This window comes from Anthonomus grandis, chromosome 20 (assembly GCF_022605725.1).
Source record: "Anthonomus grandis grandis chromosome 20, icAntGran1.3, whole genome shotgun sequence".
In the NCBI taxonomy this organism is placed as follows: Eukaryota; Metazoa; Arthropoda; class Insecta; order Coleoptera; family Curculionidae; genus Anthonomus; species Anthonomus grandis.
Window position 1 is genome coordinate 4,930,654 of NC_065565.1, and position 203,407 is coordinate 5,134,060.

The 203,407-nt window shown below is 32.3% G+C and overlaps 6 protein-coding genes and 1 long non-coding RNA gene across 30 annotated transcripts in view; 3 read left to right on the top strand and 4 right to left on the bottom strand.

The window, feature by feature from the left end:
- LOC126748007 (ATP-dependent RNA helicase WM6) overlaps nucleotides 1-15,376 on the bottom strand; it is a 17,058-nt gene extending 1,682 nt beyond the window's left edge. The window contains exons 1-3 of the mRNA XM_050457012.1: nucleotides 15,232-15,376; nucleotides 14,498-14,704; nucleotides 5,727-6,131 (exon numbers count right to left, since the gene is read on the bottom strand). Coding sequence (XP_050312969.1) covers nucleotides 5,727-6,131; nucleotides 14,498-14,696 — 604 coding nt within the window. The 5' untranslated portion in view covers nucleotides 14,697-14,704; nucleotides 15,232-15,376. The remainder of the gene's footprint in view (nucleotides 1-5,726; nucleotides 6,132-14,497; nucleotides 14,705-15,231) is intronic.
- Nucleotides 15,377-15,644: 268 nt separating this feature from the next.
- On the top strand, nucleotides 15,645-27,530 carry LOC126747997 (eukaryotic translation initiation factor 2A). The gene is made up of 10 exons (XM_050456996.1): nucleotides 15,645-15,819; nucleotides 19,793-19,937; nucleotides 19,992-20,210; nucleotides 20,270-20,473; nucleotides 20,533-20,738; nucleotides 20,790-21,035; nucleotides 21,129-21,313; nucleotides 26,916-27,087; nucleotides 27,142-27,311; nucleotides 27,365-27,530. The coding sequence occupies exons 1-10, from the start codon at nucleotides 15,795-15,797 to the stop codon at nucleotides 27,488-27,490; spliced, it is 1,698 nt and encodes a 565-aa protein (XP_050312953.1). The 5' UTR covers nucleotides 15,645-15,794; the 3' UTR covers nucleotides 27,491-27,530.
- A 6,366-nt stretch (nucleotides 27,531-33,896) lies between these two features.
- LOC126747998 (uncharacterized) lies at nucleotides 33,897-53,699 on the bottom strand. 3 transcript variants are annotated; one of them, XM_050456997.1, is made up of 8 exons: nucleotides 53,498-53,699; nucleotides 49,606-49,784; nucleotides 44,153-44,272; nucleotides 43,825-44,092; nucleotides 39,478-39,592; nucleotides 39,373-39,426; nucleotides 39,141-39,274; nucleotides 33,897-34,215 (listed from the first exon to the last, which is right to left on the bottom strand). In XM_050456997.1, the coding sequence occupies exons 1-8, from the start codon at nucleotides 53,697-53,699 to the stop codon at nucleotides 33,998-34,000; spliced, it is 1,290 nt and encodes a 429-aa protein (XP_050312954.1). In that variant the 3' UTR covers nucleotides 33,897-33,997. The 3 variants fall into 3 exon arrangements, with proteins under 3 accessions (XP_050312954.1, XP_050312955.1, XP_050312956.1); XM_050456998.1 differs by lacking the exon at nucleotides 53,498-53,699 and adding an exon at nucleotides 53,095-53,228; XM_050456999.1 differs by lacking the exon at nucleotides 53,498-53,699 and adding an exon at nucleotides 53,177-53,196.
- Nucleotides 53,677-140,205, bottom strand: LOC126747994 (disintegrin and metalloproteinase domain-containing protein 10). 10 transcript variants are annotated; one of them, XM_050456993.1, is made up of 15 exons: nucleotides 139,776-140,205; nucleotides 119,485-119,742; nucleotides 115,532-115,726; nucleotides 110,638-111,008; nucleotides 103,696-103,860; nucleotides 103,012-103,261; nucleotides 97,932-98,065; nucleotides 97,292-97,478; nucleotides 90,910-91,078; nucleotides 86,751-86,949; nucleotides 78,683-78,898; nucleotides 77,768-78,049; nucleotides 73,430-73,589; nucleotides 71,173-71,249; nucleotides 53,677-53,723 (listed from the first exon to the last, which is right to left on the bottom strand). In XM_050456993.1, exons 1-14 carry the CDS (start codon nucleotides 139,879-139,881, stop codon nucleotides 71,179-71,181), a joined length of 2,763 nt encoding a protein of 920 aa, XP_050312950.1. In that variant the 5' UTR covers nucleotides 139,882-140,205; the 3' UTR covers nucleotides 53,677-53,723; nucleotides 71,173-71,178. The 10 variants fall into 10 exon arrangements, with proteins under 10 accessions (XP_050312950.1, XP_050312948.1, XP_050312946.1 ...); XM_050456991.1 differs by having other exon boundaries at nucleotides 71,173-71,264; XM_050456989.1 differs by having other exon boundaries at nucleotides 73,415-73,589.
- Nucleotides 140,206-147,103: 6,898 nt separating this feature from the next.
- On the top strand, nucleotides 147,104-180,890 carry LOC126747846 (tubulin-specific chaperone D). The gene is made up of 14 exons (XM_050456748.1): nucleotides 147,104-147,828; nucleotides 148,956-149,206; nucleotides 149,269-149,491; nucleotides 149,656-149,804; nucleotides 149,862-150,091; nucleotides 154,821-155,090; nucleotides 155,604-155,913; nucleotides 163,196-163,573; nucleotides 170,491-170,615; nucleotides 173,515-173,666; nucleotides 175,538-175,733; nucleotides 175,791-175,939; nucleotides 176,000-176,165; nucleotides 180,526-180,890. Exons 1-14 carry the CDS (start codon nucleotides 147,191-147,193, stop codon nucleotides 180,802-180,804), a joined length of 3,516 nt encoding a protein of 1,171 aa, XP_050312705.1. The 5' UTR covers nucleotides 147,104-147,190; the 3' UTR covers nucleotides 180,805-180,890.
- Nucleotides 180,891-192,185: 11,295 nt separating this feature from the next.
- On the bottom strand, nucleotides 192,186-199,667 carry LOC126747837 (U4/U6.U5 small nuclear ribonucleoprotein 27 kDa protein). Of its 4 annotated transcripts, XM_050456737.1 has the most exons (4): nucleotides 199,294-199,667; nucleotides 197,160-199,205; nucleotides 196,620-196,800; nucleotides 192,186-195,900 (listed from the first exon to the last, which is right to left on the bottom strand). In XM_050456737.1, the coding sequence occupies exon 2, from the start codon at nucleotides 199,194-199,196 to the stop codon at nucleotides 198,717-198,719; it is 480 nt and encodes a 159-aa protein (XP_050312694.1). In that variant the 5' UTR covers nucleotides 199,197-199,205; nucleotides 199,294-199,667; the 3' UTR covers nucleotides 192,186-195,900; nucleotides 196,620-196,800; nucleotides 197,160-198,716. The 4 variants fall into 4 exon arrangements, with proteins under 4 accessions (XP_050312694.1, XP_050312696.1, XP_050312695.1 ...); XM_050456739.1 differs by lacking the exon at nucleotides 196,620-196,800 and having other exon boundaries at nucleotides 192,186-195,540; nucleotides 197,520-199,205; XM_050456738.1 differs by lacking the exon at nucleotides 196,620-196,800.
- On the top strand, nucleotides 193,815-197,670 carry LOC126747838 (uncharacterized). Of its 10 annotated transcripts, XR_007664436.1 has the most exons (5): nucleotides 193,815-193,959; nucleotides 194,320-195,456; nucleotides 195,637-195,816; nucleotides 195,997-196,896; nucleotides 197,257-197,670. It is a non-coding gene; the product is annotated as an uncharacterized LOC126747838 (long non-coding RNA). The 10 variants fall into 10 exon arrangements; XR_007664434.1 differs by lacking the exon at nucleotides 193,815-193,959 and having other exon boundaries at nucleotides 195,341-195,456; nucleotides 195,637-195,743; nucleotides 195,924-196,896; XR_007664432.1 differs by lacking the exons at nucleotides 193,815-193,959; nucleotides 194,320-195,456 and adding an exon at nucleotides 196,897-197,076 and having other exon boundaries at nucleotides 195,671-195,816; nucleotides 195,997-196,716.
- Nucleotides 199,668-203,407: the final 3,740 nt, after the last annotated feature.

Below are 203,407 nucleotides of genomic sequence, written 5' to 3' on the forward strand. Positions count from 1 at the left end.
TCTTATGAATTTTTAAAGTTATTAGTAATAGATGTCTTTATAACCACGCTATCTAGCTATCTCAATTTTCCACCCAGAATAACGTTTTTACCCTCAAATCCATCCTCAGGAATCCCTTTATGAGGATGTGAAAAAATTATGAGAATATATTGACTGGTTTCCAAGTTATGGCCAAAAATGTCTGGTATTAAATAAAAATCTTGAATTTCCAATATGGTTCCAAAAACTCCAAGTTTGATGGCTTTAGGACCTTGTTGAACAAATTTTCCTCTAACTCAATAAGTTTTCGGAGTACAAGAATCGTACTTATATCATTATATTATTATTTTATATCCATATCATTTACAAAAAGTGCATAAACTTATTCTTTCTATCGATGAATTAGGGTTTACCGAAAAAATGGTATTGTGAATTTACATAACTCGCACGTATGGATTGATGAAAATCCTCGTGCCGCTGTTGTTTCTCATAAATTAACATCAAATCCAATCAATTAATATCTAGGCAGGAATATTACGTTGCAATATTACGTTCACTGGTTTTCAAAAGGAATGTAAAATCTTCGAAAAAGGTGCAATCAAATGGAATACGAAAACTGGGATTAGTTTCAAAAAATATTTAAATTCAAAACACTGTAAGTTAGTATAATGTATCCCATTTATAGTTGACAAAATCATATCAATATGAAAAAGTCAGTGGAAAATGGGACTTTCATGTACGTCTCATTTGACACTCAAATGTAAATGAGCTTTACAATTCGAGAAACACTGAGACAAGCAGCAGCACCTCGAGCTTAACACACAATAATGCAGAACAAATTTAACAATAATATCGCAGAAAATAAAAACTCACCTAAAAATAAACAGTGTGTGAAAGTTTTGGGCAATTTTCGATTTTTTTCATGTGGAAAATTCTGCTTTTATAGGACAAATTCTGTTCTGTTGTACTTGGAAACTTGATTTAAAAACTACCAGTAAGGAAACCATGAATTATAATAATCTAGAAAGTTTCAAGAATCTACTCCCAAAAAAAGTGAAAATTTTGGTCAATTTTCGGTTTTTCCATGTGGAAAATTCTGCTTTTGGGGGGCAAATTCTGTTCTGTTGTACTTAGAAACTTGATTTAAAAACTACCAGTAAGGAAACCATGAATTATAGTAAACTGGAAAGTTTCAAAAATGTACTTTAAAAAAAAGTGAAAATTTTGGGCAATTTTCGATTTTTTCATGTGGAAAATTCTGCTTTTGGGGGACAAATTCTGTTCTATTGTACTTAGAAAGTTGATTTAAAAACTACCAGTAAGGAAACCATAAACTCTAACAATCTGGAAAGTTTCAAAGATCTACTCAAAAAAAAAGTGAAAATTTTGGGCAATTTTGGATTTTTTCATGTGGAAAATTCTGCTTTTGGGGGACAAATTCTGTTCTATTGTACTTGGAAACTTGATTTAAAAACCACCAGTAAGGAAACCATTAATTATAACAATCTGGAAAGTTTTAAATATCTACTCCAAAAAAAAGTGAAAATTTTGGCCAATTTTCGATTTTTTCATGTGGAAAATTCTGCTTTTGGGGGACAAATTCTGTTCTATTGTACTTAGAAAGTTGATTTAAAAACCACCAGTAAGGAAACCATTAATTATAACAATCTGGAAAGTTTCAAGGATCTACTCCAAAAAAAAGTCAAAATTTTCGGCAATTTTCGATTTTTTCATGTGGAAAATTCTGCTTTTGGAGGACAAATTCTGTTCTAGTACTTGTACTTAGAGAGTTGATTTAAAAACTACCAGTAAGGAAACCATTAATTATAACAATCTGGAAAGTTTCAAGGATCTACTCCAAAAAAAAGTGAAAATTTTGGGCAATTTTCGATTTTTTCATGTGGAAAATTCTGCTTTTAATAATAATAAGACTTTTATTAATCACCAGAAAAATAAAAAATTACAATTCTGTTATAAACCAAATGCATATCACATATTGAATAGTTCGTTCTTTACAAAGAGCACATTTAATGTGTATTGAAACAATTAAAAAATATCTATAGAACTTAAATTTTATACAAATACAAATAAAATTCCAGAAGGTGACTAATAGCCCATGTTTTCAGACTTCCAGGGAACAACCCCTGCGAGATTCCCTGAATTCTGTTGAGGCCTTATATATATTTAATAATTATAAATTATAAATGACACTTATAAATAATAAACAAAAGCATTTTCCCAGTTAAAGAAAAAAAGAAGAAAGTTAATACAACACGAATAAAAAGCATACTGATGGGATAAGGAGAGAATAGGAAAAGGAACTGGAATTGGACAAGGAAAAGGTTGGCACATATAAATAATTCGATTTTATAATTTAAAAATAAAAATAAAAAACAATTTTTTATTATAAATACTTAAGTGAGTAATTTGTTATTGATTTATTAGAATTAGTTTAGTTTTCATTTTAAAAGTTTTTTCTGACATGGTAAAATCATTTATACAATATTTGTTAGTTGCATAAGTTATAAGTTGTGCACGTCAGTCCGATATCTAACTTTTCGATGTAAATATGAAGGAATCCTTGACTTAAGAATTTTGAAAAAGAAGCAAATAAGATGCAACACTCTACGATTGTACATATTTAACCACCCCGCAACCTTTAGCTTATGCGAAATATGTTCTCTCCTTCTTATGCCATATACAAACCTAAGACAGGAGTTCTGAAGTTTTTGTATTCTATATGAGTCAGAAGAATCAAGGCAAGGGCCATAGATGGTGTCACAAAAATTTAATTGGGATAGTACCAATGTTTCACAAAGCATTTTTCTTATAGGCAAATTCAGGTAATCCCTTTGCGAAAAAATCATTTTTAGTGCGGAGTACCCACTTTTCATTTTAAGAGTAACATGATCCTTAAATCTTAGTTTGTAATCCATTAAAAGTCCAAGATTCTTAGCAGAATTTTTAAAAGTTATGTTGTCATTATTAATGTAAAGTTGCAAGTTATTTAAAATATTCGTTTTGGGGGACAAATTCTGTTCTATTGTACTTAGAAAGTTGATTTAAAAACTACCAGTAACGAAACCATGAATTATAACAATCTGGAAAGTTTCAAAGATCTACTCCAAAAAAAAGTGAAAATTTTGGGCAATTTTCGATTTTTTTATGTTAAAAATTCTGCTTTTGGGCTACAAATTCTGTTCTATAGTACTTAGAAACTTGATTTAAAAACTACCAGTAAGGAAACCATGAATTATAATAAACTGGAAAGTTTCAAAAATGTACTTCAAAAAAAAGTGAAAATTTTGGGCAATTTTCGATTTTTTTATGTTAAAAATTCTGCTTTTGGGGGAGAAATTCTGTTCTATTGTACTTAGAAAGTTGCTTTAAAAACTACCAGTAAGGAAACCATGAATTATAACAATCTGGAAAGTGTCAAAGACCTACTCCAAAAAAAAGTGAAAATTTTGGCCAATTTTCGATTTTTTTATGTTAAAAATTCTGCTTTTGGGGGACAAATTCTGTTCTATTGTACTTAGAAAGTTGATTTAAAAACTACCAGTAAGGAAACCATAAACTACAACAATCTGGAAAGTGTCAAAGACCTACTCCAAAAAAAAGTGAAAATTTTGGGCAATTTTCGATTTTTTCATGTGGAAAATTCTGCTTTTGGGGGGCAAATTCTGTACTATTGTACGTAGAGACTTGATTTAAAAACTACCAGTAAGGAAACCATAAACTATAATAAACTGGAAAGTTTCAAAAATGTGTTCCAAAAAAAAGTCAAAATTTTGGGCAATTTTCGATTTTTTTCATGTAAAAAACTGCTTTTGGGGGACAAATTCTGTTCTATTGAACTTAAGATACTTGATTTAAAAACTACCAGTAAGGACACCATGAATTATAATAATCTGGAAAGTTTCAAAGACCTACTCCAAAAAAAAGTGAAAATTTTGGGCAATTTTCGATTTTTTCATGTGGAAAATTCTGATTTTGGGGGACAAATTCTGTTCTATTATACTTAGAGACTTGATTTAAAAACTACCAGTAAGGAAACCATTAATTATAACAATCTGGAAAGTTTCAACATTCTACTCCAAAAAAAAGTGAAAATTTTGGGCAATTTTCGATTTTTTCATGTTCAAAATTCTGCTTTTGGGGGACAAATTCTGTTCTATTATACTTAGAGACTTGATTTAAAAACTACCAGTAAGGAAACCATTAATTATAACAATCTGGAAAGTTTCAAGATTCTACTCCAAAAAAAAGTGAAAATTTTGGGCAATTTTCGATTTTTTTCATGTTCAAAATTCTGCTTTTGGGGGACAAATTCTGTTCTATTGTACGTAGAGACTTGATTTAAAAACTACCAGTAAGGAAACCATAAACTATAATAAACTGGAAAGTTTCAAAAATGTTCTCCAAAAAAAAGTCAAAATTTTGGGCAATTTTCGATTTTTTTCATGTAAAAAACTGCTTTTGGGGGACAAATTCTGTTCTATTGAACCTAGAGACTTGATTTAAAAACTACCAGTAAGGAAACCATGAATTATAACAATCTGGAAAGTTTTAAAGGCCTACTTCAAAAAAAAAAGTGAAAATTAACTTATATTTTGTATGTGATGCACATTTTTTTAAAATTATTTTATTAGCTTTGTCTATAAAATTTGTAAAATTTTTTATGGCAATAATGCAAATTATTATTATTATTAGATATTGATTTTCTAAATTTCCTCAAATACATGTTATACATTAATAAATAATAACGTGCTCACAAAAATGCCTTTTCTTAGCTCTAAACTTCTACCTTATTTGTTATGTCGAGGAACTCAAATAAAAAGTAAACGTCAAAGACTCTTATAATTTAATTACGATAAAACTTCACTTCAGGTAAGTTCCTTTAATTTACCAATAATATCGCAGAAATTAACTGAAGCTAAATAAAATTTATTAAAAATTAGCTTACGACGATAGACCAATGTATTTTGAAATATTTCTGTTGGTGGCTTTACAAAAAAAAAGACCTTACACAAAGCAGTATATTCTCCAAAATGGGACACACAGTGTCTAACAAATTAATCAATAAAATACTAAATTTAACAATAATATCGCAGAAAATAAACGCTCACCTAACAATTCCAGCATCTTGTCGCAGTATAAAGTGCCTATTTATCGTTTTGTTACTGTTTAAAAGTTTATTGTTGTAATACATCCTGACAAGATATTGTACATTTGTTAAAATCAAATAGAAATAACTGGAAGTAATATAATATGCACTGTCAAGAATTTAGGCCCTGACAACTTCCATAAAGTTATAGTTAGCTAGCATTTAGTTAATTTAATATTTCTGAATTTAATGAAGAAGTAGTTTAAGCTTGCAGTGGAGACGTATTTATAAAAATTCAGTTTTTTAAAATTCCCGACATGTTTCGGACACAGTGGTGTCCATCATCCTTAACCTTTTATCCCCTGATGATGGACACCACCGTGTCCGAAACATGTCGCGAATTTTAAAAAAACTTAATGTTTATTAAACAAGTGGAGGGAGACTGCAGGATTTTCATTTTACCTTAATTTCTGAATTTGATAATATTATTTAAGCAGGTATATGTTATGTTACTATTTATTATTATTTGTGTCCATTGTATGCATATTATATGATCATCTCATAATAATAATTGTAAATTAATATGTAATTGATTGATTAAATTAAAAAAAAAAATAAATCACAGAAAATAAACGCTCACCTAACAATTCCAGCATCTTGTCGCACTCGTCCAGTATAAAGTGCTTGAGATTCTTCAGGTTGAGCTTCTTGGACTTGACCAGGGCCAAAATGCGCCCCGGGGTGCCGACCACGATGTGCGGACAGTTATTCTTCAGCACCTCCTCGTCCTTCTGGATGGGCATGCCCCCGAAAAACACACCGACCTTGATGTTGGACATGTACTTGCTGAAACGCTCGTACTCCTTGCTGATTTGGAAGGCGAGCTCCCGCGTGTGACACATGACGAGCACGTAGACCACGTTCTCGGTCGGTTCGAGTTGCTGCAACGTCGCGAGAACGAACACGGCCGTTTTGCCCATGCCGGACTTCGCTTGACAGAGGATGTCCATGCCCAGGACCGCTTGCGGGATACACTCGTGTTGCACTGCAAGGAATGATGGAGGATTTTTTTTTGTTTTGTCAAATTGCAGTCTTTTATGTCACATTTTAACTTTACAGACCAATCACTGATTGGAACCAACTTAAGATGATATTTGTCTATAAAATTTAGCATCATCTGCAAATATCTAGAAGTTACTATTTTCAAAATAGGTGGCAGTATCATCGATAAATATATCAAACAGCAGAGGAAAACGATGGCCGCCCTGCGAAACCCCAGAGTAGACAACAATGTCGCCGAGTCCTTCCCGACAAGAAATCAGCAAACCAAGCCACTAATCTCCCAGGAAGGCCAAATAGTGATAACTTTTATAATTTTTTAATAATAATAACGTAAAAAAATGCTATCAAATATCATTTTCAAGAGTAAAAAGTCCTATTTCTTACAATTATTCCATCAACCATACTAACTTAAAGGTTACCGATGAAATGAAGGATCTTGGTGTTGTATTGGACAGCAAATTATCATTTGATATTCATATATCGGGTATTATCTCTCGGGCTCATAAAATGTTAGGTTTCATCATACGGTCTAGTAAGGACTTTTCAATTTTTATGATAAAGAAACTATATTGTTTTTTTTTTGTCATTTTGCCTGACTCAGCATTGAATGCCTTAGCTTCTGCCATAAACAATTCCTTTCATAATGGCATCTTTCCAGCATGTTTGAGGGAGGCAGTGGTTATCCCTCTTTATAAGGGTGGAGATGTGAGTGAGCCTTGTAATTTCCGTCCAATTTCTATATTATCTACCCTCTCCAAGATAGTTGAAAAACTTGCAAAAATCAGAATTTTATCTTTTTTGCAACATAATTGCATTTTATCTGCAAATCAGTTTGGATTTCAAACGGGAAAAGGGACTCATGACGCTGTTTTCGGCTTTTTGGAGAGTGTCTATGTGTCCTTAAATTCTGGAGAGTCCGCGGCGGCAGTGTTTTGCGATTTATCCAAGGCATTTGATTGTGTAGATCATGGAATACTGCTGTCTAAGCTCAATAATTATGGATTTAGAGGTGTGGCATTGCAATGGCTGTCTAACCGTACCCAAAGAGTTACAGTATCTGGATATTTATCCGATTCCAGATCCCTTAAAACTGGAGTACCTCAGGGTTCAGTGTTAGGACCACTATTATTTTTGCTCTATGTAAATGATTTGGGTTCATTAAAACTGCAGGACAAAGTGGTTCAGTTTGCTGATGATACCACCATTTTATGGAATCATAGAGATTCTGATAATGTTAGAGCCCAGGTTTTTAAGGATCTTAAGATTTTATCAGAGTGGTGTGCTGCAAACAGGCTTGTATTTAATGTGGGCAAAACCTTTATTATGGGATTTAAGTGTGACGTTCAGGGCCTTATGTTTAGTGAAAACTCCCCCTTGCAAAACAAAGAAAGCTGTAAGTTCCTTGGTATTACCATTGATGGTCGCCTTCGCTTCGAAGATTATATCCTAAATCTTGCATCAAAATTGTCCTCTGGATGCTTTGCAGTAAGAATGGCAGGGCATGAGCTGGGAGGGGTAGTTGCACGTTCAGTGTACTTTTCTCTTATTGAGTCCCACCTTAGTTATGGCTTGCCTTTTTGGGGTTTAAGCAACAAGGGATTATTAAACATAATTTTTGTGATTCAAAAAAAGGCAGTTAGATACCTATGTTTCGCTGGGTTAAGAGATTCTTGTAAACCTCTCTTTATATCTCAAAAAATCCTAACTCTTTTTTCTCTTTTTATCTTAGAAACAGCTACTCTTATTCATAAATGTCCTAAACCTCCCTCTAACACTGGTCATATGACTCGCCAGGTTAACGATTTTCCCTTACCAATCCCTACATCCTCCCTCACCAAGAACTCACTTATATACCTTAGCAAAAAAATTTACAACCATGTTCCTCTATGTATCAGACAAATTTTAGAAGTTAAGATATTCAAAAAGGAATTAAAATCACTTTTATTATCCAGGGCATATTATAGCCTTGACGATTTTTTTAATGATACCTTTTAACCTGTGCTCTGACATCATTTTAATGTTTTAGTTTTGTTTCCTGTTAAATAATTTAATTTACTTCCTCTAAATTCTGTTTTATTGACAGCTTTACTTATTTTTTAATGAAATTTATCAAAAAGATGCTTTTTTTTTCTCAATCTGTTTTGTTATGATTAATTTTGGTAATGTGTGTAAATTTTATGGTAGTGTTTTAGATGTTATGTTTGTTTGAAATTTTTTAGTTTTTAGGATGCTTGTACACAAGATTTTGTTGTCTTACGTAATATAGCACATTTTCTTTCTTTCTTTCTTTCTTTCTTTCTATTGCTCGCTAGTTAGGAGTGTTCTGGAGTATTTCTCACCTATCTGGAACCCTTGTTATGTAACACATGTAACTGCAATTGAGCGAGTGCAGACTAAGTTTCTTCATTATATTGGTTACAGGTGTGGTTATATCAGAGATGATTATTCTTATAGTGAATTAAGATCGCTACTTAATATTGATACTTTGGAAGGGAGGAGACTAAATCTTGAAATTCGTTTACTTCACAAGATTATTAATGGTGTAATTGATTGTCCAGATCTTTTAAATCTAGTGTGTCTGAATGTACCTATAAGAAGGAATCGGCATACTAATGTTTTTTATGTTCCTTACCACTCTACAAATTATGGCAAAAATAACCCTTTTACAAGAATGTTAAATAATGCAAACTCTATGCAACAATCTGTAGATTTTTTTGGAACTTCAGAGGCAAGATTTAGAGGATCTTTAAGGCATATATTGTGATATATAATTTCATTTTTTTTGTATAGCACTGTATATCTATACTGTATTTAGTAATTAGTTCTATTTATTGTAAAATGGCAAGTCCGTAAATAAATAAATAAATAGTTGCAACTTCCTTAGTAATATGCCATCATTAAGTCTATCAAAAGCCTTGGAGGAGAAGTCAGTGTAGATGGCATCCAACTGACACCCCTTCCTCAATACAGTTAGCAAATCCTCATGAAATATCAGCAAATTTGTCAATGTTGATTTTCCAGATGTGAACCTATTAATAAAAACTCACCTCAACCACTCCCTCACTAAAATAGTGGGGAAATTGGTGGTCATTAAGTGGTTGCCCCATTAAGTGGTCTTAAAAAAAAAACACTAAAGTGTCTTAAAAACCCCATCGGCTTCATTCTAGGATTGTGTTTTAGGCGGATTATTGTTCAACTACTAACAAATTTTTTAGTTAGACTGGAGTTCATAAGTCTTCGTTTCCTAAGAAATTGATTGATTAGTTGAAAAAAATGTATTAGTGATAAGAACGCCTTGCCCATCACACACTCTTCAAAGCCATAGTACTGCAACTGCTCTCTGTAATCTCACTTATAAGAACATGGACCAATCTAAAGTACTTTGCTTAGTCTTATTAGACTATAGCACAGAATAAATGATCTCACAGAAGCGAAGGCTAGCCCTTTTTACCGAACCGGTTTTTCGTTCAGGCTCCTCCCATTTACCCCCATTCTAACGGGTACAACTGCCGTCGCCCACGTGGGGTATCGGGTTATAATTAGTGTATTAGTACGAGCGTTAGTGTGTATATTTGCGATATTTTGTAATTTGCCGTTTTTTATTTTATTTTTGTTAAGTAGGTATTACACATTACCTTGTTTTGGAGTTTAACTCTGTGACTTTGTTTTTTCTTTCATTTGTGTTGTGCTAAAAACTTAAAAAAAAAACACTCAAATGCCAACTTTTTGTGCGTATAGGGGTTGTTTTGCCAAAAGCGTCGCTGGAAAAAGTTTATTTTCGTTTCCTAGGGATATTAGAAGGTGAACAATAACAATAATAAAAGAAAGTAGGTATAGAAAAGTTACATTATTATGTATTATTCATTATTATTATGGTTGTTTAAAAGCTTTGAAAAGTTCAGAATATTCCCTAATTAATTTGTCGTGCCATGCAAATACAGAATAAACATTATTTCATTTAATGAACATATATGTATATATACCTAAACCATATGTATCTATGTATGTGTACATACGTGCAGGTACATAACATTGTACATAGATAAAAAATATTAAGTTTGATTTAGGTATACAGTATTTTTATGTGAAAAAGAATAATGACTTTAATTTTCAATTATTTGTCTTTTTATGGACTGGTTTACCCATGCAAGTGCATAATATAATATGACCTACTTATTAGAGTTACTTTTTTAGTGTTATAGCAATAACAAATAACATTTTTAAATTTATTATGTAAAAAGTGCTTAAGCCACTCTCTCTAAGGTCTCCACTTTCTAAAAAAATTCGAAAATGTAATTATTCTTAAAATATCCTTAATTATTATTCTTATTACAAAAATGTTGCATAAAATCGTAGATTATTAATTTGTAATAAAATATCTATAGGTATTTATTAAAAATATTAGACATAATATAATAACTAAACTGTTGAGGGTAAGTAGGTACTATAAAACATTTAAAAAAATATAAATTATTTACTCTTTCTATCTCATAATTAAATAACACAATGTATAATTTTTTTAATATGTACACACATTATATTATCATGTAAATACATATGAACATATAATGTAGATATTAAAAACTTATTTAATTTTTAGGGCTAAAATTTGGTTGGAAAGTTGCAATAGGATCGATTTATTGCCGAAGATTGCAGATCTATATAAAAATTATAAGATTTGCGAGCAGCATTTTGAAAAAAAATATATCAACCAAGGCAATGAAAGAAAATGTTTGTTGAACAATGCGGTCCCTACACTATTTCCGACTCTTAAAAGAAAAGTTGTGGAAGAAGAGGATGATAGTAAAACTAATATTTCACATCAATCTTTAAAGAAAATTGTGATTTTGTCAGGTTGGTATAGCTATAATTTAATAATTTTTACTTCATGATGTTCTAACGCAGAGTAGCAAAAATATCATTTTTTTTTAAAAGTACTTTTACCTACAATTAAATCATATTTATTAATTACGTTACTGTGTGATTGTAGTGAATAATTATTATTTTGTTGTATTTTTTTTCTGCTTAAATTGTTAATTTTAATATCGTTAATTTCCTTTGCATGTATAATTACCAATTTTTTTTGGAGTTTGTATACAGTCTCTAAGGAGACTGTTTAAGAATAAATAATTAAATAAATAAATATATTTATTTTTTAACAGATGTAACAATACCTCCTTTTAAGCCTCCTTCCAATTTGACCTTACCTCAGATGACCTTACAGCAACCTTTATTGGAGCCTTCTTTTGATGTGGCCACTGGTAAGTATTCTAATGTTTTTTTTTAGATTTAGGTACAACCTTTTCAAGTCATTATAAAGCATATACAGTGAATTCATCTTATAACGCAATATTAGGCATTTGACTCCAATACGAAAGTTGCGTTCATTTTAAAATGGAACATAGGAAATATCAAATAAGAAATTTAATAATTTTGATTTTTTAAAATAAATGGTTTATTTAAAATTTGTTTTGCTTCGTGTTTTCCATAATATTCATACATTAAAATTCCTATGTTCCATTTTAAAATGAACGCAAGTTTTGTATTGAACACAAATGCCTAAATTCTATAGTGAAATCGACTAATGTGTTATTACTCCTCAGGCATTTCCCTTACCTTACTTTCCTATTTAAAATTTAAGTTTTAATATCTATTTTTCGACTTATAATGTGAAATAAAATATGGCAGCTGTCAAAATTTTTGAGAAATATTTTTTACAAATATGAGAAAATAAATATTCAAAAGTCAAAATAGGAAAATTCCGTTTTGCTCTATTATTAATGACATTACCGCTATACAGCATACAAAAAATATTAAATGCCTGCCTGATGTTTAACACCTTGTAACTTAAAAATAGAATGAAAGTATAGCGCATGTGATACAGCAAAATTCTTGGAATATATCCCAAAATGTAATCACATACAGGGTGTTCCAATTAAAATAAGAAAGTTGGTATTGGCCGCGGTAACATGACACACCCTGTATAAGAAGTTTTAATTTAAAAAAAAAAGCCTAGCAAAAAATAAAAATCGACGTATCCGAGTGTTTCTTTTTTTGAGTCCATAAATGTTAAATGAATTTGTTCCAACCTTAAAGGGTTTTTTTGTGAGATTTAGCTTATAAGTAGGTACCTATATTAACATATTTGATATTATATGGGGCCCCAAAATGTATATAGACTATGTCAAAGTTCTTGGCTACTTCAAGAGTTTTAAGAGTTTATGTTTTTGTTTGTATATTGAAGAGTTTAAGTTTCAAATATACTTGTTATTTTCCTTTTTTTTTTTTGAAAACTTACCATGTAGTTTTGTTATGTTTCTATTGAGTTTATTGAACTTCCATTGAGTTTTGAAAAAATAAATCCTTTGTATTTTTTTAAATTGCCACTTTAGTCTTTTATTTAATTTACCTAAAATACTAAATAAAAAACTGTAGCTAGTAAAAAAATACAATTATTCCAATGTAATTTTACCAGAGCATTTTTTACATTTACAACGTAGTATCACAAAAAAAATGTTATTTAACATATAAAAATTACTAAAAATTTGAAAATTGAAAAATTAAAGTGTAATTTCACAAAAAATATGTATTTCTTAGTCAGAAAGATTAAGTAAATTCACAATTAAAAGAGAAATCTAAATTACAAATATTTTGTGAATAATTATTGATTACAAATATTTAGCGATTTCACAACAAATATAATGGTCACACTAAAAGCAGTAGATTTATTGTAAATTCACAAAATATTTTTTTCAGTGTATGTACATATGTATATGTATGTTAAAATTTATAACGAAAAACAAACTCTTTATAAATTCAATCAACTTTTATTTAATCTTTATCCGCCACGACTTCATATGGAACTGTTTCTTGTTTCTTACCAAAAATACGCCTTATCTTTCCTCTAAACCTTTTTAACCTAAACAAAGTATCAAGTTACAAACTAATATTTCTCGGTTATGGCTACGTACTTCTTAAGTGCGGCACATCATTACTTTTCCCATAAATAACTGACACTTATTTCGAACCTATATAACAAAAAGATTATTGTCCTTATATTTAAACCACGTAATATGTATATTGTTAACATATTAACATCACACAAATAGCAGACTTTTTCTCAGCTAGTGCCTTACTAAAGGCAAATATTATTTACCATTATCATAAAACAACTAAGACAAAAATTCCATTCCAAAACAAATTAAAAGTATACTAACCTACACCTCTATCGTGTATCAAAACTGTCAAATAACAATTTTTATAAAAATGATTATTATTCTAAAAAGCAAGGACCAATATAATATTTGAAATGTAACTAAATTTTGTAGTTTGCTCCCATATTATATGAATATAACCATTTTGATTTTAAAAATAAAAGCACTTCGTTCAGTGTATGCGTTTACTACAACTTTACGAGATATCTCAGTGTATTTGCGCCGGGTGCATCTGTCAGTTGGGCTTATAAAAAACTGGTTCACGGATATCAAAGGAGCAGACGCAAGCCTTCGCTTCTGTGAGATCGTTTATTCTGTGACTGTAGCAAGACATTTGAATCTATCAATCCCTCCCTGTTCTTTTTTACTCTTTTAAGACATGTAATTAGAAGAAATATATAATTATTCGAGGCAACTAAATGGGTCATTCTTCTAAACCTCTATGGAATTTTCAGGGAGAAATAGAAAGTCCAATCTGTGCTTTTAGACATAGAGTAAAATAGGAGGGTGGGGACCAAAATTATGTTCATGTGATTGCGCTTATTTCTACCACCCCCTGTTTTTCTAACCCTTCTAGGTGTAATTCTATATATTATTTAATTCTTAAATTTTACAAAAAATGTTAAGTACCATTTGGTCTAATTGTCTTTTGATTGTCAGGGTACAGGTGAAACAAATTGTTGAATAAACAACATTTCTTCGATTTTATTTTGTAATTTAAGTAAGGTATTTCCAAAATATTTCAAAGAATTTGTTTTGAGTGTTCATGGATACTCATGCAAGACAAATTGACCCTTTATTTACATAATATAACACATTTAAATCTGTGTCCTCTATATCCTGCATTACCTAGTGTATTAGTTAATAATTTGTATCCAATTTATAGTTGACAAGGTCATATTAAAATGAGAATGTCAGTGGAAAATTGGAGGTAATGTACGTCTCATTTGACACTCAAATGCTAATGGACTTAACGATTCAAGTAACACTGAGACAAGGCAAAGTAAGTTCATATTAACATAGAGACTCATGCTGTTCTAGAATTTTAATAAATATGATTTATAAAATATTATTTGCAAAGATAAACCAAAAACTATCAATTTAAACAATAAAAACCTCAATTAAGCAGACTTACCTTCAGAGGGATGCTCAAAACCACAATCAACAATAGCCCTCAAGATTTCCGGCTTAAGAAGGAAATCCCTGAAGCCAGAACTGTGGATAGACACATATGTACCCTTCACCGCCTTTTTGACTTCTGTTGAGGCCTCATTGGTGGTCTGCTCGGTCTGTTCCTCGTCTTCATAATCAAGAAGATCTTCTGTGTCTGCCATTTTGTTTGCTGCATTTACAAGAAATTGATCTATTTACAATCTGTCTTAAGTTTAGTGTAATATGAAAGCCCTTAATGAGTTCGAGTATTTGTCTGACTGCAAGATGAGGTCAATTTACAATTGCAGACACTCATTGGCTTAGGGCAACCTTGACTTTGGTAATAACTACATTTAAATATAAAAGCATGTTTTGAGTTTGAGGTAGGCTAAAGGACTGGGATAGATTGTAAAGTTGTTTTGAGAAGTTATCAGGGACTTCAAAATGTCCTGTAATAAACTATTGAAAGCCTTAGCGTCCTTAAATCCCCTCAATACTTAAAAAGACGGTTTTTATTATGTAGGACGGTAGTAAACCCGCCAAATACGAATGCAAGTTCCTGCATGCATAAACATCCCTCTGTGACGCCTTGGCGTGGTACCAACTTGGAACTATTGTTGCTATTACGTTTAACCCGGATTATTAATGAATTTTTTCTGGAAAACACGCAAAACAGTTCGGGGATTACCAAGATATTTAAAGAATAAATAAACTTACGATTTCACAGTATAATAGGTCGGGAAAATGGCGGTCACCGGAAACCGATGAACAGAACAGAAACAAACACACTCGAGAACAGAAATAGGAAAACTGAAAGATGCGTCGTGTGACACACACACATACGTCAAGTTGTGACAGGACCAATTTTGCTATGTTGCCAAGCCTTTTTCAATTTTTTATAGTAAAACATTGCGGATATCACATTGATCTGATTGTCTATAAGCTAAAGCTTATTTAGGAGTAAATCAATGAGCACAAAACAATATAAAAATAAACGGAGCAATATATAAAACACATAAATAAATAGATTGCTGACAATCGACACATGCTGCGTTTTCGATTTAGATTGTGGACTTAGACATAACCTCAATATAATGACATTGACATTTCTTTGTTTATATTTTGTTTGATATGTAGGGTTAGATGCCGACATGTGGAATATTATTATGATTTCCTAGTCTTTATACTCTTAAATAATAATTAAAGCTTTTTATTCAATAAATTCATAAAGTACTTATATTCGTTTGTTAATTATATTAAGGAGTTTATTGGCGTTAATCATGGAATCGTCAATACCTATATTCAGTAAGTTTTGTACTATTTTTATCTAATGTATTTTCCAATGCATACAAAAACTATAAACATTAATTAATATTTATTTACTCAATTTATGGACTTAATTTTAACCATTTTTAAAATAAAATAATCACTAAAAAGGCTCCTCCATAATTGGAGTGGAAGGAACATTTAAATAATTAGATGTACGTCAGGGAGTATGGTAGGAATATGGTACAGGTGAATTCAACCAACATGAATTCTGGTACAGGGTTCAGGTCTTATTGATTAGAGGGTCTCTGTTATCACTGTTATAAGGTTGAAACAGATCACTGTTTAATGTCCCAACATCTTTTTAAAATGTTCCTTTATGTTAGGGTACTCAAAGCTGATAAATTAGCTAATACTGTTCAGGTCCTGTCCTATTTGCTTGTTTGCTCATTCAGTTTATTTCGCCTTAATAGACTCTCATATCCGTTATGGGTTGCCATTTTGGGGATTGTGCTCCAAGGGACTCCTTAACATAATTTTTACTATTCAGAAAAAAGCATTAAGGTATCTGTGTGGTGTTGGTCTGAGAGTCTCTTGTAAACCTCTTTTTGTAGCTGAAAGAATTTTAACAGTTTTCTCACTCTTTATATTGGAACACTCATACAAAAGTCCGTAAGTCCACCATCCTGTACCAGTTATAATACTCATCAAGTGGGCAACTTATCTCTTCCAATCCCCACCTCCTCACTTACGAGAAATTCTCTTATATTTATTAGTCGTAAATATTTAATCATGTTCCTTTTTCGATTAGGACTGTTACAGACCTTAAAAAGTTTAGGAGAGAACTAAAGAAATTAATCTTACCAAAAGCTTACTACAGCATTGAAGAGTATTTTAACGACTCATTTTAATATTTAAAATTATTTGGTTTTGTCTTGTTTATATAAAATATGCTTCTATGTACAATCAAAATCGATTCTGTATTCTGTTTTTGTCCTGTATAACCAAATAAATACTTGTATTATAAATTCTAGGATTAGGAAGCTTTTAGCATAAGTTTGTAAACCTGGCAAATAAAGTATATTTTGACTATTTCTTTTTGGTAAACATCTCAAAAGTTATTGAAAGATCGTGAAGAATCAACAAAGTCACCTACTCTTGTAATTAAATATATTAACCAAGGAATAATTTGAATCTAATTTAACAATTGCAAAAGATCAGGAGATACAATATGATATTTAAGCAATTTGAAAATGAGAAGCATGTCAGAGTTAAATCTTCATTTCTTGACTGCTTAGCTGCTCGAAGATTGTCATTAATTAATTAACACAAAAACAAAGATTTTTCAAAAGAATTTTTTACTGGGAAAATGTTTAGGGTGGGTGGGAGGTGTAAGGGTTGTGTTAATGAAAAACAATGTTTTTGCAGAAAATATGTATGCAATATTTTATCTAATAACACTTTATTTAAATTTGATATCATTTTATATATAAATATTAACACATTGATGGACAGTGTGAACATAGTCGATGTTCCAAGAAAATCATATTGATATTTTAGAAACATAATATGCCCATTTTTTTCATATTTTGACCATATATATAAAATAGGATAAAGTTTGAAAAAAACAACTTTGGATGCCATACTAGCATAACAGTTGTGACCCACCAACATTACTTTCTGACAGGATACATTACTGCATAAACAGTAATTTTTTAATGACAATTTTGGGACATTGTACTGCTAGAGCAGTATAAATTTCTAAAACGTTTTAATTTGGAAAAACATTTATTTTAAAGAAAGAAATAAAATACAACTTAAAGTAAAAACTAGTTCCTAAGGCTAAAATGGTAACTTTGAAAGGGTGTTGGACATAATGCTGGTTTGTCTTCACAACCCTTACATCTGTATGAAACTTGTGTCCTTTTGTCCTTTTTGAGACACTCCTTGCAATTTAAAAAGTAGTTCTTCCGTTTATAATTCTCAGAGGGCAAGGGGATTTTTTCGGGAAAATGTGGAGTATCATTATTATCTGGTTTTGTTGGTTTTTCGCCGATTGTCATGTACAGCAATGTTTTTGTTCGTTATTATCTTATATAATGTTTATAATCTAAAATTAGTGGGTGTATTTAGTGACTGGATTGACCAAATATTTTCGATGAAATCTTCATCCAGTTCTACAATTTAAAAAAGTATTATAAACGTAGCCAATATTTGAAGTTATTATACAGGGTGTCATTGAAATGGTGTAAAAAAATTCGGGGGGTGATAGTACTCCTAAAAATTTTAAAAAAAGTTCCTATAACTATAGGGCGGAAAATGCATATTAAGGGAGTTAGGGGCACTGAAAGGGTAAATTTAAAAAACGGTTTTTTGAAATTGTAGACTTAAAAAACGAGATAAAATTTCGAAAAAAAATCCTCTGCCATAAATTTTGACCCAAAATCAAATGGTGATACTGAAAAATAATTTGGAAAATCGGAAAGGGTAGTTTTTGCAAGGGTAGGGGGTTAATTCGTGAATAACTTTTTTTAGGTTATTTTTTTCGCAACGTGGGTTCATTTTTTAAAAACTATATACTTTTTCCTACAAAAAAGGTACTCTTGTTGCACATCGCCCAGAACGATGGTTTTCGAGAAAATTGAAGGCAAAAAGTTTGCTCTGATGGGTTGCTAACTGGTTAAACAACATAAACCTATGAAAGTTATGGGGTTTCAAAAGTAAACACGTAGTTATTAAATAATTAATTGAAAAATCTAAATTTTATGATTTTTAAAACATCTTATTGCTTTAAAAAACGAAATAAACCAATTACCAAAATTCCTTATTAAAATAATGCATTTCTTAATTCATTCATAGTAAATGTTCAAAGTGACCACCATTCATTTCAATGCAGACATCTGCTCTTCTTCTCCATGATCTGCGTACCCTGTGGAATATCCCTGGGGTTGTACGAATTTGATTGGAACAGTCGATAATGCATGACGTAGTTGCTCTTCAGTATTAATCGGCACTGAGTAAACCAAAGTTTTCAAGTGGCCCCAGAAGTAGAAATCTAATGGATTAAGATCTGGTGATCTTGCTGGCCAAGCTTGTGGACCACCACGTCCTATCCAACGCCTCTCAAAAAGCGAGTACCAAATATTCAGTACGCGGACTAAAACCTCTACATATTCTCAAACCTATTAAGTCACAATTTGGAATAATTTACGTGTAAACTTGTCAACTCGCGCACGTTGAGTTTGAGAATAGGGGATTGGGTCCGCGTATTGAATATTTGGTACTCGCGGTGTAAACTAGGCTAATGAATCAAATAAGTATGCATTTAATAAGGAATTTTGGTAATTGGTTTATTTCGTTTTTTTAAAGCAATACGATGTTTTAAAAATCATGAAATTTAGATTTTTCAATTAATTATTTAATAACTACTTGTTTACTTTTGAAACCCCATAACTTTCATAAGTTTTTGTTGTTTAACCAGTTAGCAGCCCATCAGAGCAAACTTTTTGCCTTCAATTTTCTCGAAAACCATCGTTCTGGGCGATGTGCAACAAGAGTACCTTTTTTGTAGGAAAAAGTATGTAGTTTTTAAAAAATGAACCCACGTTGCGAAGAAAATAACCTAAAAAAAGTTATTCACGAATTAACCCCCTACCCTTGCAAAAACTACCCTTTCCGATTTTCCAAATTATTTTTCAGTATCACCATTTGATTTTGGGTCAAAATTTATGGCAGAGGATTTTTTTTCGAAATTTTATCTCGTTTTTTAAGCCTACAATTTCAAAAAACCGTTTTTTAAATTTACCCTTTCAGTGCCCCTAACTCCCTTAATATGCATTTTCCACCCTATAGTTATAGGAACTTTTTTTAAAATTTTTAGGAGTACTATCACCCCCCGAATTTTTTTACACCATTTCAATGACACTCTGTATACTGCTTACTTATTCTTCATTTCACTCCTTAATAGCAAAAATAACATTTTAACTCATAATTTGCCCTAAATCAATTCCAGCTAGAAGTTCAGGTGGTATATCAGCAATCTTAGGCCCTCCCCAGTTAAACCCCTTTGACAAATTACCGGAGATTCAAAGCAAGTCCTGCAGAACCTTATTGTTTAGCCCAGACGGGTCTTATTTGGCATACGTTAATGGGGCAACGTAAGTTAATGCATCAATTTGAAAGGGCAAAATATTTCTTATCACCCTCTACAGAATAACTTTGATAAAAACCGATAACTCGGACACAATCGCGACCATTGAGAACACGAAAGCTTATCACCTAGCGTTTTCACCTAAAAGCTCATTTCTGATGAGTTGGGAACCGTTTACTGTGAGTAACGCGAATCCTCAGGGTAGTCCGAACCTTAAGATCTATAAAACCGATGGTGGGGAACTGGTTAAAAGTTTTATTCAAAAGAAGCAAGTGAACTGGTACGTTACATGCTCAACCCATTAAAGAATTTAAGACTAATTTTTGAATGCATATATAGGGAGCCCCAGTGGAGCAACGACGAAAAACTATTCACCAGACTCGTAAACACCGATGTGGTCTTTTATGAGGATTTGAATTTTGAGAGAATCGTCACCAGGATCACCGGACATAAAGTGGCCTCTTACAAACTGTCCCCCAATGTTGGCACTTACTTTATTCTATGTCACACCTTGGGCTCTCCAGGTCAACCGTCATTCGGAAGGTATTAGGAAGGTCTTCGTTTGCGTCTATGCGGTGCTATTACTTCTCAGTAAATTTTAGGTTGTTTAAATACCCGAATTTTGAGAACGCTTTGGCCAACAAGAGTTTTTTTCAAGCGGATAAAGTGGAGTTTTTATGGAATTCTAAGGGGAACAATGCCCTCTTGCTTACCTCAACGGAAGTGGATAAAACCGGAGGTTCTTACTATGGCAAACAGGGTTTACATTTTATAGGATTGAATGGTCAGACCGCGATGGTCACATTGAGTAAGTACTTGTATTCTGCTTTACAAGTGACGATTAATGGTCTTAATTCAGGTAAGGAAGGGCCCATTTACAGTGTCCAGTGGTCTCCGAAAAACCAAGAGTTTTGCGTCATTTACGGTTTCATGCCCGCCAAAACGACCATATTTAACCTTAAATGCGAACCATGCTTCGAACTGGGCACTGGCGCCAGGAACTCGCTTTACTACAATCCGCACGGGAATTTACTGCTGGTCGGAGGTTTTGGAAACCTTCGAGGTCAAATTGAAGTGTGGGACGCGATCGGTAAGAAGAAAATAGGTAAGATGCGGTCACATTTCAATAAACTCCTTGATGTTTAATTTTTATACCCAGAAAGTCGTTACGTTAGTCTCGTTTTTTTTTTATTGAAAGGTTGTTGTGAAGCGGCCGATTCGACTCTTTTGCAGTGGGCGGCTAACGGCGAACATTTCTTAACCGCCACCACCGCCCCCAGATTGAGGATCGCCAACGGATTTAAGATCTGGCACTATACCGGGTCTTTGCTCTACGAACACCCCTGGCCACAAGGCGAAGAGCTCTACGATGTAACGTGGAAGGTAGGATTTGAAATTTTGAATTGAATTTAATTTTTTGTTAAAATATAAAAATATTAAGAAAAATCCTTGGAATTGCGAGGAATCTTTTGCTGAGGGAACCTATAGATCATTTTCATATACTTTTTGATTATTTTTGTTTGAAGGAGAAATATTTAGGGAAATCCTTCAAAAATCCAGGAATTCTAGGGAAATCCTTGCAAAATTATTAAAATAACAAAAAAAAACATGAATCCATTACTTACATCCTGTGGATTAGTACTATAGAATTTAATTTTATTGTTTAATTGCGATTCATGAAAAAAGGCAAAAAAACCCAAATTTGGGGTTTTCTCCAAAACGTTCGATTTTTGGGATTTTTTTATAGTAACATAAACCATAGTATGTCAGTTTTTATTTATTATAGTTTTTGAATGAAGTCTTTATCATTAATAGCAAAAAAGTTATCCTGTTTTTTGAAAATTATGGAATAAAAATAATAATAGCAAGAAAGTTGTCCTGATTTTTGGAAATGATGGAATTCATGAAAAAGGGCAAAAAACCCAAATTTGCTCTTTTCTTCAAAACCGTTGATTTTTGGGATTTTTCCATAGTAACATAAAACATAGTATGTCAGTTTTTATTTATTATAGTTTTTGAATGAAGTCTCTATCTTTAATAGCAAAAAAGTTATCCTAATTATTGAAAATTATGCAATTTATGAAAATGGCAAAAACCCAAATTTGTCTTTTTTTCCAAAACCGTTGATTTTTGGGATTTTTTCATAGTAACATAAAACCTAGTATGTGACGTTTTATTTATTATAATTTTTAAATGAAGTCTCTATCTGTAATAGCAAAAAAGTTATCCTAATTATTGAAAATTATGCAATTCATGAAAATGGCAAAAAACCTAAATTTGACTTTTTCTCCAAAACCGTTGATTTTTTGGATTTTTTCATAGTAACATAAAACTTAGTATGTCAGTTTTTATTTATTATAGTTTTTGAATGAAGTATCTATCTTTAATAGCAAAAAAGTTATCCTAATTATTGAAAATTATGCAATTCATGAAAATGGCAAAAAACCTAAATTTGACTTTTTCTCCAAAACCGTTGATTTCTGGGATTTTTTCATAATTACATAAAACATAGTATGTGACGTTTTATTTATTATAGTTTTTGAATGAAGTCTCTATCTTTAATAGCAAAAAAGTTATCCTGATTATTGAAAATTATGAAATTCATGAAAATATATATATATATATATATATGTGACACCTATCAACAGAAATTCAGCTTTCAAGGAGATTCGTTCAATGCTAAGTATTCAACTGCCATGATCACACTCGATATCGAGAAAGCCTTTGATAGAGTGTGGCATGGTGGTTTGATTCACAAAATGGCGGCATTTGGGGTGTCTCCTGGTATTACTAAATTTATACAAAGTTATCTCAAAAACAGGGAGTTTACTTCACAAATTAATAACAGTACTCTTGACAGTACCCCCAGGGCTCCCCCTTAGCACCTACCCTGTATAATATATACCAGGCAGACATTCCAAAAAACGACCACTATTCTAAGCTGGCATTATTCGCGGACGATACTTGTATCCTCGCGAGCTGCAAGTACCTGGACCAAATAACAGCGTATATTCAGAGCCACATCGACAAAATATCGGTTTGGGCCGAAAAAGGGAAAATAAAAATAAACGAGGACAAAACAGAAGCAATCCTCATCACAAAAAAACTAGACCGTGATATTCCAAATTTGATGGTGCTGGGCAGGATGGTCCCCTGGAAGAGCGAGGTGAAGTACCTAGGAGTACATTTTGATAATAAAAACACTTTTGTATGCCATATAAAAAAGCAAATAAATCAGTGCAATGGTTTAGTCCAAAGTCTTTACCCCTTCCTGGGCAGGAAAAGCAAGATGTCACTCGACAATAAGCTCCTCTTGTACAAGCAAGTGATCAGACCTAAGCTCTTATACGGGTCTTGTGTCTTCACAAAAATACCCAAATCTACAATGACGTACCTTGAAACGTTCCAAAATAAGACGCTTAGGCTGATCGCAAATGCACCACGCTATGTCAGAAATGCAGACATCAGAACTGACTGCAAAATGAGTACCATAGAGGAGTTTATTGTCGCTAGACACACCAAATTCAAGGAACGTATTAGAGTATTGGATCATCCTGAGATCCGCAAATTTTTACTAAAATGGCGCGAAAACAAGCCCTGGAAGCGAGTTTTCTAACCTTAACACTGTAATTGAGAGACCGCTCGGTGGCATAAGTGGCAACCGGGCTAAAATTCAAGCAAATAATCAAATACGCTCCGTTTGTAAATCCTACCATATAAATATAAGCTCACCCAAATCCCGCGTAGTCAATCCTGTCGACCCGGGCCAACAACAACTCCGATGCACATCGATGCGACCCATAATAAAAAGATAGGCGCCTAAATAGCCAGCAAAACAACAACATCAGACCGGCAAGAGCCCCGATGCTAGTCCGGAGAAATCAGTGCAAAACATCAACATCAGTATGTGACTTATTTATTATTTACTATAGTCTTTGAATGAAGTCTCTATATTTAATAGCGAAAAAGTTATCCTAATTATTGAAAATTATGCAATTCATGAAAATGGCAAAAAACCTAAATTTGACTTTTTCTCCAAAACCGTTGATTTTTGGGATTTTTTCATAGTAACATAAAACATAGTATGTCAGTGTCTATTTATTATAGTTTTTGAATGAAGTCTCTATCACTAATAGCAAAAAACATAGTATGAGACTTATTATTTATTATAGTCTTTGAATGAAGTCTTTATTTTAAATAGCAAAAAAGTTATCCTGATTATTGGAAATTATGCAATTCATTAAAATGGCAAAAAACCCAAATTTGCCCTTTTCTTCAAAACCGTTGATTTTTGGGATTTTTCCATAATTACATAAAACCTAGTATGTGACGTTTTATTTATTATAGTTTTTGAATGAAGTCTCTATCTTTAATAGCAAAAAAGTTATCCTGTTTTTTGAAAATTATGGAATTCATGAGAAAAGGCAAAAAACCCAAATTTGCCCTTTTTTTCAAAACCGTTGATTTTTTGGATTTTTTCATAGTAACATAAAACTTAGTATGTCAGTTTTTATTTATTATAGTTTTTGAATGAAGTCTCTATCTTTAATAGCAAGAAAGTTGTCCTGATTTTTGGAAATGATGGAATTCATGAAAATGGCAAAAAACCCAAATTTGCCTTTTTCTCCAGAACCGTTGATTTTTGGGATTTTTTCATAGTAATATAAAACCTAGTATGTGACGTTTTATTTATTATAGTTTTTGAATGAAGTCTCTATCATTAATAACAAAAAAGTTATCCTGTTTTTTGAAAATTATGGAATTCATGAAAAAGGGCAAAAAACTGAAATTTGTCTTTTTCTCCAAAACCGTTGATTTTTGGGATTTTTCCATAATTACATAAAACATAGTATGTGATGTTTTATTTATTATAGTTTTTGAATGAAGTCTCTATCATTAATAGCAAAAAAGTTATCCTATTTTTTGAAAATTATGGAATTCATGAGAAAAGGCAAAAAACCCAAATTTGCCCTTTTTTTCAAAACCGTTGATTTTTGAGATTTTTTATAATTACATAAAACATAGTATGAGACTTATTATTTATTATAGTCTTTGAATGAAGTCTCTATTTTAAATAGCAAAAAAGTTATCCTGATTATTGAAAATTATGCAATTCATTAAAATGGCAAAAAACCCAAATTTGCCCTTTTCTTCAAAACCGTTGATTTTTGGGATTTTTCCATAATTACATAAAACCTAGTATGTGACGTTTTATTTAATATAGTTTTTGAATGAAGTCTCTATCTTTAATAGCAAGAAAGTTATCCTAATTTTTGAAAATTATGAAATTCATGAAAATGGCAAAAAACCCAAATTTGTCTTTTCCTCCAAAACCGTTGATTTTTTGGATTTTTTCATAGTAACATAAAACTTAGTATGTCAGTTTTTATTTATTATAGTTTTTGAATGAAGTCTCTATCTTTAATAGCAAGAAAGTTGTCCTGATTTTTGGAAATGATGGAATTCATGAAAATGGCAAAAAACCCAAATTTGCCTTTTTCTCCAGAACCGTTGATTTTTGGGATTTTTTCATAGTAACATAAAACCTAGTATGTGACGTTTTATTTATTATAGTTTTTGAATGAAGTCTCTATCATTAATAGCAAAAAAGTTATCCTGTTTTTTGAAAATTATGGAATTCATGAAAAAGGGCAAAAAACCCAAATTTGCCCTTTTCTTCAAAACCGTTGATTTTTGGGATTTTTCCATAATTACATAAAACCTAGTATGTGACGTTTTATTTATTATAGTTTTTGAATGAAGTCTCTATCTTTAATAGCAAGAAAGTTATCCTAATTTTTGAAAATTATGAAATTTATGAAAATGGCAAAAAACCCAAATTTGTCTTTTCCTCCAAAACCGTTGATTTTAGGGATTTTTCCATAGTAACATAAAACATAGTATGTCAGTTTTTATTTATTATAGTTTTTGAATGAAGTCTCTATCTTTAATAGCAAAAAAGTTATCCTAATTATTGAAAATTATGCAATTCATGAAAATGCCAAAAACCCAAATTTGACTTTTTTTTCAAAACCGTTGATTTTTGGGATTTTTTCATAATTACATAAAACATAGTATGGGACTTAATATTTATTATAGTCTTTCAATCAAGTGTCTATCGTTAATAGCAAAGGAGTTATCCTAATTTTTGAAAATTATGCATTTCATAAAAATGGCAAAAAAACAATTAAGGGTATATTTTTGGAGAGCATATAGTAACTACCGAATTATTGGTATATAGATATCTAAGTTAGATAAATGATATTTCATATAGCAGTTTTGAAATTGTTTAGGTGTTTTAGGCACAAAGTTGCAGTAATAATTTATTAGTTCAAAAAAGTAGTCCATTTTTCTCAAAGAGACCTCTTAATAATAAAAATTCAGAGATTGGAGGGACACAAAGTCATTGGTCTCAAATTATGTTTATTTTTTAAAACGATTACACGTGTTTCGCCCTAAGGCATCTACAGATCTAAAAGAAAATAGAAAGCAACCCTAGTATAAAAACAACAATGCATAGACACAAATTACACTGTTGTGTCTGTGCATTGTTTTTTTTATACTAGGGTTGCTTTCTATTTTCTTTTAGATCTGATGATGCCTTAGGGCGAAACACGTGTAATCGTTTTAAAAAATAAACATAATTTGAGACCATTGATTTTGTGTTCCTCCAATCTCTGAATTTTTATAATTTATTAGCCTCATAAAGGATTTTAATTAAGTAATTTTTAAATGTCACTTACGATCTTTACCGCAAATTAAAATATCATCAATAAGGACGGTTAAGTCCTTCTAATAGAGATTCTATAATTTGTTCGTAATCTTGCCTAAAAACCCTAAAAGGTGCCATATTATATTGACACGGTCCTCAGATGCATATTTGGTATTGGAAAGATCTAATTTAACTAAACTCTACACCACTTTGTCATTCAATAAATAATTGGTTGATCTTAGGTCACGGTATACTATGAGTGTCATTTTATAGCCATATCCGAAACAAGCCTTTAAAGAGCCCCAAATATCGGACAAAAAAGTGGATGGAATCGCTTCAAGTCAACCGCAAGCGTCTAAAGAAGTCTATCGTCCACCCTCCGCGAGAAACCGCCCTACTGTCAACTTCAAGTTGCACAACGAGGACGAGGATGCGCACAACGTCGGTAAGTTATCATAAAATAACCGTTCGATTCGGTCAACGTTGGCTGGTTGTTCAGGTTCGCACGTGGGGCCATCGAAGGCGGCTCTGGAAAATAAGAAAAAGAGGGAGGCCAAGAAAGTGAAACAGAGCGAATCGACAGAGGACAAACCGGTGGTCACCAGTGGCGTCCTCATTAATCTTACCGGCGACCCCGAGCTGGATAAGAAGCTTAAAAATATTAAAAAGGTTAATTGTTGTTTGGTTTATTGATTGAATAATGTTCGTTTGATATTTTATAGAAATTGGACGCAATCGAGAAGTTGAAAATTGATCAGGCGGCAGGGAAGGTTCTGGAAGCGAATCAACTCACTAAGATCGAAGGGGAACGAGCTCTGCTAGAAGAACTCGACAGATTAAAGATGTAAATTTATAACGTTGAAAATAAATTATTTAATTTCTAATAAATTATGTGGTTTTTTTTATTAATTAAAAAAAAATAGACCAAGGTATCAACTTTTATGCAGGGTGTCCAATTTAACAGCTGATTCTCAAAATTAGAAGCTAGCAATAAAAGGTAAGTATAATTAGTATAAAGTAGATAACAATAGGTAGCAAGAAGGTTTCTAAGGTAGCCATTTTTTCAGAAATTTAAAGGCCGCCTATACAGGGAAAATAAGAAAAAGTGCGTTTTATATAAGTGAATATGATAATAAAAAAATGGCCTTTTTTTAATGAAAACTTTAAGTCGAAGAGATATTTGAACCTCTTACGAACTAACGTAGCGGAAGCAGTTATGGAACTTCCAATTGTCGCTTTACAAAACTTGTATTTCTGAGGATGGATTCGAGGGTAGAAACGTCGTCCTAAACTAAAAATTTCGAAAGCAATGGCACTTTTGGTTAGGCCATATTTTTGTGCCAATTTTCCTAGTAAATGTCCACCATTCTTGACAATATTTTGAGAAATAATTGGAATTGAATTAATAGACTTTTTGTGCAAGAAAGTGCGTTTCTTTTACAACAATTTCATACCAAAACGATTTTTGTACCTCAAAAACTTCTTGAGTTAGAGGCAATTTTGTCTCTCAAGGTCCAGGAGCCGTTAAATTTTAGTTTTTCGAACTCATTGCAACATCAAGATTTTCAGGCGTTAGTGGACATTTTTGTGTATAACTTAGGAACCACTGGAAATATTTTCACAATTCTTTCACACTAATATTACAGAGTTCCTGAGGACTAATTTAAGGGTAAAAACGTCGTTCTAGACTAAAAATTTCGAAAGCAATGGCACTTTTGGTTGGGCCATATTTTTGTTCCAATTTTCCTAGTAAATGTCCACCATTCTTGACAATATTTTAATAAATAATTGGAACTGGATTAAAAGGGCTTTTGCACAAGAAAGCGTGTTTCTTTTCCAACAATTTCATACTAAAACGATTTTTGTACCACAAAAACTTCTTGAGTTAGAGGCAATTTTGTCTCTCAAGGTCCAAATGCCGTCAAATTTAAGTTTTTCGAACTCATACTGCAACATCAAGATTTTCAGGCGTCAGTGGACATTTTTATTTATAACTTAGGAACCAGTGGAAATATTTTCATAATTCTTTCACACTAATATTACGAAGTTCCTGAGGATTAATTCTAGGGTGAAAACGTCGTTTTAGACTAAAAACTTCGAAAGAAATGGCACTTTTGGTTAGGCCATATTTTTTTGCCAATTTTCCTAGTAAATGTCCATCATTCTTGACAATATTTTGAGAATTAATTTGAATTGAATTAAAAGAGTTTTTGTGCAAGAAAGTGTGTTTCTTTTACAACAATTTCATATCAAAATGTTTCCTGTACCTCAAAAACGTCTTGAGTTAGAGGTAATTTTGTTCGTCAAGGTCCAAATGCCGTCAAATTTGAGTTTTTCGAACTCATACGGCAACATCAAGATTTTTAGGCATCAGTGGACACTTTTGAGTATAACTTGGAAACCACTTAGTGTGAAAAAAGTATTCTCATAATTTTTTCACACTAATATAATGAAATTCCTAAGGATGGACTTGAGGGTAAAAACGTCGTTCTAGACTAAAAATTTCGAAAGCAATGGCACTTGGTAACTTGGAAACCACTGATAGTATTCTCATAATTTTTTCACACTAATATAATGCAATTCCTGAGGATGGGTTTGAGGGTAAAAACATCGTTCTAGGCTACAAATTTCGAAAGCACTGGCACTTTTGGTTGAAGCATGTTTTTTTGAAGGTTTTCTTAGTAAATATCCACTATTCTTGAAAATATTTTAATAAATAATTGAAAAAGGTTTTTGTCCAAGAATGTGTGTTTGTTTACCAACATTTTCATACCAAAACGTCTTTTGTGCCTCAAAAACTTCTTGAGTTAGAGGCAATTTTGTCTCTCAAGATCCAAGACCAGTCAAATTTGAGTTTTTCGAACTTATACTGCAACATCAAGATTTTCAGGCGTCAGTGGACATTTTTGTGTATAACTTAGGAACCACTTGGAATATTTTTACAATTCTTTCACACTATCATTACGGAGTTCCTGAGGATTAATTCGAGAATATAAACGTCGTTCTAGACTAAAAATTTCAAAAACAATGGCACTTTTGGTTAGGCCATATTTTTGTGCCAAATTTTCTACTAAATGTCCACTATTCTTGAGAATATTTTAATAAATAATTGGAACTGGATTAAAAGGGCTTTTGCACTTTTATGTACGGTGTCCAATTTAACAGCCTATTCTTAAAATTGATGGAAGGTAGCAATAAAAGGTAAGTTTAATAAATATAAGGTAGATAACAATGGGTATAAGGTTTCTAAGGTAAAAAGTGCCTTTTATATAAGTGAATGCGAAAATAAATAAAAAATTGGCCTTTTTTTAATGAAACCTTAAATTCCGGAAGATATTTAAACCTCTTACGAACTAACGTAGCGGTAACAGTTATGGAACTTCCAATAGCCACGTTAGAAAACTTGTATTTCTGAGGATGGATTCGGGGGTAGAAACGTCGTTCTAGAATAAAAATCTTTTCGTTCAATAAAGCGTGTTTCTTTTCCAACAATTTCATACCAAAAGGTTTCCTGTACCTCAAAAACTTCTTGAGTTAAAGGCAGTTTTGTTCGTCAAGGTCCAAATGCCGTCAAATTTGAGTTTTTCGAACTCATACTGCAACATCAAGATTTTCAGGCGTTAGTGGACATTTTTGGGTATAACTTAGGAACCACTTGGAATATTTTCACAATTCTTTCACACTATCATTACGGAGTTGCTGAGGACTAATTCAAGGGTAAAAACGTCGTTCTAGACTAAAAATTTCGACAGCAATGGCACTTTTGGTTAGGCCATATTTTTGTGCCAAATTTTCTACTAAATGCCCACTATTCTTGAGAATATTTTGATAAATAATTGGAACTGGATTAAAAGGGCTTTTGCACAAGAAAGCGTGTTTCTTTTCCAACAATTTCATACCAAAACGATTTTTGTACCTCAAAAACTTCTTCAGTTTCAAAATTGCCTCTAGCAATTTTGTCCTTCAAGTTCCATAAGCGACGAAATTTCAGTTTTTCAGATGCCACATGGACAGGATTTTTTAAATAACGAATTTCCTAACAAGTGGGCATGTAATCGGGGACCAGTAAGATGGCCTGCGAGATTCCCTGATGTAACACTGCTTGATTTTTTTACACGGGGTTTCCGCAAAAATGTTATTTACTCAAAGTCATACGAAAGAGAAGCTGAGACACGCTGTTACAAAAAGCTGTTAACAGAATGACATCAGAAAATCTGTATTGTAACAAATGAATTTATTGTAATCTGAAGACCACGAACTATCGATTAATTGTTCTCAATTGTTTATGGAGCTTAAAGCCTTTTTAATTAGCTGCTTTTAAAACAATGAATTTGTCCTGTAAATTGCCTACCTACCATGCCTCATTTATAGGCAACCCGCTTGATACCTAACGCCAAGGTGTCTGTCAAAATGAGTCCAACTTTAGTAGGTTTTAACGAAAAAACTCATTTTGAAAAATGTACCAGAAAAAAGTTATACCCCGTTTTCCCAAAAATGTCTCCCTCAAAAAATCCAAAGAAGGGACCCCTGGGAAAATGTTCATTATTTCAGTTTCTATTTTTTTTTTGGAAAACTAATGCATGGAGGAAGAAATTGTTTGAAAGAAAAATTATTTGGAATATAAATGCGCATCAGATGCAGTAGAAAAATAATTTTTAGGTCCAATAGTTTTTCGGAAAATTGAGAAAAACCTTGAAACAGTTTTTCCTCATTTTCTCGCAAACTATTGGGAATATTGAAAATTTTCTTTTTGCATTGGATTCCTTGTCAAAAATACAACAAATCATATAGAATAAGTTTTTGTCGTAAAACTCAAAATAAAGAAGTTATTTAGGATTTTTGAAACATTTTCAGGCAAATTTTTAAATGAAAATAAAAAAAAAAAAATTTTTTAGAAATTTTGAAATTTTAAGTTTGTTTTTTGCAAATGGATAAATCGTTCAAAAAACTCCAAAAAAGCCTAATAAGACTTTTTTTAAAAATCCACCAGAAAAAAGTTATACCCAAATTTCCCAAAAATGTCTTCCTCAAAAAATTCAAAGGGGTACCCATGGGAAAATGGTCATAATTTTGGTTTTTATTTTTTTTCTGGAAAACTATTTGATGAATAAAAATATTGTTAAAACAAAAGTTGTTTGGAATTTCAATGCGCATCAGATGCAGTAGAAAAATAATTTTTAGGTCCAATAGTTTTTTGGAAAATTAAGAAAAACCTCGAAACAGTTTTTCCTCATTTTCTCGAAAACTATTGGGAATATTGAAAATTTTCTTTTTGCACTGGATTCCCTGTCAAAAATACAACAAATCATATAGAATAACTTTTTGTCGTAAAACTCAAAATAAAGAAGTTATTTAGGATTTTTGAAACATTGGCAAATTTTGGGATGAAAATTTAAAAAAAAAAATTTTTTTAGAAATTTTGAAATTTTAAGTTTGTTTTTTGCAAATGGATAAATCATTCAAAAAACTCCAAAAAAGCCTAATAAGACTTTTTTTAAAAATCCACCAGAAAAAAGTTATACCCAAATTTCCCAAAAATGTCTCCCTCAAAAAATCCAAAGGGGTACCCCTAGGAAAATGTGCGTTATTTCGGTTTTTATTTTTTTTTTGGAAAACTAATAGATGGAGAAAAAAATTGTTAGAACAAAAATTGTTTGGAATATAAATACGCATTAGATGCAGTAGAAAAATAATTTTTAGGTCCAATAGTTTTTCGGAAAATTGGGAAAAACGCCAAAACAGTTTTTCCTCATTTTCTGGAAAACTATTGGGAATATTGAAAATTTTCTTTTTGCATTGGATTCCTTGTCAAAAATACAACAAATCATATAGAATAAGTTTTTGTCGTGAAACTCAAAATAAAGAAGTTATTGAGGATTTTTGAGACATTGGCAAATTTTTGAATGAAAATTAGGAAAATTTTTTTTTGGAAAACTTGCAATTTTTTTTTTTGCAAATGGATAAATCGTTCAAAAAACTCCAAAAAAGCCTAATAAGACTTTTTTTAAAAATCCACCAGAAAAAAGTTATACCCAAATTTCCCAAAAATGTCTTCCTCAAAAAATCCAAAGGGATACCCCTAGCAAAATGTTCGTAACTTCGGTTTTTATTTTTTTTTGGAAAACTAATGGATCGAGAAAAAAATTGTTAAAACAAAAATTGTCGGGAATATAAATGCGCATCAGATGCAGTAGAAAAATAATTTTTAGGTCCAATAGTTTTTCGGAAAATTGGGAAAAACGCCAAAACAGCTTTTTTTCATTTTCTGGAAAACTCTTGGGGATATTCAAAATTTTCTTTCAGCATTGGATTCCTTGTCAAAAATACAACAAATTATATAGAATAACTTTTTGTCGTAAAACTCAAAATAAAGAAGTTATTTAGGATTTTTGAAACATTGGCAAATTTTGGGATGAAAATTAAAAAAAAAAATTTTTTTTAGAAATTTTGAAATTTTTAATTTGTTTTTTGCAATCGTTCAAAAAACTCCAAAAAAGCCTAATAAGACTTTTTTTAAAAATGTACCAGACAAAAGTTATACCCTAATTTCGCAAAAATGTCTTCCTCAAAAAATTCAAAGGGGTACCCATGGGAAAGTGGTCATAATTTTGGTTTTTATTTTTTTTCTGGAAAACTATTTGATGAATAAAAATATTGTTAAAACAAAAGTTATTTGGAATTTCAATGCGCATCAGATGCAGTAGAAAAATAATTTTTAGGTCCAATAGTTTTTTGGAAAATTAAGAAAAACCTCGAAACAGTTTTTCCTCATTTTCTCGAAAACTATTGGGAATATTGAAAATTTTCTTTCAGCATTGGATTCCTTGTCAAAAATACAACAAATTATATAGAATAACTTTTTGTCGTAAAACTTAAAATAAAGAATTTATTTAGGATTTTTGAAAAATTGGAAAAATTTTTGATAGAATTTCTGCTTTGTTTTTATAGCTGTTAAGCCATGATTCCATGTTTTGTACTTTAATCATCTTCAACCCATTTTCCTTTTAGACGCACTTTCAAGGTTCTGAGACGTTACATCTGAACTTCAAGATAGTGCCTGATGCTTTTCTAACCAGTAGTAGCTGCATTTTTCCCCCAAAACGAGTTGTTCGCTCCTGTTGCTGATTATTTATTTACTTATTCATTAAGACCTGTATAATGTTACAGCATAACGAAAGCCTGTTCTATGCACTACTCTCTTCTCAGTTCTCGCTAAAATCGCACAAGCTTTTGATAAGATTCAGACAAAGTATTTAATGTGTCTTTTTATTAAGGTGCATTAACAATTAAAAACTTCAGAAAATAACTATCAGAAATAAAGTTTAAGCTTTTTTTTTAAATATAAACAGTATAAGTTAAAATGATTGTATAGGCTTAAAAAGTCCCGTATAACCGGTCAATCGGGCCCTTAAAGCTGGCAGTAGTAAGGCACATACGGTCACATCCGGTAACAAATTGGCGCACTCGCACATCAGTATGTACATTTTGTCCCCTTTTGGTGTCAGCGATTTGTGAAGCGATATCTTACGTAGACCCGCTTTTTGCGGTAGATATCTGTAGATCATCCTGGCACCTAAAAAGATCATTCATTGAAATTCTGTTTGAAGAAATAAGTAAACGATTCATTGTTGGCATTTGATGTGAAAAGTAATAGAAAAAGAACCTACATGTTAATCCCACTGCTGAAAGTACCAATCAGCTCCACATAAACCGTAGAAAACAAACCCATTAACTTACTGACTTAATTTATTCATCAGTACATCTGATCAAAGGCTTTTTGAAAGTCAGTATAAATTACATCCAACCAACTGTTTTTACGTTAATATAAGAAAGAAATAAGAGAAGACATTTAAGCATAGAGTCGCAAAAGTTGCATTTGTTTTTTTTTTTGGCTTATTCTAGAACCTTAGTGGCTCTCTTTGTCTAGTTCATAAAAATAGATGGTAAGTGATATATTTCTCATTTTAACGCCTGGACTATTACCAGATTTGGCAACCTCTTCATTTGTCTTATTCTAGTAGGTCAATATAGTGGTTCTTATTGAGGAAAATCAGTTAAAATTACTTCACTAAATTTAGATTTATGTCATAAACGCCTGTACTATAAGGTATATTTTATTTAGCGTATTACTCTAATATACAGGTGTTCAAAAACTGCAAAGCACCATAGATTTACGTCATAACAGCCTGGACTATAATGCCTTTATTATATGCCCTCTCGCTTTAAAACACTTGCAGAGAGTGAGAAGCCTATTGCAGGTTTTAGTCCAGGTGCATTAATAAATTGGCGGTTCTATTAATGAACGTTTTCAATTAACAAATACTAATCTAACTTAATAAAATTGTTACCTTCAAGCTGTTGAATGCATTCATATTTATGCCATGACAGCCTGGACTATAATGCCTTTATTATATGCCCTCTCGCTTTAAAACACATGCAGAGAGTGAGAAGCCTATTGCAGGTTTTAGTCCAAGTGCAGTAATAAATTTGCGGTTTTATTAATGAACGTTCTCAATTAACAAATACTGATGTATTTTAATAAAATTGTAACTTTCAAGCCTTTAAATACATTTAGATTTATGCCATAACAGCCTGGACTAAAATGCCTTTATTATATGCCCTCTTACTCTAAAACACATGCAGAGAGTGAGAAACCTAGCACAGGTCTTAGTCCAAGTGCACTAATAAATTCGCGATTTTATTAACGAACGTTTTCAATTAATAAATGATAATCTACTTTATTGAAATTGTAACACTCAGGCTGTCTGTTGAATACATTCAGATTTATGTCATAACAGCCTGGACTAAAATGCCTTTATTATATGCCCTCTCACTCTAAAACACATGCAGAGAGTGAGAAACTTAGTACAGGTTTTAGTCCAAGTGCACTAATAAATTTGCGGTTTTATTAATGAACGTTTTCAATTAACAAATACTGATGCATTTTAATAAAATTGTAACTTGCAAGCCTTTGAACACATTCAGATTTTTGTCATAACAGCCTGGACTAAAATGCCTTTATTATATGCCCTCTCGCTTTAAAACACATGCAGAGAGTGAGAAACCTAGCACAGGTTTTAGTCCAAGTGCACTAATAAATTCGCGATTTTATTAACGAACGTTTTCGATTAATAAATATTAATCTACTTTAATGAAATTGTAACTCCCAGGCTGTTGAATACATACAGATATATGCCATAACAGCCTGGACTAAAATGCCTTTATTATATGCCCTCTCACTCTAAAACACATGCAGAGAGTGAGAAACCTAGCACAGGTCTTAGTCCAAGTGCACTAATAAATTCGCGATTTTATTAACGAACGTTTTAAATTAATAAATAATAATCTACTTTAATGAAATTGTAACTCTCAAGCTGTTGAATAAATTCAGATTTATGTCATAACAGTTTGGACTATAATGCCTTTATTATATGCCCTCTCGCTTTAAAACACATGCAGAGAGTGAGAAACCTAGCACAGGTTTTAGTCCAAGTGCACTAATAAATTCGCGATTTTATTAACGAACGTTTTCGATTAATAAATATTAATCTACTTTAATGAAATTGTAACTCCCAGGCTGTTGAATACATACAGATATATGCCATAACAGCCTGGACTAAAATGCCTTTATTATATGCCCTCTCACTCTAAAACACATGCAGAGAGTGAGAAACCTAGCACAGGTCTTAGTCCAAGTGCACTAATAAATTCGCGATTTTATTAACGAACGTTTTAAATTAATAAATAATAATCTACTTTAATGAAATTGTAACTCTCAAGCTGTTGAATAAATTCAGATTTATGTCATAACAGTTTGGACTATAATGCCTTTATTATATGCCCTCTCGCTTTAAAACACATGCAGAGAGTGAGAAGCCTATTGCAGGTTTTAGTCCAGGTGCAGTAATAAATTTGCGGTTCTATTAATGAACGTTTTTAATTAACAAATACTAATCTACTTTAATAAAATTGTAACCTTTAAGCTGTTGAATGCATTCATATTTATGCCATAACAGCCTGGACTATAATGCCTTTATTATATGCCCTCTCGCTTTAAAACACATGCAGAGAGTGAGAAGCCTATTGCAGGTTTTAGTCCAGGTGCATTAATAAATTTGCGGTTCTATTAATGGACGTTTTCAATTAACAAATACTAATCTAATTTAATAAAATTGTTACCTTCAAGCTGTTGAATGCATTCATATTTATGGCATAACAGCCTGGACTATAATCCCTTTATTATATGCTCTCTCACTCTAAAACACATGCAGAGAGTGAGAAACCTAGCACAGGTTTTAGTCCAGGTGCAGTAATAAATTTGCGGTTCTATTAATGAACGTTTTCAATTAACAAATACTAATCTAACTTAATAAAATTGTAACCTTTAAGCTGTTGAATGCATTCATATTTATGCCATAACAGCCTGGACTATAATGCCTTTATTATATGCCCTCTCGCTTTAAAACACTTGCAGAGAGTGAGAGGCCTATTGCAGGTTTTAGTCCAGGTGCGGTAATAAATTTGCGGTTCTATTAATGAACGTTTTCAATTAACAAATACTAATCTACTTTAATAAAATTGTAACCTTTAAGCTGTTGAATGCATTCATATTTATGCCATTACAGCCTGGACTATAATGCCTTTATTATATGCCCTCTCACTCTAAAACACTTGCAGAGAGTGAGAAGCCTGTTGCAGGTTTTAGTCCAGGTGCAGTAATAAATTTGCGGTTTTATAAATGAACGTTTTCAATTAACAAATACTAATTTACTTTAATAAAATTGTTACCTTTAAGCTGTTGAATGCATTCATATTTATGTCATAACAGCCTGGACTATAATGCCTTTATTATATGCTTTCTCGCTCTAAAACACATGCAGAGAGTGAGAGGCCTATTGCAGGTTTTAGTCCAGGTGCAGTAATAAATTTCCGGTTTTATTAACGAACGTTTTAAATTAATAAATAATAATCTACTTTAATGAAATTGTAACTCTCAGACTATTGAATGCATTCAGATTTTTGCCATAACAGCCTGGACTAAAATGCCTTTATTATATTCCCTCTCACTCTAAAACACATGCAGAGAGTGAGAAACCTAGCACAGGATTTAGTCCAAGTGCATTAATAAATTTGTGAACGTTTTCACGTAATAAATAATTATCTACTTTAATGAAATTGTAACCCTCAGGCTGTTAAATACATTCAGACTTATGCCATAACAGCCTGGACTATAATGCCTAATCTATGTACCCTCTCACTTTAATTCGCATGTAATGGAGTGAAAAAACCTAACTAACTACACTATTATACTATAACTAGCCACAGTAATAATAACTCCAGAAGTCTCGCAACAAGAAGCAAATATTTCACTCCCCTTGAAAAAAAAATACTCCTGGAAAAAGAGGAATTATACAAAGAATTATAGTAAATTACTCTTTAAATGAAATTTTGAAAAAAAAAGTAAAGAGCCATTAAAAGAAAATAAATAATAAAACAATATGAAAATTAAATAAGAAAATCGGGATACGTGACAACTTCTTAATAAAATATTGAATAAAATTGGGAAAGAAAGCTCGTAAAGGAACGCTTTTGATGTTACAAGATTACTGTAAGTTACTGTAAAACACTCTAAGAAATTTAATTTAAATGTAAAGAGGTTGGAGGCGCATAAGTCAGGATAAGTCAGGATAAGGCGCATAAGTCAGAAGGGGGTAACGGAGGATAGTTTCAAAGAGTCACATAGTCAACATTTTTTCCTTTATAAAATCGATTTTTATTCACATGTGCTTTAATAAATTATGCCATAACAGCCTGGACTATAATGCATTTACTACCTGCCCTCTCATTTTAAAACGCATGAATAGAGTGAGAAACGTAGCACAGGTTTTAGTCCAGATGCATCAATTAATTTTATTAAATGAATTAATCACTTTAATAAAATTGTTACGTCAAGCTGTTGAATACAGACAGATTTATGCCATAACAGCCTTCACTATTTGCCCTCTCACTTTGACCCACATGTAATAGAGTGAGAAATGCGACACAGGGGTGCGTTCATAAATTTGTGCTTTATAAATCGATTGGTTTATAAATATCACCAGAGAGAGAGAGAGGACAAATTCGTAATACATAATAATAATTGATATAAAATAAGCAACAGGGAATCCACCAGGACCCCAATGCAATCTCAAGATAGAGCGGGCAGCGACATCTAGGGACACACGTGAATAGTTAGCATTTAGCCTCCTGGCGGCCAGTTCAAAGCTGAATATTGGCGCGTAATTTAAAATCAAACTGAGTTATAGCGAATAAATAAAATGTAACTGGACATTTCTGGACTTTAGTCATTGCGTTTGTTTGTTTCTTAATGATTGTTGTAGTCTAATGAAGCGTCTAAATGAATAGAGAAGTATAAACCTTTCGGTTCTTCTATATTGTCATCTTTTACACTTACGCGGATATTTGTTTTATTAAATAATGTATTGTATTCTATAGTACCTGTCCAATAAAGCCAATTTCTTTCGAAAATTTCCCGATCGTCACCCTCGAACACTTTGTAAACGGATATGATGTATCCCGTGTTTGGATTATGACACTTCGATAAAGGCACCCCTATCTCGAAAATCGGTGGTCTAAAAAACAGAAAGCGAAACAGAATATTTGAATTAAAATAAATCAACTGAGATGGGGTGATACAAAACAGTAATAATTAAAGAGTTTTAAAACGTACCTACATATAGCAGCCACTTCACTATATAAATCTAAGGTGTGAGCTGCTGTGTACCTAAAATTGAATATAAAATCAAATAGAATCAAGTGTTCCCTTAGCACTTACCTAGTAGCCCTTGGATCGAACTTAGTTAAACTGGCAGTGCGTAAATTATTATAAAACATTACGGGGTTGGTTTGTGCGGTATTAATGACGTAGTAGCTAATAAAGGGAAACTCCGCTAAAAATAAAATGACATTTGAATCGTAATATCTCAGCTTCTAGGCTAAAAGTCAAACTTTAGGGAATCCAACATTTTAAGAATCACAAGATTTGGAGCACTAGAAGCTGAGATTCTCACTAGTGTACAAGAAATAAATGATTAGTACAGGCTCTTCTGTAATAAAACCCCAATATTTCAGCTTCTATTTTAAGGATTTGAATGAGGTTTTCCATTATAGGTCAAGAATCCTTCAAGCAACGTCACATATAATAATCACACAATTTTGACCACTAGAGGCTTAGATATTTACTACTGTACAAGAAGTAAATGGTACTGTTTAATACAGGCTCTTCTGTAATAAAAACCTCAATATCTCGGCTTTTATTACAATAATTTTACTATGGTTTTCTATTATAGGTAAGAAAGCTTCAAAAAACTTTAGGTTTCAAGAATTGCACGATTCGGAACACTAGAAGCTGAGATATTCATTAGTATGTAAGAAGTAACTGATTTTGTTCAGTAGCTCAATTTCTCAGCTTCTAATGTACGGATTTTAAGGGGGTTTTAAATTATAAATAAAAAAGGCCTCAAGAAACTTCACGTATCAAGAATAATACGATTTTGATCAATAGAAGCTGAGATATTCATCAGTGTATAAGAAATAAATGATTCTGTTTAGTACAGGCACTTCCGTAATAAAAACCTTAATATCTCAGCTTCAATATCAAGGATTTTAATGAGGTTTTCTATTATAGGTAAGAAAGCTTTAAAAAACTTTAGGTTTTAAGAATCACACGATTCGGAACACTAGAAGTTGAGATATTCACTAGTGTGCAAGAAGTTAATGATTTTGTTCAGTAAATTAATGAAAAGCTCAATATCTCAGCTTCTGTTGTAAGGATTTTAATCGGGTTTTGAATTATAGGTCAAAAAACCTTCAAGGAACTTCACGTATTAAGAATCGCACGATTTTGAGCACCAGAAACTAAGATATTAATTAATTTACAGAATGTGATAATTCTGTTTAACACAGACTCTTTTTTTTTTCTAAAAACTCCAATATCTCAGCTTCCAGTAGAGATCTTTTAATGGAGTATTCAACTATAGTTAAAGAGATCTTCAGAAAATCTCATATTTTAAGAATCATAAGAGTTGAAGCACTAGAAGTTGAGATTTTTACTAGTGTACAAGAAATAAATGATTATTACGGGCTCTTCTATAATGAAACCTCGATATCTCAGCTTCTATATCAAAGATTTTAATGAGGTTTCCAATTATAGTTAAAAAAGCCTTCAAGAAACCTCATATAGCAAGAATCACACAATTTTGACCACTAGAAGCTTAGATATTTACTACTGTATAAAAAGTAAATGATTTTGCTTCGTACAGGCTCTCCTGTAATAAAAACCTTAATACCTCAGCTTCTATTTCACGGATTTTATTAAAGTTTTCTATTATAAGTAAGAAAGCTTCAAAGAACTTTCGATTTTAAGAATTGCACGATTCGGAACACTAGAAGCTGAGATATTCACTAGTGTGCAAGAAATAAATGATTTTATTCAGTAAATTAATGAAAAGCTCAATATCTCAGCTTCTGTTTTAAGGATTTGAGTGGGGTTTTGAATCGTAGGTAAAAAAACATTCAAGGAACTTTACGGATCAAGAATCACACGATTTTGAGCACCAGAAACTAAGATATTAATTAATTTACAGAATGTGATAATTCTGTTTAACACAGGCTCTTTTTTTTTCTAAAATCTCAAATATCTCAGTTTCCAGCAGAGATATTTCAATAGGGTCTTCAATTATAATTGAAAAAACCTTCAGGAATTCTCATGTTTTAAGAATCACAAGAATTGAAACACTAGAAGCTGAGATTCTCACTAGTATACAAGAAATAAATGATTAGTACAGGCTCTTTTATAATAAAACCTCAATATTTCAGCTTCTATTTTAAGGATTTTAATGAGGTTTTCGATTATAGTTAAAGAAGCCTTCAGGGAACTTCACATAGCAAAAGTCGCACAATTTTGTACACTAGAACTTTAGATATTTACTACTGTACAAGAAGTAAATGGTACCGTTTAGTACAGGCTCTTCTGTAATAAAAACTCTCAATATATCAGCTCCTGTTGTAAGGATTTTAATGGGGTTTTGAATTATAGGTAAAAAAACCTTCAAAGGAACTTACATATTAAGAATTACACGATTTTGAGCGTCAGAAATTGATATATCAATTAATTTACAGAATATGATAATTCTGTTTAACACAGACTCTTTTTTTTCCTAAAATCTCCAATATGTCAGCTTCCAATAGAGATATTTTAATAGGGTCTTCAATTATAGTTGAAAAAACCTTCAGGAATTCTCATGTTTTAAGAATCACAAGAATTGAAACACTAGAAGCTGAGATTCTCACTAGTATACAAGAAATAAATGATTAGTACAGGCTCTTTTATAATAAAACCTCAATATTTCAGCTTCTATTTTAAGGATTTTAATGAGGTTTTCGATTATAGTTAAAGAAGCCTTCAGGGAACTTCACATAGCAAAAATCGCACAATTTTGTACACTAGAACTTTAGATATTTAGTACTGTACAAGAAGTAAATGGTACCGTTTAGTACAGGATCTTCTGTAATAAAAACCTCAATATCTCAGCTCCTGTTGTAAGGATTTTAATCGGGTTTTGAATTATAGGTAAAAAAACCTTCAAAGGAACTTACATATTAAGAATTACACGATTTTGAGCGTCAGAAATTGATATATCAATTAATTTACAGAATATGATAATTCTGTTTAACACAGACTCTTTTTTTTCCCAAAATCTCAAATATCTCAGCTTCCAGTAGAGATATTTCAATAGGGTCTTCAATTATAGTTGAAAAAACCTTCAGGAATTCTCATGTTTTAAGAATCACAAGAATTGAAACACTAGAAGCTGAGATTCTCACTAGTGTATAAGAAATAAATGATTAGTACAGGCTCTTCTGTAATAAAACCTCAATATTTCAGCTTCTATTTCAAGGATTTTAATGAGGTTTTCAATTATAGGTAAAAAAACCTTCAAGGAACTTACATATTAATAATTACACGATTTTGAGCGTCAGAAATTGAGATATCAATTAATTTACAGAATATGATAATTCTGTTTAACACAGACTCTTTTTTTTCCCAAAATCTTAAATATCTCAGCTTCCAGTAGAGATATTTTAATAGGGTCTTCAATTATAGTTGAAAAAACCTTCAGAAATTCTCATGTTTTAAAAATCCCAAGGTTTGAAGCACTAGAAGCTGAGATTCTCACTAGTGTACAAGAAATAAATGATTAATACAGGTCTTCTGTAATAAAACCTCAATATCTCAGCTTCTAATTCAAGGATTTTAATGAGGCTTTCTCTTATAGGTAAAGAAGCCTTCAAGGAACCTTACAAAGCAAGAATCACACAATTTTGACGACTAGAAGCTTAGATATTTACTATTGTATAAGAAGTATATGATTCTGTTCACTACAGGCTTTTCTGTGGTAAGATGTCAATATCTCATCTTTTATTTCAAGGATTTTAATGAAGTTTTCAATAGTAGTTAAAAAAATCTTCAGAAAAATTTTGATTTTAACTTAACAAGATTTGAAGCATTAGAAGCTGATATATTCGCTAGTGTACAAGAAGTAAATGATTTTGTCTAGTATAGGCTCTCTTGTAATGTAAACCTCAATATGTCAGCTTCTATATCAAGCATTTTAATGAAGTTTTCAATTAAAGGTAAGTTAGCCTTCGGAGAACGTCACATTTCGACTATTAGATACTAAGATGTCCACTAGTGTACAAAAGCGGTTGGTTGTCAATATCTCATCTTTGAGAGATCGGATCAGTTTGATAGTTTATACACTGACATGTAAAAGGCTCTCGATAGGGTTAGTTATGAACTACTAATTAGTAAATATCAAATATTTTATGTATCGAAGCCTACTACTATCTCTAAAATTAGGGTGTTGGGTCCTAATTAACTTCTGGATCCCATCTTAATGATACAGTTAATAAAGCGATGCGTATGCTTGAAATAGTTCAGAGTTATTGACTTGTTGCTTTAAAATTTATTTATTAATGTAAGTATTTTATCAGGGTCCTATACAGGGCTGGTCAAATAGGGTTTGGCGTGCGAAAATTTTAATACCAAGTCACAAAGTAAAAAGAGAACGATAGCACTTTTCCTACTATCAAAAGAGGATAGGTAGTAAGTAGTTCTTACCATTTCTTTCCATATTAACAAGCAACATCCCGGTTACCGCCGTTTTAGCCATTGCCACCTCATTAACGAGTTCTCCGGCGGTAACTTTTTGTTTAAAAAGCGGCTGTATCAGCGGCGTTTCTAATATGGGATCAATTGGTTCCAGTTGGCTCATAAGGTGACATAAGACACATAATTTCGGATCAGGTACTTCCATCACTTGTAACGTGCTGTTTTGCGGTTTTCGCTCCATCGAATTTCCTCCGTGATGAGACGGAGGTGGACGCTTCTAAACGGAAATTTTAATGCATCAATAAAGCGAGATTGGTGAAGGAAAAGAGGGACTCACTGGCATAGGTACTCCCGCGGGAAGAAATCTATCTAAACTGTGTATGGGAATTATAAAACAGTCTTTTTCAACACCCGATAGCGACTTCGCTAGGTCCGTGTTACCGTTGTTAAAGCTCACCTGAAAAAAAAACAAAAACAAGGATCAGAAATGAACCCAACATAGTGAACTTACCAATTCGGTCTATGGTAGGTTCACTAGGTTCGCAGATGTTAGCGCAATATTGTGTCAAGCTCTTGACCTAGATTCTGCAAGTGATTTTGTTTAGTATAGGCTCTCCTTTAATGGAAGCCTTAATATCTCAGCTTCTATGTCAAGTATTTTAATAGGGTTTTCAATTATAGGCAAATAAGCCTTTAGGGAATACTTCATTTCAAGATCACATAATTTGAAGCATTGGAAGCTGAGATATTTAGTAGTGTACAAGAAGCAAATAGTTTTTTTTAGTAAAGGCTCTCCTGTAATGTAAGCCTTAATATCTCAGCCTCTATTTTAAGCATTTTATTGGGGTTTTCAACTATAGATAAATAGGCCTTCAGAGAACAATATTGTGTCAAGCTCTAGACCCAGGTTCTTTTCTTAAGAGGATTTCCAGAAGGTTGAATCCTTTGGATTTTGATTGAACACTATAATACTAATGATGCAATTTACGATCTATTACGTCACTAGTAAACCAAGGTTTTGGGCTGCAATTGTTTAAGATTTAGCAAAGGCGTTTGACTGTGTTGATTTCTCAGACTTGTTTGAGGTAACATAAAGTAAACTGTCTCATTCTGTGCATATTTCAGTCTTTGAATCAACTTTCTATCTATAGTAGCAAAAAAGTTATCCAATTTTTTAAAAATTATACAATTCATGAACCTGGCAAAAAACACAAATTTGACTTTTTCTCCAAAACCGTTGATTTCTCAGACTTTTTTGTAGTAACATAAAACGTACTGCCTCACTCTGAGCACACTTTAGTTTTTGAATCAACTGTCTATCTATAATAGCAAAAAAGTTATTCAATTTTTTGAAAATTATGCAATTCAAGAAAATGGCAAACAACACAAATTTGACTTTTTCTCCAAAACCGTTGATTTCTCAGAGTTTTTTGTAGTAACATAAAACGTACTGTCTTCCTCTGTGCATATTTCAGTCTTTGAATCAACTTTTTATCTGTAGTAGCAAAAAAGTTATTCAATTTTTTGAAAATTATGCAATTCAAGAAAATGGCAAACAACACAAATTTGACTTTTTCTCCAAAACCGTTGATTTCTCAGAGTTTTTTGTAGTAACATAAAACGTACTGTCTCACTCTGTGCATATTTCAGTCTTTGAATCAACTTTTTATCTGTAGTAGCAAAAAAGTTATTCAATTTTTTGAAAATTATGCAATTCAAGAAAATGGCAAACAACACAAATTTGACTTTTTCTCCAAAACCGTTGATTTCTCAGAGTTTTTTGTAGTAACATAAAACGTACTGTCTCACTCTGTGCATATTTCAGTCTTTGAATCAACTTTTTATCTGTAGTAGCAAAAAAGTTATCCAATTTTTTGGAAATTATACAATTCATGAACCTGGCAAAAAACACAAATTTCACTTTTTCTCAAAAACCGTTGATTTCTCATACTTTTTTGTAGTAACATAAAACGTACTGTCTCACTCTGTGCATATTTCAGTCTTTGAATCAACTTTTTATCTGTAGTAGCAAAAAAGTTATTCAATTTTTTGAAAATTATGCAATTCAAGAAAATGGCAAACAACACAAATTTGACTTTTTCTCCAAAACCGTTGATTTCTCAGAGTTTTTTGTAGTAACATAAAACGTACTGTCTCACTCTGTGCATATTTCAGTCTTTGAATCAACTTTTTATCTGTAGTAGCAAAAAAGTTATTCAATTTTTTGAAAATTATGCAATTCAAGAAAATGGCAAACAACACAAATTTGACTTTTTCTCCAAAACCGTTGATTTCTCAGACTTTTTTGTAGTAACATAAAACGTACTGTCTCACTCTGAGCACACTTTAGTTTTTGAATCAACTGTCTATCTATAATAGCAAAAAAGTTATTCAATTTTTTGAAAATTATGCAATTCAAGAAAATGGCAAACAACACAAATTTGACTTTTTCTCCAAAACCGTTGATTTCTCAGAGTTTTTTGTAGTAACATAAAACGTACTGTCTTCCTCTGTGCATATTTCAGTCTTTGAATCAACTTTTTATCTGTAGTAGCAAAAAAGTTATCCAATTTTTTGGAAATTATACAGTTCATGAACCTGGCAAAAAACACAAATTTCACTTTTTCTCAAAAACCGTTGATTTCTCATACTTTTTTGTAGTAACATAAAACGTACTGTCTCACTCTGTGCATATTTCAGTCTTTGAATCAACTTTTTATCTGTAGTAGCAAAAAAGTTATTCAATTTTTTGAAAATTATGCAATTCAAGAAAATGGCAAACAACACAAATTTGACTTTTTCTCCAAAACCGTTGATTTCTCAGAGTTTTTTGTAGTAACATAAAACGTACTGTCTCACTCTGTGCATATTTCAGTCTTTGAATCAACTTTTTATCTGTAGTAGCAAAAAAGTTATTCAATTTTTTGAAAATTATGCAATTCAAGAAAATGGCAAACAACACAAATTTGACTTTTTCTCCAAAACCGTTGATTTCTCAGAGTTTTTTGTAGTAACATAAAACGTACTGTCTCACTCTGTGCATATTTCAGTCTTTGAATCAACTTTTTATCTGTAGTAGCAAAAAAGTTATCCAATTTTTTGGAAATTATACAATTCATGAACCTGGCAAAAAACACAAATTTCACTTTTTCTCAAAAACCGTTGATTTCTCATACTTTTTTGTAGTAACATAAAACGTACTGTCTCACTCTGTGCATATTTCAGTCTTTGAATCAACTTTTTATCTGTAGTAGCAAAAAAGTTATTCAATTTTTTGAAAATTATGCAATTCAAGAAAATGGCAAACAACACAAATTTGACTTTTTCTCCAAAACCGTTGATTTCTCAGAGTTTTTTGTAGTAACATAAAACGTACTGTCTCACTCTGTGCATATTTCAGTCTTTGAATCAACTTTTATTCAAACTTTTGGAAATTATGCAATCTCCTGATCTCCTCCAGACCTCCAGATCTGCTGTGCAAGCTTGATCATCATGGATATGAATGGGGTGCAACACAGATCATGATGCGACTCAGCAAAGCAAAGTTGGTGTCCTTTAGGAGTACCCCAGCTGATATTTGTATTAATAATTTATTTAGATGGGATCAAATGAAAATGGTGAACTCCTTGCAGTCAATTAGAACTACGGATAAATGTCAAGCATTTTGATAGGCTTTTAAATTATAGGTAAACAAGCCTTCAAGGAACTTTACATTTCAAGAATCGCCTGATTTTGATTACTAGAAGCTGAGATATCCACTGGTACAGAAGAAGTAAATGAGTTTGTCTCATAGAGACTCTCCTGCAATAAAAACTTCTATATCTCAGCTTCTATGTCAAGGATTTTAATGGGGTTTTTCATTAGAGATAAAGAAGCTTTTAAAGAAACTCATATTTTAATAATCACACGATTTTGGCTACTAGAAGCTAAGATATTTAATAGTGTACAAGAAGTAAATGATTTATTTTAGTATAGGCTCTTCTATAATATAAACCTTAATAATTTAGCATCTGTTAAGCATTTTAATAGGGATCAATATTGTCTGAACAAGTTCTGAACCCAGGTTCTCTTCTTAAGGTCATCTGAGAGGATTTCCAGAAGATTGAATCCGTCGAATTTTGATTGAACATTATAGTGCTAATGATCAAATTTACCATCTATTACATCACTAGTGTGCCCTGGTTTCGGTTACATTTGTTTGAGAACTACAACGAATAAATAGGAAGATAACGTGGTCCAACTCTAGAGATCAACAGTCCACTGTAGACTCCATCGTAATCAATAAAAACATCCAGCCAACATGGATCTTGGATGTACCACCGCCTGCCTATTCTGGTACTATGTATGATGATGAGATCAGGAGTGCAACGAATCCGTAAAAAGACCATCTTCGACAATGACTTGTACAAATCACGGTAAAAGGATTGAATAGCAAATAGCGCAATATTCTTGAGAATCCGTAGACTACTGGAGAACAAGCGAATCTATAGATCATACCCAATAACTACATTATAGACAAAACAGTGATCAAAACAACATCCAACTCAAATGGTCAAATATGGAGGCGATGAGCTGATGATAGAACTATCACACCTTTACAGTATGAGTATGTCAACAGGAATGGAAATCTAGCAGTACAATCCCTATCTACAAGAACTGCTCACAGCAATAAAACAGTATAGCAATAAAGGCGACTTAACCACAAAGTGCAGATATCGATAGTTATCAGAATTGAGTACGATGTTATCGCTAAATATATGTTTATTCAACGATTTTTTAATAAATTTTAGATTTTTTAAGGTATAATTTATTAAATTTATTTATTAATTTATATATTAAATTATATCACATTTGAATAAACAATGTTATTAAATTAAACATTGCATATATATTATCTGCAGAAACATTGTTTTTCATCAAAATAACCCTTCCTTGAAATTACCCTTACTTACCTTTGAAAAATCACTGTTTTTCGTTCATGATATTCAATCTAATAGAAAATAATCGCCTGAGAGAAAAATGCTTTTTAAGAAAATTATAGGTGAACATTTATTGAACTATCGTGTGTTACTCTGGCTGTTTATATACTTCTATTTAGAAAAACAAGGAAAAAGAAGGGAATGCCAAGATCCTTAGGAAGACTCCTGTACTTCATCGTCACAGGACATCGGATTAAAAGTTGAAAAAAAACACGTCATAGTCCTATCAATGAAAAGGAATTTAACGAAAACACGGTTTCACAACATGTTTTAGGACAGTGACTTTGTGTCTCTTGGAGAATAATGGATGAGATTTTTGTAGTAGACGAATTTCCTTAGACCAAGAACTAAGTTGTCCTCTGACTCTTTTGCATTAGGATCGGTTAGGTTCAGGGAAATGGCCCACAAATTGATAAATTGGTGTTGGTGTATCGCGAGGGCAGAAGATTCACTAAAGAAATGGGGGTATTATGTTTTCCATATATCAAAGAGACTGGATGATGAAAAGACATGGGAATTTCGAGATGTTACCACTAATAGAATATGCAACCAAACAATGAACCCTAGAAGCAAACTCAAATGTGACAACCTCACTCCTGACCATTGGACCATTTGACTCAAGCCAAAGTTCTTCCATAGTTGTATACACTTGAGACTGGTTCGTGGCCAATTGGCTTTGGTTCATAGACAAGAGTAGTAGAAGCAAATTGATGTTATACAGCAATGAAGCTCCATTTGATGTTGACTTCTTTGGTGTACTTTTATGTGTGTTTGGTGTACAATGGTAATGGAGGAAGTAGAGGAGGCCTACCTGTCGTGACGGAGTGACTCGTTCCGTGTTTTGATTAGAAGGCCATTTGAGGTTCACCGATGGGGTCCTATTGATTAAGGGTTTAGGCAGGTCCGATTCGCTCATGGCAGGGGATATGGTCGTGGCGGCAGGAGGAGGCTCTCCGACACCCGCGCCAGTCATTGGACCGCACCTCGGCTCTGGAAAGACCAAATGTTACCGTTAGCAATCGTGTGATATCGTAACGTAAGTCGGGTAAAGGTAAACCTAATGCAACCCAACCTATGAAATAATTTGTAAATGATTTTTCAAGTCTCTAGATTATCTTTGCCGATGGTGACCAATGATTTCAGGAGAACACTTACAGTCACAGCAAGGAGGTACATAAAGTCTGGAAAATGTACACTATCAGAATTTACAATAAAATAATCTATTATAGTCTTTAAATGAAGTCTCTATTTTTAATGAAAAAAGTTATCCACCATTCATGGCAAAAACACATATTTGAGTTTTTCTCTAAAACCGTTCACTTTTCAGACTTTTTTGAAGGAACATAAAATGTACTGCCCGACTCTGTGCATATTTCAGTCTTTGAATTAACTTTCTATCTGTAATAGCAAAAAAGTTATCCAATTTTTTGGAAATTATGCAATTCAAGAAAATGGCAAAAAACACATATTTGACTTTTTCTCCAAAACCGTTGATTTCTCAGGCTTTTTTTAGGGCACATAAAATGTACTGCCCGACTCTGTGTATATTTTAGTTTTTAAATCAACTTTCTATCTGTACTAGCAAAAAAGTTACCCAAACTTTTGAAAATTAGGCAACTCACGAAACTGGCAAAAAACACATATTTGACTTTTTCTCCAAAACAGTTGGTTTCTCAGGATTTTTTGTAGTAACATAAAACATACTCTTTCACTCTGTGCATATTTCAGTCTTTGAATCAACTTTCTATATATAATAGCAAAAAAGTTATCCAAATTTTTGGAAATTATGCAACTCACGAAACTGGCAAAAAACACATATTTGACTTTTTCTCCAAAACAGTTGGTTTCTCAGGATTTTTTGTAGTAACATAAAACATACTCTTTCACTCTGTGCATATTTCAGTCTTTGAATCAACTTTCTATATATAATAGCAAAAAAGTTATCCAAATTTTTGGAAATTATGCAATTCATGAAAATGGCAAAAAACACAAATTTGACTTTTTCTCCAAAACCGTTGATTTCTCAGGATTTTTTTAAGAAACATAAAATGTGCTGTCTCACTCTGTGCATATTTCAGTCTTTGAATCAACTTTCTATCTGTAATAGCAAAAAAGTTATCCAAATTTTTGGAAATTATGCAATTCATGAAAATGGCAAAAAACACAAATTTGACTTTTTCTCCATAACCGTTGATTTCTCAGGATTTTTTTAAGGAACATAAAATGTACTGCCCGACTCTGCGCATATTTCAGTATTTGAATCAACTTTCTATCTGTAATAGCAAAAAAGTTATCCAAATTTTTGGAAATTATGCAATTCATGAAAATGGCAAAAAACACAAATTTGACTTTTTCTCCAAAACCGTTGATTTCTCAGGATTTTTTTAAGGAACATAAAATGTGCTGTCTCACTCTGTGCATATTTCAGTCTTTGAATCAACTTTCTATCTGTAATAGCAAAAAAGTTATCCAAATTTTTGGAAATTATGCAATTCATGAAAATGGCAAAAAACACAAATTTGACTTTTTCTCCATAACCGTTGATTTCTCAGGATTTTTTTAAGAAACATAAAATGTGCTGTCCCCCTCTGTGCATATTTTAGTCTTTGAATCAACTTTCTATTTGTAATAGCAAAAAAGTATTCCAAATTTTTGGAAATTATGCAATTCATGAAAATGGCAAAAAACACATATTTGACTTTTTCTCCAAAACCGTTGATTTCTTAGGCGTTTTTGAAGGAACATAAAATATGCTGTCTCACTCTGTGCACATTTCAGTCTTTGAATCAACTTTCTATCTGTACTAGCAAAGAAGTTACCCAAACTTTTGAAAATTAGGCAACTCACGAAAATGGCAAAAAACACATATTTGACTTTTTATCCAAAACAGTTGGTTTCTCAGATTTTTTTGTAGTAACATAAAACATACTGTCTCACTCTGTCCATATTTTAGTCTTTGAATCAACTTTCTATCTATACTAGCAAAGAAGTTATCCAAACTTTTGAAAATAATGCAATTCAAGAAAATGGCAAAAAACACAAATTTGACTTTTTCTCCAAAAACCGTTGATTTTTGAGAGATTTTTCAATAATTACGCAAAAAACTTAGTATGTAACTTGTTGTCCCTCTATGTCATAACGTGATTTCGAGTATCCCAATTAATTTGCTTACCAATTAAGTCTTTTAACCATTCCATCAGTTTAAGGGTGTAGGGGTATTTTGTTTTTTTCTACATTGATTTCTATACCCCATCTTCTATATTCTTCACATACTCGATTCTTTTTATCTTTTATTAAGTCGATTTCTTCGGTCCACCAAGGTTTTCTGCTTTATCTTTGTTTTTAAGAAATACTCTTTAAAAATTTGATGAATTTCTTGGATTTTTTGTAAAAATTACACCAATGTCCGTTCACAGCAACTAACATACTTGTTGCAATACTTATATTAAAGAATATAATGTACTTCTTTTAAAGAATCTTCTTTGGTCTAAATATATCCAGACCAAATTGACATATCCAGTTCTGGAACAGCACCATGGATATTTACTTATAAGTCATTTACATCTTGTTCAAACCACGGTTTAGTATTTCGTGTTTCGTATAGACGTTTGATATTAATTAATTGAGACGATTTATATTAACGATACAGTAACAGAAAATTGTAAAATTGACTTGTTTGCTGATGACACGATGCGCTATATTATAAAGAAGGACTTACTGTACCCAATAGCCTAAACCAATTCAAGCAGTTCCTTAGTATTGTTAACTTATTTTCTGTAATTAAAATTTTCTTTGCTTTGCACATTATTTATTTTGCATGCTTAACATTTGTATAATGAAATAAGAAGTTCTTATATAGCTCTGTTACTAAATAAACGCTTTATTATTAAAACATAAACAAGATGTATGAAGACGTTTAATATACGAGATTTAAAAAAAGCGCTTGGACTAAGACGGCGGTTTGTTTGATCTAGATCAAAGGAGGTGCCGAAATTAATTATCTGTAACGGGGGATTATTTTGTTTTTGAGGTCTTACACTGTCTTGGTTTTCATTTACTTTTGCTTATTGATTGGTCTAAAGTGCGTTTATATACTTAACACCTTTTTTATTTTATAGTAACAGTAATTGTATGTCTGACTAAATTCAATGATTTTGAACTAAAACTGCAATAAAATAAATCGACACCATATATACAAAAAACAAAGCAGTGTGGCACTGAACATTCGGACGCAATATCCGGAGATTACACACGCGTGAAAAGCGGGAATGAAAAACACATTTTATTATTAGATACCTACTAGAATTTAAAATGTAAACGTATATATATGTGAAAACAAAAGGCGAACGAACTACCGTTAAAAATGTTAGTCGTTACTGTACCGTATCAACGGACGACGTTACGCCGATAGATGTATTACCTACAAGAGCAACAACTGCGAAATATACGCAAGTAGAAAATAGACAAAATTATTTTCTAAAAATATTTACTGGTACAATTTTAAATAGCGTCCGAACAAGTTGTAGTATATCGATAGATCTGCACGGTCACAGGGAAATTATTAAAAAACATCGAAGGATATTTCTGTGGATCATGCCAAGATGTTTTCGAGGCTTGGATCTAACATATAAGCACTTTTTTTTTAATTACTTTTAATACGTTTTAACGTCAGAACTTAAATAAATAGATGGGCTGTAACTTACCATCCGAATCGTCTTGCACGTAGTTACTTTTGGGAATCCGTAAGAACACGTGGGTCTTCAAGTGGTGCTCATCCACGTAACTGTAATTTTGGTCCTTCAAGCATCGCTTATTCGTGTGTCTTCCTGGTGTCCCTCTGACACCCTTTGAGGTGCTGATTCCTGTTTTTTGTTCCCTGAAGTTCTTTCTGAACATAAGGTTCATTTTGCTTAAGGTTTCTGATTGTACCTAAAAGAATAACATTTAAACAAGCAGATGCATGACACTCGATGCACAAAATTAACTAGAAACATGAATTTACGCGTTATTTCGATTTAAAAGTCCCGCCAATATGCAGACTTCAACTGGCCTCCTGGCGGCGATGTTCCACTAACTGTCCATGTGTCTCCAGAGATGTCGTCACTCGCGATGATTCTCAAATCATGTAGAACAATTGGTGTATTCGTGGAGGTTATAGTATAAACGTCTTTTTAGAATGAATGATGACTGTTTAATTAAAGTCATTATTTTAAGAGTTCAAAGATGGTGGGACTATCAATTAAGTGAATTGGAAAGAGGTCATGTAGAAAGGGAGCAGAGAAAAATATTTCCGCTATTACTCTTTATTGGAGAAAATCAGGTCAGCAAGAGAAGAGATGACTGGCAATAATAGAGCAAGAAGAGAGTTTCTGCTTTCTCACTTTCTTTTTTCCGTCCTTCAGTTAAAGGTCTTCCAGAGTCAAAGCACTACAAACTTGTAGTGCCTGAAACGTGGGAGTAATTGACATTCTATAAATATTTTGTGTCTCACAGGCACTCCTGGAATAAGAATGCTTATATCTTGACTCTTAGTGCATCGATTTTGGTTATGTCTTCAAAGAAACTAAAGGGGTCTTCAGACTAATCAATAAATCAATAATTTCTGAATTTTGACTTCTAGAACCCAAGATATTCACTTGCCAATAAGAGACAAATTATTTTGTTCCTTACAGGCACTTCTGGAACAAGAATTCCATTATCTTGACTTTTTGTGAATGGATTTAAGTCATTTTTTCAAAAAAGACTAAAGAAGTCTTTAGAATAGTCCATAGATTAATAATTTTTAAATTTCGACTGCTAGGACTCAAGATATTCACTTTCCAATCAGAGACAAATTATTTTTTCCTTACAGGCACTCCTGGAACAAGAATTGCATTATCTTGACTTTTTGTGAATGGATTTTGGTGATTTCTTTAAAAAAGACTAAAGGGGTCTTCAGACTAGTCCGTAAATCAATAATTTCTAAAATTTGACTACTAGAACCCAAGATATTCACTTGCCAATAAGAGACAAATAATTTTGTTCCTTACAGGCACTCCTGGAACAAAAACTCCATTATCTTGACTTTTTGTAAATGGATTTTAGTCATTTTTTCAAAAAACACTAAAGGAGTCCTCAGACTACTCCATAAATCAATAATTTTTAAATTTCGATTACTAGAACCCAAGATATTCACTTGCCAATCAGAGTCAAGTCTTTTGTTCGTCACAGACACCCCTAAAACAAAAAAATCGGTTGTTTTTCCGACTATGTAAATTACATTAAAATCTATGAGTCCTAAGTCTGAACAACTGGGAGGCCATTAAACAATATATTTTTTTAAATCCTTTTAGGGTAAACGACGTCTCGGTGACGCAAGCGACATCTCTCGAGACACGTGGAAAGTTGCCGAACGTTCCCGAACACTGATAGGTAAGCCGCCCTCGCCGCTAGGGGCCAGTTCTGGTCTAAATATTGGCGCGAGTTTTAAATTAAATTAAATAAATAAATGTTACCAGTAGTCATAAGTCACTGTATTTAATGTGCACGTCTCTAGATCAGTGCCTCGAGTTTTTGCTTTACATCTAAACCAATTGACAGTAAAAGCTAATAAGCCAATGGCTTTCACGTTATAATATTGTATAACTGTACTCACCTGGCAAATAAACAAACGAACCGGGTCTATTTAATAGCGTGCTATGCTAAAATCTATAATAATGTTTAAAAAATTACACTGCATCGACCACATTCACCCCCTCCTCCCTATTAGATGTCAAGGTCTCCGCGCCAAAGTCCAGGTTAAAAAAAAGCAGTTTAGATCGATGAATCAAAGGGTGACCGCACGCTTTTTATTCTCAAAACTCGCCCCCTACTAAACTAAATAACCCGAGGCTAAACATAAACTAAACGGGAAAAATCAAGAAAATCCGGGTGGATTTTTGTTTTAGGAATCGCATATTCGAAGCACTGACCGACGCGTCGTCGGTTTCTGGCATTCTGGATTCCCGCCATGCGCTCCCGCTTATTCCCGATATCGGCGAGGCTATTTTTACGTATTTATTTTCGCTTCAGTGTAGCGAGTTGGGACAAAGAAACTAATAAATCGTAGGATGCGGAAAATGCTAATTTAAGTACAGAGTATCGGAAAAAAAAATTAAATCAACGATGAAGGATATTAAAGGATGAAGTTCTGGACAAAGTATTGCAAATGTAATAATAAAATTGAACGAACTAAAGAATATGACAGTACATAAGAATATGATAGGCCATACCAATAAACCTGTGAATCTAAGGTGGTTCATAGAGTGTCACTTGATTCTATCATCAATCGTCTTTTGCATCTTCGTTTTTTCTTTCTGCTCTCACTTTCGCTCCCGGTTTCTCCAATATCGGACAGTCGGTCTTCAAGGAGTAGGGATAACTTTCCAACTTGTCTCTTGCCTAAACTGTTTAATTTTTTATCTTTGTCAACGCACTTTTCTCTATCTCTGATCAACCTGTCAATGTCACGCAGTGTACTTCCGTCTCTGTCTCCTGATTCTCCTCTAACCACTTGATTCGATCATCAATCGTCTCTTGCATCTTCGTTTTTTCTTTTTGCTCTCACTTCCACTCCCAGTTTCTCCAATATCGGACAGTCGGTTCTTCAGGGAGTAGGGATAACTTTCCAACTTGTCTCTTGCCTGAACTGTTAAATTTTTTATCTTTGTCAACGCACTTTTCTCTATCTCTGATCAACCTGTCAATGTCATGCAGTGTACTTCCTTCTCTGTATCCTGAATCTTCTCCAACCACTTGATTCTATCATCAATCGTCTCTTGCATCTTCGTTTTTTCTTTCTGCTCTCACTTTCGCTCTCGGTTTCTCCATATCAAAGAGTCGGTTCTTCAGGGAGTTTTGTACAACGAACTTTTCCGCATCTATGAACATCTACCATTGTCATCTGGGTCTTAGACGGTTCATTTACCTTCTTCTAGAACTCGCAAGATGCCGTTGGCGTCGATTTCAACGGCCACTTCGATTTGGGGTACCCGGGGGATTCCCGTAAGATCGAATCCATCCAGCGTTTGGCCATTGAAAGTTCAACTTCACTAGATCATCAGACTAACACTATCAGTACTGAAAATCTGCAATTTTGAGTGGGTTTAATGCCTCTGACAATCTCAATGCCTATAGTCAACGTCCAAAAGTACCTATTCAATCCCACTGTATCCTAAGGAAGGGGCTACAGTAGGGAGGATTATGATCATCAGTTAGTATTCATAAACCACCATTAGAAAGAGAAGAATCCTGAAGAATGATAAAGCGCTGCTGCCTCTACAACCAGAAACTGTACTGTGACAAGTGACAATGTTAAGCCCGAAGGTGCGACTAAGATGGAGCGAGCGGAATATTCCGGAACAGTGCCTAACCTAATATAGAATCAGCCGTCGCCGCTAGGTGGCCAATTCAAGTCTGAATATTGGCGCCACTTTTAAATGATTTAATGCCTCATCTGGTGGTCGTAGACTTATATATATTCGGGGAACGTCCTTTGAAGGATTTCTGTAGTACAAGAAAATGTCTTTAGACGCTTGACAGAGACTTAAAAATAACGTAAAACCGCTTGGATGAGCTAAAAAACGACTTCGTTTGCCAGCAAGTAAAGGAAAACGTCCTCAAATGCCTGGACAAGTGACTTCACTACCAGGAAGGCTTGTGAAAGTACAAAATCCGAATTCTGTTTTAAGCTTTCTGGATTCTATCCTTCATGAATAAATGTTATCCTTCAAAGATAAGGCGAGAGCTATTTATGTCCGATTTAAATCTCGCGCCAATTAACTGAACTGTCTACGCGGCTCCTTATATACTCGACCGACCATAGATCCGGAAGATTCGCGAACCTTCGAATAACGAAGAGCAAGGTGGTTTTGGTAATATCGTTACGTTATTTATGGTTCAATATCAGGTTTACTCACCATGTAGATGCTTGACAGAGACTTAAAAATAACGTAAAACTGCTTGGATGAGTTAAAAAACGACTTCGTTTGCCTGCAAGTAAAGGAAAACGTCCTCAAATGCCTGGACAAGTGACTTCGCTACCAGGAAGGCTTGTGAAAGTACAAAATCCGGATTCTGGTTTAAACTTCCTGGATTCTATGCTTCGGGGATGAATTTTATCCTTCAAAGATAAGGCGAGAGCTATTTATGTCTGATTTAAATCTCCCGCCTGAATTGTCTACGCGGCTCCTTATATACTCGACCGACTATAGATCCGGAAGATTCGCGAACCTTCGAATAACGAAGAGCAAGGTGGTTTTGGTAATATCGTTACGTTATTTATGGTTCAATATCAGGTTTACTCACCATGTAGATGCTTGACAGAGACTTAAAAATAACGTAAAACTGCTTGGATGAGTTAAAAAACGACTTCGTTTGCCTGCAAGTAAAGGAAAACGTCCTCAAATGCTTGGACAAGTAACTTCACTACCAGGAAGGCTTGTGAAAGTACAAAATCCGGATTCTGTTTTAAACTTTCTGGATTCTATCCTTCGGGGATGAATTTTACCCTTCAAAGATAAGGCGAGAACTGTCTACGCGGCTTCTTATATACTCGACAGACCATAGATCCGGAAGATTCGCGAACCTTCGAATAACGAAGAGCAAGGTGATTTTGGTAATATCGTTACGTTATTTATGGTTCAATATCAGGTTTACTCACCATGTAGATGCTTGACAAAGACTTAAAAATAACGTAAACTGCTTCGATGAGTTAAAAAACGACTTCGTTTGCCTGCAAGTAAAGGAAAACGTCTTCAAATGCCTGGACAAGTGACTTCACTACCAGGAAGGCTTGTGAAAGTACAAAATCCGAATTCTGTTTTAAGCTTTCTGGATTCTATCCTTCATGAATAAATGTTATCCTTCAAAGATAAGGCGAGAGTTATTTATGTCCGATTTAAATCTCCCGCCTGAATTGTCTACGCGGCTCCTTATATACTCGACCGGCTATAGATCCGAAAGATTCGCGAACCTTCGAATAACGAAGAAGAGGTGGTTTTGGTAATATCGTTACGTTATTTATGGTTCAATATCAGGTTTACTTACCTTTGCCCTGCACTATTCAGCCCTGTTACTTTGCTAACTATTCATGGTGTGACGGAAATTTAATTAGCATAAGCGTGTTGTAGATAGGATTAAATAAAACGCCTCTATGTATATTTTCGTACGAAACAACTATATTTTATTTCCATAAGTCCATTTATTTACATAAATATTATTTATTTTACAATATCAAATTCAGATAATAGTTAAGTTTAAGTGACTTTGATATACATATAATGTAGAAGGGTCTTACGAATAGATAGTTTGAAAATGGGTTATTTTTGCTTATCGAGTCGATATCACATATACGACCATCTTTTATCAATGGTACAGAAATGCCAATACAAAAATACCAATCTTCACAATTAATTAACAAAAAAAAAGAGATCGTACAAAAGAAATGTATATATCTACTTTTACAGAGGGATAATATACATTATGTATAATTAATTATTTTTTACTTTTTATAATATTATAGTTGCCCAGTGTCATTATTTTTGTCAATGTTGGACAAGGCAACAACTTAGCTGTTGAGGTGTTACACCATTTACAGGCCGCATAAGAATTTAAAAGTAACCAAGCATTTAATGAAACCATTTAAGTATGATAAGAAAATGAAAAAAAAATAGTGATTAACTGTGTATGCTGATCCTGGAAACATCAAAAAAGATCTAAAACCATTGGATAGATAGTTGTTGGTGATTGTTTAGAATGTCCGTGCGCATCAGATGCAATTGAAAAATAATTTTTAAGTGCAACAGTTTAAGTTTCCAGAAAATTGGACAAAATCTGTAAAGAGTTTTTCCTCATTTTCTCGAAAACTGTTGGGAATATTGACAATTTTCTTTTAGCATTTACCTCGCAATCAAAAATAGAACAAATCATAAAGAATAACATTTAGTCGTAAAACGAAAAATAAAAGAGATATGGAAGATTTTTGAAAAATGAAAAAATTATTGGCTAAAATAATTTAAAAATTTTTTTTTTAAAAAAATTTAATTTTTTTTGGTTAATGGATAAATCGTCCAGAAAATTGGGAAAAACCTTTAAAGGATTTTTCCTCATTTTCTCGAAAACTATTGGGAATATTAAAAATTTTCTTTTAGCATTAAATTCGCAATCAAAATTAGAACAAATCTTAAGGAATAACATTTAGTCGTAAAACGAAAAATAAAAGAGTTATAGAAGATTTTTGAAAAATTAGAAAATTTTTGGGTCAAAAATTGAAAAAAATTTTTTTTTGAAAAAATTAATTTTTTTTTTGTTAATGGAAAAATCGTCCAAAAGACATTAAAAAAGTCTCATAAAACTTTTTCGAGAAATGTACCAAAAAAAAGTTATACCCAAAAAAACTTCCTCAAAAAATCCAAAGGGGTACCCATGGAAAAATGTTCATAATTTCGGTTTTTATTTTTTTTCTGGAAAATTATTGGTTCAAGAAAAAAATTGTTATAACAAAAGTTGTTTAGATTATTAACGCGCATCAGATGCAGTACCAAAATAATTTTTAACTTCAGCAGTTTTCCAGAAAATTGGGAAAAACCTTTAAAGGATTTTTCCTCATTTTCTCGAAAACTATTGGGAATATTGAAAATTTTCTTTTAGCATTAAATTCGCAATCAAAAATAGAACAAATCTTAAGGAATAACATTTAGTCGTAAAACGAAAAATAAAAGAGTTATAAAAGATTTTTGAAAAATTAGAAAATTTTTGGGTCAAAAATTGAAAAAAATTTTTTTTTGAAAAAATTAATTTTTTTTTTGTTAATGGAAAAATCGTCCAAAAGACATTAAAAAAGTCTCATAAAACTTTTTCGAGAAATGTACCAAAAAAAAGTTATACCCAAAAAAACTTCCTCAAAAAATCCAAAGGGGTACCCATGGAAAAATGTTCATAATTTCGGTTTTTATTTTTTTTCTGGAAAATTGTTGGTTCAAGAAAAAAATTGTTATAACAAAAGTTGTTTAGATTATTAACGCGCATCAGATGCAGTACCAAAATAATTTTTAACTTCAGCAGTTTTCCAGAAAATTGGACAAAACCTTTAAAGGGTTTTTCCTCATTTTCTCGAAAACTATTCAGAATATGGAAAATTCTCTTTTAGCATTGGATTACTAGTCAAAAATAGAACAAATCATTAAAAATGACATTTAGCCGTAGATCAAATAATAAAGAAGTTATGGGAGATTTTATAAAAAATTAAAAAATTTTTGGGTGAAAAATTTAAAAAAAAAATTGAAAAAATTATTTTTTTTTTTTGGCAAATTGATAAATCGAGTAAAGCACTTCACAAAAGTCTTATAAAACTTTTTTAAAAAATGTACCTAGAAAAAGTTATACCCAACTTTCCGAAAATATTCTTCCTCAAAAAATTCAAAGGGGTACCCCTGGAAAAATGTTCATAATTTTGGTTTTTATTTTTTTTCTGGAAAACTACTGGATGAAGAAAAAAATTGTTAAAACAAAAGCTGTTTGGAATTCTAATGTGCATCAAATTCAATAAAAAAATAATTTCTAACCTCAACAGTTTTCCAGAAAATTGGGAAAAACCTCTTAACAGTTTTTCTTCATTTTCTCGAAAAATATTGGCGATATTGAAAATTTTCTTTTAGCATTGGATTACTAGTCAAAAATAGAACAAAACATTAAGAATAACATTTAGCCGTAGATCGAATAATAAAGAAGTTATGGGGGATTTTATGAAAAATTAAAAAAATTTTGGGTAAAAAATTAAAAAAAAAAAAAAATTGAAAAAATTGATTTTTTTTTTGGCAAATTGATAAATCGAGTAAAGCACTTCACAAAAGTCTTATAAAACTTTTTTGAAGAATGTACCTAGAAAAAGTTATACCCAACTTTCCCAAAAAAAAATATTCTTCCTCAAAAAATTCAAAGGGGTACGTACCCCTGGAAAAATGTTCAAGAAAGTCTCCCAAAAGAAATTCCTCACAAAACAATTATTTTGCGAGACTTGAAGAGCAATTTACGACTAACCCACAGTTGGTTAGGCACTTGGTCCAATAAGATGGCCAGCGAGATCACCGGATCTGACCCCACTAGATTTTTTAAATTTGGGGACATCTTTAGGTCAAATTTCAGAATAACAGTTAAAAATGTGATGAAAGCTACAATACAAAGGGTACAAATATGTAAGGATAATGGAAATAAAAAACATTAGGAAAAAAATAACATTTAAATAAAAAGCAGTTAATGATGACATTAAAAAAATGGTAATTAAATGTCCTATAATTTCTAAATATAACCACACTTAGCTAAAGCAATTGCTAACGTGGAGTCCATAGCCATCTAGTTGATTTACAATAAAATCACTTTTAACTGTCACTTGTGAATTAAACGTCAACTTGTGATATGTCTTGTGATAATATAGCATTTTAATTTTTTATTCAAGGCATTTTAATAGTTAGTGAGAACACCATAAAAATGCCTTGAATAGTTTTTATATTATCCTACCTAGAACATATGTCTGCAAGTAATGACTGTCCTGGAAACCTAAAGTGCTGTAGCTCAGCAACTATTTGAGATAAAAAATTGCTTTATGTATTGAAATGATCTTTATGAATCCCTTTAAACCCTCCAGAAGAAATATTTTTAAAATTATTGCAGTGGCACTTAAAATCTCTGGTTAAAGATTCTTTGGTCACCCCTTGGACTGTTCTAGGACCGTGGCTCACAAAACTCACTCTAACTCAGCGAGTTCTTAATCCAGAAAAAGCGTTCGCATATTAAATTATTCACTGAAGAACGCTCTAACTGTGAGTGAAAACCATATAAAAATGCCTTGAATAGTCTTTGAATTATCCTGCCTAGAACATATGTCTGCAAGAAATGAGTGTCCTGTAAACCTAAAGTGCTGTAGCTCAGCAACTATTTGAGGTAAAAAATTGCTTTATGTATCAAAAACATCCTTATGAATCCCTTTACACCCTTCTGAAGTAACATCCTTAATATTATTGCAGTTGCACTCTAATAACTCCCCAATAAAACAAGTAAATAATTATGAATTCGTCGAAATAATATAGATTTTACTTAACTACCATTATTAGTTTTAAAACATACATTTCTATCGAAATATGCAGAATTAAGGTAATTTCCCTTTAAACCGAAAGTGACAGAACACCATTGAATATACCAAAAAATGCCTCTTGACTTTTTTTACCCTCATACCAAGTTTTTCTTTATTTAATGAATCACTAATGCGAGATTTTTAGTACAATAGATTTACCATGATACACCTTAATTAAACACGAATATAAATCATTGAGATTCAATTGTTATAAGGGGTACGTACCCCTGGAAAAATGTTCATAATTTTGGTTTTTATTTTTTTTCTGGAAAACTACTGGATGAAGAAAAAAATTGTTAAAACATAAGCTGTTTGGAATTCTAATGTGCATCAAATTCAATAAAAAAATAATTTCTAAGTGCAACAGTTTTCCAGAAAATTGGGAAAAACCTTTAAAGAGTTTTTCCTCATTTTCTCGAAAACTGTTGGGAATATTGAAAATTTTCTTTTAGTATTTACTTCGCAATCAAAAGTAGAACAAATCATAAAGAATAACATTTAGCCGTAAATCGAATAATAAAAGAGTTATGGAAGGTTTTTGAAAAATGAAAACATTTTTGGGTAGAAAATTGAAAAAGTCTTATAAAACTTTTTTAAAAAATGTACAAGAAAAAAGTTATTCATTTTTATTCCAGGCAATTGATGACGTATTTTTTGTTTTTAATTTTCCAGGCAATTTAAGTGGAATAAAGAATCATTTTTCGTTTATTCCAGGCAATGGGAGACATTTCGTATTTTTATTCCAGCTATTTAATGACGTCACTCTTCTGATCCATTTATTGTAATAAAAAGTTCTACTGCCTGGAAGGGTTTAATTTTTATTCCAGGCAATTGATGACGTATTTTTTGTTTTTAATTTTCCAGGCAATTTAAGTGGAATAAATAGTCATTTTTCGTTTTTTCCAGGCAATGGGAGACATTTCGTATTTTTATTCCAGGCAATTAATGTTCTCAATGTTCTGATCCTTTGATTGTAATGAAAAAAATTATACTGCCTAGAAAAGTGTAAATTTTATTCCAGGAAATTGACGACGTAATTTATTGGAATAAAGAGTCATTTTTAATTTTTTCCAGGCATTTCATATTAATATTACAGGCATTTAATGACGTCAATGTTTCGATCCTTTCATTGTATTAAAAAATAAGTTCTACTGCCTGAAATAGTTTAATTTTTATTCCAGGCAATACAGACGTGTATTTTTTAACCCAGAAAGTTGATGACGTGAGTTTTAGGCAGTTGGGGTAGAAAAAATATTTTTTTTTTAAAATTTAAGAACTAATAATAAAAATTCGAAATGACTCCGACAGGATGCAATGGTAAAAACGGCCCTTAAAAAAAAACAAAAATGCCTAAAAATTTGTGCAAAAATTAAGAAAAAATTAGTTTGTTAACTGCCTGGAATAAGGACAAATTTCCTCTCAAAAAAAAAAGAGACTTAAATGCAAAAATGCATTTTATTATTTAAATTAAACAAAAAATCCCAAAACCTAAAATGTCCCAATTTACCCGAAAATAACATCTACTGGAATTCGATAATCGTCCATTATAATGTACCCTTGACTAATTTAATGTGAAATTTTAACACAATATTCTACAAATACCAGAACGCACAAACCTACAATAATGATCAACTTCATAAAATAACCTTCAAAAATGAAAAATAAAAAAAATATATGAAAATTAAACACTTAACGATTTTTTATGCAGCCTGTACGATGAAAGAATCACATTATAAAAAACACAAAAATTTAATTCTTATTTGGTCTTAAAATTTACAGTAAACATTATATTAAATAATACAATATTTCGTATTATTAATCCCAAGAAGGTATTTTTTTTGTGGATTACTTTACATTTAAAAAAATTAACTAAAATTATTATTGGAGTGCTACAATGGCAATTGGGACGAAAATACAAACTGCCCTTAACAATATAAAGTTTTAACAATTTTTTTTTGATCCGTATTTTAATAATAATAGCCTAACAATAAAAAAGATGACAATTAGATCTATACAAATAGAACAAGAAATCAGCCTTGTTACGAAAACTTAGTAGTACTCAATGCAATCGATACAACGCTTAAAATGTTTCATCAAATGTATTAAAAAAAATGTTACTTATACTATAAAAGGTGCCTACGTTTATTAAATAAATTAGAGCGATTTTCTTTTAGTCGACCTTAATTGGGACACGTAATTAATTGTTTAGAAATACCGAGGTTTAAAAAATCTTGATGTTCTATCACAGAAGCCTTTCATAGCAATTTCATTGTCCTTATATTTGTCTAGTGTGTTGTTTTTTGTCTTTATATATTTCCATTATTCCATTCATCTCTTTGTTTGTCTTCCTATTATCCTATTATCTGTTAACCGAAAGTAACCACAATTTTCTTGTTTTTTATGGAACCCTGTATATTTTTTACGTCATTTGCTGCGCATGTTCTTTTCAAAGATATATCGTAAAATGACATTTAATTGACAAGTGACAGTTAAAAGTGATTTTAACGTAAATCATTTAGATGGCTATAAGCACCTAAGTAGTAATTATTTTAGTTAAGTGTGGTGGTATTTGGAAATTGTGATTTAACATTAACTGTTTTATTTAGATATTTTAAAAACTGCGATAGAAATCGAACATTTTATTTAATATAAAGAAAATCCATTTAGTTGTGCTTAGTTCTTAACATTATAAAAATATAAAATAATTTAACATTATCGTCTAAAAGTCTCCCAAAAGAAATTCCTCACAAAACAATTATTTTGCGAGACTTGAAGAGCAATTTACGACTAACCCACAGTTGGTTAGGCACTTGGTCCAATAAGATGGCCAGCGAGATCACCGGATCTGACCCCACTAGATTTTTTAAATTTGGGGACATCTTTAGGTCAAATTTCAGAATAACAGTTAAAAATGTGATGAAAGCTACAATACAAAGGGTACAAATATGTAAGGATAATGGAAATAAAAAACATTAGGAAAAAAATAACATTTAAATAAAAAGCAGTTAATGATGACATTAAAAAAATGGTAATTAAATGTCCTATAATTTCTAAATATAACCACACTTAGCTAAAGCAATTGCTAACGTGGAGTCCATAGCCATCTAGTTGATTTACAATAAAATCACTTTTAACTGTCACTTGTGAATTAAACGTCAACTTGTGATATGTCTTGTGATAATATAGCATTTTAATTTTTTATTCAAGGCATTTTAATAGTTAGTGAGAACACCATAAAAATGCCTTGAATAGTTTTTATATTATCCTACCTAGAACATATGTCTGCAAGTAATGACTGTCCTGGAAACCTAAAGTGCTGTAGCTCAGCAACTATTTGAGATAAAAAATTGCTTTATGTATTGAAATGATCTTTATGAATCCCTTTAAACCCTCCAGAAGAAATATTTTTAAAATTATTGCAGTGGCACTTAAAATCTCTGGTTAAAGATTCTTTGGTCACCCCTTGGACTGTTCTAGGACCGTGGCTCACAAAACTCACTCTAACTCAGCGAGTTCTTAATCCAGAAAAAGCGTTCGCATATTAAATTATTCACTGAAGAACGCTCTAACTGTGAGTGAAAACCATATAAAAATGCCTTGAATAGTCTTTGAATTATCCTGCCTAGAACATATGTCTGCAAGAAATGAGTGTCCTGTAAACCTAAAGTGCTGTAGCTCAGCAACTATTTGAGGTAAAAAATTGCTTTATGTATCAAAAACATCCTTATGAATCCCTTTACACCCTTCTGAAGTAACATCCTTAATATTATTGCAGTTGCACTCTAATAACTCCCCAATAAAACAAGTAAATAATTATGAATTCGTCGAAATAATATAGATTTTACTTAACTACCATTATTAGTTTTAAAACATACATTTCTATCGAAATATGCAGAATTAAGGTAATTTCCCTTTAAACCGAAAGTGACAGAACACCATTGAATATACCAAAAAATGCCTCTTGACTTTTTTTACCCTCATACCAAGTTTTTCTTTATTTAATGAATCACTAATGCGAGATTTTTAGTACAATAGATTTACCATGATACACCTTAATTAAACACGAATATAAATCATTGAGATTCAATTGTTATCACAAGAAAAACGTAAGTCCGAGCTACCTTAAGAGGGGCGAAACTCGTATCTTCTAAACTCATTAATAAGTCCTAATTACGTCTGAAAGAAAATCGCCCCAACTCCACCCGCTTTACTAAGTAAGTTTACAAATAATAAATCACATGCTGCATTTGTTTAATAAAGTTGTTCCTGGATTAATCACATTTCATTGGCTAACATAAACGATTCCCGAATAAATTAATGAGTAAACTGGAGTAGAAACCCACCCGAAATAATGCGTTAATTAATTAAAAAAAAAGACTCACACATTTACAAATAATTCGTGTGTGGTTCTTTATGGTTCTCGATTGTTAAAGGGTTAGTTAGGACGCCCGCTTCGGGGGGCGTCAGTGGGTTCTCTTGGTTCGAATTGATGTAGATGAGTCGGTTTGTGACGTTGGTACCGGGCTGTAGGTTCGATACGATGTTAGCCAACGTGGGGGTACCCGGGTAATCTGGCGGCGGCGAGACCCTTTTGGGCACGTTTGCTGCTCCTTCTGCCCCGCTGTCACCCTGAATTCGAATAAAATCCGCATTAGGGGAGGGGGGGGGGGGGGGGGTAATCAAATATAGTCGAAGTAAAACGTAATCCAATATATTTTTAAAATTTAAAAATAAACTGGTTTTATCGGTCTTTTTGCTGATGGTACACTTATTTCCTAAATAAAACCTAAAATATATGACTTGTTACCAGTAGATATTAGAAATATACAAATTTTCTTGATAAAATGTAAATCTTATATAGTCACTAACTACGCAATTTTTGAAAATCTGTTTTGAAGATTAAAAAAAGAAATTTGATGTATATGTATGTAAGCAGATAATTTAAAACACCCAGTTTATACCACCAAAATGTTAAGTCAGCAGTATGGCCGAGCTAAGGTCAAATATCGCCATAAGGAAAAACTGCTGCGACTGTTTAATGAGTATGAGAGATTCTTCGGTCGCGTTCATATAAAAATTACGTCATCTGTAAAGTAGTCGGCTTAATAAATTGGATTTTTGGGAATAGTGACTTTTATTTGGGGTGTAAATACCAAATAACCCTTCTAGTGTTTACATGTAAAGAATAGGTGTAGGTATAGTTTTAGTTCATAATGATACAATTAGAAATTTATTAAAATTCAAGGTATTATTTGAATATACTCTAATAAATTATAATAGATTTAAGTAAATTTATATGGCACATACAGCTGTTCATTCAGCTAGGTGCTTTACAAAAAATATATTAAGTGCTATCTGTTCATGTCAAAAAAATGTATTAATAATGGACAATAATATATAAAATTGAAATATGAAAAATCTATACAATAAAAATGAAATATTTACATTTTTCCTCACTGGAGTACCTGGAAGAAACATAATAATTTTTATCTTATTGGCAACTAAATATCTCGATTTTTTGTGGCTAAAATGTTGCAATTATTAATTTCTAGGGTACTTCAAAGGCTTCTGAATCAACTATTAGGAAAATTTTTAAATATATACACTAGACATTAAAATATTGACAATTTTCTCACTGGAGTACCTGGAAGAAACATAATAATTTGTCTGTTATTGGCAACTGAATATCTCGATTTTTTGTGGCTAAAATGTTGTAACTATTGATTTCTAGGGTACTTCAAAGGCTTTTGAATCAACTACTGAGAAATTTTTTTAAACATATACACTAGACATTAAAATATTGATAATTTTCTCACTGGAGTACCTGGAAGAAAGAAAATAGTTTGTCTCTTATTGGCAACTAAATATCTCGATTTTTTGTGGCTAAAATGTTGTAAATATTGATTTCAAAGGTACTTCAAGGACTTTTGAATCAACTATTAAGAAAATTTCTTAAATAGATGCACTAGACATTAAAATATTGACAATTTTCTCACTGGAGTACCTGGAAGAAACAAAATAATTCGTCTCTTATTGGCAACTGAATATCTTGATTTTTTGTGGCTAAAATGTTGCAATTATTGATTTCTAGGGTACTTCAAAGGCTTTTGAAACCACTATTGAGAAAATTTCTTAAATAGATGCACTAGACATTAAAATATTGACAATTTTCTCACTGGAGTACCTGGAAGAAAGAAAATAGTTTGTCTCTTATTGGCAACTGAATATCTCGATTTTTTGTGTATAAAATGTTGTAATTATTGATTTCTAGGGTACTTCAAAGGCTTCTGAATCAACTACTAAGAAAATTTCTTAAATATATGCACTAGACATTAAAATATTGATAATTTTCTCACTGGAGTACCTGAAAGAAACAAAATAGTTTGTCTCTTATTGGCAACTGAATATCTCGATTTTTTGTGGCTAAAATGTTGTAACTATTGATTTCTAGGGTACTTCAAGGACTTTTCAATCAACTATTGAGAACATTTTTTAAATATATGCACTAGACATTAAAATATTGACAATTTTCTCACTGGAGTACCTGGAAGAAACAAAATAATTCGTCTCTTATTGGCAACTGAATATCTTGATTTTTTGTGGCTAAAATGTTGAAATTATTGATTTCTAGGGTACTTCAAAGGCTTTTGAAACCACTATTGAGAAAATTTCTTAAATAGATGCACTAGACATTAAAATATTGACAATTTTCTCACTGGAGTACCTGGAAGAAAGAAAATAGTTTGTCTCTTATTGGCAACTGAATATCTCGATTTCTAGTGGCTAAAATGTTGCAATTATTGATTTCTAGGGTACTTCAAAGGCTTTTGAATCAACTACTGAGAAAATTTCTTAAATATATACACTAGACCTTAAAATATTGACAATTCTCACTGGAGTACCTGGAAGAAGCATAATAATTTGTCTGTTATTGGCAACTGAATATCTTGATTTTTTGTGGCTAAAATGTGGTAATTATTAATTTCTAGGGTACTTCAAGGACTTTTGAATCAACTATTGAGAAATTTTTTTAAACATATACACTAGACATTAAAATATTGATAATTTTCTCACTGGAGTACCTGGAAGAAACAAAATAATTTGTCTCTTATTGGCAACTGAATATCTTGATTTTTTGTGGCTAAAATGTTGTAAATATTGATTTCAAAGGTACTTCAAGGACTTTTGAATCAACTATTGAGAAATTTTTTTAAACATATACACTAGACATTAAAATATTGACAATTTTCTCACTGGAGTACCTGGAAGAAACAAAATAGGTCTCTGTATATTAATCGAGTAACCTTAATGAAGAATGTTGTAATTGCTTACTTACCAAATATCCTAATATCTTAATAACCATCCATGACAGGTCAAGTAATTCTACTTTTATTTAACATTTAAATTATAATTTGTCAAAAAATGTTTCGGTTTTTTTTTCACAATGTCGTTTGAGTGCGTAAAGTAATTTGGTTTTCTTCGGTAGTAGAAAAAATTTTGTATGTTACACGCGTGTAAAATCCTTTTTTTACTCATGGGAATTGGCAAATTTTCCATTCATAAAAAAGGATCATTTTACCCACTTGTTACGTAAATAACTACATTTTTACAAAAAAATGTAATATAAAAATAATAAAATACGCATATTATTGGATATACCCTGTATATTATTGTACAAAAAGGAACATATAAGAGTATTGAATTTCATTTCGTCATTTCCCTTTTAAGAAACTGCTGATTAGGGTATTATAATCAATCAAACAGTTTTTGATGCTCTCAGTCTTTTAAAGACTTTCGAATCGAGATATTCGATAATTAAAAGTTTACTCGTTGCTTGTATTAAAACAGTTGTTTTATTTAATGCCCTTTTCCTATTATAAAACTTAATACATACTTACTTCCTGTCAAACTTTTTATTTCTCATTTCAAGTAGTCCAAAAGTCAAGTAGTTCGATTTTTATTTGACATTCAATTTATAATTTGTCAAAAAATGTTTCGACGTTTTTTTTTCACCATAATGTCGTTTGAGTGCATAAAGTAATTTGGTATTTTTTTTTAATGTTTTCTTCGTTAGTAGAAAAAATGTTTGTACGTTACACGCGTGTAAAATCTCTTTTTTTTTATTCATGGGAAATGGAAAATTTTCCATTCATAAAAAAGGATCATTTTACGCACTTGTTACGTAAATAACTACTTTTTTTGTAATAAAAATAATAAAATTCGCATACTTACTTCCTGTCAGACTTTATTTCTCATTTCGTACGCTTCGGCGTACTGATAGTTGGCAGCTGCTGTAGACGGCCCCGTGGCTATCGGATAATAGTCTGGTTAGTTAAAAAATTAACTTTAGTACATGGTTCTGTGTGTGTTCTTACATAAAACAATTGAATTATATATAAAAAAACAAAAAAAATTGTAATAAGTTATTTACAAAAAGAAGCTTGCTATGGAACGTTTAAAACGCACACAAAAACACATACAAGAAATCGGCAAAAAAAGCTCAAGCATGCGTGCCTTATTTAATTATTTTAAGCATAAGCAATTATTGTAATATAGACAGGCAACACAGAACTGTATAGGGATATAAAACGGTATTTTTCCGACATTCCTTAACAAATTTCTTTTAAAAAGTAGTTTGAAATTCAGAGGAAAGATTCCAGTAGAAAATAGAGGAAAATTGAGAGAGTGCTTAACCGAGAACATTTTAGAATATGGCTTTTGGAACACTTAAAAACAGGCACGATAGACCTGAAAGAAGACTTTTTAAGATAGAGATCTCTTGCAGATTCACCTGAAAAAAGGTTGCGTTTGGGCTCGCAACCAATACCAATGTCCCACCAACCATATAAATATAACCGCTTACACTAGTGTTGTAAAAATCCGGATTCATTCAATATCCGAACAGTATTGATTCGGATGAATGGAAAATTCGGTTTTTTCATCCGGATTAATTCATCCGCTCGATGTCTCGCCCGTTCGGAAAATTATGTCATAATTCGGGCTCGATGCTCGACCGTCCGATAAACGTTTTTTATAGCTGTTTTTCGAATATAAGGTATGCATTAGGCAACCCATTAGACATTTCGTTTTTACGGATTTCTACATGATGTTAAAACTAAAATAGCTAATTATCATTCACTAATTATCATATATTATTTGGAGGAGCTGATTCATAAACGGTAAGGTCGTAAACACAAATTTTTCGTGAATAGTCATTGGGCTAACATCTGAGCACGGAATCTGCAACACAGACTGTAAGTCAAATGTTACTGAGCAAAAACTTTCTTCTCTTGTAGCCCTATCCTTATCTTTAATTTTTTCTGCATTGCAGTCATCCTTTCTTCTTAGACGACTCAGGTAAATCTCGTCATATTCCTGTTGTTGGTCTGCTGTCACTAATTTTTTCTTATTTTTTTCGCACTTCTGGCAGATATCCTTTTTGGGTTTAAAAAAGGATAAATTATACTCTTTTCCAAAAATTCGTTTGTAAGTAATAAACGAGGCAGCTTTTTTATTTTCTTGTCCACATTTCTCTTGATATAAAGAGTACATCTTTGATATTGAAAGTGTGCTATCCAAATATTTCTTTTTTGATGATTTCCGTGTGTAATGGGATTCAATTGTCGGGAAACTTTCAATGTGTAATTTCACGTCGATAACAATACTGTCAGGAGTTTTGTTCCCAGGTTTAGATTTTCCTCTTTTAACTTCTCCAATGTAGGTGCATCCAAGATTGTTTTCTGTTTAATTTAAGCATTTAAACATTCCATTGTCACTTACCTGCATTTATTATTTCTCCAGAAGAACTATCTGAAGGTGGTGTTTTATTCCGGCAAAAATTGTGAGAAATTTCACTCTCTTGGCTTTTCTGACAAAAGCTAACATAATTCTAGAACTCATTTTGTTGATAAAATAAAACCAAAAACCGTCCAAAACTAACTAACGATCTGATCACTATCGGAACATGCTACCAAATAATAACAAAATAAATAATGTTCTCTAACCTCACTTATTATTGGACTTAATGGATTTTTTCTGAGTGTCAAATAATTTATAAACCAATTAAGTGCACTTAATAGATTTTTCCTGAATAATATTTAGTCTCTCCGGACTTAATAACTTGGAAGCTAGACGTATCTCTTCTATTTGAACTATATTGGACTTAACGGGTATTTAGTATGATAGGTTATATTTAAATAGACTTGGCTATGCAAAAAAACGATTTTTTGAAAAAAGTGGACTTTGAAAAACGTGGTTTTCTTTGTACGCCCACCATATACTATTCTGTTTACAAAAGGGAGAAAATTTCGGCATTTAAAAAAATTAATATTTAAGATTTACATATTTAGTTTTTAAACTCGATTACTACACAAGCGAGTAACTACTTAAAATATGCACATCGATAATTCATTAATAAAAGCAAAAAGCAGAGTAAATTAAAAAAAAAATAAATAAAATAATATAAAATACATACATTTACTACCTTTACCTTTGGGAGCCTGATAATGACCCCGTCCCTCCCCGTAACCGGGTCGTGGGCCCCCAGTTTGGCTCCCCGCCGGTCTGCCCCCCCTCTCAGGACGATTTCTGCCCACCCCGGACTGCGGCACTGGTACCTGGTGCCTCCCTGGCCCGCCATGGTGGTACCGCTGTAGAATTGCACGAAATTTTTCGTTTAAAAAAAGGTCCATAAATTAAATTTAATTTAATTAAAAGTGTGGATTAAAAGGTAGGTTTCAGCTTCCCAACAATATAATTATTGAGGGCTGTTATGGCATATCATAAAATATAATTAACAATTGAAACTAGGCAGTTAATATATAATGTTTACTAAAACTAACAACTATTAACATAACAATCAAGTGACACGAATACTTAAAAATGCAATTAAAATATTTAAAAAAATAATAATATACCTGTCTATATTAAATCGTAAATGTTTGTTAACTATTAATGCAATATTATAAAAAAATGAGGGATTAAAAATGTCCTTAAGAGGCCAAGGAATGTCTATACAATGTCTATTTCTAGTAGCTGCTTGATGTATGTATATTTTAGCATTAAATATTACCTTGTTAAACATAAATAGTGGTCATAGATTGTTAAGAGTCTAGTAGCAAAAACGATGTAATGTAAATCTTAGCATATATTTTCGAAAATTTGGACTTGTTTTTGAAGTACATCCTTGAAACTTTCCAGTTTATTATAATTTATGATTTCCTTACAGGTAGTTTTTGAATCAAGTCTTTTAGTGCAATAGAACAGAATTTATCCTCCAAAAGCAACATTTTTCACATAAAAAAACCCAAAATTGCACAAAATTTTCACTTTCTTTTGGAGTAGGTTCTTGAAACTTTCCAGTTTATTATAATTTATGATTTCCTTACTGGTAGTTTTTGAATCAAGCCTTTAAGTACAATAGAACAGAATTTGTCCTCCAAAAGCAACATTTTTCACATGAAAAAACCCAAAATGTTCACTTTTTTTTAGAGTAGATCCTTGAAACTTTCCATGTTATTATAATTCATGGTTTCCTTACTGGTAGTTTTTAAATGAAGTCTCTAAGTACAATAGAACAGAATTTATCCTCCAAAAGCAACATTTTCCACATGAAAAAATCGAAAATTGCCCAAAATTTTCACTTTTTTTTGGAGTAGATTCTTGAAACTTTCCAGTTTATTATAATATATGGTTTCCTTACTGGTAGTTTTTAAATCACCTCTTTAAGTACTATAGAACAGAATTTGTTCCCAAAAAGCAACATTTTTCACATGAAAAAACCCAAAATTGCCCAAAATTTTCACTTTTTTTTGGAGTAGAACCTTGAAACATTTTAGTTTATTATAATTCATGGTTTCCTTAACGGTAGTTTTTAAATCACTTCTCTAAGTTCAATAGAACAGAATTTGTCCCCCAAAAGCAACATTTTCCACATCAAAAAATCCAAAATTGCCCAAAATTTTGACTTTTTTTTGGAGTAGATCCTTGAAACTTTCCAGTTTATTATAATTCATGGTTTCCTTACCGGTAGTTTTTAAATCACCTCTCTAAGTACAATAGAACAGAATTTGTCCCCCAAAAGCACCATTTTCTACATGAAAAAATCCAAAATTGCCCAAAATTTTGACTTTTTTTTTGGAGTAGATCCCTGAAACTTTCCAGTTTATTACAATTCGTGGTTTCCTTACTGGTAGTTTTTAAATCACCTCTCTAAGTATAATAGAACAGAATTTGTCCCCCAAAAGCAGTTTTTCACATGAAAAAATCCAAAATTGCTCAAAATTTTCACTTTTTTTTTGGAGTAGATCCTTAACACTTTCCAGTTTATTATAATTTATGGTTTCCTTAACGGTAGTTTTTAAATTACTTCTCCAAGTACAATAGAACAGAATTTGTCCCCCAAAAGCAACATTTTCCACATGAAAAAACCCAAAATTGCCCAAAATTTTCACTTTTTTTTGGAGTAGATCCTTGAAACATTTTAGTTTATTATAATTCATGGTTTCCTTACCGGTAGTTTTTAAATCACTTCTCTAAGTATAATAGAACAGAATTTGTCCCCCAAAAGCACCATTTTCCACATGAAAAAATCCAAAATTGCCCAAAATTTTCACTTTTTTTTAAAGCAGGTTCTTGAAACTTTCCAGTTTATTATAATTCATGGTTTCCTTACTGATAGTTTTAAAATCAAGTCTCTAAGTACAATAGAACAGAAGTTATCCTCCAAAAGCAACATTTTTGACATGAAAAAAACCAAAGTTGCCCAAAATTTTCACTTTTTTTAAAGCAGGTTCTTGAAACTTTCCAGTTTATTATAATTTATGGTTTCCTTACTGATAGTTTTAAAATCAAGTCTCTAAGTACAATAGAACAGAAGTTATCCTCCAAAAGCAACATTTTTGACATGAAAAAAACCAAAATTGCCCAAAATTTTGACTTTTTTTGGGAGTAGATCCTTGAAACTTTCCAGTTTATTATAGTTCATGGTTTCCTTAACGGTAGTTTTTAAATCACTTCTCTAAATTCAATAGAACAGAATTTGTGCCCCAAAAGCAACATTTTCAACATGAAAAAATCCAAAATTGCCCAAAATGTTGACTTTTTTTTGAGTAGATCCTTGAAACTTTCCAGTTTAATATAATTCATGGTTTCTGTTGCGAACAACGCAATCATTTATTTTAATTTTAACTTAAATATGTTTGCATATCTTCCTTTCTCACATTGCTTTTTACGTAGTCTAATCGGCACGACAAAGCTGTGCCAAGTCAAAAGAAAATCTATAAATAACGGAGTCAAAGAAGCCGCCCCGTTTAAGTTTTGCCGTCGTACAAAAAAAGGTTACCGGGAACCAAGCAGCGCGATGCAAAAATCTAATATTGACCGATCAGTGTTCCAGCAGTCGAGTTACTGACAAAAGCTCAAGAGGGTCTCAACCCGCCTAATCGTTTCTTTTACGATTTTCACGTGCCCTTAATGTTTTGTTTTTAAAATTAATAGTTTCTGCCCCAAGAAACTTTTATACAAGTTATCAGTTAAAGGGTTTTTAATTATGAAGTTAATTAAACCTGTGAACGAGTCAGTTCAATCAATTTAATCATGAAAACCGTAAATTTCTAGCCTGGAAGAATTACAAGTTGGTAACCTTTCTGCTGGGTGACTAAGTATACAGATTGGGTCTTTGTAGCTTTGTACTCTTTGTAATGTCAAATATGTAGTAAAGCAAACAAACAAGTGTTAAAGGTGCAAGTAAACAAAAAGAAGTGAGTGCAAACAACCTGTAAAAAGTGAAAACAAAAAGTGTCCTGTTTGGAGTATAAATACTGGAATTAACGGACTACTGTAAGTGTTTTGAAACTATTTTTATGTAATAACTATTTTGTGCCAACTGTGTTTACTTTGGCTTTGACATAATTCGTTGCAAATGTCAACATTTTTGTAATTATTTAGTTTTAGTTTGTAGCTTTCATAAAGTTAAGGTTTTTATGAATGAATGAGAGAGGGTGCATGTGAATTCTGTTAAATATTTTGGTATCCAATGTTGCCACATTTATTTCTTGGAAATTAAATAATTAGTTTGTTTGTGTATAAAGCGGTTTTTTATTCAAAGTTGCCACCCAGTGTCCTAAATAATACAGTTGCTATTGTATGGAAAAAATAGATGCTTTCTGATAAAGCTTGATATTGGAATCAGTTTCTAATATATCTGTACGGTGGGAATTTCACCTCCCACACGTAACAGTTTCCTTACTGGAGGTTTTTAAATCAAGTCTCTAGGTACAATAGAACAGAATTTGTCCCCCAAAAGCACCATTTTCCACATGAAAAAACCCAAAATTGCCCAAAATTTTGACTTTTTTTTGGAGTAGATCCTTGAAACTTTCCAGTTTATTATAATTCATGGTTTCCTTACTGGAGGTTTTTAAATCAAGTCTCTAGGTACAATAGAACAGAATTTGTCCCCCAAAAGCAACATTTTCCACATGAAAAAATTCAAAATTGCCCAAAATTTTGACTTTTTTTGGAGTAGATCCTTGAAACTTTCCAGTTTATTATCATTCATGATTTCCTTACTGGCAGTTTTCAAATCAATTATCTAAGTACAATAGAACACATTAACATTAAATTTAAAGAAGACTAAAATTTATTATAGTCAGCAAAGAAAACTTTAAAAATATACCAGTGCCAGAAATAACAGAAATAATTGATCATTATGAATGAAAAAGAAAAAATCCACTCCCACTAGAGCAAGAACAAATAAATATTTTAAATAAACAAACTACAGTAATCTCTTTAAAATGACAATAAATATAAAAAAAAACAAACTCACCATTCTTCGAAGCGTGTTCATCGGTCTCCGAAGGGTGTCGCTAATGCGTCTGGCCGGGGGTTTTTTCGGATTCGACGAGGGCGTGTGCACGGCGCAACATTTAATAAACAACCCCATGAAAATAATGAAGGCCACGCCCAAGAGAAGCACCGCCCACCAATACACCGTGACCCACTGCGCAACCGTCGAAAGCGTTTTTTTATCCAATAGGAAATTCATCAGGCGAACTAGCGGGCCGTCGGCATCCACGGCGCGACATTTGAGAAAAACGTCACAGTATCCCTAAAAAAAAAACAAAACACATCGAGTTGGAAGACATATATCTTATAACATCGTTAAGGTGAAAAGGATCTATGGTTACGCGTGTTTCGTTCATAGTGTAAGGCACTGTCAGGGCTCAAATCATAATTATAAAGTGGCTAAACTCAGAAACGCCTTAAAAGCACCCACACTAATTTCCTATGATCGAGCTTTCGTTTCCATACCAGTATATTAGTTTTAACTATTCAATGCTTAATTTTGTTTTTACCATTTAATAAAGAAGCTGAGGTAGTTTCATACTGGAATTAATTCGCAGGAGTGCAAGCTCGTTCAATTCCAGTAAAATCTACCGTCTTGCAAACATATTCAACAGTGCACGATTAAATTGCCTACTAAGTCTCCCGATTTATCTCCGAGTGATTTTTTCCTTTAGGGAGAAAATTACTAGACGTGCTCCTAGTTTAAACGAACTTCGATACCAAAAGTGACGCTGCATAATATTCCAGAACTCAACTATTGCACACGCTTTAACATACTATTGAATTTCCTATAATCGGGCTTTCGTTTCCATACCGGTATATTAGTTTTCACAATTCAATGTTTATTAATTTAACTTTTTCAGAGAAAATTCAACATATAAATGATTATACTTACTTGATAATTATCACAGGGTGATCCGGGTCTTAAACTAATACCCCCAAAAGGCAACCCGACTTTGTCGGCAAACTCGCTGGTACTTCGACAAATGTCGGTGCCGTTTTGACACGCCAGTTCGCACAGTTTCCGTTTGTCGATGTCGGGATGGTCCTGGGAGGTTAGAGAACACGCCTGGAGGTTCCATTCTAGGCATATCGATCCAGCACATTCGCCCTAAATAGAAGTTGAAACCGTGATATATATGTGAGTGTTGTGGTGTTGTCGAGGCATTAATTTGTTAAAGCAAGTTTTTACTTTTCCTCAAAATATTTCGATGAAAAGTTTGAATATTCTTGAAGGGGCTTTGGACCAAGAAAAAGCATTTCTTACCAAAACATTTCATATATCAACGATTCTTGTACCTTTAAAACTTTTTGAGTTAGAGGCAATTATGTCTTACACAGTCCAAGAGCCACCAAATTTGACGTTTTAAACTGTTATTGCTGCATCAAGATTTTTAGTCATTAAGGGACATTTTAGGGTGTAACTCGAGAACCAGTGAAAATATTTCAATAATTCTTTCACACGAATACAGGCGGATTCCTGAGGATCAATTTGAGGGTAAAAACGTCATTTTTGGTTCAAGAACTTGGCAATTAGGGCAGTTTTTGTTGATGCACTAATTTTTATAACAAATTTTCACTTTCACTCAAAATATTTCGATGAAAAATTGAAATAATCTTAAAAGGGTTTTGGACCAAGAAAGTGTATTTATTTGCAAATCATTTTATATATGAACGATTTTTGTATCTTGAAAACTTTTTGAGTTAGAGGCAATTATGACTTAAAAGGTCCAAGACCCCCTGAATTTGACGTTTTTAAACTTTTATTGCAGCATCTAGATTTTTAGTCATTAAGGGACATTTTAGGGCATAACTCGAGAACCAGTGAAAATATTTCAATAATTCTTTCACACGAATACAGGCGGATTCCTGAGGATCAATTTGAGGGTAAAAACGTCATTTTTGGTTCAAGAACTTGGCAATTAGGGCAGTTTTTATTGATGCACTAATTTTTATAACAAATTTTCACGTTCACTCAAAATATTTCGATGAAAAATTGAAATACTCTTAAAAGGGTTTTGGACCAAGAAAGTGTATTTATTTGCAAATCATTTTATATATGAACGATTTTTGTATCTCGAAAACTTTTTGAGTTAGAGGCAACTATGCCTTTCAAGGTCCAAGACCCCCTGAATTTGACGTTTTTAAACTTTTATTGCAGCATCTAGATTTTTAGTCATTAAGGGACATTTTAGGGTGTAACTCGAGAACCAGTGAAAATATTTCAATAATTCTTTCACACGAATACAGGCGGATTCCTGAGGATCAATTTGAGGGTAAAAACGTCATTTTTGGTTCAAGAACTTGGCAATTAGGGCAGTTTTTATTGATGCACTAATTTTTATAACAAATTTTCACGTTCACTCAAAATATTTCGATGAAAAATTGAAATACTCTTAAAAGGGTTTTGGACCAAGAAAGTGTATTTATTTGCAAATCATTTTATATATGAACGATTTTTGTATCTCGAAAACTTTTTGAGTTAGAGGCAATTATGACTTAAAAGGTCCAAGACCTCCCGAATTTGACGTTTTTAAACACTTATTGCAGCATCAAGATAAGTCATTAAGGGACATTTTAGGGCATAACTCGAGAACCAGTGAAAATATTTCAATAATTCTTTCACACGAATACAGGGGGATCCTTGAAGAAGGATTTAAGGGTAAAGACGTCAATTTTGGTTCAAGAACTTGGCAGTTAGAACACTTGTTGTTGAGACACAAATTTTTATATCAAATTTTCACTTTCACTTACAATATTCCGATGAAAAGTTTGAATATTCTTAAAAGGGCTTTGGACCAAGAAAAAGCATTTCCTACCAAACAATTTCATGTATAAACGATTCTTGTACCTCTAAAACTTTTTGAGTTAGAGGCAATTTTGTTTTGCAAGGTCCAAGACCCACTGAATGTAGTTTTTCAACTTTTATTGCTGCATCAAGATTTGTAGTCATTAACGGACATTTTAGGGCATAACTCGGGAAGCAGTGCAAATATTTCAATAATTCTTTCACACAAATACAGGTGGATTCCTGAGGATCAATTTGAGGGCAAAAACTTCATTGTGGGTTAAAGAACTTGGCAATTAGGGCAGTTTTTGTTGATGCACTAATTCTTATAATAAACTTTCACTTTCACTCAAAATATTTCGATGAAAAATTTAAATATTCTTCAAAGGGCTTTGGACCAAGAAAGGGCATTTCTTACCAAACAATTTCATATATCAACGATTATTGTACCTCAAAAACTTTTTGAGTTAGAGGCAATTATGCCTTTTAAGGTCCAAGGCCCACTGAATGCAGTTTTTAAACTTCTATTGCAGCATCAAGATTTTTAGTCATTAAGGGACATTTTAGGGCATAACTCGGGAACCAGTGAAAATATTTCAATAATTCTTTTACACGAATACAGGCGGATTCCTGAGGATCAATTTGAGGGTAAAAACGTCATTTTTGGTTCAAGAATTTGGCAGTTAGAACACTTGTTGTTGAGACACAAATTTTTATATCAAATTTTCACTTTCACTCAAAATATTTCGATGAAAAGTTTCAATATTCTTAAAAGGGGTTTGGAACAAGAAAGGGCATTTCTTACCAAATAATTTCATATATAAACGATTTTTGTACCTCAAAAACTTTTTGAGTTAGAGGCAATTATGCCTTTTAAGGTCCAAGGCCCACTGAATGCAGTTTTTAAACTTTTATTGCTGCATCAAGATTTGTAGTCATTAAGGGACATTTTAGGGCATAACTCTGGAAGCAGTGCAAATATTTCAATAATTCTTTGACACAAATACAGGTGGATTCCTGAGGATCAATTTGAGGGCAAAAACTTCATTGTGGGTTAAAGAACTTGGCAATTAGGGCAGTTTTTGTTGATGCACTAATTCTTATAATAAACTTTCACTTTCACTCAAAATATTTCGATGAAAAATTTAAATATTCTTCAAAGGGCTTTGGACCAAGAAAGGGCATTTCTTACCAAACAATTTCATATATCAACGATTCTTGTACCTCAAAAACTTTTTGAGTTAGATGCAATTATGCCTTTTAAGGTCCAAGGCCCACTGAATGCAGTTTTTAAACTTCTATTGCAGCATCAAGATTTTTAGTCATTAAGGGACATTTTAGGGCATAACTCGGGAACCAGTGAAAATATTTCAATAATTCTTTTACACGAATACAGGCGGATTCCTGAGGATCAATTTGAGGGTAAAAACGTCATTTTTGGTTCAAGAACTTGGCAATTAGGGCAGTTTTTGTTGATGCACTAATTTTTATAACAAATTTTCACTTTCACTTAAAATATTTCGATGAAAAATTGAAATACACTTAAAAGGGTTTTGGACCAAGAAAGTGCATTTATTTGCAAATCATTTCATATTTCAACGATTCTTGTACCTCTAAAACTTTTTGAGTTAAAGGCAATTTTGTTTTGCAAGGTCCAAGACCCACTGAATGTAGTTTTTTAACTTTTATTGCTGCATCAAGATTTGTAGTCATTAACGGACATTTTAGGGCATAACTCGGGAAGCAGTGCAAATATTTCAATAATTCTTTCACACAAATACAGGTGGATTCCTGAGGATCAATTTGAGGGCAAGAACTTCATTGTGGGTTAAAGAACTTGGCAATTAGGGCAGTTTTTGTTGATGCACTAATTCTTATAACAAACTTTCACTTTCACTCAAAATATTTCGATGAAAAATTTAAATATTCTTCAAAGGGCTTTGGACCAAGAAAGGGCATTTCTTACCAAACAATTTCATATATCAACGATTCTTGTACCTCAAAAACTTTTTGAGTTAGAGGCAATTTTATTTTGCAAGGTCCAAGACCCACTGAATGTAGTTTTTCAACTTTTATTGCTGCATCAAGATTTGTAGTCATTAAGGGACATTTTAGGGCATAACTTGGGAGCCAGTGCAAATATTTCAATATTTTATTCACACGAATACAGGGGGATACTTGAAGAAGGATTTGAGGGTAAAAACGTCATTTTGGATTAAAGAACTGGGCAGTTAGAACACTTTTTGTTGAGACACACATTTTTGTATCAAATTTTCACTTTCACTTACAATATTTCGATGAAAAATTTAAATATTCTTTAAAGGGCTTTGGACCAAGAAAGGGCATTTCTTACCAAACAATTTCATATATCAACGATTCTTGTACCTCAAAAACTTTTTGAGTTAGAGGCAATTATGCCTTTTAAGGTCCAAGGCCCACTGAATGCAGTTTTTAAACTTATTGCTGCATCAAGATTTGTAGTCATTAAGGGACATTTTAGGGCATAACTCGGGAAGCAGTGCAAATATTTAAATAATTCTTTGACACAAATACAGGTGGATTCCTGAGGATCAATTTGAGGGCAAAAACTTCATTGTGGGTTAAAGAACTTGGCAATTAGGGCAGTTTTTGTTGAGACACTAATTTTTATAACAAATTTTCACTTTTCCTCAAAATATTTCGATGAAAAATTGAAATATTCTTAAAGGGGCTTTGGACCAAGAAAGTGTATTTATTTGCAAATAATTTCATATATGAACGATTTTTGTACCTCAATTACATTTTGAGTTAGAGCGAATTATGTCTTACAAGGTCCAAGACCCCCCGAATTTGACGTTTTTAAACTTTTATTGCAGCATCAAGATTTTTAGTTATTAAGGGACATTTTAGGGCATAACTCGGGAACCAGTGAAAATATTTAAATAACTCTTTCACACAAATACAGGGGGATCCTTGAAGAAGGATTTGAGGGTAAAAAGTCAATTTTGGTTCAAGAACTTGGCAGTTAGAACACTTGTTGTTGAGACAAAAATTTTTATATCAAATTTTCACTTTCACTTACAATATTTCGATGAAAAGTTTCAATATTCTTAAAAGGGGTTTGGAACAAGAAAGGGCATTTCTTACCAAATAATTTCATATATAAACGATTTTTGTACCTCAAAAACTTTTTGAGTTAGAGGCAATTATGCCTTTTAAGGTCCAAGGCCCACTGAATGCAGTTTTTAAACTTTTATTGCTGCATCAAGATTTGTAGTCATTAAGGGACATTTTAGGGCATAACTCGGGAAGCAGTGCAAATATTTCAATAATTCTTTGACACAAATACAGGTGGATTCCTGAGGATCAATTTGAGGGCAAAAACTTCATTGTGGGTTAAAGAACTTGGCAATTAGGGCAGTTTTTGTTGATGCACTAATTTTTATAACAAATTCTCACTTTTCCTCAAAATATTTCGATGAAAAATTGAAATATTCTTAAAGGGGCTTTGGACCAAGAAAGGGCATTTCTTACCAAACATTTTCATATATCAACGATTCTTGTACCTCAAAAACTTTTTGAGTTAGAGGCAATTATGCCTTTTAAGGTCCAAGGCCCACTGAATGCAGTTTTTAAACTTCTATTGCAGCATCAAGATTTTTAGTCATTAAGGGACATTTTAGGGCATAACTCGGGAACCAGTAAAAATATTTCAATAATTCTTTTACACGAATACAGGCGGATTCCTGAGGATCAATTTGAGGGTAAAAACGTCATTTTTGGTTCAAGAACTTGGCAATTAGGGCAGTTTTTGTTGATGCACTAATTTTTATAACAAATTTTCACTTTTCCTCAAAATATTTTGATGAAAAATTAAAATACTCTTAAAAGGGCTTTGGACCAAGAAAGGGCATTTCTTACCAAATAATTCCATATATAAACGATTCTTGTACCTCTAAAACTTTTTGAGTTAGAGGCAATTTAGTTTTGCAAGGTCCAAGACCCACTGAATGTAGTTTATCAACTTTTATTGCTGCATTAAGATTTGTAGTCATTAAGGGACATTTTAGGGCATAACTCGGGAAGCAGTGCAAATATTTCAATAATTCTTTCACACAAATACAGGTGGATTCCTGAGGATCAATTTGAGGGCAAAAACTTCATTGTGGGTTAAAGAACTTGGCAATTAGGGCAGTTTTTGTTGAGACACTAATTTTTATAACAAATTTTCACTTTTCCTCAAAATATTTCGATGAAAAATTGAAATACTCTTAAAAGGGTTTTGGACCAAGAAAGTGTATTTATTTGCAAATAATTTCATATATGAACGATTTTTGTACCTCAAATACATTTTGAGTTAGAGCGAATTATGTCTTACAAGGTCCAAGACCCCCCGAATTTGACGTTTTTAAACTTTTATTGCAGCATCAAGATTTTTAGTCATTAAGGGATATTTTAGGGCATAACTCGGGAACCAGTGAAAATATTTCAATAATTCTTTCACACAAATACAAACGGATTCTTGAAGAAGGATTTGAGTGTAAAAACGTCAATTTTGGTTCAAGAACTTGGCAGTTAGAACACTTTTTGTTGAGACACACATTTTTGTATCAAATTTTCACTTTCACTTACAATATTTCGATGAAAAGTTTGAATATTCTTAAAAGGGGTTTGTACCAAGAAAGGGCATTTCTTACCAAATAATTTCATATATAAACGATTCTTGTACCTCTAAAACTTTTTGAGTTAGAGGCAATTTTGTTTTGCAAGGTCCAAGACCCACTGAATGTAGTTTATCAACTTTTATTGCTGCATTAAGATTTGTAGTCATTAACGGACATTTTAGGGCAAAACTCGGGAAGCAGTGCAAATATTTCAATAATTATTTCACACAAATACAGGTGGATTCCTGAGGATCAATTTGAGGGCAAACACTTCATTGTGGGTTAAAGAACTTGGCAATTAGGGCAGTTTTTGTTGAGACACTAATTTTTATAACAAATTTTCACTTTTCCTCAAAATATTTTGATGAAAAATTAAAATACTCTTAAAAGGGTTTTGGACCAAGAAAGTGTATTTATTTGCAAATCATTTTATATATGAACGATTTTTGTATCTCGAAAACTTTTTGAGTTAGAGGCAATTATGCCTTTCAAGGTCCAAGACCCCCTGAATTTGACGTTTTTAAACTTTTATTGCAGCATCTAGATTTTTAGTCATTAAGGGACATTTTAGGGCATAACTCGAGAACCAGTGAAAATATTTCAATAACTCTTTCACACAAATACAGGGGGATCCTTGAAGAAGGATTTGAGGGTAAAAAAGTCAATTTTGGTTCAAGAACTTGGCAGTTAGAACACTTTTTGTTGAGACACACATTTTTGTATCAAATTTTCACTTTCACTTACAATATTTCGATGAAAAGTTTGAATATTCTTAAAAGGGGTTTGGACCAAGAAAAAGCATTTCTTACCAAACAATTTCATATATCAACGATTCTTGTACTTCGAAAACTTTTTAAGTTAGAGGGAATTATGTCTTACAAGGTCCAAGACCCACTGAATGTAGTTTTTCAACTTTTATTGCTGCATCAAGATTTGTAGTCATTAACGGACATTTTAGGGCAAAACTCGGGAAGCAGTGCAAATATTTCAATAATTATTTCACACAAATACAGGTGGATTCCTGAGGATCAATTTGAGGGCAAAAACTTCATTGTGGGTTAAAGAACTTGGCAGTTAGGGCAGTTTTTGTCGAAACCCTAATTTTCATAAAATCCGCACCAAAATAACCCGTAAACTTTGCCGTAATTTAATTTACGGTTTATAAAATCTCCAACTGATGAGACTCAAATTTGGGCGAACTGTACAGGGTCAAACGGCCAAATTCGAGGGTTGGCATCCCGAAAATCGTCAAAGTTGCGTAATTTTAATTTAAATCGGAAATCAGCTTGGCATTCGCCTAGACCCGAAGGTGCCGCAATCTCGGGACACATGTGGAAAATTGGCGAATGTTCCGGAAAATATATAAAGCGTTCATATATAAGTCTGAATATTGGCGCAATATTTAAATGGAAATAACTAGGGTTTACTGTGAATCAAGTATCTTAGTTCACACCTAAACGAACAGTAAAATCTCTATATTCTTATAACAGTAACTTAATGTATAAAAATATATATATATTGAACACACTTACCTGTATGCACAACTGCGTATCGTTATTGCACCTGGTTTTATCACGTTTCGGTTGAGGATTAGGGCATTCCGCGGATGAGCCGTTACAGAAGGAGGCCCTGGAGCAATCGGATTCAGGTTTACATAATAAAGTGCTCTGCGACTGCGACGAGGAGATAAATCTACAAGTGGCGCCGTCGCAGCAAGGACCTTGACTCGGACTGAGAGAAATTATCCACAATTAAATTATTAAACGGTGTGTAGAGTGCAAACTAGTAAACGATGTTTTAAAAAATACTAACTGGGATATTGTATACATATACTAGTTATACAACAGATATAATGGCATAGTGTTGACATATTTTTGTCCCACAGTTCAACATATCTGATCACCCATAGGGATTTTTACCTAAGAACTCTACAGTGACAATCTTATAGCGTTCTGTCAGTCTATTCTCAATGCCCTAAATGAAAAGAAGATGTTTTGGTAGATGTTTTAATCTATACTGATATGAAGAAGGCATTTGATAAAGTAGAGCAGCTGTCACATCCTCATTCTCAAAAGTCTGTCTACACAACTGTTTTTGGTGACCGACTAGTAGCGTTATCAGGGAAGAGTGTATATGTGGTACTTGATTCAACGCTTAAAAGATCATTGATGTTTTTTATTAAATGTATGGGTACCAGGACAGAGCCCTGAGGACACTTCAACACTTTTAATAAAAGTACAATAAAACAGAATTTGTACCCCAAAAGCAACATTTTCCACATGAAAAAATCCAGAATTGGCCAAAATTTTGACTTTTTTTTACAGTAGGTTCTTGAAACTTTCCAGTTTATTATAATTTATGATTTCCTTACTAGTAGTTTTTAAATCAAGTCTCTAAGTACAATAGAACAGAATTTGTCCACCAAAAGCAGAATTTTGTACATAAAAAACCCAAAATTGCCCAAAATGTTTACTTTCTTTTGGAGTTGGTCTCTGAAACTTTCCAGATTATTATAATTCATGGTTTCTTTACTGGTACTTTTTAAATCAACTCTCTAAGTACAATAGAACAGATTTTTTACCCCAAAAGCAACATTTTCCACATGAAAAAATCAAAATTGGCCAAAATGTTGACTTTTTTTTAGAGTACATCCTTTAAACTTTCCACTTTATTATAATTTATGATTTTCTTACTAGTACTTTTTAAATCAAGTCTCTAAGTACAATAGAACAGAATTTGCCCCCCAAAAGCAAAATTTTGTACATAAAAAACCCAAAATTGGCCAAAATTTTGATTTTTATTTAGAGTAGGTTGTTAAAACTTTCCAGTTTATTATAATTCGTGGTTTCCTTACTAGTAGTTTTAAAATCAAGTCTCTAAGTACCATAGAACAGAATTTGTCCCCCAAAAGCAGAATTATTTACATAAAAAAACCCAAAATTGCCCAAAATTTTGACTTTTTTTTCGAGTTGGTCTTTGAAACTTTCAAGATTATTATAGTTCATAGTTTCTTTACTGGTACTTTTTAAATCAACTCTCTAAGTACAATAGAACAGAATTTGTACCCCAAAAGCAACATTTTCCACATGAAAAAATCCAAAATTGGCCAAAATTTTGACTTTTTTTTAGAGTAGGTTGTTAACACTTTCCAGTTTATTATAATTCGTGGTTTTCTTACTAGTAGTTTTTAAATCGAGTCTCTTAGTTTGAGACAGGAAATATTGGTATGTTCCTGGACAAACTTGATTCTCTATTATTCCAATTGTCTCTACACTCCATCGTTATATTGGCTGGTGACTTTAATATTAACTTCACTGATGTAAGCTTGCTATCATATCATACATCCCTTTTAAGTATATTGGAATCTTATGACTTGAAGATGCATGTTCTTTCACCCACACGTATAACATCCTCATCTGCAAGTACTATTGATTATTTGTGTACAAATTTAAATGATGTGTCATGTAGAGTCTATCATCTGGTATTTCTAACCATGAAGCCATTCTCGCTAGGATTCCATGCAACTCTGTATTTCCTTCATCTCATTATGTAAGAATTTTCAGCAGAGCAAATTTTAATGCTTTTTCTTCTACTGCAGCTTTGGTTAATTGGAATTCAGTTGAAATGGCTCCTGACTCGTTTACCTTGTTATTTCATGTGCTATGTGACAAGATCAATCAGTGTTTTCCTAAAAAGAGGCTTAAAATGAAAAATAGAAAACCATGGGTCACAGCAGGCCTCAGAACTTCAGCTAAAAACCTCCGTTTTTTGACTAAGTTGTGCAAGTTTACAACTAATGCAAACATTATTCTTTATCATCAGAAATATCGTAGTCTATACAGAAAGACGATAAAAGCAGCGAAAGTTAAATAATATTATAGTGGCCGCTTAAATATATCCTCAAATAGGCAGAGAGAATGTTGGTCAATTATAAATGACTTCAGGCATTCTCACAAGAAATTTTCGGAACCAGAAGTAAGACCAAATAGTTTAAATGATTATTACTGTAATATTCCTCATTTATTGCTCAAGGATGTGAATACTAATATTGATCCTTTGCATTATATTCAACAAGTGTCAGTTCAAAATTCTTTTTTCTGTTATCCTGTTAGACTTACTGACGTTAGAGATGCAATTAAAAGTTTAAAAATCCATAAATCTGGAGTTGATGATATATCATCAAAATTACTACTCATTTTGCCTGACTCAGCATTGAATGCCTTAGCTTCTGCCATAAACAATTCCTTTCATAATGGCATCTTTCCAGCATGTTTGAAGGAGGCAGTGGTTATCCCTCTTTATAAGGGTGGAGATGTGAGTGAGCCTTGTAATTTTCGTCCAATTTCTATATGATAGGTGAAAAACTTGCAAAAATCAGAATTTTATCTTTTTTGCAACATAATTGCATATTATCTGCAAATCAGCAAAACATAATTTTTGTGATTCAAAAAAAGGCAGTTAGATACCTATGTTCCGCTGGTAAACCTGACTTTTTTGTTTTTTGACTCTGACATCATTTTAGTGTTTTAGTTTTGTTTCCTAGTAAATATTTTAATTTACTTCCTCTAAATTTTGTTTTATTGGCAGCTTTACTTATTTTTTAATCAAATTAATCAAAAAGAGGCTTTTTTAAAATTTTTTCAATCTGTTTTGTTATAATTAATTTTGGTAATATATGTAAATTTTATGGTAAAATGTTTTAGATGTTATGTTTGTTTCAAATTTGAAATTTAAAGTGAATTTCGAAAAATTTTTTAGTTTTTAGGATCCTTGTACACAAGATTTTGTTTTGTCTTACGTAATATAGCACATTTTCTTTCTTTCTTTCTTTCTAGTACAATAAAACAGAATTTGTACCCCAAAAGCAAAGTTTTGTACATAAAAAACCCAAAATTGGCCAAAATTTTGACTTTTTTTTCGAGTTAGTCTTTGAAACGTTCAAGATTATTATAACTCATGGTTTTCTTACTGTAATAATTGTTATAGTAAACGACTGAACCTCAAAGACTCAACACTTGCTGGAAAGTCTACCATTAGCTATCTTTGTATTTTCAATAACTTTCAAAAACAGACTGTGCAAGAAGTTCTAAACTTTTTAGAAAATTTATTTTTATTAACATTTTTTCTGGGAGATTTAGTGATATTAAATTTACTTATTGCATAAGTAATGAACCACTGCTTAACAAAACAGAGGTAAAGGATCTTGGAGTTTTTTAAATTCAATAGTCATTTTGAGAATATCATCACTAATAAAGATTATAGTATCCCTGCTTTTATTATAAGGAATTCCAGGTATTTTACAAATATTGATTCTACAATAACGGTATATAGCTCTCTGTTTTGAATGATTCATTTCAGCTACAAATCTCTTAAAGACTTGATGAGCAGGACATGAATTCAGCTCAGCGAGATGTGAAAGGAAATGAATATTATGAACGTGAGTAAAGAACTAGTCACATTTTAAAACTATTACAATGGGAAGTGGATGAAAAAAAAATTCCCAGAAAGAGAGAAAGTTCTAAGTCATTATTGAATATTTCGTCTAAGAAAATGTATGTGGAATCAATGTTTATCGTTTGCAAAAAAGGGTATGAAAGCCAACTAGAAAAACTTTAAATTAATTAAAAATGCGAAAGACATGTCTAAATAAAAACAACAATAACCCCAAGAAGGTAAATAATAAGGACATACCTGCACTGAGCGCCATCTCTTCTCCTACAACCCACCGCGTTCGGATTATTAAGTCGATCCTCGGCACTTATGTACCGGGGATAACAGCATTTATCCCGACACTCGTTATCGTCGTAACCGCAATCGCATTCCTCACCCGCCTCCACGATTTTGTTACCACAAAACGCACCTGAAATGTTTTTTTTTTTTGTTTTTTAATATATAAAGAACGCGCGGAAATATATGTGTGTGTGAAGCTAGCGTCCGATCGATATCCAGCAACCAAAAACGGCTGTAACTCCGAAAACTCCCGAAGGATTTTAATTAAACTTTTTCCTGTAATAAATAGTGAATATCTAAACCGATTTCAAATGGTTGCAAATCTCTACGAACGCAAGTTTTTCGATAAAAAATTATTGAATTGTTAGATGTTAATAAATATAAACGGCTATAACTCCGAAAACTCCCAAAGGATTTCAATTAAACTTTTTTCTGTAATAAATAGTGAATATCTAAACCGATTACAAATGGTTGCAAATCTCTACAAACGCAAGTTTTTTTTATATTTCTTAACATCTAACAATTCTTTTGGGAATTTCGGGAGTTGTTTGACTTTTTAATGAATTTTCATAAAAAAACCTCAGTTTGTAGAGGTTTGGAACCACCATAATTCGATTCAGGTATTGATTGTTAATATCTGTACACAAAATTATCACAATCTCTTAGGAATTTCAGGATATACGGGCATTAATAACAGCCAGCGCGAACTATAAACAAACTGGTTGCGTTTTTACTAAATATACTTAACGCCAGCACAAGCCACGCCTACCGAAGTACGTCATCTACAACATACACAGCGTCAGCGCATCCGCGGTAAATATACTTCGCTCCAGCACAACTACGTAATTTCGCCCCTTTTAATAATTTATTGCTTTTATTTGTGCCTGCAGTGACTTATTTCTCCTGTTGCCACGTGTTTTTTATATGACAATTGTTTCACATGAGAAGTTGAGCGAGCAGTTTTGATTTATTTAGTGGTCATAACGGTGTCGCCTATAATAGATTGCGTAGATTATTGATCTTTATTGGCGAAATGGAATCTCGGTTGAAAGAATACTTAGATTTGCATGAAAAGGACGCGATTGAAGTAATTTTATTTGAAGACATTACAAAGTTTCAAGTTCGGGTGCGAACAAATCTAAACCGATATGAAGAAAATATTGGTTTTGATATACAGTGTGGGAGGTCGATCAAAAAAGTCAGCGCGAGTGCCAAAACATAATGGATAGTGCGAAATTCTTGGCCTAATCTCAAGCTTATGCTTTACCGAAAACTGTTCGTTTGTCATCGCTCAAACTTCAACAAAATCAAGACTGCAGACTAGAATTAAAGGAAGTGACTGTAGTGCAAGTATTGATATTAAAATCAAAAAGATCAATCGATTCACCATACGGAATGATCAGTACCTGAAGGATGGATTGTCTGCTGTAATTACAGTAGGTTTTGATTTACTATTAATTAATTAATTAATTATTTATTGGTGGTTCTACTAAAAATTTTGCAGGGTTAGCACCATGCATTTAAGAAGAAACACGTTTTTGTAATGCACTAAAAAGTATAAAATAATAATTTAAATATTTATCGGCTAGTCCATAAAGCATAAGGTGCTTTTTGGTTACGTAGGTACCTTTGAGGAATATAATACTTTTGGTTAATTTCAATTACTTAAGCTCAAGCTTTTTCAAATAGCCGATGAATATTACAGGGGCGGTTTGGTGGTTAGGAAAGTGGTTAAGACTAGTGATGTGAGGGTAAGAATAAATTATTATTTTTATCTTCCAGGCATTCCCGAGTTTTTTGCTTTTATATAAAATATGTCTAAAAGAAATTGTCTTAAAAAAATAATGACTTTTTAATCTTCCAGGCACTCGCATAGCTCCTGGTTTAATGTGCTTAAAATAAATCATAATTTTTTTGAATACCTAATGAAAAAATTACAAGAAAATTTGAAAACATGAAAAACAAAAATAACTAAAATCTTGTAAAAGTAAAAAAAAATTGCGTTTGTATTTACATAAACGAATGAGTTGCGTTTTTGCCTAAAAACTAAATAAAAACTACTTCACCTGAAGAGCCGCCACTGAATATTAGAATTGTTATATACATTTTATTTTAGTTTACATCTTATTTAAATAAAAACACTATGTAAATGTACCACTTTCAGATTAAGTTTCAACATAGTCATCGTATTGAATGTGCAGAAGCGTTCAGCTACTTAAATATGTCAGATGCCACTAGGACACTTTTCTATAATGCGGACACTACTAGTGCGGCAGAAAAATTTGCACGAAATAAAACTTTTGAGTGCAAATGCAAAGCAAGACACAGCTTATCAACTGGCCGATTCGCAGATTAATCCAAGGGACCGTGAAATAACATGTCTCTTCGATAACTGGAGGTATTTTAAAAATTATTTTATAACAGTAAAAAAAAAATACTAAGACCTTATTTTTAGGAGGGAACATTAAGGCGATAGAACTTTCGAGTGTGTTCTGAAACTAGTAGAAGAAAAGAAAAGGGCCTATGCTGAAGAAGGGATCGACATTTTTGTAGAAAGAGATCCATTTGTTATCATTTTGACACCCATAATGAAGCAGTCTCATGAACAAAACTAGTCATCCGAGGTTTGTTTTGTTGATACAAATGGATCTTGCGATCAAACTGCTACTTGTGTCACATTTATTTTGGGCGCCCACAAAATTGGAGGAATACCTTTAGCTTGCTTGTTACATTCTGGTCAGACGGAAGAAATATACCGTCATGCCTGTTTATCTTTACGAAAAAAACTACCAAATGGGTTTGGAGGAAATGGTTTTTCAGCGGTTTTTATGACGGATGATTCGCAAGCTGAACGAAAAGCTTTGTCGACTGTTTTCCCAGAATCTCATCTATTGCTTTGCTCGTTTCATGTTTGCCGAGCGTTTTGGAGATGGCTGTGTGAAGCAAAAAATTGCATACACAAGAGCCATCACCAGTCATTTATGATGGCGTTTAGGGCGATTTTGTACGCAACTAATATAAATTTTAGACGCACAGAATGGTGTCATTTTTATCGAAAACATCTTCTTTTTAGAGGCCACAATACTAATAATTATGTCGAAGCGTCAATAAGAGTTTTTAAAGATGTCTTTTAATCTTAAAAAAATCTTACAAAGGTGTAAAGCCTTTAACAGTATTGCGTTGCTCGAATTTGTGGTTAAAATATTAGAATCGTACCATACTGTAATGGTATTTACTGGCGCTTACTAATTTTTTCTATCCCCTCTCGATCTTCTGGGTTGTTTATAAAGTTTGTAATTGGTTATCCAACCATTATCTCGGGCGCCACCCTCAAGTTTAATGTGGATGAGGGACCACGGCCTATCGGGTAGCCTTTAGACAGTGGAGAAAGTAATCCAGGTCTTCTGTGTGAGTAAAACTATAGGCAACATTGTAACAAAATTACATTTATTCATCCCAAAACCTAACATGTCATCTCTTTGCTAACACTTCTCAATAAGCCTTACATACGGCCAAATTCAATACGATACGGTGCGGGAAGAGGAGGGGTGCAATGAAGAGAACCCATGTCGGTAAGCAAAATGTAAAAGCGGTACGGTAATTTATGGCAGTGAATAAACGGATCAGATACAGCCCAGAGAAAATAAAGCATGAAACGGTCGGTATTAATCGGAATGGTAAGCGGTAAGTCACCCACAGAATAATTAAGCGGTCTAATATGGAAAATAAATGCGGTCGCTTGTAACCTTGTCCAACTCTGTTTAAAATGTCGGTAGACTTTAATTATGTAGGTAGAAGATGGCAAGGTTGTCACGTTGGGAATAATGGGATAATATCCAATGCAGGGTGATACCTCGTAACAGTCCGACACGTAGCCCCCTAGCACGTTTTAAGGAATACACAGTGTTACCCCGTAACGGTCCGGCACGCAACCCCGTGGACATTAGAAATAGAAAAAAAAGATTTGTCTACCTTCTTACCTATTATACTTACATGCTGACAACAGCGACGGAGCGATGGACGGTACTGTGGGGCTTACCTCGGTCGGTCTTCTCGGTCGGACTGCCACTCAACGGACTGAGCGGACTGCCTGCCGAGCAGTGCATCGCGTTATATAGAGCACGCACATGCGCGGTACTTAGTAAACGCGGTAACAGTAGTGGTGGTACGGACACGAACGGTGCTGAGGTATTAACGCGGTGATAAATTAATAATTAACGGGGTCGCGCGTTTATTAACAAGAAACTTTACTGGGCAAATCTTAGTTGTCAATATGAATCTTGAAAATTATTAATTTAAGTTGGAAAAAGACCCGAGTAATTCTATAGATAAATAAGAGAATTACAGAAAATTTAGTAACTTCGTTACAATACAAGAAAAATGTTGAATTACGCAAACAACGTAGCAACTCGGCATGATATTTTGTACGACAAATTTAAAGGTGCCGCAAGTAAGCTACAAGTGCAAAGCATAGATGAAGTTACATATAATGTAACCTCATCAACTGATTCCCAGGTACTTTACACGGTTAACATGAAAGATGGTTTCACATGTTATGATTGCTTCAATGGATCTGGCGGTGCATACTGCAAACATATATGTACCGTAGAACAACATGCTGTAGTACTGACAGAATCGGCTCCAGTTTTAACATCTGATGACAAAGTTACTTTGGCTTACATTGCTCTTGGTACAAATATACCAGAAAGAAATTTCTTTACATGCATGCGGCAGAATGTAGACGTCGAACAGTCAAATGTTAAGTACGTTGAGGGTCCTGTAGTCGATACTTCTAGTGCGAACGTGAATATGGGTGTACATAACAGAAACCATGTGTTTCGCCCCTGTAACAATCTCTTTAAAATCGCAGTTTGATCGAATACTAGGCCTGACAGAGAAAAAATATTAACAGTGACAACCAAAACATTGTGGTTACATTTATAAAATCTTTAGAAAGTATTACGACTGTATCTCAATTAACAAATGTTTACGCTATAAAAACGAAGACAACACGACGTATAGGAGTACAGCCTACAGCTATCAGTCGTCGAAGAATACATAATAGGCTGAGCGCTGGAAAAAGAAGAATACAGTCAGGCCGACGGTCCATCAAAGAATCTACATCTATTCAAAAAAAGAAACGTACCAGTGTTAAGCGAAAACATGATCTAATTAAAAACATTAAAAAAAATTTACCAAACGCTAAAATACATTAATTTATATTTTTCACTTTGTATGGCTTATTCTATAATTTATACAAATAAACGATGATTTTACTAATTTTATTTGCATTTTAAAAACTTTATGTGAAAAATACCATTATATTCGTGTATTATATAATATATCTTAATTACGTAGTTGTGCTGGAGCGAAGTATATTTACCGCGGATGCGCTGACGCTCTGTATGTCGTAGATGACGTACTGCGGTAGGTGTGGCTTGTGCTGGCGTTAAGTATATTTAGTAAAAACGCAAACTGGTTAATCTAATCTAATGAACTACACAAAGTATCGGTCTCAAAAGTATTTATTGATTCTAACAGTAGGTTACACCTGTTTCGCTCATATTAAGAGCATAGTCAGAGCTAAAAATTAAAAACAACGAAACTAAATACAATAACAACCTTAAAGTTAGATAAAGTTGGTACCTTAAAAATCGACTACAAACAGTACACACAAACTAAATAAAATAAATTCGCCACAAGTTTGTAAAAAATCAAAACAACTAAATCAAAATTGATGAAATACAAAAATATAAAATTATTGTCTTAAGTGAGATTCGAACCTAAAACTGGCGTGTTTTTCGAGACTAACAGTAGGTTCGAATCTCACTTAAGACAATAATTTTATAAGTGAGATTCGAACCTAAAACTGGCGTGTTTTTCGAGACTAACAGTAGGTTCGAATCTCACTTAGGACAATAATTTTTATTTTTTTTTTGTATTTCTTCAATTTTAATTTAGTTGTTTTGGGTTTTTACAAACTTGTGACGAATTTATTTTATTTAGTGTGTGCGGTCACATTATGACCGTAAATCATGTACTGTTTGTAGTCGATTTTTAAGGTGCCAACTTTATCTAACTTTATTGCAAGTTTCTTTCTTTTTAATTTTTAGGTCTGACGATGCTCTTAATACGAGCGAAACACGTGTAACCCACTATTAGAATTAATAAATACTTTTGAGACCGAGACTTGTGTGTAGTTCCCTTTAGATTATTGAATCTATGTCTCTTTGAGAAAATCGATGACTTCCTTCGATTCATAAATTGGTCGCTGACAATCGACATATTCTCGATTTCGGTTGCTTGATATCGATCGGACACATCGAAAATATCAATTTTTCACCTGCAGATGCTTTAAAGCAATTCTTTTTCTGTTTATTGCTGTGGATCGCGTCTAAAACGCTGCTTATGTTACTAATGGAACAGCTGGAAAATTTACTGTTGTTCGGTCTGTCGCCGCTCGTGGCCGACGCGAACATTATGAAGTTGCCGGCTGTACCTCCAGGACGACACTCTAACGGATAGTCGTGCTAAGAAAAAGTACCTTGTAATTATTCAGTAACTTCCTATAGACCTTTAAAATAGTGCCAATAATCTTTAGCAGCAATATTTCATGTAAATGTGAATATATTGACAAGCCTAAAACTTAATCATATGCAAAGGAAGTTACTAGGCACAAATCTCAAAACGTTACTCTGCGATGGGTTGGAAAAGGAGCAAAGCCAAAATTAAATTAATGCTAAATAAATACTTATTATATTAACACATGCGGAATTGGGCAATCTTACATCTAATACAAGAAATATTATTTAAATGACGAGAGGAATAGTGAATAAAAAAGTTGGAAAGAAGGAAACATGGGAAAGAAGCAGTTCCATACTATAACAAATAAGAAACTATGATAAAGAGATTGGGCAGCTAAATACTGTATTTTCTAATAAAACTGTGCGTGTTGCTTCAAAGTAAAGTTGCGTAAAACTTACCGGCGATCCGAAGTTATGTCCGATCTCGTGAGCGAGGGTGAGCTGAGATACTTTCGGAGGAACTCGACTATTATAATTTACAAACGTTATTATGCCGGTGTTTAAGGACCTCTTGGTCGACTGGTACATGCCGCCTAAAAAATAACGTCAATGTAAATACCAAACCGAAATAGTTCAATCTAATATTCACAGGGTGTCCTTGACCCTTTCTTAAATCACTTTCTAGGGGTTTTCTTCGTTTCTAAAGTTGTCTATCTAACGTTTTGCTTAGTTAAGCAATTTCAACACCTGTTTGCCGTTAATGTTTTAATGGTTTTTATGAATGTCCCTTGGGAACAGACAAGCCTCGTGGTAATGGACCCTTCATATAATATTAATGGTAATTCTCCATCGACATCATGTCGTACATGTTTGGTGCATGTCTTGATTTCATAAGGGTTTTTCAGTACACCTGAACTCGTTAGATGATCGGATGTATTTAATTAATGAACCTGGAGCTGCAGTTCTTGCTCGGTAGGTCACACTGCCAGCAAAGAGAATCATAGTAGTCTAGGTATGTATAATAATATATGCCGCATAGTATCCGTATAATTTTCTAATTAAATGGTATTTGAAAGATTAAAAAATGTGAGTTTAATATTTTTTATATAAAAATGTTTACATTTAAATATTTGCATTATATACACAAGCATTAACTAAATTTAATTGAATAAAGCAGTAAAAAGTCATCATTTAAACCTAAAATGTTTTTAATTTAATTTTAGATTTCATGCTGTAAAAGGGCTTCTTTAAAGAAAATAACAAATGAATTAATAGTATCTTAGTAACGTAACAATCAGTTACTTGTAACCTTTCAAACAAGGTCCGGCATATTTCGTGTTTTTGTCTCTGTTTAATTCTTTTTTTTGTATTAAAATGTCTTTATCTAAATATCCAAATCTTTAATTCATTCAGAAAATCGTAAAAAAAGAAAAGCAGTAGTAATTTCCTTACTAGTAGTTTTTAAATCAACTTTCTAAGTACAATAGAATAGAATTTGCTCCCTAAAAGCAGGATTTTTAACATAAAAAAACCCAAAATTGCCCAAAATTTTCACTTTTTTTGGAGTAGACCCTTGAAACTTTCCAGATTATTATAATTTATGGTTTCCTTATTGGTAGTTTTTAAATCAACTCTCTAGGTACAACAGAACAGAATTTGTCCCCCAAAAGCAGAATTTTTCACATGAAAAAACCAAAATTGGCCAAAATTTTCACTTTTTTTTTAAAGAAGGTTGTTGAAACATTCCGGATTATTATAATTTATGGTTTCCTTACTGGTAGATTTTAAATCAAGTCTCTAAGTACAATAGAACAGAATTTGTCCCCAAAAGCAAAATTTTTTACATAAAAAAACTCAAAATTGGCCAAAATTTTCCCTTTTTTTAGAGTAGGTTCTTGAAACTTTCCAGTTTATTATAATTCATGGTTTTCTTACTGGTAGTTTTTAAATCAACTCTCTAAGCACAATAGAACAGAATTTGCACCCCAAAAGCAACATTTTCTACATGAAAAAATCGAAAATTGCCCAAAATTTTGACTTTTTTTTGGAGTAGATCCTTGAAACTTTCCAGAATAATATAATTCATGGTTTACTTACTAGTAGTTTTTAAATCAAGTCTCTAAGTACAATAGAACAGAATTTGTCCCCCAAAAGCAGAATTTTGGACATGAAAAAATCGAAAATTGCCCAAAATTTTGACTTTTTTTTGGAGTAGATCCTTGAAACTTTCCAGATTAATATAATTCATGGTTTCCTTACTGCTAGTTTTTAAATCAAGTCTCTAAGTAGAATAGAACAGAAGTTGTCCCCCAAAAGCAACATTTTTCACATGAAAAGGTCGAAAATTGCCCAAAATTTTGACTTTTTTTTGGAGTAGATCCTTGAAACTTTCCAGATTATTATAAATCATGGTTTCCTTCCTGGTAGTTTTTAAATCAAGTCTCTAAGTACAATAGAACAGAATTTGTCCCCCAAAAGCAGAATTTTGGACATGAAAAAATCGAAAATTGCCCAAAATTTTGACTTTTTTTTGGAGCAGATCCTTGAAACTTTCCAGTTAATTATAATTCATGGTTTTCTTACTGGTAGTTTTTAAATCAAGTCTCTAAGTACAATAGAACAGAATTTGTCCCCCAAAAGCAGAATTTTGGACATGAAAAAATCGAAAATTGCCCAAAATTTTGACTTTTTTTTGGAGTAGATCCTTGAAACTTTCCAGATTAATATAATTCATGGTTTCCTTCCTGGTAGTTTTTAAATCAAGTCTCTAAGTACAATAGAACAGAATTTGTCCCCCAAAAGCAGAATTTTGGACATGAAAAAATCGAAAATTGCCCAAAATTTTGACTTTTTTTTGGAGCAGATCCTTGAAACTTTCCAGTTAATTATAATTCATGGTTTTCTTACTGGTAGTTTTTAAATCAAGTCTCTAAGTACAATAGAACAGAATTTGTCCCCCAAAAGCAGAATTTTGGACATGAAAAAATCGAAAATTGCCCAAAATTTTGACTTTTTTTTGGAGTAGATCCTTGAAACTTTCCAGATTAATATAATTCATGGTTTCCTTCCTGGTAGTTTTTAAATCAAGTCTCTAAGTACAATAGAACAGAATTTGTCCCCCAAAAGCAGAATTTTGGACATGAAAAAATCGAAAATTGCCCAAAATTTTGACTTTTTTTTGGAGTAGATCCTTGAAACTTTCCAGATTAATATAATTCATGGTTTCCTTACTGGTAGTTTTTAAATCAAGTCTCTAAGTAGAATAGAACAGAAGTTGTCCCCCAAAAGCAACATTTTCCACATGAAAAGGTCGAAAATTGCCCAAAATTTTGACTTTTTTTTGGAGTAGATCCTTGAAACTTTCCAGAATAATATAATTCATGGTTTACTTACTAGTAGTTTTTAAATCAAGTCTCTAAGTACAATAGAACAGAATTTGTCCCCCAAAAGCAGAATTTTGGACATGAAAAAATCGAAAATTGCCCAAAATTTTGACTTTTTTTTGGAGTAGATCCTTGAAACTTTCCAGATTAATATAATTCATGGTTTCCTTACTGGTAGTTTTTAAATCAAGTCTCTAAGTAGAACAGAACAGAAGTTGTTCCCCAAAAGCAACATTTTTCACATGAAAAGGTCGAAAATTGCCCAAAATTTTGACTTTTTTTGGAGTAGATCCTTGAAACTTTCCAGATTATTATAAATCATGGTTTCCTTCCTGGTAGTTTTTAAATCAAGTCTCTAAGTACAATAGAACAGAATTTGTCCCCCAAAAGCAGAATTTTTCACATGAAAAAACCCAAAATTGTCCAAAATTTTCACTTTTTTTGGGAGTAGATTCTTAAAACTTCCCAGTTGATTGTAATTCATGGTTTCCTTACTGGTAGTTTTTAAATCAACTCTTTAAGTACAATAGAACGGAATTTGTCCCCAAAAAGCAGTTTTTCACATAAAAAAACACCAATATTGCCCGAAATTTTCACTTTTTTTAGAGTCCTTGAACCTCTCCAGTATCATACCGCATCTTATACAAAAAATGTATTGGATAGCCCAAAAAGAAAAAGTCCATAGCTACCTTCAAACATTCACATTAAAGTGCCTCTGTAAATTACATGGGATTTTCTTGACTCCAATAGTGGATATCTCTCCTGTTGGAGATAAATTTGATTGGTCGCTCCAAAGTTTACAAAATTAGCTTATGAATTGTTTTTTGGTTCTAATTTTTTCAAATACATTTGCATTTGATCTATAAACCACCGATATAAAAGCAGAAAATACATTCGGTCTGATTCGGTCAGACGGGTAGATATTTGAGGCAGCGCCTATACGAACATGAGTATGATTGTAGGAATTTAGCCCTTAAAAAAAACCCTACTGCTTTAGCTGAGCACAAAATGAATACAGGACACAATTTTAATTTTGGCAAGACTACAATTATGGGCCAACAGCAGCTTTTTAAAAAGAGACTTCTAGCCGAAATGATAAACATAAAAAAACATAATAATGCGGTAAATAAAAGAACGGATATAGACAATCTAAGTTCTTCTTATTTTAATCTAATAGATCAAATCAAAATGTAAACTTTTGGGACTGTTTTGGTTCTTATCACTTAAAAGAATGCGTCTATTGTGTTCTCGCATACCCGGTTTTTTCTGGCTAGTTGCTAAATTATTATTGTACACCGTAGAATCAATTTTAAAGCAACTGTCTGTGATACAACCCATCAATTTAAACCGTTTTTGTTAAAAAAATAATATTTTATATATTCTATGTTACCTGTGTGTCCTGTAAACATGATTATTTATGACAAGCAAAATCACACTGTTATGTAAGTAATTTTGTATTTTTTTGTTTTTTTTTGTTATGTAATTTGTTTTTTAATTCAAATCTAAGATTTTGTTGTTTTTTTTTTTTTTGTTTTTCTGTTTTTTTTCTTTTTTGGTGGTATCAACATAACCCCAAAAAGTTGAATTTTGTTTATATATAATAATCCTTTTTTATTGTGTCTTTTTTGTTACCTTAGGGCCCTGATGAAGCAATAAAATTATTGCGAAACGTTGGCCAGTACATAATGTGACGTTTGTTTTTATTCCTTCGATCCCATCCCACAACTAAACTCAAGATTACAATTATTATTATTAACAAAAACGATCTACGATATGTGCAGTATTTATACTTCGATAGAATGTTTCTCATATGGAACCTTTTAATTTTTAGATTCAAAAAGTTTAGTAATTAATTGACTTTAATGTTTATTTTCTAGCATTAATTATTAGTTACGTTAATTATTAGTTAGTTACTGTATGCGAAAATGTAACCTTTGTAACTAGGCCAGAATGTATAATTTTATTCGTCTTTTTGTGTATCTTTTAGAGTCCCGAGGATGATCTCATAGACACCAAAACGTCGACAAAAATACATAAATCAATCGTCTGAAGTAGTGTCTTTTTACCTAGATATATCCAACAAGAAAAAATTAAGCAAGCTCACAAACTGAGCTCACGAGAAACCTAATTCAACTAGAAAGTTAACTTCAACTCACCGATCGTTTCCGTGTAAGTTTTATACTTCTCGCATATGCCGCCGGAAGCCGCGTTGGCGCTGGCCACCCAGGCCAAGCCCAAGGTCCCCCCGGTGAAGTCCCTATAAGTGAACACGTAGGCCAGACAGAAATCCTCGTGATTCCCCAGGGAGTGTATATTCAGGAAATTACTGACGTCGATGTTCTCGTGACAGAACTGGTTCATTTCGCAGTGGTGATGGGTGCAGCGACAGGACGAGTCGTCGTCGATCTAAGATCGCCATTTTCGTTCAATTAACGGTGTTAATATGCAACGCATGGCACGTAATTAATTGATACAAGGAGAAAATAAGTCCTGAATATTTTGAACATGATGCAGGACTAGTTTTGGTATATTTATCAATCGTATATGGTCAAGATATATTTATTAAACTGTATAATATACGTGTATCATGTACTATTCTGTTTACAAAAGGGAGAACATTTCGGTATTTAAACATTTAATTTTATTTTGTTAAACGTGAATAACATAAACATAATAATAAATTCCTCAAAGGTATATCATGCGGGCATTTTATCCAATATTTATAGTTGAAGTTCAACCAAAAATGTACATCTGGTTTAAACCAGAAATGAACATTATTTATTTAATTATGTGTATTAATATCGTATGTTTATTGGGTAAATAATTACACTGAGGTTTACCTTGATGCGTTGCACTTCGAATTTGATGTTTCTGTGTTCGCTACGTCCGTCGAACTTGGTGTCCCTGTAAATGAAATTAACCGCGTTTACGTGGTGGGCAATCAGGCTTAAGATCTCTTCTCTCGTTTTCTCGTTTACTTCGTTTACTTTTGTCGGATCGGTGTGCTGAAAATCAGAGGGAGACCGATAAAGGCTTGTTTTTCCTTTATAATTTCAAAATTCTTCTTTTACGCCCCTAGTATGTAATATGGTCTTTATTTATTAAAGAAAATACAAGTACAAACGCAATGAGTGATGTTTAGTCAAGACTACTCGTACACCTACACTTATATTTTGGTTTACACAAAGTTTTTTTTTTAATTAATGGCACTATTAGTTAATTTATTTTATATATATTTATACATTAAAAAAGAAAATACGTATGGTACATAAGAAAGAGAAAGAGAGACGAAATCAATGATTGTGCAAAAAGATGTTATGAAATAATGACAATATTCATTGAGTATTTATACTTTTTAAAACGATTTTGCTATTACAAGATTTTTATCGTTTAACTGTCATGTTTAATGATAATTTGGAACGTACTAAAGAGATATTCTCATAATTTTTTCGCATCTTTATAATGCGGTTCCTGAGGATGGATTTGAGGGTAAAAACGTCAGTCTGGGTTAAAAATTGAGGTAGCCAGGGCTGTTTCGGTTGAGATAGTTCTTTTTGCTACTTTTCATAATAGATTCTAAGTTTTGTCGAGAATATCTTAAGGAATAGTGAGAATATTCTTAAAAGGCTTTTAGTCCAAAAAAATATATTTCTTCCCAAACAATTTCATATGAAAACACTTTTTGTACCTCAAAAACATTTTGAGTTAGAAGGAATTTTGTCCATCAACCACCAAATTTGAACTTTTTAGAACCTTATTGCAATTACAAGATTTTTATTTATTAGCAAACATTTTTGCTCATAACTTCAGAACGACTTAAGATATTCTCATAATTTTTTTACATCTTTATAATACGGTTCCTGAGGATGGATTTGAGGGTAAAAACGTCATTATGGCTTAAAAATTGAAGTAGCCAGGGCTGTTTTGGTTGAGATAGTTTTTTTTGCTACTTTTGTTAATAAATTCTAAGTTTTGTCGAGAATATCTTAAGGAATAGTGAGAATATTCTTAAAAGGCTTTTAGTCCAAAAAATATATTTCTTCCCAAACAATTTCATATCAAAACACTTTTTGTACCTCAAAAACTTTTTGAGTTAGAAGGAATTTTGTCCATCAACCTCCAAATTTGAACTTTTTAGAACCTTATTGCAATTACAAGATTTTTATTTATTAGCAAACATTTTTGCTCATAACTTCAGAACGACTTAAGATATTCTCATAATTTTTTTACATCTTTATAATACGGTTCCTGAGGATGGATTTGAGGGTAAAAACGTCATTATGGCTTAAAAATTGAAGTAGCCAGGGCTGTTTTGGTTGAGATAGTTTTTTTTGCTACTTTTCTTAATAAATTCTAAGTTTTGTCGAGAATATCTTAAGGAATAGTGAGAATATTCTTAAAAGGCTTTTAGTCCAAAAAATATATTTCTTCCCAAACAATTTCATATCAAAACACTTTTTGTACCTCAAAAACTTTTTGAGTTAGAAGGAATTTTGTCCATCAACCTCCAAATTTGAACTTTTTAGAACCTTATTTTAATTACAAGATTTTTATTTATTAGCAGACATTTTTGCTCATAACTTCAAAACGACTTAAGATATTCTCATATTTTTTTTACATCTTTATAATGCGGTTCCTCAGGATGGATTTGAGGGTAAAAACATCATTATAGCTTAAAAATTGACGTAGCCAGGGCTGTTTTGATTAAGATAGTTTTTTTTGCTACTTTTCATAATAAATTCTAAGTTTTGTCGAGAATATCTTAAGGAACAGTGAGAATATTCTTAAAAGGCTTTTAGTCCAAAAAAATATATTTCTTCCCAAACAATTTCATATCAAAACACTTTTTGTACCTCAAAAACTTTTTGAGTTAGAAGGAATTTTGTCCATCAACCACCAAATTTGAACTTTTTAGAATCTTATTGCAATTACAAGATTTTTATTTATTAGCAGACATTTTTGCTTATAATTTCAAAACGACTTAAGATATTCTCATAATTTTTTTACATCTTTATAATGCGTTTCCTGAGGATCGATTTGAGGGTAAAAACATCATTATAGCTTAAAAATTGAAGTAGCCAGGGCTGTTTTGGTTGAGATAGTTTTTTTTGCTACTTTTCTTAATAAATTCTAAGTTTTGTCAAGAATATCTTAAGGAACAGTGAGAATATTCTTAAAAGGCTTTCAATCCAAAAAAATATATTTCTTCCCAAACAATTTCATATGAAAACCCTTTTTGTACCTCAAAAACTTTTTGAGTTAGAAGAAATTTTGTCCATCAACCACCAAATTTGAACTTTTTAGAACCTTATTGCAATTACAAGATTTTTATTAGGAGACATTTTTGCTCATAACTTCAAAACGACTTAAGATATTCTTATAATTTTTTTACATCTTTATAATGCGGTTCCTGAGGATGGATTTGAGGGTAAAAACGTCATTATGGCTTAAAAATTGAAGTAGCCAGGGCTGTTTTGGTTGAGATAGTTTTTTTTTTGCTACTTTTCTTAATAAATTCTAAGTTTTGTCGAGAATATCTTAAGGAATAGTGAGAATATTCTTAAAAGGCTTTTAGTCCAAAAAAATATATTTCTTCCCAAACAATTTCATATGAAAACACTTTTTGTACCTCAAAAACTTTTTAAGTTAGAAGGAATTTTGTCCATCAACCACCAAATTTGAACTTTTTACAACCTTATTGCAATTACAAGATTTTTATTTATTAGCCGACATTTTTGCTCATAACTTCAAAACGACTTAAGATATTCTCATAATTTTTTTACATCTTTATAATGCGGTTCCTGAGGATGGATTTGAGGGTAAAAACGTCATTATAGCTTAAAAATTGAAGTAGCCAGGGCTGTTTTGGTTGAGATAGTTTTTTTTGCTACTTTTCTTAATAAATTCTAAGTTTTGTCGAGAATATCTTAAGGAATAGTGAGAATATTCTTAAAAGGCTTTTTGTCCAAAAAAATATATTTCTTCCCAAACAATTTCATATGAAAACACTTTTTGTACCTCAAAAACTTTTTGAGTTAGAAGGAATTTTGTCCATCAACCACCAAATTTGAACTTTTTAGAACCTTATTGCAATTACAAGATTTTTATTTATTAGCAGACATTTTTGCTCATAAGTTCAAAACGACTTAAGATATTCTCATAATTTTTTTACATCTTTATAATGCGGTTCCTCAGGATGGATTTGAGGGTAAAAACATCATTATAACTTAAAAATTGAAGTAGCCAGGGCTGTTTTGGTTCAGGTAGTTTTTTTTGCTACTTTTCTTAATAAATTCTAAGTTTTGTCGAGAATATCTTAACGAATAGTGAGAATATTCTTAAAAGGCTTTCAATCCAAAAAAATATATTTCTTCCCAAACAATTTCATATGAGAACGCTCTGTGTACCTCAAAAACTTTTTGAGTTAGAAGGAATTTTGTCCATCAACCTCCAAATTTGAACTTTTTAGAACCTTATTGCAATTACAAGATTTTTATTTATTAGCAGACATTTTTGCTCATAATTTCAAAACGACTTAAGATATTCTCATAATTTTTTTACATCTTTATAATGCGGTTCCTGAGGATGGATTCGAGGGTAAAAACGTCATTCTGGCTTAAAAATTGAAGTAGCCAGGGCTGTTTTGGTTCAGGTAGTTTTTTTTTGCTACTTTTCTTAATAAATTCTAAGTTTTGTCGAGAATATCTTAAGGAATAGTGAGAATATTCTTAAAAGGCTTTCAATCCAAAAAAATATATTTCTTCCCAAACAATTTCATATGAAAACCCTTTTTGTACCTCAAAAACTTTTTGAGTTAGAAGAAATTTTGTCCATCAACCACCAAATTTGAACTTTTTAGAACCTTATTGCAATTACAAGATTTTTATTAGCAGACATTTTTGCTCATAACTTCAAAACGACTTAAGATATTCTTATAATTTTTTTACATCTTTATAATGCGGTTCCTGAGGATGGATTTGAGGGTAAAAACGTCATTATGGCTTAAAAATTGAAGTAGCCAGGGCTGTTTTGGTTGAGATAGTTTTTTTTTTGCTACTTTTCTTAATAAATTCTAAGTTTTGTCGAGAATATCTTAACGAATAGTGAGAATATTCTTAAAAGGCTTTTAGTCCAAAAAATATATTTCTTCCCAAACAATTTCATATCAAAACACTTTTTGTACCTCAAAAACTTTTTGAGTTAGAAGGAATTTTGTCCATCAACCACCAAATTTGAACTTTTTAGAACCTTATTGTAATTACAAGATTTTTATTTATTAGCCGACATTTTTGCTCATAACTTCAAAACGACTTAAGATATTCTCATAATTCTTTTACATCTTTATAATGCGGTTCCTGAGGATGGATTTGAGGGTAAAAACGTCATTATAGCTTAAAAATTGAAGTAGCCAGGGCTGTTTTGGTTGAGATAGTTTTTTTTTGCTACTTTTCTTAACAAATTCTAACTTTCCTTCTGAATATCTTTAAGAAATAATGAGCATATTCTTAAAAGGCTTTTAGTCTCAAAAAATACATTTCTTCCCCAAACAATTTCATATCAAAACACTTTTTGTACCTCAAAAACTTTTAAGTTAGAAGGAATTTTGTCCATCAACCACCAAATTTGAACTTTTTAGAATCTTATTGCAATTACAGGATTTTTATTTATTAGCCGACATTTTTGCTCATAACTTCAAAACGACTTAAGATATTCTCATAATTTTTTTACATCTTTATAATGCGGTTCCTGAGGATGGATTTGAGGGTAAAAACGTCAGTCTGGATTAAAAATTGAGGTAGCCAGGGCTGTTTTGAATGAGATAGTTTTTTTTTTGCTACTTTTCTTAATAAATTCTAAGTTTTCTCGAGAATATCTTAACGAATAGTGAGAATATTCTTAAAAGGCTTTTAGTCCAAAAAATATATTTCTTCCCAAACAATTTCATATCAAAACACTTTTTGTACCTCAAAAACTTTTTGAGTTAGAAGGAATTTTGTCCATCAACCACCAAATTTGAACTTTTTAGAACCTTATTGCAATTACAAGATTTTTATTTATTAGCAGACATTTTTGCTCATAATTTCAGAACGACTTAAGATATTCTCATAATTTTTTTACATCTTTATAATGCGGTTCCTGAGGATGGATTTAAGAGTAAAAACGTCATTCTGGCTTAAAAATTGAAGTAGCCAGGGCTGTTTTGGTTGAGATAGTTTTTTTTGCTACTTTTCTTAACAAATTCTAACTTTCCTTCAGAATATCTTTAAGAAATAATGAGCATATTCTTAAAAGGCTTTTAGTCCCAAAAAAAATATTTCTTCCCAAACAATTTCATATGAAAACACTTTTTGTACCTCAAAAACTTTTTGAGTTAGAAGGAATTTTGTCCATCAACCACCAAATTTGAACTTTTTAGAACCTTATTGCAATTACAGGATTTTTATTTATTAGCCGACATTTTTACTCATAAGTTCAAAACGACTTAAGATATTCTCATAATTTTTTTACATCTTTATAATGCGGTTCCTGAGGATGGATTTGAGGGTAAAAACGTCAGTCTGGATTAAAAATTGAGGTAGCCAGGGCTGTTTTGGATGAGATAGTTTTTTTTTTGCTACTTTTCTTAATAAATTTTAAGTTTTGTCGAGAATATCTTAAGGAACAGTGAGAATATTCTTAAAAGGCTTTTAGTCCAAAAAATACATTTCTTCCCAAACAATTTCATATGAAAACACTTTTTGTACCACAAAAACTTTTTAAGTTAGAAGGAATTTTGTCCATCAACCACCAAATTTAAACTTTTTAGAACCTTATTGCAATTACAAGATTTTTATTAGCAGACATTTTTGCTCATAACTTCAAAACGACTTAAGATATTCCCATAATTTTTTTACATCTTTATAATGCGGTTCCTGAGGATGGATTTGAGGGTAAAAACGTCATTCTGGGTTAAAAATTGAGGTAGCCAGGGCTGTTTTGGATGAGATAGTTTTTTTGCTACTTTTCATAATAAATTCTAAGTTTTGTCGAGAATATCTTAAGGAATAGTGAGAATATTCTTAAAAGGCTTTTAGTCCAAAAAAATATATTTCTTCCCAAACAATTTCATATGAAAACACTTTTTGTACCTCAAAACCCTTTTTGAGTTATAGGCAATTTTGTCCATTTTGTTTTTAGTTGGGCCGTATTTGGGTGAGAAGGTTTCCACTACATTTCTTATAATATTTTAAAAATTAGTAAAGATATTTTGATAAAAATTATTTCACCACAGTGCAAAGGCATTCCTGATGATGGATTTGAGGTACAAAACGTGTCTTCGGCCTAAAAAATTGTGCACCGTAATCGGGGATAAGAGCAATAACAGGAGTTCGGATTTTTAATTTGCATCTTCGTTCTATTATTGGGTCACATTTTGGGGTATAACTCAAAAAGTACTGTAGATATTTTAATAATTATTTTACCGAAATGTAAAAGGATATCTGAGGATGGATTTGAGGTGCGAAACGTTGCTTTACGGCAATATTTTTCTGAGTTATGGCGTTTTTAGTTAGACCATGTTTGGATGAGAACGTTTCCACTACATCTCAAAAACTATTGAAGACATTTTGATAATTCCTTTACTTCAATGCAAAGGGTTTTCTGATGATAGATTTGGGTCTGATTTCTGATGATAGATTTGACCCATATGTCAAATGATTTTGTTGTTATTGTTGTAAAAAACCACTAATTAAATTAATTTTTAAGTAAATAAATAAAACACTTTTTTTGTTTATTACACTTACCTCCGGAAAAGTCTCCCGGATGTGTCTCCAAATAAGCGGATCGGTCTGTATATACAGGGAGCACGTAGTGTTCTTGATCTCTTCTTTTCTGGCGGCCCTTTTGTGACGCCCGTGAATCCGGTTCGCACCCTCCGTATATTTCGTGAAGCTCTTTTCGACATGATCATAGGGTTTGTATCTTTTATAATTTCCATCATTGTAAGGGACGTTTGAGGGTTGCTCGCCGAGTACTTCGTTTTCTTCGTTAAATAAGTCGCTTTTTGGCAGTTTTCGTTCTTGATCTTGCGAGTACGGCTCTGGAACGGCCGAGTTCTGAATCGACTCCATCCACGCTATCACTTCGTCGTTTATACCGCAGCCTGCGGAGTGTCCTGAAAGAATTTATGCGTGAGCATTAGCTCAACTTACTGACGATATTAATTATAGGATACAAAGAATACGCTCCGGTTCATATACAGGGTGTTTCGGGAGGAAAGGGAAATATTTTGGGAACATATTCAGAAGGTCGAAATAAGATAAATTGACCCATTTTCAGTAAAAAATTTAATATGATAAAATGTGTAAAATTAATAGGACTCCCAAGTAGGAAAAGAGGTGTAATTCCCTTAATTTCCCACCGATTTTCATGAAAGTTGGATTATTGGATAGGATATTTAATTTAGAATAAAAAGTGTATCTATAAAAAAATTGAAAAACCGGATATTTTCAGAGTAAAAAATTAAATATGAAAAAATTGTTAAAATAATAGGACCCCCAAGTAGAAAAACAGGTATAATTCCCTTAATTTCCCACCGATTCTCATGAAAATTAAATTAGCGAATAGGGTATTTAATTTAGAACAAAGAGTCTATCTATAAAAAAATTGAAAAACTGGATATTTTCAGAGTAAAAAATTAAATATGGAAAAAAATTCGTAAAATGAATAGGACTCCCAAAATAGGAAAACAGGTATAATTCCCTTAATTTCCCACCGATTTTCATGAAAATTGGATTAGTGAACAGGGTATTTAATCTAGAACAAAAAGTGTATTTATAACCAAATAAGATATACAAATAAAAAAAACTCAATAATATAAATTTGCTCAAAACTAAACAAGGATTTAAAGAATAAAATTTATTTTAGACAAATGCGCTTTTTTTTATTAAATAATGTTTACGATAAATCTCTTATGCACGCCATTGGTAAAAATTAATTTTTTTCTTCGTACGTCGAAAAATGCCCTTTGATGCATTACTTCCATTGTTTGACATTTAAAATTATGTGTGACAATTTGAGGCAACCATTTGATTTTTTTTTTGAAGAAATGTAAAAAATGCAAAAAAAATGGTTTTTTATTAAAAATACCCTTACACCCCCCACCCACCCCAAACAGCTTATCAGTAAGAAATTCTTCTGCAATATCTACTGATTCTGAAGGGTAGTGTTGCTGAAAAACCGTTTTTTTTGCAGAAAATAATTGTCTAAGAGCAAAAATTTAATAAGAAAATTATGGGAAATAAAAAATTCTTCATTTCTTCAAAAAAGACTAAAAGAGACTTCAGACTAGTCCATAAATCAATAATTTTTGAATTTTATCTACTAGAACTCAAAATATTCACTTGCCAATAAAAGAAAAATTATTTTGTTCCTTACAGGCACTCCTAGAATAAAAATTCCATTATTTTGACTTTTTGTGAATGGATTTTAGTCATTTCTTCAAAAAAGTCTAAAGGAATCTTCTGATTAGTCCATAAATGAATAATTTTTGATTTTTGACTTCTATAACTCAAGATATTAACTCAAGATATTGCCAATGATAAACGAATGATTTTATGTCTTACAGACACTTCTGGAATAAAAACAAGTAAACAAGCAGCCTATAGGAAAAACGTACCCAAACGTATATGATTTATGGACTAGTCTGAAGCCCCTTTTTGGTCTTTATTGAAAAAATTCAGATTTTTTCATTTCCTATAATTTTCTCATGAAATTTTTCCTTAAAGACAATTATTTTCTGCAATAAAACGATTTTTCATCAACAATACCCTTTCACCCCCCACCCACCCCACACAGCTTACCAGTAAGAAATTCTTCTGCAAAATCTACCGATTCTGAAATCACTACTGACTTTCTTACTTAAATAAGTCAACACAACCAATATGATTATTCACCAAACCCAATTTATTAACAGTGCCATATAGATGTACGTTTTGCTCATATGCTGCCGGACATAAATTGACTGTATGTACGTTGTATGTAACGTTATTTATTTAAACAATTATTGGATTGAAAAATTACTTAGAAAAGATTTCAATACGAACAAAATGCTTATTCAACTTTAGTTCTCAGTAATTTTAAATTTAATCCCTCGTCATAATCTAACACAAACATTCACGTAACACAATTTATTAACAGTGCCATATACACTAAGTGAGAGTGTCTATTTCTATGAAGTAAATGTTATTTAAGTAAGAAAATCAGTAATGATTTCAAAATCGGTAGATTTTGCAGTAGAATTTCTTACTGGTAAGCTGTTTGGGGTGGGTGGGGGGGTAAGGGTAGGGTTAATGAAAAAGCGTTTTTTTTTTGTAGAAAATAATCATCTTAGAGGAAAAATTTAATAAGAAAATTATAGGAAATAAAAAAACTTCAGTTCTTCAAAAAGGACCAAAAAGGGCTTCAGGCTAGTTTGTGTACGTTTTGCTTATATGCGGGTCTCTTACTTGCCTACTATGAAATTTAAAGTAATATTTTGCATACAAAATGATAAAGAAATTTAAAACACATGAAACTTGCAGACTCTTGAAAAAATTGAGTTTTCATTCCACAAATGCCTGTAAGACACAAAAGACTTTGTCTCTTATTGGCAAGTGAATATCTTGAGTTCTAGTAGACAAAATTTAAAAATTATTGATTTAAGGACTAGTCTAAAGACTTTTTTAGTCTTTTTTTAAAAAATTACTAAAATCCATTCACAAAAAGTCAAGATAATTGAATTTTTGTTCTGGGAGTGCCTGTAAGGAATAAAATAATTGTCTCTTCTTGGCAACTGAACATCTTGGGTTCTAGAAGTCAAAATTTAAAAAATATTGATTTATGGACTAGTCCTAAGACTTTTTTTAGTCTTTTTTAAAAAAAAATACTAAAATCCATTCACAAAAAGTCAAAATAATTGAATTTTTGTTCTAGGAGTGCCTGTAAGGAACAAAATCAATTGTCTCTTATTGGCAAGTGAATATCTTGAGTTCTAGTAGACAAAATTTAAAAAATATTGATTTATGGACTAGTCCTAAGACTTTTTTAGTCTTTTTTGAAAAAAATACTAAAATCCATTCACAAAAAGTCAAAATAATTGAATTTTTGTTCTAGGAGTGCCTGTAAGGAACAAAATAATTGTCTCTTCTTGGCAACTGAATATCTTGGGTTCTAGAAGTCAAAATTTAAAAAATATTGATTTATGGACTAGTCCTAAGACTTTTTTAGTCTTTTTTGAAAAAAATACTAAAATCCATTCACAAAAAGTCAAAATAATTGAATTTTTGTTCTAGGAGTGCCTGTAAGGAACAAAATAATTGTCTCTTCTTGGCAACTGAATATCTTGGGTTCTAGAAGTCAAAATTTAAAAAATATTGATTTATGGACTAGTCCTAAGACTTTTTTAGTCTTTTTTGAAAAAAATACTAAAATCCATTCACAAAAAGTCAAAATAATTGAATTTTTGTTCTAGGAGTGCCTGTAAGGAACAAAATCAATTGTCTCTTATTGGCAAGTGAATATCTTGAATTCTAGTAGACAAAATTTAAAAATTATTGATTTAAGGACTACTCTGAAGCCCCTTTTAGTCTTTTTTGAAGAAATTAAGATTTTTTCATTTCCTATAATTTTCTTATTAAATTTTTGCTCCAAGACAATTGTTTTCTGCAAAAAAACAGTTTTTCATCAAGACTACCCTTACACCCCCCACCCACCCCAAACAGCTTACCAGTAAGAAATTCTTAAGCAAAATCTACGGTCTGAATGATGATTTCAGAATCAGTAGATTTTGCTTAAGAATTTCTTACTGGTAAGCTGTTTGGGGTGGGTGGGGGGTGTAAGGGTAGTCTTGATAAAAAACCGTTTTTTTGCAGCAAATAATTGTCTAAGAGCAAAAATTTAATAAGAAAATTATGGGAAATAAAAAATTCTTCATTTCTTCAAAAAAGACTAAAAGAGACTTCAGACTAGTCCATAAATCAATAATTTTTTAATTTTATCTACTAGAACTCAAAATATTCACTTGCCAATAAAAGAAAAATTATTTTGTTTCTTACAGGCACTCCTAGAATAAAAATTCCATTATTTTGACTTTTTGTGAATGGATTTTAGTCATTTCTTCAAAAAAGTCTAAAGGAATCTTCTGATTAGTCCATAAATGAATAATTTTTGATTTTTGACTTCTATAACTCAAGATATTCACTTGCCAATGATAAACGAATGATTTTATGTCTTACAGACACTTCTGGAATAAAAACAAGTAAACAAGCAGCCTATAAGCAAAACGTACACAAACGTATATGAGTTATGGACTAGTCTGAAGCCCCTTTTTGGTCTTTATTGAAAAAATTCAGATTTTTTCATTTCCTATAATTTTCTCATAAAATTTTTCCTCAAAGACAATTATTTTCTGCAATAAAACGATTTTTCATCAACAATACCCTTACACCCCCCACCCACCCCAAACAGCTTACCAGTAAGAAATTCTTCTGCAAAATCTACCGATACTGACATCATCACTGACTCTCTTACTTAAATCAGTCAACACAACCAATACGACCAATCACAAAGCCCAACTTATTAAGTACGTTTTGCTGTTGTTTTGTACGTTGTTTAATTTAAATTAATATCTTAAATGAAAAAAATGATAAAGCAACTTACCTTGACGTTCATTAGCAAAAGGATCGTGAACGTGGTCCTCGTGGTAAATAACAGAATGGAACGTTCGATTGGGGTGCGAGTGGTGTGGAAAGTAGTGATGGGCTTTTTCCACATAAAATGAACCGTTTGACGACACGATTTTTCCTTCGAAAACCCCATCGATTATCGAGCCGAACACTTCACTTTTAGGCTCGCCTAAAATCAGTCGAATTCTTTTTCAATGTAAAACAGAGACAATATAGAGACATACGTTTTATGTTTTAAATTTTGTTTATATAAGGCTATTGCCTCTATGAATTCTAGATACGAAAAATTAATGTGTCCTATAGGAGCTAGATCCTCCTTTGTATGACGTTGTTTTGTCGTCCTGTATACGATTTTGTTGGCAAATAAAGGATATTGTTATTGTTGTTATTATGTATTAAATTTACCTAAAAGTGCTGAAATATGAGGAAAATAGGGCATAAAATGTATGAATGTTTCAAGGGTGTGTGTAGAATTTGTGTGGGTACAGGACCAAAACAGCACTCTTCATCAATTTTTTATTTTTTGAGTCTAAACAAGTCCGTTATCAGGTACAAGTAGCAAAAGAAAACTAGGGGATTATAGGAGAAATACAAGGGAATTTAAGACTTTTAATGCTCAGATCGGATTGATTTTTAGGTGAAAAGTTTCTTTGGAATATTCTTCAGCTTTTCTTGAAAAATCATAAAAATTCATGAATCAGAACTTTTTTTATCCAGGATTTTGGAAATTATGTCCAACGGGAAAGAGAGTCTCGGGTAACTTGGGTCATAACTTCACTTCTAGTGCTCAGATCGGATAGATTTTGGTTTTAAAATATTCCTACGAGTGTTCTTAAGCTTTTATTGAAAAAACCATAAAAATCCATGCATCAGAACTTTTTTTATCTAAGTTTTTGGAAATCATGTCCAAGGAGATAGACAGTTTCAGGTAACTTGGGTCATAACTCCACTCCTAATGTTCAGATCTGCTTGATTTTTGTTTTAAAATATTCTTTGGAATGTTCTCAAGCAAATATTCCTATATATGGAATGTTTTAAAATATTCTTTGGAATGTTCTCAAGCAAATATTCCTAATATGGAATGTTCGTTGAAAAAATCATAAAAATCCATGCACTAGAACTTTTTTTATCCAGGACCTAAAGATCCAAAAAAAGATCAAAATTTTACTTTTTTTTGAAAAATTGCTTCATTTTATTTCAAAATCCTTCCATGGCTACCGATTAATGCAATAAAAAGGCTAAAAAAAATTTGATGAATTTTTGGTCAAAATTCGAAAGGGGTGTACCCATGAAAAATTATGAAAAATCACTTTTTATTTTTTTCCAAAAAATCCGTGAGTCTGAGAAGAAATTGTCCGAAACAAAAGTTGTCGGGAATAACAAGGACTACACGTTGGTAAAAGAAATTTGCTTCTATCGGTCATACAGCTTGAGAAAATGGCGAAAAACCTGTAATTAAAAAATTTCCATTTTTTCCACTGCTATCGAAAATATTGAAATTATTTTTGTGCCTAAAGAATCTTCACTTTAAACTGAATTAAAAAGTGTTCTACACTTTTTTTCGAGAAACGAACAGGGACGGAGTTACGCGCGTTTTCCGAGTTTTGAGCCTGACGACTCAAAAAAAAAAATCAAAAATTTAAAAAAATTGTACGATTCGAAAAATTCTTTTACCCACGTGTAGAGCACCAAAAAACAACGAAAAAATGCCTATTACATTAATCTCGATTTCCCATAGGAAAGGCAAGAGAATTTTTTGAAGCTATATACAGAATGTCCTTAATTTTCCAAAAATGTGACTTTCCTCTAATTTTTTTTTAAATTTCTCGATTTTAATTTAAAATCCTTCCATGACTATCAATTGATGCAATAAAAACGCTAAAAAAAAATTTGAAATTTTTGGTCAAAATTCGAAAGGGGGTGACCCTTAAAAAATTATGAAAAATCACTTTTTAATTTTCCAAAAAATCCGTGATTCTAAGAAGAAATTGTCCGAAACAAAAGTTGTCGGGAATAACAAGGACTGCACGTTGGTAGAAGAAATTTGCTTCTATCGGTCATACAGCTTGAGAAAATGGCGAAAAACCTGTAATTATGAAATTTCCATTTTCTCCACTGCTATGGAAAATATTGAAATTATTTTTGTGCCTAAAGAATCTTCACTTTAAACTGAATTAAAAAGTGTTCAACACTTTTTTTCGAAAAACAAACAGGGACGGAGTTACGCGCGTTTTCCGAGTTTTGGCCCTGACGACTCAAAAAAAATCAAAAATTAAAAAAAATTGTCCGAACCGAAAAATTCTATTACCCACGTGTAGAGCACAAAAAAACAAGGAAAAAATCACAAATTCATTAATCTCGATTTCCCATAGGAAAGGCAAGAGAATTTTTTGAAGCTATATACAGCTTGTCCTTTATTTTCCAGAAATTTGACTTTCCTCTAATTTTTTTAAAAATTTCTCGATTTTAATTTAAAATCCTTCCATGACTACCGATTGATGCAATAAAACCGCTTAAAAAAAATTTGAAACTTTTGGTGAAAATTCGAAAGGGGTGTACCCTTGAAAAATTATAAAAAAATCACTTTTTGTTTTTTTCCAAAAAATCAGTGAGTCTGAGAAAAAAATTGTCCGAAACAAAAGTTGTCGGGAATAACAAGGACTGCACGTTGGTAAAAGAAATTTGCTTCTATCGGTCATACAGCTTGAGAAAATGGGGAAAAACCTGTAATTATGAAATTTCCAATTTCTCCACTGCTATGGAAAATATTTAAATTATTTTTGTGCCCAAAGAATCTTCACTTTAAACTGAATTAAAAAGTGTTTTACACTTTTTTTCAAAAAACGAACAGGGACGGAGTTACGCGCGTTTTCCGAGTTTTGGCCCTGACGACTCAAAAAAAAATGAAAAATTAAAAAAAAAATTTCGAACCGAAAAATTCTTTTACCCACGTGTAGAGCATAAAAAAACAAGGAAAAAATCCCAAATTCATTAATCTCGATTTCCCATATGAAAGGCAAAAGAATTTTTTGAAGCTATATACAAAATGTCTTTAATTTTCCAAAAATGTGACATTCCTATAATTTTTTTTAAAATTTCTCGATTTTAATTTAAAATCCTTCCATGACTATCAATTGATGCAATAAAACCGCTTAAAAAAAATTTTGAAATTTTTGGTCAAAATTCGAAAGGGGTGTACCCTTGAAAAATTATGAAAAATCACTTTTTATTTTTTTCCAAAAAATCCGTGATTCTGAGAAGAAATTGTCCGAAACAAAAGTTGTCGGGAATAACAAGGACTGCACGTTGGTAAAAGAAATTTGCTTCTATCGGTCATACAGCTTGAGAAAATGGGGAAAAACCTGTAATTCAAAAATGTCCATTTTCTCCACTGCTACGGAAAATATTGAAATTATTTTTGTGCTTAAAGAATCTTCACCTTAAACTGAATTAAAAAGTGTTTTACACTTTTTTTCGAAAAACGAACAGGGACGGAGTTACGGGCATTTTCCTGGTTTTGGCCCTAACGACTTAAAAAAAATCAAAAATTTTAGAAAATTGTACGATTCGAAAAATTCTTTTACCCACGCGTAGAGCACAAAAAAACAAAAAAAAAATTCCTATTACATTAATCTCGATTTCCCATAGGAAAGGCAAGAGAATTTTTTGAAGCTATATACAGAATGTCCTTAATTTTCCAAAAATGTGACTTTCCTTTAATTTTTTTTTTAATTTCTCCATTTCCAAGTGATTTTATGAGTAGCTTTAGTTGGATACCGCCACCCATTTGTCTTTTTCAGCTTTATACTTTATATTTACTTTTTATCGGTAAATAAATAAAGCTGTTTATTATTATTATTATTATTATTCCAATTGGGTTTTTATGGGAAATAGAGGAAAGTGATGCAGTGGGGGTAAATAACTTACCAATTAAATACCCTTTGTAAATATGCGAGGTATCAACGTCGATAGGTCCGTTTTCCCCGTGAATTTCCAACCTCTCCCCGAACGCCTCGACGTCCCGTTTTAGTCTCAATCGAAAATGGCGATCGTGGGATTTGAACGACAGATGAACGTGGTCGTTGTGGAGCAGCGACCTTTTGCTACGCAGATGTGCCTGGTGTACCGCTTTGACATCGTAGCTGAGCGGTTCGTAATGGCTGATGTATCGGTTCAGTTGATTAGCTGCAATACGAACATTGTGAAATGTTTAGTAAGTCGGATTCTTGTAATTCAAGTCTTGCTCAAGATACATGGATCGACTGAGATATACAGAAGACTGTTTTACAAGTATAGTCGCTTTCCATACCTTTAGTCCGTGGGATTGTTACAGAAAAACTACAAATTGTCAGATGTAATTAGGTCCGATTAGTCCAAGGACCGAAGTTTATATGGGAAGGAAAGAGAGTAATATATATTCAAAAAAAAATCAATTTTTATAAATTGGATAAACGTTAAATATAATAGTTTAGTCACGAGCCCAATGTTAAAAATTAGTCAAAAATTATTACCTTAATACCAACTACAATACTTTAACCCAATTGGACCAATAGCAGCAAAAGTGTTACGGGAGTCACGTGACTTAAAACTCAAATGTCAATTATCTGTCAAAATTGTATCCAAGTATCCTAATCGCAAATCCATAATTGCATGATTTTTATATTTGTTTTCAATATAAAGCTCGCCTATATCCACATTTTAAATTAAATAGATCAATCAGAATTTTGGAAATTATGTCCAAGGGGAAATACAGTCTCAGGTAACTTGGCTCATAACTCCACTTCTATTGCTCAGATTGGATTGATTTTGGTTTTAAAATATTCCTTGGAATGTTCTTAAGCTTCATTGAAAAAATAAAAAAAAAATCATGCATCAGAACTTTTTTTATCCAGAATTTTGGAAACTATGTCCAAGGGGAAAGACAGTATCAGGTAACTTGGGTCATAACTCCAATTCTAGTGCTCAGATTGGATTGATTTTGGTTTCAAAATATTCCTTGGAGTGTTCTTAAGCTTCATTGAAAAAATCAAAAAAAATCATGCATCAGAACTTTTTTTTATCCGGGATTTTGGAAATTATGTCCAAGGGGAAAGACAGTCTCAGGTAACTTGGCTCATAACTCCACTTCTAGTGCTCAGATTGGATTGATTTTGGTTTCAAAATATTCCTTGGAGTGTTCTTAAGCTTCGTTGAAAAAATTTAAAAAAATCATGAATCAGAACTTTTTTTATCCGGGATTTTGGAAATTATGCCCAAGGGGAAAGACAGTCTCAGGTAACTTGGGTCATAGCTCCACTTCTATTGCTCAGATTGGATTGATTTTGGTTTTAAAATATTCCTTGGAATGTTCTTAAGCTTCATTGAAAAAATAAAAAAAAATCATGCATCAGAACTTTTTTTATCCAGAATTTTGGAAATTATGTCCAAGGGGAAAGACAGTCGCAGGTAACTTGGGTCATAACTGCAGTTCTGATGATCAGATTGGATTGATTTTGGTTTTAAAATATTCCTTGGAGTATTCTTAAGCTTCATTGAAAAAAAAAAAAAAAATCATGTATCAGAACTTTTTTTATTCGGGATTTTGGAAATTATGTCCAAGGGGAAAGACAGTCTCAGGTAACTTGTATCATAACTCCAGTTCTAGTGCTCAGATTGGATTACTTTTAGTTTTAAAATATTCCTTGGAATGTTCTTAAGCTTCATTGAAAAAAAAAAATCGTGCATCAGAACTTTTTTTATCCAGAATTTTGGAAATTATGTCCAAGGGGAAAGACAGTCGCAGGTAACTTGGGTCATAACTGCAGTTCTGATGATCAGATTGGATTGATTTTGGTTTTAAAATATTCCTTGGAGTATTCTTAAGCTTCATTGAAAAAAAAAAAAAAAATCATGTATCAGAACTTTTTTTATTCGGGATTTTGGAAATTATGTCCAAGGGGAAAGACAGTCTCAGGTAACTTGTATCATAACTCCAGTTCTAGTGCTCAGATTGGATTACTTTTAGTTTTAAAATATTCCTTGGAGTGTTCTTAAGCTTCATTGAAAAAATCATGAAAATCCATGCATCAGAACTTTTTTTATCCGGGATTTTGGAAATTATGTCCAAGGGGAAAGACAGTCTCAGGTAACTTGGGTCATAACTCCACTTCTATTGCTCAGATTGGATTGATTTTGGTTTTAAAATATTCTTTGGAGTATTCTTAAGCTTTTATAAAAAAAATCATAGAAATCCATGCATCAGAACTTTTTTTATGCAGAATTTTGGAAATTATGTCCAAGGGGGTAACTTGGGTCATAGCTCCTCTTCTAGTGCTCAGATTGGATTGATTTTGGTTTTAAAATATTCCTTGGAGTGTTCTCAAGCCTTCACTGAATAAAATCATGAAACCCACACTTTAAATTAAATAGATCTGTACGATCCACTGTCTATAAACTCAAAAAAAAGGCATTTTTTAACGTCAAAACTTTACCGAATTTTCCTGTCCGCAATACACAATCTCCCCAATTGATATGCACATATTCGAAAAGCCCAGAGTTTTTCCAATTGGACGTTACCTGTAATTGACAGTTTTCCGATAAATTTCACTGAAAATTTAACGAAACTCTGATACCCTTCCAAAAAAAAAAAAAACACGTGCCGAGGTACCTGCTGTTGGCGGCCATACCTATTGGGCTATTTCACCCTTGTGGTGACGTTTAACGGAAAAAAAATGGACTTGTTTGAGAAAAACGCATTTTTTCAGTACTTGTAATACAGCTGCAATTTTGAAATTTTAGTATGTGTTGTAAAACAAAATTTGGCATCTTTTAGATGATGTTTTATTTTCCAATAACGTACAGGGACGTCGCAAATGAATAAAACGCCAAATATCCAAATATCTCAAAAACTACTAGTGTCAGAAAAATTCTAATTACAGAAAAACAATCGGCTTATTATAGTATTTAATACGTGAAAATATAAATCGTTCAGGTTCGTCATCATAATTCGGGTCGGTCCTTCAAGGGAAAAGTTTGCTCGCCCTGGATAATCCACAAAAATTTGGTTTATATCACATTTAAAAGGCAAATAATGAAGGTTTTTTTTCATAATTTTTCTTTTTTCCGAAATAAGTACCGTGTAGCGTAAAATTCAAGAACTTCAAAAGCATCTAAAGCAGTTTGAATTTTATTTTACCTCAGTTTTATTCGCTTATAATTCCTTACCCTCCATACGGATCTGAACCAAAAATTATACAGCCCTTAAGCCCCCAACCACCCTTATGCCCTAAAAATTTCAAGTCGTTTTAAGGCGTTGAATTTGAGTTCTCGTGAGCCAAAGGTTTTTTTTACTAATTTTTTACTTTAACGCAGTACCGCTCCGTTCGGGGGCAAAGGAAATATATTTTTTTTACGGTTTAGTCATTCTCAATGTATTGAGAGCTCACATGCTGAATTTCATCGTTTCACTATTCATACAGCCAAAGATACGAATTTTTAATTGCGAAAAACATGGATTTTCGAGCTCTAAGTGGCGCACATACACGATAGATACACATATAAGAGATACGAAGATTGTTAAACTGGGGCAAAGTTGAATTATTAAAAAATCCAAACGGTTATACGAAGATATTCGAAAAAATACGAAATTTTGAAACATCTAAATAATTTGCACTTATGCATTGCCACTTTTTTGTGCGACATGATGGTGTTTTTCTTTTCTTTTGCAAAATTCTCTTTTTAATAATGTAATTTTTGAAAAAAACTAAATTTGCAACTGCAATGTTATTAAACATCAATGATTAAAAATAAAGTTGCGTTAGTTTTTTTAACGGAGAATTAAATAATAACTTAAACCATCATAAGCATATTTCAATTTGTGTGACTACAATAATACTTCAGACGTTTCATTGACATGCTAAATTTAACCATCCCTTCAATATAGAAACCCTTTTTTTGTCTCTATTAAATGTCTCGGTCAATGTCCGCATGAACCGATAAAAATCGTTTGTCTTTTCGATAAAAATAGAACACTTTTGCAAATTAAACTTTACAGTGTCCTTTACATGGGAAATATTTAACTCTGAAAGGTCTGTAGTTATGGTAAGAAAATTAAATAATCTACTATAGTAATCAAGTTACAACTTGGCGCCCAGTTGAAATTTTAATAAGTAAAACTGTAATTGGCTTTATTTTACTGCTCTAACCTTAATTCACTGAGAAGCTCCGATAATTTCATAAGAAAACTTCAGGATAGACGAGTAATTTATCAACACATTTAATTCGAAACTTAGGGGTTCTTTACAAGTTCAAAAACACTACATAATTATCCATATATAGTCCTGTAATTTAATAAATATCTGCTTACTATTTAAAACTGTTATGGTGTTTAGGGTTCTTTCTAGATATATAGATATAATCGGCAAACAAAATTAGAGAAACATGCAGGATCTGTCTGACTAATTAATATGTTTTATAACATAAGATAAGGCAGTTAGTAGATTTACTCCAAAGCAAATATAACATTTCATGATTGAGAATTTACCGCTAAAAAATCTAACCCGTTATAGCAATAAATTCACTTTCTACTTATTGCAATTTATGTTTGTATAATTTTCTTGACCCAGTTATTTCTTAAACAATTACACTTTTATTATTAATGGTAGTAGAGACGAATCGCTGCCTTACATTACGACATTCATTTTTTACCACCGTATCTATTTAATTTAATCGCTTAAAGCCGTTTAAATTCTAATTGAATCGGATTTTATGTTTAAAATATCAACGAATTTCTCCACTTTATCATGTTCTTTTTTTAATATTTATACTGAACCTTGCATCATATTGGCAATGCTAATGGACCCTTCAAGGCTTATTTTTATCATAAAATTGAATGTGCTAACCGTTGATAAATAAGAATATTAATTTTTAACGATTAAACTAATTAAACAGACTTTTTTTGAGCCCTACACATAAAAAACTTCTCATGGCATAGACTATACTTTTTGTAGATACGACTTTTCTGCTTCAGATACCTTAACAGGTGCTTTAGAGCCCCACAATTGAAAAATCAGATTTGAGTGGATTTTCAGATCCAGTAGCCTTGATTCAGGTTTTGAAGCGCGACATTTAGGTGGCGCTACAAGTATAAAACACTGATCCACATCTAGTAGGTGCTCTATGTGACTAAAAATTGAAGGCTTTAGAACTTCTTGAAAATCATGTTAAAGAGGGGAAAACAGTTTTAAGTAAATTGAGTCATAACTCCACTTCTACTGGTCAGATCAGCTTTTTTTTTGTTTTAAAAGATTCTTTGCAGTGTTCTTTAGGTTTTATTGAAAGAATCATGAAAATCCATAAAGTAGATTTTTTTTAATGCAATTTTTTGAAAATCATGTTGAGGGGTGAGAACAGTTTGAGGTAAATTAAGCCATAGCTCTACTTCTACTGCTCAGATGGGTTTGTATTTTATTTTAAAAGATTCCTTGTAACATTCTGAAGCTTTCATTGAAAAAATCATAAAAATCCATAAAGTAGAATTTTTTCTATGCAAGTTTTTGAAAATCATGTTAAAGAGGGGAAAACAGTTTCAGGTAAATTGCGTCATAACTCCACTTCTACTGGTCAGATTAGCTTTTTTTTGTTTTAGAAGATTCTTTGGAGTATTCTTTAGCTTTTATTGAAAGAATCACGCAAATCCATGAAGTAGATTTTTTAATGCAATTTTTTGAAAATCATGTCGAGGGGTGAAAGCAGTTTTAGGTAAATTAAGCTATAACTCCACTTCTACTATTTAGATCGGTTTAATTTTTGTTTTAAAAAATTCTTTGTAATGTTCCTAAGCTTTCATTGAAAAAATAACGAAAATCCATAAAGTAGAATTTTTTTCATGCAAGTTTTTAAAAATCATGTCGAGGAGTGAAAACAGTTTTAAGTAAATTGAGCCATAACTTCACTTCTACTGTTCAGATCGACTTCATTTTTGTTTTAAAAGATTGTTTGGAGTATTTATTAGTTTTCATTGAAAGAATCCCAAAAATCCATGAAGTAGAATTTGTTTTATGCAAGTTTCTAAAAATTTTCTACCTAATGAATTTGTTTTATGGAAGTTCTTGAAAATCATGTCAAAGAGGGAAAGACAGTTTCAGGTAAATTGAGCCATAACTCCACTTCTACTGCTCAGCTCGGTTTAATTTTTGTTTTAAAAGAGTCTTTGGAGTATTTTTTAGCATTTATTGAAAGAATCACGAAAATCCATAAAGTAGAATTTTTTCATGCAAGTTTTTAAAAATCATGTTGAGAAGTGAAAACAGTTTTAAGTAAATTGAGCCATAACTTCACTTCTACTGTTCAGATCGGCTTCATATTTGTTTTAAAAGATTCTTTGGAGTATTTATTAGTTTTCATTGAAAGAGTCACAAAAATTCATGAAGTAGAATTTGTTTTATGCAAGTTTTTGAAAATCATGTCGAGTGGTGAAAACAGTTTTAAGTAAATTGAGCCATCACTTCAGTTAACTACTGTTCAGATCGGCTTCATTTGTGTTTTAAAAGATTCTTTGGAGTATTTTTTAGTTTTCGTTCAAAGAATCACAAAAATTCATGAAGTAGAATTTGTTTTATGCAAGTTTTTAAAAATTATGTCGAGTGGTGAAAACAGTTTTAAGTAAATTGAGCCATAACTTCACTTCTACTGGTCAGATCGGTTTCATTCTTGTTTTAAAAGATTCTTTGGAGTATTTTTTAGCTTTCATTGAAAGAATCACGAAAATCCATGAAGTAGAATTTGTTTTATGCAAGTTTTTGAAAATCATGTCGAGTGGTGAAAACATTTTTAAGTAAATTGAGCCATAACTTCACTTCTACTGGTCAGATCGGTTTCATTCTTGTTTTAAAAGATTCTTTGGAGTATTTATTAGTTTTCGTTAAAAGAATCCCAAAAATTCATGAAGTAGAATTTTTCTTATGGAAGTTTTTAAAAATCATGTCGAGGAGTGAAAACAGTTTTAAGTAAATTTTTTTTATTTATTTATTTAATAGACGGGATCAACCCCATTACAAAAAAAACAATATTACAAAGTTCAATAGTTACACCTAACCATAACTTAAGATACAAATATGTTTTTAGAGGCAAACCAACATAAAATCAACAGAAGAGTTTACACAATCTCTCTAATTTGTTTCCTAAAACTAGACAAGCCAATGCCCAGAACTTCAATATCCTCATGGTTGATAATATTGAAGGTTCTTTCGATAGGGGAGTGAGTGGCATAGTTGGTACTGTGAAAAGGCAAAGCAAATAGTCGGTTTCGTCTCAAGGTCGGGGCATACAATCAGACCATTAAGAAGCTTAAACACAAAGATTAAATCACCACGAATACGTCTTTCTCTCAATGTTGTCATAGCCAGCACTTCCCGTGCATCATCATAAACATGATCGTTCGTTTCCAAATTTAATTTAAATAGACAAAATCTTAAAAACTTATTCTGAATCCTTTCAAGTAATAGGGGGACCATATCATTAAGCCATGCTTCAATAAAGAAACCACCAAAGACATGTACACTCTCTTACAGGTCTCGACTGATAGCTCTCTACATTTACGCAGAACAAAACCCAGAACCCTGATGGAGGACCTAACCACTATATTATTTATGTGTATATTAAAATTTAAATGATCGTCAAAATAAATGCCAAGATCCTTGATTGTATCAGAATATTGAACAGGGCTTCCCTCTATATGGTATGATGTTACAACTTTTTTACTTCTTTTGTGAAAACTAATATAATTACATTTCTTTATTTTTAAGAATAAGATATTGTTGACACACCAATAATTTACCCTATTCAGGTCATTCTGTAACAAAATTTGGTCTTTTGGAGTCTGGATTACTCTATAAAATTTCAGGTCATCTGCAAACAATAAAAAAGCACTATTATCAAAACATGTTTCAAAACAGCTAATGGTGGGCAGTGTCCACCCTGAGGTACACCAGAACATACATTGATACTGCTGCATCTAGCACTACCCAATCTAACCTGCTGAGTCCGGCCTGACAAGAAGCTTGTGAACCACGCAATTATATAATTGGAGAAACCAAACACTATAAGTTTCTCCTGCAAGATTCTGTGATCAACTTTATCAAAATCCTTAAAGAAGTCTGTATAAATCACATCCATCTGGCATCCAACAGATCCTGCTGATAGATCAACAAGTTAGTGATCGTAGATCTGCCCGAACTAAATCCATGCTACTGATTGAGCAACAGCTCCTTGCAATAGAAATAAATTTGGTCGTAGATAAGACTGTCCAAGAGTTTTGGAATGGCCGACTGGATGCAAACGCCCCTATATTGGTCATTATCATCTGATTTAAATATTGGTACCACAAAACTATGCTTCCATAATGACGGAAAGAGTGCTGAGCCAAGGGATTTCTGAAAAAGGAAGAATAGAGGGCGAGAAACAGTACAGACACATTTTTGTAAAAAATAGTTTGGTATCCCATCTACCTGAACTAACTTTGGCCTTTAATTTTAAAATTTTATCAAAAATCAAACCAATAGGCAGCTGGGGATTAGGAATTGTCATATTTTCTCCCACCTGTTGACCCATATAATAATTGTTATTTTTATTTATATTAGTATTATAGACAGTTGAAAAAAACTGGGCAAAACTCTCCGCTATCTGTTCGCAACCAGAAAATTCATTATCACCATAATACATTGAATTTGGAATTTTATTTACTGCCTTCCTACTGTTGAGGTGATACCAAAAGCTTTTAGGGTCAGTACACAGTAATCGGTCTAAATTTGAAATATAATCACGGTAGCAAATATTCGCTAAAGTTTTGCACGTCGCCCTGAGATTAGAAAAAGTGACATAATCAGATTGATCACGAGTACTGATGTAATTCTTGTGAGCAATCTTCTTCTGTGTAACTAGATATTTAAGTTCACCCGAGAACCGCTTGGGAAAATCAGATGTCTTATATCTTTTGAGAGGAACAAAAAGGGCTATTGCCATGTTTAAAATGTTCAGTATTGTAGTCCAGTGAATTCCAGACGAGTAATTATTAATGCCATCATAATCTGCAAGCTTAAAATCATAAGAAAATTCTACATACTCTACATTTGGCTTGAATTCACCACACAAATCTAATTGAGAGTTGTACGCTTTGTGGTTTTGAGATTTATCAAAAAGGTAGTCGATTGCTTCTGTTACCACAAGATTACTTTTATTGGTGAAGATCAGATCCAAGTATAAGACAGCAAATTCTAACCATACAAACAAATCAAATAAAATTCAAATACTGTAAACTTACACTTAGGGAAAATTAGAATCTGTCGACGTAGTATTCATCCAGTGAATAGTAACATTTTTCGGTCAAAAGTATTTTCAATTAACGTTTAAAAGTGTCAATACATGTTGCCTCCCTGATTCCACCTGGAAAACGATTGAAAATTTTGATTCCCTTGTAGAAAATAGATTTTTTAGTTAATGTGGAGGAGGGGATTGGAAGATTTAGATCGTTCACTTGACGCGTTAAGTATCTTGGATTTGGGGTTATAAATTTAAAGCGATTTGCAAAAAGTAAGCAGGCCACTTCCTGAATGTAGAGGGAGACAAATAATGGGCGACAGGAATCTCTTGGTTTAGCCCCACAGATGTAACGTACAGCACACTTCTGTAAAACAAGCAGCATTTGTAGAAGATAGGCAGCTGCATTACCCCAGAAGCAAATGGCATACCTAGGTCGGATTCAATTAATGAAAAATATATAGATCTTCCAAACTCCATGCCAAGCTCCAGGGTAGTCACTCTGACTGTAAAACAACCTGCAGACACCTTTTTGCAAGTACCGAGGATATGCTCTTTAAATCTGAGTTCTCTGTCAATGAATATACCCAAAAATTTTGTATTATCAAACTGCTGAACTACTGAATTAGAAAAAGGCACGTGGTCTAGAGCACACTTAAAACACAATAATTTGGTTTTTTGAGGATTTAGTGACAGCAAGTTTGATTCAAACCAGAGATTTACTGCCTGAAGACCAGTTGCTAATGTAGTTCGCAGAGTATCTGCGTCTGGGCTGTGCCAAAGAAGTGTGGTATCATCGGCAAATAGAGTAAATTTCCCCCGTACATTAAGAATGGTAAGATCATTTATGTATAGGAGAAAAAGTATAGGCCCCAAAACTGAACCCTGAGGAACTCCCAAGGTGATAGGATGGTAATCAGAGTACTTAGATCCTACAAGCACTCGTTGTTGCCGATCTTGCAGATAGGAAGCAAACCAAGAAGATGAAACTCCCCGAACTCCATAATGATGAAGCTTGCGCAGCAGAATCCTATGGCAGACACAATCGAAAGCCTTCGACAAATCACAAAAAACTGCCGCCCAAACTCCACCATCATTTATCTGGGAGTAAAGCTCATGGAAAAAATTAAACATGGCATCATTGGTACTGGGATTTTCACGGAAGCCAAATTGAAGTCTGGTGAGGATGTTTTTGACTTTATTCGATTTTTACCAGTTTTTCGATTACCTTTGATAGCGTAGACAAGAGAGAGATGGGACCAAAGTTGCAAGGATTATCAAGAGCTCCACCCTTGTGAATTGGGATAACTCTAGCTGATTTTAGGCAAGATGGAAATATCCCCTTGCTCCAAGAAAGGTTAATTGCGTCAACTAGTGCCTTTAGCGCCGTTTCTGGAAGGTTGAGAAAAATCTTAGCTGAAAGGTTGTCTTCTCTAGTTGAATTTTAATTTTTTTCAGTATACAGAATATCCTTGAGTTGGTTTAGGTTTGTAGGTATAAAGAAGAAGGAATTTGGAACATGAATGGCTGGCATGAAGGAAAGAGGATCCACTGAAGGGTTCAAATTTGGCTGAAGTTGTAGAGCAATATTAGAAAAAAAATTGTTAAAATCATTGGGAGAGACTTTAGGGCATTGTCTTGACTGCTTACCACAATTGTGACATTCAGATCGGCTTCGTTTTTGTTTTAAAAGATTCTTTCTAGTTCTCCTTAGCTTTTATTGAACAAAGCACGAAAATCCATAAAGTAAAATTGTTTTTATGTGAGTTTTTAAAAATCATGGCGAGGGCTGAAAACAGTTTTAAGTAAAGTGAGCCGTAACTTCACTTCTACTGGTCAGATCGGCTTCATTCTTGTTTTAAAAGATTCTTTGGAGTATTTTTTAGCTTTCATTGAAAGAATCACGAAAATCCATGAAGTAGAATTTTTTTGATGCGAGTTTTTAAAAATCATGTCGAGGAGTGAAAACAGTTTTAGGTAAATTGAGCCATAACTTCACTTCCAATGCTCAGATTGGCTTCATTTTTTTTTTTAAAGATTCTTTGTAATGTTCTTAAGCTTTCATTGAAAAAATCACGAAAATCCATAAAGCAGAATTTTGAAAATCATGTCGAAGAGAGAAAAACAGCTTCAGGTAAACTAATCATAATCATAATCATAATGATAATTTTTATTGATGCCAGTAATATAAATTTTACACAAGTCAAAAAATACATAGGTAAAGTCAAAACAGACTACTTAACAGTAAGAACATTAAATTAAAATCCGACTATAACTAAAACAATAAATGATGTTATAAAAACACAGTAAAATCACCTTAAAATATGTGGTTTAAAAACTCCTCTAATGAATAAAAAGCATTCACTAATAAAACTTTTTTGATTTTTGTTTTAAAACTGTTTAGAGGTAAGTATTTTATTTCAGAGGGAAGAGCATTAAATAATTTTATTCCCCAAAAGCCCGGTCCATCCCGACACCTTCCCAGACGGCAGTAAGGAGGTACAAAGTCAGTTCTATGGCGAGTATTATAGCCATGTATATCTTGGTGAGTAGTAAAAGACTGAGTATTACGTTTAACATAGAGAAGGTTTTCCAAAATATACACTGAGGGCAGGGTGAGAATGCCAAGTTGTTTAAATGCTGCCTTGCAGTCCTCCCTATATGCAAGACCAGCTAGTACCCTTATCACCCTTCTCTGTATACCGAACACACGTTTGGTATCAGATGCATGTCCCCAGGCTAGAATACTATATGACAAGTGTGAATGGAAAACACCACAAGTATGCAGTTCTCAGAACTGCTGCTGACACCCTATCACTGAGCCCTCTTATTAGATAGGCAGCTTTGTTTAGCTTTAAAGTCAGTTGGTTGATGTGATGACCCCAATGTAAACGTTGGTCTAGTGTGACTCCTAGGAATTTAGCTGTGTCAGCAGACTCCACCTGCCCAAGTTCCCTCATAGAGAAAATGATTTTAAGTGTCTTATCTGAGTTCATGAGAAGCCGATTGCTGCAGAACCAGCTTTCAACTCCTTCCCGCGCCACCAGGGATCCCTCCAGGGAAGCACCCAGAGTGTCAGCCCGAAAGGATTCATAACTGATTCATAACTCCACTTCTACTGCTCAAATCTTACATACTGAAGGGAAATCTGTCAGAGTTGTCAAAATGTTCAACAACTGAATTAATTTTGCACTTTCAGTGAGAGTGGTGTGATTAAAGTTGAAAGTTGGAGTCCTTGCAATACCAAACAATCAATATTTAATCGTAAGCAAGGCAATTTATCTGTTGCTTATCAGTTAGTATTTTATACATAATAAAGTAGCAACAGCCGTATTACTCGTATTGTCGTTAAAAACAGACTTTCCTGCGAACCAGCTGTTTAACATAATAACGCAGAAGACTTTCGTGTGTGCAAACAAAAGTAAAACCGAATGTCAAGAACAGGTGGTCTATAGCGGGTAATATTAGTTTTTTTGAATTATATTATCTGATAATATAGGAAGAAGTGACACACTTACGCGGCACCCGTGACTCCGAAAATGTTACTCATTAAAGCCTTTCGCTTGTTTAAGTTGCGACTCGGTATATATTGCTAAATAGATGATATTTATTATTTTTTAATAACGGATGGTTTAATTCAAACGAGTGGTGCGCAATAGATAATTAATTGATCCTAATACTGAACGCAGAAGGATTTCATCAATAATTGATCACTGTTTTCATGGAACTTGTAAGCATCCAATTTTTTTTAGCCATAGTTCATGATATATAACCAGTATATTCAACCCCTAAATAAAACGGGTATACAATACAACGTTAACCAAAACTACTCTCTGTAAAGATGAATTTTTTTATACTAGCAATAAACGAACATTTTCAAAGACCAACGACGTTCCATCATTTGCGCTTGCACCTGATGGAGCCAACGAGTAGAAATAATAATGCTGGCAATTACAAGGCCAGTGACACTACTGAAGGGAGTTCCTGTATTCTTGTCGGTACATTAGTCATACGACCTTGACTCACGAGAGCATGAAAATATAACGTTATGGCATGTAATTAAATTTAAATTGTATATGCAAGGGTCATTTTGCGTGTAGGTACAGTGGGCAGCTAAAATATGGAAATAATTCGGGTATTGATTTTGAAGATTGCTCTATAATATAAACTAAATTAATTATTTCTAACTCCTCGAGTTATGGTGTGTTGTCAGCAAACATTGTATTGCATCCATATTTGTTCGATCTACATATCTCTGCTATCGACAAAGAGACAGACACACTCAAACTACTTGAATCTTCAAAAATTAAAAAAAGGCATAATATTGAATTGTTTATGCATTTTTACAAAAACGGGTTTTTTTGTAATAAAACATCGTTCCCGGTAATAAATTATTTTCCAAATTCTCGAAACCGAAACCTTGATGATGTCGGATTTTTCCAAACCATCCAATGACTAATTGCCCCAGTTTTGTGTAATTTTGTTTAATTTGTTAGGGATTCGGCGAATTATTGACTTCTGTCGTAAGTGACTCACAATGGGGTTCGAATACACGCTTGTTTATTAATATTTCACCCAATTTGGTTTAAATGTAATAATCGCTACTGTTCCTGGATTATACCTACTTACCTAAATTAATTACTATTTTGCTCCCTATGTAGGTGAATAATTTATTAATTAATTGTAAATCCATTTCGAATTTGTTTGGCATATAGGTAAAAACTACTCTGTATTAACTGTCATGCTTGGTTTGATTTGACCAAAAAACCATGCAGTGGAATTTTTTTTTTATGCAAGTTTTTGAAAATCATGTCGAGGGGTGAAAACTGTTTTAAGTAAATTGAGTCATAACTTTACTTCTACTGGTCAGATCGGCTTCATTCTTGTTTTAAAAGATTCTTTAGAGTATTTTTAAGCTTCCATTAAAAGAATCACGAAAATCCATAAAGTAGAATTTTTTTTATGCAAGTTTTTGAAAATCATGTCGAGGGGTGAAGACAGTTTTAGGTAAACTAAGCTATAACTCCACATCTACTGCTCAGATGGACTTTATTTTTGTTTTAAAAGATTCTTTGTAATGTTCTTAAACTTTTATTGAAAAAATCACGAAAATCCATAGAGTAGAATTTTTTTCATGCAAGTTTTCGAAAATCATCTCAAGTGGTGAAAACAGTTTTAAGTAAATTTAGCCATAACTTCACTTCTACTGGTCAGATCGGCTTCATTCTTGTTTTAAAAGATTCTTTGGAGTATTTTTTAGCTTTCGTTGAAAACATCACGAAAATCCATGCAGTAGAATTTTTTTTATACAAGTTTTTGAAAATCATGTTGAGAAGTGAAAATAGTTTTAGGTAAATTGAGCTATAACTCCACATCTACTGCTCAGATCGACTTTATTTTTGTTTTAAAAGATTCTTTGTAATGTTCTTAAGCTTTCATTGAAAAAATCACAAAAATCCATGCAGTAGAATTTTTTTTATGCCAGTTTTTGAAAATCATGTTGAGAAGTGAAAACAGTTTTAGGTAAATTGAGCTATAACTCCACATCTACTGCTCAGATCGGCTTCATTTTTGTTATAAAAGATTTTTTGGAGTATTTTTTAGCTTTCATTGAAAGAATCACGAAAATCCATGCAGTAGAATTTTTTTTATAGAAGTTTTTGAAAATCATGTTGAGAAGTGAAAACAGTTTTAAGTAAATTGAGCTATAACTCCACATCTACCGCTCAGATGGACTTTATTTTTGTTTTAAAAGATTCTTTGTAATGTTCTTAAGCTTTCATTGAAAAAATCACGAAAATCCATAAAGTAGATTTTTTTTTATGCAAGTTTTTGAAAATCATGTCAAGGGGTGAAGACAGTTTCAGGTAAATTGAGCCATAACTCCACCTCTACTGGTCAGATCTGCTTCATTTTTGTTTTAAAAGATTCTTTGGAATCACGAAAATCCATAAAGTAGCATTTGATGACTATATTTGATGATATCAGATTTTTTCAAACCATCGGATGAATAATTGCCCCAGTTTTGTGTAATTTTGTTAGGGATTCGGCGAATTATTGACTTCTGTCGCAAGTGACTCACAATGGGGTTCGAATACACGCTTGTTTATTAATATTTCACCCAATTTGGTTTGGTGATGTAATAAACTCCACTGTTCCTGGATTATAGCTACTTACCTATATTAATTAATATTTTACTCCGTATGTAGGTTAATAATTTATTAATTAACTGTAAATCCATTTCGAATTTGTTTGGCATATAGGTAAAAACTACTCAGTATTAACTATCATGCTTGGTTTGATTTGACAAAAATCCATGCAGTAGAATTTTTTTCATGCAAGTTTTTGAAAATCATGTTGAGAAGTGAAAACAGTTATAGGTAAATTGAGCCATAACTTACTTCTACTGGTCAGATCGGCTTCATTCTTGTTTTAAAAGATTGTTTGGAGTATTTTTAAGCTTCCATTAAAAAAATCACGAAAATACATGCAGTAGAATTTTTTTTTATGCAAGTTTTTGAAAATCATGTCGAGGGGTGAAGACAGTTTTAGGTAAACGAAGCTATAACTCCACATCTACTGCTCAGATGGACTTTATTTTTGTTTTAAAAGATTCTTTGTAATGTTCTTCAGCTTTCATTAAAAAAATCACGAAAATACATAAAGTAGAATTTTTTTTCATGCAAATTTTTGAAAATCATGTCGAGTGGTGAAAACAGTTTTAAGTAAATTGAGCCATAACTTCACTTCTACTGGTCAGATCGGCTTTATTCTGGTTTTAAAAGATTCTTTGGAGTATTTTTTAACTTTCATTGAACGAATCACGAAAATCCATGCAGTAGAATTTTTTTTATGCCAGTTTTTGAAAATCATGTCGAGGGGTGAAAACAGTTTTAGGTAAATTGAGCTTTAACTCCACATTTACTGCTCAGATGGACTTTATTTTTGTTTTAGAAGATTCTTTGTAATGTTCTTAAGCTTTCATTGAAAAAATCACGAAAATACATAAAGTAGAATTTTTTTTATGCAAGTTTTTGAAAATCATGTTGAGAAGTGAAAACAGTTTTAGGTAAATTAAGCTATAACTCCACATCTACTGCTCAGATCGACTTTAGTTTAGTTTTAGAAAATTCTTTGTAATGTTTTTAAGCTTTCATTGAAAAAATCACGAAAATCCATGCAGTAGAATTTTTTTTATGCAAGTCTTTGAAAATCATGTCGAGGGGTGAAAACAGTTTTAGGTAAATTGAGCTATAACTCCACATCTACCGCTCAGATGGACTTTATTTTTGTTTTAAAAGATTCTTTGTAATGTTCTTAAGCTTTCATTGAAAAAATCACGAAAATCCATAAAGTAGATTTTTTTTTATGCAAGTTTTTGAAAATCATGTCAAGGGGTGAAGACAGTTTCAGGTAAATTGAGCCATAACTCCACCTCTACTGGTCAGATCTGCTTCATTTTTGTTTTAAAAGATTCTTTGGAATCACGAAAATCCATAAAGTAGAATTTGATGACTATATTTGATGATATCAGATTTTTTCAAACTATCGGATGAATAATTGCCCCAGTTTTGTGTAATTTTGTTAGGGATTCGGCGAATTATTGACTTCTGTCGCAAGTGACTCACAATGGGGTTCGAATACACGCTTGTTTATTAATATTTCACCCAATTTGGTTTGGTGATGTAATAATCTCCACTGTTCCTGGATTATACCTACTTACCTAAATTAATTAATATTTTACTCCCTATGTAGGTTAATAGTTTATTAATTAATTTAAAATTTTGTGATTGCAAAAGCTATGATGCTTTTATAGGTATATTTTCAGAGAATATTACAACACTTTATTGTGGTAAAACATAAAAAATCAACACGTCGAGACTTCATATTGTTTACAGTATTAGTGCGAGTATAAAAATTAAATGACTAATTCGTTCAATTGACCTTTCTACACTTGATTTAATCGAATATACTCATACTCATATATTACCAAAATCAAATTGTTAAAGGACAAACATATTTATATTTTAGAAAATGTTTACTATATAAAAGTGATACATTTTTTATTAAAAGCTTAGTTAGCCTATTAGCGGCAAAATGTTATATATTTGTACACTACTATTGGGAATTGTAACAGTGTTTCCTTCAACACTTTGGTAAAGTAAGAATAACTAACAGGTGCACCTATTTCAATGTTTTCCTATATAAAAGAACAAACCAAATTGTTATTCTTTAAATTCAATAAATTGTTATCCTTTAAAAAAAATACTTTTTTTTTGTCATTTTCTCATGTTTTCTCAGTGCTAAGAGAAACTGTTTCTTATAGTAGAAATTTAAAAGATGTAAAGCAAAAAAATACAGTACAAATGATACACTAAAAAATAATTGTGCAATAATACATGGTGGTCTATACTCGCAAAGAATTTCACAGTTAATGTTATGAATATGATAATTAATTTGGCTTAGTGTTGATTTAATTAGAGTTCAATTTTGGACCGATTCATTCAATCTAGACTTTACATATATATACAGCAGTGTCATTGTATTTATTGAATTTTGCATGATGATAATATCCAAAGATGGTAAATCGTAATTAATTTAATACTTACAAGTTATGTTTTTTAAGGTGATTTTTTTTATCACACAACAAAAACCCTTCTATCTCTTTGATGAATATCACACCTGAGAGAGAAATGAATCAAGGCACTGAAAAAAGCCTTTTATTTATCCCAAGAGAGAATAATAAAGTATAATTGCTGGCAGAATAATAAACTGACCATTCTATTGAATGTATCAAAAAATTCATTGTTAATTGGCTTTAAATGTAGGAAATATTATTTATATATTACAAAAGAACCTTGACGCTAGTAAACTCTACTGGAATTGAAGTTTTGGGAATTTCCTTATTGCATTTTAGGAATCTTATTAACAGTTTGTAGGATTTTGTTTCTTGATATACATTTGGTTTATGATCAATAATTTGATGTACATTTGATCATTGTCATTGATAATAATATATTTTGAATTTTTCTTAACTAATTTTGCATTGTTTAGATTTTAAGAGATTATTATTACTGCTTGTAAAAGTTTAATTATTTTTGGTATTAAGATTAAGTCTAATAATTATTGTTAATTAGTAGTTAGTGGTTAGGTAGAGAGAATTATATACATATATTTTTTGTAATGGAGTTGATCCCATGTATTGATTAAATAAATATGGCATGGCAAATAAGCATGCTAATACTTGAGAAGAAATCTTCTAGTCTAAATTAGCAAAAACATTTGGCTGTTAGTCGCAAACAAAATAATATTAATTTGTAGAATGTAGATCTACAAATTTAGTAAAGTAGCAGCATGATTTGGTAAAAATTGTTGAATGTGGATATCAAGTTAACTCTGTCAGCAGATAGAATTAATATTCGTATTATGCATATGTGCATTTTCATGCCACTGGAAAAAGACAGTATAAGTTCTTAAATTAAATTTTGTGTTATTGTTCTTTATACTAGTACCACAGATTTACAGAATACCAGATGCGAAAGATCGCGGATATAAGCTCCCAATATTTGATGCCCTAAAAAAGGATGGTTTGGACTGGCCACACCAATGCATTTTTTTTAAGTTTTTTTTTTGTAGGGATAGATGTTCTGCACTATAATTTTGCTGGGATATTATAATGCATTTATAATGTCAAAATAGAAATAGGCTTAAATAAAACAGAATGTAAGGGTTCTTGAGTACATTTTTATTTCATTTAACAGATTTAAGGATCTTATTTAATAAAACATTTAAGATCACCCAGGAGGCGTGTCTGAAGTCTGGCGCTCGCACGCGTATTTTCGATCAGTTTCGCATCTGTATTCTGTAAATCTGTGCTAGTAGGATGAACCCACTATTGTGTATTTTTTTTAAATGCATCATTTTTAATTATGTGTTAGGAAAATACTGATCAAACATCTACTGGTCTATAATTACTCATATTATTTCTATCTCCTTTTTTATATATTGGCACAGGCCTAGATTTTTTTAGTAATTATTTTTTTTATTGTTACACTGCCTAATAGGTATAAATCCAATTACAAAGCAAGATAAAGAAAAACACTATAATGTTCCTCAAAAAGAGTTAGAATCATTGCAACTGAACCAATGAACACATCAAAAAGCACTGCCAAGGAGATTATGTGTTATGTACATGATGCAAAGGAAACTGTCATTTATTGGTTCTGACTCTCGACAAAGAAAGAATTAAGCTTCAACATAAACCTGTACAAGGAACACAAAAGTTAATTCTACTTAAAAGAGTCAATAAGTAGTTTCTTCTTGATTTAAGCATTTTAAGCATAAAAAGCAAGTTCTCCTCAGAAAATCGGTGGGGGGGATGGGAACTATGGGTTTTCAAGTATAGCAACTTTAAGAACCTACTTTGCACTCTGTCCAGACCTTTTGCATGCACATTATCAAAGATATGTAAAGATCATATATAGTTCATAGTTTATTTTCTTTGTTGTTATTTTACTGACTGGTCTGTTATAAACAATTTAGCAGATGAAGTATTCCGATTGGCACAGACTTGTCCAAATAATTGACAGGTTGACCCGATATAGTACTTAAAAAAGAAGAAGAGGAGTTATAATTGCAATTTGTAATTGGACTTATATACTGTTACAAGAACTAAATAAATCTTATCCTTTAGTATGTTATTTTTAGTGTTTTGCATGTTAAGATGTATGAAACGAATCAATAAATAATTATTGCATTTTTCATTAATGTTGTCAAGTTTTAATGAACTAATGATGGTTTAGAACAGTAATAATTATAAAGGCATAGTAAATTAATTGGCTTTATCACCAATTACACACAGACAGACAATACAAGGGCATACATCTGCTACATAAACACAACACAAACAATAAAAAAAAACTTACCACTTTCAACTGGATTTAATAAGAACAAAATTGATAAAAATACTGCAGTGCAAGCACTCAACATTATAGAGGATCCGCGGCAACAGGCGTGCATCTTCACATACATTTGCCCACTTATATCAGACCTTTTGCCATTATTTACAAATTACTGCTGACTGAGAGGAATTGAGTCCAGTTAAATCTGATGAACCTTTGTGAATTATCCAGGCAAGTGCGCATGCTATTTTCAATGAAAAATCGCTTTTCGATCGCTCCGGGATGCACTGAATACGTTAAAACGGGTTTTCCTCGATAAAATATTGTCGATTTTGCGATATTGGCAGGTTCCCGACGAAAAATACCCAGGGAAATTCGCAATTTCGTGCAAAACACTCCCAAAGTATGATTCGTAAATATTTTGGAAAAACAGAGACGTGAGCTGACGATTTGACGTGTGACACTCGTCCAGCATTAAGGCGCTTTCACGATTATTCACCGATTGATCCGTTGGTTGCACCGACTACAACCAGGCACGAAGAAAACTGGCGCAGTCGGTAGGATATTATTGTGTATTGTAAGAAAACAACATCTAGTGATAGTGATAAGCTGAATCATCGAAAATGTAAAAAAGGTCGTCGATAGTTAAAGAAAAAATTTATGGGCATTATTCTCTCCGTGCTCGGATTGAACGCTGCTCGGAATATTATTTGTTACTTTTGTGTTAATTATTATTTTGTAATAAACTTAATTATCGAACATCGATGCTATTATTATCAAAACATATCTAACAGTATATATTATTGTGCACTAATGTATATTTATTTTTATATTAATGCAGAAATTGCTGCCTCCTTAAAAAATCAGGATAGTGTAAGTCACCTTAAATCAGTTTAAATAATGTGCATAAATTAGAAAATTTTCGATCATCTTCCGAACTCCTTACATTGCACATTGGCCTCATATCCTGATATGCCCACTATTCTCTAGGAATATTTTATTTATTTAGTAATGATGGGATACCCCATTACATAAGTTAACATAATAATAACAGCATTTATTTGATTTTGAAGTGTTCTTTCCAAGTCTGGTCAAACAACACATATCATCGGTTTAGCTGGAATTGAAGAGAATCACCTTAAAAAGGTTATAAGGCTCGGATAAGCGAGTCCCAACAAATGTTGACCTCACAGCCCTTAGACGCAACAAAATATACATAAGAAGACCATGGACTTGGCTAACAAAAGACTATAATAATGCTGAACTGTAAATTCCTAATTATAATATCTATCAGTTCACTAGAGATATGAGTCCTAACACAAGAGAGAGAAGAGGTGATGTTATAATTTGCGTAAAGATAACAATTAAATCATCACCGACCATTGTAGCCTCCACATTGGTTAAACAAATTTACACTTATAAATATTGGGCCTAAAACTATGGTCATCATTCACCAGAGAAATTGTATGCCAGTCACTGCACTGAGGCTTAAACTTGATAGTGATTATGCATTAATTAAGAGTCGTTTACATCTGGTTTCGTTGGAACGTAGGCGGCATATGTCGGGTATGATGTTCGTATATAAGCTAATTAATGGTTACATAGATTGTAGCAGTTTGTTGGAGTGCATACACTTAGATTTACCAGCTAGGATTAGAAGTGGTGCCTTTCAATCTTTCTATATTCCGTTTCACCGTACTATGGTCAAAATTCTCCCATAGATCCTTACTGTGAACCAATAAATAGTTGCAACATTGAAGTGTAAAGTGGTGAATTTATTTAAGAAGCAACTGGTCAATTTTGTTATTTAGTTTTAATGTTTGAACCTTTTAAGTTTGTATCTCGGTTTATATAGTAGCGCTTATATTTACCGAGCTATGTTATTTTTTTGCAGAATCCTTCTCTTGTCCATGAAATAGACTCAATCAAAATTCCCAAACTGCGAAGTCCCATTTTTAAGCGCCTATGGGCTCTATCCTTAAAATTCTAACGGTGTTTTCATGCTTTCACCCTTCTATTTTTAACGAACTTATCCGCAAAGCAATAGCGCCTATATTTACCGAGATATGGAATTTTAATGCAGAACTCTTTATTTGTCGTTGTAACAGACCCAGTGAAGAATCCCAAATTGCAAAGTATAATTTTTTAGTACCTATGAGTTTGATCCTCAAAATTCTAACGGTGTTCTTATGCTTTCACCCTTTTTAATTCAACAAAATTATCCACAAAGCAATAGCGCTTATATTTACCGAGATATAGATTTTTAATGCAGAACTCTTTATTTAATGATGTAACAGAACCAGCGAAAAAATCCCAAATTACGAAGTTCAATTTTCTAGTACCTATGAGCTCGATCCTCAGAGTTCTAACGGTGTTTTCATGCTTTCATCCTTCTATATTTAACGAAATTATTCGCAAAGCAATAACGCTTATATTTACCGAGATATGGAATTTTAATGCAGAACTCTTTATTTGTAAATGTAACAGAACCAGCGAAAAATTCCAAATTACGAACTCCGATTTTTTAGTACCTACGAGCTCGATCCTCAGAATTCTAACGGTGTTTCCATGCTCTCACCCTTCTAAATTTAACGAAGTTATCCGCAAAGCAATAGCGCCTATATTTACCGAGATATGGATTTTTAATGGTATGGATTTTTAACTTATGTAATGGGATACCCCATTACATAAGTTAACATAATAATAACAGCATTGTGATTTTTTTCTGTCGGGTTATTTGAAATAGTTGGTGCATCATGATGGAGTAGTAATTATTCCCGAAGAAATTCAAAAGCATATTCAAAAATTCTTGTAATTTAATTTGATCCGAGCACATAGGGGCTGAGAAATCAGACTTCGAAGTTTGGGAATTTTGATTGGGTCTATTTCAAGGACAAAAGAAGGGTTGTGCAAAAAAATACCAAAGCTCGTTAAATATAAGCGCTACAGCTTTAGGGATAGTTTCGTTGAATTCAGAAGGGTAAGAGCATAAAAACACCGTTAGAATTTTGGAGATCGAGCTCATAGGTGCTAAAAAATCGGACTTCGCAATTTGGGATTTTTCATTAGGTCTATTACATGGACAAAAGAAAAGTTCTGTATTAAAATACCACAACTCGGTAAATATAAGCGCTACAGCTTTGTGGATAATTTCGTTGAACTTAGAAGAGTGAGAGCATAAAAACACCATTGAAGTAATAAATAAATAATAAGTAACTCATTATGAATTCATCACAACAATACAGATTTTACTTAAGTAACTCAACACCATTGAAGTTGTGAGAATAGAGCCCATAGGGTCTTAAAAATCAGACTTCGCAGTTTGGGAATTTCGATTGAGTCTGTTTCATGGACAAGATAAAGATTCTGCAAAAAAATACAATAGGTCGGTAAATATAAGAGCTACAGCTCTATGAATACTTTCGTTAAACTCAAAAGGGTCAAACCATCAAAACGCCATTAGAATTTTGAGGGTCGAACCTATAGGGGCTAAAAAATCAGACTTCGAAATTTGGGATTTTTCACTGGGTCTGTTACATCCTCAAATAAAGAATTCTGCATTAAAAATCCATATCTCGGTAAATATAGGCGCTATTGCTTTGTGGATAACTCCGTTAAATTTAGAAGGGTCAAAGCATCAAAACGCCATTAGAATTTTGAGGATCGAACCTATAGGGGCTAAAAAATCAGACTTCGAAATTTGGGATTTTTCACTGGGTCTGTTACATCCTCAAATAAAGAATTCTGCATTAAAAATCCATATCTCGGTAAATATAGGCGCTATTGCTTTGCGGATAACTTCGTTAAATTTAGAAGGGTGAGAGCATGGAAACACCGTTAGAATTCAGAGGATCGAGCTCATAGGTACTAAAAAATCGGAGTTCGTAATTTGGGATTTTTGGCTGGTTCTGTTACATCGACAAATAAAGAGTTCTGAATTAAAATACAATATCTCGGTAAATATAGGCGCTATTGCTTTGTGGATAACTCCGTTAAATTTAGAAGGGTCAAACCATAAAAACGCCATTAGAATTTTGAGGATCGAACCTATAGGGGCTAAAAAATCAGACTTCGAAATTTGGGATTTTTCACTGGTTCTGTTACATCCTCAAATAAAGAATTCTGCATTAAAAATCCATATCTCTGTAAATATAGGCGCTATTACTTTGCGGATAACTTCGTTAAATTTAAAAGGGTGAGAGCATCGAAACACCGTTAGAATTCTGAGGATCGAGCTCATAGGTACTAAAAAATCGGAGTTCGTAATTTGGGATTTTTCGCTGGTTCTGTTACATCGACAAATAAAGAGTTCTGCATTAAAATTCCATATCTCGGTAAATACAGACGCTATTGCTTTGCAGATAATTTTGTTTGAATTCAGAAAGGTAAGACCATAAGAAAACCGTTAAAATTTTGACGATAGAGCCCACATGTGCTAAAAAATCGAACTTTGTAATTTGGGATTTTTCGATGGTTCTTTTACATAGACAAATAAAGAGTTGTGCTATAAAATTCGATATCTCGGTAAATATAACCGCTATTGCTTTGCGGATAATTTCGTTGAATTTAGAAAAGACAAAGCATGAAAACACCAGAAGGATTTTGAAGATCGAACTTATAGGTACTAAAAAATCGGAGTTCGTAATTTGGGATTTTTCGCTGGATCTGTTACATCGACAAATAAAGAGTTCTGCATTAAAATTTCATATCTCGGTAAATATATGCGCTACTGCTTTGTGGATAACTCCGTTAAATTTAGAAGGGTCAAACCATCAAAACGCCATTGGAATTTTGAGGATCGAACCTATAGGGGCTAAAAAATCAGACTTCGAAATTTGGGATTTTTCGCTGGGTCTGTTACATCCTCAAATAAAGAATTCTGCATTAAAAATCCATATCTCGGTAAATATAGGCGCTATTGCTTTGTGGATAACTTCGTTAAATTTAAAAGGGTGAGAGCATCGAAACACCGTTAGAATTCTGAGGATCGAGCTCATAGGTACTAAAAAATCAAAGTTCGTAATTTGGGATTTTTCGCTGGTTCTGTTACATCGACAAATAAAGAGTTCTGCATTAAAATTTCATATCTCGGTAAATATAGGTGCTTTTGCTTTGCGGATAACTTCGTTAAATTTAGAAGGGTAAAAGCATGAAAACACTGTTAGAATTCTGAGGATCGAGCTCATAGGTACTAAAAAATCGGACTTCGTAATTTGGGATTTTTCGCTGGTTCTGTTACATCGACAAATAAAGAGTTCTGCATTAAAATACAATATCTCGGTAAATATAAGCGCTATTGCTTTGCGGATAATTTTGCTGAATTAAGAAGGGTGAGGCCATGAAAAGAGCGTTAGAATTCTTAAGATCAAACTCATAGGTACTAAAAAATCGGACTTCGCAATTTGAGATTTTTCATTGGGTCTGTTACTGCTTTAGGGATAATTTCGTTGAATTTAGAAAGATGAAACCATAAAAACACCGTTAGAATTTTGAGGATCCATCTCATCGGTGCTGAAAAATCAGATTTCGCAATTTGGGATCTTTCATTGAGTGTATTACATAGACAAATAAAGAGTTGGGCAATGAAATACCATAGCTCGATAAATATAAGCGCGACTATATAAACCGAGATATAAACTTAAAAGGTTTAAATATTAAAACTAAATAACAGTATTGACCAATTGCTTCTTAAATACATTCACTGATAGGCCAAACACTTCAATGTTGAAACTATTTATTGGTTTACAGTAACGATCTATGGGAGAATTTTGACCATAGTACGGTAAAATGGAATACAGAAAGATTGAAAGGCACCACTTCTAATCCTAGCTGGTAAATCTAAGTGTATGCACTCCAACAAACTGCTACAATCTATGTAACCATTAATTAGCTTATGTACGAACATCATACCCGACATATCCCGCCTACGTTCCAACGTAACCAGATGTAAACGTGTCTCAATTATTGCATAATCATGATCAGGTTTAAGCCTCAGTGCAGTGACTGGCATACAATTCCTCTGGTGAATGATGACCATAGTTTTAGGCCCAATATTTATGAATGTAAACTTGTTTAACCAATGTAAAGGCTACAATGGTCGGTGATGATTTAATTGTTATCTTTACGCAAACTATAACTTCTCTCTTTCTTTGTTAGGACTCATATCTCTAGTGAACCGATCGATATTATAATTGGAAATTGCAGTTCAGTATTATTATAATCTTTTGTTAGCCAAGTCTATGGTCTTCTTATGTATATTTTGTGGTATGTTGTTGCGTCAAGGGCTGAGAGGTCAACATTTGTTGGAACTCACTTTTCCAAGCCTTATCACCTTTTTAAGATTATCCTTTTCAATTCCAGCGACACCCATGATATGTGTTGTTTGACCAGACTTAACATAGGTTAAGTACAGGAGTTAATGCTAGAGATATTCTCAGAAAATGGAGAGTTCCTGACAACAAAATTCAGCATTTTATAAAAAAAATTGTAGTATCTTCTATTTGTAAATTAAATCCAAGTGAGCTATCAAAACTCTCTACCTAATCATGACTCCGAAGTTTTTAAAGTGAGTTGGTCTTGGTAGTGTCACATTATCAAATTTTGTACTGGTAAGAAACACAGTTCTTTTTTAAGGAGTAGGAAATTAGTTGTTCTTCTTGCACCATTCATTAACTGAGTTAATGGCTGCTTGGAGTTTAATGCAGTCCTCAATAGTATCAATTCTACAGTATAATATTTTATCATCACAGTGTAACAAGGCGTTTAAGTCCAGATCTTTAGAAATGGTATTAATAAATGAGTGGAAATGTAGAGGTCCCAATATGAAGCCTTGTGGTTTGCCTGAGAGACCTATTATTTCACTTGGGCTCTGTCCAAAGCATTCAACATGTTAAGGGCGTTTAGTAAAATAAGAAGAGATAAAAGTAACGGATATTAATTGGCCAGCTAGGTCGCCAGACCTTAATCCAATAGAACGCATGTGGGATGCACCCGGAGAACTGTTAGAGGCAGATGAAATCCGTCAGAAACGGTGGAATAACTGTTAAAAGCTACAGAAGAATATCGAATAGCATTTGAAGTATACCAGGATGGTATTAATAAGGAGGTTATAGAAGCAATAGTGAACATTTATTTGTTTTTTTTTTTTAATTTTCTTTTAATAAAGCACTTAAAATACTCAAAAAAATATATTTTTATTTACTTTTTATTATTATTATTAATATTATTATTATTATTATTATTATTATTATTATTATTATTATTATTAGTAAAACTAGAGTCCATTAACCGCAATACAACCAGATGGGACCGCTTGAACTACGCTCATTTCGGTGCAGTGACGTTCGATGACAGTGACAGTTCGAATGTCAAATACAATGAAATAATTCAAATATAAAAAAATAAACAGATTTGAATAAATAAAGACAATTTAAAGGAAAATGACGAGTTTACGTGCAGAAGAAACGTCGTCGAAAGAAGAGGAGCCTTTCGGTCTGGGTTGTGCCTTAGACTACTTCTCAGACTACGAAGAAGTCCTTCAGATGATTGATAACCTCCAAAGTGTGATTCAGCTGGAATCATCTTCCCCTAGGGAGAAGGCATATGAAAAGTTTTCCTTTATTTTGGGCCAATATATTGAGCAGCCCCATTTGTTAGACTCTCACATAGACTCGATTCTGGAGAAATTCATTACTATTATCAGAAACAATGACAGTTCCCTGGAGCTTAAACATGTTACCTTCAAATACATGTTCGTCTTAGTCAATGTCAGGGGCTACAAAGATATAGTTAAACATTTGCCACATGAAGTTGCAGATTTTGAACCGGTATTATGTTTCTTAGAGGCACAAAACCCCAATGATACAGACACTTGGACGACAAGATACATTTTGCTGCTCTGGTTATCTATCATTATAATGATTCCTTTTGACCTCTCTCGCTTTGATGGCTTCGATAAAACAGATGCTTGTAAGAAGCCTATAATGGAGAGGGTCCTGGACATTATTAAGACTTATGCAGTTGTTCCTGATAAATGTAGAGATGCTGCAGCATTTTTATCATATAAGTTTATTAACAGGTAAGCAATTAAACTAGTTTAATAAAAATGAGAGTCTGAAGATAACTTATAATAGTAAGTAAAACTTTAAACAAATGAGAATATTAGTTATTACTCTCTTTACTTGTATTAATTAATATATATTATACACTAATAAAGTCTTAAAGTAAAAAAAAAAAAATCCACCTTGTGCTTTGAACCTAAGACTTGGACCTATTTTAATCACCAAAAAACGTAGTAAGTAGCATTTTATTTACTTATTTATTTATTTAAAGAATACAAAAAAAGCAAGAAATAAGCAATTCAAGGGCAAAAATAGACTTTAAATTCAAGGGCAAAAATTAAACAATATACGAAAATAATCCATGTTTCATTGTTTGAGCATAGGTTTAGGATGCACCTTGTGATGGATGTATGATGTATATTATCGAGACAACATTCTCTCTTTTTTCTATTAATATATCCTTGCTTATCTCACCTATGTCAAGAGAAAACTGCCTCTTTTCTCAATACATGGTTAGAGTACTAGCATCACTAGCAGATACTAGATATTAACTTTATATATAGAGTCAATAGATTTAGGAGACCCACTGAATATTATGGAATTTATTTTATTCATATAATAGACTATCTATATATCCAGCTCTTCCACCATTAAGCAAATCCACTTGCTTATTTATATAATGTGAATGTTCCATAATCCTCATTCTTTCCTATTGAACTTTTAGAAATTAAAAACACTCTTCTCACAATTAGAACAGTTCTGGAGAAGAGGGGCTTCCTGTAAAAATTTTTTTCAATTCTCTTGATTTTGTACTGACCATTTTGGAGTGGGTTAATCCCAATTACAGGATGGTCCTTCTAATTCTCACCAAACTCACTCTTGTTGAAAATGTCTGAAATGCTATTCTTCCTGCAAACAAGCAACAAGTGCCAGTTTAGGTTTCTTGAGGGCACTAGTACTAATGATCCAATTAAAGTAATTTATATTAGATGGTCTGGCAGTTTTTTATCATGCATTAAAGGCCTTTGATTGTGTTCATCATGGATTTTTGCTAAGGAAGAGTGCTCAATATGGTGTGGCTTAATTTTCATTTATATTATGTCGTAGAAATAAAGCATTATATCAATTTGCTTTACATTTCTAGAAATGATGTCAAAGAAAAGCACCTTTCCTCATTTATTGAATGGGTGTTTGACAAAAGCTTATCGAAAGATTCAAATGTATTTATCAAATACGGAACTTTAGCTTGTATCGCTATGATCATTAAACACGGCAAAAGGGAGGACATACTGCAACACGCCCCGAAAATCCTCTCGTGGATCATAAACTCGGAGTTTAAGGAGAGTTCTGGCACCAGTGTACAAAAGCTGGTGTACAAAATCGTTCAAAGAATAGGTATGGTCAGATTAAAACAGTTTCTACTCAAGCAGTGACTCTGGCCTCTTTAACTAATGCAGGTCTGACATTTTTACCCCCTCGATTGGCCTCGTGGAGGTACCAAAGAGGGAACCGGTCTTTGGCGGCCAACCTGAGTGCCGCAGCCGGCGATTTGTCGTCGTACATCCCCTCTTTTAACAGATCTGAGGAACAGCCTGAAGAACAATTCAATGTACCAGATGAGGTTGAGGAAGTTATCGATCAACTTATTCAAGGATTGCGGTGTGCTGATAGCGTTGTTAGGTAAGTTTTTTGACCGCGACAAGGTGTTTGCACCTCTTCAAATTGGTTTTTTGTGGTAAAGTTAAGCCTTTTACCTAAGATCCTGTTGGATATGGTCTCTTGATGCCTTCCCAATTATCCAGAATCTTCTGAAGAGCACTTAAGTTCATTTAACGCTTTTATAGATGGTCCGCAGCCAAAGGAGTGGGTAGAGTGACCTCGAGACTTCCTAAAGACTTAGCGGATGAAGTTGTGGGTTCGGTGTTAGAGTTGTTAGGGCCTAGGGAAAACGACGGGGCTTGGCATGGCGGTTGTATTGCCTTAGCAGAGCTAGGTAAAGCGACTCTAGGGTTAATACTTCTGATATTTTTGGGTTATCTGCTGTTTATAGGGCGCAGGGGTCTGCTTTTGCCAGAGAGGTTACCGCAGGTCGTACCGCTGGTTTTAAAAGCGCTGGTTTACGATGAGCCCAAAGGATTTTCGTCGGTCGGGTCGCATATTAGAGACGCCGCCTGTTACGTGTGCTGGGCCTTTGCTCGGGCCTACGAGCCCCACGATTTGGCCCCGTACGTTCAAGATATCGCAAGCACTCTGTTGATTGTGACTTGCTTCGATAAAGAGGTTTGTTTACTTGAGTAATATTTGATTTTTTTTGGTATATACAATCTTTCGATTTATTTGCGCAAAGTATGAAATTAAATAAACACTTTACAAGGAAAAAGAAAAATTTAAAAGTGCGAAATTGTGTAGAGTCCACAAAACTTCAAGCATAAAATTCGGTAAAATTGGTATAGTGGTTGGGATTGATATCCCGAAGGGTTTTTTGAGATTCACAGTTTTAATATCGGGATTAATCCCGAAACATACAATTACAAAAAAATACAATTTTTTTGAAAATTTAATGAAAAAAACAAAAATAAAATAAAACTAAACAAAAAACAATTTTTGGAAAACTTTGCTTTTGAGGGACGTGTTTTGTTCTATTGTACTTAGAGAGTTGATTTAAAAACTACCAGTAAGGAAATCATGAATTATAATAAACTGGAAAGTTTCAAGAATCTACTCCCAAAAAAAGTGAAAATTTTGGGCAATTTTGGGTTTTTTTATGTAAAAAATTCTGCTTTTGGGAGATAAATTCTGTTCTATTATACTTAGAGAGTTTATTTAAAAACTACCAGTAAGGAAACCATGAATTATAACAATCTGGAAAGTTTCAAGAATCTACTCCAAAAAAAAGTGAAAATTTTGGGCAATTTTGGATTTTTTCATGTGAAAAATTCTGCTTTTGGGGGATAAATTCTGTTCTATTGAACTTAGCGAGTTGATTTAAAAACTACCAGTAAGAAAACTATGAATTATAATAATCTGGAAAGTTTCAAAGATGTAGTTCAAAAAAAAGTGAAAATTTTGGCCAATTTTGGTTTTTTTTATGTGAAAAATTCTGATTTTGGGGGACAAATTTTGTTCTATTGTACTTAGAGAGTTGATTTAAAAACTACCAGTAAGGAAACCATGAATTATAATAAACTGGGAAGTTTCAAGAATCTACTTCCAAAAAAAGTGAAAATTTTGGCCAATTTTGGTTTTTTTATGTAAAAAATTCTGCTTTTGGGGTACAAATTCTGTTCTATTGTACTTAGAGAGTTGATTTAAAAACTACCAGTAAGGAAACCATGAATTATAACAATCTGGAAAGTTTCAAGAATCTACTCCAAAAAAAAGTGAAAATTTTGGCCAATTTTGGGTTTTTTAGGTAAAAAATTCTGCTTTTGGGGTACAAATTCTGTTCTATTGTACTTAGAGAGTTGATTTAAAAACTACCAGTAAGAAAACTGTGAATTATAATAATCTGGAAAGTTTCAAAGATGTAGTTCAAAAAAAAGTGAAAATTTTGGCCAATTTTGGGTTTTTTAGGTAAAAAATTCTGCTTTTGGGGTACAAATTCTGTTCTATTGTACTTAGAGAGTTGATTTAAAAACTACCAGTAAGGAAATCATGAATTATAATAAACTGGAAAGTTTCAAGAATCTACTCCCAAAAAAGTGAAAATTTTGGGCAATTTTGGGTTTTTTTATGTAAAAAATTCTGCTTTTGGGAGATAAATTCTGTTCTATTATACTTAGAGAGTTTATTTAAAAACTACCAGTAAGGAAACCATGAATTATAACAATCTGGAAAGTTTCAAGAATCTACTCCAAAAAAAAGTGAAAATTTTGGCCAATTTTGGGTTTTTTAGGTAAAAAATTCTGCTTTTGGGGTACAAATTCTGTTCTATTGTACTTAGAGAGTTGATTTAAAAACTACCAGTAAGAAAACTGTGAATTATAATAATCTGGAAAGTTTCAAAGATGTAGTTCAAAAAAAAGTGAAAATTTTGGCCAATTTTGGGTTTTTTAGGTAAAAAATTCTGCTTTTGGGGTACAAATTCTGTTCTATTGTACTTAGAGAGTTGATTTAAAAACTACCAGTAAGGAAATCATGAATTATAATAAACTGGGAAGTTTCAAGAATCTACTTCCAAAAAAAGTGAAAATTTTGGCCAATTTTGGTTTTTTTATGTAAAAAATTCTGCTTTTGGGGTACAAATTCTGTTCTATTGTACTTAGAGAGTTGATTTAAAAACTACCAGTAAGGAAACCATGAATTATAACAATCTGGAAAGTTTCAAGAATCTACTCCAAAAAAAAGTGAAAATTTTGGCCAATTTTGGGTTTTTTAGGTAAAAAATTCTGCTTTTGGGGTACAAATTCTGTTCTATTGTACTTAGAGAGTTGATTTAAAAACTACCAGTAAGAAAACTGTGAATTATAATAATCTGGAAAGTTTCAAAGATGTAGTTCAAAAAAAAGTGAAAATTTTGGCCAATTTTGGGTTTTTTAGGTAAAAAATTCTGCTTTTGGGGTACAAATTCTGTTCTATTGTACTTAGAGAGTTGATTTAAAAACTACCAGTAAGGAAATCATGAATTATAATAAACTGGAAAGTTTCAAGAATCTACTCCCAAAAAAAGTGAAAATTTTGGGCAATTTTGGGTTTTTTTATGTAAAAAATTCTGCTTTTGGGAGATAAATTCTGTTCTATTATACTTAGAGAGTTTATTTAAAAACTACCAGTAAGGAAACCATGAATTATAACAATCTGGAAAGTTTCAAGAATCTACTCCAAAAAAAAGTGAAAATTTTGGCCAATTTTGGGTTTTTTAGGTAAAAAATTCTGCTTTTGGGGTACAAATTCTGTTCTATTGTACTTAGAGAGTTGATTTAAAAACTACCAGTAAGAAAACTGTGAATTATAATAATCTGGAAAGTTTCAAAGATGTAGTTCAAAAAAAAGTGAAAATTTTGGCCAATTTTGGGTTTTTTAGGTAAAAAATTCTGCTTTTGGGGTACAAATTCTGTTCTATTGTACTTAGAGAGTTGATTTAAAAACTACCAGTAAGGAAATCATGAATTATAATAAACTGGGAAGTTTCAAGAATCTACTTCCAAAAAAAGTGAAAATTTTGGCCAATTTTGGTTTTTTTATGTAAAAAATTCTGCTTTTGGGGTACAAATTCTGTTCTATTGTACTTAGAGAGTTGATTTAAAAACTACCAGTAAGGAAACCATGAATTATAACAATCTGGAAAGTTTCAAGAATCTACTCCAAAAAAAAGTGAAAATTTTGGCCAATTTTGGGTTTTTTAGGTAAAAAATTCTGCTTTTGGGGTACAAATTCTGTTCTATTGTACTTAGAGAGTTGATTTAAAAACTACCAGTAAGGAAACCATGAATTATAATAAACTGGAAAGTTTCAGGAACCTACTCCAAAAAAAAGTGAAAATTTTGGCCAATTCTGGGTTTTTTTATGTAGAAAATGTTGCTTTTGGGGGGCAAATTCTGTTCTATTGTACTTAGAGACTTGATTTAAAAACTACCAGTAAGGAAACCATGAATTATCATTAACTGGAAACTTTCAAGGATCTACTCCCAAAAAAAGTGAAAATTTTGGTCAATTTTGGATTTTTTTATGTAAAAAATTCTGCTTTTGGGGGATAAATTCTGTTCTATTGCACTTAGCGAGTTGATTTAAAAACTACCAGTAAGAAAGCCATGAATTATAATAAACTGGGAGGTTTCAAGAATCTACTCCAAAAAAAAGTGAAAATTTTGGTCAATTTTGGGTTTTTTTATGTAAAAAATTCTGCTTTTGGGGGACGAATTCTGTTCTATTGTACTTAGAGACTTGATTTAAAAACTATCAGTAAGAAAACCATGAATTATAATAAACTGGAAAGTTTCAACGATGTACTTCAAAAAAAAATGAGAATTTTGGCCAATTTTGGGTTTTTTTTTATGTAAAAAATTCCGCTTTTGGGGGACAAATTCTGTTCTATTGTACTTAGAGAGTTGATTTAAAAACTACCAGTAAGAAAACGATGAATTATAATAAACTGGGAGGTTTCAAGAATCTACTCCCAAAAAAAGTGAAAATTTTGGTCAATTTTGGATTTTTTCATGTGAAAAATTTTGCTTTTGGGGGATAAATTCTGTTCTATTATACTTAGAGACTTGATTCAAAAACTACCAGTAAGGAAACCATAAATTGTAATCAACTAGAAAGTTTCAAAAATGTACTTTAAAAAAAAGTCAAAATTTTGGGCAATTTTGGATTTTTTCATTTAAAAAATTCTGCTTTCGGGGGACAAATTCTTTTCTATTGTACTTAGAGACTTGATTTAAAAACTACCAGTAAGAAAACCATGAATTATAATAAACTGGGAAGTTTCAAAGATCCACTCCAAAAAAAAGTGAAAATTTTGGCCAATTTTGGGCTTTTTCATGTGAAAAATTCTGCTTTTTGGGGGCAAATTCTGTCCTATTATACTTAGAGACTTGTATAAAAAACTACCAGTAAGGAAACGATGAATTATAATAATCTAGAAAGTTTCAAGAATGTACTCCCAAAAAAAGTGAAAATTTTGGCCAATTTTGGATATTTTCATGTGAAAAATTCTGCTTTCGGGGGACAAATTCTGTTCTATTGTACTTAGAGAGTTGATTTAAAAACTACCAGTAAGGAAACCGTGAATTATAATAAACTGGGAAGTTTGAAGAATCTACTTTAAAGTAGACTACTTAAAAGTGAAAATTTTGGCCAATTTTGGATTTTTTTATGTAAAAAATTCTGCTTTTGGGAGACAGATTCTGTTCTATTATACTTAGAGACTTGATTTAAAAGCTATTAGTAAGGAAACCATGAATTATAATAATCTGGAAAGTTTCAAGAACCTACTCCAAGAAAAAGTCAAAATTTCGGCCAATTTTTCGTCAATTTTGGTTTCTTTCATACAAAAAAAAAAAATTTTTAGATTAACTGCCGCAGGGCGGCATCGGCGGCCTTTCAAGAGAACGTCGGCCGTCAGGGCACGTTCCCTCACGGAATCGAAATCCTCACGACCGCCGACTTCTACGCCGTCAGTGTAAGGAACAACGCGTATCTGAACATCAGCGTTTTCATAGCGCAGTTCCAAGAATACACTGTTCCCCTTATCGATCATCTGGTGTCCAGAAAAGTGGACCATTGGGACTGCGCCATACGGGAGCTCACCTCTAAGGCTTTGCACAACCTTACACCGCAGGTAAGTTACAACAATTTCTCCTTACGGGTGATCTCTTAACTGAAATGTACAGGATGTTCCGTTTAAGAGGAAAAACGGTGTAATTTTTGACTTTTCTGGTATTTTTTAAGAAATCTATTTATTCATGTCACCACAGCTTTCAAGATTTCTTGTTCCCTATCCAAAAAGAAGAAAACACATTAAATGTGAAACACGCCTAGCGGTACTTTCCACCTTTGTATGTATATTAAAATAGATGTAATTTATTTGTTGCATACAATAAAGATTATTTTATTATTAATAAATAAATTATTCGAGCCGGTGATTTTTTAAACATTAAACAACACTTGGAATTAACCGTCCGAGAATTCATTTAGGGTTTTTAGAAAAAAAAATAGGGAGGGAAGTCGTCAATATACACCCCTGGTCGATTTCTAGCTCGGGTGCGGCTTTTGTTGCTGTCGCATTTTAACGATCGCCTACGCATTAACGTGCAACAGAATCACTACGAGACATCGAATATATTTTTTTTAGGCGCCATCGTACATGATTGAAAAAGTGCTGCCCGAGTTGTTCGAAAAAACGCAGAGCATCGACCTGAACTGTCGTCACGGCTCCGTGTTGGCCATCGGACAAATCGTCTTCGCGCTCTCTCGCATCACCGGGGACGTTGCGTTTCAATTAAACGACGATTTAATGCGAAAAGTCAAAGATCTGATTCCGAAGTATACGTCGAGCATGTACTTTCGAGGACTGGGCGGGGAGCTGATGAAGCAAGCCTGCTCTGATTTTATCGAGAAATGTTCTTTGGCGAAGTTACCGTTGCACAACGACGACGTTATTGGTAAATATTTTTTATCACAATGATAAAAGTCCAATATTGTTTAATGTCATCCCTAAACCATATTACTTAGCACTACAGGTAAGCCACTTGCGACGGAAATACTGTAATAAAAATAATTTGTTATGAATATGGGTTTCTGAGGTGCAGGGCGTTGAAGTTTAACAACAAATGGTGTCGGTAAAATTTCATAAATGCCTTTAAACCAACGTGGATCAAACATTTGAAGCTTCTTTATCGTTTTTTGTTAAAGATCAAACTCTCGTTATTCTCCGTTGCACTCTTTCTATTACTGTTCAATCCTGTTGTTGTAAATGGCACAAAAAATCAGTCTTGCTTTGCTTGTTGGAAAAATAGCGTCTGTGCTGTAATTAATTTTTATTTTCATAATTTAATTCAAAGGTTATCTTCTGAGCAGTGAGATCGGATATAAAATTGTCTCTATATGTAGAAGAGATTTTCTGAAGCTTCATTTTCAAATAATCGTCTTAGTTTTCATCCTGGTTCATTCATAATTACTAAGTCATAAGAGTATGACGAGGAATGTCTTTTAAATTCGACATCCACTAGCCTTTCCAGATAATTTGGTATTCCGAATTCCCTGGAATGGCCATTTGGAGCCTTTGTTTAGGCAGAAGTCTTTGATATTAGTATTTGTCTTCCTTTCTCTTTAGGGCCGTCAAAGATAGAAGGAGACAGTCCTCTAGAGATTTTTGGAAAAGTTTAATAGAAGTCAAGCTTCTTAGGAACTGAATCTTGGGGATAATGGTTGGAAATAAAATAAGAAAATCCCAAAAATTAATAGAGATTATTAACATTCATAACGAGATATGTTAACAAGGCGTGACTCAATATATTGTAATTATTCAGAAAAGAAAAATTGTTGACTTTGACAGGAGATTTTTCAATTAATGTTTTATAAACCTGGTAGCTAATGATTTAGTTCTTTTCCTTAGAAAAGAGACATCTTAGGACGTAGCCGTTTAGGTGTCAAGCTTCTTTCCTGCTGCCATTAAGAGAGATTCACCAATTAACCTCTTAGGGGAACATTTTTAATTAATTTGGGACAGAAAATAAATAGCCTTTATATTTCTTCTTTTTGTCTCTTTTCAACGTCAGGCTTTTTTATCGAGTGAAACTGGTTGCGTTTTAAAAACAATAGTTTTAAAGTGACCCCAAGAGAAAAAAGTCGAGGGGTGTCAGATCTGACGATCTCGTCGGCCATTCCGTTGGACCCCTTATGTAAAACATTATGTAAAACATAATGGGGTGGCGCTCTATTTTGTTGAAAATGTAACAAATCTCCGGTTATTAGGTTATTCCAACCGTCATGAATATCTAACTGATTTTCTATTTCTGCAACAATTTTAGGTCGAATGGTGGTTTCCAACGTTCCAAAGTAAGTATTGTCGGTGAAACATGCGGATTTTTATCACTCCAGTATCTATAATTGTGTTCATTTACAGAACCATTTAAAAAATAAGTAATTTTTCTTGTAAAATTCTATTTTTTGGTCAGGGTCGTCTTCGCGCAATTCCTGAAGAATTTGAATTTTATATGGATAGAAATTGCTCAATTTAAGTACCTTACATATAGATTGGCGTAGAGACTATTTACTACTACTTGATGTAGGATTCATTGCAAAATGTCTGATCCTCACCTCATCCACATATTCTAAAATTTTAACAAAACGGAAATTTTAAATATAATAAAGGTAAAAATATGTTTTCTCTCTCAAAATATATTTGGATTTTCAAATCAGGAATAAGTAATTGGGAAAAGGTATACCATAAATTTAAATATATTGTTTAATGGATAACATATGTTTTCTTTTGTTGGTAGTTATGTACAGTGCATTCACGATGGACGGAACAAATTCATTTAAAGTTCAGGTGTTTTTCGTTTATTTTTCGAAGACGTCGATTAGCATTGTAGCGTTTTTTGCAATAAACGTTTTCTATACAGGGTACCTCAAGTAGAAAGTATGGCCTCAACATAAATTTTGTTTAAATAGGACACCCAGTTTCCCAATTTACAATTCTACGATATATTCTAAGTACTTTTTGTATAGCACACCATATATCTAAAGCGGTTTGTCAAATTTGGCGTAATATACGACACTAAAAAATAATAACTTATACAATATTTATTGTAACTGATGTTGCAATTTGTGGTTCATTTATTTCAATGAATTTTTTAAGTCGGTAAATGACTTCCGGTAAATTGCACATTTTCAATCACTTGCGGATCGATTTCTTGTCGAATTGTTTGCTTTAAATCATCGAACAATATTTGGTCTATTCACGTAAATTTCAAATAGCCCCATAAGAAAAAATCTGACGGGGTTATATCCGGTAACCTTGGTGGCCACTCAATCGGTCCTCTTTGTTCAATCCATCTGTTAGGAAATTTTGCCTTAAGAACTGTTCGAAGATAATAAGGTCCACTTACTTCTACTTAAAAATTACAAAAAAAATTGAAATTTGACGCCATAGTTTCTACTTGAGGAAAACTATAGAAATTTTTTATTTAAAAAAAAACGCGTTTTTATTAGTTAAAAAAATTAAAAAGTACCTGAATTTTAAATGAGTTTGTTCCTTAACAAAACATATAACACACGCACCATTAATTATTGTACTTTGACCGATGAAAAAAGTATTTTTGTTTGTTTGTTAACCACCTGTAGAATCTCAAAAACGAAGCATCTTTATACGTAACAGAATTTTTTAGAATTCGTTTATAAAATTTGAGTTTCGTTTTTTAGTTTTTTTCAAAAGAATTTAAATCTTTGTATTCTGTTTTATTGCTTGAGGATTAAAAAATATTCATTTAAAGCCAATTTTCGTTAAAATCGATTAATAATTAGCTGAACTATGGCTATTTTCGTCCAGGTCACCAGTGCAATTTCCCCATTTCTTGCGGCAAAACTTAAAAGGTGTATTAACTCTAAAACAGTTCCTTTCACAAAAATTCCTCTAATTGCCTTTTTTCTTAAGAATTAAAATGGGCTTAATTTAAGCTAATTTTAATTAAAATCGGTTAATAATTAACCGAGTTATGGCCGTTTATATCCAGGTCACCAGTGAATTATCCTCGTTTATTACAGAAATAATTGAACGTGTGTTAACTCAAAAAGGGTTAGTTCGATAAAAAACTTGTAATTATCTTTTTTGTTAAGCTTTAAAAAAGGATTATTTCAAGCTAATTTTCATTAAAATCGGTTAATAATTAGCTGAACTATGACTATTTTCGTCCAGGTCACCAGTACAATCTCCCCATTTCTTGCAGCAAAACTTAAAAGGTGTGTTAACTCAAAAACAGTTCGTTTCACAAAGATTCCTCTAATTACCATTTTTTTTTAAGAATTAAAATGAGCTTAATTTAAGCTAATTTTCATTAAAATCGGTTGATAATTAGCTGATTTATGGCTGTTTTTGTTCAGGTAAACAAGTGCAATCACCGTATTTACTTTAAAAAAAATTAAACGTAGATTAACTCAAAAAGGGTTAACTTCACAAAAATTCTTATAACAACCTTTTTATTTAGGAATTAAAAAAGGATCATTTTAAGGTAGTTTTCATTAAAATCGGTTCATAATTAACTTAGTTATAGTCGGTTTTCTCCAGGTTGACAGTCCAAGTGTATCTTTTGTTAAAAAAAATAATTAAAACTAAATTGACTTAAAAACGGCTAACATTACAATAATTTTTGTAATATAATTTTTTATTGAAAATTGAAAGGGGCTTAATTTAAGCTAATTTTCATTAAAATCGGTTAATAATTAACCAAGTTATGGCCGTTTTTATCCATGTCACCAGTGAATTATCCTCATTTATTACAGAAATAATTAAACGTGTGTTAACTCAAAAAGGGTTAGTTCGATTAAAAAACTTATAATTATCTTTTTTGTTAAGATTTAAAAAAAGATTATTTCGAGCTAATTTTCATTAAAATCGGTTAATAATTAACCGAGTTATGGGCATTTTTATCCAGGTCACCAGTGAATTATCCTCGTTTATTACAGAAATAATTGAATGTGTGTTAACTCAGAAAGGGTTACTTTGATAAAAAAATATATAATTGTCTTTTTTGTTAAGATTTAAAAAACGATTATTTCGAGCTAATTTTCATTAAAATCGGTTAATAATTAACCGAGTTATGGGCATTTTCGTCCAGGTCACCAGTGCAATCTCCCCATTTCTTGCAGCAAAACTTAAAAGGTGTGTTAACTCAAAAACAGTTTGGTTCACAAAAATTCCTCTAATTGCCTTTTTTCTTAAGAATTAAAATGGGCTTAATTTAAGCTACTTTTCATTAAAATCGGTTAATAATTAACCAAGTAATGGCCGTTTTTATCCAGGTCACCAGTGAATTATCCTCGTTTATTACAGAAATAATTGAACGTGTGTTAACTCAGAAAGGGTTACTTTGATAAAAAAACTTGTAATTATCTTTTTGGTTAAGATTTAAAAAAGGATTATTTTGAGCTAACTTTCATTAAAATCGGTTAATAATTAGCTGAACTATGACTATTTTCGTCCAGGTCACCAGTGCAATCTCCCCATTTCTTGCAGCAAAACTTAAAAGGTGTGTTAACTCAAAAACAGTTCCTTTCACAAAAATTCCTCTAATTACCTTTTTTCTTAAGAATTAAAATGGGCTTAATTTAAGCTAATTTTTATTAAAATCGGTTAATAATTAACCAAGTTATGGCCGTTTTTATCCAGGTCACCAGTGAATTATCCTCATTTATTACAGAAATAATTGAACGTGTGTTAACTCAAAAAGGGTTAGTTCGATAAAAAACTTGTAATTATCTTTTTTGTTAAGATTTAAAAAATGATTATTTCGAGCTAATTTTTATTAAAATCAGTTAATAATTAGCTGAACTATGGCTATTTTCGTCCAGGTCACCAGTGCAATATCCCCATTTCTTGCAGCAAAACTTAGAAGGTGTGTTAACTCAAAAACAGTTCGTTTCACAAAGATTCCTCTAATTACCTTTTTTCTTAAGAATTAAAATGGGCTTAATTTAAGCTAATTTTCATTAAAATCGGTTAATAATTAACTTAGGTTTAGTCGTTTTTCTCCAGGTTAACAGTCCAAGGGTATCTTTTGTTAAAAAAAAAATAACCTTAAAAACGGCTAACATTACAAGAATTTTTTTAATATAACTTTTTATTAAAAATTGGAAGCGGCTTATTTTAAGCTAATTTTCATTAAAATCGGTTAATTATTAACCAAGTTATGGCCGTTTTTATCCAGGTCACCAGTGAATTATCCTCATTTATTACAGAAATAATTGAACGTGTGTTAACTCAAAAAGGGTTAGTTCGATTAAAAAACTTGTAATTATCTTTTTGGTTAAGATTTAAAAAAGGATTATTTTGAGCTAACTTTCATTAAAATCGGTTAATAATTAGCTGAACTATGACTATTTTCGTCCAGGTCACCAGTGCAATCTCCCCATTTCTTGCAGCAAAACTTAAAAGGTGTGTTAACTCAAAAACAGTTCCTTTCACAAAAATTCCTCTAATTACCTTTTTTCTTAAGAATTAAAATGGGCTTAATTTAAGCTAATTTTCATTGAAATCGGTTAATAATTAACCAAGTTATGGCCGTTTTTATCCAGGTCACCAGTGAATTATCCTCGTTTATTACAGAAATAATTGAACGTGTGTTAACTCAGAAAGGGTTACTTTGATAAAAAAACTTGTAATTATCTTTTTGGTTAAGATTTAAAAAATGATTATTTCGAGCTAATTTTTATTAAAATCAGTTAATAATTAGCTGAACTATGGCTATTTTCGTCCAGGTCACCAGTGCAATATCCCCATTTCTTGCAGCAAAACTTAGAAGGTGTGTTAACTCAAAAACAGTTCGTTTCACAAAGATTCCTCTAATTACCTTTTTTCTTAAGAATTAAAATGGGCTTAATTTAAGCTAATTTGCATTAAAATCGGTTAATAATTAACTTAGTTATAGTCGTTTTTCTCCAGGTTAACAGTCCAAGGGTATCTTTTGTTAAAAAAAAATAACCTTAAAAACGGCTAACATTACAAGAATTTTTTTAATATAACTTTTTATTAAAAATTGGAAGCGGCTTATTTTAAGCTAATTTTCATTAAAATCGGTTAATTATTAACCAAGTTATGGCCGTTTTTATCCAGGTCACCAGTGAATTATCCTCATTTATTACAGAAATAATTGAACGTGTGTTAACTCAAAAAGGGTTAGTTCGATTAAAAAACTTGTAATTATCTTTTTGGTTAAGATTTTAAAAATGATTATGTTGAGCTAATTTTCATTAAAATCGGTTAATAATTAACCGAGTTATGGCCGTTTTTATCCAAGTCACCAGTGAATTATCCTCATTTATTACAGAAATAATTGAACATGTGTTAACTCAAAAAGGGTTAGTTCGATGAAAAACTTGTAAGTATCTTTTTGGTTAAGATTTAAAACAGGATTATTTCGAGCTAATTTTCGTTAAAATCGGTTAATAATTAACCGAGTTATGGCCGTTTTTATCCAGGTCACCAGTGAATTATCCTCGTTTATTACAGAAATAATTGAACGTGTGTTAACTCAGAAAGGGTTACTTTGATAAAAAAATATGTAATTATCTTTTTGGTTAAGATTTAAAAAAGGATTATTTTGAGCTAACTTTCATTAAAATCGGTTAATAATTAGCTGAACTATGACTATTTTCGTCCAGGTCACCAGTGCAATCTCCCCGTTTCTTGCAGCAAAACTTAAAAGGTGTGTTAACTCAAAAACAGTTCGTTTCACAAAAATTCCTCTAATTACCTTTTTTCTTAAGAATTAAAATGGGCTTAATTTAAGGTAATTTTCATTAAAATCGGTTAATAATTAACCGCGTTATAGCCGTTTTTGTTAGGTTTAGCCAAAAAAAAAAACTAGGGGTGCGTCAACAAAAAAAAAAGAATTATGAGAGCAGTTTGACAATTATTACAAAAGCAATTTGCGAAATAGTCCTTAGAAACGAGGATAATTAAATTTTACTAATTAAGGCTTAGCTTGTGTTTTCTTTGCTGTATTTAATTGCCCTGAATACAGCAGCAGTTTTATTCCAAATTTTTCTGTTTAAGGTAAAGAGGGTCAAACTTTCTGTAGCATCCAACATGAATGTATTGTCTGCTGAGTAAATTATTTATTTATTTATATGAAGGCACTTAACGACCTGTATCTTAAAAATGAAGTAACTCCAGACGTAATACATTTTTTTGGAATACGTTTATAAAATTTGAGTTACGTTTTGTAGAAAAATGGCTGACGTTATTGAACGAATGCCTGTCATACGAGGTGGCCAACGTGCGTTTAGCCGCAGTCAGTGCCCTACCGTTCCTACTAAACGAATACATGACCGGTACAAACAAAACCGAACTAACCAAATCCATTATAAGTCATTATGTGTCGGAACTTAACGGCGAAACGAGACAATCGTCGAGGATGGGTCACGCCTTAGCTCTAGGATCGTTACCGAAGCACATTCTGCATCCCAATTTGGATGTTGTCATTAGTGCCCTCATTGGGGCCTCTACCATAACCGCTGCGACGATCAAATGGGCCGAAAGCAGACGAGACGCCGTTAAAGCCTTGACTTCGGTGGTGACTACGATGTCTGACGAAATCGGAAAAGGTGAGTAAAAGGTCTTTCGTTTCCTAATTTCATTCTCCATAATTTAATAATACGTATTTTACTCGCAACACTTCAATTCGCAACACCTCTGGACCGATTTGAAGCCACTCATTTACACTTACATAATTCGGTAAACTGTAAATCTTCTAATAAAGCGGATTCAATCGCATAGATTTGGCTTTTTAAGTGGTCTAATCGAAAAAAAAAATCTAGAGGTGATAAATCTGGTGAACGCGGAGGCCGTTCAATAGCAACACTGCGTCCTGGAAATGTTTGATTTAAATATTAGCGAACGCGTAATGCGCTCCATTTTCTTAAAACATCAACAGGATGGTGCGAACATATCTGTCATTTTGTGGTTTTTCAATTATAGTCTACTAGTTTCAATTATAGTGTAGCTCTAAGTACAGTTCACCTGTACAGTTACCGGGTAAGAAAAATGGACCGACTAAATCATCGGTCAAACATTTAATTTTTGGGCGGGCCCAAACAATGTACGGAATGTCAATCAGTATCTCCGAAGAGTTGGAAATAAAAAGTCGGTTATTTTGACAGATTCTTCAAAAAAATTTAACGCAGAAACTATCCTGTTAACAAAAATTTTTATAGATACATTTTTTGTTTGGAATTAAAATCACTATAATATGAGATAAATTTCGTGGAAATCGGTGAAAAAATAAGGAAGTTATGGCAAATTTTCATTTTTATTTTGACAGATTCTTCAAAAAAATTTAACGCAGAAACTATCCTATTAACAAAGATTTTTATAGATACATTTTTTGTTTGGAATTAAAATCACTATAATATGAGCTAAATTTCATGGAAATCGGTGAAAAAATAAGGAAGTTATGGCAAATTTTCATTTTTTATTTTGACAGATTCTTCAAAAAAATGTAACGAAGAAACTATCCTGTTAACAAAAATTTTTATAGATACATTTGTTGTTTGGAATTAAAATCACTATAATATGAGCTAAATTTCATGGAAATCGGTGAAAAAATAAGGAAGTTATGGCAAATTTTCATTTTTTATTTTGACAGATTCTTCAAAAAAATGTAACGAAGAAACTATCCTGTTAACAAAAATTTTTATAGATACATTTGTTGTTTGGAATTAAAATTACTATAATATGAGGTAAATTTCATGGAAATCGGTGAAAAAATAAGGAAGTTGATTGAAGATGTATGGTGTATACATGGGTATATCTATATTAAACATCGGGGCATTGTGCACAGAGTTCAGGACGAAGATGGCTTAAATTCCATTTAAACAAGGTACTCTTTAGTAAATCGTTATATCAATTACCATAGATTTATAGTAAGAATTTCTAGGGTGGTGGAATTCTTTTTATATTATATATTTTTTTCCCTTTGCTCTTGTTATTTTACCACTAATTTGCAATATGTATTATTGCCTAGGTTTAAACTTATTATTTATATATATATATATATACTTTTCTTATATGTGCAAATATGTTTATATGTTATACGTCTATTTATTTATAGGGTCAGAGGCACCTATGATAAACTTCTTTTTGTTTATTTTTTCTTAGATTTCATACTTGTGCCCATTTAACCTAATTTAGAAGTTTTTCCTTTTTTTATTTTAATTTGATTTGTTTTTCTTTTATTTTGTTATAATTTGTTGGTCTGCTGTGTATTTTTGGTAAACTGATATGGAAGCTAATACGGTTAAAAATGTTAATTTTGGGCATCTAAATGTCCGATCACTGTTTACAGGTTTTGATCATTTTGTAAATTTAATTACGTTAACCAATACTGACATTATGTGTATTTCTGAAAGCTGGCTGAGCGATTCTGAGGCTGATAATTTTCTGATCCCGAACTACAAATTATTTGTAAAGAATAGACGTGGTAGGGGTGGAGGCGTGGCTGTCTATGTACGACAGATTTTTGAAAGCTCTTTGGTTTTTGCTGACATTGACTTTTCTGATGATTTAGAGTGTTTATTTATTAAAGTAAATATAGGCAAAACAATTTTTCTTGTTGGAACAGTCTATAGACCACCAAGGTCAGATTTAGGGCGTTGTGTTGAATGTTTTGATGATATATTATCACATGCATGTCTACAGTATGAGAATATTATCATCCTGGGTGATGTTAATGTTAATCATTTTACAAATAATATTTTACTTGATTGTCTTACAGCTTATGATTTTACTCAGTTAATAAATGAGCCTACTCGTATTGCTGCTATGGCACAAACACTCATTGATGTTATCTATTTTAATAAACCCTCAAATGTTACAAGTACAGCAGTACTTAACGCTGATCTAATTAGTGACCATCAAGCTATATTCTGCAGTGTCGAGATTGCGGCACGGAGTAGGGAGATAAAAACGAAACTCTATCGTAATTTTAAACATTTTAATAAAAATGATTTTTATAAGGACCTGAATAAAATTGTGTGGGATAATGTGTACTATATCAATAATCTAGACGAAAAAATTCAGTATCTTACTAGTAATATTTGCTCATTATTTGATAGACATGCACCCTTTACGACGTCAAAAATTTCTAAGCCTTATACCCCGTGGATAACTGCAAATGTGCAGCTTTTTATAAAAGAAAAAAATAAGGCATTGTCAAGTTTTAAAAAATCTAAAAATTTGACTGATTGGGCATATTATAGACAGATGCGTAATCTTGTGGTGGGAATGATTAGACGAGAAAAAAGAAATTATCTGCAATTTCATCAGAACATCAGAGATAGTAAACAGTTATGGAGAGCTATTAATAATCTAAGTCTAAAAAATGTCTCTAATCGTTCTATTCCTTTAAATCTCCGAGATCCAAACAAAATTAATGACTATTTTGCTTCAGTTTATAGCCCGTTAGGTAGTTGCCCCGAAGAAGTTGCTAATTTTCAGAACAAACAGTTCAAACATGATCTAAATTTTTCATTTCGATTAGCCAAAGTTGAGGAAATTTCTAAAATAGTCTTAAGCCTAAAATCAAATGCACACGGTTGTGATTCAATATCAGCGCTAATGCTGCAACACTGTATTCCAAAGCTATCTCCACATATTACGCATATTATAAACTGTTGCCTAGAAACTGGGTATTTTCCGGGTATGTGGAAAATTTCTCTCTTAACACCTTTGGCTAAAATTAATAATCCAACTAATTTCAGCGACCTTAGACCTATTTCAATTATCCCGGTCATCGCTAAAGTTTTGGAAAAGTTTATACAGCAGCAAATTTATGACTTTCTCACCTCCAATAATATTATTCCGCATAAGCAATCTGGGTTTAGAAAACAACATAGCACGACATCTGTCTTACTAAACGTTACCCAAGAGATAATTTCTGCAATGGATAAAGGAGACTCCACAGCACTTATAATGCTTGATTTTTCCAAGGCATTTGACACCTTGGATCATCATTTGCTTTTGGCAAAGTTGGCTTATTATGGCTTTGATAATGTTTCCCAAATGTTTTTTAAATCCTACTTATCCAACAGAAGGCAAATGGTGGTCTTGGAAGATCAGACTTTTTCAAATATCAAATATATAACATCTGGAGTACCTCAGGGATCTGTTTTGGGACCTCTCTTATTTCTAATGTATGTTTCGGATTTGTTTAAAGTTGTAAAACACTGCCAGATCCAGGGGTTCGCGGATGATATGCAAATCTATCATTCTTTTAAAGCTGAATCTGTATTGGAGGCAACAAATAAAATAAACGACGATCTTTCTAGAATTTCCTTCTTTTCCTCTCAAAATAATTTAAAACTCAATCCTTCAAAGTGTTGTGTTATGTGCTTTACTTCTAAGAACAAAAGAAGAATAGCATTGGACGGTTTAAAGCTTTTTGTGGGAGGTAATCAGCTAAGTATGGTTAAATGTGCAAAAAATCTTGGATTGCTTCTGGATGATGAATTGCGCTTTAAGTTACACGTTTCTAATGTTATTAAAAAGTCATACTATTCTTTAAAGCCATTGTATGCAAACAGAAATATAATTAATTTTAAGGTAAGGAAAAAACTGTGTGAGTCTCTAGTATTACCTATTATGAATTACTGCAATATTGTTTATTATCCATGTTTAGACAAAATCACTGCGTACCGATTGCAAAAGCTGCAAAATCAATGCTGCAGATTTATTTATGGACTGAGAAAGTTTGATAGAGTCTCTGCAAGGCTATGTGAACTTAGTTGGCTGCGCGTGGAAAATCTATTCTCTTTGCAATTGGCGGTTTTTGTGCATAGACTGCTAGCGTCGTCTACTCCTCCCTACCTCCGCAAGAAACTTACTTTTCGGAAAAATTTACATGATGCAAATCTGAGATTTATGGATAAGTTGTCAATTCCCAGATATCGAACAGCCTTCTTTCGTCGTAGTTTTCTGTATAATGCTGTGGCAATTTACAATGACCTTGTTCCGAATCCTATAAAAGAAATGTCAGTAGCGGGTTTCAAGAAAAAACTAAAGCTGCATTTTTTAACAAAACAGAATAGCTAAATTGTCAGTAGGTATTTCTTATTTATAATTTTTTGATTTTTATGGACCAATGGGTGTATATCTGTTTATTTTTATATTAATATTAGTGTTACTATTACAAATGTTAATTTTTTTCTTTCAGTTGTGCTATCTAAAATAATTTTGCTTACTTTTTTAAATAGGTTAAGTAGATTAGCCTTTGGCTAGACTTCGCCTATGTACACTATTGAAAAGTACAAATAAAGCCATTATTTATTTATTTATTTATAAGTTATGGCAAATTTTCATTTTTATTTTGACAGATTCTTCAAAAAAATTTAACGCAGAAACTATCCTATTAACAAAGATTTTTATAGATACATTTTTTGTTTGGAATTAAAATCACTATAATATGAGCTAAATTTCATGGAAATCGGTGAAAAAATAAGGAAGTTATGGCAAATTTTCATTTTAATTTTTACAGATTCTTCAAAAAAATTGAACGCAGAAACTATCCTGTTAACAAAAATTTTTATAAATATATTTTTTGTTTGGAATTAAAATCACTATAATATGAGATAAATTTCATGGAAATCAGTGAAAAAATAAGGAAGTTATGGCAAATTTTAATTTTTATTTTGACAGATTCTTCAAAAAAGTTTAACGCAGAAACTATCCTGTTAACAAAAATTTGTATAGATACATTTTTTGTTTGGAATTAAAATCACTATAATATGAGCTAAATTTCATGGAAATCGGTGAAAAAATAAGGAAGTTATGGCAAATTTTCATTTTTTATTTTGACAGATTCTTCAAAAAAATTTAACGCAGAAACTATCCTGTTAACAAAAATTTTTAGATACATTTTTTGTTTAGAATTAAAATCACTATAATATGAGATACATTTCATGGAAATCGGTGAAAAAATGTGACTTAAAGTCAAATTATTGGTATTCTTATTCCAGAAGTGCCTGTAAGAGGCAAAAAACTTTGTCTGTTATTAACAAATGAATATCTTGGATTCTGACGGTCAAAATTCAGAAATTATTGACTTATGGACTACTCAGAAGAGCCTTAGTCTTTTTTTTGAAGAAATGACTAAAATCGATAGACTAAAAGTCAAGTTATTAAAATTTTTATTCCAGGAGTGCCTGTAAGAAACAAATGACTTTGTCTGTTATTAATAAATGAATATCTTGGATTCTGATGGTCAAAATTCAGAAATTATTGATTTATGGACTACTCAGAAGACTTCTTTAGGGTTTTTGTTGAAGAAATTACTAAAATCGATGCACTAAAAGTGAAGATATTAGAATTTTTATTCCAGGAGTGCCTGTAAGAAACAAATGACTTTGTATGTTATTCACAAATGAATATCTTGGACTGTGGTAGTCAAAATTCAGAAATTATTAATTTATATACTACTCAGAAGAGTCTTAGTCTTTTTTTTGAAAAAAATGTGAAGATATTGGCATTTTTATTCCAGGAGTGCCTGTTAGAAACAAAAAATGCATGGAATATCATTCAGAACTTCCGAAGGTTATTACACATCTTATATTTAACATATCAATGGGTCTTCGGTCAATAAATCAACGTGCAGACAAAAGCAAGGGCTCAAACAATGTACGGAATGCCAATCAAAACTTTTAAAGAATCTCTTCTTCTGAGGGAGGATTAGAAAGGAGAGAAAATAAATTAATCTATCTAGATTTAATTTCATCTAAAAGAAATCACGATTTACTAGATTAGTAGAAAGACTAACCCTACTTTTTTTAAACCGAGTCAAAGCAGCACCCTGGAATAAACCAAGACTGCTCTGGAACAATTCAGAGCTTTGACCAGTCTTGAAACCCTTTCAAAGCGAACCCAGTCAATTTTTTTAAATTTATTTACCAATGCAACAGCTTAATTTGCAGGGCCCAAACAATGTACGGAATGTCAATCAGCACCTCCTCAAATTTAACATATAGATTAATGATCGTTATAAGATATTAAACAACATAATAACGAACTAATCTCTTGGGTTCTCCTGGGGTCAAATGTTAAAATTATTGATTTATGGACTTCATAACTGAATATGATCCAGATATTTTATTTATAAAACTTACAGCACTTATATTGGGGTGTCAATCCTCAAAATGAGGATCTGTATCCAAACAATTAATAATTATCTTATTTTTATTTGAATGTTTAATATAAGAGAAAAGAGACATGATCTGAGTATCCTTCTCTTAAAACGACAACTTTAGAGATGAAAATGATCGTGATCAAGACGTCAAGTGCATAAATATGCTCATCTTCAGGGCGCCTAACTTGAATTCTGTTTAGTTTAGTTAGATATTCTTTTGGGTGGAACTAAGCAGAACTTTAGTCGGTACAACTGAATTATTTATTGTTTTACTGCTAAAATGGAGTATTCACTCAATTATTTATTAACAGTGAACATGAATCTATAAAGCGTACTGGTTTTTTGTAGATTTCCATGAAAACTACATCGCTCAGTTTTACTCGACCTTATTCGAGGGGTTGAAAGACTATTCCGAAGACAAACGGGGTGATATTGGAGCGTGGGTTAGAGAAGCTTGCGTTACTGGTCTTCAGGTAAAAAAAAATACTTTATCATGTATTTTTTACAGTTTCTTTATGTATTATTATATCTGTTTATGGAATTTAGTACAACCTAAAAACACTGTTATAACATTAAAAAAAATTGAGCACTATTTTACCGCGAACGTCGATTTTCCTTAAATTTTGTAATTTAATAGTGCCTAAATTGAATAAGAATAATACCAATCTATAGAGTGTAGTGTATTATGCTGTAATAACAAATATACCATGAATAAAAAGTATATTTATATGGAAAAACATTCCGGCAGGCAGGGCGTGGCAATAAACTCTAATTGTACAAAAATTGTGACGTAAAATGGAGCGTGACGTGTGCAGAGATCCTGGTGCAATATTTTGTTGTAACATTTGCAAGGGGAAGTACCGTAACTCATGCACAAATCTTACTTCATTTAAGGTTAAAGTTTTGGAACTTAAGGAGAATGAAGTTCCTAAATTTATATGTAAAAAGTGTGAGAAATTTGAGCATTGCACCCTCCTATAAAAAAACAATAGAAGACAAACATTATATTATTGCATCTCAGGAAGAAATAATTAATTTATTAAAGAAAAAAATTGAAGATCGTATAGAAACGAAATGTGCACATACAGTTAAATTACCGAAAGAGAATTACCAATTATTAATAAACCCATCTAGTATTATTACAACACCACAATCTGTAGAAAATAAGCTGAGGTTATTAAGCCAATTAAGCTTAAAAATATAAGTATCAGGAATACCAGAAGTCCAAAAAATAGTAGTTTTCTTATAAATTCCACTAATAAGAAAGATATTGAGAATCCAAGAAGGATAGTACTCTTAAATACTTGGAAGAAGCTAAAAGAAGACTTAAAAGTCTCTTACAGGCAGCCAAAGTGCCTCAAATGTCTGGAATAGACCCTCAAGTACTTGGAAGAGACTTAAGAAGACTTAGAAGTCTCTTACAGGCAACCAAATTGTCTCAAATGCCTGGAATAGACCCTCAAGTGCTTGGAAGAGACTTAAGAAGACTTGGAAGTCACTTAGAGGCAGCCAAAGTCCCTCAAATGCCTGCAATAGACTCGCAAATACCCTCAAGTGCTTGGAAGAGAGTTAAGAAGACTTGGAAGTCTCCTAAAGGCAACCAAAGTGCCTCAAATGCCTGGAATAGACTCTCCGATACCCTTAAATGCTTGGAAGAGACTTAAGAAGACTTAGAAGTCTCTTACAGGCAACCAAAGTGTCTCAGATACCTTGAATAGACTCTCGAATTCTCTCAAGTGCCTGTAAGAGACTTAAGAAGATTTAGAAGTAACTTACAGGTAGTCAAAGTGCCTCAAATGCCTGGAATAGACCCTCAAGTGCTTGGAAGAGGGTTAAGACGACTTGGAAGTCTCCTAGAGGCAACCAAAGTGCTTCAAATGCCTGGAATAGACTCTCAAGTACTTGGAAGAGACTTAAGAAGACTTAGAAGTCTCTTACAGGCAGTCAAAGTCCCCCAAAGGCCTGCAATAGACTCTTAAGTACTTGGAAGAGACTTAAGAAGACTTAGAAGTCTCTTAGAGGCAACCAAAATATCTCAAATGCCTGGAATAGACTTTCAAATCCTCTCAAGTATCCGAAAGAGACTTAGGAAGGCTCTTACAGTGCTTGGAAGTAACTTATCAAGACTTAGAAGTCTCTTAAAGGCAGCCAAAGTGTAACATATGTCTGGAATAGACTCTCAAGTACTTGGAAGAGACTTAAGAAGACTTAGAAGTCTCTTACAGGTAACCAAAGTGTCTCAAATGCCTTGAATAGACTTCCAAATTCTATTAAGTGTCTGAAAGAGACTTAGAAGTCTCTTACAGGCAGCCAAAGTGCCTCAAATCCTTGGAATAGGCTCTCAGATATTCTCAAGTGCTTGGAAGAAACTTAAAAAGACTTAGAAGTCTCTTAGAGGCAACCAAAGTATCTCATATGTCTGGAATAGACTCTCAAGTACTTGGAAGAGTCTTAAGAAGACTTAGAAGTCTCTTACAGGCAGCCTTACAGCCAGCTTACAGTGCCTTGAATAGACTCTCAAATATTCTTAAGTGTCTGAAAGAAACTTATGAAGACTTAGAAGTCTCTTAAAGGCAGCCAAAGTGCCTCAGATGCCTGGAATAGACTCTCGGATACCCTTAAGTGCTTGGAAGAGAGTTAATACGACTTGGAAGTTTCCTACAGGCAACCAAAGTGCCTCAAATGCCTGGAATAGACTCTCAGATATCCTTAAGTGCTTGGAAGTAACTTATCAAGACTTAGAAGTCTCTTATAGGTAGTCAAAGTGCCTCAAATGCCTGGAATTGACCCTTAAATACTCTTAAATGTCTAAAAAAGACTTAGGAAAACTTAGAAGTCTCTTACAGGCAGTCAAAGTGTCTCAGATGCCTGAATTAGACTCTCAGATACCCTCAAGTGCTTGGACGAGACTTAAGAAGACTTGGAAGTCACTTACAGGCAGTCAAAGTCCCTCAAATGTCTGAAATAGTCTTTCAGATACCGTCAAGTGCTTGGACGAGACTTAAGAAGACTTAGAAGTCTCTTACAGGCAGCCAAAGTGCCTCCAATAACTTTAAAATACTCTTAAGTGTCTAAAAGAGACTTAGGAAGACTTAGAAATCTCTTACAGGCAGTCAAAGTGTCTCAGATGCCTGGAATAGACTCTCAAATTCTCGCAAGTGTCTGAAAGAGACTTAGGAAGACTTAGAAGCCTTTTAGAGGCAACCAAAGTGTCTCAAATGACTTGAATAGACTCTCAAATACTCTTAAGTGTCTGAAAGGAACTTAGGAAGACTTAGAAGTCTCTTAGAGGCAAACAAAGTAAATCTTAATAAATATCTTTGTATATAGCGATGTTTACAGACATTTTGCCATATTCCCTACATTTTTTAGGTGTTAACATTGCTCTTAACCGAGAAAATGCCTCAAATCCTAACCTCCGAACTGATGAACAAAATCCTGTCGAATGTAGCTCAACAGGCCGTGGAGAAGATCGATCGAACGAGAGCTCTTGCCGGCAAGGTTTTCTTTAGTTTCATTTACAAGTAAGTACATACAGTTTACAACATTTCTTGGATCTTAATTTCAATGCGAATATCTTTCAAATAAAAAAAAAATGGAAAAAAACAAATTTAATACAAACGTTAGGCTCCATAACTGTTCTTAAAATAAATGCACGTTCTATTATAATTCGCTGCCAAATATCATCAAGGGAATCCGGTTATGTTTTGAATACGACGAAAAAAAAATCGAGGGCTATTAGATCCGGTGATCTCGGCGGCCATTCTATCGGATCCACCTCCTCGTTCGATCCACTGGTGGTAAGAACGTCGTTTGATGGCGTTCCATTTTTAAAGAAAACTCAAGAAGTTATTAGGGGATTTTCATCTTTCTTTTAGGAAAATATAGAGGGTTTCCTGAGGATGAATTTATTGCGAAACACTCTTTTTTAGAAGCAAAATTCACTCAACTACAGCTCTTTCACTTGCGCCATGTCTGATATTATTTCTATCCCTAAAAATTTCAATTCTATCCGTGATAACTTGACAACTATTTCAAGCATTGTAGCGAGGTTTTCACTTAAAGTTGAAGGGATTCTTAAGGAACATTTTCATATACGAAGAATTTTTATAGCTCAAAAACTTTCTGAGTTATACTCAGATTTACGAGTCGTGGACTTAGGCGAGGCTAAAAATGAAATTTCAAGTTTGATTTAACGATTCATCCAGAGACTTTTTTAAGGATAACTCAGGAAGTTATTGAGGGATTTTCATGTTTCTTTTAAGGAATTACAGGGGGTTTCCTGAGGATGAATTTCTTGCCAAAAACTCTTTTTTGTGAACAAAATTGACTGAGGTACAGCTGTTTCACTTGCGCCATGTCTGATATTATTTCAATCCATACAAACTTTACTTCTAACCATGATTACTTAAAAACTATTTCAATCATTTTATTGCGGTTTTCACTTAAAGTTGAAGCGTTTCTTAAGGAACATTCTCATATACGAAGAATTTTTGTAGCTCAAGAACTTTCTGAGTTAGACTCAGATTTACGAGGGGTGGACTTAGGCGAGGCTAAAAATGAAATTTCAAGTTTGATTTAACAATTTGTCCAGACAATTTTAATGATAACTCAAGAAGTTATTGAGGGATTTTCATGTTTCTTTTAGGGAATTCTAGGGGATTTCCTGAGGATGAATTGATTGCGAAACACTCTTTTTTAGAAGCAAAATTCACTCATCTACAGCTGTTTCACTTGCGCTGTCTGATATTATTTCTATCCATGATAACTTAAAAACTATTCCAAGCATTTTACTGAGGTTTTCACTCAAAGTTGAAGCGATTCTTAAGGAACATTTTCATATACGAAGAATTTCTGTAGCTCAAGAACTTTCTGAGTTAAACCCAGATTTATGAGGGGTGGACCTAGTCGAGCCTAAAAATTAAATTGAAACAATTCGTATAGAAACACTTTTAAAGATACGTCAAAAATTACTGGGAATATTTTAATAACTTCTCTGCCATATTGTAAAGAAGTTCCTGATGATGGATTTGAGCTTTGAAACGTCTTGTTAGCTTCAAAATTCCTTGAGTTACACCATTTTTAGTTGAAAGTGTTCCTAATACATTTCTTGTAATATCTCAAAAAGTACTGGAGATATTCAAATAATTCCTTCAACATAATTTAAAGGGATGTCTGGTGTTGGTTTTCAGATACGAAACGATAATATTGAGAAAAGAAGCTAATTAAATATGAAGAAAAACATACAAATCAATAGTACCGTTAGCAGCGGTTCTAGGCAACCAAGATTATAATTTTTGGTTTGCATGTTGTATTTTCTTAATTATGTAAAAATCCAACGGGGTTAGATCTGGAGAACACGGAGGCCGATAAACTGATTTTTGCGTTTTTTTAGTAATCCACGTGTACCAAACATTGAATACCATGACCAACTGTCTCTCATATTCCCGAAAGAAGAGTGCGGCATCCTCAATTGGAACTCGGGCGGTTCGACTTTTCCGAAGTTCGTGCAACTGCTGCGATTTTCCCCTTTCACGTATCACGTCCTGCTCGGTCTTGTGTGCAGCGTGGGCGGTTTGACTGAATCCTTAGTAATGAAACTCCGTAAATTTCAATTACGTTCTGTTTAATAATATACGAGATTTTAGGTTAAAAAGTCCGGGGCCTCGTTATTTACATACTTAAAAGAAGAGGAAAAGTCTAAGGGGCTAAAAGAAATTAAACGGATATGCGAAACCGTTCATACAATTTTCGTTGATCATCAAAAGTGCGATCGGATTACTGTGCCGATGTTTAGGCGAGTAATTTATTGTCGATTTGTTTAAGTTTCGATCGAATAACGCCGATTTGTTCGTAGATTTTTGGATAAACTAATCGACTCTCAGTGTATTAGCGGCATCATTGAAGATACTGGCGACGACTTTACTAAAAGAATATTAAAACTTGTGCAGATGGAGATCGCTGGATGCAGGGATATTTACAAGTTAATGGACGGGATAAGCCTAATGTGCCAGTTTATACAGGTAAGATTTAGAGACATTTAAATTTTAGTGACAACAAATAGATGTGTCTGAGTGAATTTCAGGTAGAATATAGGAAGTTTAATGAAAAACTCGTATACAAACTTAAATAATGCCTTGTGTAAATGTAACCGTGAATCAGGTATAAATATTTTAACGCTGAGAGGGATTTGAGAATAAAAAATGTGCTCTGATAAAAAATTATTATTTCCTATCAAAAAAGACATTATTGATCAGGTATACTTAACATTCTGCTAGAAAAATCAATCTTTTCTTGCTGATTGTGTTTATATAGCATTTTCATCATCTTTATCGTGCTGTAGAGTCTACAGTAATTGTCATAAATTCATGAATATTCATAAATCACATAGTCAACAGTGTAGACTTGGCAGGGGATTATAAGTTGCCTCAGGCCGGTAATGGTTATATGAACTTGGTCTGACTGTTGATTATGAACATAATAAATTAGTAGAGGAGATTTTTTAGTTTATGAACGAATAGTTTGGGTAATTATTATATAGACATTATTGTATAGTAATTATTGTTGGGCATTATTGTATAGACCTTCCGACACTAAAATTCCATGGCAAAATTCTGCTTTTGGGGGACAAATTCTGTTCTATTGTACTTAAAAAGTTGGTTTAAAAACTGCCAATAAGAAAATCATGATTTATAATAATCTGGAAAGTTTCAAGGATCTATTTCGAAAAAAAATCAAAATTTTGGCCAATTTTGGGTTTTTTAAAGTGAGAAGTTCTGCTTTTGGGGGACAAATTCTGTTCTATTATACTTAGAGAGTTGATTTAAAAACTGCCAGTAAGGAAACCATGAATTATAATAATCTGGAAAGTTTCAAGGATCTATTTCAAAAAAAAGTGAAAATTTTGGCCAATTTTGGATTTTTGTAAGTGAAAAATTCTGCTTTTGGGGGACAAATTCTGTTCTATTATACTTAGAGAGTTGATTTAAAAACTGGCAATAAGGAAACCATGAACTATAATAATCTTAAAAGTTTCAAAGATGTACTCCAAAAAAAAGTGAAAATTTTGGCCAATTTTGGGTTTTTTTATGTAAAAAAATCTGCTTTTGGGGGACAAATTCTGTTCTATTGTACTTAGAAAGTTGATTTAAAAACTACCAGTAAGGAAACCATGAATTATAACAATCTGGAAAGTTTCAAAGATCTACTTCAGAAAAAAGTGAAAATTTTGGCCAATTTTGGGTTTTTTAAATTGAGAAGTTCTGCTTTTGGGGGACAAATCCTGTTCTCTTATACTTAGAGAGTTGATTTAAAAACTGCCAGTAAGGAAACCATGAATTATAATAATCTGGAAAGTTTCAAGGATCTATTCCAAAAAAAAGTGAAAATTTTGGCCAATTTTGGGTTTTTTTAAGTGAAAAATTCTGCTTTTGGGGGACAAATTCTGTTCTATTATACTTAGAGAGTTGATTTAAAAACTGGCAATAAGGAAACCATGAATTATAATAATCTTAAAAGTTTCAAAGATGTACTCCAAAAAAAAGTAAAAATTTTGGCCAATTTTGGGTTTTTTTATGTAAAAAAATCTGCTTTTGGGGGACAAATTTTGTTCTATTGTACTTAGAAAGTTGATTTAAAAACTACCAGTAAGGAAACCATAAACTATAATAATCTTAAAAGTTTCAAAGATGTACTCCAAAAAAAAGTGAAAATTTTGGCCAATTTTGGGTTTTTTTAAGTGAAAAATTCTGCTTTTGGGGGACAAATTCTGTTCTATTATACTTAGAGAGTTGATTTAAAAACTGCCAGTAAGGAAACCATGAATTATAATAATCTGGAAAGTTTCAAGGATCTATTCCAAAAAAAAGTGAAAATTTTGGCCAATTTTGGATTTTTGTAAGTGAAAAATTCTGCTTTTGGGGGACAAATTCTGTTCTATTATACTTAGAGAGTTGATTTAAAAACTGGCAATAAGGAAACCATGAACTATAATAATCTTAAAAGTTTCAAAGATGTACTCCAAAAAAAAGTGAAAATTTTGGCCAATTTTGGGTTTTTTTATGTAAAAAAATCTGCTTTTGGGGGACAAATTCTGTTCTATTGTACTTAGAAAGTTGATTTAAAAACTACCAGTAAGGAAACCATGAATTATAACAATCTGGAAAGTTTCAAAGATCTACTTCAGAAAAAAGTGAAAATTTTGGCCAATTTTGGGTTTTTTTAAGTGAAAAATTCTGCTTTTGGGGGACAAATTCTGTTCTATTATACTTAGAGAGTTGATTTAAAAACTGCCAGTAAGGAAACCATGAATTATAATAATCTGGAAAGTTTCTAGGATCTATTCCAAAAAAAAGTGAAAATTTTGGCCAATTTTGGATTTTTGTAAGTGAAAAATTCTGCTTTTGGGGGACAAATTCTGTTCTATTATACTTAGAGAGTTGATTTAAAAACTGGCAATAAGGAAACTATGAACTATAATAATCTTAAAAGTTTCAAAGATGTACTCCAAAAAAAAGTGAAAATTTTGGCCAATTTTGGGTTTTTTTCATGAAAAAAATTCTGCTTTTGGGGGACAAATTCTGTTCTATTGTACTTAGAGAGTTGATTTAAAAACTACCAATAAGGAAATCATGATTTATAATAATCTGGAAAGTTTCAAGGACATACTCCAAAAAAAAGTGAAAATTTTAGCCAATTTTGGATTTTTTCATGCAAAAAATGTTGCTTTAGGGGGACAAATTCTGTTCTATTACACTTAACGAGCTGGTTTGAAAAGTACCATTAAGGAAATCATAAATTATAATAATAATATGAAAGTTTTAAGAATCTACTTAAAAAAGTGAAAATTTTGTGCAATTTTGGTGTTTTTCGTGTAAAAAACTAAACTGAACTAAATTAAACTGTAGTTTGGAAACTTTAAGAGGTACGACTTTTCTAGTGGTGCCAAACGATTCAGAGGGCTCCAAACATTCTAAAAGCGCTAAAGAACAATTTTGAAAATCATTAGTTTTTTCAGGAAAAAATTCCAAAGTTGACCATTTCGGACTGTAAAAAAAATATGCAACATTTAATTAGAAACTTTGAAAATCTGTAGCATAAAAACTATAAGAGGTACGACTTTTACAATAGCACCGAACGATTCAAAAGGTTCCAAATATTTCAAAGATAGCATTTATCTCTTTTAAAGTTAAAACGTTTAATTGGCATAGCATAGAGGTATCAAAGTTGGTACTAGTCCTAATATACAGGATGAGTCATTAATATTGCACGAAAATTTACGGGCGTATTCCTTGGGTCAAAATATTGAAAAAACTCCCTTTAAACGTATGTCCGGAAAATGCTTCCCTGCGAAGATACAGGGCGTAGAATTTTTAATTGATTTTTTAATAATTGGTGTTCTGAGGCGCTAATTTTTTTTTTTTTTAAATATTTTTGATGTCACCAATAGAGGGCGCCGGGTATTACATTTTCAGTTTTTAAATACAACAATGAAAACAACCATTTTATTTATTCAATTTAATTCTTGGGGAAGAGCAAAGAAAAGCAACCACCTACCCTACAATCGCCTTTTAATCTGTGTTTCGCATTGTTGCGCAATTTGCCACTATCCTATTTCTTAACTCTTTAACGTTTTCATTGGGAGTAGTATAAAATAATTGATTTAGGCAACCCCAGAGGAAGAAGTCTAATGGGTTTAAATCGGGATATCGCGGAGGCCACGGTTGCGTTGGAGCACTATTTGTAATAGTGCAGGCAGTTCCTTCTCGAGAAAATGTCGTTCTCCAGTTAATAATTCTGACAAAAAAAAAATTGACCAATCAAGTACTCTAATAATTCCCATCCATACATTAATCGAAAATTGTTGCTGGTGCAGACTTTTAGTAATTCAATCTGGATTTTCGTATGCCGATTTGTGAATATTGTGAAAATTCGTGATTGCGTTTTTTGAGCGTATTGCTTTATCTGTGATAAGTATTCTTACCACAAACTGAGGATTATCTCCTATTGAGTTTTTGAGGAAAATCACTTGGTAAGAGTGATTGTACTCGCTGTAAATGGTATGCATATAAGAAAAGTGCAACAATATCAATAACAAAAACTTGAAGCTAGAGTCTATTCCAATTTTGACCAACAATCCACGACTATTGCATTCTTTGTGACGTACAAGCGATGCATAGATACGTTTTTCTTTGACAACAAAAATTATACGCGTTCAAGGTTCCCATGTTTCTTTGAAGTTTCCTTTTTATTTTATTATTTTCGCCCTTTTACAAGCATTTTCGGGCATAGGTTTATAGGAAGTTTTTCCAGTGTTTCCACCCAAGGAAGGAATACGCCCTTAAATTTCCGTGACTCACCCTAAAAGACGAATGTTCCTTCCAGGTTCCAGGCGAAGTGAGTCAGACCGCCTTGGTGCAATTGAGCATCCTGCTCTGCCATAGGCAGACTTACGTGAGGCGTTCGACCGCATCCCGGCTGTACGAGTCCCTGTTGGTTAACGGCGATTGTAGCGGGATTCCGACAGATAATCTTGACGAAATCATGCAGATATTGAGCGATACTAATTGGGAATGCGCGGTCGAGGAAGTACGACCCGTCAGGAACAAACTGTGCCAGTTGATGGGGGTCAGAGTTCCGACGCAAGTTAAAAAGAAAACATAAGATGATAAGAGTTTTTTTTTGCTGTATCACCCGTATGTTTGACTGGCTGCAAGTTTATTTGATTAAAAAAAAAACTAATATTGTGATATTGAGCTAATCAGTTAATATGGTCTAGTCGTAAGAGTTCAAAAAAGGTCCAAAATAGATAGGAAATGCTTCTTTACAAGGTTATAGGAAGTCTAAACTCTATATTCAAAAACATACTTGGCACATTTGGATTTAAAAAAATTAAAATGACTATTATTTTATGTTAAGAAACGGCTCCTTTATTTAAAAGGAGTGTCTTTAACCCTAATAACAAGAATGTCTTCATAAATTTCCTCTTTTTTAAGGTATGCAATAAGAATATTAGACAATTTTTAGGCCTAACTTGGGAACCACTTAAAATATTTTCATAATTCTTTTACTCTATTACAGCGGGGTTCCTGAGGATGGATTTGAGGGTAAAAACCTGTTTCTAGGTTAATAATTTTGGGAATGAGAGCAGTTTTGGTTGGACCACTTTTTTTTTTAGTAAACATTCACTTTTCTTGCGGATATTTCAGCAAATAATTTTCATTATTGGTCATAACTTGGAAACTAGTTAAGATATTCACATAATTTTTTTACATCATTATAGTAAGATTCCTGAGGATGGATTTGAGGGTAAAAACGTCATTCTAGGTTAATAATTCTGATAGTTACAGCAATTTTGATTGGACCGCTTTTTTTTTAGTAAATGTTCACTTTTCTTGCGGATATTTCAGCAAATAATTTACATTTTTGGTCATAACTTGGAAACTACTGAAGATATTCTCATAATTCTTTTACATCATTATAGCGGGATCCCTGAGGATGGATTTGAGGGTAAAAACGTGGTTCTAGGTTAATAATTTTTATAGTTACAGCAGTTTTGGTTGGACTACTATTTTTTTTTAGTAAACGTTCACTTTTCTTGTGAGTATTTCAGCAAATAATTGAAGTATTTTTACAAGTGTCTTTGGGAAAGAAAATACATTTCTTACTGAATAATTTTATATATGCACGATGCATGTACCTCAAAAACTTTTTGAGTTTGAGGGAATTTCGTCCATCAAGGTTCCAGAGTCACCGGATTTAAAATCATATTGCAATTACAAGATTTGTATCCAATGAGTCGACATTTTTGGTCATACCTTGGAAACTACTTAAGATATTCTCATAATTCTTTTACATCATTATAATGGGATCCCTGAGGATGGATTTGAGGGTAAAGGAGCAGTTTTGGTTGGACCGCTGTTTTTTTAGTAAACGTTCACTTTTCTTGCGAATATTTCAGCAAATAATTGAAATATTTTTGCAAAGGTCTTAAGGGCAGAAAGTGCATTCCTTACTGAATAATTTCATATACAAACGATTCGTGTATCTCAAAAACCCTTTGAGTTAGAGGGATTTTTGTCCATCAAGGTTCCAGAGTCACCGAATTTAAAATTATTAACAGACATTTTTGGTCATACCTTTGAAACTACTTAAGATATTCACATGATTTTTTTACATCATTATAGTGAGATTCCTGAGGATGGATTTGAGGGTAAAAACGTGGTTTTAGGTTTATAACTCTTATAATTAGAGCAGTTTTGGTTGGACCACTGTTTTTTTTAGTAAACGTTCACTTTTCTTGTGGATATTTCAGCAAATAATTAAAAGTTTTTTACAAAGGTCTTAAACCAAGAAAGTACATTTCTTACTGAATAATCTCATATACAAACGATTCGTGTACCTCTAAAACCCTTTGAGTTAGAGGGATTTTTGTCCATAAAGGTTCCAGAGTCAGTGAATTTAAAATTATTTACAGACATTTTTGGTCATAACTTGGAAATTACTTAAGATATTCACATAATTTTTTTACATCAAGATACTGGGATCCCTGAGGATGGATTTGAGGGTAAAAACGTGGTTTTAGGTTTATAACTCTTATAATTAGAGCAGTTTTGGTTGGACCACTGTTTTTTTTAGTAAACGTTCACTTTTCTTGTGGATATTTCAGCAAATAATTAAAAGTTTTTTACAAAGGTCTTAAACCAAGAAAGTACATTTCTTACTGAATAATTTGATAAATGCACGATGCATGTACCTCAAAAACTCTTTGAGTTAGAGGGATTTTTGTCCTCACCGAATTTAAAAATCATATTGCAATTACAAGATTTGTATCCATTAATCGACATTTTTGGTCATAGCTTGGAAACTACTTAAGATATTCACATAATTTTTTTACATCATTATAGTGGGAGTCCTGAGGATGGATTTGGGGGTAAAAACGTGGTTCTAGGTTAATAAATCTTATAGTTAGAGCAGTTTTGGTTGGACCCCCTTTTTTTTTGAGCAAATGTTCACCTTTCTTGAAGATATTTCAGCAAATAATTGAAGTATTTTTACAAAGGTCTTCAAGAAAGAAAGTGCATTACTTACTGAATAATCTCATATACAAACGATTCGTGTACCTCTAAAACCCTTTGAGTTAGAGGGATTTTTGTCCATAAAGGTTCCAGAGTCAGTGAATTTAAAATTATTTACAGACATTTTTGGTCATAACTTGGAAATTACTTAAGATATTCACATAATTTTTTTACATCAAGATACTGGGATCCCTGAGGATGGATTTGAGGGTAAAAACGTGGTTCTAGGTTAATAAATCTTATAGTTAGAGCAGTTTTGGTTGGACCCCCTTTTTTTTAGCAAATGTTCACTTTTCTTGAAGATATTTCAGCAAATAATTTTCATTTTTATGTCATAACTTGGAAACTACTGAAGATATTCTCATAATTCTTTTACATCATCATAGCGGGATCCCTGAGGATGGATTTGAGGGTAAAAACGTGGTTCTAGGTTAATAATTCTTATAATTAGAGCAGTTTTGGTTGGACCACTTTTTTTAGTAAACGTCCACTTTTCTTGCGGATATTACAGCAAATAATTGATGTATTTTTACAAAGGTCTTTGGGAAAGAAAGTGCATTTCTTATTGAATAATTCTATATATGCACGATGCATGTATGCATGTATGTACCTCAAAAACTCTTTGAGTTACAGGGATTTTTGTCCTCACCGAATTTAAAAATCATATTGCAATTACAAGATTTGTATCCATTAATCGACATTTTTAGTCATAGCTTGGAAACGACTTAAGATATTCACATAATTTTTTTACATCATTATAGTGGGATTCCTGAGGATGGATTTGAGGGTAAAAACGTGGTTCTGGGTTTATAATTCTTATAGTTAGAGCAGTTTTGGTTGGACTATTATTTTTTTTAGTAAACGTTCACTTTTCTTGCGGATATTTCAGCAAATAATTAAAGTATTTCTACAAAGGTCTTAAAGGAAGAAAGTGCATTTCTTATTGAATAATTTCATATACAAACGATTCGTGTACCTCAAAAACTCTGAGTTACAGGGATTTTTGTCCTCACCGAATTTAAAAATCATATTGCAATTACAAGATTTGTATCCATTAATCGACATTTTTGTTCATAACTTGGAAACTACTTAAGATATTCACATAATTTTTTTACATCATTATAGTGGAATTCCTGAGGATGGATTTGAGGGTAAAAACGTGGTTCTAGGTTAATAATTCTTATAGTTAGAGCAGTTTTGGTTGGACCACTGTTATTTTTTAGTAAATGTTCACTTTTCTTGCGGATATTTCAGCAAATAATTGAAATATTTTTATAAGGGTAACTAAAAAAAGTGGTCCAACCAAAACTGCTCAACTACCAGAATTATTAACCTAAAATTACCTTTTTAACCTTCGATCAATCCTCAAGAATCTCACTATAATGATGTAAAGCAATTATGAGAATATCTCAAGTAGTTTCCAAGTTCTACCCAAAAATGTCGGATAATGAACAAAAATCTTGTAATTACAAGATGGTTCTAAAAACTTCAAATTCGGTGGCTTTGGGACTTTGATGGACAAACTTCCTTCTCACTCAAAGGGTTTTTGAGGTACAAGAATCGTACATATATGAAATTATTCAGTAATAAATGGCCCTTCTTCCCCCAAGGTCCTTTTAAACATTATTCAATTATTTGCTGAAATATCTTCAAGGAAAGGGAATATTTACTTTAAAATAATGGTCCAAGCAAAACTGCCCTGACCATTTAAATTATTACCCTAGAATCACGTTTTTACCCTCAAATCCATCCTCAGGAAGTCCTCTATAATAGACCAAAAGGATTCTGAAAATACTTTGAGTGGTTCCGAAGATATGACTGCTGAACAAAAATGTCAGTGTTTTGCAATTTTTTACGAACATATCCATTTTGGAACTTTTTTAACTTATTGACTAGACGAACAGTTTTGAATAACTACTTTAGTATTTCATTAGATTCCGCTAATAAAGAGCCTTATTTAATTGGAACTCTTTAGACCCTGGAAATCATTTCGAAGGAGTTTTTATTAGAAAATTGCAATGAAAAATTTAATCCAACAGTGGGTAAGTACCTGGTAAGTACTAGCACTAATATCGAGTCTAAAATGCGTGATTACACAAATATAGCATCTTTGCGATCATTTTAATTTTAAATTGGCATCCATTGGTCCCTACTTGTTAAAACTCATTAAACGACCTAATGAGTTTTAAATGAAGTGGAATGTCCATGGTACACATTGACACTACCGGTACAAGGAACTTAAGATACTTAATACCTCAGAGAAAAATTACAGTTGGTTATACTTGTACCTAGATACTCAAAAATAATTTCATACCTATCTCCTTGTTATTCAATACAATATACTTCCAGTTAACTAATTATTTAAATAATTAATCATACATTAAAATTTGCAATCAATTTCTCCCTTGGATTACTATTCGGCTTGTTGCATCTATTAGAAAAAGGGCATAACATTCAATGCAAATAATAACACACTATTAAATAGGTTGAGGGAATATACAAATATGTCATTAAGTCTAATAGTAAAAAGGGCTAGAATTGGTTTCTATACATAGCACTATAAAAGTCCAAACCCTAGTAATAAAGGCATAAAAACTATAATGAAACTGAAATTTCTGTGGAATAATTAAGGTACCAGCAAATTGAAGAGTATGTACAGAGCAAAGATTAAATAATTCTAGAGTTAACAGATTTTGTATTAGAGAGTTTCAGCGCTGAATATAAGGACTCGTCAGGGGCTTTTGATACTCTAGGACATAGCATCATTCTACTAAAAAGCAAATAGTCTAATCTACTTAAAGGCAATTTGTAAAAATGAATATTTCGTTTAGTCAATTTTAAATGATGTTTTTTGGTTTGATTGCCTGGAAAATTTAATTTATATTTAATGTCTCAGAAGTATTTGATAACTCTGTAACTAGCTCAGTATCTTGGGGGTGATTGCTCAAAGACAATATACTGGAAATAAATCAATAATTTCCCAATTCTGACTAGTAGCACCCAAGATATTCGCTTGTCAACAAGAGACAAAGTCTTTTGTACCTTACAGGCACTCCTGGAACAAGAATTTCATTATCTCGACTTTTTGTGAATGGATTTTAGTCACTTCTTTAATAAACTACTAAAAAGTCTCCAGACTAGTCATTAAATCAATAATTTCTAAATTTCGACTACTAGAACCCAAGATATTTACTTGACAATATTCAAATTCAAATTCAAAAACTTTTTATTTATCCCAAAATAAATTACACTTCATTTTTAAATATAACAATAATCTCGGTTGATGATAAATAAAGGACTACCCTGCGATTAATAAACCGATTCACAAGTCTGGAACTTATTTTCAGAAATGTGTAGAGCGCCCCAAAAACCAAAACCTAAAGGAAAAAAAAATCACTATTTATACTTAACAATAAAGTTAATAATTTTCAGTTTATGACAATAATTTTGGTATCCGGTCAAGCACAAGAACCCCCCATAGGTCACTAGGAGAATAGCACTAATAATTCATTATTATTTATAAATTGGACTGACAGAGAACGCACAGATCTAGCCACAAATAGTCAGATAATTTCAACATTTTCTCACATTATCATTAAATTGTACGTTGCTCTTGCAAAAGTTTATTTTTAATGTGTTTTGAAAATGTAGATATTGCTAAAGTTTTTTTTTCAATTGGAATATTGTTCCATATTTGAGGTGCAACAAAAGCAAAGGATTTTTGGAAATTTGCAGAACGGTGTTGCGGTACAAGAAAATTGCCAGTATAGCGAGTTTGGTGATCTACAATCTATTTTGATTGTTTATTTATGTACTGTGAAGTGTGTGGATGGCTTTTAAAGGCCTGATGATGCTCTAACTAGAGCGAAACACGTGTAGCCCGTTTAATTACATGTTGTGAGACCGTGACTTTGTGTTTTTATTTGTTTTTCGTTAATTTTGTATGTTGGTCTCTTAGAGAAGAATGGATGAGATTTAAAAAAAAAAATAAAAGACAAAGTCTTTTGTTCCTTACAGGCACTCCTGGAACAAGAATTTCATTATCTTGACTTTTTGTGAATGGATTTTTGTAATTTTTTCAAAAAAGACTAAAAAAGTCTTCAGACTAGTCTATAAATCAATAATTTCAATATTTCGACTACTAGAACCCAAGATATTCACTTGCCAATAAGAGACAAAGTCTTTTGTTTTTTACAGGCACTCCTGGACTAAGAATTCCATTAACTTGACTTTTTGTGAATGGATTTTAGTCATTTTTTCAAAAAAGACTAAAAAGGTCCTCAGACTAGTCATTAATTCAATAATTTCAATATTTTGACTACCAGAACCCAAGATATTCACTTGCCAATAAGAGACAAAGTCTTTTGTTCCTTACAAGTACTCCTGAAACGAGAATTCCATTATCTTGACTTTTTGTGAATGGATTTTACTCATTTTTTCAAAAAAGAATAAGAAAGTCTTCAGCCTAGTCCATAAATCAATAATTTCCGAATTCTGACTAGTAGAATCCAAGATATTCACTTACCAATAAGAGACAAATTATTTTGTTCCTTACAGGCACTCCTGGAACAAGAATTCCATTATCTTGACTTTTTGTGAATGGATTTTAGTCATTTTTTCAAAAAAGACTAAGAAGGTCTTCAGACTAGTCCATTAATCAATAATTTCCGAATTCTGACTAGTAGAACCCAGGTTATTCACTTGCCAATAAGAGACAAAGTCTTTTGTTCCTTACAAGTACTCCTGGAACAAGAATTCTATTATCTTGACTTTTTTTGAATGCATTTTAGTTATTTCCTTAAAAAATTACTAAAAAGTCTTTAGACTAGTCTATAAATCAATAATTTCTAAATTTTGACTACCAGAACCCAAGATATTCACTTGCCAATAAGAGACAAATTATTTTCTTCCATACAGGTACTCCTGGAACAAGAATTCCTTTATCTTGACTTTTTGTGAATGGATTTTAGTAATTTTTTCAAAAAAGACTAAAAAAGTCCTCAGACTAGTCTATAAATCAATAATTTCAAAATTTTGACTACCAGAACCCAAGATATTTACTTGCCAATAAGAGACAAGTGATTTTGTTCCTTACAGGCACTCCTGGACTAAGAATTCCATTAACTTGACTTTTTGCGAATGGATTTTAGTCGTTTTTTCAAAAAAGTCTTCAGGCTAGTCCATAAATCAATCAATCGCTTTATTATCAAAAAATTTTACAATTTGTAGACAAAGCTGATAACTAAAGTAAACATAAAAACAAACAAAAAGAAAATAAAACTAGTAAAACAAATATACAAACTTATATAAATCAAAAATTGTATGTGGTCAAAAGTATGAATAAATAAACAGAACACAATTAAAAATTAAAAAATATACAAATGCATGTATACAATGTCAAAAAAAGAAAAAAGAAAAATATATACAAATATACAAAAGTGTTCATTGAATAATTCAATAATCATATATTGAATAGTTCAATAATTTTTAAATATTGATTAATGGAACTCAAGATATTAACTTGCCAAAGTCTGTTGCTTCTTACAGACACCCCTAGAACAAGAATTCCATTATCTTGACTTTTTTTGAATGCATTTTAGTCATTTTTCAAAAAAGACTAAAAAAGTCTTGAGACTAGTCATTAAATCAATAATTTCTAAATTTCGACTACTAGAACCCAAAATATTCACTTGCCAATAAGAGACAAAGTATTTTGTTCCTTACCGGCACTCCTGGAATAAGAATTCCATTAACTTGACTTTTTGTGAATGGATTTTAGTCAATTTTTTAAAAAAGACTAAAAAAGTCTTCAGATTAGTTTATAAATCAATAATTTAAATATTTTGACTACTAGAACCAAAGATATTCACTTGCCAATAAGAGACAAAGTCTTTTGTTTTTTACAGGCACTCCTGGAACGAGAATTTTATTATCTTGACTTTTTGTGAATGGATTTTAGTCAATTTAAAAAAAAAACATAAAAAAGTCTTCAGACTAGTCCATAAATCAATAGTTTCTAAATTTTGACCACTAGAACCCAAAATATTTACTTGCCAATAAGAGACAAAGTCTTTTGTTCCTTACAGGAACTCGTGGACTAAGAATTCCATTATCTTGACTTTTTGTGAATGGATTTTAGTCATTTTTTCAAAAAAGACTAATAAAGTCCTCAGACTAGTCTATAAATCAATAATTTCAATATTTTGACTACTAGAACCCAAGATATTCACTTGCCAATAACAGATAAAAATTCTTGTTCCTTACAGCCACTCCTGGACTAAGAATTCCATTAACTTGACTTTTTGCGAATGGATTTTAGTCGTTTTTTCAAAAAAGTCTTCAGGCTAGTCCATAAATCAATCAATCGCTTTATTGTCAAAAAATTTTACAATTTGTAGACGAAGTTGATAACTAAAGTAAACATAAAAACAAACAAAACACACAAAAATAAAATAAAACTAGTAAAACAAATATACAAACTGTGGTCAAAAGTATGAATAAATAAATAGAACACAATTAAATATTTAAAAATATACAAATGCATGTAAACAATGTCAAAAAAAGGAAAACCTAAGAAAGCAAAAAAAGTATATATATAAAAATATACAAAAGTGTTCATTGAAAAATTCAATAATCATATATTGAATAGTTCAATAATTTTTAAATATCGACTAATAGAACTCAAGATATTCACTTGCCAAAGTCTTTTGTTGCTTACAGGCACTCTTGAAACGAGAATTCCATTATGTTGAGTTTTTGTGAATGGATTTTAGTCATTTTTTCAAAAAGGAGTGTTCAGACTAGTCCACAAATCAATAATTTTTAAATTTTGACTTCTAGAACCCAAGATATTGACTTGGTAATAAGAGACAAAGTCTTTTGTTCCTCACAGGCCCTCCTGAAATTAAAAATCCACTATCTTGACTTTTTGTGAATGGATTTTAGTAATTTTATTAAAAAAAGACTAAAAAAGTCTTGAGACTAGTCATTAAATTAATCATTTTAAAATTTCGACTACTAGAACCCAAAATATTCACTTGCCAATAAGAGACAAAGACTTTTGTTCCTTACAGGCACTCCTGGAATAAGAATTCCATTATCTTGACTTTTTGTGAATGGATTTTAGTCATTTCTTCAAAAAGTTACTAAAAATCTTCAGACTAGTCCCTAAATCAATAATTTTCAAATTTGGACCAATAGAACCCAAGATATTCACTTGCCAATAAGAGACAAATTATTTTGCTCCTTACAGGCACTCCTGGACTAAAAATTCCATTATTTTGACTTGTAGTGAACGGATTTTAGTGATTTTTTCAAAAAACAGTAAAAAAGCCTTCAGACTAGTCCCTAAATCAATAATTTTCAAATTTGGACTAACAGAACCCAAGATATTCACTTGCCAATAAGAGACAAATTATTTTCTTCCATACAGGTACTCCTGGAACAAGAATTCCTTTATCTTCACTTTTTGTGAATGGATTTTAGTCATTTTTTCAAAAAACACTAAAGGAATAAATAAAAAAAACAAAAAAAAAATAAAAAAACTCCATAAATCACTAGTTTCTAAATTTCGACTACTAGAACCCAAGATATTCACTTGTCAATAAGTGACAAAGTCTTTTGTTCCTCACAGGCACTCCTGGAACAACAAATCCATTATCTTGACTTTTTGTGAATGGATTTTAGTCATTTCTTTAAAAATGACTAAAAAGTCTTCAGACTAGTCATTAAATCAATAATTTCTAAATTTTGACTACTAGAATCGAAGTTATTCACTTGATAATAAGAGACAAAGTCTTTTGTTCCTTACAGACACTCTTGGAACTAGAATTCCATTATCTTGACTTTTTGTGAATGGATTTTTGTAGTTTTTTCAAAAAATACTAAAAAAGTCTTCAGACTAGTCCATTAATCAATAATTTTTAAATTTCGACTACTAGAACCCAAGATATTCACTTGCCAATAAGAGACAAAGTCTTTTGTTCCTCACAGGCACTCCTGGGACAAGAATTCCATTATCTTGACTTTTTGTGAATGCATTTTACTCATTTCCTTATAAAAATTACTAAAAAGTCTTTAGACTAGTCTATAAATCAATAATTTCAAAATTTTGACTCCCAGAACCCAAGATATTCACTTGGCAGTAAGAGACAAAGTCTTTTGTACCTTACATGCACTCCTGGAACAAAAAATCCATTATCTTGACTTTTTGTGAATGGATTTTAGTCAATTTAAAAAAAAAACTAAAAGAATCATCAGACTTGTCTATAAACCAATAATTTCAACATTTTGACCGCTAGAACCCAAGATATTCACTTGCCAATAACAGACAGTCTGTTGCTTCTTACAGACATCCCTAGAACAAGAATTCCATTATCTTGACTTTTTTTGAATAGATTTTAGTCATTTTTTCAAAAAAAAAAACTTAAAGAATCAAAACATTCTACCATACATTGCTTCATTTTTTTGACGTGTTGTACCAGCTACAATCTTCTTGATACCAATTAATTCTGGAGGTATATAGAATCCTTACGGACCTACCAAGCAACAAATTTTCACCTGGATTTCATTAAATTCCTGTTATAATAATTTTATGTGTAAACCATCAGCTTGTATTATCAATGAATGCCACAATTCAGACAAATTAAACCTACTGTATCGTCGGTATCAAAAGTCTTTGAGAGATCTAAGTATACATCCCAATTATAAACTTTCTTTAGACTAAATCTATCCACTGAGCTTGCAATATTTAAAAAAGACTTTCTTGTGTAGTAAGTGGATAACAACAATGTAGTTGCGCAGGCATTTATAATGATCTGATCAAGGCTTTCGACTATTGGTTTGGTTGTCAATGAAAGGCTATTATTATTATTATTTTAATTAAACCATTCAATTTTTACCTGTCTTTACTTACCTTATTTAAATTAGGAACTCAGGAACAATAATGGGTTTCCCAATAAAACAACCTTTTAAAAAAACATTGTATTTATAATCACAAGATGTATATCAAATTAAAATTATTATCGAGATTTACATGGTTCTCCTATATGAAGGATTAAGAAAAAAACAGAGATTGGACTGCTGGTTTCTCCTTAAATCCTTCCAATAATTTGTCCATTTAACAGCCTCGAAATCAAAATATGATATATTCAAATACAAACATCCGTCCTATCGTAAGAAATATAAATAAAGTTATGAAAAAAATATATATAGTTGAACAACCCGTCTATTGCTTATTAAGTATGTACAAGTATACAGAAATTTCAACAAGTGGAAACCTGAAAAAGTTGTGAGGTATGTGTAAACGTGAGGCATCAAAATTGATGCTTGGGTAACAGATAATATACTGCAGAGCGTCTGGATTATATGGTAATAAATTATCAGTAACAATAGGAACAACTAACTTGTGCCATAACTATTTTATATTAAAAAGGGAGAATTAAATCACAATGGAATCATTTCTATCACATTGCGCATATAACAACTGAGAAGCAGCATGTGTTTAGTCCAATAATTGCCATGAATAGCCACTATTAATGTACTAAATTTTTTATTTCAAAAGATCATCCCTCACTTTTGAGATTAAAATAAACAGTTTAACTGATACCTTGTGCAGCTGCACATATTTAATAAAGATAATAAATATTCATAGTTTTTTTTATAATAAATAGTCTGATGTTCATAGTGTCTTGGCAGTTTTAGTATGCAGGAAAATCAGATTACAACAGGTAGCAGAATGTGCACAAACATACCCACTTAATTTTTAAGGTATTACATTCTTCTGGGAATTATTGATGCCAGACTAGTTAAAAGGTTTTTTTTTAAATATTTTAGCATTGAAAACTATGAATGGAGATGTTATTGAAACATTCAGAGGTAAGGAAACGATTCAATTAAATTCTATACGGTGTGTGTTTATATCCATTGTACAATTTGAGTACTACCTACATACTACGATAATTATATAATGTAATTATAATTGATACTGGGCAAGTGAAAAAATTTACTTTGGACATTTACTGTTTAACATTTAAGAAAATGAATTAACACAATTATTAAATTTACATTGAAGAAGAGAGACTTGTTGAAAGAATTAATTCTCTAAGTTGGCAAACGTTTACAGTTAAATAACTAAATCCTCGATAACGTAGGAGTAGTAGTAGTTAAATTTAGGTAATAAAATATCATTACTGATTCGATAAATATCGATCTGATTTTCAATTGTCTTGGACTTTGGAATCCGTTCGAAGGTCCGATGGAGAACTGAACGGTGCGCGCACCTGGCCATGTTTGTCTTAAAATATGTGAATTTTAATCTAGAGTGCCATGACTGTGTAATAACGATCCGGTAGGCTTGGAAAAATTTATTGGACAGTCACAGGCAGTTGAGTTAATTCAGAATTATTCTTCTTCTTTAATGACGTCAAATGCCTGTAAGAAGTTATTGAATTCTTCCTCGGGTAGACAACTACTTTACTAAATCCCTCATTTTTTCCTTTAATATCATCAAGTGCTTGGAATAAATTAATAAATTTTCCTTTTACAAACATTTGAAGAATTGCTAGAGCACAGAGTCGTTTTAATTTTTCTAAGGCTTAACAATTTTAAACAAATTCGCAGATTTTTCACTTTCTAAGACTCTGGAACCTATTCGAAGGTCCGATGGAGAACTGAACGGTGCACACCAGGCCATGTTCGTCTTAAAATAGAGTGCCATGACTGTGTAACAACGATCCAGTAGGTTTGGAAAAATTTATTGGACAGTCACAGGCAGTTGATTTATTCTTTAATTGACATATAACGTCAAATGCCTGTAAGAAGTTATTGAATTCTTATTGGACAGACAGTTGCTTTACTAAACCCCCCACTTCTTCCTCAAAATCATCGAGTGCTTGGAAGAAATTATTAAATTTTCCTTTCACAAACAGTTGAATTGCTAGAGCACAGAGCTTAACAATTTTAAACAAATTTGCAAACTTTTGACTGTCTTAGACTTTGGAATCCGTTCGAAGGTCCGATGGAGAACTGAACGGTGCACACACCTGGCCAGGTTTGTTTTAAAATATGTGAATTTCAATCTAGCGTAACAACGATCCAGTAGGCTTGAAAAAATTTATTGGACAGTCAGTTGAGTTAATTCAGAATTCTTCTTCATTAATGACGTCAAATGCCTGGCAGAGTATGTAGGACATATTCTCTTTTATCTTTTTAATTTTTCACTTACTAGAACTAAAACTAGAACTAAATGAATAAAAAGTGTTTCTTAGCATACCTGAATCTGCATACGAGGCCCATTAATACTTACTTAGAATGTGGTAAAAGAGGCCACTAATAATATAACGAAAAACTGTGAAATAAAACTGATTGTCTATGAAAATAGCAGAACCTTGACTGATCCCACCTTGATTGCTAATGAACTTAATAATTATTTTAGTAAAATAGGGCAAAGATTGGCAAGTAAAATAAAAAAGTGAACACCAAATTATATAGAAAGAACTAAGAGTAACTTAAATTTCTTTTACAGAAAATAAATTAAGAGCTTAAAAAACAATAGACATAATCACAGACACCTATTAAAACCTCTGTTGCATATTGTCTACTGCATTTGCAAGTGTGCTTAATAAGACAAATATAGTGGCTATTCTTAAACAAGGAAATATAGAATTAACCACAAATTATAGACCCAAACTGGTTAAAAAGTGCGTTACAGTATATCATACAAAGTAAAAACACCAATTTGCTTTAAGAACGAATACTTGTACTGGAAATGCCTGGTAACAAAAGGCCTTGTAGGTAACTTGGATAAGGGTAAGAGGACCTTGGGAATATTTTTGGATTTAGCCAAGGCTTTTGGCCCCATGGCGCATCATATTCTATTAGAGGCTGGACGAAATGGGTATTAGGGGAATTGGAAATAGTCTCATAAAATCATTTTTACCTAAAAGATCACAAAAAGTTAAAGTTAAAAATTGTTTAAGTAATTCAGTCTGTGTTGAATATGGTGTGCCACAGGATACTGTGCTTGGTCCCTTTTAATGTTTATATTACTGGCATACCTTCGATTTGTTGAAAACAAGGGAGACAACTATTAAAAACAAATTTAACAGTCATTAAATATTGACCAGACAAAATCTATTAAACCCTATAAAACTGAACCAAAACTAGTTTTCAAAAATTGAAAAATTATTTACTTAGACCCACTATACAGGGTTGGACTTTTCGTATGTTATAGTCAAAGGTTGAAGCTAACTATTCTCTTACTACACATTTTTCCATAAATGTACAGGGTGTCTCGGAAAATCCAGTCAAAATTTATTAAACCCTAGAGGACTGAACCAAAACTAGTTTTCAAAAATTGAAAAATTATTTTCTTAGACCCACTATACAGGGTTGGACTTTTCGTATGTTATAGTCAAAGGTTGAAGCTAACTATTCTCTTACTATACATTTTTCTATAACTGTACAGGGTGTCTCAAAAATTGGAGCCAAAATCTATTAAACCCTATAGGACTGAACCAAAACTAGGTTTCAAAAATTGAAAAATTATTTTCTTAGACCCACTGTACAGGGTTGGACTTTTGGTATGTTATAGTCAAAGGTTGAAGCTAATTATTCTCTTACTATACATTTTGCCATAAATGTACAGGGTGTCTCGGAAAATCCAGTCAAAATTTATTAAACCCTATAGGACTGAACCAAAACTAGTTTTCAAAAATTGAAAAATTATTTTCTTAGACCCACTATACAGGGTTGGACTTTTGGTATGTTATAGCCAAAGGTTGAAGCTAATTATTCTCTTACTATACATTTTTCCATAAATGTACAGGGTGTTTCGGAAAATCCAGTCAAAATTTATTAAACCCTATAGGACTGAACCAAAACTAGTTTTCAAAAATTGAAAAATTATTTTCTTAGACCCACTGTACAGGGTTGGACTTTTGGTATGTTATAGCCAAAGGTTGAAGCTAATTATTCTCTTACTATACATTTTTCCATAAATGTACAGGGTGTCTCGGAAAATCCAGTCAAAATTTATTAAACCCTATAGGACTGAACCAAAACTAGTTTTCAAAAATTGAAAAATTATTTTCTTAGACCCACTATACAGGGTTGGACTTTTGGTATGTTATAGTCAAAGGTTGAAGCTAATTATTCTCTTACTACACATTTTTCTATAACTGTTCAGGGTGTCTCAAAAATTGGAGCCAAAATCTATTAAACCCTATAGGACTGAACCAAAACTAGTTTTCAAAAATTGAAAAATTATTTTCTTAGACCCACTATACAGGGTTGGACTTTTCATATGTTATAGCCAAAGGTTGAAGCTAATTATTCTCTTACTACACATTTTTCTATAACTGTACAGGGTGTCTCGGAAAATCCAGTCAAAATCTATTAAACCCTAGAGGACTGAACCAAAACTAGTTTTCAAAAATTGAAAAATTATTTTCTTAGACCCACTATACAGGGTTGGACTTTTGGTATGTTATAGTCAAAGGTTGAAGCTAATTATTCTCTTACTATACATTTTTCCATAAATGTACAGGGTGTTTCGGAAAATCCAGTCAAAATTTATTAAACCCTATAGGACTGAACCAAAACTAGTTTTCAAAAATTGAAAAATTATTTTCTTAGACCCACTATACAGGGTTGGACTTTTGGTATGTTATAGTCAAAGGTTGAAGCTAATTATTCTCTTACTACACATTTTTCTATAACTGTTCAGGGTGTCTCAAAAATTGGAGCCAAAATCTATTAAACCCTATAGGACTGAACCAAAACTAGTTTTCAAAAATTGAAAAATTATTTTCTTAGACCCACTATACAGGGTTGGACTTTTCATATGTTATAGCCAAAGGTTGAAGCTAATTATTCTCTTACTACACATTTTTCTATAACTGTACAGGGTGTCTCGGAAAATCCAGTCAAAATCTATTAAACCCTAGAGGACTGAACCAAAACTAGTTTTCAAAAATTGAAAAATTATTTTCTTAGACCCACTATACAGGGTTGGACTTTTGGTATGTTATAGCCAAAGGTTGAAGCTAATTATTCTCTTACTATACATTTTTCCATAAATGTACAGGGTGTTTCGGAAAATCCAGTCAAAATTTATTAAACCCTATAGGACTGAACCAAAACTAGTTTTCAAAAATTGAAAAATTATTTTCTTAGACCCACTGTACAGGGTTGGACTTTTGGTATGTTATAGCCAAAGGTTGAAGCTAATTATTCTCTTACTATACATTTTTCCATAAATGTACAGGGTGTCTCGGAAAATCCAGTCAAAATGTATTAAACCCTATAGGACTGAACCAAAACTAGTTTTCAAAAATTGAAAAATTATTTACTTAGACCCACTGTACAGGGTTGGACTTTTGGTATGTTATAGTCAAAGGTTGAAGCTAATTATTCTCTTACTACACATTTTTCCATAAATGTACAGGGTGTCTTGAAAAATCCAGTCAAAATGTATTAAACCCTATAGGACTGAACCAAAACTAGTTTTCAAAAATTGAAAAATTATTTACTTAGACCCACTATACAGGGTTGGACTTTTGGTATGTTATAGTCAAAGGTTGAAGCTAACTATTCTCTTACTACACATTTTTCCATAAATGTACAGGGTGTCTTGAAAGATCCAGCCAAAATCTATTAAACTTAAATTCAGAGCATTGTGGTAACTTTATATTATGCCAATTTTCATTCCTAAATGCAGGGCGCACTATAAAAACAATAGAGCCTTTATATTAATTGGAATTTACATTCTTCAAATAAGTATTTATGTATATTAATAATTATATTGCCAGATGCTTTACAAAGAGCATTGTATCAGAAAAATATTATTTACAATGCTTCTAAAATTTATAATCACTTGCACCATAATATAACAAATGCCCCAAATTTTTAAGAAAAGTTCAAGAATTACCTGTTCGAGAAAAGCTGCTATTCTCTCGATGAGTTTTTTTTACTAAAATTTCCAGCAGCAAATATTTGTGTTGGTGGGTAATTTTTTGGAACTAGATAATTAGTTAAATATTTCTAAACTGGAACCGTAAATAATTTATATGTACATTGCTTTTTTGAATTACAACATGACTTTCATCTTCAGTTAAAGAACTTTATGTATGTATATGTGCTTCCTACTGAGAAAATAAATGATATTTTTATTATTATAATTAATTAGGATAATTCAGTCATAGTCCCAACAATTATTGAAATGTGTGTGTCATCCTTAGTAAAGGAGAGTAACTTAATTATTTTTCTTCAAATACTTGCTTAAGCAATAATTGCATTGTTATCTGATTTTCCTGCATAAAAAAATAAGCACTATACTAACTAGCTATTTATAAAATAATGCCCACTAAGTGAATCTTACCGACAAGAGAGAGTACTCTTCGCCTATGTTAAGTGTGTATGTTCATCTGCAGTATACACCTGATTCTGAGGTAAATTATGGTTGTTCACATATACAACAAGAACTCGCCTAAAATACATTCAAGCTACGAAATCCAGAGGCCTGTTAAAACCACCTTTTCGGTTCATATATTGTCTATACTTCCGCTTCAAAATAACGTGCACCCCTCCGACATCGTTGCCCTCGACCTTTTTACCTTTGGTGGTGTTAAAGGAGCAAAACCCCATTTGTCTCATCATCTCTTGTTCCTCCTCGGTTTTACCCTCCAAATCTGCCGCGGTAACCGTGGGCCTCTTTTCCGTAATTAAATGACTCCTGCTCCTCTCGTAGGACCTGGATCTGCTCCTCGAATGCGACAGTCTGCTACGTCTTTCGTGCGAATGACGTCTTCTTTCCCTGTCCCTTTCCCGCGACCTATCCCTAGACCTTTTCCTTCTGTGTCGTTCCTTGTCTCTATCGCTCCCTATTCGATCCCGTTCCCGTTCTCTGTCCCTTTCTTTATCCCGTCTTCTTCCCGGTCCTTGGCCGAAAGGAGACTTAGACCTACTGCGACGACCCATTAAGGAATTCTTCGGGAAAAAAAACGAAAAAAAAAACTGGAATTTTTTTTTTTTGGGGGGATAAAAAAACCGGAAAAAAATCCCGAGCGATTTTTACCTGATTTTTTCGGATTTTTCTAGGGACTCCAAACAAAACGCGCCATGTTAAAAATTTTCGTCGGGATAAAACGTCGATTTTAGTTACGGTATTTTTTACGCGGAGCGCTGGTGTTTCCGATACGTAAAAATGGGGCAAAACGGGCCTTCGGTGCACCGTACTTAAGGTCGAATATTCAGTAACGACTCTCGTGACAGGACATGCGTGATCCTTATAACTTTATTTAGCGCGGTTGCCAAGCGTTTCAATTGTTCCTTAAACTTTTTCTTTTTGGTTTTTTGATTTAAAAAAAATAAATAAATAATTTTTTCTACTGCCGTGCGTAAAGTACTCACTTTACACACTTCCCAGGGCCTAAAAGGTTTCACTGTTTACGCACTAGTGCCTGAAAAAGTCTAATAAACGTCAAAGAGTAACTTGACGTTTATCTGACATTTAATTTGTCAAAAATTTTTTTTACGCACTAGTGCGTAAAAAGTGAAACTTCATAAGCCCAAGGGAATGTGTAAAGTGAGTACTTTACACACTCTACTTACCGAAAGAAGTATTTAAAAAAAATACCAAATTTTTGTACGGTCAGTAGTGCGTAAAAAAATTGCTTAAGGCACTAATGCGTAAAAAAAACGTCAAAAAATTTGTTAACAAATTATAAATTAAATGTCAAGTAAACGTCAAATTATTATTTACGCACTGCTGCATAGAGAGACTTTTTTAGGCACTAGTGCGTAAAAAACAAAACTTTATAAACCCTGGGAAGTGTGTAAAGTGAGTACTTTATGCACGGTAGTAGAAAATGGTTATTTATGTAACGAGTGTGTAAAATGATCTTTTTTTTATGAATGGAAAACTTGGGAAGAAGTAAATTAAATAGGAAGAAGAAAGCAGTGAGTCCAGTTGCCTGGAAGAAGGAAAAAATGACTCAGAGTTACTTGAGAGAAGAGAACAATGGGCTCACCTGCCTGGAAGAAGAAAAAAGTGACTCAGAGTGACCTGAGAGAAGAGAACAACGGATTCAACTGTCTAGAAGAAGGAAAAAATGTCTCAGAGTTACTTGAAAGAAAAGGACAGTAAATTGAACCTCTTGTAAGCAGGGGAAGATTACTCCAACTGTCTGGAGGAAGGAAAAAATGACTCAAGAAGAGGAAAGTGAATCCAACTGCTTGGAAGAAGGAAAACATTACTCCAGTTGCCTGGTAGAAGATAACAGTGAGTCCAGTTGTCTGAAAGAAGGAAAAAATGACTCAGAGTTACCTGAGAGAAGAGGACAGTGAATCCAACTGCTTGGAAGAAGGTGAAGATTACTCCAGTTGCCAGTGAGAAGAGAACAGTGATTCACGTTGCCTAAAAAAAGGGAAAAATTCGGGAATTTGTTTGGAAAAAGAGAACAGTGAGTCCAGTTGCCTGGAAGAAGGAAAAAATGACTCACAGTTTCGTGAGAGAAGAGAACAATGGATTCAACTGCCTGGAGGAAGGAAAAAATTAGTCAGAATGACCTGAGAGAAAAGGAAAGTGAATCTAACGGCTTGAAAGAAGGGGAAGATTACTCCAGTTGGCTGAAAGAAGAGAATTGTGAGTCCAGTTGCCTGGAAGAAGGAAAAAATTTCTCAGAGTGACCTGAGAGAAGAGAACAACGGATTCAACTGTCTAGAAGAAGGAAAAAATGTGTCATAGTTACCTGAAAGAAGAGGACAGTAAATCCAACTGCTTGGAAAAAGGGGAAGATTACTTCAGTTGCCTGTGAGAAGAAAACAATGACTCCAACTGCCTAAACACAGGGAAAAATTCGTGAATTTGTCTGTAAGAAGAGAACAGTGAGTCTAGTTGCCTGAAAGAAGGAAAAAAAATTTCTCACAGTAACGTGAGAGAAGAGAACAGTGGGCACAACTGCCTGGAAGAAGGAAAAAATGTCCCAGAGTTACCTGAGAGAAGAGGACAGTGAATCCAACTACTTGGAAGAAGGAGAAGATTACTCTAGTTGTCTGTGAGAAGAGAACAATGGGCTCAACTGCCTGAAAGAAGGAAAAAATGATTCAGAGTTACCTGAGAGAAGAGAACAATGAATTCAACTGCCTGGAAAAAGGAAAAAATGACTCAGAGTTACCTGAAAGGAAAGGACAGTAAATTCAACCTCTTGGAAGAAGGGGAAGATTACTGCAGTTGCTTGTGAGAAGAGAACAGTATAAGAGAACCAATACAAAGATAGAAGCAATGATTAGATTTAAAAGTAACCACTTCCCTCAGGCACTAACACTACCAATGGTGGCGGTGGTGGAGGCGGCGGTGGTGGTGGTGGCGGGGGCGGAGGAGGGTCGAAATCCTCACCTAACTCCATGCCCCTTTCTCCTGAATCACGCGCGTTCAAACGCATTACGCAAACGACAGCGTCGTCCACGAATCTTAGCGGCGGCACCACGGTTAGTATCGATCTAGTTGACACTCTGGAGATATTCGGTTTTTGGTCATTATATATCGGAAACTGTATCCACCGATTTTGAGATTTAGCCACAAACCCGTTTAGATTTTCTAGTCTGGTCTCCCACTATCGATAGAGACAGTTTCTGATAAGTCCTCCTGTAGATCACAACTCTACCATGATGCGATTTTTGCAAAATCTAACTCTGTACATGAGATCTAACTCTGTACATGAGAAAAAATGGGAAAAATTCGGGAATTTGTTTGAAAAAAGGGAACAGTGAGTCCAGTTGCCTGGAAGAAGGAAAAAATGCCTCAGAGTTACCTGAAAGAAGAGAACAAAGGATTTAACTGCCTGGAAAAAGGAAAAAATGACTCAGTGTTATCTGAAAGGAAAGGACAGTAACTTCAACCTCTTGGAAGAAGGGGAAGATTACTGCAGTTGCTTGAAAGAAGAGAACAGTGAATCCAGTTGCCTGGAAGAAGGAAGAAATCACTCAGAGTTACTTCAAAGAAGAGGACAGTGAATTCAACTACTTGGAAGAAGGAGAAGATGACTTCAGTTGCCTGTGAGAAGAAAACAATGACTCTAACGGCCTAAAAAAAGAGAAAAATTCGTGAATTTGTCTGTAGAAAGAGAACAGTGAGTCCAGTTGCCTGGAAAAAGAAGAAAATGACTCAGAGTTACTTGAGAGAAGAGAACAATGGGCTCAACTGCCTGGAAGAAGGAAAAAATGACTCAAAGTTACCTGAGAGAAGAGAAAAAAAGATTCAACTGCCTGGAAGAAGGAAAAAATGACTCAGAGTTACCTGAGAGAAGAGAACAGTAAATTGAACCTCTTGTAAGAAGGGGAAGATTACTGCAGTTGCCTGTGAGAAGAGAACAGTGAGTTCAGTTGCCTAAAAAAAGGGAAAAATTCGGGAATTTCTTTGGAAAAAGAGAACAGTGATTCCAGTTGCCTGTGAGAAGAAAACAATGACTCTAACTACCTAAAAAAAGAAAAAAATTCGTGAATTTGTCTGTAGAAAGAGAACAGTGAGTCCAGTTGCCTGGAAGACGGAAAAAATTACTCAGAGTTACTTGAGAGAAGAGGACAGTGAATCCAATTGCTTGGAAGACTGAGAAGATTGCTTCAGTTGCCTGTGAGAAGAAAACAATGACTCCAATTGCCTAAAAAAAGAGAAAAATTCGTGAATTTGTCGGTAAGAATAGAACAGTGGATCCAGTAGCCTGGAAGAAGGAAAAAATGACTCAGAGTTACCTGAGAGAAGAGAACAGTGAGTTCAGTTGCCTAAAAAAAGGGAAAAATTCGGAAATGTGTTTGGAAAAAGGGAACAGTGAGTACAGTTGCCTGGAAGAAAGAAAAAATTACTCAGAGTTACCTGAGAGAAGAGGACAGTGAATCCAACTGCTTGGCAGTCAGAGAAGATTACTTCAGTTGCCTGAAAGAAGAGAACAGTGAATCCAGTTGCCTGGAAGAAGGAAGAAATCACTCAGAGTTACTTGAAAGAAGAGAACAGTGAATCCAACTGCTTGGAAGAAGGAAAAATTGTCTGAGAGTTACCTGAGAGAAGAGAACAATGAACCCAACTGCTAGAAGAATTAAAAAATGACTACAGTTGCTTGAGGGAAAATGACAACGGGTCCAATTGTCTGGGAGAAGGAAAAAAATAATTCCACTTGCCTTGGAGAGCAGGACAA

Coding starts and splice junctions, on each gene's coding strand:
- LOC126747997 (XM_050456996.1), top strand. CDS start 15,795: ATGGAATCGTCAATACCTATATTCA. Junction 15,820..19,792: donor ATCGTCAATACCTATATTCA/GTAAGTTTTGTA, acceptor AATCAATTCCAG/CTAGAAGTTCAGGTGGTATA. Junction 20,474..20,532: donor GGTCAACCGTCATTCGGAAG/GTATTAGGAAGG, acceptor AGTAAATTTTAG/GTTGTTTAAATACCCGAATT.
- LOC126747998 (XM_050456997.1), bottom strand. CDS start 53,699: ATGAACCTTATGTTCAGAAAGAACTTCAGGGAACAAAAAACAGGAATC. Junction 44,273..49,605: donor GAGTCACTCCGTCACGACAG/GTAGGCCTCCTC, acceptor TTTTTTTTTCAG/GTGAGCTTTAACAACGGTAA. Junction 39,593..43,824: donor TGTTAATATGGAAAGAAATG/GTAAGAACTACT, acceptor TTTTATTTTTAG/CGGAGTTTCCCTTTATTAGC.
- LOC126747994 (XM_050456984.1), bottom strand. CDS start 139,881: ATGTATGTGAAGATGCACGCCTGTTGCCGCGGATCCTCTATAATGTTG. Junction 119,743..139,775: donor ATTAAATCCAGTTGAAAGTG/GTAAGTTTTTTT, acceptor TTCGTATTGCAG/CTAATCAACTGAACCGATAC. Junction 103,262..103,695: donor TCGAAGTGCAACGCATCAAG/GTAAACCTCAGT, acceptor TGGCGATCTTAG/ATCGACGACGACTCGTCCTG.
- LOC126747846 (XM_050456748.1), top strand. CDS start 147,191: ATGACGAGTTTACGTGCAGAAGAAACGTCGTCGAAAGAAGAGGAGCCT. Junction 149,492..149,655: donor TGTGCTGATAGCGTTGTTAG/GTAAGTTTTTTG, acceptor ACGCTTTTATAG/ATGGTCCGCAGCCAAAGGAG. Junction 155,914..163,195: donor GCACAACGACGACGTTATTG/GTAAATATTTTT, acceptor TACGTTTTGTAG/AAAAATGGCTGACGTTATTG.
- LOC126747837 (XM_050456739.1), bottom strand. CDS start 199,196: ATGGGTCGTCGCAGTAGGTCTAAGTCTCCTTTCGGCCAAGGACCGGGA.